The sequence below is a fragment of the Pieris napi genome, chromosome 6 (genome assembly GCF_905475465.1).
Source record: "Pieris napi chromosome 6, ilPieNapi1.2, whole genome shotgun sequence".
Classification (NCBI taxonomy): Eukaryota; Metazoa; Arthropoda; class Insecta; order Lepidoptera; family Pieridae; genus Pieris; species Pieris napi.
This window is the reverse complement of record NC_062239.1, coordinates 6890028-7178385: the sequence shown is the minus strand read 5'-3', so window position 1 is coordinate 7178385 and position 288358 is coordinate 6890028. Positions and strand designations below refer to the sequence as shown.

General features: G+C 33.2%; 13 protein-coding genes, 2 long non-coding RNA genes and 1 other non-coding gene across 22 annotated transcripts; 9 read left to right on the top strand and 7 right to left on the bottom strand.

Annotated features, from left to right (window-relative positions):
* Nucleotides 1–30213: 30213 nt before the first annotated feature.
* Nucleotides 30214–102584, top strand: LOC125050191 (COUP transcription factor 2). Of its 2 annotated transcripts, XM_047649843.1 has the most exons (5): nucleotides 30214–30604; nucleotides 43217–43366; nucleotides 43666–43671; nucleotides 63833–64375; nucleotides 100739–102584. In XM_047649843.1, the coding sequence occupies exons 1-5, from the start codon at nucleotides 30229–30231 to the stop codon at nucleotides 101011–101013; spliced, it is 1350 nt and encodes a 449-aa protein (XP_047505799.1). In that variant the 5' UTR covers nucleotides 30214–30228; the 3' UTR covers nucleotides 101014–102584. The 2 variants fall into 2 exon arrangements, with proteins under 2 accessions (XP_047505799.1, XP_047505800.1); XM_047649844.1 differs by lacking the exon at nucleotides 43666–43671.
* A 34023-nt stretch (nucleotides 102585–136607) lies between these two features.
* Nucleotides 136608–136679, top strand: Trnaa-cgc. The gene has a single exon. It is a non-coding gene; the product is annotated as a tRNA-Ala (tRNA).
* A 6034-nt stretch (nucleotides 136680–142713) lies between these two features.
* On the top strand, nucleotides 142714–145360 carry LOC125050044. Its single transcript, XM_047649603.1, has one exon. The coding sequence runs from the start codon at nucleotides 142764–142766 to the stop codon at nucleotides 145332–145334; it is 2571 nt and encodes an 856-aa protein (XP_047505559.1). The 5' UTR covers nucleotides 142714–142763; the 3' UTR covers nucleotides 145335–145360.
* Nucleotides 145361–168010: 22650 nt separating this feature from the next.
* On the bottom strand, nucleotides 168011–169286 carry LOC125050304 (beta-ureidopropionase-like). The gene has a single exon (XM_047650045.1). The coding sequence runs from the start codon at nucleotides 169225–169227 to the stop codon at nucleotides 168043–168045; it is 1185 nt and encodes a 394-aa protein (XP_047506001.1). The 5' UTR covers nucleotides 169228–169286; the 3' UTR covers nucleotides 168011–168042.
* A 4213-nt stretch (nucleotides 169287–173499) lies between these two features.
* LOC125050513 lies at nucleotides 173500–174323 on the bottom strand. The gene is made up of 2 exons (XR_007117150.1): nucleotides 174008–174323; nucleotides 173500–173869 (listed from the first exon to the last, which is right to left on the bottom strand). It is a non-coding gene; the product is annotated as an uncharacterized LOC125050513 (long non-coding RNA).
* Nucleotides 174324–175902: 1579 nt separating this feature from the next.
* Nucleotides 175903–177167, top strand: LOC125050493 (beta-ureidopropionase-like). The gene has a single exon (XM_047650383.1). It carries the CDS (start codon nucleotides 175992–175994, stop codon nucleotides 177081–177083), a length of 1092 nt encoding a protein of 363 aa, XP_047506339.1. The 5' UTR covers nucleotides 175903–175991; the 3' UTR covers nucleotides 177084–177167.
* Nucleotides 177168–177556: 389 nt separating this feature from the next.
* LOC125050494 (proteasome subunit beta type-3) lies at nucleotides 177557–179030 on the top strand. Its single transcript, XM_047650385.1, has 5 exons — nucleotides 177557–177719; nucleotides 177875–178080; nucleotides 178154–178322; nucleotides 178538–178666; nucleotides 178882–179030. Exons 1-5 carry the CDS (start codon nucleotides 177717–177719, stop codon nucleotides 178990–178992), a joined length of 618 nt encoding a protein of 205 aa, XP_047506341.1. The 5' UTR covers nucleotides 177557–177716; the 3' UTR covers nucleotides 178993–179030.
* A 174-nt stretch (nucleotides 179031–179204) lies between these two features.
* LOC125050491 (phosphatidylinositol 5-phosphate 4-kinase type-2 alpha) lies at nucleotides 179205–197637 on the bottom strand. Of its 2 annotated transcripts, XM_047650380.1 has the most exons (11): nucleotides 197230–197637; nucleotides 196675–196772; nucleotides 195891–196001; nucleotides 195585–195758; nucleotides 193151–193289; nucleotides 189555–189685; nucleotides 188549–188717; nucleotides 186084–186244; nucleotides 183594–183706; nucleotides 182360–182430; nucleotides 179205–181816 (listed from the first exon to the last, which is right to left on the bottom strand). In XM_047650380.1, the coding sequence occupies exons 1-11, from the start codon at nucleotides 197356–197358 to the stop codon at nucleotides 181694–181696; spliced, it is 1419 nt and encodes a 472-aa protein (XP_047506336.1). In that variant the 5' UTR covers nucleotides 197359–197637; the 3' UTR covers nucleotides 179205–181693. The 2 variants fall into 2 exon arrangements, with proteins under 2 accessions (XP_047506336.1, XP_047506337.1); XM_047650381.1 differs by lacking the exon at nucleotides 195585–195758 and having other exon boundaries at nucleotides 197230–197629.
* Nucleotides 189627–194376, top strand: LOC125050496. 2 transcript variants are annotated; one of them, XR_007117148.1, is made up of 3 exons: nucleotides 189627–189744; nucleotides 189827–189937; nucleotides 194027–194376. It is a non-coding gene; the product is annotated as an uncharacterized LOC125050496 (long non-coding RNA). The 2 variants fall into 2 exon arrangements; XR_007117147.1 differs by lacking the exon at nucleotides 194027–194376 and having other exon boundaries at nucleotides 189827–190117.
* A 959-nt stretch (nucleotides 197638–198596) lies between the features above and the next one.
* On the top strand, nucleotides 198597–207156 carry LOC125050492 (very-long-chain (3R)-3-hydroxyacyl-CoA dehydratase). The gene is made up of 8 exons (XM_047650382.1): nucleotides 198597–198794; nucleotides 198882–199098; nucleotides 199259–199384; nucleotides 199974–200097; nucleotides 202441–202646; nucleotides 203114–203253; nucleotides 203810–204863; nucleotides 206832–207156. The coding sequence occupies exons 2-7, from the start codon at nucleotides 198904–198906 to the stop codon at nucleotides 204132–204134; spliced, it is 1116 nt and encodes a 371-aa protein (XP_047506338.1). The 5' UTR covers nucleotides 198597–198794; nucleotides 198882–198903; the 3' UTR covers nucleotides 204135–204863; nucleotides 206832–207156.
* A 78-nt stretch (nucleotides 207157–207234) lies between these two features.
* LOC125050495 (NADH dehydrogenase [ubiquinone] 1 alpha subcomplex subunit 13) lies at nucleotides 207235–208218 on the bottom strand. Its single transcript, XM_047650386.1, has 3 exons — nucleotides 208042–208218; nucleotides 207588–207808; nucleotides 207235–207483 (listed from the first exon to the last, which is right to left on the bottom strand). The coding sequence occupies exons 1-3, from the start codon at nucleotides 208142–208144 to the stop codon at nucleotides 207346–207348; spliced, it is 462 nt and encodes a 153-aa protein (XP_047506342.1). The 5' UTR covers nucleotides 208145–208218; the 3' UTR covers nucleotides 207235–207345.
* Nucleotides 208219–208292: 74 nt separating this feature from the next.
* LOC125050422 lies at nucleotides 208293–210558 on the top strand. Its single transcript, XM_047650269.1, has 4 exons — nucleotides 208293–208649; nucleotides 209102–209271; nucleotides 210168–210248; nucleotides 210444–210558. Exons 1-4 carry the CDS (start codon nucleotides 208403–208405, stop codon nucleotides 210525–210527), a joined length of 582 nt encoding a protein of 193 aa, XP_047506225.1. The 5' UTR covers nucleotides 208293–208402; the 3' UTR covers nucleotides 210528–210558.
* Nucleotides 210559–210815: 257 nt separating this feature from the next.
* LOC125050477 (V-type proton ATPase subunit D-like) lies at nucleotides 210816–214379 on the bottom strand. The gene is made up of 5 exons (XM_047650362.1): nucleotides 214044–214379; nucleotides 213187–213425; nucleotides 211507–211588; nucleotides 211176–211287; nucleotides 210816–211046 (listed from the first exon to the last, which is right to left on the bottom strand). The coding sequence occupies exons 1-5, from the start codon at nucleotides 214308–214310 to the stop codon at nucleotides 210898–210900; spliced, it is 849 nt and encodes a 282-aa protein (XP_047506318.1). The 5' UTR covers nucleotides 214311–214379; the 3' UTR covers nucleotides 210816–210897.
* Nucleotides 214380–214412: 33 nt separating this feature from the next.
* Nucleotides 214413–222175, bottom strand: LOC125050305 (dual specificity protein kinase splA-like). Of its 4 annotated transcripts, XM_047650047.1 has the most exons (8): nucleotides 221985–222171; nucleotides 220984–221910; nucleotides 220734–220832; nucleotides 220389–220460; nucleotides 219514–219614; nucleotides 218837–218895; nucleotides 216710–216797; nucleotides 214413–216160 (listed from the first exon to the last, which is right to left on the bottom strand). In XM_047650047.1, exons 1-8 carry the CDS (start codon nucleotides 222069–222071, stop codon nucleotides 214768–214770), a joined length of 2826 nt encoding a protein of 941 aa, XP_047506003.1. In that variant the 5' UTR covers nucleotides 222072–222171; the 3' UTR covers nucleotides 214413–214767. The 4 variants fall into 4 exon arrangements, with proteins under 4 accessions (XP_047506003.1, XP_047506004.1, XP_047506005.1 ...); XM_047650048.1 differs by lacking the exon at nucleotides 220389–220460 and having other exon boundaries at nucleotides 221985–222168; XM_047650050.1 differs by lacking the exon at nucleotides 218837–218895 and having other exon boundaries at nucleotides 216143–216160; nucleotides 221985–222175.
* A 5674-nt stretch (nucleotides 222176–227849) lies between these two features.
* On the bottom strand, nucleotides 227850–244294 carry LOC125050420 (OTU domain-containing protein 7B-like). Its single transcript, XM_047650267.1, has 10 exons — nucleotides 244165–244294; nucleotides 239710–239835; nucleotides 238659–238809; nucleotides 235021–235268; nucleotides 233770–234014; nucleotides 232929–233134; nucleotides 232013–232255; nucleotides 230987–231181; nucleotides 229961–230105; nucleotides 227850–228918 (listed from the first exon to the last, which is right to left on the bottom strand). Exons 1-10 carry the CDS (start codon nucleotides 244259–244261, stop codon nucleotides 228778–228780), a joined length of 1797 nt encoding a protein of 598 aa, XP_047506223.1. The 5' UTR covers nucleotides 244262–244294; the 3' UTR covers nucleotides 227850–228777.
* Nucleotides 244295–247929: 3635 nt separating this feature from the next.
* Nucleotides 247930–288108, top strand: LOC125050405 (tumor necrosis factor alpha-induced protein 8-like protein). The gene is made up of 6 exons (XM_047650248.1): nucleotides 247930–248095; nucleotides 266662–266731; nucleotides 282436–282569; nucleotides 283211–283369; nucleotides 284507–284604; nucleotides 284945–288108. The coding sequence occupies exons 2-6, from the start codon at nucleotides 266719–266721 to the stop codon at nucleotides 285114–285116; spliced, it is 576 nt and encodes a 191-aa protein (XP_047506204.1). The 5' UTR covers nucleotides 247930–248095; nucleotides 266662–266718; the 3' UTR covers nucleotides 285117–288108.
* Nucleotides 288109–288358: the final 250 nt, after the last annotated feature.

Here is a 288358-nt window from a genome sequence, read left to right as displayed (position 1 = left end):
CGTAGGTTCGAGCCCCGGCTGTCCACCAATGGACTTTCTTGCGGCGAAGGACCAAATCGTGAAGGAAGGAAGACCTTAGATAAGCCTAAGTGTGTCACGCACAGGACGCCGATCACCTACTTTAATATTAGAGTGACAAATGATCATGAAAAAGATAGAGAATAATCTGAGGCCCAGACCTAAAATGGTTGTAGCTGCATGTTTTTTATAAAAAAAAAAATACCCTATAATACCCAATTTATCTTTAATCCAAAAAAATCTAAAATTAACTTATTTCTCATAAGTTTTCTTATCATCCAGAATCAGCCTGAAAACTGAACGTTGAAAATTTAAGCATTAGCTTGAATAGTTGCGGGTATTTTTTTAAACGTTTTAATAATAAACTGTTTAATTTTGTCATCAGCTTGAGCATAAACGCGCTGTTTTATTTACTATATTAAAAAAAAGCATTTATTATTTATTAACAGTATTATTGGAATCAAAGCTATAAAACCCGACTAAATTAAAAAGCTAATCTAAAAGGGAAACAATCACAATAAAATCCAATAATAGTACGATTAAAATTCATCGGTTATCAAAACATCTTTTCTTTGCCCACTTTTTAAAACGCCAATTTCTAAGCAACTTCCCGCCGTAATATTTCCATATTTTAGGCTGGAACAAAGTTTATTTGCATTCAATATTTATTTTCATTCAATTTAGAACTCTAAGGCTTGGTAATAAAGTTAGTATTAAAGTGGTAATAGCAAAATAAAGTTTGTCAAGGTGTACATCATATCGAGTATTCGCAAAACTATGGGGTTGTTGAAGAAATGTGTCAGCTTTATGCCCATAGGTTTGAATGATACGTTATTTTTATTCATTGCTTTTAATATTGTTGTTCACTGAACCTTCTTAAGGGTGGTCAAACAAAGTTAAGTAGATTTTCGTAGACAATGCATTGCGTCATATTCCAAATTTAAACTAAAACAAATGACATATTGAAACTTCTTGCTGGCAACTTACAATTTGTAATTAAAACCCAACCACTCTTATAGTCTATAGTCTACTCTATAGTCTACTGCCCTGATCTGTCTCTGTTACAACATAAACACAGTGACATAAAGAGGCGACTGAATACTTAGTTAATAAAATAGTATAATATAATGATTCTAATACGAGGAGAATGTCCAAATGAATTTCTCCTACTTGTAAATAATCAAATTCTTTATTAGTTTAATATGAATATGATGGCTATACATACTGGTTTTACTGACCGTTTTTTACCTTTAAATATTTCATTGCATTAGTTTCATGCACAATATCGCCGAACACGCTCAATGTACTGGAACACATTGAATCCTGAACATTCATTCTTATGTTTTAAAAAAATATTCTCGATTTATTGCTATATCGAAAAATTGTCCCCAGCCGTGACGAATTTGTTCAATTTTTATTTTACCCCAATTCACATAAATTGTACATGCAATAAAATATACCTCACAGTAATGGACAATACGTATTCGGAACTGAGCACAGATTAATAATAAAATTCTATGCTTTAAAATTGTTTCGGCCATATATTTATTAATAACATTAAACAAAGACACCTTTGCTTGTTTTTTTTTACTGTATTAATAAAGAACATCACATGCAATATGTGTGTATTAAGACAATTAAAGATGAATAATGAGAAAACTATTTATATATTAAGATACACTGCCGCAGGGACCAAACTTTTTAAATTTGTTTTAATTTTTACTTTTTATAAATGTTTAATTATTTTTATTATTACTATGTAGGTTTTGATACACGATTCCCATTTTATATATTATGTAAACATAGAAATAGCTTACGACTGACTACTGAGTGATCGAAAATAAAAACCTTTAAATTTCACTATGAAAACAGCATATAACTTTTCCAATAGCATTAGTGTGTTATTCTAAGAGATAAGAACATTAGCAGAGGAATGGGTACTATCTGAAACTGAAATGGATCTCTTTCAGTTTAATGGGTGATATTTTTTGGGCACGGTCAAAGGTTAAGAGCGACCAATCGTGGCCAAGTCTGAGATAAGTAGTGAGATGAAAGATTCTATTCTTGGTTTGTCTGGAGTTTTCGTATTCGGTAATGTAGCTCGTATTGTGGTTTAATAATATGAATTATATAGAGTTTCCTTCGAATATATTTATTTATTTTTATGTAAGACAACGAGTAAGGTATTTTGTTTATAATAATTTTCAGATAAGTAATTAATATTTACCAAGGAAATTCGATCATTCAGTGAGAAATTCGTTTACCATGTCTTTAGTATTGTCTTTTATTGACATAACTTTCACACATTTATAATAAAACAATTTTTTACCGGAATGAAGTTATGTATTTACAATTATTTTTCATAATTTTAAATTTAACCGACGTTTCGCGTGCGTGGTCACTGTGACTGAAGACAATAGGTGTTGAATGTCAAAAAGTATCACAGCTGTAGAAAAAGTTGTATTATCTGTATTTGTTACCCCGGAGTTGGTATCGACTGAAAAATAATTGTAAATACATAACTTCAATCCGGTAAAAAATTGTTTTATTACCATGTCTTACTAGAAACTTTTCATTAATTTTTTTTAACATACCTACGGAAAGCCATAAATGGTTGCTACTGCAGCCTATAAACAACCGTAGGTAGGCCGCGCTGTTGAGGAGAGTGCTAATTTTTGAAAAATTATTAATCAATGTAAAATAATACAGACCAATGATTTGTTTTTTAAACAAAAAACATTAAAACATTTCTTTTGATATTTTGTTGCTCAACCAGCCCTGCATTATTCCTGACTGAACGTGATAAATCCACATTGGAATTGCGCGCGCGCTTAGGATTATCCTTACTTTATTTTTATTTCAAGTAAACTCACGCGTAATAAATGTCTATGCCCATAACCATTAAATATGTTTTGTGATTTAAAGATATGTCAATGAACTCTGTATATGCTTTGACAAAAAACATATATTAATTGATTTTATCGATGCTCATTTGTCAACTAGAATTAAATAAATAATTTTTGAGTATGTGAATGTATGGTTTATCATCAAGCAAACATTATAACATATACATTATAAATAGATAAATATCTTAAACGCTTTATTACATGATTTACATAACTGACGTTTTGAGTGCTTTACGGCGGTCGTATTGATCACAAAACATTTATACAACGTAGGTAAATTAATGTACTTAAAAATGGTCCCTGTGGTATACCCTATGCAGCATTTACTTGTTAAATTGTTAGTAAGTTGTTTGGCGAAACCTTTGTATTTGTAAAAGTATTGCCTACTGTATTTTTTTGAATTATTAGGTTTGAATCTGGCTTTCATATTTAAGAACTTCAAAGGTCATAGAAAGCAACATTTTAATTTTAATGTGATATCACTAAAGCATAGCACCGCGTATAACACAGTTATTTCCAATCCAAAGAAGTTTTTTATCCCTCAACAAACCGTTCCATAAATCTAAAACTAGACAAAATAAATTTGACAAAAACTGTTCCCTTGCGTCACTAAAGTGAGCCGAAGTGATGTGTATACGACACTTCATTTGCTTCACATCAACCGAACTAATATCGAACATCGCAACTCAACGGACCACGAAAATAAACAAATTCCACAAAAAACATTCCCGACAATTAAAAAAAGTCCAAAGTTATTTCGATTTCCATAAATACTCGAGGTGCCACCGTTTTTTGAGATATATCTTCCTGACTTTTTTCAAGATGTTAGTGATGTTGTATATATCGATATGTTTGTTATCGAGATGCGCAATTGTTCATGGTTACAAATACTTATGAAGCAACACTAAAATTCAACAAAACAATAAGTTATACACTTACTCGTACTTTCATAAAAATGTGGTTTCCTTCAAAATACATAGTTACTGCACGAGTTTTGAAATCCCATTACCTTCTAATAGATAGTGTAGGTAAGAAATCTGCTTGATGCTACCAAACATAAAAAAAATATGTCAAACTGAACCTAAGGCGACTTAATTAACAACTTGTTTTACGGCTAACTACGGAGCCGGAACACCACATTCTAGGGCCGTATAAAAGTTGAGTAAATAAAAATAACATACTAGTAATTATGTAACTTAATATCGATATAACAACATCCCTATCAGAATGCTTTACAGCACACACATTGTATTTGGTTTTCAAATCCACACGCGCGTTACTGTCTACATAAATTGTAAACACTTCCGACCTAAATTATTGTTTTACTAATTATATTATGTTCATAGATGGTAAATTTAGTCATTCTTCATATACACTTCATTTGATCATTTATTTAAAAATTAAGGAGATTAATTAACTTTATATAAATTATGGCTATTAAGTAATATGATAGCTGACTTAAACTAAGATAATGTTTATTAACAGTCTTAGGGTCTGTTTCACAATGTACGGATAAGTTCTTCATAAGTTCCAAATTAGCTATTTATTACTTATTGGTAGGATAAACACTATTGTTGCGTTTCACGACTGTCAGATAGCGGCAGCGCTCTTCGTCACATAAAGTCCATCATAAGTTATGAGTCCGATGAAGTATCAAATAGCACAATTTATCTTCCAAATAATTTATGTGTTGCATAGCTATTTGGTACTTTATACATACATTGTGAAACAGGCCCTTAGTGTTCTAAAATGTTTTGACACTATGTTCGTGTGTGAGATTCCGCACTTGCACTTTTATTGACTACACTAGTTCTAAACACAAAAGGTTAAGTTCTCTTTAGACGTCTTGTTCCCGTTGTATCAAGAAGTTGGATTGCCTCAGCGTTCTCATGGTAATATTCTCTATTTAATTGAATTAAGAGAAACGATTTCACCGTATTTAGGACTGTATACACATTAAGCTCCTTGTGGATACGTTCATCTGTCAGCGTCTACCAGATCTATCAGCACTTTGTTCTGGAACATATTATGTTCATATTTAGTAAATTTGGACATTGTTCTTTTAAATTTCATTTGATCATTTATTTAGCATTTTTCAATAAAGGGTACAAATTTCAGAATAGGCGTTGCCTTCCGAAATTCCATTTTAAACTAACACTCAACATTTCGATCATTTAAAAACGTCTTGACGTCAAACGTCCTTCCTTCCTTCCTCATTCGTCTTTTCTACATATCTCAATTGTATTTAATTGGTCCACAGCCGGGGTTCTATCCCACTTAAGGGTTGATCTCCGCTCACATAACATTAAGCGTTAAAATGTATAAACAAGATTAAACAGGTTTTCATTTGGTGTGGTCATCTCAATAAGATTCACGGTGAGTTTTGAATGAGGCACGTGGATAAAGTGTGTCGGATGCTGTTACGTTATTTTGATATTAAAAGGGCTAAAGTGTGTTGGAACTTATTTTGTAATTAATAAGTTAAAGTTCACACACGACGATGTATGTATGTGACAACAAAGGTCAAAGTCAAAGATAAATGACCTAGCAAGTGAGTTTGGTTCTCAAGCACCCCAACGGTCACCATTCATCAATATTCAAGAAATTCCACTTTCTACGCAACTAGAACTATTCATAGGCATAAATCGTGGCCAAAAATTTCGCGCTATTATCCGCGAATTCTCACAATGCACGGGATACAAGCATTAATTATAAATTCTGGACGTATTGTCCGGCAAAGGTCAGCGCTTGACCCGTGAGAATAGAAAAAATATTTAAAATCGCGACCCTTAAATTTGAATATCCCCTTGGTATCCGTTAAGAAAACAGTTTTATTGTTAGCGGTCCGGTCAGTCGGCTTTTGTGTGCAAATAATTTATTCTGTCGCATGTACAGTGCTGTGTCATCGTATTATTATTCAAATGGGGCAGGTGCTCGGACGCAAACAGTACTGACCTTCGCTACCGTTTCTTAATTAGTTAATGATGATGCCGTGGAAACTTTTAGTTTGGTGTGATTGTTGAATCCTTTCGTTTTAATTACGCGTAGAATTTCGTACATTATATTGCATTAATATAAACTACAAAACAATTGAAAAACTGAGTTTTATTTAGTACTTAGATTTTTATTCCAGAAAAGCGAATCTCTATGGGGTGACATAGCAAATTGTTCTAGCTTTTAAAAAAGGTAGGCTAAGTAAACAAATAATTTTAAGGCGTTCAAAGTTCGTGGGTTAAAATGAAATAGTCTTGCAGTCTAGGAGGTTCGACAATCGACATCCCATGGAATATAGTCCCAGCAAATAAAGTACATACATATAGTCTAATAAAGTCCCTTCCGGGTTAAGAGGTATATGTAAATATTAATAAAAAAGTATCATTGAATTATTAAATAAGAAGCTGTTTAGCTTGATAAATTTAATTCACAACTATTACATTTATAATATCGTTTTTAACACTATCATTAGTTGTAATCGTAAATGATATTATACGATCTGAACTCCCCAAAAAGCGAACAATTGATTTAAATGATAAGAAATATACAGTCTAAAACCACAAGACATCCCGAGGAAGCCGTTTATGCAAAGGCTCTATCAGCAAACACTTTTATATTCCCTTATTTAGGTTTTCCCTGAAAAAGGGAAATATCCTCAAAGGGCGGTCATCAATCAGTGCCGATTTCTAATCGAAACATTAGCATTTTCTTTGAACAACTTATGTTTTAAATATCTAGTTAGTAAAATAAATCTATACTATTTAGTAAGATTTCTGTTTTGTGTAAATATACTTAGAGCTTACTAATTCTTCCCCTAAAAACAATATTTATTTTCTTATTATATAAATAACACTGTATTCATTTAGGTCGTTTTACTAAATATAGTAATAGCCAATAAAGTAATTTAGTTAATTAGGTTCAAGCGTAGTTATAAAAAAATATTAAATGTCACAGTGTACCAAACGAACCATGAAATATAGTGTCATATTTATATCACAGAATAATGTGTTACATTAGAAAACCGCTGTGCATATTTAAAACTAGTTTTACCATTAAAAATAAAAACTATTTTTATGACAAATATATTCAATGAACATAAAGTAAGACTGCATGTCTTTTTTGACATTGACCAGTTTCGTTTTTCTACAAAACAAAAGTAAAGAAAGCCGATTAATTATTACTTGCCTCAAAAATGATAAAATACACAAAAACGTGCGTAGCTCATTCACCCGGAACATTAAATATGAATAATATGTATATGTATTACTATATCTATCACTCTTTTTGGACAGTTTCTATTGCGTAACTCGGTGATATTGGTAATATATTAATGAATTCAATGATATAAATAAGCCGTTTAAAAAAATGACCAAGATTGAGGAACGATCTCTCGATAAAACTTTACGGGTTTCGGGTAAAGGGTGAAAATCTGTCTGCAGTACGCTGTTTCCACTGTATGACGTCATAACCTTATCGATATATTTTTAATATAATTTTAAAAATACAAACGAAAAATATTTTAATGAGCTAATTAAGTTTGTTTAATGTTAAGTATTTTTTTTAAAATATTTCTTGAAAAATGCCAACATTGCGTTGCATTGCACTTTATTTGACAAATTCATTGTTGACATAACTCGCTTTCAATAGCACTTAATACGGATGTGGTATACTATTAACCGACTTCAAAAAAATTTGGTAATGACTTCTTCTAAGTCTCCATCGACTTAGATAATTTTTAATACTAAGAAAATTTCGTCCACGTTTTAATATGTAAGTTTTTGTTTATAATAAACCAACGCCGTGATCAAATGGACACATCCTTCAAATGAAATGTGTAAAGGGTTGGTCTGATCCGCATAAGCTCGCTCTAAACCACGCCACATCCACGCCCAAGGCTTTACTAACCCTGGATTATGGTGATTTCCATCCATACGGAGACGCTCGTTTGTTTTTATGGCTAGATTAGACTGAATATCGTTATCAATTTTTTTACACTTTTTCTTTTCTGAATATGAAAAATATTATATTAATAATGATTACTAAAGATGTTACCGTATTTGTCACCTGTGTTTATTTCTATAAAGGCTAGTAACCATGATAATAAGCATGAAAGAATCACGTTTTAAATTTGGAACGTATTTGTTTTAAGTTATTATTGTTCCGAAAACTCTTTGGTTATTTCAATACATAATTCAAGCAGGCCATGAAATCTTTAAAAATCATAATTCGAAATTTAAAATTTGCTTTACTATTGTATTTATGTCTTACGAATTTGACTTTTACGTATAATATTTACCACGTTATTATATCGCTATATCAAATTGTTGCTATAGTATATTTAGTTTAAGGAATTGATTTCCAATCAAAGGTTTGTAGACAATCATTGAGTAATTTATTTATTCTTGGCAATAAACAGTTAAGCAGTAGGCTTCAGCGTGCGACTCTCATCCCTGAGGTCGTAGGTTCGATCCCCGGCTGTGCACCAATGGACTTTCTTTCTTTGAAGGAAAGCATCGTGAGGTTACCTTAGGCCCAAAAAATTGACGACGTGCGTCAGGCACAGGAGGCTGATCACCTACTTGCCTATTACATTAACAAATGATCATGAAACAGATACAGAAATCTGAGGCCCATACCTAAAAAGATGTAGCGCCACTCATTTTTTAATTTTTTTTTTAATAAACAGTTAAGTCGTAGTCATTTCTGAGTTCATTGATAGCTTACATAATCCATTGCTATTAACAACATAGAAAGAAGATAAATTACTTAATATAATATTGGAATAAATACACAATATATACTGATAGATAAATAGGTAGAACACAGTATCCAAAACAAAGACTGGTCATATTAAATCCCATTCCGTTTGATAAAATGCAGTTTGATACGAGTGCTTGTTATTTATAGCGAAATTATACAGTGCGCGTGAGAATAGCATTTTGCTAAGGGACGCTGGACTTTCCGGGTTTATATAGTAACCGTTATATTTAAATTCCACAACAATCCCTTTTCACTGAAAAAGATTTTACTGAGAGTGATTTTTGAAGTTATACTTCTTTAGGCGCGTTATGAAAAATTGATGAGAGTGAAATTTTACTACGCGCGCGCACCGTGACACAAAATTAACTGAATGAAGTTGCCCACGGAAGATGCTACGGCATTGGACAATTTAAAAACAACATTCGAATAATAATATAATTTATGTTACACTTAATGTAAGGGAATAATAATAAATATTTATTTATTTAATTTTTCAAATGTAAACTGAACTTTATTAACTATAATGACTCCTTTTCCAGTCTTTGATTATTTAATTGTAATTAATTATTTGCATGCAATCTAAAACTATTTTTAATAATGCCAAAGAAGTATAACTTCTTACGCGCGTACATAAGTACACGCACCCTTTTTTTTTGAAGTTATACTTCTTTAGGCGCGTTATGAAAAATTGATGAGAGTGAAATTTTACTACGCGCGCGCACCGTGACACAAAATTAACTGAATGAAGTTGCCCACGGAAGATGCTACGCCATTGGACAATTTAAAAACGACATTCGAATAATAATAGAATTTATGTTACACTTAATGTAAGAGAATAATAATAAATATTTATTTATTTAATTTTTCAAATGTAAACTGAACTTTATTAACTATAATGACTCCTTTTCCAGTCTTTAATTGTAATTAATTATTTGCATGCAATTAAAAAGTATTTTTAATAATGCCAAAGAAGTATTACTTCTTACGCGCGTACATAAGTACACGCACCCTTTTTTATTTTGTATGATTTTATATATCTTAGATAAAAGGTATGTGTAATGATACACCAACAATGATGAACGTCTTGATTACTAACATCTATGAAAATATTGATGTGTTTAACAACAGTCTGCCCAGTTACCGTAACCTTGTTTATCAGACTTTTTAAGTTTTCATTTAGTTTAGGTTATTATTGTTATTTTATTTTTTAACTTTTTAGTTTTATTTACTATTAATTATTAATTTTTTGTGTTTGTTTGTTAGTTAGTAAGCGTATTTAAACTTGATTCGTTTCAAGTCAGTCAATCTATATCATTAAAACAAAAGATTTTTATTTTCAATATTGATATGGTCACTTTTTTACACAATTAGCCAATTGTTAGATTAGACAGAAGGTCCTTTAAGTAGGAACTGAATAAATTAACCGACTTCGTATTAAATGGATCTGAATTGCGTAACTTGGTTCTTTATAACTTATGTTTTGATGACATAACATCATTCCTGAATGTTTTATAAAGGCTAAGTTGACTAAAGTAAATAGGTTATTTTTTAAAATAGTCGCCATAAATCTCGAAAATACACGGAATCCGGAACAATGAGCGAAAGCTAGTGTGAACCATAAAATGAACTTTCTATGAAAAGTTTGGTAAAGTTATTGGGGGCTTTGTAAATATTAATCTCGTAAATTTTTGTCAACATCCCTCAGACCCGAGGAGGGCAAACTTTGATGGATGGCTGCAATATTTACGTAATAACTTACGTTATTTTACTATAAGTTTCGTCTTCTTGTTTATTATTTTACGAAAATCCATATAATTTAAATATCTCAAAATCCTCTCTAAACTCTGAATGTTTTAATTTTGTACTTTTAGGTACAACATTAAGTTTTTAAATATGTTAAATTAATTCATTATTTATTTATAAAATTTTCAACAGCAGCACCCAATCGCACTTATAAACCACCGTCCATATTTTAGTAATAATGAAATAGGGTATAAGTTTTTATTAAACAAATACTAAGCTACCTTACCTACCATATCACATCATACACAACGCAAACTTAGCTATACCAAAAACGCACTTTCTTCGCCCAACGCTTTTTCTCCTTCAGAAGCCCTTTCACCTTTAACCACTTTCTTAACAACAAAATTTTCACTAACCTTTGCTATCTCAAAAAACATTTTCTCAACTTGTCCTATGCTGAAACGGAAAGTATTTTTACCGTGCAACAATAGTTAATTTATAAAATTGTAAGTGTTATGTAGATAATATTACGTCAAGTACAATATGTCAAATGGAAGAGACTAGGTGCCCACAGTGAATCCTAGCGTGGGGGGTTGTGCACTTTTTTAACTAAACATCCTTTTTTACTATGTATCCTATTTTTTTTGTAACTCAATGTAAGTGTAATAGTTATTTTGATTCATCAAATTATAAATTCAGCAAATCAGTAACACCGTATTCCTTGGTAAGCGGTATTAAGTTCGCCGGGTCAGCTAGTTCTATACGTGTATGTTATACCTACACTGGTTGGTTCAAAATCGTCTGGTCGTTTTTGACGACTCATTGGTCTAGTGGTTCGATCCCCGGCTGAGACAAACATCGATGTAATGAGCATTTCGTGTTGTGCTTAGGTCTTGGGTGTTTAAATATGTATTTATATGTCTATCTATATATAATATGTATGTATATCCGTTGCCTACCCATAACACAAGCTTCACCAGCTTAGCATGGGACTAGGGCAATTGGTGTGAATTGTCTTTAAAAAAAAATCTCTAGAAGACATATTTAACATTACAAAATGCATGATACTTGCCCCACGGTATGGGATATATATAACGGCCGAGTTTTTAATTTAAAATTACATATCAATTCACATAGAAGTGGACAGATGTGGCTAAAAAAAGTTCTATTTACGTAAAAGGCGTGAGAGTTGCCCGTTACAAAAATAGAGCTTGTTAGTGGTCATTCGGTTTTTTTTCTTTTTAACAATGGCTCAGCAAATTTGTATAACACTCAGTGGTTGAGAAAACAGTTTTTTGCTTTTTACAAGATTAAATATTTATGGCAAGACACAATATGTTCTGACAATGTTGTCACTTTTAAGGGTGGCTTGGGGATTGGGCAGTGGATTATAAAATTAGTTTGGTATTGGGTGTTATTTATAAATGAATTTTCGTTTGCGAAAATTCGAGAAGGGCTGGATGTATTTGGCTAATTTTGAGGTTGAAATATTTGTGGAAAAACACGGTGTAGACGTATTAAAAAAAACACTGAAACAGAGACATTGAAATATAAATTATTTCCATTTCGTTTCTAGTTTCAAAACATTTGAGTTTGTTTGTAGTAAAAAAAATGTTATGTGGTTGTAATTTAACTCCTAAACGGTTGGACCGATTTTGATGAGTGTTCAAGTAGATTCGAGAGCGATTCAGATTTATTATTTTGAGATATTTTTTATTTTTTTATTTAAGACGTGTGTAGTGTGTACAGCCTGTACATGTACCTGTACGTGTGACCTGTCTGTAGCGTGCGCTAGTTATTACTAGTGCATATATAAAATATACAATAAAATTGTATTAACGTAAAATAAAATATTATTCGCATAATGAGCATCATGCTTAATATACAAAGTTAAAGAAAACTAGATTCCCGCTAAAACCATAATGAATTATTTTAAATGAAGAATTCTTAATTCAAAACCTAAAAATAAATTTTTACTCTGAATAAGATGCAACCATGCAAAATGCATTTTTAAAATAGACATACCGTAATGTCCAACAAAAGATGCAGATAGGATCGAATTTTCTAAGCAAACGCACACGACCGGCCAAGGTGCGCCAATCTATTGTCCAACCTCCTTGCTTATAAACTTCTTTCACCGGCTCAAAACATAATTGCCCCTCGTTTTAAAAAAAAATAAACTTATTCGGTATTCAAAACACATGTCACTTATCGATTTATCGCGTCACGAATCGGAATGTCCTTTTTGGACGAATTTTGTTTAACCGTGAAGATGGTGACAGTTCCCATGACGGGTAAATTAAATTTTTCGAAATTTAAAAGATTCTTGGACATTTTATTGTCGCGATTTCGGAAGTAATACGGATTAGTTCCGTTCATGTTCCGTTATATCTGGACATTTATTACGATTTACATAATAGCTTTTTTTTCTAGACCCTGTGACGCTATCGTTAGTTCGTTATGAGAGTAAAATGTAGATAGTATGTGTATTCCAGTTATTGAATTGTTCTAATTTCTGATCAAATACGAATATATATAGTTAGATTAATATTATTATTCCGTTCCTTTTAGAGTAGAGACAAGGGCCTTGAAGTTTAAGTGCACAGGTGGTAATTAAAGATTTAAGTTGGCACCTGGTAGGTAGTACTGGTGACCACAGAGCTGGTGCTTTCCTCGCTCAACGAATAAGCATCACAATACAGCGAGAAATTGCTTGCATTTCAAGGCCAAGGACAAATCTTTTTACATTTGTTTTAATTTTCTATTTATCGATGTTTAAATATCATTATTACTATGAGTATATTTGAGTGTTGACTGTATATAGATTGTAAAATAATTTATAAGGAAGAGACAATAAAAAAATAAAATAAACTAGTGAACTATTAATATAAAATAATATTGATGTCGTCCGATATGGAGATTAGTTCACATTGGGTGAAATGGACCCCATTAATACCGGATGGGGTGGTCTCTGATTACGATGGTAACAAAAGTCTAGATGTGATGATAACCTAGCCACAATGCATTTGTGCTTTACACCCCCTGGCGGTTTTAGGGTTGCCAAAAATATATTTTAGCACATTGCTAATGTATGAAGCGTTCATACTAATTTTTGATTTCGAAGAAAAAGGTGTTAAAGTCTTTATTTTCATTTTGTCACACGTTACTTGACTGTCACTAATGCGTGTTCCTATAAGTAAAACCAATGCTCATTTGTCTATGGTTTAATTTTCTATACATTTAATAAATATGTAGAATTTAGCTAAATCCCCATTTCACCTTAAATATTTTTCTTTAAATCTTTATATCGTATTTTCATTCAAATGGTAACTATGGCAACCCTATTTCAATTCAATAGAAGCCCACGCAATGATTGGCATAATAACGGACGACCTGATCATAGATAAACTATTAATTTCACTCAAGTATGGCGAACCAAAAGTTCAAAATTCCCTGTTATTACTCTATGGTTTTTGTGTAAGGCACCCGTAGCAGGGCGACTTTAACGGACATCCGTCTAGAGTAGTAAAAAGGTAAGTAGGATAAGGAATATCAAATACATTTGATAAATTGAAACAATATTATTTTTTATTGACGTGATAACGTCTTTAAAATCGTTTTAGTCGGGTGACATGTTCAGAAACTTGTGTCACACCAAAACCTCACGAGCGCGATCGCAGGTATAACGAGAGAGAGACGGACCGATCTCCCGTCTCATCTCGAGCGCTGCCAGTCATTCCGTGAATGTATGAAGAAAAATGTATATCATAGTCGAATAAGTAAACTTGTCATTTTACACCCGAAATTTATCATCAAAAGTGTGAATAAAACGATAGATGTAATTTAAAATTTGAAAAAATTGTTATCTTCATTAATTCCTTACTTCCCAAAAACTTATATCACCAATAAGACGTTATCACGTAAACATCTCGATCGTAAACCTACTTTACAAACAACCAATATTTTTATTTGTATATAGAATTGCTATAGTGTAGTTATTATTATTTGGAAAATGACTAAATCAATTTTGCACTTAATAATTAAAAAAACGCATACTTTTCCAATATATTTAATAATACACAATTGACAAGACGTCAAAAACAAGATTAAGAGACCATTTCTAAATATTTGTTGATATATTTAAACCTTCACTGTGTGTTATACCAGTTTATCGGCTCAAAAATGACATATTTAGTTTCTACTACAATTATTTTATAACAGAAGAGTAATTAAGAATGAATTATATAATTATGACCTTATGGTTTTGAGTAGCGACATATTTTGAGCATGACCGCCGAAGATAGGTAACGTGGTGAAAATCTTCATCAGAAGTTTTAATAATGACGTCATTTCGCTCGTCTTGCCATTATATGCGATTTTGGTTTATCAGTCAATCGTTTGTAACCAGCCTAAAACAAATATTGTTTTGTATTTAATTGTATGCCACTGATTGGGGTGGAGTGCCCTTGAGGTTTGGCTTGATTGATTAATATTCAAATCTGCCCGACTTCATATCAACTTGATATTCTCGTTTAGTAAAAATAATTAGCTTTAATTAGTCTTAGAGTTTATTTATACTTTTGTTAAAGAAAACACGACTTGGTATTGTACCTCGACGTCCGATGATGAAACTCAGCTGCAGGTCCGAGCAACTCCTCTAGACTCGACTGAAGAAAACTCGACTAGTCTCCGTGGTAAATGCGGTAGAAGATGCCGATTGACCCCACATCTACGCAATGCGCAAACTTGAGTCTTTTTGCGACTCACTTTCTAGACTCTAAAGTTTCTGTGGTGGGTGATAACCTTGCTTTGCCTTGTGTTGTACAAAAAATGGTCGGCAGTGACGAGGTATGAAATGCAGTGGTGCAGAAGAACGAGATAGGGAGTGCTTTAGGACGAATCCCACGGGTAGAAGACGGGGGGGAAGGGGAGTAAATAGGAGAAGATATGCCCAACTCCTACCTCCTATATAGTGTATACTGCACCGAAGGTTTTTGAGTGTAACATGCCGTTGAGGTCCCGGTAGAATGCGACAGCGACACCGGAGTCTCTGTTACGCGGCTTTGTAGGAACTACTCAAGGTGGTTTTAGTGGGTATTGCTCACCTAGTCTCTGAATAGCAGAGATTTTGGCGTGGGTCGAGTACCACATACCCCTGCAACTTTTAGGGGCAGGGTGAGGCGTAAATGCATTTCCACCCCGGATATAAAGGTGCGTACAGACTATATAACATAACATGTTATACAACATTGCTATACAACATGTTTCAGATAATGTGGACACTGAATGTTATAAAACATGTTATTGATATGTATGCTAGGAGGAACCCAGCATCTACGTTTTTTTGTTTTTCTTTTGTTATTTAAAATGGTTATATAACATCGTTATATTGCATTGTTATTCTAATGTGTATAGTATTGTTTTATGTTATAATGTTGAATAACAAGGTTACAAAATGTGGACGTGTTATAAAACACAAGTTATATAATATGTTACATAGTCTGTACGCATCCTAAAAAAAGACTGTAAACTTTTCTAGTTTATTTTAAGCCAGTAATAGGCCAGTGGGCAGACACATTGCCGTTTAAATAATACTAATCTATTCCTTTCAGTCGGTTAGCAATTAACTTATTACAATGCTTACTTGTCACCCAGGTCAGCTGATTGCACGCAAATTATTTCAAGTAATGACGGGTCAGGAACTCTGATACAATACATACGCGCTCCACATACATATAAGATGTACTTTTATACTTTATCTAAGGAAGTATTTAGGTCATTATATAACACGGTAATAGCATAATTGTGGCTTGTGATTTATATTCAACATGCCTCCTGCTGATAGAGGACAAATCTTTGTTTTTAATTTATTTTATTATTATTAATTACTTAAGATGTCATGTGGAACATGGTGTATTGGTTGCAGCTCCTTACAAACATTGTGTAAAACAAAAAACTTGGCAATTTTTTTTAAAAGTTAAATTAATATATATAAGAAATAAAGAAGAATATAGCCAAAAATGGAATTTATAATATATATATTGTATATTCCATCTTTCATTATATATTCTCCTTACAAACATTGGTTCAAACAATAAACTTGGCGAATAAAAAGAGTGGCGGAGAGTTTATTGCCAGTTCTTCTCTTCCGTTCTACGCCCTTGATTTTAGAACTGGCAGTAAATGTAAAATTGGAAGCATTTCATATATATATCTTTTTTGTCCTTCATAAGTGTACATTGTGCTACCTATATGAAACAATGATTTGGAATTTTGAATAACTCTCTTTTGGTATAGAAGGCTGAATGCATGACATGATTTCTGCCTATTACCCTAGTATAGGAATTTAATATTAAGCGTGGCTCAACTAAGTCAAGAGAAAAAGACGCTTATGTGGACTCCTAGGCCCGTATTCTAGGACGTCTATCGAACTTAAATCCAATTATAAGAGCTGTCGAACTATTTTCTGTATGAAGTTTGACATATTTGGAAGCGTTCAAGATGAGATTGAGACTTGAGATACGAATGTAATCTGTTAATCTGTATAAAATAACTTAATGCACAGAATACATTAACGAAAGTGTTAATAATAAGTGTTTATAAAACCTTTTTGTTAAATATACTTACTCAGCAATCGTGAGTCGTGGTGAGAGACAATTGTAAAGTTTTATTTAAATGTGTTTACTAAACTAAAAACAAAATTATATAAAATAATTGAAGTGTCCATACGTAGGTAGTCCAAAGACAGCCGCGTCGTCTCTAGAAGCAAGAAACACTTGTACAGATATACATTATGTATAAATATAATTGGGGTATACATTTTGATATATTAGATGCAGATAGGCATCATTGTCTTCTGTATAGATATTTCAATAAAACTCTGTATTTATTAATATAATAAAGCCTGTAAGCGATTCCATATATATCTTACCTAGACTTGGTTGTTCATAAAGTTTTTTTTTATGTAATAGGAGGCAAACGGGCAGGAGCCTCATCTAATGTTAAGTGATATCGCCGCCCATGGACACTCACACTCCCAGAAGGCTCGCAAGTGCGTTGTCGGCCTTTCAAGAATTTGTACGCTCTTTTCTTGAAGGACCCTAAGTCGAATTGGTTAGGAAATACTTCAGTGGGTAGCTGTTATAGTTTGTTTGTGTTGTAGTTTCTTAGAATTATGTATTATTTATCTTGGATTCGTGTCTCTCTTTGAACCACAGTAAAAACAAAGCTTTAATTAATCTATACCAGATGTGATTTGTCAAATTGACTTAACACCTTACACGATAAAATGTCGTTCACAGAAAACAAAAAACGCTTGCGAGAAGTGTGAATAAGAAGTAGTGCAAAAACGGTGATAAATTTGTCAAGACGATACCGCCTTCGTAGGCCTAGATTTTTTCTTAGGATTAACCAAATTTCGTTCCACTCAAGTATAAAAACGTACGGTCACGATGTCTTTATTCAATGGTTGGAAAATGATTTAACAAATCAACGGTAACGTATAAGCAAATAATGACGAAAACTTACACGTCATAATAGCGTTATACATTACCAAACTAATGGCAGGGTTCAGTAATAAAGATTTACACATAATTTTTATGAGAAAAAATCGTAATGGAGTACCATATGTTTTTTATTATTTTTACTATAAATTTCAGAAACTAGACAACTACTCACATACAAATACATCAAAAATGTATCGGTGTTTACTATAAAGGAGTAGTTCGTTAGTTAGCTAGGTTTAGTGTCTGAATATCACCCTAATCATTTATACAATTACCTATATATACAAATATAGCTAGTTTCTTATTAAAGAAATTATTTTGTATTGCATTTTAATAATTATTATTGTTCCACTTTTCTTGGGATACTAAATAATATAAATGCAATTCATTAAGATTGTAACGAAACTTTAAAATCGACTTGCCCACTTATTTATACCGATTCTAACATCATTTGCATACAATCGTTTTAAATTATGTAAATTACTTTGCATTAATTAATTATACATTTGTGTTATATTGTAAGTAAATGCAAAGCAAATTTCATGTTATAGTCCCATATATTTTATATTTCGGACTAGGACACGTGATTATTATTCCTCGCTTTATTCTTAATTTAGTTTTATATATATGTTTTGAGTTGTCTGAAACTTGTTTGAAACATCTGTTCTTTGATGACGTCAGGTAATAAAAGCTTAATAGTAATATACTCCCTGTGGTTATAGACTAGAAACGTCACAGAATATATATAACACCGAATTTTTTTTTTATAGACAATTCACACCAATTGACCTAGTCCCATGCTAAGCTGGTGAAGCTTGTGTTATGAGTACTAGGCAACGGATATACATACATATTATAGATAGATAGTCATATAAATACATACTATTTAAACACCCAAGACCTAAGCACAGCACCAAATGCTCATCACATCGATGTGCGTCTCAGCCGGGGATAGAACCTGGGACCCATGGATTCGCAGTCAGGGTTCCTTACCACTAGACCAATGAGTCGTCAACTCATCAAATCATAATAAAATGTTGAAACATGTATCAAAAAAACATCTTTAATATAATTCGATTTTAATCCAGGACAATTTTATAAGCCTTTTATCACCCTTACAAGCGTTGACATATTAAATCTTTAAAAGTTGTAAATAGTGCGTCGCGTGCCTACGCGCAGCATCCAACCCTAATCTTAACCCTTAAACGTGTGCCGGGATCACCTACCTTCGATCCCTCGTTTATCTCAATCCCTTTATCCCTTTACTAAAGGGTACATTGGCAAGGATTCTGTAACCACGTGCCTTTTGTTAAGATAAAGTTCTTTAGACCCCTCAACCTATGTTTTATAAGAATTAGCTATACATATGTAGATACTATTTATACGTTTATAAGCATATAACCGTCAAATACCTATAAAATGTTGTGTCCTTTACACTCTCGTATTGAAAAACGCAACAAAATATTCTTGAACGCCTAGCTGTAACCTACAAAATTTAGATATATACAGTTGAAAAGGGTCGAAATTGTGTCATATTTGTCAAGCCAGTACCTTGTAACACGTGAAAACCGTGAGACCACACATGCTTTGAATGTAGCTATATAGATTCCAAAAACCAGATTTCTTTCTTCATCAATATTCACAATATTAGACGAAGCCCCTTATTCGGAACGCTTTTTTGTACAGGTTTAACGACTTTTTTTCTTTAGTAAAAGACGCTGGTGACCCCTGACCTGAGAAGGGTCTTCATTGAACGAATCTAGTTTGTATGAAAAAAGTATGTATAACGGTTTGGCTGAAATTGTATGTGGTTTGGGCAGTTTGAAACGGATTTTATCCGTCTTAAAACGCGTGACTATGTTCAAAGCTAGCTAACAAAGGTGGTGATTAACAGTGTCTTGAGAGTTTAAAGCAAAAATATTAGATGTTTTCTGATATATCATTATGATGGCAAATATTATTTTTAATATAATGGAATTACCAACAGAAAAATAAATACAAAGACTTTAATTAATAAAGTTTGATTTCATTAATTTTCTTTTTCGTCGAATTACGAAATATATTTCCACGTTATCAATTAATCTATATATCTTATAATTACGTCCTTGTACTAACAAGAATAACATTGTTATTATCTATTAAATTATCTGGGATTTTATGTTACAAAGTAAAATGTTTTCGTTAATTTAATCATTTCCAGTCAATAATTAGTTCTGAGAATTAATCATTAATAACTAACACTTATGTATTCATCAATAACCGTTAATCTGTGTACACCTTTGCATTTTTTATTGCAAAATCTCACAATACAGAACGCGCCCGTTAAGTAACCCAATTTTTACACCATAAATAATAGAAAAAAGCTAACAATAGCACGTTCTTACGTAAAAATGTCCGAATTAATTTGTATAACGCCCCGATGCTTACACACAACGTGTATTGAGATCGAAAATTAGTCTACATTCATGTTTTTTATATGTTTTTTTATTCTTATACTTTGACATTGACAGCTCGAGATAGGAATCGTGGATAAATAATCTCATTGAAAATTAATACTATTCTGAAGTTTTGCGTCGCCTGATTGGGTTTATTGTTAAAGTTTTTTAGAAATTCGGAGCTTCTGTAAACATAAACGCGAAATGAATAATAAATATTTTAAGTTCAAACCACGCCTTATGTTTAAGACAAAAGTTAGTTAATATATTCTACTGGCGGACCGAACGTTCTGTTCTTAAATAAAAAAAATAATCTAATTGTACATCTGAATTCTGAATGCTCCACTAACACAAAGATAATCATTAAAATCGGCTTAGGAATTTAAACAAATTAAAGATGTATTCATACAGTAACATTCAATAAGAACCTCAACGACATTTACAAATCAATCAAATTATATATAAAAATATATAATAGGTATATTTGACAGCAAAACATTAAGTTACAGCAAAAACTTAAGCATTTTGCTTAAGTTATAGTATTTTCTATATTATATAGGTACCTACATGTTTTCCACCCTGAACACAAATATTTCAAGATAATAATTAGCGCGAATTTGAGTTCTATTTTTAAGTATGTATAATAATGTATGTACTAAAATAAAAAATAAATATTTAGATAGAAACTTAAAAGTAGACATTGAACGAATACTATAAGTTTAACAAGTTGGAAAACAATGGTTTTTCTTACTTGTATGGTAAAGTGGTAAAATCATGAAAAAAACGCCATTAGACGAAAGTTTTCTAAATTAAAATAATTGAGTGTAATAAACAAATAAAGGCCAAGTGGATTCAGCGTGTGACTCTCATCACTGAGATCGTGGGTTCAATCCCCGACTGTGCACCAATGGTATTTCTTTCCATGTGCGCATTTAAAATTCGGTCAAACGGTGAAGGAAAAAAACGTGAGGAAACCGGCTTGCCAAATGATCATGAAACATATGCAGAAACCTGAGGCCCAGACCTAAAAAGGTGTAGTACCACTGATTTCTTTAATAAAAAGTATCTGTATAAGGGAAGTCGGTTGGCAGTCATGCTAGAAGAAGGCGGACAATAATTCTGATGATTTAAAAAAATAAATTGTCTTTATAAAGTATACAATAGTAACTGTATTTATCTAAAACAACTTTAACTAAACAACTTAACGTCTGAAGCTTATTGAAGGTAATTAAATTTTTTGAACTTAAAAAAAAATTGTCAAATGTCATACACCTATTCTAAGTCAATTTGTATAGTTTATTGTAAGGTTACAATACCCTTTATAAGATCAGTTAACATCGTCACAGCATCACCAGGGTTAACAACTAACCCCTTAACACGTGCCACTTTGGGGTTAAATCTCAAGAAAATGTTAATCGTAAAAGATTAAAAACTTGTTTTTTGAGAGATTTTTGTGTTAAGATTATTAGATAACAAAGAGTTCTATTTTATTAATATTAAATAAAAATAAAAATAAATAAAAAAGCCTTTTATTTCCAGTATTTAAAGTTTACACTTCTTACAATTTATTTTAGTATTAGTTCATGTAGTTTAATCTATGTTAGTATAATTTCTCTTTCCTTTACTTAATTGTATGTGTACCTTAATTTCTATATATTTTTTTATAAAGTTTTTTTTTTGTTGTTTTAATTTAATTTATATTTGTTCTTTTAATTAATCTACTGGAACCCCAAGGTGTAGGCCCCCTCCAGTGATATGTTGCAATCATTAGTTTGTTTTTATGTAAGGTGTTTCCTTGCTCTACTGGTCTGTTCATTGGAGGGTAATTAATATTATTATATTAAAATAATCAATTTCTATTTAACCCTTTCGATGTTTTAATGGTTACACCAAAAGTACAACCGCCAAAGAATCAAATTTTCCATTGTACCTACTGGAATCACTGTTGTACTTACTCGTACTCCGATGGCAACAACCTAAAGTTAGTATTGGCCTCTGAAACAAAAGAACTGTCGGCGTTCTCGGAGCGATATCTGCCCGACAGCTGGCTGGCGCACCTAGATATGATTTCTTGAGATCCTCTCCCTACGTGTCTAGTCCAGTAGTGTTTATTCGCCTTGGATTGGCCCATACTCCATCTTCCGGTTTAATAAGACCAATAATTGTCCTCAGTATTTTTTATTCGGTACCTATAAGTTCTCTTCTTCTTTGATCATCGTTCATGTCTCATATAACAGGATGGGTATTATAGATGTTTTGTGGATCTGGTGTTTAGTACTCTTATGTGACCACTTGGAAAATATTTAACATTCCTTTGTTTTTTTTTATAAGCTGGGATAGTTTATAAAACAAAAATTATGAATTCAAATAAAATTATTTAATTATAACATTTATTATTTATATACCAAAATCATATTAGATCACACATGTTATATATACATACATCGTGACTAAGAAATAATAATAAAGAATGCGTTTGCAAATTTGTTTACGACATTTTGTGTTTCTGGGTACTATGACCCACTCTAAACAATAAACAAACTAAGGTTCTTCTTTTTGGAAGTCGGCTAACAGTGTATTGCCGAATACGAAAATTCGTCTTTAGTCGTTCAATAAATACGGACTACCTATAATAGCTATTAAATAGGTCTGACCGGGTCGGTAGGGTCCAGTGATTAAATATTGATCACATCTCCTTAGGGAAATACCAGGGACGATCGCTCATCGATTCCAGCTTATCTTTTTCCCATTCTCTCTATACACACTATATTTATTTAGTATTTTATTAAAGGCTACTTAAAACTATAAAATTGTATTATTCCTTTGAAGTTCAAGCATAGTTCCTCTGTCAAATGATTTGAATTTGGAACAAAATGCCACTATGTCGTGCATCAAATTTTAAAGCCCTACCATCTTATCTGAGAATTGAGTCATTTTAGTTTAACTCACCAAAAACAATTGATAAATTGCTGAACTTTCTGAAACGCTGATAAAAGCCTGCTTTATTGGAACCGTTATTAGTATCGTCAAAGGAAAGCTTTAATCCCATAACACCCACTCTTTGTGATGAAACCACGCGTGACGCAACCTTGCGCTTCCCTCGCTTAATCGCTCCGACTAAGTAGCATTAAACGCTGCCATACAATCCCATCACTTGCCAACAAATCTGATTTTCACTGCACTTTAATCCGATATCAACGGATCTCTTTTATTACCTCCGGTCCGCAGTTTTTCCTCCTGCGTAACATACATCGCGGCGTTCGTTTCGCTACGTGTTGGTTGACGCGTATAAAACCTTCGACAGTTGCGGAATGGGGAGAATATTCGCGACGTATATGATGATTTCCCAAAAGCTCTCACCGTGTAGTCAATTAAGTGATCAGCCAGGGGTTCTGTACAAATGGTCGCCTCCGCACAAAGACCGAGTACGCGATATTGCGAACGATGTTTTATTAGACAGATTAGGGTAGATTTTAATAAAGTCTTTATAACGGAAATGTTTGAGAGAAAGAAAAAAACTTTATTACACATAATACAGAAGGATGTATTAGTATATATGTATTGCGGACTCAGTTTCCGCATTTAGAAGCACATTTGGTCCGTTGTGTGTAAAGTTCTGGCTCATTAAGCTCCTTCCAGAAGCTCAGAAGATTCCTGAGCACTGTCCCTATCATTATTTTGAGATTAATTAGAATAAGAGAGTGTGCGCTAGCCCCCTAGGATTCCCTGTGTCGTGGGCATCTAGTCTCTTCTATGACGAATCAATGATTTGAGGTGATTAACATAAAATTAAATTTAATGTTAGAATAATATAAATATTGTTAATCAGAAATAGGAATAAAAATCTGAATGTTTTACAGAGGAACGCTTCCGAGCGTATTTTCGGTCAATCAATGAAATTCGGTGGCGAAATCGGCAACGGCGTTGATGCGTGAAATCGTATCAGGGTTTATTCGAGCGCGACCATTGCTCCGACTCTGACCGTGTTGAGGGCCAGTTTTGATCTGATTTTAACATATATTTTTCTTTTGTTTACAGGAAAAGACTTTTTGAATATCGAATATAATAGCTGTCACTTGTAATTAGCTTATTGAGAGATATTTTGTTACGCATTTTTGTGCTTTACCCTTAGTATTTTTTCTCACTAGGGTTGCCTGAAAAAGATGGTGATAAGACCGTTGCATCCCTAATAACTTATGTGAATTATCTGTAATGTAAACAAGTTTCAATTATTAAAGCAGATCTAGCCTAATCAAGACTAATAAAGTTATATAACAAAAGAAAACTAAATTGTAAATACGTGCGGCTGAATTCCATCGTCGAGATTTCTATCCTTTCCACCTCGACGGCTTCCACAACAACAGCACTTTTTAAGGAACTTTCTGCAGCCTCTTTGTGGAACTAGCTGCCAGTAGGAGGTATAGTATACGACTTAGGGGCTTTCAAGAAAAGAGCGTACAGTTCCGTGAAATGCCGGGAATACTCCTGCTAGCCGTCGGCATTGCAGCCCTGCGATTCTGTAACTCACTTCACGAACTCACACAGCAGTTTTCGCATCGGCGGTCGCTCTCAAATCAGTCGTGAAGCAGTCATTTTATGATTTGGCATTCTGATAAACAATAAAGTACAAGCTCCCACCTTTTCAAATTGCCAAATCATAAAATGACTGCTTCACGGCTGATTTGAGAGCGACCGCCGATGCGAAAACCGCTGTGTGAGTTCGTGAAGTGAGTTACAGAATCGCAGGGCAGGTATCCATGGCCAGCGGTTATCACTTTATTCAAAGCGCTGTTTTTTTGCCTAAAAAATATGAAAAAGTGTCCAAAAACAGTCTCTATTAAGGGGTCATATTTTTATCAAAACTTTCACACATTATGCTAATATTTTTCTTTAGATTTTGCCGCGCACCACCACTATGTGGAACCAGCTGCCCACTAAAGTATTTCCGAACCAATTCGACTTAGGGTCCTTCAAGAAAAGAACGTACAATACATAAAAGGCCGGCAACGCACTTGTGAGCCTCCTGCCCGTTTGCCTCCTATTACATTAAAATATTAGTAAACTTTAAAACATTTCTTTTCGTTTAGACTCGACTGTGTTCCAGTTGTTTTAATTTCAGTATAAATTGTTATACATAAACGCGTTATTTGGTAAATAAATTATCTATATATACACGTTTGTGAAGGTACATTTCTATACATATTATATACGTTTCATTATTATATATAACTGACGAAGAGAAAAACACGTAAAAATATATATAATGTTTATAAAAATAGTATAGAATAGTAAAATCTACTTTGCATTTTAATTGCGATAGAAAAATATTTAGCTCAATATTCTCTTAAGTTCCCTATAAACCTACACAATTATTTATTAAATATGATAGTTATTCAGTATTTGTGTAACGAAGACATCGGGAAGCCAAAGATATCACATATAGAGCATGGAGTTGATAACCCGTAACCCCGTTATCTTGAGGAAAAATAGGTTATTACTGCAATGATGCTCTTTGAACGACGCATTTTGTCTTTGGTACGGTTAAAGCAATTTAAATAGGACATTGTCAAAATCGCATTTAAAAAATTTCATATTTTACGACGACTTTTCCTGTATCTTCTCCAGATTAAAATCTCTTTTTTAATAAACACACTTATTGTACAATTTTTTTTTATAATCCAAGGGGCAAACGGGCAAGAAGCTCACCTGGTGTTAAGTGATACCGCCGCCCATGGACACTCAATTCTAGAGGGCTCGCGAGTGCGTTGCCGGCCTTTTAAGAACTGGTAATTTATAGCTATTACAATAGTTTTAGGTTTGATTCTGTTGTCACTATTTGAGTCGTATATGAATACGGTCTTACGGTCACGAAAATTGCGTTTAAAGAGAGAAACGAGAATATTAAACAGAGAAACAGACCCTAGATAATGACGAAAATTAGGTATCCTTAAAACGGGAAAGTTGCGATCGTGTAAAGTCTGTCAACCTCTATAATGGGCTCTACCAAACGTCAGTAAAGAACTGTCGAATCTTTAGCCGTAACCTTGGTTTTATGTGGTATTCAATATTGTAATCAGAATTTAACTATTTATTGATGGTTTAATAATACATTTAAGTAACTTCAAAAGTCCATTTCAGTACCGAATGCCTCGCGTCGATATAAATCAATCAGTTCGAATTAAAACAAATGCAATCGATCTTAATAAGAACAAGTACATGTCGGGTTTAAATCACTCGTTTGTTTCTTTGTGCCTTTCTGTTTGTTTCAGGATAATTTAGGAACACAATGCGATACAATAAGATAACTGATGTTTAAATTGTTGTTTATCTTATAGTAGTAGATTCGTTTAAACAGCATATTTAACCATTATATAGAGTTATTGAAAATAATAATTATAATTAGCACTACAGCTTTATCTATCTTTTCTAAGTTATTTTAAATGACAGTATGTAGAGTATAATTCAGATTTTACTAGTGTACAGACTAATGTATTGGGCCGTTCAATAGTATACATACAGAGCTTTAATTAATATCATAATTAGTTATGTCGCAAAGCACTTTTTATAATATCGTAAATATAGTATTGTCTTTTATTGACATAACCTTTACACATTTAAAGAAAAAACTTTTTAACCGGATTAAAGTTATGTATTATTATAAATTTATAATTATTTAACGTAATTTTTAAATTTAACCGACGTTTCGCGTGCTTTAAAGCGTGCGTGGTCACCATGAAATATCGTAAATAATAAATGTGGTCTTCTTGGATACTTCTTAAGTCGCGCTCTTCATTCCTGTAGTTCGTGTTCTCCTGAATCAGCAAACCTCTTCGCGTGGGTGATGATAAGACCTGTAAGGGTCTTTACTTGATCGGTCCAGGGAATCTGTTTTTAGATTCAGTACCATAAAGGAAATTCGTGGTCATACATACCTGGAAAAGGACAATCAAGCTTTAACTTTTTTAATGTACTGACCCAAAAACATAATAATGATAAACTATTCATAACAAAATATGGCTGAGACCAAATTGATCTAATGCTAGTCCACACACTAGCCCCTGTGTTGTGTATGACTACAGTTCTTCCTTATGTTTAAAACAAAAGGAACAAAAAAAAGGAAATTATTTTTAAGAAAAAGTAATCAATGTTTAATATAATTAACCAAAAATCGTAACATTTTGAGGAATATTCAAGGATTACCACCCATAAAGCAGTCACTGAAATCGACATAAATATGATGCGTGCTGCGATAGACGACTGGCCGTGGCGCTTAAGGGCCTGTATTAAAAATAAGGGAGGCCATTTCAAATAATTTCATGCTATTTCTATTCCTTAATTAATGTACTATAAATTGATATATCACTCATTAAAAAGTGATAAGTACCTTTGTTTTTATCATTATTTCCATTTATGACAGAACTTTGGGACCGACTACGTAATATTATAGGTCACCCGTAGTTCAGCTACCTGCACCCAATTACTCAGCCCACATCCAGACGTGGGAGGGGGTTGTCACGATCAATGATATGCACATCTTGTTACTTCAGAGGCTCTAGTAAAACATAACTAAAAAAAAAGTATTTATTTATTTGAAACTATTCATTATAATGTGTAAGATTTGGGAACCTATAACAAACTTAATAGTAAATAATATATTTTTTTAACTGTTTAGAATCCGCGTGAGTGAATAAATAAGTGTGTGGGTGTAATGTGTAGGTAACTACATAATATTTGGTCTTAGAATCATCTCCAACTCTGCGTTATGGGTGTTAAATTGTAAAAATACAATGATTTGTGGTCTCACTTTCATTGAATACAAAAGAGTATTTAATTATCATTTCTAGAAATACCTCCTTATTCTAAGGAGGTTCCCATATATTATATAGATAAGACGTTTGTAAAGCATTAATGACAAAAGTCGTCTTTACATTATCATAAAGAGGTAAAGTTTGTGTGTCGATCCCCGGATCTACAATTCGAATTTCAAAATGTTTCACGACTTTAGTTCCAATTTTAAAAATTACTTGACCTACTGGTCACTACTGTAAGCTATTATTCCTAGCGTATAGGTTACTAGTGGGTAATTTAGCACTTCAATCATCATTAAAAAGTCCAAAGTACTACGCAGTTTCTATGCTTGTACAAAAAACGTCTAAAAAGCTGAAAACTTCCCATATATAAAATGATAGAGCACTTCTTGGAGTTTTCCCTACAATATATATTTATAAGGGTGGTGGGCGGATCGACCTTTGACCCGCCTCACCGCCCTTTCAACCTCATTCCTTATTAAAACTCCAACAGTATGCCTCAAGATACCTAGCTTTTGTATTTTGGAAGTAAAATAATAATTAACATGGCCTTGAGGTACCAAGTAGCGACGGCAACCAATTTTCCCTAAATTATGTTTCTATTTATCTGTACCAAGATTTATAATAATCAGTTTAACCGTTTTGGCAACCGTATTCAAACATATACAATATTAGAACTACTACACTACTACTAATTTATCACGTGGAAGTATTTTACTTATTGTGATGAATTTGGATTAGTAGAAGAGATATTTTGAATAAAGTCCTGTCTATAAGTTATTGTTTATTTAAGCAGCTACCGTTCAACGATTTCTAAGATAAACCATAAATATACATTTAATAATTACGAAGACAAGTTAAAAAAATAACATTTACAGTTATTTTAAACTCATTAAAAGTACTTATTTTGTTTATTATAAGAATTTAATATACGTTTGTGTTACTAAAGATTTCTGCATAATTCTTATTAGATTTTGTTAGTACTGTTATGCCAACAAAATAAAACATTATGTCCAAAAAACATTGTAATGTAAACCTGACAATAAAAAGTTTTAAAAGCATAAAAAGAAATACATTCCGTTAGACAATAGTACTAAAAAAAGCAAAATTCACTGACATTGACGGACGTGATGCGCACGCGACGAGCGCTTGACGAGTGCGCAGGAGTGGCGCTATACGCCCCGCCCACTGACGCCCCGTGATCTAGATCGATCTAGATCACTGCGGATCGATCATTATAGATCACGCGAGTTTAATTGCTCACTTGCATAACGTTGAACAAAAATCTTCATATATTTAAATTATTTTCCAATTTAAATATACCTATTCAAGTTTAACGAATCTGTGCTATGAAGTAAAAATCTCTAAGTTTTATACTTCCGAGAAATATTTAAGTACACAATACTTTACCCTAGTCTTATCTATGTAAAAATATTCAGCGTAGTAATTCACGTTGCGAGGCGAATGCAAAAACTAGTTGAGTGAAACATCTGTCTGAAGGCTGAAGGAACTAGGTATAATAGGGAGCTATAGGTACTCCCGCAGAAATATGGACGTCGGAAAGTTGATACAAAGTAGGATTTTCATGTACGGTCTGCATAAACCTATTTAACATGATTCTTTTTCTGTTCGATTTCGTCGTAATGTCTTAAAAGTTATAGGTTAAGTTAAGACATCTATTATTATTTAAAACGTTCAATACGTATTTAAATACAATAGTCGACGAATAGACAATCTAGAATTGATATAAATACACTTCAGATTTAGATAATTAAAATATATTCTTTAAATAAAATACCCAAAAAAAATTGGATCATATTTTGAATAAAAGATAAAATGTTAAAAAACCCCGTCCATTACTATAAAAATGTTATCTAAGAGCACTAGGTTGGTGCGTAGAAATGAATAATAAACAGTACACTATCCTAATAATGTTTAAATAAAAGTAAATATTATAACGTTCCTTTGTATTTCCGACCGTACCGGCTGAAAGATTTTCCCCCCGAGTGGGGGTTCGGAGGTGGCGGGGCCTTCGCTCTGCCCCCGGGCCACCGGGCCAATGGCGGAGCGGCGCGGCCTGCACCGTGCCACGACCCGACTCAGTCGCGACTCAGCCGCGACCCTTGACACACGTTTGACGCGCGCGGCCGCGTCCTACCCGTCGCCCGCTACCGGCATCATCACGCACGGAGCGCTAGTATACGGCGGGGTCGGTGGCCCGGGCCTTTGCCCTCCGAGAGCCTCCGACCACCCGCCTCTCGAACTCGGTTTCCGCGGCAGCTGGCGCGATGATGAACTGCTGCCCTCGACGCCCGCCAGCCAGGCTGCGTCGACGCAGAGCGGCTCCTCCGTCACGGATAAAGGCCAAAACGTGGAGTGCGTCGTTTGCGGAGACAAGTCTTCGGGAAAGCACTATGGCCAGTTCACTTGTGAGGGTATGTAGGCAGTGAGTGATGTGTTAAAGTGCTGTGACGTGACGTGCTTTTAACCTGTCGGTAACGCTTTGAACTTTGACCCCAAATTCGTGCAGTCATAATAAGTTGAAGGTTTTTCATTGTCTAGGTTTTTGGCATTTTCTTTAAGATATAGAGGCGATTTCATTAATCGAAAAAAAAACTTAAAACATAACCACGCGAAACAATTATGAATTAGTTGTAACTTCCGAAAAAGTTATAGGTATAGAAATAGCACAATGTCTTATGGGAGTGATTACTCAAATAAACCTCGCGGCTAAATCAATAAATATAATTTACGTACTATTATAAAATGATCGCGGTTATCCCGCGCTGTTTTACCTTTTAATTGACGTGCGCATTGACAGTGATTAATAATCAAATGTTTTTCATTTCTATTGGTAAATATAAGTTTTTTATTCGATTATGGATCTCCTAATTTAAATTATTCGATTATGTACATCCTAATTTCAGTTCCCGTTTGCATAATTATTTTTACTTCTATTTCCTTACTCTACTATTAAACAGAATAAGACAAGACTATAAATTACATAATAATAAACGCCCAACTCACAAATACCAATTAATTAAAGGCTAATTAAAAACAAAGTTTTCAAAGACTGCTGTTTGAGATAAGGGGCGCTTAACTTTTATGCAAATAAGTCAATTGAGGAATTTGTTGATAAATCAAGAATTTATCCTATTTTACATATAAATTATTAGCTTATACCTCCATGTCTAATGTACCGTAAATCAAGATTTGCTAATATATTTTAAGTGTTAGAAATCGTGGTGATAGATTGTTTTCTCTGTGATTTATTGGTCTATAATTTATTACAGTAATGGGGAGCTTTCAATGGCAGTTTATACTAGATATGTAATATGTATATGCGACTTCGTCTAGAATACACCCTCTTTAAAAACCAACCACTCTATAGACTTTCATATTACCGCGAGTAAAAGTAAGCGCGTAATTCGTTATTTAATTATCGTCTATGCCATTTATTTAACGCGGGTAAATAACTGTCGGCCATTTAAATAAATAAATATTTTATTGCGATGAAAAACCAGTCGCAATTTATTAAATATTAAAGCAGAATTTTTGTTGCTGATATGCTAATTTCAAGTCTATGAACAAAAGAATTATACGATATTATTTATAAGCATTACAAGTAGGCATTTCTGCATTCAATACATATATCTAAACGAATTTATGACCTACATGACTCCAGCTTTATTCATAATCTATTGTCTCTGGAAAGAACATGAAATTAAGATATAATTTCATGTGACATTTTGTTTTATTAAGTGTCGCTTAAAAATTCCTTTAAAGGTATAACGTGATTATCAAGAAATATACCAACCATTGTTATTACTTTTAAGGATGACGTAATTTCTGAAATTTTATTTGTAACAATAACAAGCGTGAATATAATTTGTATAGGGATTATTTTCTTTACACGCTTTACGTTTATAGGGATTATTTTTGAATGTCGTGTTACAAATTTCTTCTATACCTACCTTTAAGTCATATTAGGTATCAATTAAATTGACCTAAATACTAAGAATAAAACCCTTTTAACGGCAAATGTACAAAATTACAGTAATAATAACTAATAACTGTCACGCGAGGTACATTTTAATAATAGTGTTGCCAACTTATTATTCAAGGTATAAAATCTCTCAATATCCAATCTATGGCCAGTCTATATAATGTTCGTTTGTTTATCTTTATTTGTTACTTATAAGAATCTTTTCTTGTTTTTGGATACAATAACAAGACATGACTCTTTCATTTTTATAATAGGTTTTCGTTTAATAGTGAATTTTGGGTGTTGCACAAAAATGTTCTAAAAACAAAACAAAGAGACGCGAAAGTGACTACAGATTATCGAACAGCTATTTGACATTAATATACACTCAGTCTTTTGGTTTATAATCTGTTCTTATTCTTATATGTAATCGAATACCGGCAGTGCAAGTTTACAATCGCAATTAATTGATCAGAAATATACATAGAAATTGCCTGATTCATTAGGAGACAAAGGACTATTGAGATTGCCCGTTAGAACGATGCAGGTAATCACCGGTTAGGTTTCAAACATAATTATCTAAGTGACTGAGATAGCCTTACAGATAAAAAATTGAATGAATCTTGGGAACCTCTTTCACTCGCCACTAACTATTATGTACATCTAATGACAGTTGCTTTTAACTATACATCTTATTATAGATATTCATATTTTTAATGACAGCTTATGCCTTAGTTTACCTTGCAGTGCCATCTATCGATATTTATTATTATTACACTTTTGAAAATAGAAGGAATTAAATTTTTTTTAAATTAATTTAAACATTTCCGGCATCATCATATGCTTGTTCCGGTAATAGTTTGAAAATCCTTTCTGCGCTGCGTGTTAGTTAAAAATTTGTATTATTTTAAATCGAATTCAAAAGTAGGTACAATGTGGTTACATAGATATTGTAATTATTTTAACAAGTATAGTTTTCTATTGAATAATCACGAGGGGCTCTCTAAATTAACTTTTCTTCATTTTCAGTTCATATAACATTATTTATTTAATCAATTACCGTCTAAAATTCAAAAGAGCATTAATGATACATATCAGAATGAGCCTAGTAGACTAAAATTGGGACGGCTGATGGCGACGTGTATCTCGTTCGTATATAGGTACATATTAAGTTTCTCGTGTAAATAAAATACCTACATTCTTTTTTGTAATGAGAAATAAAGTTCTTTAAACATTATAAGATATTATAAGTGCCTCATATGTTTCGTAATTACATTTAAAAGTAGAATTAACCCCATATGCGCGAGATAATTCGCTTATTATAGTGCATCGGGCCCAAAGACAGCCTTGACCCGTTCTGAACTCAATGACCCTATCGACTTAAAAAGTTACAAATATGCTTTTGTGTTCATCTGCTTATATTTTCTCGTAAACTAGTGATTGCTAATTTAACTCTTGAAAAGCTTTCTCAATAACCTTATGTCAATTTCGCTGGAACTTTATTCCATTTGAAATAACGTACTTTTTTTGGATTTTAAGTTGAAAATTTTATACGGTAACTTAGTTTTTTTTTAATATTATTATCTTAGATCTTCGATTTCGGAATCTCCTCCTTTTAATAGGTAATTAACTTCATATGTATAGCTACATTTATAAATTAAATAATTTTGTCAGGTCAATAGAATTTTATAGAATTATTCCGTGAGCTTTGAAATTTAATTTTCGATCGTATTTTTCTCAATAAAGATAAATGTCAACACTATTTTATAGGTTATAAAACCCAGACAGACATATTATTATAATTTTAATAATTCTTTCGACTGAATCGACTATAAAAATTAATGTTTGAGTTGGGTCCATGTTTAGTATGTAAGCAAAATCTTCCTCGACCATTTCTGAAGGTTCAGTTTATTGGAAAATATGCCTAGAATAAATAAATCATGATGAAGGCAGAGAACTATGCGGCTAAGAAGTGGGAAGTTATGCCACTTACGTAAAATCTTATTCGAACCAAGTATTAGAAAATAATGATTTGTACTTTCCAGAAGATGCTTTTAATTATAGTCACGTCCATCGCTCAAAAAAATTAAAAAAAAAAGGGTTCGTGTACCTACTTATGTACGCGCGTAAGAAGTTATACTTCTTTGGCATTAGTAAAAATAGTTTTTGATTGCATGCAAATAATTAATTACAATTAAATAATCAAAGACTGGAAAAGGAGTCATTATAGTCAATAAAGTTCAGTTTACATTTGAAAAATTAAATAAATAAATATTTATAATTATTCTCTTACATTAAGTGTAACATAAATTCTATTATTATTCGAATGTTGTTTTTTTAATTATGTCCAATGCTGTAGCATCTTCCGTGGGCAACTTCATTCTGTTAATTTTGTGTCACGGTGCGCGCGCATCGTAAAATTTCACTCTCATCAATTTTTAATAACGCGCCTAAAGAAGTATAACTTCAAAAATATTAATTAAAAGCATTTTAATGACCGTATCAACCAGCCCTATTTGTAACTGACGTACCAAAAACAACAGAGCATAGCATTCTCTGTGGTGTATGTGGAATTCCCGCTTTCACAGATAAGAAAACAATTTGGCATTAGCAATATCGTTTTTAAATTTCGTAACACAAAACCAGACGCCTCTTTATCTAAAATGGCGGCAAGTTCTTAAGCTGGCGAATAAAATCGTTTGTATTAATAATTTAGAGTGAATTTTACATTCTTATCACGCGTGGCGCCGTATAGGTCGTGAACTTCGCTATCTTTTCAGTAATATCGGAACCCATTTGATATTTTTGAATAAATTTGTTAGATTCGGTCAATTTAATTCCATTGTAATTTATTGTTGGAAAGTTTATTGTAATTTGAATAATGTGTAGTTTAAGTGGTTTTGGTACACACGAGACAAAGTTTAGTTTCTAATACTAGGTGTATGTTGTGTTATCTTTTAGAAAATACCGTTCCTAATTTTACAATAAACAAAATTTACCTTATAAAGGGTGACCATTAGTGCTGGCCGTAAATTGCTATTTTGATGTCGACAAATCCACTTTATTAACAGGTGGACCTCCCGCTGTTCCACTTGGAACCTTGTCAATGTAAACGCCTATGAATCATTATGAGAAATGCCCTATTACCTTTATGGTGTTGCTTCGACAAAGTTCTTTAAACGCGCTCCTTTTGACTTAAATGCTCGCGTCCGTGAGCGACATTACATATTTGACACCTAAGTATAGTGATGTATTATATCGATATTTTTTTAAGTTGAGAATCACATTTTAAAATCTATTGACAGAGAAAATATTAAAAGTATGTCATACCATACTACAGCTAAGATATTAATTAACATACTATAGATTTTTTTAATGTGTGATTATGGCCTAACGAACTTTCTATATGTTTTATAACTTGATCTGTATCAGTGTTCTTGCTGTTCAACCACGTTTACATGTTATAAAACAAATTAAATTATGCAAGATAAGGATCAGATATTAAGCGAAACACTTCCAACGTTCTATATGTTATATGACATGTATATTATACTCACATAACACATATAATGCGTCCATTTAAGACAATACAACATAAATACTTTTATTAACAAAATCCGAATTTACGACCGAAGCGAAATCGAAAACGATAAAAATTTCACACTATCGATACACAGCACAACACTATAACCGGTCACTTTATGGTATGTTTTGTCCCGCAATACCGTGGCAGTTAACCCTATCTTTACGAGCGACTCTAAACATAAGTGTCTTCCTCGACTTATTTATTTTTATCTCATTTGACTTTTTAAATTGAATCCACTATCGGCCCGTGTGTGGCGCTCTCTCCGGCCACTAAACCTGTCAATAAACTTAAATTGTATGAATTAGTGACTTCTTTTAATGAAATCGATACTTTTTTATGTTATTTATGTACAACACTAGTTTTCTAACATACAATTTTGTCACATAGATGGGGCATCTAAAAATATTGTAAATTTGTCTTAATTTCGTTTTTATGAGATTACGGTAATGCAAATTTCTGTTTAAAATCTTACAAAATCCTTAGTAATATTAATGTAGATTTAATCAGGCGTAAGTTAAGAAAAGAGCGTTCCAATTCTTGAAAGGCCGGCAACGCACTTGCGAGCCATCTGGCAATGTGAGTGTCCATGGGCGGCGGTATTACTTAACATCAGGTGAGCCTCCTGCCCGTTTGCCTCCTATTACATTAAAAAAAGGTTTTTTAGGTGATTTTTCATAAATCTTTAATTATAATGAGACTCTCAAATCTCTTCTTCTTGGCTGTGCACCAATGGACTGTCCATGCACATTTAAAACTCGCTCGTACCTTAACGAGTGTCTTAAGGCCGATTTACATTATCTTTGTGTTTAGGGGAGTGCTTTAGGATAGTACTTTAGTTGAAACATGTAAACGCTACGCTAAAGAACTTGCCTTTCAAGTTGTACTAAAGCACTCTCCTAAACACTAAGATAATGTAAATCGGCCTTTAGGCACAGAAGGCTGATCACCTACTTGCCTATTAGAAATAAATAAATGATCACCAAACAGATGCACATACATACCTACACCTAAAGAAAAGTTTGTAGCGACACTGGTGTAATTATTAAAGCAATTTGAGTGACAACGTGTTTTGCCTATCAATTTTCTTTTGTTATTACGATTATGAAAGAAAACTGGTCGTTTCGGACTTCTAAAGTTATAACATATTTCATGAATCTTATAAATGAAAGAAAATAAAATTTGAGTTCTTAATGTCGTATTTTGCCTACACCAATTTAAATAATTATGACAATAATGATAGAAAACGGGGCGTTTCCTAATTGTTTAATTCTAGACTAAATTTCATAAACCAAAATAAAATTAAAGAATATATGTTGCATATAAAAACTAGCGACCGAAATTAAAAAAAATCTAAACCTGTACCATCATAATTAAATTTTAAGAATAATGATTCTTTGTTAAATAAATTACAATTATTTATTATAACTATAAAACTACCCTAACAGTTGCGCCAATGCGATAATCGTGTAAAGATAGATGTAATATCATGTATAAAGAATGAAAAATGATTCTTTTTTTTGTATCAATTGTATTTTCTTAACTCTTTTGTTTATTAGGAATTTAAATTTGTACCGTGGTACCCCTTAAGGGACTAAGGTTAAACCCCTTTTTGGTGTTTTGTGTACTTTTAGTTTATATATTATATATTAAGCAATAATACGTTTAAAAAAAATATCGTTACATACGATATTTAACGTAAATTCATACTTCCAATACTATATGTATTTTTATTCAGTAAAGAGTTAGGAGAAATGCATAATAAATGAATCAAAGGTCAACGTTCGATACATATACCAGATCATTATTAGAAATGAAATTTTAAATTGAATTAGATTGGAATCAATTGAGCGAGATTATTACAGATCTCATCAATCATTTCACTGAAAATCATTAGGCTCTGCGGCCATAAAGGCTGTAATTAGTACGGTTAAGATTCTAAGCCATGAATAATGATATTAGTTTTATTACTTTTTATTTTCGAGAATTTATATATTATTAAAATACCCAAAAATTCGCTATGACTCAAAACTGGGTATTTCCCAAAGCGAATTTTAAACAATTTTTGTTTATTTCCAGTTATGGTCCATTTACATAATCATTTGAAATTAAAATAAATTTCAGATATTTTAAGGAGATAATGAGTGTAGAGAAAATATTTGCTTATTATGTATTTTTATTTATTAGTTATTGATTTATTTTATACATAAAACAGCGTAGCTCAATAATTTTTCTTTGGGGATGTTATTTTGTCGCCTTATGGGAGAGTTATCTTAGATCACACTGTTGAACCACAATTTAGTTTTTTTTTTATATCATTAGGATTTATGACATTAGGATAAATAACAACCCAATGTGGACATATTTACAGTTTTCTTAAACTACATAGTAATAATAATCTCTATATATATATAATTCTCGTGTCACAATATTCGTTCCCATACTCCTCCAAAACGGCTCGACCGATTCTTATGAATTTTTTCTGTAAAGTCTGAGAATCGGCTACTATCTACCCCAAAATTTTTTCTGTGAAGTCTGAGCTACTATCTACCCCAAAAAAAAAATTTAGTTTTAGATTTTTTTTTTGTTTTTTATGATACAACATACAAAAATACATACGTGTTAATTTTCACCCCTCTACGATCAACCCCTATTTTTTATTATAGCAAGTTATTTTTATTGAACTAAAACAATGTTTAGAAATAATATACGAGTATATGGCAACAACGTTTGTCGGGTCAGCTAGTATGTAATATAAACTGATGAATACGAATTTAAAAAGTTTGGTCCCTGTGGCAGTGTTAGGCTTCCTGTATTACATAGTCGTTGAGTGGGAAAGCATCTTGGACATTAAATAAAATGAAAACTGCATGTTCTTAAGCTTGTTTCCACAAATCGCAATGTCAATGCACCGGCTATCATGCAATTTGTGAGATATTTCCCAACGATAGTGGTAATTGGAGGCGAATGCACACCGCGTCTTACACAGAGCATGTAGCATATACAAATCCATTGGGACTTTTGCCTGTGGTGAATTCTGTATCTATAAAAGGGTTAACTTATTAATAGATAGGAAAAACGAGTTTAAAGTTATATTCAACTGTTGATTTTTAGATAATATTTTATTTATTTATTTACACTTCGTTGCATTACAATATAAAAATTGTACATAAATAAATGAATAGGAGGGCTACTGGCAGCCTTATCGCTTTCTAGCGATCTCTTCCAGGCAACCATTGTGAGAAAAAAAATTGGCTTCCAAGCTAAAAAAACACGTTTTTTTTAAGAGCCTCCGATATTTGTTTCTTAATCATTTGTTTTTTCTGCAAGTAGGTGATTATGCGTTCCTAAAACACGCCGTCGACGTTTTGGGTCTACCTAAGGATTCGTTACGATGTTTTCTTTTACACCGGTTTGGAACCTAGGACCTCAGGGATAAGAGTCGCATGTTGTTAATCTGGTAACACTGCTTCAAAGTGAATTAAACTTCACATTTTCTATGTTTGTCCAAAAATTTCCCGGTCATGTCATGTAGAAATTGTCTCACCAAAATTGGCTCGGTAATTTTTAACATATGGTGGATACCCATATTATGTTAAAAATTACCTAGGCAATGAATGCTGAAGGGCACATGATAAAGTAGATAACATTTTTTTTAAATTACTTTAATTATTTTATTCATGTACTTAAAATAAAAACTATGCGATGTCGATTTTGAATATAAATAAAAAATATGTTACCACAATTTTAAATAGCAACTTCGTTAAAATATAAATATATACATTATATGCCTATATGAGTTAAAGCCAGGGAAGCTGTCTTATCACTTATCAGTAGTGAACGTGCGCGTCGCCTAACGGTGTATTGCATCCGAAATGTGGAACCAGCTATTCACAGCTTCTGAGAATTATACAGAATAGGCTATCTATTTCCAGCATTCTTAGTAGCTGTGAGAAACGCTTTATGCGCTTTAACGAGTTTAAAAATCAAGCGCTTAAATTAATTGTAGAGTCACAGAGGTTTTGTTATGAATATTTCGTTTAAATTCAAATTTGGAATTTAATTTTTCGTCATCCAACCAGTTTCAACACTTAAATATTTATTACTAATTCCGTACATAGAGACTATAACTTCAAAACTTTGTGATAATCAGCTTTAACGAGTTTAAAAATCAAGCGCTTAAATTAATTGTAGAGTCACGAAGGTTTTGTTATGAATATTTCGTTTAAATTCAAATTTGGAATTAAATTTTTCGTCATCCAACCAGTTTCAACACTTAAATCTTTATTACTAATTCCGTACTAGAGACTATAACTTCAAAACTTTGTGATAATCAGCTTTAACGAGTTTAAAAATCAAGCGCTTACATTAATTGTAGAGTCACAAAGGTTTTGTTATGAATATTTCGTTTAAATTCAAATTTGGAATTTAATTTTTCGTCATCCAACCAGTTTCAACACTTATATTACTAATTCCGTACATAGAGACTATAACTTTAAAACTTTGTGATAATCAGCTTTAACGAGTTTAAAAATCAAGCGCTTACATTAATTGTAGAGTCACAAAGGTTTTGTTATGAATATTTCGTTTAAATTCAAATTTGGAATTTAATTTTTCGTCATCCAACCAGTTTCAACACTTATATTACTAATTCCGTACATAGAGACTATAACTTTAAAACTTTGTGATAATCACATGTCATATACAAATCTAATATGGATAATGTAATTTGAATATTTTAATAAGAAAGTCTCGTGTTCACACTTGCGTGCCATAATGTCATTAATCGTAGTCTTATTAAGTGTAATAGCTTTATTTGAAATATTATTAAAATATTTGATATCGTGTTAATCGGATCGTTTAACGAAACTATTAATCCTACAATAAGTTGTTGACTTCTTGAATTTTAAATTTAGAATATGAAATGAAGTTTGAATGTTCCAATTTTAATCGATTAAGCAAGTAGATAAAGCCAAAAAGCCTTAGCTACCGTGAATAAAAATATAAAAAGGTTTTATTATTAGAGTGCTTTTAACACATAAATTTGCATAGGTATTTTTATTAACAATTAACTGCCCCCGCAAACTTCGTTTCGCTATTTTTTACTTAAGTTACCATTACAGTAGCTACATATCAACATAAGAAATAATTTGCTATGTCATCACATAAGGACTGTTCGTTTTTCCGGACTAAAAACCTCAGTACTAAATAAAACTATTTTTTTTAATATTTTTCCATAAAAACCTTCTTCAGAGTTCAAGGTATAAAATAAAAAAAAAACTCAAATTGGTCCAGCCGTCTTCGAGTTTTGCCCTTACCCACATATTTTGCGATTCATTTTTATTTATATATAGAAACACCGCTTATCTAATAAATGATCAAAAGTTCTACTTTCTATTTAAATATAAGTTAAATAGTAACCATATCAGATCATATTCTCCCCTAATACCATAAACCACATGACGACTGAGCAAGCTTATTTCATTACTTTAAATTGTCTAAATTATATAATAATTAATTTAAATGCTGTTTATGTGAAACGCTTTAATAAATATCGACTATGTAAACCAACATTCATATTAAAAAGAAAAACTTAATCACTTCGATTTAATTCAACGGTTTGGTTTATTTGACAGATCTCTTTCTTAAAAGAAATATAAATAACAGTGTTATCTATATTTTAATAGGATCAAACTAATGATTTAGAAAGCTAAATCCTATGTCAAAACTTCAAGCGCGCATAAATTTCGTAAAATAAATAATGATAGATTTTATTTGTTGATATATATCGAATTAATTGAAAGGTATAGATAGTAAATTAGAATGTTGATTTATGGATGGATTTTTGAACAATGTATAACGATATTTTATAACTGACTTTAAAACGCTAAATGAGGTTTCTCCATTTTTTTAAAGATAAAGACGAGTTAACGTTAGGTATCTGTATTTGCGAGGGCTGGTAAGTCCAGGACCGGGATTCTGTAACTTCCAAAAGCAATTGCGATTCCGACTTCAATGTTATGTTGTACTTGCGATCCAAGTTTGCAACATCGCTGCGGGTAGTCAAAAAACAAAAAAAAATCATTTAATCATATAGGTAACACATTGTACACTTATGACTTGTCAGTAAAGAAATACGTATTAATGCTTCTAATTTTACATTTAGTGCCAGTTCTCAAATCAAGGGCGTAAGAGAAGAACTGCCAATAAACTCTCCGCCACTCTTTTTAATCGCCATGTTTTTTTTTATTTACACAACGGGTACTAACAAATCTGCATACAAAAACGTACCAACGCTGTTCCCAGAGTTTAAGGTCCAATTATAGGCACCTCCTACAAAAAGACAGTTTGCTTATATTTTACTGAAAGATTTTTAACTTACGTAAAATAGCAAAAACATTTTAAAACCAAAAAAAATCACAAAAGAATTCTTCTAGACTAAGCAAATTAGGTAACATCAGCATATATTAAGATTTAAATAAAACTATCAACGCAATAAAAAATCAATTAATTCTGCATTTATATCATTAAGAGTTAATTTAGCTCATTTCACTATCTCTTACATACATTCCACTGGCGCCATAGTGATTTGTAATTCCACGATATATCTAAAACCCCAATAATATATTCATGAGAGGCCAAAACTATATATTTAAATAGGAATATTGACGGTCTCCAATCATTAGCATGGTATACCTCCATATAAATGGACGAATTATCGATTTTGGGTAGCCATGATTTATAGAATTATGTAAATATAATTAAATAGCTCTAAAGATATGAGCGCACGCTAACATGTTGGAACTACTGATTTTTGAACGCCTACGTCATTTACTTTTCGCGGTACTGTGTGACAATTGACAGTGTCTATGGATTGTCAATGTTAACCGTCAAGTTTAAATGAAGTTTAGGTTGATGACATGTCTTTACTTATTACAAAATTGCTTTTTTGACGTGATAACGTCTTTAAAATCGTTTTAGTCGGGTGACATGTTCAGAAACTTGTGTCACACCAAAACCTCACGAGCGCGATCGCAGGTATAACGAGAGAGAGACGGACCGATCTCCCGTCTCATCTATGTATGAAGAAAAATGTATATCATAGTCGAATAAGTAAACTTGTCATTTTACACCCGAAATTTATCATCAAAAGTGTGAATAAAACGATAGTACATCTATCGTTTTATTCACACTTTTGAAAAAATTGTTATCTTCATTAATTCCTTACTTCCCAAAAACTTATATCACCAATAAGACGTTATCACGTAAACATCTCGATCGTAAACCTACTTTACAAACAACCAATATTATTTATTAATTACGGGTTGATGGCGAATTTTTATACATAATACTACTAAATTTATCCTACTAATTACTTGACTAAACTAAATTTTGACAATTCGTAATAATTGCGGCTTTTACGTCACGTCACGTACTGTCAGTTGCAATATTTTTAAATTGTATTTTTCTCTATTGCAGGTTGTAAATCATTCTTCAAACGGTCAGTGCGAAGAAATCTAACATACTCGTGTAGAGGGAATAGAAACTGCCCCATCGACCAACACCATAGAAATCAGTGCCAGTACTGCCGGTTAAGAAAATGTCTCAAAATGGGCATGAGGAGAGAAGGTTAGTAATTTTCAAGCTTATATTATTAAATATAGTCTGTATTCTCTTTACTGAATTATAGTCTGTGTCGAAAAGTTTGAAAAAAGAATACTGGTAATAATCCTACAAGATTCGATTTTTGAAATTTTGTAACGTAATAATTTGTTGGCGCTGGCTAGAATATTACGATTCATCAATACATAATCTACCTTCAAAGTTATTGTAAAACTAACAAAGCTACTAACATCACTCACTATTAAGACATTTATGTTATTAAAGTTTTTCTCTTTGTCCCCCGGTACATAACGTTACTATGTAAGTACTATGTAATAAGTTATTATGGTCTTACTCAGTAAATAAGCGGCTTTAATTGCGTCTTGAAAATTTAAGTGTCCATGACAATCTTTATTGCGCTCTGAATTATATAGAACGACAGTTTTAATGTACAACTGTTCAGTCTAGTTAAATACACTTTTATGTAATTATATGCTACATGCATATATTTACTGGCGTTATTTACGGCTAATTGTAGAATTATCTGAGTATATAGAGTTTTGAATTGGTCTTTGGGCATTTTTGTGTTGTTTTATACAAAGTAGCGTCCTGCCCGTTTGCCTTCTTGCCTGCCTTGTTCCAATGTGAGAGATATATTATAATGAAGAGTTGACATCTCCTGACTTTAACGTTACCTAAGCAGATTATTTTTCTTACTTTAATTAATATACAACCTCCTTTGATCAATTTCAAATTATTTAACACATTAGATTCCTTTATACTTAACAAAAACCTGTTGATTGTCACAAGTGTAATTAGTAAAATCATTAATCTTACCTGGCTATTAGTCGGACAAGAGCCCAAGGGCACTCTCAATACTTGGTACGATAAAGCTCACCTAACACACGCTAAATTTTTGTGAACAAGGGTAAGTCTCGAATTAGAATGCGTTCTTGTTTAAGCTATAAAATTCAATTTAGACTTACTTATAAAAATCAAGTTTTGTCTATAAAAATATATTTGCAATGTTTCATTGAAGTACAATTTTGGCAGTCGTAGCATACGATATTTAAGACACGAAAATATTACGTAATCTAAATATTTTGTCAAAATGGAGTTTCTGCAAACAGCGGGTTTGCAGTTTTGCACAAATGTTGTAAAACCCTATTTGTGTCGTGTGTGCGGTGAACCATACAATGTTATGTACCATAATAGGTTATTAGTGTGGAATTAATATGGATGGTTATTGTTTTAAAGACAGGACCTTGATTAATGATATTAATAATAGGTAATCAATGTTTTCAAATTGTTTTACGTTTAATTGAATTTCTTATTGTGAGTTTATGCTTATGTTCATTATATATTTGCTAATATAATAAACACAAAGTATTATTAAAAATATATCGAATTAAAATTTACATTCATATGGCGTCAAGGAATGTTAGGCAGTGAAAAAAAATCTTCTGGTGCCACTTTAATGCTAGTGTTTCCCAAACTTTTTTGTCAAAAATTGTTATAAAAATGAATTGTTCACTTAAGTTACCTAAATTATAGGTTTGGGGAAGAAATTACTAGTAAATTATTAACTACTTTAACTAGGTAAATTTTCATAACATAATGAAAAACTGAAATCCAAATTCCAAATCCCCCTTTGACTTTCGATTATCCCCCCTTAACAATCAAATTTCCCCCCTTTGGGGCGTGGACCCAACGTTGGGAAACACTGGGCTAACTAAAGGTTGGCTGTTAACAACTTGAATTGTATCTTGCGCTAGTCTAAACAGCAGTATGCCGGTCTGCTCGCGTTCGTTCCGCAACCACAACTTCTTCCTTCTACCTGTCCTCTTGCCGTGAATTTTGCCCATCATTATAAGCTGCAGTCGTATCGATGCTGCAAAACGTGTCCGAAATATGCGACTTTCCGTATTTTAACAGTCTGCATAAACTTTCGTGTCGTCCCGTTTCGTTCAAGGACTCTTTCTATGTATCCAGATGATGGGAAGTACGGTAACACCATATCTCAAAAGCTTCGAGGCGTCTTTTTGTATTCTTTAATAGTCCATGCCTCAGAGCCAACACAACACTTTGTAAAAAGTACAAATAAATAATTATTAAATAATAACTTTATCAGACTTACTCCGCGATTTGTAATCTTTTCGTCTTTGTAAGGGTAAGAGATCTCTTACCCGACCTCTAGTCTAAATAATTCAATTAAAATAAAACTGGGTGTCAAAAATTTATTGAATTTGAAACCCGTTACAAAAGTTTTATTTAAATGCGTACCAACTATCTAAATATTTTAATAAGCCTCGAAGCCAATCGTCACATCGAAATTATCGTCTATACCAGTATTTTTATGATCCACCCACGCGTGCTACCGAAGCTACAATTTTGTCAAAACATTTTGTACCTTTGACTTTACCGCATTTGTCTAAAATGCCATCCTAAAAAAACTATGACTCTACATTTGATTCAAGGGAAAAATATACATTTCAGAGTTTCATTTCACGTTCATAAGTTTTTGCACATACTTCTTAGTTAAATTAAAAAAAAAAACAATAAATTGACGCAAAAGTGTGTGTATATACGCAGAGTCAAAGGGTTACGCAACTTTTTAAAAATTTAAAAAAAAACGACGGGTTGCACTCCGGGAGTGCCAGCAGAAGTGAAAACTTGAATATTAACGTTGTGCATTTTTAATATTTTAGAATGGTTAGGGAATAATTTTGCACGAATTGCTTTAATTATCAGTATTATCATTTATGTGGTAAAATACAATATTTGTTTATTGCGCTATCGTACACAAACATGACAATTTATATTACATTAAATACGCCGCGACAGCTGTCTACTCTGCATCCGTCTTACGAATTTTCGATCAGGTCACGTGTCCTGACGCGAATTTAACATTTTTTACCCATTCCAAAAAAAGTGTACAACGCCGCTAAAGAAGTTTTTACTTCGCTAAAATATAAATATTTCACAACAAGAATATTAAAGTTTTAAATTACATCGATAATTCTGGTGATAAGCTGATTTTAAAAAAGGAAATGAAGTAGGTAATCGTAACTTTAATAGATACAACAATTTTATACATCAAGCCTCATAAACATAGGCATAATTTATATAAAACATTAGAAGCATAAATTATATCAATAAAAAGGGCGTAAATTAAAACACTATAACACATTTAACAGCCTTTTCATATTTATGTTGTCTTAAATACTCTAACGCCGTATAAAGTTGTATGGTATAGCATTTTCCTTTAAAATTAATATACACATTTTATAATAGAATAATCTGTACCTTAAACCAAAATTTTGGATGCTCAATTTTTAAAAGTAAGTGTTATACTCAATCTTTCATTAAACATTACGATATTTAAATTATATAGATAGGAAATACTAACTTAAGCATCGCATGTCCACTCTAAACGACCGTTACTTCACACCTCACCAAGATAAGAGCGCAGGAAAGTGGGTCCCAGTGTTCAACCCTTAAGCACCCCATTAACCCACCGGCCCCTATATCGTCCAACAAACAATTTGTTTATGTCACCGAACAATACAAAGGTGCAAACGTAAGATTAAAAAAGTAAAAAAGCGTGCTGCTTTGTCGCCTGATCGTATTAGATCTCGATTTTTTTGGATGCGGTCAAAAGGTCCCATTCAGGAAGTGTCGATAAAACACGATTTGTTAATGATATGGATGAGATAAGATATCTGATTTATATCGTAGGGTGATTTATTTGTAACGTTAAGATACGTAGTAATGAGATTGGACAAGTTATTTGCGATGTTGTGTTGAATACTCCTTATAGTATCTATTTCGAGTCAGTTGACTAATTTTGATAAGGTTTTATATAAGTGAGGACTGTCTTAAGAATATTTATTGATGTACTTCTAGTATGAAAATCGAGTTTGAGCCTCCAAATAGTATATATTACTATTGTATCTAATTGTATTATATATAAAGGGGTAAAGTACATTAGAGTAACCATTAGATTGATTATAAAACATTAAAAACCAGTTCATTAAAAGTGCATAACGTTGCTATACAATAGACCGCGGGTACGCCCGTCATTTTAACGGACGCCTTTTGTTTAAGCGCATCAATCAAACACATTGTTTGTGATATCTTAATAAGTTTTGTACCGGACCGGTCATTTAGAAAGATTTTTCTTTTAACGAGGGTTCGCGGTGAATTTTAATCACAATTGATTTTATGGTACTTGAAATTGTATTAACAAAAATTCATTAGAATTATATTTTTTATATTAGATTTTAAAGCCCTTACATAATCCAATTCGGTAGAACCTCAAATCAGTTTAAGCATTTGTGTCAAATCCATCGCGACATATAACGTCTTCCTTTTAATTAAACAGTTCTTGCGCAAAAATTCTTTATTCAAAATCAAGGACAAAGGCCTCCCTTACATGCCCACAGGACATGTCAAAAACATCATTCTATTCCCAGGGGCAAATTATGGCAATGTTTGCTTCAACTATTATTTTTTTTTCAAAAAGACGCCTCGCTTACGCCTATTTGTACAAAGGGTATGTCAAAAGAATCGAAGTCGGGTCTTAAAGAGGGTGTAAATTTGCGTCTTCAACCAGGTGTGGTCATTGTTGGCCAACTGACCGTAAGAATGCATGTTTGGATTAGTCCAGTCCATACCGTGAGAACAGTGACCACTAAGTGACCTAATGAGACTAGAAATTCCAACACAATTGTTTGGCGATTACGGTGAACGTCCAGTAAAAAATATCAGAATACCTCGAGGCATCGCGTCACAGTCAAAAAGATATTATCTTATAATAACTGTGACATGTCTCGTATGACGCTCTGGCTCGGTAATGGTCCAAATTCTGGGAAAACATCTCACTACCTAACATAAAGATGTAATCGCTGTACGTGCCGACTCGTTCCCACGATTGCGAAAACCCTATCCAACCCCTGCACTGGTCAGTACCGAAAACATTAATTAAATGCAAGACAACATAGACCGGTTGGCCATGGTCAAGGTGGGTGACCCTACCTGTTCCTTACTGGTTCCGGGCGTGATTCCGTTTTGCATTTGAATTTGGAATCTTCCAATCTAAGCACGTTGAAATCTGATAGCTTTAAAATTAGCCTTACTCTATACAATGGTAGATAAATATTGAATTTCACATGATGAAAGGTGATTGTATCGTATGCGGTGCGAGTCGTATAATTACGATTCAACTACATAATATCTCGAAGGCAATTAAATGCTGTTGCATCAAACTAAAAGCTCTTTCCGTGTTTATCTATGGTATAGTGCAATGAAATAGATAAACGTTAAAATAATCTTGGTATTTGATAATAATTGGCTTCGGTTTATATACTATTAAATGTTGTATTAAACTCTAAACAAAATAACTATTATACCGTTAAGGTCCTTAAGATTTAACACAAATTTAATTTATCATTAACAAACAAACAATTGCGGCGTAAGAAATATAAACAAATATATCTACAATTTTAATTTAACCATTCATTAGGAAGTACCTTTTAAATAGAAAATAATGCAATAGCACAATAACACTACGAACAAATCCAATTTGAGTATAAAGTCCGAGGCGAAATGAACGAAGGCGAAGTGTAAAATCATTTGTGTTCGGATTAAAAAAGGATCTAGCGTGAGATATAGCCAACTATCAATCACCGCGTGATTTATCTCCTGTATGATGTATCGTTGGACCCCGACTGGTAAAAGTATTCGATAATTAACTTTTAAAAATTTGACAGACACCTTCATTTGAGGGTTTGGTTTATATATATAAATATAATATAGACTATGTGAAAGCTAATTTGCTATATCTTATTTTGGGTTCGGTGCGCGAAATATTTAGTGTATTCAAAACTTGCGATCTGCCTTCATAACCAAATGTTTAATAGATATAATATATATATATTCGGTAGTGGGATGGTGAATGTTAAAGAAAGCATTGTTAAGTGCCTATATATCATATTTAATCCGCAGTTTTGTTAGTAATATATTTTTTGCTTAACTAAAGCTAAAATTACTAGAATTTTTAATTATTTTGTAACATTTATGTTTACCAAAATTGTCATATATTTTAGAAAAGATAGCTTTTAACATATACTGTAAATACAGTATTATGTGATAAACTTTAATAAAAAAATAAATATAGTCGAACAACTCATACAGAACTATTTATATGGCAGGTTATATCACTTTTAACAAATATAAAGTACAACAAAGAACTGAATAACTTCAAGTGTTACGTACATTTATTAATACTTTTCATTGATTCGAATTCCGCTTTCTAATACCGCAAACATCAATGAACACCATTCATCACGGGGAACACGACGTGCGAGCATATAGCACGTCAAAATATTCACCTACAGGGGGTTAGCTCAATGATGTTCCACTTGCCACGCCGGGAATCGAAGGTGGACCCCTGCTGGGAGGCCGGCGTACGCCTAACGAACTAAGGATTTGATTTATTAGAGTGGTCTCGATTAACGCCGATATATTTTCTAATTTTTATCATAAGGCAACGTTATTTCAGTGAGTTAAGTAGTAAGATCTTTTTTTAGATTTGTATATGTATATTTGTATATCTTACGGTTGTATGAGTGCGAGATGGATAAACATTTCATAGTAAAGGACTTATATCATATCAAACATACGACTTAATAAAGCGTTATTTTTACGATAAAATAGTAGTTAAAATCACGTCATAACATATATATATTTTTTTAAATTACTTAACATAGGTATAATTAATGTGAAGACACTAATTTGATAGTTAAGTCGCGAACAATTATTTATTAACAAAAGCTTGCCAATGCTTGGCACTAATACATTGCTACATAAATAAAGAATACTGTGACTGTGACTTATAGGCAAACAACAAACACAAAAAAAATGGTTTATAAATTTCAAAATAAAAGAGAAATTTATTTTAGAGGGAGCAACTATGGATTATGGTTTCTTAAAGAATTACTAAATAAACAATCAATATTGAAACTAAAGAACTTAATTGCATTATTAGTATTGCATCAATTTCTAAATCGGAAGATACTATTTTAATTATATTGTAATAAATAATTTAACTATTTATGGTATAATTATCACCATGGGGGATTCCCCGCTAATGAGATATCGTTGTATCTTGTTAGTTGAATATATTACATGTATACACGCCTTTGTTTAATGTGAGATTATTACACCTCTATTATTAAGTGTATATTTAGATAATGTTTGATGTTGAAGACCCAAAAAGAACAGAGCATTAATAAAAAATCTATATATCTCCTACTTACGAACAATGTCACTAATTTATATTCTAATCATAAATCCTTAATGCTAATTACTAGTAAAATTAAATTTACCTTTCGCTCATACGCATTTATGATAGTTTCCTGTTGGTGAAATTTTCTCAGGCTCCGCCGTATAATCGAGCAAGTAATGCACTGTATATTGGTTACTACGCTAGTAGAGAACCGGTTCGGATCGTGCACTTTGCTGACTCGAAATTATATTTGTATTCGAATTTAGAAACATTGGAACTGCGAGCTTTTAAAGCTTACAAGTCATGTGGAGCGTTATTTTATGGCTATGCACACATTTTTGCATTTGTTTTTATGCCTCAATGTTTATGTGTCCCCAAATTAAGTAGGGCACAGAAATAACATTAACCTTCTTTTTAGATGTCAAGCCATTTCTAGTGTAATTATATGATTTTGCCAATTTCTTTTGTGGTACCTAAACTATAACAAAATAAGCTTAGATTATCATGTTAACATTAAATTACGACTCAATGCTGTTTTAAATTAAAATCAGCTTATCACGTACTTATTGATTGTTTTGGCACATGTAACATTAATCAGTGTTTTTTTTTTAATTTTAATTACTTTTCGTGGAATTTATTTAAATATGTTCTCGCGTGACTAATTAAATCCAACTTATTGATTTATAAACATTTAACAACTATGAATAATTGTAAGCTAAATCGCGTTGGCTGTGGGCCACATGCAATTAAGCCACAGCCTGTGGCTTAATTGCATGTGGCTAAAAAACTAGACTAGCTGATCACCAATTTCTTTCCATTGAGTATTCCAAGCACAATTGTAGGGCAATGTTTAATTGTCAAATAATATTGTTTTTATTGTTGAAAGTTATTTCAATGCTCCGAAAGCACGCGGCCGCTTGGAATTCATCTAACGTCCGCATCTATATGTCAGTCTGTCTGTCCGTCATTAAATGTGAATCATAGCCGGTATCGTGCAAGAGAATTTCGTGAGGTCACAGTTTAGTATAGCGGTTTAGGCGCCCTGCGGTCGTTCGGAAGAAGAGCTTCTATTAGATAATTCTCAAGTGCAAGGAGTGTAGCGGGCGCCCTCTCACTCTAGCACCGACCGTTCCGTGACCCCAGAGCTAATCACATATCTGCAAGCGTATTATGATTATCACAAGCCTTGCTTGTACGCTATTGTGGTCAACTGCACGTTCTCGCCAGTGTATAGCTAATATGAATCGTTGCTCTTTAAGGACCTTGTTAGCGCTATCTAGGGCAGTGTCTATATCATTTACATCATCATCGTTAATCATTGTAAAAACTATACCCGTTACCGGCCGTGACATAAATCTTGAGCCGCTTAATAAGCCGATAATTACCAAAGCTCCGACGCCAGCGAGGAATGCGCCGCACGCGCTCGATCACTTCATTATTCAGATGTTTAGCATATTTTCTAAGAATTTTATCGTCATCGATAAATTTAATTAGGATCTGGTACTGTTTTGATGTCTTCCGTATCCGGTTTCGTAATTCGAATATTCCATGTGGGCGGCGCTTAAAGCTTTCTTTCGGATTGTTTGAACGTTTTGAATTAACGAATCACGCGTCGCTGGAATTCGGTAATGCGTCGAGCGTCGATTGTTCTATCATTCATCAAGACATCGAATTTCTAAAACTTTCTACGTAAAACACGGTACTAATCTGTGTATTGGAGGCGATATTTCAGCCTGTCGTAAAGCGAGAATTTCTTAATGATATCACAACACAACCGTTAGATCAACAAAAGAAACGCTGTCCGTTTTGTGGGCGACACGTAGTCGCGTGCTAGTCGCTTTTGACAAATTATAAACATAAATAAGGGATTATCGAGGTGTATCGAACCGACTAACGAGATAGTACAACAGAACTAGCCAGTAAATTAAGATGTGACGTACTGAGCAAGATTTTGAATTAAGATGCACTGCGCCCGGCAGTGATAAAATAAATTTATATTTCATAATTCCCCGCGTCATGTAGTCACATTGTTAATTACTTGGTTACATTTATTAAGTGTAGTGTTTGTATTTCACTTTTAAATACTTTATATTAAAAATTTTGGTTTACGTAATTAGTTGGAATGGTAGTTTTTAAGAGGTAAAGTACAAGATTAGATTTTTATTCAAACACCGACAATGTTACAATTGTTGGCCTAAAATAACCAATAACAATTACACTGAAAAAAAAATTAACTTGTACCACTAGACTACTAGATGGCGCTACATATACCTACAAGTACATTTTTTTCTAAATAATTAGTAATATTTATTTTTATAGCTTAAATACATTTAAAAATCTAACGATTTTGAAACCGAATTTAGTTAATTATTTAACTACGTTTCAAATCCTAACGATACCTATTATGAATGAACTTTAATTTACCTACAAAGATGACATACACAAGTAAAATCTATCAAAGTTATCTACTATTAATAAAGCTGCCCACTAAAGTATTTCCGAACAAATTCGACTTAGGGTCTGTCAAGAAAAGAGCGTACCAATTCTTAAAAGGCTGGCATCACACTCGCGAGCCTTATGTGATTGAGAGTGTCCATGGGCGGCCCATGTTACATAAAAGTATATAAAAACTTCCTCAATGCTAGATTTGTTTGTTTCGTTCATTTGTATCATTTCATCGCACGTGTCCCAGTTCTCAGTAAGAAATTAATCAAATTGTCGTACTTTACCGACTAATTACCCTAACAATTTGCATTTAAACATACATATCAAAAGAATTCAACGTATTTATTGTAAATATAGTTTATGGTCAACTAGCGAGACGCTACGACTTTTCATTGGCACTTAATAGTGTCATTCATAAATATGTATATCTACAGTGGTATGGCATACGAGTTTAATTCCTTAAAACCTTGCTTGTATCTTAAAGCATTTTTCCCCATTGGAATTAATTTAAATGCTATTAATCCGTTCCAGCTCCCAAATCACCACCTCAGTTGTTTTTGTTAATTATTTTTGAATAATTAATTGATTTCACACTTTATTCAATAGACATCATCTTCTTCGGACCCATATAAAAATAAATGTGATAATGCGAAGGCTACTTATCAAAATGCTCTGAATGATGGAAACAAGCACACATACTGATGTACAGTCGGAGGTGGAAGAAACTGTTAGTGTAGCGGTGTAGTGTGCGGTTCCTCGTATCTCAAATCTTGCTCTCATCTCAAAAGAAAATATCGCTCGCTCGAGAGCTCGTATAAAAAAACTCGTATATCGAGGTACCACTGTATCTTATAAATGATACCCTTTCTTTTCACTGTACAGGCCGATTTACATTATCTTAGTGTTTAGGAGAGTGTTTTAGTACAACTTGAAAGGCAAGTTCTTTAGCGTAGCGTTTACTAAAGCAAGTAGCGTTTACATGTTTCAACTAAAGTATTATCCTAAGGCACTCTCCTAAACACTAAGATAATGTAAATCGGCCTTTAGACACACACGTGTTATGTATCGCCAGAATAATGTGATCAAAATATTGAAATTAGTACCGCGCACCACCACTATGTGGAAGCTGCCCACTGAAGTATTTCCGAACCAATTCGACTTAGAGTCAAGAAAAGAGCGTACCGATTCTTAAAACCGGCAACGCACTTGCGAGCCCTCTGGCATTGAGAGTGTCCATGGGCGGCGGTATCGCTTAACATCAGGTGAGCCTCCTGCCTGTTTGCCCCACGTTCTATAAAAAAAAATAGTAATTTGTGATTGATTTCAACCGTTCATAAAAAATCTTCAACATACAGAATATACGGATAAGTTACTTTATATGTTACATCTATTTTTATGGTCAATTCTAAGAACGAAATCATATCTTTTAGTTACGGAAAACCGGTACTTATTAATATAAAATTAATTGCACAAATTATAACGTACTAGAAAAATTGCATAATGTTCTGTAAATTTAAAAGCTTTTACGTTACACGTGTATATCATAACGAACGTTATGCAATGTGAAAACGTTTTTGATACGATTATTACATAAGTAACGTCTCAACGCGAAAAGAGATTTCTGTCTTCCTGTAAAGTTTTTGTTCTGTATTAACTTAAGAAAATGTCGGGAATGTAATCCAGGATCTATGCTTTACTCGCCTACATAAAAATAATTTCTTTTGAATTAAATATTTAGTTACTAAACAAGCGTTAGTTAACGTAAATAAAAACATTTTTTTGCGTTTTTGGTATGATTATGAAAATAAATATTTTTGAAGTTTCGTAACTTCTCAACGGGGAAACGACATTTATGTCTTTATTGAAAAGTTTTTGTTCTGTATCAACCTCCGCTTTATACGCCCCTAAATTTAAATAAAACATTTAATAACGAAACATATAAATATATATATAGTCATTACTTTCAGTCACAAATTACTGACAGTTAGGTTAGTTATATAATACGCTTTAACCTAGTAAATCAAAATTACACAATTTTATGCTAAAGCCTTAAATATGCAATTCTGTAAAATCATTTAAAGTATTAATTATATCTCCTACATCTCATGAAAGACGGTTATAAAACCCTTACAAAATAGCGATTACTTCGTTTAATTGGCCTCCAAGTATTTTACGACTGATATTTTATTAGTGTATAATAACAGAAATATAAAATTAGCATACGCATACATAATCCTAATATTGAAATTGCAAGGAGTGACGGTGCATAAATCTCTGTCGATGTAATTAGTAACTCAAGGATAGACTATTTTATGTCTATGTGACAATTATTATAACCGGAGATCAATAGACAATGATTTATTGCAATATTTTGTAGTCTAACAACATTATTAGGAAAACTACACACTTTAATTTGTCGTAGAATGTCACAATTTTTTATTTTTAGTCTGGTACAAATTAACCCCTTAAATATATTATAGAACTTGTTCCTTTTTGGCAGGAAATAATGATCTCTAGGCTAATTAAAACAATTTGTTTGTTATTTAAGTGTTGTATGACTGTCATGGCAATTTTTTAGCAAGGCAAGGTTCCTGATATCAGAAAAAAACCCCAGTTTATTCTGTACAACACGTATGTCTAAGTCTAGAAGAGATTCATCTTCTTTGGAAAAGATAACTATTATGCAGAAAAATTACAAAATATTATTTAACTTATTGAGACTTATTAAGTAATACGTATGCTTCTCTCAAGAATTGTTATAAAAGAATTCGTGGGTCATAATTCCGTTGGTCCGTCTTAGAAATGACAATACAAAATGTATGTCAAGAACGCCTGACGTTAAACAAAAATATATCATACACCAACAACTTATAATTCAAATTACAATGATAATTTTGTTGTACGTGTATGGAATTAAACACATCTCACGTATATAGGCTAAGCATGGTTAGATTCTGAATAACATTTGGCAATTTAATAGAAATTACTTGTTATCTGTGTCCATATTTTGTAGTGGAATAAAATAATGGTCACTTTTGTGAATCCTTTAACTTAAGTTTGTAACTCAGCGCGCGCGACGTACGATCGTCATTTGTTTTGCTCTCGCCTTATTTTCTTTATTTTTTTAAGTCTTTATCTTGCAATCAGCTAGACTATGAGCAGATGTGTTGAGAGCTGTTAGGCGTTCAGAGCAAAGTCTCCATCGAGACTGCTCCTCTCTTTCAACCGTGTCTATCAAGACTTAGGATTTGTCGCCTTTTAAGCCTATTTATTAGGTCCGGTACTTGCGTGGCAAGCTTATTAGGATGCATTTCTAGCCTTTTTCTGTATTTCGTACTCCAGGTCTTAATCTCCTCTTTGACAGTCCTGATTTTGCTGATGAATCTCCGATGTTTTTATAAACCACGGACAGTTGGATATTTGTTTGAACCCGCCTTATTTTAATAATTTTTATTTGTCACCCATAAATAATAACGCTGTAATAAAACATTATAGGCTCCGTCTCATTACTAATGTTGTTTAATTAATTTAATTCATTTTAATATTTACAAACTTATTTGGAAACTTTAATTACATTATTTGTCAGTGCAATCGGCAAATGCAATATGTTAATAAACTTAAGTTGATGACATACGAAGGAGGTTTAATATATAATTTATGTAACGAGAATGCAAAACATATTTATTAGTTAAGGTATAAAACAAATTGCTTATCACCGTTTAATTACCAACCTCCGACTGAGATTCTTATTATTATTATTATATTTATTATTATTATTATTTATAAAATATATTTTGTATGTCTATATTATCCTTAAAACTACTAAATGTATTTAAAAAGTTCAATAAATGCAGAAAGCCGTATTAATCACGAGAAATATATTAAAGCGGTTACCGCACTACCTGCCTGAAATGTTTCCGAACCAATTCGGCTTACGGTACTTCAACGAGCGCACCAATTCTTAAAAGGCCGGCAACGCATTTGCGATGCTGTGGTTCGCAGAATTAGTTAACATCAGGTGAGCCTCCTGTCCCTTTGCTCCCTATTCCATTAAAAATATCTATATACGAATGAGTGTTAATTATGCTAGTATAAAGATTCATTGGTTCGCAGCCGTGATTCGAATGCAAGACCTCAGAGTCGGTCGCACACTAAAGCCAACACTGCCAAATCGATTAGAAGTATTCCAATAAACTTTCATTAATTGATAGTCGAAATTTTATTGGTTTAAAATGTATATTCAAATTTCTATTAATAAACATATAATCAATATTTAACGACTGAATACCGTATCCAATCATAAAATCAACAAATACGTCCAATCAACAAAAATACCAACACAATTATAATAAAGAGTTAATTTTCACTTAATCCGTGAAAGAATGCGCTTCAAATTTGGAGAAATTTTATATTTGACATATGCAAATTATATAGGATAGTTATACAATATTGGCATACTAAAGCTATGCCTTCGTTACGGTCGTTCCACAACTGAGCGATTTTTATGGCAGTTTTTGCCGCCCACCACCACTGTGTGAATCCAGCTGCCCACCGAACCAAGTTGACTTAGGGTCCAAGAAAACTGCGTACCAATTCTCAAAGGGCCCTCACCGCACTCGAGCCCTCTGGCATAGAGAGTGTCCATGGGCGGAGGTATCACTTAACATCAGGCTCTGCCCGTTTACCCCCATTTTTCTATAAAAACCAAATATGCAGATAATATTATGACAATGATTGATATGCTTGTATTGTATTCGAAGAAGTAGTTCAGATGAAAGGTTGATTATAAAAAAATGTCAAAGACGCAATTTACCTTACCCATGTAGTTTGTTGTTTTTTAAAAATTATGCAACTAATGTCAAAACCAAATTGACATTGAATTTTTATTACACAATATGTCAAGCACACGTAAAACGTCATGTATGAAATTCAATTTGCATACTAATTTTTTTTATAATTAATCGTTTTATCGGAAATAGCACTTAGTTAACAGGCGAATATCTGCAGAAATAAAAGGTTGTCATAGATATAAGAAAGCTTAAACATAAAAGCTTTAGATATATTGCGATACCATGAGTGTGTCATTACCCTTATATTATAATCTTTTAAGCTTACCGAAGCATCGATTTCAATGATTTACATTAAATCATTCATATTTTATCAGTTTATCACAATACAAAATTGATTCGGCCTCTATAAAACCAACGGTAAACATAGAAATGGTTATTTAAAGATGATTATGCATATTTTTATTTAAGCTTTTTAAATACCAATTCTTTGATACCAATTTATTCACTATAATTTTAAAAAGATTATTTTATATCGCGAAATTATTTTATTTATTTATATTATTTTTTCACGGTCTCTCTACCTACGGTCCTGACATACCTCTCTCACTTCATCCACTTTTATGATATCCGTTCTCGTCGGTTATGGGTACTTCTAACTTGTCCCTTCTCTAGTAACTTCTGGATTTGGGCCAGGTAGGGTAGGGCGGGGCTAGTTGAGCAATTTTTCACTTGCTTGGATATAGCTCCTCAATGATAAGTCTCAATGAGTTGTTATGTGTCCTGATGGATTAGTAATTTATCCCTTAACAAAAGTGTCCATAGTATTTTTTTGTAACAAGTCCAATATAATAGCTACAGATGTTTAAATGCAGAAAGTCAAGTATGCTCAATGTACCCCATAGGTGGGGTAAGTTGAGCAAGGGTATGGGGCAAGTTGAGCACTAAGAATGTCTAGGCCAAACCATGGGTTCTATGTTAACTTGAGATGAAATAAAATATGTGTTAGACAGTGTGTTACACATTTATAGTCTTTTATTGACAGAACAACAAAATTTAAAGAAATTTTGTTTGTATATTTAACCGAAACTAGAATCAACAAAACATGAGCATCCATAGCTATCCATTACTTCCGATAATTTCTAAAAAAGATTACCAAGGCTGGTGGGTTCTGGTTTCTGTATGGATAGCTACGATTTTTTTGTTTTTAAAACATCATCAACCATTCTTTTCCGGAAATCTTTTTTGCAATTCAGCTTGGTGGAATTTCAGCACACTCTTAGGCAAGGCGACGGACGTCTTTTGAAGAAAAATGCCATTTGTAGCAAGAATATTTTCAACAGTTCTCTTGTGAGAGAGGATATACTTCCCTCGGTGTTGTATAGCCCATAAATGAATCATCACCTTCATTTAATTTATTTAAAAGTCAACCAATACCGAATTCTTTAGCGGCGGTATTCACACTTTTCCCTCATCGTGGACAGCCTTTGCAGCATTATTTAAGTATTCAGTAGTGTAAGAACATCTTGTAGTCTTCCATTTGTAAGTCCGCATCCAAACAAAAAATAAAAGATTCATTACTCATCAGTTGTTTAAGTCGTAGAGTTAGTTGAGCTATAGTTGCTCAACTTACCCCAACCCAGAATTTTAAAAGAAAAGTAGGATTGTAAATAAATGCCTAGAATTAGACCCAAAACCTATTTACAAATCAAAAATACAATAATCTTCTGAAAGATTAACACTCTCCTGATTGAAAACAGAGAACATTTGACAAAGACAGACGAAAACTTGCGATAAACAATGTTTTTACTTTTTGGTCACAAAATAAACAAAACGCCGTGACACTTCACTCACTCGTCGAGCTGCCACTAGCTATCGTGCGATGATTACCTCTCCTACGACTCCTTCTTTTCGCTATATGATACTCCCGCGTAAGGTGAATAGTTTCCGAGATATTTCGATTGCCCAACTTGCCCCTATGCTCAACTAGCCCCGCTCTACCCTATATAAAACAATGCCGATCTCATCATCCACGGCTGCCTTGTACATATCCTACTTCCGTGCTAAATGGCCATTTCACATTCATGCCCTTACGTCCTCTTTTAACTAGTAATAAATAGCTTTTGTTTTTCTATAGTACAATTCCTAATATTGTTCAAAAAAGAACAAAAAATTATCCTCAATACAAACTGTACACAACATTTGTAAGATACCATCGTAATATCTTTTGAATCCCCGCTATCACAAAACTAACGGCCAAAACCAATATGCAATCTCAATCCAATTTTAGCTGTCATAGACTGACAATTCAATCCATTTCTAAAGAAAAGCATGCCAATATTCAATACATGGACTGAGATACCAATCTAATTATTCAACCAATCGTTCAGAGGGCGGATAAGAGATTGAAGATTGCCCTCTGTATGAAAATGAATGTTTACTCATGCCAACAACCTATCTGTCCATTTTGACAGCAACTGTCGATTGGCCAAATCAATCTCGGATTGCTATCGGTGAAACTCGTATGATTTGGGTTTGGGATTGCGACCTAACTTAATATTCATTGGGAATCATCTTCATCTTCGTCATCTTCCGGTTCTAGTGATAGTGATTTGGAAGTTTAAATGCAATTATCCGATTGGGATAGTAATTCTGAAGCTGGAAGAAGACAACGTACTTCTGTGCGAAGACATAAGAAGACAAGAATTAATTATACCCAGAGCCTGAATGACGCCGAATTCACATTTAGATTTAGGTTAACAAAAGAAGCTTTGGAGACACTTTTACACAAAGTGATGTCTATCATATATGACTTCTTGCAGGTTTCATCTTTTCATCAACTTTTGCAAAAAAAAATTAAATATTAGCTACAACCAAAAATATTTGTTACTATAGATACTACCTACTAACTCCACTTCAAAACCTCAAGACTCCAGCAGAACATCTTTATAACGAATCTCAAATACGAAGCAGAAATGTGGTGGAAAGGACATAATATGGTGTTTGGAAAAAATCGGTTCCCCAAAATCGGTTTGTCAAAAAAGGTTTTGCTTCAAGTATCTCGTGTGCAAGCCGTGATAGTGGCATGTGCAGTGTTGCACAATATTGCTATTGATATGCGAGATGAACATTTTGAACTACTGCAACAAGTAGATGAACAAGCTGATGATATTGATCAAAGCGCAATTGACAACGTGGGAAATGCAAGTGTGCGAAGTAATCTTATAAGTGATTATTTTGCTTTATTACTATAATATTTTATAAATTACAACATTTTTGAGATAAATTAAATAAAAATTCAATGCTTTTATTTAAATAAAAATACAAATTTTTAATACAATACATCCTCGCTCCAGGCACAAAATCTATTATTTTTCTAATTTATTTAACAATATTTTTTTTTCTATGGCCCATAATTCTCTTTTATGCTCTCTTTCTTCCTCTTCAAATGCCCATTGCTTTCTCTTAATTAGAAGCTCTTCCTTTCAATTGACTTTCATTTCCTTCGACAGACAACAATATCATGTCTTTGACTTTTTCCTCGATAGGGGGTAAGAGGAGTAGCAGCACTAGGGCCACCTCCTGTACGATATGTTTCAGCATGTATCAAGGCAGACTTTTTTCTTGTAGCCCTCTTTAAGCTTTAGCACTGCGAAAGTTTACCCCACTTGTGCTATTAAACAGCGCCTCCAGCGTCTTCCAGCACTGCTCTTTCTCCTGCCAGGTGACTGAGTCACTCTTTTTATTTTCTTATATATTTTTATGGTCAGCAACAGGCGAAGTTAGAAGGTCAACTTCTTCCCGGCTGAAATTGACGCTTCTTTCACGTTTTTGCGTAGACATTTTTTTTAAGTTAAAGAACCAACCTCAAATCACAAAAACAACATACCTACACAAACTACTCAGAGAAAATTTATATTTGTAATAATATTTACTAAATACTCAATATGACATGACAGCCCGTTTCGTTACAAGTAATATTAAATGACCAACAAAAAGGTTAAGGTTCTATGTTTTTCTATAGAATTTTGTAACTTTATTTGTTCGTAATAAAAAACAAACAAAACGTTGCATAGCTATTTGCTACTTTATCCATACATTGTGAAACAGACCCTAAGTCTTACTTATTTTATTTCGTTCCAAAAACAGCAAACTTTTGGTATGCTTGATCACAACATATTGCATTGAACGAAACGCGGTCGAGAGGCAAGGATCACGCAAAAGATTGCTGTCAATCTTTTGTCAAATAAACTATCGGATACCAGAAATGTTTATTGGCATGCAGATTGGAGATCGGTCTTTAGATATGAATCAGTCCAAGATTGGTTATAATCATAGATTGAGGATACATTATTAATTTTGGCCGTAAAAGTATAATTAGTCAAGCTTGCTAAGCAATCCATCGATTAGATAGTGATGTTCCGATGTATCGACAGATAATAATGACGTGCTATTAGACTAGGTGTCGACGCAGCGTGGGAGAATCGACCATAGATTATACTCAGCCTACATTCGAAACCGGATAATCGCACCAGCAATTACTCTAATTCAGCGGAATTACATCCACTCTTTAATTGAATTGTTTATGTAACACTTAAAATTGTATTCGATTGTGCGTTATGAATCGTGTGAACAAATTAAAATAGGAATACTTCTTCTCCTATTTTTATTTGTTTAGGTGATTTTAGTAAAGAATTAAGATACCGCTAATGTTTTTAAATCTATTTTGTATATCGTGGCTCCTAAAGAGGAACCTATATATTTTATGGTATCTGCTTTCACACTTTCACACCAAATTTTTCTACTAAAACTAATAATAACCATAATATATTACTTAATAATAGTAGAAATAAAAGCCAAATCCGATTTCAAACATCAAAAAAGTCAGCACGCGCGCGTTACCATCATTCAAAAAAAGAAATTCAAAAAAACGCGCGCACCGCATTCCAAGCGCACTTGACATTTCGAATCGATATTTTAACGCCGTATTTCGGAACTAATGCTCAATCGAGCGACGGTTTCCACGACTAATCGTCAGAATAGTCGCGTCGCAATCACGATTATATATCACGATTATCTTTTTTACGATCTAATTCTACGAAATATTTTAAGTTGGAAAAGTTGGCCCCAAAACATCTACGCTGCGGAGTTCCTCGCATACTTGTAGTATAGGCTAATGATTATATTGACTTGTCTATAAGGAAGAAATTGACAATACTACATCATTATACCATAACAGGGTGTTATGGTCACTAGATTTCATCTTGGATTGCTTAACTTGCCATTAATACTAAAACGTTGAGTTTATTTTAATAAACTTGTATTTGTTAACGTAACGGTTTAAACTTTAAATGATCTACCACAGGTTTTATCGTAATAAATATAATTAAAACAAACATTTGAACCAATTGCAACGTAATTGATTATCTAAGGTTAAATTGAGATGTAATATTGAGCACATAAAATTGCATTTAAAACAGAAAGTAATACAACCTGTTGCGAGGTCAGAGGGTCGGATATTGCTTCACGACAATTTAAAACGCATTACTCGGTTATATATAACCCGTAACAAGTATCATCACGACATTTTGACGCAAGATCTATTTTACCAAATTCGGTTTAAATGTTCCCAGGTACTTGATATTTGACACTCTTGTAACTTTTCTTTTATATCGTATCGCAAATGTTATACGCCGTCTCCGTAAGTTGTTATTCTGAGTGATGTATTAATACGATGAAATATAAATTTATGCGCCAAACTCAGATAGTTGTTAGTAAAGCCATAAACTAAGCTATTACGGCCACATCTTGTGGTAACATGCTAATTGCCATCTACTGTTAAATAGCTGTCTTTATATCTGTTTTATTTCATAATTCTATTGCTATATTAATGTTTTTGCATTTACACGCGCTTTATGTAATCCGTTAGTCGTTTGTTTCGTAATTTTAATGTGCTTCTTTCTTTTGTTACAGCTGTCCAAAGAGGGAGAGTGCCACCGACGCAGCCTGCGGGCTTATCTTTACCGGGTCAATTCGCTTTAACGAATGGCGACCCCGCCGCTGGACTTAACCATCCCTACCTCTCCTCATACATATCTTTACTCCTCAGAGCAGAACCCTACCCGACCTCAAGATATGGACAATGCGTTCAAACCACCAACGTCATGGGAATAGATAACATCTGCGAATTAGCAGCAAGGTTACTCTTCTCAGCCGTAGAGTGGGCGAGAAATATCCCCTTCTTCCCTGAACTCCAAGTGACAGATCAAGTGGCGTTATTGAGGCTTGTCTGGTCGGAGTTATTCGTCCTTAATGCATCACAGTGTTCAATGCCCTTCCATGTAGCTCCCTTACTCGCCGCCGCCGGTCTTCACGCGTCACCAATGGCAGCTGACCGAGTGGTGGCGTTTATGGACCACATCCGAATCTTCCAAGAGCAAGTGGAGAAGCTGAAAGCGCTCCACGTTGACTCGGCGGAGTACTCCTGTCTGAAGGCCATCGTCCTCTTCACGACAGGTAAAATTTTGGACAGTTTATTTGGAGAGGCGAGGTTGCTGCTGTACAGAGTGGCGGGGGCTGGTACGGCCGTAACGAATTATGGAGAGCTCGTGACTCTAGTAAGAACACATTTGGACGCGTACGCTGAAGCGAGTAGAGTTCAGCAGCCAGTCCCGCCACCGTCAGCAGCTTCCTCTGGGTATTATTCCACACTCGATACGTCTCTTGGCGTCAACTCTTCGCTATCGTACGGCAGTTTTTTGTCACCATCAAGGTTACAACCGAATTACACAAGTAGCCCTCGCGCTCCCGACCAGAGCACTTCATTTAAAGTATGGGATGGAAAGAGCTACAAAAATGAAGGGAGTTGACGCCGATTGACGAGCGAGTGTTTTTGGGACGCATTTTGAGGTGTCGGGTGGCTTTGTCACTTGGCATTGGGATGGTTACCGCGTTATTGCGGCGATGCGTATATTATGTTTATTGTATTATGAGGATAATAACTCACGCTCTTCGGACCCGATTGCATGGGGAGACGGCGACTTATTGTTCTCGGTGTTTATACGTTGTGATATGTATATTGAATTCCAAAGTATTACCAAATTAAGATTGTTAGGCGGTCGTTAAACCGTTTTAGTTAAGTTATTTATTTCGTGTAAATAGTTAATTTATTATGAATACACGCGCGATGTTCTTAAAAATTATATTTTGTTTCATTTTTATTTCATTTAAACAATTAAGTTTATGTTATTCTTTCATAATTCCGTATACAAGAACGGGTGTGCCTTATAGTAAAGTTACCTTCACTTTGATTAGATTTAATAGAAACTGGATTTCGCTCTCACGGTATAATATTAAGACTGCAATATTAGCTCGGTACTCTTATATACTGGTTTAAACTTTACATAAGAATTACCGTACATAAAGCTATTTTAGTTTCATCACTTTCCTATTTAATATCTAGCAAAAACTAGTTAACAAAACAAAATCCAGTACACAGTAAGCTAGAAACGGCAAATATTAGCAAAAATAAACTCACCATTGCATCGCCAAAGGAGTAGTCAACTATTTTATAAAGAGCTTTCATCGCTTACATGCTTAGCACATTGTGCAGCCATGTGAATGTTAGGCGGGGTTCATGTTATACTGGTCGCTAGTGCCTTAGGGGACTATGAATATGCAATAGTAATAAATGTTTTATCCGTCGGCTAACTTTCTCTAACTGCGACTACATGGATCGATTGCTATGTGTTAGGCATTTAACGGGAAGTGTTGAGTCTATGTGGCACAGCCTACCTCCTTAAATCACAGGCTTGGTTCAATACAATTTACATCTATCTTAATAGAAGAATGATTTCTTCGTCTAATTAGTCTCATCTACAGTGGTCGTGATTTAGTGCTATACATGCAGGTTATCCTGGATCGATATTCGGTAAACAATAATGGTTTTGCGTTGGTAGTTACAGGTCGATTTCATGCCAAAACAGACGAAGAATTTCTGCTCCATGACATATCATTATTTTTTTTTAATATTTGTAATATATGTACTTTTGTTAGTGTGTTGCTTGTGTTATTATACGTTAATTAACAGATTAAATTTAAATTACACTATTAAATATTAAAATATTATACAGTATATACATCTTATATTTTATCTATGGCGTACGTACTCGGCACCCATAGATCTTAAGCACGTGCCAAATAATAGACATCAGAGCGTCTTCGAGATGTCAGTTTTCAAACCAAGATTTTGCTACGTCATCATGACTGTTTTTATTCTTAATAATAATTAAATACGTGTATTGTTAATACAAGAAAGCGACGTTAATTATTAGAAAATTCTATTTTTATGAAATATTTAGGAAAATGTATGTCCAATTTAATTTTGTAATATCTACATTATAGATAGACAGGTATTGTACTAACGTTTCGTTTTATTTAACAAATAATTTAAAATTAATAGCAAAAGCCATAAACAATAGAATTCCGTTAGTGGCATTTATCTCAATTGTTAATTTTCAGCATGTAATTCTAATAGGTAATAGAAATTAAAGCACGAATAATATGTCTCTTTTATACAAACCGCTAAGGAAGTAGAGCGAGCGGGATGCACATATGTTCATAACGGAACCACTTCGTGACTCTGTGGTCACGATTTTGAAAAAGTGTTGGGTTGAACCTTCCCTTGCATTCTGGACGCCTGGTGTTTGGGACAAAATTCTTGCTTGGGAATTTGTTTGGTATTTTATCGCCGAACACGGTTTCACGAACAAAAAAATACTGCTGTCATATTAAATTTAATACAAATATAAAACTTTAAAAAGTAGAATCTGAATTCTAAATTTAAAAAGGGAATAATATGATCGATTAAAGCACAGTATAAAAAATTATTGATAGCAAGCATAATAGCAACATGTCTTAAAATGAATTTATTGATTTCTTTATCTTAAGGAGATTTTTTGAGTAAAATTAAATAGTTAACGCATAGGTAGTATCTTTTCGTATAAATACACTTAGCTACGCTCTATGTACTGATGTTTCTGTCACTATACTAACTATTACTAACTAGTAGTTACTAACACTATATATTTGACTATTTTATAATGACAAAGAGATCGTAAATTTCGTGCTAAGACAATTGCCGTCCATATTGCAATTGCTTATAACTTACACCGTTACAAAATACCTCGCTATGTTGTTCATGTAACGAAACTTTATTTCAAAGGAAGTGCATTGTTCTCATCTTTGCATAAACCTATAAAACTAATATAAATCAGTTACAAAATCAATTCCAGTATACTTGTTTCTATATCAAACTAGCTGACCGGGCAAACGTCGTTTTGCCATGTATATCATTTATAATAAAAATAGGGGTTGATCGTAGAGGGGTGAAAATGAGGGGTTTTATGTATTTTGGCATGTTGTATCATTTAAAAATGAAAACAAAAAGTTTTGTCTAAAAATAAAAAAAAATAAAAAATTTAGGGGGATGAAAAATAGATGTTGTCCGATTCTCAGGCTTACTGAATATGCACACAAAATTTCATCAAAATCGGTCAAACCGTTTCGGAGGAGTATGGCAACGAAAACTGTGACACGATAATTTTATATATTAGATAAATCTTGAATTCAATACGTAAGTACAACACCATATTAATAATCAGTGTAAGCTCATTGTAATATGTATGACAACACATTTGTATTTATAAAAGCTGGACGCGCGGCACAGTACACATTGGTACATAGGAACAAATACAATATTTAACGTGACAAGCGCTTATAGATAAACAACAAACGGGAAGAGAAAAAAAAAACTTTTTTTTTTAAACTAAAGGAAAATTGATTTCATATGGTTGCAACTGTGGATATCGAAAAAACGCGTTTTTCTGAAAGGACGAATTGGACACATAACAATGTTTTTAGATACCTATGACTAAAGAATAAAAGTAAATAGATTATCACAATAAAACTAGGAACAGAAAGCTACCTTGTTGATTATAAAAAATATTTATGAAACAAACGAAGAAATTTGTCCTGTGTCCCGCATTGAGGGTTTCCGTGACTTCATAGATAGTAAACGTTGCAGTTATGATTAATAGTTATAATTTTATTATTCAATTGTACGTTCTACAATACATTAAGTATTTGCGACTTAAATATTACAAAATATCTTAATTCGCATTATTGTAACTTAACACCCGCCTCCAACCACAATCATGACGCCATTGTGCTTACGTTACTTGCAAATTTAATAGAAGACACACAAGACACCTATTTGTAAGTCTGCTGGAGGTTTAAATCCAAAACACAAGTCGAAATCGTCTTTCATTTTTCTTTGAAAAAGAACAGCTGTCGAATATGATATATAGAAAAGAATTAGTACTATTTACTAGTTGAAATTGCAACTGATACCGTATATCTCCGACGTTATAGGGATGTCTCAGGACCGGATTCAGGGGGGGCAACCGAGGCTACAGTCCCAGGGCTTATACAAAAGAGGGGCCCCCGGAATAAACTTCAATAAAAATGTTTTGAATTTCGACTAGTAAACAACTTTTCTTTTGATACGTTTGTTAAATATCAACTTGGTTTCACAATAAATTATTGATTGGCAAACTCGACTGAAAAATATTGTTCATTTTATTTTGAAAATAATTTGGGGCCAGCCCCCCCGGCCACTCCACTCCTTTGCTGCCTCGAATCCTCCAGACCTCTAAATTCGGCCCTGGATGCGCCCCTCAATCGAAAACAATATCATAATTAAACTGTCCTTTCGTCAATTGTTTTACATCCACTCAACGAACACAAATAAATTACTCTAAAATATAAAATATGAGACAGTAAAAGAAAGATTTAACACAAGAAATGGAATCTGTTATTGATAAAGTAACCGCAAAGGTCGGAAGGATGAAATTTTTGTGAAGAACACTTTTATTCACTTTATTATATCAAATACTATAATAATAAAGCGACAAATATTTAGCAATAGTTGAGTTTTGTGGTCAAGTTCGGCGATGACTATGTAAGTTTCAAACTGATTGAAATGTCCGTTACACTGCCTTTATGATTTACAAATAGTTTTTCTCATACCCTTTGTAAATTCGATTATTTTCGATTTTACGCCTACCCGCCAAATCGAACAATGACTTCACAATCTTTATGATAAACGATACAAATAATTTTAAAAGTTTCGTAACTGATTCCTATGTTTAAGGCCCTTTTTAAATCCTGAGATACCAGGAAAGCAGAAAATATAAGGCGTGCATTGCAAAATATATTTTAAGTATGAAGTGTGATGCATTAATACTCACCGCTCATCCTATTATAACAAAAAGGAAATTTAGATATCCCATAACGTTACGTAGAAACCAAAATTACGCAAAAACTGCCCCAAAAATTGCAATAAACAACACAGATGCGTAACAAATCCCCTTTGAGGTCACACTTTGACATAATATTAATAAAAAAACAAATGTGGCGAAAATTGAAACCACCCTCGCCTACTACAAAGACAATAAACAAATCCCTGCTCTATTACAATTGACCTAAAACCTATTTTCCTATCTAAAAGTATAAAGCCCTTAAAATTATTAATTAAGAATATTAAACTTTACGATCCAAGTATTAAAGTTTATTTTGTATTAATATGTGATTGTTTGAGGGTTTATTTGCATTCCTTATCTTACCATCAATGAAGGGTTAAAGAATGGCACTCATGATAACACGGTTGATTTAAAATAAGCAGATTAGTGTTAACTTTCCGTAGGAGAGTCTGAGAGAATGTCATGGAATTGGGTATTTATACATATATTACTAGCCGTTTCGCGCCCGCTTTGCTAGACGAATTAAAATAAATTTTATGTTTCATTATTTTATTTTTTTTCATATTTTTATTATTCTTCTTTTTAACTTCCCGCTAAGAAAATTGAAATATTTCGAAAATCGAGTTTTGGAGAGATGTTGACGTTTAGAGGTTCTAGGAAGCCTCCCCGAATGTTTCCGCGGTGATGTCCGTATGGATAAATTTTCATAAAAGTAAAACAGCAATAAAAAAATGAAGGAACGTTGGAATTTAATAAATAAATAGCCATAAACCATCTAGGAAAAATTTCGATACGATCAGTGGTTTAGGCGTGATTGAGCCTCAAACGAAGACCATATATATATATAGAATACAGGGCGACGGAATATGACAACTTTTTTAATGTATGCATAAAATATATAAAACGCATTAGAAGTACCCATTACACACAACTTCTTGAATGACACATACACTTTCACAATTCATATTTAATCGTCTTTGATTATATTTTGACAAAGGAAATTGTGGTCGAATCTCCGACCACAAGGCGTAAATTTTTTTACATTATAACGTTATTACTGTATTAAAACGTAAATAAAAAATAATAAAAGACATCCTTGACTAATGTAAATTAAAAAACGAAGACTGGACATTTATATTTTGGCCTATACAAGCTCTTATAAGTTTACATAACATCGAATTCAATTTGATACAGCAGGCAAGCGTAAAATAACTATAATGTACGTATTATTGACCATTGTTTTACTAACTTGATATGGCAATAATATTCGAGCTTTCTGTACGATAATATTACCTTCACATATGAAAGAAACAAATATACAAAAACATCAAGTAATTTGTATATGTTTGCAACTATCGTTAAATAATTTTAATATGTCAGGGAAGGAGTATCGTGTGTCAAACCTGGGTTGCCAGATACACAGGTGATATCAATGTCGGTAATGTCTAGTTCCTTTTTTTCATTCCCCCCCTTTTGAAAGTCGTGTTAGTGTTACCACACAATTTCCTCTACTCCCCCCCCCCCCCTGTCTTCGGCAAGCCTCAACGCCTGCATGATAGTAAGACCTGTAAGGACCTAATCGGTCCTAAGAATACGGGATCGGCCACGAGGTCTAGTGTCCTCCATTACGCAATTCAAAAATATTAAACTCGTATGAAAATTAAATATTAAAGACAAATGTTTTTTAATTTTTGTTACGTCTTTACTGAAACACATTCAACGAAAATATTTCCTAAATTAACTGCCAAGGAATACCATTGAAGTGCTATCAGTACTCCATCCCTTGTCACGAGGAGTGAAATAAAAAAAGTAAGGGTGTACCCGGGTCGGATAGACCGAACAATGGAGGGTTGAGGTTGAGGTCTGGGCTGTGGCCACAGATGTTGTTAGTCGCTTCCTAATCTTTAACCCTCCTCACCCTATTTTACCGCGATACCGTTTATCGAGGGCCTAAATAACCATGACTTTAATTACAATAATTATTTGATTTTCTTATAGCGTAGACAGAGTGAGCATAAATTACTGTGGTACCTATACCGCAAATAAGTACATAACTTACGATTATACAGAATAAAAAATAATTGTAGAGTATTTTATTTAAATGTTGCAGTTTGTTAGTCTGTGGGTGGACCGAGTTCTAATTTTGAAAACAGAAAAATTTGATCACTTGAAATCTATATTACGCTATAATGTCCCTAAACTAAAAACTTTAATAATATAATCATGACGAACATAATATTGGACATCACCTGTCAGACTGAGAAAAATAATATTATTAAAAGACAAAGTAAAGTTCTTAAACTCATTTATATTATACATACTAGACATTTATTGAGTTAGAACAATGCGGGTCAAAGGCGGCAAAATTACGTTCATAAAATGTTATGTCATATTTGCTTAAACGTCAATTACTTTGCTTTTAACGTCTATACTTTATGGCTGTATAGTGTTGTAGTACCTGTCAAATTGTGTAATTAAATTTAAGAAAGGCGATAATTCTCTCTTTTAAAATTGTTTTAATGACAATAGTTCCTTAATGATCTCGTAAAACAGTGTGAACACATCCTTCGGGATAATCCCTTTCACAATATTCCAACGTTATTGTCACAGATTAAATATCTTCTTGATTTGTGTGTTTTCTTGGCGAGTTTGCTGTTTGGCTTGTTGATCTTAATCTTGTTGAGAGCCAGTGTCCGGTTAATGAATTTGTAATTCATTGATATTTAAGTTTACAATTTAGTTTTATAAACTATTTGTCGTATTGAATTTTATTTAATACTTTACGATTGCATTAAATTCGAATTTTAAAATATGACGTTGAGCCTTCTGTAAGATTAAACCTCTATTATCTGTGAACCATCATGAAGTCTATGCCCAGACTCTCGATTAAGCACATGTCATATTTCGTTCGAGTTCAAAACAGGCTGTCAGTTGGATTGAGAATGGCTATTCTTCAAAGTTCGCGATAAGGCACAATAGCCAGAAGTTTGTGTCATCTGAAAGGCGGCAGGGCGGAACTAAGACTATGCATCTGGGTACAAATATCTCGTTATCTGTGGTACTAAGTATTCCTTTCAATGATAAAACAAGTCTATACTCTTTTTTCGAATGTTTTACTCGAATCAAAGAGAATAGATTTTAAAATAATAGAATATTCAAAAGATTTGAGTAAAAATGTTACCCTGTTTCTTAATTATTCATTTACCTTTTTATAGTTGTCATTTTGATTATCAACACCTCATCAGCCTTAAAGGTGACATATTAAATGGGTAACAAGTATGATGACAACGCTGTAGGGGGCTCGTGTTATCTCGTAAAGTATTATTGCTACACTGTGAATAATACAGTACAATTTTCGGACCGAATCATTAAACTATTCGGACTGTGATTATCAAATAACTTAGCTAACTTACGCCTTGACAAGATTATTTACAATTAGCTTAAATATATGAATTAATAACTCTAACTTATTAAAAATAATAGTTTCCTAACACAATTTTTGGTAACAAATGAAGCTAGTTTTCTGTATGTCTACCTTCTTTGTATGCCTAAAAGTCTTTTCATAGATATATAAATTTAATACTAACATTTCGATGTACAAAATAGACCTCCATGTGTTTACATAGACATTAAACAAACCCGAGTACATTTGACAAAACGACCAATTTATTGTGACCTATACTCCGATTATAATATCCTTCAAATATAACGCTCACTTAAGGGTTCAGGGTTCAAACTGTGCCGGTTAATTATTGTACACGTAAGCACAATTGTTTATTGTTTACGGAGGTCGGTAGTGCTGACCCTTTGCCTTAAAACTATTATGATAATGAAATAATGCCAAATCAGGTGAAAACGCTTATACCTCGTAACTATTTGAACACATTGCAAGCAGTTTTGCGCAAAATGTCATTAACGGATATGTGGTTACTATGGCAACGGCAAATAACTATCTTCTTGAATGGGCAAAAGGATGTTTAAAATACTCACAGGTCTAAGTTTTTATTCTATGTCATTTTTCTATATTGAGTTTTAAGATTATCGCTTCTTGTATGTCAAAAGTCAATTGTCATGTATTATCTGCAGATTAGTTAAGCAAATGAAGTAGTTAGATTAACGAAAATAAAAAAAATATTACAGCTTTTAATTCATTTGAAATTACTTATTATTTAGCAATTTCATAACTGCCATCACCAAAATCGATTATTCGTTTATTAGTTCGAAGCTACAGTTTACAAGCTTATGATCCAACAGGCCCGTGTCTCTGCCACTTTCACCTGGAGATTTTGACACATACTAGAGAAGGCCTAGAGTGTTTGTCCGAATAAAAGTCACTTTAAAACTAACACAGCTTATCCGGAGCTGAATATATTCGGTAGTGGGCTGATCGGTTTAAAAGAAAGCATTGTGGGGTGCCTTTCTCGAACCTAATTTCGCTGTTTTGCTGATGATTTTTCTTTTTTTTCTGCTCTAACTACCAACAAATTTCTGTAATTTTATTTCATTTTAATGTGTGCTTGTATTATCGTATATGTTTTAATTGTATTTTTTTTAATTTCTATTTATTTTTTTTTTGAGAAACTTATGCTTACATTAATTGTCACACATTTTAGATGTAAGATTTTGTAGAATAATTAGTAGATTTAGGACTGTGTGTGATGTCGTAAGCTTAATAACTAAATAAATAAAAGACAAACATTCGTCGTTAGCTAGAGTAATAAGACCTGTATCATAGATCGGTTTAAACATTAGCATTATTTACCATGTAAGTTGTGAAAACTAAACATGGGTAGCATCTTATCTGGTAAGCGATACGGAAGGGATAGGTGAAGGGTTTCTCGCAAATTAAGGGACTAATGGTTATCGTTGGACGATGTTAACCCTGCGACGGATGAATTTTAATGTGTACTTAGGGAAACGATTGGGAATACGTGAGTGCAAGACCGGTAGCATGTAATTTAAGCTTTTTTTCTTTTTAACTTAAAGGAAGTTATAGGCCGTGGTGTTTCTTAGTTTTACAGACAAAATCTGTTATAACGACATCGAAGGGACCAAATATGAGTAATATTTGGTCGTAAAAACCGATAGAGAACAAGTCTTTGTTTTTAATTTATGTTTTTTTTTTATTTGGCACATGGTGTAATTCTTGCAGCTCCTTACAAACGCTGTGTAAAAAAAAACATGGCGATTAAAAAGAGTGGCGGAGAGTTTATTGCCAGTTCTTCTCTTCCGTTCTACGCCCTTGATTTGAGAACTGGCACTAAATGTAAAGTTAGAAGCAATTCATATACATTTCTTGTTTTTTGACGTTCATAAGTGTATATTGATGATTTTTGTCTTTTGACCTAATACATAGATTTTAGTGGGGACCTTTGATTTTGGTCATTATAACCGGTATGTTGTTCTAAACGATGTCGTCGTAAACGTTTTTGACTGTATATCAATTATATTGCATTTTTTGCCAGGAGACACCTTTAAGATAACTATATTCGTAATGACTTAGTCAATGGAAAAGTTATAAAGATCCTTTTTTAGATAATTTTTTTTTCATAAGTTTAATTCCATTTTCTTGGAAATCTTATCTATATTTCTATAATTTTATCAAATTATAGAATTAATCGTGTAAAATTATTGATTTACTAAGTTTAGAGAAATCAACCTTTCTCGTGGTCGTCTAGTGCTTCCCTGCCTCATCAATATGCTATCAACTAGGCAGTACTAACAAATTACAGCCTCTGACCCTGTAGTTATAAGTCACATTCAGAAGCCGAGATATCGATCTAATCCATCGATCCACGTTTATCGATTCGTGTATCGGTATTAGCTTATCTAAATTCCATTTGTCACGAATACAAAACGAGTTGTCCGATTTTATTGATCTAAAAAAAGGTCGGAAAGATATCTTTTAAACGTTTAAACAATTAAATGATTAATATGAATTGTAATTAAAGTGCTCATGGTCTTGGCCTTAGAACTCTGTTGTTTTAATAATTTTATTTATAAGCCGGCTCCAGTTCGATTATCCTTGAGTGTTGCTTTTCTTCGTGCAAGCAAGTTAATTGTATGTTAATGAATGGCCTATACGAATCATGATTATAAAAAGGATTGAAATATAAAAATGTAAAAAACAAAAAACATCTAAAGTATTGAATTAAAATTACTCGTAAGTTTCGAGAAATACGTCCGTTTACTGTTCGTTATCATTGAATTAACATTTTAAGTTGCGACAAACATGATAATTTTATTTTTTAATGAGATATCGTTATAAAGGATTATTTCACGTCACTTAGAATGCTTATTTATGCTTCTATCTTAATGAACAGTTATAGGATTTGTTTATAACATATTTTACTTTTAATTTATACTTATAAATTAACTCATACCTGAGATCGTAGGTTCGATCCCCGCTCTGCACCAATGGACTTTCTTTCTATGTGCGCATTTAACATTTGCTCGAAAGGTGAAGGAAAACATCGTGAGGAAACCGATATGTCTTAGACCCAAAAAGTTGTACGTGTGTCAGGCACTGGAGACTGATCACCTACTTGCCTATTAGATTTAATGGTCATGAAACAAATCCAAAAATCTGAGGCCAAGACCTAAAGAGGCTGTAGCGTCACTGTTTTTTTTTTACTTATAAATTAAAAAGTAATTCGCGTATGATAAACGTGTTCACATGGATTGTGTTTATGTACAAATTATTGATGAAATTTTTAATGAACTTTTTCTAAACTTAATTATATTTAAACTCAATATGATATAAACAACGTATAAATTAGTTAAAAGGAGGGGTCGTAAGAAACTGCTTGGCAGTGATAAGAAAGTAATTTGAATAATTACTGCAGAGTAAGACGTGGTAAGATGAATGTCTCTCTCCGCAGAAAAACAAAACATAATTAAAGAAAAACATGCATTTGTTTCTGTTTATGGCTATAATCTGATTATGAATTTTAATATTAATGAACATTATGCAGAGTTCTAAATGTCAACAAACCAATTGAATATAAGCAATCTGAGCAATATTAGCTTACACAAATTTGCCAAATAATTTAATGTAATGACGACAATGGTCAATCAATCTGAATTATAGTGACCAGACCTTAAGGAACATAAAAATAGTTCACATGGAAAATACGATAAAGTTACCTCACATTTCACCGTTCGCATAAAGACAAACAAACGATTCCAACTCGTGTATCGAGATATGAAATCGATTTCTATTGTTCCATACAATCGATTTATACGGCTAGATCTTAGATTAATAACGCGTGAGGATATCTATACGATATAATGTATCGGATTTCGAAACTTCTAAAATTGTTATATAGTGTGGACCTTCTAGAAGTTAGACTTCGACTAGCTTTTTTATAGTAATGCTTCTCTAAATAAAGTATAGTTAAAATGAACGTTGTTTTAATAAATTTTTCAAAGCAATTTGAATTTTTATTCAACAAAAACCTAAAGAAAACTCATTAGTTTAGGTTGTATTTTAAAAGCAAACTAAAAATAAAATCGATTGAAAAAATATTACTAAAATATTATGTTAAAATAATATCCTATGACAATACTTGTGACTCACTTTATGCTATTTTTCTTTTTAATTTTAACAAAGTTTAACAAAACTAGTTGTGCGTAAAAAAATCGACGTCTATTTCTAATAATCTGTGTACCATTATTTCAAAACTTATTGATTATGCCCATAACCCAATTCACATTCAAAAAAACGAGCGATGACATCGTACATAATAGATTTTTGATATTAAAATACAGCTATATGGCATGCGCTGTCAGTGCGATGTTGACAGGTGTTAAATCGAAGGAGAAATGAGCGCAGGCGCAGCGCAATTAGTTGAGTCATGCCTATTAAGTAATGTCCAAACTGACCGTTTCTTATGTTTGATCAGATAAGATATGAAACACGATTGTGAATTGTCATCACTATTCCCATCACTTATGTAATTATTGTTTTCGATGAAATAGGTACCAATGTACATATAGGATCTAGAACAATACCATGCACACTGCACAGTATATTAAAAAGAAAGAACGGAAAAGAATGAGAGTGAGATGTGTTCAATGTGGAAGTGTTGTAAGTAATTTTTGCTTTAGCAATAATTATTTAGAATTAGGGTTTACGGCAGAAAAATTCTTCCCACATTTTTTTTAAATCTTAGTGTTCTACTTTTTGTATAATCTGTAACCTAATAGAATATTAATTGCCAATTCAAATCTTTTGTTGTAATCTATGGTACTAATCTTAATAAAAAAATACGTTGATGTGCGTGTGAAATCAGATATCACTTCTAATCAATTAAATTTATGGAAGGTTCTATTGCCAATGGCCCAACCCTTTCACTAACGGTTCAAAGCCTCTTTACATGGCGCATCCATTCACGGTGATTCCCGTAAATCACTGTCTACCATATAAGTGGTTAGCATTGACAGTCCTGTACCATTTGGTACCAATTGTCACCTATACTAATTAAGTAAATACAATATTATAACAAATAGTTTAGTCACCATACATAACAGATATTATAAAGTAAATAAATCATTGGCGCTACAACCTTCTTAGGTCTGAGCCTCAAGTTTCTGCATCTGTTTCACGACAGCCTGACACACGCCGTCGACTTTTTGGGTCTAAGACATGTCGGTCTCCTCAAGATGATTTCCTTCACCGTCCGAGCGAATGTTAAATGCGCACATAGAAAGAAAGTCCATTGGTGCACAGCCGGGGATCGAACCTACGACCTCAGGGATGAGAGTCGCATGCTGAAGCCACTAGGCCAACACTGCTCCAACAAATATTATACCTATGTTAAGATCTAGAATGGACTTAATTAATACAGCTCACAAACAGCTAGCTTAATACCTACGCTTAGTTAATAGCTAAAGAACAATAATAAAGAACGTTAATGTTCAATCACGTTTATCATCCATGAATATTACAAAATCCTAACACTAAAACAATAAGCTATAAATGCATCAATAAAGCTTTTTATTTTATTTGATTAGCGCACTAATAATATCCAAGACTAAGAACAAAAGGCGTGACCCGATGCCATAAATTCACATAAAAGTATTAGATACCGCACGCCCCACAACTTCATCATAACATTATTACACAACCAATTAAAAAAGCCATCGATTGAACTCTTTAAATACACCTGACGCGACATTTCTATATAGCAGGTTAATCTAAGTTCACACGTGAACTAAGGTGAGAGCGATCCACCGGCGGCAAGGCCGAAAATGTCTTTTGTACCAAAATGATATTTATTATAAACTGAATAAGGCTTATAATCAGAACTACGAGTAGTTATACAATTAAGAAAGTATCCGATAATGCTTAGCGTATAGTTTTTGAATAAGGACCATAATAGAAAGGATTAGAGACGTTTTTGTTGTGGGCGGTTCGTGATAACCGGTTCGGCGAACTTTTACCTATAAATTTGTGTCGGCAAGCGTGCTGTCTAGAAGCGGCAACGCAAATACCATTGCGATGCCATAATATATCCTAGTATGCTAATAGCTTTATGTTTACAACTGAGGTCACTGGATACAAATATTTTAAACATTAAAGAGATTGTCTCTTCTAACTACAGTAAAAACCTTCCCTATCTTAAATTAGAATCGCTCGTGAAACTGTTAATAAAATGTTTTGGAATCAATGTCCATGGCAAATAGTGATTTATGTTTGTATTTTTTATGTATGAAGTGTGAAAACGCACTTCTCTGAGAGCTTATTTTTTATGCACCCTCAAACACGTAAAGTGTGGTATTGCTAATATAAACGAACAGGCTTGTAGTGTCCCAAATAAAATATATTAAGACATACCTTTACACTTGCTAGATAAATAACGGTCTTACCAAATTTTTATTAGTAGCATTTGAGTAGTTCAAGTGAAGTTATTATATACAGTGTAAACTCTCTATAACGTAAACAACACAAACCGCCGTACAGTTATTCTTTATAACGCAACAGCCTCTCTCTATAACAAAGAAATATTGTCAAATTTAGACATCCACACATACTTAAGTGTAATTGTTTTTATAATCTACGAACTTACGAAACTAACCTTGGTGCCAAAATTTCTAAGATAGACACCTGATGTCATAACAGCCGTTTCGCCTTTGTTATTGTTAATTGCATCCCTATAACGAATACTCCCTATAACGAATGCTCGGACCCTTGAACTATACATAGTTTACACTGTACGTATTTATATTAAGTACCCTCCTTTTAGAACCTACTTCAAAAAACCATAGGAAAAGATTATTATTTCTACGTGTATTTTTTTATAAATCGTACAATTTCGACTTAAAGTAGAAATGTTTCAAATCAATGTTTACTAATTATTTTTTAAATAATAACAAATCTCTTGTAAAACGCTACTGTCTATGACCTGGGTTATTCACATAAAATCAAGGCACGTTTCACTTATTCGAAGTGCAGCCAATATTTCCTGAACAATTTATAAAAGTATGTTTCGTAGTATTACTTAGGGTAAGATTCAGGGAGAGATTCAGAAACAAGCTGGAAAAATCTATCAGACTTTAGTCACACTTAGTGCAACGTCTCGTTAATGGAAGGTACTCCTGCCTAAAATTGTCCATTTGCTGTTTTTGAATAGCGATAATAGGTATCTGGAAAAACAGAAGTTCCATTCCTTAGTCTCCTCCATCCCTCCAAACCCTCCATCTTTTAGTCGATACCAACTCCGGGGAAAATAAATACAGATAATACAACTTTTTCTACAGCTGTGATACTTTTTGTCTTCAGTCACCGTGACCACGCATGCTGTAAAGCACGCGAAACGTCGGTTAAATTTAAAATTATGTAAAATAATTGTAAATTTATAATGCATAAATACATAACTTCAATCCGGTAAAAAATTGTTTCCTTTAAAGGTTTGAATTACAAATTAGTGACATTTCAAAATGTCACAAATGTCAAATGAAAAAAAACTTGGACTACATATAATATATTTTAACTAATGATATTTAATCCATTCAATCTGAATAATAAAATAAACAAATATGAATTAATTTAAATTAATCATGTTTAATCATCTGTCAATTACCGTTATGATTAATATTACGTTTTTATTAATTTATGTAAAAGAAAGGTGTTGAATTATAGTTTCAACACCTCGGAATCAAATTTCATTTAAATGTACTGATTAATTATCCCATTAATTCGAATGTTTAGTTTATAAGATGTAATTATATGCAATTAATCTACTTAATTTATTCCTCAAATTGGTATAAATTCATTATAGACACAAGGCGCTAACATAAATACAACATTATTATCTATATATTATTTGTTCTGTTTTTTATTTATTTATTACATTTTAGAACGATTTACAAAATATATTATAACAATAACAAAACAACATTAATATTTTTCGATTCGACTTTGTTCGCGATTTAACCTCCAAAAAGACTTTGTGTATGTGTGTAAATTGTAAATTAAAATTACGTGTTGTGTCATCTATTCTGTTAAAAACTTTATTATATAGCTGATGCTTTGTTCTTTATCTGTAGAGTTTTGAAATTAAATATTTTAAATAGCAATAGTTAAATTTCGAAGAATGGATTTGCTATTCGCAATGACACTTGCCTGTGCGGTGAAGCTTAACTGCTTTGTGCAAGAGGGTTATGTGGGACTCGCTATTGTCCATACCCACTAAAACCCCAAGGCGCCATCAACAATCGCCCTAGGCGGGATGCGGTAACAGCAAAGCCTTCTCTAAGACCGTATAGCATGGTCATAGTTTGCGCTAGTCTCGACTGTGAATCTTACCATTTTTTTTTTTTTTTTTTATTTAGATCCAAAAAATGGCGACAAGTGACAGGCATAGAAGGCTTATCAGTTTAAGGGTCTGTTTCACAATGTATGGATAAAGTACCAAATAGCTATGCAACACATAAATTATTTGGAAGATAAATTGTGCTATTTGATACTTCATCGGACTCATAACTTATGACGACTTTATGTGACGAATAGCGCTATCTGACAGTCGTGAAACGCAACAATAGTGTTTATCCTACCAATAAGTAATAAATAGCTAATTTGGAAGTTATGTAGAACTTATCCGTACATTGTGAAACAGACCCTTAGTAATATTAAAGAAACGGATAAATCTGATATCAGAGAGTTGAAGCGTCATAGATTATAAATACAAAGGCCTAATATTTCGAATTCCCTACCAAAGTAAAATCCATTACAATGCACCATTAAAACATAAATATCCCTTACATACCGATATATCCTGCGAGGAAACTATTTCCGTCTTACAAAAAAACGTTTCCGCCACAAGATTTATTGAGTGCCTCTCAGGGCCCTTCGAATAAAATGCGTGAAATGAGGTGTTGCCATCCTCCCTTTTCTTTATAATGCTCTGATTTTTTATTGCTCAATTAGGCCAATGAATTGTGACGAATTTGGGGTTGCCACCTGCAAAAGTATAATCACAAACTTAACTAGCATAGATGTACCAACCTGCAAAATTTGTTGATTAAGTAAATTTGAATTATTGTATTAGTTTAAAAATAGCTTATGAATAAAATTACTTATCTTTATAAAAGATTAATAAAACATAGGAAATAATTTATTTAACTATCTTTAAAAGCAGTAGGGTTTAAAGTAATGCAGTCGATAGCTACTCAATAATAATAAAAAAGACCAATACATTCACAACACGTACGCCACGATGTCGCCGCGGCCATTCTGAAATTGATACGCATTACATATTTACAATCACCCACATATACCCTACGTAACGTTTATTGCAATGGTATAAGGTTTAAAATCCCGTTATTTAACCCAATTCAGAAAATTCTGTAGGTACCGGACGACCAGTGTAAAATGAGCCCTACTTTAGCAAATAAAGAATACTTTCTAGTGTAAGATCAGCGTAACTTTGAGGGGTGAGAAGGTCTTGATAGAGTGGTAATTTAAAAGCTTTTTGCTTCTTGACCATTGAGCTTCTGAAGGTTTCTGATGTCCTGGTACCAATTGCTTGAAATATTGAATGTGATATGGGCGGGGAGACGGTTTTTGTTTACTGCGATTTAAGCCTTGGCGAAAATATACAGGATATGTGACATTTTTATAACTTTATATTTGTAAAATATAGTACATATATACATAGAATTAAGAATCCCCTTCTACATTCGTTAACTTTAACGTTAAACTTAAGCCACTTTTTGCATGTGCTTTACAAAGTTTTTGTTAACTATAAACAGTTTTGTCTTACGTTTGGTTTTGGAGCTGAAAAGTTAATTTATAAATAAATGGTTACACAATTTTCGATATGGTGATGGTATAAGAATGGCAATGTTTAAATAGTAAGCATAATTTATTATATAAAAATATACTATATAAATATAATACTTATTGTATTTTGCTTTACTGGACAACGCTTTTGGTGGTAAGGGAATTTCGGTGGTGGTAACATATCACTAACCACATTTTCTTTAAGCACATAGTCAGGTCACTTAACAACTAACTACGGTGGACTGTCCTTCAACTCACTAACAAGTAATCATGTAAGTATGTCACTAGAACACTTTTTATTAGCTTATGGCTTGAGTAGTTTTAAATGCCTATTCTTATTTCTACCAATGTAGAGCAAAATGTCGGCATTTAAAATTACCCAATACAGTTGTGTTATTCAAAAATTATTCATGATAACAACAATCATAACGAACTCATTAAATTCATTAAGCCCGTCACAGACTTAGCTATAATATATATTAATATTTTTATGGCTAGGCATATTACTATATATTTTCTATACTAATTTTCGCGTGACCGCACAGCTATAATATATATTTCTGTGACGTCACCAAGCGATACCGTAATATACATTATTGCATATTAATATATATTATGGTATAGCAAGACATCAATTAAATGAAGGCAAAATATATATTTCTCAGTGTGTGGTAGCTTGCTATAATATATATTATAGTACGGTATGTTAATATAGCTAAGTCTGTGACGGGCTTTACACTATTTCTTTAGTGGTATCAAATTTTTGATAATTCTACAAGCATGAAATTGTAACCCTGTCATGACGTTCGGGGCGACCCGGGCTGGGGAAAAGCGGCTAATAAGTGAAACAGAGATTTATGAGTGCACAGATATGCAAATAGAAATTTGCGGTCCCTCGCCGATAAAAAGACGTCGGTCCCCGCGGGCCTGTGTTTGTCCAACTGTCGAGGGATCACGGCTCATAATTATTTTGTACATAAGACCGATATATAGGAAATAGTTTGTATTCGATGTCCAGCAACTAGGGTTGATTTAGGAGTAAATATTATAAAACCTGATATTTACATTTATTTCACATAAATTCATATGGATTCCCAACAAAATCAAAACTTTCGGGTTGAGAAAGCCGATCATAAATAAAGAGATGCAATATCATTAGTTAATTCATGTCAATAGACTATTTGACAGTATTAAAAATAAAATGTCATTAAGAGTAATCTGTGTAAAACATGGCTTTAAACTAATCTATGTAGTAAAACTTGTAAATAATCATTAATTTATCAATCCATAATTGAAATATTAAATTTTACGTCAATCACGTGACGCAAACGGCCACAGATTAGTCGAATCGACGATGACGTAATGATGTCTGAATGACAATTAACGCAATAAAAACTTGACTATACGTCATGCTGCGACGCCATCTTGCTTATAGACTATTGGCGGTTTATAAAAATATGATTTTTAAAGCCAGAACAGAATTAAAATTTATAGTAGTATAGGCCATACAGTAATGAATCATTTGAAATTGTTTTGTCAAATAACAAACAAAACAAAGACGGGTAAAATATTGAAATTACGACACGTTTTATCTATCCTTTATGGCGAGGGCTATGTTCTAATTCGTAAAACTTGTTAAACAGATTCAGTTATCTCGTTTTACGCTTTCGCCGGATTTATAAGGGATTCGCTAATTATTCGCACCGGTGCTGGGGAGGTGACAGTATGTTCGAATACTTCATTTTACATGAATAAAATTAAGAAATGTGTTTTGAACTAGGAATTCTCACGTTTCATTAAAGTAAATATAGAAGGTATTTGAAAAGCATCTTAATATCATCATAAAGTCTCGTTATATCAAAGTGACGAACAAGCAGAGCGTGAACACGGGCGTGTGTGTTTAAATTGTTTGCTCATTATTTACTTGTCGAGGGAGCTTTAGCTTTGATTTTATTAATTATTTCATTACTTTATAAGTCTATAGACGTTATATACGCCTTCATATGTTTAATCATTAGTTTTTTAATTAAAAAGTGGCGCTACAACCTCTAGGTATTAGTCTTAGATAAATCTTTAGTATTCTTTTAGTTTGATTGGCTAGCAGGTGAACGTTTTTTTCACAGACCATCTATTTTTACGTCTAAGGTTTCTTTCGCCGTATGAACGAGTGTTCATTGCGTACATAGGAAGTCTATTAGTGTAGGGTTGAGGCGGTCGGTTAACCAAATTTTTATTGCATATACCAAAGGATTTTATTGTTAGCTGTGGAGATAATGCTTATTCAAAAATCAACAAAATATAACTCTCATGTCATTTTACTCTATAGGGCAACTTCAATATATCTATTGACGAACAGCGGTCTCTGATTTCAACCCTTCACCGACAGATTGTTAATACTGACCGCCGACGACCTAACGAGCTGTGACCACATGAATATTCACGTGTCCCCTGCACTGTGATACAAGGAATTAATTAATATCTGACACTGCTACTGTTACATTTAGATCAAAAGTTTTAGGTGAACATAACTTCACACAATTTTAAAAATCAATCCCAATATAACATTCGTAGCGGTATTGCCTAGGTTCACACTCGAACGTGGACAAAAATAGTGAGGAAACCGGCATGCCTTAGACCCAAAAAGTAGACCGTACAGAAGGCTGATGATACTAGCCTATTAGAATAAAAAAATCGGTTGCCTGTAAAGTCGGTTTACTGACGATAGTTGAACGTGAAAACGTCATAAAAAAATATTGATGGGATGGTTGCATTTTTCAAAAAAAAAATTGTTTATTTGTTTGATAGGTATTTTGTATGGATATAGAGAAGGAGGTAAATGGAAATCACAATTGAATTGATCAAGTTACATTTATTTGTACGCATAAATACAATTATGTCAATTTTTAATGGAACGCCTCAGAGCGAGGTAACGCCGCATGAGTCATGTTTTTTCGTGCGTGCAGCCGGCTCCATCGAATTATAAGACGTTGTCACGTCAAAACAAATGATCACGAAATAGATACTAAAGTCTGAGGCCCAAACCTAAGGTTGTAGCGTCACTAATTGTTTAATATAACAGCAAAGTACAAACATTAATTCCCTAAGTACTTTTTAAAACATTATTCAGTTAAAACCAGATGTGTCCGGGTCGTACAATATTATTACAATATTAAACAAATTCTATACCAGCCTCTTTGTGCGTATAATATAATTATTGGGAAATAGTTATAATTTTCATGGCGCGTGGCGTGTAGGATTACCGTTGAATACTTTTTGTTATGACTATATATTTCATTGTTGCAATTTCTTTTTTTAATACTATATTGGGAAGGTATAATTACGTCGTGGATGTGGTCAGGGTGCAGGGGTGTACGCGAGTGACGTATGATATGATTATTTACGCACGCGGGGGTTGACAAGAAGTGTGTAAATATATTTTTCAATTTATAAAACAGTATTTATAATAATACCTACGTATTTAGTAGAAAAAGAACATAAGTTTTATATTTAAAAAAATATTTATGCAACTAAGGCCGTTTTACTATCCTGTATATATTTTTTAAACCTGAAGAGAGAAATTAAATAACAAAAGCGAAGAACTTCACTTAAATGAATAGATAAATATACTTGTGATAATAAACGATCACTTTTGACATATCTTTGAGTGAACAATCAATTAATAAAAAGCGTCAGAGGGCTTTATCGAGGTTGACGCTATAAGAGATTGCGGCCTAAAAGACCGGGTGTAGGCCGCGGGGGTCGAACCCCGAATTTGAGGGTTAACACAAACCGCTAGTTAGGGGTTGTTTTGCTGTGGTTTACTGTGATCTGGTGATCTGTAAATGTTCTCAATTGTCTAATACCACATCCATAGAGGTTTGGTTTTTTAAAAATTCCAATTTTAAAATGTGCTTGTTGGCAACATTATTGATATTTTTATTCTTAAATAAACGTTTGCAATGGTCTAAAGGCGGAAACATACTACCAAAACGCGACGCCACACCACGCCATCCGACGCATGTCAGTACTTATCAATCCCATATATTTAATATGATCAGATGCACATAGACAACACGCCATGTGATCACACGCGGTAACATCCAATCGATTTGGATCGGCGTGTTGTGGATGTTGTGATGATGACGTCATGCGTCAATGCTTTCGAGTTTTTGACACTAATGTCAATTTATATACTTAGTTATTTTTGGATTTATTTGGCGAAATGAACAACGAACAATTAATTGAGTTGGTGAAACAATATTCTGTTTTATGTGACATGAGATTACCTCAATACAAGGACAAAAACAGGGAGTTAGGATGTTGTTAGTTTAATACAAATAACCTGCTAATCAATTCAGTTTACTAGAAAAATACAGGGTGGGCCAAAAAGATTTGCGAATTTGAAAAAAATATAATAAAAAAACTAAATACAATACACAAAATTTTTTATTTCAATTAAAATAGACATCTGGGAAATTTATTTCTTAAAAATAACATCATCCAGGTGTGCATCATTGCGCTGCAAACATTCCTCGAATCTAAACCTCAAATTGGTAAAAACTTGCTGGCACATTGCGCGGGGAATAAATAAGCTAAATGACTTTTGAATTTGCAAGCGTGTCGTGGTGTCGCGTGTTGGTAATGTGCACGATGGACATCGGGTGTCGACACGACACGTCGCGTCGCGTTTTAGTAGTATGTTTCCGCCTTAATACCATATTATTTTTTAAAGATTCTTATTTTAAAATATGGTCATTGCTGTAGTGATATCACTATAGTAGTATTTTAATTCTTACGACTAACACATTCCTAAATTTTCATTCAAAAATATTCCAATTTCAAAAACAAATTGCTATGACAATCATATTTTAATGCGTAATAAATTTTTGTTAGTAAACGAATTAGTACTGGGAGTAAAATTAAAATTGCCCATATAAAAGGACAGTTGTGTTTTAAAGCTCATTAAAAACTTGTTGGAATCGTTAATTTCAACGAGTCGTGATTTCCCGTTGGCTCGGGAACAAAGTTTTTCTTTTGTGCCTGTTTAATTGAGGATCTCTGTGGTACAGAGGCTGAATTAACCAAATGAGGGCGACACACCTTGTCTCCCTATACCTTAGTACATTCACATGCAAATTAACTTTAATATTCTATAGAAAATAGGAAGGTTTTAATGTTTTACGAGAATTGTATATAAAGATATTTTTCAAATATTTTATTTTCAACACATATCTAAAGAAATCTAAAGAAATTAATCGAATGCTAAGTTTGAAATTCTGATCTTAAAATAATAAAAAAAAATACGAAACACCAGATTTTAGCTTAAAACACGTAATCGCGAAGTGATTTTAAAAAAATGTAAAAATTAAAAAAAAAATATTTAGTCACGTCTAAAACATGGTTATTTCAATCTTAAATCTAAATTTCGATTAATAGTTAACTCCGAATGTCTCTGAGTTATCAAACGTAATTGCAAAATACGGTTAAATAGGTTTACCTAATAAGTGTACGAAGAACAATCCGGGAACGCACGACGCCATTAGTGGGACGTGGGCGTAATTAAAGAGCTACAGTACACTCTTGCTGAATTAAAAACAATTAACCGGCCGAAATGAGCACAATGGACGCGGGCTCACGATTCGCGCAGACATGCCACTGATTTTGTTAGTCTAAGTTTATTATATTGAAACTAGCTGACCCGGCAAACGTTTTGCCATACGATTATTACTAAACAAATAAAATAGCATTCCATTTCCAGTGGCGCTACCTTTTAGCGTTTCAGATATGTTTCGTGTTTATTTGTTTTTTCTATTAACAAAAATCGTCTTGGGGGCAAAGAATACACACATTTCTGCGTTTGTTTCGTTACAGAATCCAGCCTTCCATTCAGAAACAATTGTTAATATTCACTACAAAATTCCTTTAGATCAGAATATATTTTATAGCGATCAAAGCTTTCTTATATTTCACTAATTTACCCTTATTATTATTAAGCACTTGCACTGCCTTCGCGTTCGTTTTCTCTTAATATAATTTACTTAGACTACCTTTTGAGTAGCTACATACCAAATTACGGAACATTTTGATATTCTACTCAATAGAGACTGTTCGCTTTTCCGAATAAAACCCTTTTTACTAAATAAAACTTTTTTTTTTTAAATTTATCTCCTTATAATAATTCCTTTTTAGTATTTCTCTAGTAGGTGTTGCCATTTATAAAATCAATCACCGTCAAGCTAGCGTGTTAATCGGTCCGTCAAATTAGGTTTACATCGAGTCTCAAAACTGCTGAGCTGGCGCCCACACCGAGGGTGTAACGCCATTTACTTTTTTTACATTTTTTCACGCTCCGCGATTTCTATTTTCGATTAATGCGTTTCTATTAGCATTTTGGGATGAATATTCGCTCATTTAGAAAAATTACATTTTACAAAATCAGTGAAAATTTAACGGTAAAATTAAAATATATAGGGGAATAATCATAAGAAAACCGTTGCCTCTTTCAGAAAAGGACAAGGTTTATATTAATCAAAAGCACTGTCGAATTTCAAACTCAAAACAACCTAAATTCGTAAGAGAATATTTCTACAACGGCTGTTTTAAGAACGAAACTTCTTCAAAAAATTACTAAAAAATATTTCTCATGTAAAATAATTCTAATATGAAATTAGTATCGGATGAAATAAACTCACGGGTTGAGAGACATAAAGGACCAATCACAGACCACATTGATTAAATAAATTTAATAAAAAAACTTTCAACAATAACAATAGGGGTTAGATAATTACATGAGTGTCAGATTACGCCACGCGTCACATAAAGGGACTTTTGTGACCCTCACAATTATTGATCATTATCGATTTACACTGGATTATCAGCTTAACAGATTATTAAAAAATAGTAGACTGTTATCATAAGTTTAAAAATGCCATAGATAAAAACCACAGCTTATACGGCCTTTTTGCAGTTAAGTCTTGACATCGTTATCATTTTTTGCCGACGAGTATAATTCAAAATTCAAAAATCATTTTTCATTTAGGTAACACAAAATATACTTCTGAACGTCAATAAAGAAATAAATATTAAATGCTTCTAATTTTACATTTACTGCCAGTTCTCATCAATCAAGGGCGTAGAACGGACGAGAAGAACTGGCAATAAACTCTACGCCTCTCTTTTTAATCGCGTCTTATATTAGACAAAAACAAATTGTAACGAAACAGATACAGAACCTTTTTGTAAAATGTCGCGTAGAGCCTTTGATATCAAATTCTATTTTAATCTTTACATAAAAATAAATGACTTTTATTAAAAACTCCCTATTGAATTACTAAAATTTTCCTTAAGCTTAAGTAACCTAATTGTCTTTTAATTGTTAATGAATAACACTTAGTGCCTTGGCTGTACAAGTCCTATTTAGTATATAAAAAACTCTACCATATATTAAACCCCGAATAGGAGTCATTTTTAAAACAAAGAACAAAAACCCTTTCAAATCTGTAAGTACACAACAATGAAAGGACGTACCCACGATCCAGGGCTTTTGATCTAGAAATTTTCACTCCATTCGCCCGCACTGGCCATTATTTTACCCCGACTACGTTTTAGGGTTGATGGACGTTGATTTTTTATTATTCCTGGACTGACGGGTTGAAAAAAACATAATCCTTATCTTCGCAAATATACTTCGATAAAATAAACACAAACATAATTAAAACCACACCAACACGCTTTAAGAAAAGAGAGTTCCAATTCTTAAAAGGATGGCAACGCACTCGCGACTCCTCAGATATTGAGACTCCATGGGCGGCGGTATCACTTAACATTAGATGAGCCTCCTGCATGTTTGCCCCTGTTATATAATACAAAAATTAATACTACACAATTTGCACTAAAACAAAGTTAAATAATTGTCTCAAGTTACTTAATAATGTCTGAACCCAAATGATATTATCAAAGTTCTTCTCACATATTTATCAATATCGAATTTTAAATCGTAACCTCACATTGTGCAAATATACTTGACCGATCAGATCTTTAAAACCTTGCCATCAGCAGATCAAGACAATACATTGTCAAGTGTCATCAGTGTCAAGTTGGCAGTGATCTGGCCTGACGCCACGGCTTTATGACGCGATTAGCCTGTCATGTCAAAGTGCAAAGTGTCTATTGTCTCGTGCTCTATATTCTAAGGGCCTGTAAGAGCTTAAGTGACGATTTTTTTATAGTAACCTTAGTAAAATTAACTGTAAATGGCTTGCGTTTTAATTCAATGCTAAGGAACAATAGAGATAACTACGTAATTAATTTTTGTTTACGCAACGCTTCAAAGTCTAGTATGACTAGAAAACAAAAAATATGTATTTTAATGTTTTTTTAGTTTTAACTTCCTGCTGTTTACTTTAAGGTTGGCCAAAATTGTTTTTAGGGCCAACGAGTCAGACGAAAACTCTTAAATCAATCTGAGATTTTAATTCTTATTTTTGTTTTATAGTCTGTGGCTAACGTCAGTAATGATTTTATCACCTGTGCAAGAATCGACCCCTGAGCTTTAAATGCCAAAGTGCTCGGAGCGCACTCTGTCATCGCTCAATGCTCTTTGCGGAGATATGTTCATTCATCAAAAACTTGCTGAAGGCGTTTGTCGTGAAATTAAAACTAAAATCTTGTATTGTTTTACGTTTTCTTTTATACTCTTTGACGTTACGTATGTATAGTCTGAAACATATGATTGCTTGCGGAAAAATGGCGGATTTGGAATTTGGAACATACTTAGTTCATTCATTCAACGTTCTTTGTCCCATTATGTACGTTTATATAAAATTATTACGTGTTTTTCATGCAATAAATAAATGTTAGATTTATAACACCGACGTGCATTACACAATCGATTTTGAACTTTACATTATAGAAACAAGATCTATTTTTATTTAATTTTCTCTTTCCTTTAAGATATAAATGATATCGACTCGCGTTAAAACGCTTTTTGTTTATGAGATTGTTATTTCTAAAGCTGTATACATACTTCATGTTCCTATTAGATTATTAAATAACCCAAACTCAAGCATTTATTTATATCAAGACTATCGCCTTGATTGTTCTTAATGAATTGAATTTTCATACACGGGATTTTATGAAGATTATTTTAGTAGTATCGTAGTAGTAGTTAAACTATTGACTATATACAGTAGCAACCAAATCATTGATATTAAAAGACTTATGTGTCACACCACAGTAAATTATAAAACATAGAATTTAATAACGATTTAATTCCCTCATCACAATCTCTAGATTTAAAACAAGCATGTAGGCAGCTTTATAAGGTTTCTGAACGCTATAACACTTCGATTAAGTTTTACTTAGTGTCTGATAGGACTTGGTGTGAGATTAGACGCTTCTAAGTGCTAAGTGCTTGTTTATGTACTAGATTATTTTGTTCTTATTCATTATGATTACGGGACGATATGCGATGTACAAGAGCTTTGGAGTTTTATAAACAAATTAAATTTAACTTTATCGAAATAGAATTTGATATAGTCATCGTACAATACTCTTACAATACACAACAGAAGCCGTCGTAACTGAACTTTGGACACTATCTATGACACAGATGACACCGGCTGACACCGGTCGACATCGTTGACACTACGCTGACGTCGAGGACAGTGTGACCTATATCTAACTTGTATTTGATAATCCGTTATGTTATTATGAATGTAATTTGATTGCGATATTTGAATATGAAGAAACAGGATCAGTTTGTATAAAGTCTTGTAAATTTTTTGGGGTAATCAAGATTCTGATAATGATACGATTTTTCTAACATTAAACTCATTTTATCAGACACATATTTATATAATAAAGTCCATGGCCGTGTCTGTATAATCGGGATAAACTTAAAAAACACCGACCGTTTTCTTGTACGTCTAGTGATTCCTGAGGATATAAATTGACTGAAATATAACGATGTTTGTTGAAGAGACTTCAATAATATTCATGCAGGCGTGTTTAAAAGCTGGTAAATAGTATACTAGCTACCGCCCGTTTCGCCCATTTAATTCTCTTTGGCTTTAGTTATGTGTCGTTCAAATTATTCTATGAATAAATATGTTGTACGTTATTGCGAATTTGTGGATTTAGGATTAAGATGTAAAGTCGGTAGCCACAGGTGACGTCGTAAACCAGACGGTATCGCCACCCGCCGCGTTGTTTATGCCACACTGTCGCGTCTGATCGCACGATAGTGTGCTTTCGCCTTTACTTATGTGTCGATGGTAGATGTGTCGAAATTATTGTTTTTGGTTACACAACTTTAAGTGAAATATTTAGGGTATTTTTGGCACGTATATTAATTGAGGTATAATAAAAAGGGCATTGTATGAAACGCAAAATTTAATTCAATAAAATTTGCACATTGCAAGAAAGAAAAAAGTCAAAGGCACGTGTCAATTTTGACGTTAACACCCCGAAGAGACCCGCGGTCAGATCACAAAAAACCATTGTGATAACAAAACCCTATTTACAAATACTCGCCAGCCCGCCCACTCAAAAGGTGTTTATTTAAAATTTTCGCAACACAATACAGATGCCATATTTTTTTCTTTTCGCGCCATTTAATGCTATTTGGAACCATTAGAATGTAATGCTTTCTTTGCAACTGTCAGTGTCAAAACTGACAAAAGTAAACTCTGTGTCTATGGCGATAATGTGCGGCATTCTTGTATCCGATTTTTTATTATATTTTTTTTCACAACACGTGTTTATGGACTGCAATTTGAGGCTATTCATTCTTTTTTTGAATTTTATACACTTTATTGCTTTTCAATATTGTCACTATCACTAATAATTTTAACTGTCTTTTATGATCTGTGTCGAATACAAGTAGGTTGTTCTATGGGAAATTAGTTTTAATATAAATAAATATGGCAATGCTATTACGAGTAGTTATTAAGACTAAGAGGATGGCTTTTAGAAAAGTCACTTTTATTAATAATATATTAAATTCTGTATAAATGTTATACTTACGCATGTCAACGGCTCTAAAAAAATACATTAACTTTTTAGTCCTCCATGATGTACTAATACGTGTTATTATATTTGTTTACGGTTCCAACAAACAGAAGTGAACTGTGAACATCTCAGATCTCGATAAGGAAGGGTGCTGATTGGAATCGCGGTGACAAACACCCAGAGCATTGTGGGTGCTAAATTTGTTTCTCCATTTCCGATCTCCTCACAAGATTATTTTACAGAAAAGGCGCATTGTTAGAAACCGGGACTGTTTATTGTGTCCTAAATTCATTGTTAAGTAATTTTGCCAAACGTCTAAAATAATGTAATGTTATGGATACAGACTTAGATAATATTATTATTTATTATCTAAGTTATCAGTGTATTAGTTAGAATACTGTACATTAGTTATTTTAAATGACTAATGTATATCAATAGTAAAATCGGTGAAAAAGTAATTGTAAGTCGTACAGATTTCTGCAATACTTTTCAGTGTAGTAATATCAAATTCCATTTTTAAATCTTAAAAATATAAGCACATAAGTTTAATAAGATCGAATCAAAAAAGGTCCATTATGTCCACAGACTATTGTTCGATAATGTTCTATTCTCTATGATCCGACTACGCAAACATCTGCTCTACGCCTACGATGCTTTTGTAAAACCTCTGTAAACTTTTGTTTACGCTATTTGTTGTTATCTATGTTGAGATTGATGATTTATTATCTACGGAACAGTAGCATCATATCGTTCGTATTCACACTTTATAGAGCAGACATTACTGGATTTCCCTATAAATAAGTGCATGTAAAAATATTATCATTTTGTTCACAGGTCGAAGTCGAACTGCGTTATATTAATTTTTCATATTTGAATATAGTAAAATCATGATATGTTAGATTAGAAAACCAGTGTTATTTGTATAAATATTACCATAGCAGTCTTGTTAAGGAACGCGACAAATGCATATAAAATTAGTTTTTCAACTTAATTTTTATGTTGGTTAACGTTAGGCTATCTAATAACTGGCGAGTCCATTTATGAGCCGCGGCAGCAAATACCTCAACGTTCTCTCGCCATTGACGTTGTTTGCTCTCGAGAGCTGAACTTGCGTTACCGCTCGGGTCATGATCAAGAAACTCTACGTTTTTAATATATATACTTCCAAAAGCATGATTCTATACATTCTATACTTACCCGCATGTACCGTTTAATAAACGTATTTTATTTTTATATAAATTAAATGAACGAATGCGGGCAGCAAATGATCTCGATCATCACCCTTTCGATAGTATTTAATGACTTACGACACGCTTAATCTCTGGGAAAAGGCATTTTATATGTAAGTTGTATCAATTATTAAGAAATAAAAAAAAACATCGGCGCTACACAAGCCGTCGACTTTTTGCATCTTACCCCTTGGCCACAGTCACCTGCGGCGCGGTTTGCGGTGCGGTTTGCGGCGCGCAAAGCGGTGAGCGGTAAAAACAAATTGAGCAAATTGTATGAAGTATGCCACAGCTATCGGCGACGCGCATTGCGGTGCTACCTGCGGCGCGGTGGCTACCCGCGCGTCGGCGGCGGCGACGGCCTGCGCGGCGTGCGAGTGAAACAAATGCACTCGGGAGTATCGAGGCGGCCACAGCTCAGAGCGGCGCGCGCAGCGGCAGAGGTGGACGCATTTAGCATCGCGCGACCAAAACAAATAATTTTGTTTTTATCGCGCATTGAGCTCATATAAAATAATGGATACAGAACAATTTATTAGTGAAATACTGAGTAGACCAGCAATATGGATGTCAAACATCCACATCATAAATATAGGCATGTTATAAAAAAATTGTGGGACGAAATAAAACTAACTAATATACTCTAAGAGCTTGGCCACAGTTTCTGGCGGTGTGGAGCGCGGCGCGGCGAGAGGGTCTGCGAGAGGCGCGGTTTGCGGTGGTATGCCACAGCTTGACCAGCTGCGACCGCGGCGGCATCAGCGGTGGACGTATTTTTTTTTATTTCGACCCACAATTTTTTTATAACATGCCTATATTTATGATGTGGATGTTTTGACATCCATATTGCTGGTCTACTCAGTATTTCACTAATAAATTGTTCTGTATCCATTATTTTATATGAGCTCAATGCGCGATAAAAACAAAATTATTTGTTTTGGTCGCGCGATGCTAAATGTGTCCACCTCTGCCGCTGCGCGCGCCGCTCTGAGCTGTGGCCGCCTCGATACTCCCGAGTGCATTTGTTTCATTCGCACGCCGCGCAGACCGCCGCCGCCGCCGTCGCGCGGGTAGCCACCGCACCGCAATGCGCGTCGCCGATAGCTGTGGCATACTTCATACAATTTGCTCAATTTGTTTTTGCCGCTCGCCGCTTTGCGCGCCGCAAAACGCGCCGCAAACCGCGCCGCAGGTGACTGTGGCCAAGGGGTAAATACGTCCACCGCTGATGCCGCCGCGGTCGCAGCTGGTCGAGCTGTGGCATATCACCGCAAACCGCGCCTCTCACAGACCCTCTCGCCGCGCCGCGCTCCACACCGCCAGAAACTGTGGCCAAGCTCTAGGCAAGCCGGTTTCCTTCACCGTTCGAGCGAATGTAAAATGCGCACATAGAAAGAAAGTCCATTGGTGCACAGCCGGAATCGAACCTTCGACCTCAGGGATGAGAGACGCACGCTGAAGCAACTAGGCCAACATTATTATCAACGTCAAATATTACATAATTCTAATAATGTTAAATTCATTAATCCCATTGTAATTAAATACAAAGTTTTTATTTCTTTTAAACTACAAAAACCTCGAGACGCTGATATATAAATGAATTAAAATAATTGTTGAAAATAGTAAGGTACTTGATCGTTTGAATTAAGAATGCGAACGTTCTTAGTAACGGACGTAATGGCGCCCAGCGTGCGCGCATCATGAGCGTTTATTACTGCAATGGAACATTGATTTACCGGGTCAAATCTGTTGACACTACCATCAATACTATTTAAGCCACTAAAATGTTACCCCAACCTAACTGATTCATTATCAAACTATGCATCAGACCTTCGAAATCAACTAATAAGTTGTAATAACCAAGCCCCTTACGCGTGAAATTTTTAAGACAAAACATACTTTTAATATAGGAATATAAAACCTCTTTTCTGTATAAATATACTACTTCGATTTCTTACGGCAATGCTGGCCTTTCAAAAATATGTGAAATGTAAAAGATATATTTCCTTTACTTCTAAACTAGTAAAACCTAACAAAAAATCATATCGGAAATGCTTGAATCTTATGCAACGTTTTCAATCATTGAATGAAATAATTCCATTCACCCGTCTTACTCATTACGGGTCATAGAGTCCCGTGTTTACCGAGCAACCGCTGGGTCGTATCAATTAAACTATATTACATTGTTACAATGACGAACGCTGGGTTAATTGCTATTGGGATGTCTCCTTGTGATCTTTGAGACCAAAGATCAGGATTATTTATCGTACACCTTTTCATTCCTTTCTTAAATGATAATTACTGGGTTAGAAATGCAATGCAAATTGTCAAGTGACAGCCAATACTCAGCTGTCAAATATATTTTTCGATTGTCAATTTCAGTGCGTAAAGTTGTTTATTATTTTACTTTAACATTGCGTTGCTTTGATTAGAGTTACTTACGATCTTTCAACTTTTTATTTCTCGTATTATAAGGTAATCACTAGGTATCATACATATTGTATTCTTAATGTAGTATTTCCTGGCCGGGTTGTGTAAGTTCAAACTGCGTAATACGCATCAATTACAACATTTTATCACGGACATCTGTCGCTGAGAACGGACAATTATTAATGGAAGTTAGTACAATTGGCCTTACGTCACCCACCAAGGAGGCGGGACAGGAATTAAAATTGATAGCGGTCATCTAGTTATAAAAATCTAGGACACCTTAATTGTGACGTGACGTTTTTAATTATAAATTTAACTACAAGGCTGAGAAAGAACACGTATAAATTCTTAGTTACCATGAAAATGAATCAATACTATCTGTATTAAAAAACGGGTCGTAAATAGAAACCTTCAACAAAGACGAAGAATATAATAGATACACATAGAGAGTGTTCAGAAGAGTTGTTTGGTTAGATCCCTCCTGCCTTGTTTCATCACCGTACGAGCCGTATTAACGCAAAACTTCATCCGCATCACCTCGATGGCTGGGAGTCTTCCACGGTCTGCATCACTAGACATTTTCTTTTCCGAACTAGCGAATTGTGGAATCGACTCCCGGTGGGGCCAAAAGGCCGGCAACGCACCCGCTCAAATGGCTGACCATGGGCTGCCCTTTGACGGTCCTTTTTGGGCGTCTCGTAGGCTAGTTTTTTTGCAATTTTACAATTATGTTAGTTTTATATGGAAGTTATCCCATCACTGTATAACTTACGTAATTCATGTTTATATTGTACGTATATACATACTCGTAGCTAGTAACATCCAACTGTACCATCTCCAGACATTAAGAAGCTAGTTGTTCTAGTACCGCAATTAATACTTGTGTCGAAAACGCTTGTCTACAAGTGGGTTAATTTTTTAATAACACCTCTGTCACTAAACCGTCAGTTATAATTTTTTAAAGTGGTCACTTTGTTACGCGTGCACGAACAACATTAATTTTAATTCTCAAACAGCAATTATTCAACAAACACTATCACGTTTAATCAAGTTTAATGAAATCTATTACTTTTTGTTTTGGGTCTAACAGCTTTGTTTTGTCTAAATCTTCGATAAACTCTTCTTCTTTATTTAAATCCTTCTTCATTACTGAAGGTTTGGGGTTGGATAATTTCCTCTATTCCCCTCTGTTTTATGCCTTAGCATCTGTGTCATACTAAGGCTTATCTTCTTCTTAGTCAGTCGCACTCTTCATTTCTGAAGGTCGTGTTAGTGGCGCCGCACAACTTCCTCCGCTCTCCCCTGTCTTGGGCAAGCCTCTGCGTCTGGGTAATGGTAAGACCCGTAAGGTCCTTAACTTAATCGGTCTAGCGAGTAGGGGATCGGCCTCGAGGTTTGGTGCCCTCCACTCTGCCAGTCACGATAGTTTTTCTAGACTTTCTGGATCTCTGCCATGTCCCAAAAATACCTTAAAAGGACCTTAAATTGTATGGTCTTTATTAATACTTTTTAAAATCTTTTCTAATACTACATGTCAAAGACAAAAACAGATGACAATCAGCCAAGACAGTATGTGAAATCCCGTAGCTGTTTGGCTGGAAATTTAAAAACACCATTCATGATTTTTGCTATAGGCAAATAAGCACAGCTTTTACCGTCAAACCTAAAACGTCGAGAATCGAGCACCCCAAGAGCTGGACCAACTTTGCCAAAGTTGGACGGCTAAACGGTCGCATATCACATTCACATTCCACGCAATACTCATCAACTTCAGCAGACATCTGCTCGGTATCATAATGACCCTTTTGTTTACCGCGTCATTTCTTCCTTCTGTATAACAATAAAAAATATTAATGTACAGTACTGTCGGCCAAATGTACCGCGCTGGGGTCCTAATCGCATTAAGACGGCCTGCGACCGTTCACGGGTTATTATCTTTATACGTTTTTATTTCGGGGGCTGAATAACGGAAAGGATTAATGTTGAACAACATTTCCTTGAGAGATTGAATAGTTGAATGCATTAATGTTATTGCCATTTTGTTTTGTAATCTAATTTAAATATTTTAAGGATCTTAAATTTGGCAAGCTTTTTAAATATAAAGAACACTATAGATAGTTCTGACTTATCGAAATTAGCTTTCAACAAAGGTAAATGAAATACAGTGTAAACTCTTTATAACGTCATTCGTTATAATGAAATAACGTAAAAATGAGTTAGATTAAAAACATTAATTCACTCTTTTTAACGTAACAGTTACAACTATTACGAATAAATATTTTCATATTTAGACATCACCAACATACTTAAGTGTAATTGTTTTTATAAGCTTTCAAAACTAACCTATTGAGATGCCGAAATTTCTAAAAGAGACACCATAAACAGCCTTCTCGCCTTTGTTATTGTTAATTGCATTAACACTATTTCCATTAACACTATGTGCCATTATTCTTAGATTACAATGCCTGTAGGAAATTTTTAACGCATGGTGCGTCACCTATCTATTATATATTAATCATCTTTTTGTTTTTCTCTTAGAGACTTTAATATAGTGACTGTATTATAATAGCCTAGTTTGGCTATAAATTCCTATTATATACTCAAACCAAACAGTTTTCTATTACTCCTTCTTTTAGTGCCTCTCCATTACTGGAGGTTGGCCGTTAGTCTCTTGTTAGTTGTTCTGTGCCAGATGCAGCAACTCTTCCGCAATCGCAATACCCGTCTTCTCCCTAACGTTGCGAAGTCATAACTTTTTCCTTCTACCAAGACGCTGTTTACTCTGGATTTTATTCATTATAATCAATTGAAGGAGGTGGTAGCGGTTTCTATTACTAAAACCTATCAAAATGTATGACAAAGATTACTATCATTTCTCATACCCACTAAAGTCAATGAACATCTTACTAAAGACACTGAAGGTGCCTGTCATAAACTACTAGCAAATTTATGTGAATTACATACGTTACATTATTTACGATCTTGGAGGCGTTATTGGTACACGTTGTTTACTTAGCACATGGCTGCTAATTACTCATTAAACTAACGCTACAACTAACACATTTCTATACTTTATGAGCTCATTACATTGTCTATGACGTAATAATAATAATAAAGCCACTTTAATTCCAATATGTCAAAAAAATATTACATATCAAATGGGTGTTAGTTTTTTATTATACTATGTAATTGCAGTATATTACACAATGTCTTTAAAAAACATAATCTGTGTAAAATTAACATATACGTATCTATCATTTTAATAATTTGAAATATCCGTTATGCGGCATCTCTTCTGTTTTATAAAAAGTAAGATTTTAAAATAGTTTAATTACAAATTAATGTAATATAAAAACGATTATTAGACATAAATATATCTCGTTTCATTCCTTTCTATATTATTCCCATTTCTACGACCATAACGTTTTAAAGTACAAATAAACAGTACTTAATGTACTGTAAATTGTTATCTACCTTCCTTTATGATTCTGAAATGTTATTCTTAATGTTATGCAAAATACAGGTTTCTTAGGGAGTATTTTCTATGAAGTGACTTCGTCCCATTTTAATAAATTGAACAATAACCATTTTTATTTCCTTCCAGATGCCTGCGGACTCTCTGATGTTCCACACATAGAGAGCTTACAAGAAAAGTCCCAGTGCGCGCTCGAAGAGTACTGTAGGAGTCAGTACCCAAACCAGCCCACGAGATTCGGGAAACTACTACTAAGACTGCCTTCCCTTCGAACTGTCAGTTCTCAAGTAATAGAACAGCTATTCTTCGTAAGGCTAGTAGGAAAAACGCCCATAGAGACTCTCATTCGGGATATGCTACTATCAGGCAGCTCCTTCTCGTGGCCGTACATGGCGACCATGTGACATACAATGTGGCGCCAGCTAGCGGCGGCATGATCCACGCCTTACGGCTTCCCGCCGTATCTGCCCAGCCAGCGACTCGACTTTCGGTATCGCGACGCGTCCGAAGACGCCGTGACGTCATCCAGCGAGGTGCCAGAAGAGCCGAACGCGGCCGAAGACTACTTCGGGAGGAGCAGAGACAGCGACAGAGCCGATCCTTGTCCCACATTCGATCCTTCAGCATTCTATGCGCCGAAACATGACGAAACCAGTGATACGCAAAAAGCTCAAAAGACTCTAATGATTGACAATTTGTTAAATATTCGAAGCGAAACGTGCTCCCAATCCGATTTGAAGTAGATTCCGGGGTCAGTAGTGTCTTAGTTGGAGTTTTGTTCCTCTGTATTATATTTAGGCTAGATATTTAATGTAAATAAAATTCTATTATTGTAAATGTATATTTAAGATAAATGAGGCGTTTTCTACGGTGTTCACTGATTTATAAATCAAAGAAATTAAGTCGGAAATTGTTTATGGTTAGGTTTGAAAGGCAATATTTGTGCAATGTGAGAATGTGTATAGTGAATAGAATAATGGGTGAACCTTAATATAATTTTCTTTATTACTGTATATGTTTTACTACTTTTATACTTTATTATTGTATAACATACAGCCTTAAATATTTATTTTTTCTTTTATAGATTGTTTCTTGGTGCTGTCTTTAATTTACGAAAATGTATAATTCCGACGTGCATTTATAACACTTTTATAACGTTTAGCAAAGTCCTGAGATATCTTCTGATTTACAAAACAACATTTATTAAGATGGCAAAAGAAAAGTTTTCATATTTTTAGTTTCCAAATGCATGTATAACGATGTATATAATCTATTATGCAAAATCTGACTTAGCAGATGCATAGTTGAAGTGGTTATCTCAAAAATGTCACACTAAAAACTATTATTCTCAAACATACCGTATCGGTTACCATGGTTACCATCCTTTTTCATGGACGAAGCATCGTAACCATGGTAACAGATTCTCAGATAAGTACGACTTTCAATTTTATTTTAAATAAATTGAAATAATAATTTTTCGTAATTCAGTGCAAGTCTGAAGTTTGAAGATATCGTGGGAGTTTACTAAAAATTAACAACGTAAACCATTTCAAATTTAATATTATTTTATAATTTTGTACGTTTGATAGTTAGAATTTGATTGATAATAAACAATAGAAACGCGCACATATACTCAAAAATACTGTCCTTACATCTGAGACAAAAATATGTATTAAAAAGCGTGTTTATCAGATTTTTAGTTTTTAGAATTTTGCATACACATTCTTTAAACTTTTGCATTTGACTAAGATAAGTTGTTTCCAGTGTGTACCAAATTCTACATTAAATAATTAATTCAAATATGTAAAAACCTTTGGTATTCTATTATTTAAATATTCTATATCTATCCTGCCAAACTAAAATAAATGAAAAGCAATGTAATTAATGCAATAATAAATGTACAGTCATTGTTATGTATGTGTGAGTCTCTGGAGTTGTAAAGACATACTGAGATAATAAAGAATGTCTTTCTGAAGTATTTTGTTTCAATCTCCTTAAATTTTCTCAAATCTCGTATATTTAAATTACGAACATCAATTTAGAAACTATTTAGAAATGGAATATAGGAAAATAAGGACCGTATATAATGCTGTAATATCCAAAAGGGAATACGATTAATATAATATATATCATTACTAGCTTAGTGGCTAGAATCAATATTGTCTGGTCATTGATTGGTCATGTTTTTACATTAATGTTAACATACCTAACGGCTAGGCATTATCTAATAGGGCTCCATTACCTATAGGATAACGTTATGGAAGACTTGATAAAGAAGGCTGGCTAGAAATAATTATCAATATGACGCCAAGACTTTAAATTCGTTGTATGCGCGAAATAGACGGGTTTCGTCAAAACAGAAATATGATACACTAAAAATCGTGTAATATAACAAATCAGCAAGGGCATTAGCGGTCATCAGATCGATACGATTACATCGAGTCGATTTAACATCGAATTAATGAGCGGGTATCAATTACAGGTAGCTCTTATGTAAACTCACGCGATGCAATGCGATACTTCGCTACTGTGATTCTAAATTATTATCGATTCTGATGAAAGATACGAGAAGTTTTGAAGTTATATCTCATGTAATACTTTTATCATACAAAGTGTAGTTTTAGTATTGCTTTGCAAACAGCGATAGAAATCTAGATACTATAAAGATGTTGGTAGTACACTTAAATATGCGGCGGTTAAATAGGCATCTGGAAGGCACTCCAATAGGCCGCATCTTACATCAGGCGGGATTATGGCCAATCTTTTTAGTTTTGTATAAAAAAAAACATAGGCCAGAAGGGTTAAGATATTAAATTATAATTAAGAAACTTATATTTATGTTGAAGATGTTGCTCACTTAACTTAAATAAAAGTAATACACGCGATAGCAGTCTATAACTCAAGGAAGGGCTAGATTCTATACTTGCCCAGACCTTTAGACTTCAAATTATGGTCAGTTTTCGAGGACATGGCTCAAAACGGCACGGCGACATTGAGTCTCTTAAAAAGTCTCTCGAGGAAGCAGTTGCGAAATTTCCCTTGGAAACAGCGCGTAAATCCATAGATTCGTGGCCAAACAGATGGAGAACAGTAACATTTTTTGATGTTTTCACTGAACTTTAATAAATATGTAAGTATAAATTTTAATAATGTTACATTACTTCATTAAAAAAATGCATTTTCATTTGTACTAATACAATTTAAATTAATTATGAATGAAATTAATCTCATTAAGCAAGCGCTTGAAAATTGTGGTCCTAACTCCTATATACAAAAAGACTTCGGTACCTAGCTTTTTATCAAACGAAAGTGTTTTCGTTTCAAATATTAACCCTGAATAAGGCGGTTTGATTGACAGAAATGATTGTGCAATACCAGCACTGATATGACAAGAACATTCATTCGTCGCAGGTGTGGAGAAGTCACCAACTGCTGGTCACGCCGAGTGCGCCTTTTGTTTAATGACAATTACTCGGCGGAAGCCAGTTGGGGTTGAAACAGTCCACAGTTGGTGTTTGATTTATAGTTAAGTAAAACAAAGAACATTATTTCGACGGATAAATCACGCCTTTGGGGCTTTGACAAACTTTGAATTTTTTAATTCAAAACGAAAGCCAAGTTTAAAATAACAATATGCCATTAAATTTAATGCTTAAATCTATTAAATATGTAAGTAAAGAATTCTATAGTGATGCGACCAGGTTCACTTAGAAAAGAGTGCAGGATTAATAAATATAGTTGTAAAGAAACTAAAAAACACGCTTTTAAAGCACATCAAACTAAAAAGTGAAAAATAATTCCTAATTTAGGCTGAAAATGGTAATGAACAAAAAATACTGGTATTACTGTGAAAAAGCGTGGGTTGCTCGATAGACGAAAAATATGGCATACATACATACATACATACAGCTGAAGCTAATATAAAGCGTGTAAAAAGAAGACAGCATTCCAGCCTTATTTGTGTTATGTAAACGGAAATACTTTATTTTGCCGAGGATCTAAGCGACTATAAGTGAACTATAGGTGTTTTAACGCCTGTGTCTAGTACTATTTTTTTTTTAATTTCTCTTGTATTGTTGCAATCATTTCATTTAGGTACGCGACGAGAACTCTTGATAGATATGTCTATACCAATGTTATAAAGTTTTAGAGATTGTAGGGGAACCTTGGATCAACGAAACCGATTTTGATTTTCTTTTACCAATAACGTAATTTGTGAATGTGATAATATTAACCCGAATTGAAGAGACGCTTTCGTAGTATCCGGATTTGCAAATTAAGTAGGAGAAAAAATTGTCGAACGAAAATGTTCCGTCCAAAAGATATATGATTGAATTCTAGAGAAAAGCTTTATAGCTTGATAATGCCTTAAAAGTCAGTGACAGTATATTATATATTTATCTTTTATATACAAACAAGTGCTCCGCCGCGCCTATACGTCTGTTCGCTATTAACTCAAAAACTACTGAACGGAATATATTGCGGTTTTCACATATTTGAAGGACTCAACTTAAGACAAGGAAGAGGAAGGTATATATTCATGGTGTACGGGTCACAGATGCCCGCGCGAGTCTGGTCGCTAGTATATTATAGTGATAACAGATACTTCTACATACAGCTTGTAGTCTGTGCTTGCATTTCATATGAAAAACTTATAAAGCCAACTGAAAACCTGTAACTTCAGAGGGCGGTGGGCGTGGCAAAGGTCGCCCAATGAGGTCGGGGTCGCGACCCCAACGACTAATGATAACTCATACTATACAACGTATACAGCTAAATTTACGCGCAAACTCAGGTTTACTTAGCTCTGAATCAACTAAGCAATGTATAGCATGTTTTCATTGCTCGTTTAGGGACCTCCTTCAGAACTTTATTTGATACGTTTAGGAATTATAACAGATGATAACCACTATGAATGATATCGGTTTCGTGGTGGTCGACGATGGTGGTGGACATCACAAGTGTCGTTTTGTATACTTAAAAATGTATGATATTTAAGACGGACTATTTTTAATTTGAATGTATTTTGAAACATGAAATATTTCTTTTAAAATTAAATTGCTTGAGTCAAATTCACATTATTATTGTCAATGCACTCTTCCATTATACTTGTTATTTTTCACGAAACTATGGAAACACCATCAAAGTTGTGGTTGGAGGAAGCCATATTGACCGTTTGAAGACGTTTCGTGTTTGAGAGTAGCAGAAAGTGGAATTAAATTTCAATTAACAGTCAAAGGGCTAGGCAAGTAATGAAACGTCATCGATCCAAGTTATTTGCCTAGCTGTTTGATCAACTGGCTTTCAGGCCACTAGTTAAACGGCGCCGTTTAGTTAAAAGGCGGGAGTTCTTTCTGGAAATTCTGAACAGGAGGGGGTTTGTAGTTTATTGTTTATCAGAATGCCAAATCGTAAAAAGACTGCTTTACGACTGATTTGAGCGCGACCGCCGCTGTGTGAGTTATAAAAGTGAGTTACAGAATCGCAAGGCTGGTGTCTATTGGCGGCGGTAAACTCCTGTTTGCCTCGTATGAAGACAAATATGCTTGTATGTAAGTAATTTTTACCATAAAATTTCACATCAACCCTAGTTCAGACAATAGACATATTGACACAAACACTTTCGACGCAACATGATGAAAAAGGTAAAAATTAGGAGCCAAACGTGTGCATTGTGATGTTTGGAGATGTGACCGATAAGACAGACAGCCGTCTTCTAAACGGCAATGCTTATAATGTTCTAGGACAGAGAATATATGGAGCGATATACTACGAATTGTATGTTACTTAATGGTATAACATAGTAATAAAACTATATATTATTTATTACACATTATCCGTACAGACTATGCCAATACGATAATGTCGAGAATAACTAATAATTGTGTATATTAAACACATAATACACACAACATCGCTACTGTGAATTTACTCTGCGAACATATAAGTATGTCGATAGTGTCGGAGACAGCATTCTAACTAAAATTCTACCTTTAAGACAAATTTTCACGCCATTATGTGTGGCTGAATATGCGAACTTTAGATTGTACCACCATAACATATTATTGCAAACAAATAATTATTATAGTTATCATTAAACTTATCTACTTAACATTTAAAGAAAGATAGAAAAAAGTTATAACTTCCTAACTATCTAATATCTTAACTATTCTACATAATAAAAAAGGATGTTTAGCTAAAAGAGAAAGTGCACTAGCCTCCACACTAGGAATCGCTGTGGGCAGCTAGTCTCTTCCATTTGACATATTAATGGTACTTGTTATAATAATTTCTACATCACACAATTTTGTAATTAAACTATAATTTCCTTTTCATCATAGGACCGGTGGATAATATGGCGTTTAAGACAGCGAAAGTATAAAGTTTTGAATCGTCAGTGAAAATTTTATTTTAAAAAAGTGGTTAAAGATGAAAGGGCGTCTTAAGCAGAAAAATAATAAGCTAGTTAAGTAACCAAATTACGGGATCAGGTATGTAAATCTAAAAAAAAATCTATAAATTTAACGTTATTGCTCCACACATTTGCTGTTCTCCTTACACCCAATCGCGCGGGTGGTCGAGCTTGATTGTGATTGACAGAGACACGTCACACCAACACATTCGTCACAATTCATAACAACTAGATTCAACTGTGTACCATACATTGCTCACTCAACACATTACAATTCCACACAAGCCATTCCTAGAAAGAAACTTTAATCCATTAATTTGCGAGAATCGATTAGGTCGTTTTCACACCTATTGATATGTTGATAATTACGTAACGTGCTCTTATATAGTTGTATTATAAGGCACAACCAGCAATGTATATAAAAATTAACGATAATTTTCCTATAAACTTATCGTTTGTTATTATGGTAGCGGCATAGTTAACTAGACTTGGGTGTAAGGCTTTGAAAGGCTATAGAAATGCGTGATGTATGGAGTGACAGTCCCGGGAATGTTTGATATATCCAAATAATTCTAACACATAACGACGTGGAAGATATAGTCCTATTTGAAAATAATTTAGCGCATAGCATCCGCGCATGCGTGTCCGAACACAAATAAAATATTAAGCTCCCTGGCCGTCTACCTAAACTGACTGTCCGTAATTACGGTTTTCAGTTATATTTAATGATTCCTTAAGAAAGTTTAAGTTTATGTATTTTATTATGGTTTTATGTAACTATAATATAACAATAATTATTGTCAAAGAGGTCGAATATATAAAATCCACACGGGCGTATGCTAGTTTATGATAAAAGGGAAATACTTCATGAAGTAGTAGCTGCCCCTGCGAACTTTTTTTCGCCTAGATATGTTTTTTGAAGTGAAACTTCTTTATCGGGGTTAGAAAAAAATTTTGTGTAACATTTTTTCGTTACGCGTCACATTTTTCGGTTACGCGTCACATGTTTCGGTTACGCGTCACATTTGACCGTTACGTGCGTCTTTTTCTTGTCCCTATTCAAAGAGATTCTAAACCATTAGACCTACAACGCACTAGCGGCTGGCCGCAATGCGGTGTGCCGCTGCGGCGGGCCGCACATCGATTATTACATGAAACCGCACGATAACAACGCACTGACTTGCGGTCAACCGTCAACCGCTCCGGTTGATCTGGAGCTGCGGCGAGCCGCACCGGTTCAATGATGCGGCGCGCCGCGTCCCCTCCACGCACTCGGCGCGGTTAGCCGTCCTACCTACGTCATCACATATAATTATTTAACAAATGTAAACAAAATATTGTAAACCTATTTTAAAAGAGTAAAAAATAAAAAAATAAAATATGTTTATTATGGAACATAAGATACATGTATCACTTATTCCACGTCATTAAATTTGAATTTGTAATATTTCAAGAACGACAAGCACTGACGAGTGACGATTGCGGCAGACCGCAATAGGGACGGTTAGCCGGAATACGGCATGCCGCTACGGCAGACCGTATATACTGCGGCCTGCCGCAGCGGCACACCGCATCACGGCCAGCCGCTAGTGCGTTGTAGGCCTTAATAACAAAAATGTATAATAACGGTAACAATGATACTAAAAATTCTATTACAATTTATGAAATTCTGTAATAATCTTAGTGGTAATAAGGTAAAATGAAATAATTGTATTATTTGTATTCAAGTCTGTGATATTAAAAGCCTTTTGTTAAACTTTATCTAATTTAACTTTATTTAACCAATTTCTGTAAAGTTGCATATAGATAATTTTTCGAAAAATAAGGTCATAAAGAAGTTTCACTTCTTACGTGTGTACACTAGTACACGCACATTTTTTTTTACTTAGCCTACCTTTTTAGTACCAACATATGCAATATTTTGCTATGTTATCCTATAGACACTGTTCGCTTTTCAGAAGTATAAACCTAAGTACTTAATAAAATTGGTCCAGTCTTCGAGTTTTGCGCCTAGCAACATATTTTGTGATTAATTTTTATTTATACAACAGATTGTTAAATTTAAATTTTTCAATAATATCGATGACATTTGTTAAACAACTAAACAAGTTCCTTCGTCTGCACTTCATAATAAATATTTTTTTTATAGCATAACATGAACAATCCAACGGGATGCCCAAAAAGGGCTGCGCTGACTGCCCTGTTTGGGCATCCCATGGACACCAATTTTAGTGAGTGTGTTACCGGCCTTTTGAGGGAGGAGTATGCTCATCGTTTCAGGTCTCATATATTTTTATGCAACAGTATTTTTTGAACCGCTTCTGGGATGCAAACCAATTGCACAATCCACAACGCATGTGAAGTATGTGTTGACGGTCTACCCGCGTCGACCATGTATAATCTGATAAAACTACTTATCGCTAATAAATATCTAGATCCCTATTCTCTCTATCTATTCTATCTATTATACTACTATCTATTCTCCCTCCTCATGATGTTTTCCTTCACCGTTCGAGCGAATGGTTATAGGCGCACATAGAAAGAAAGTCCATTAGTACACAGCCGAGGATCGAACCTACGACCTCAGGGATGACAGTCGCACGCTGAAGCCACTAGGCCAACACTGCTCCTGAAAGAAAACCGAAACAAATGTTTCTATGGGATTAATTACCTATAACGTGTCTTTTAGAATGTTTCCCTGTACGTTTCAAAGAAGCTTTTTAACTTTTCCTCTCTTATTAAGCGCGTATAGCTTTTTATCTTTATCAATAAAAAAGATAATCCCACTTCCCGCACTATCGCAAGTGACGATAATTTATCTGACTAGACTCGCCTCCACATTGTTTTAGCAACCGAATTCCGACCCTAATGAAATTTATGACCCTCGAGTGTACACTGCGTGCTTTACTTGAGATTTATCTGAAGATTTCAGACTTTCACATTGTCTAATGGTCAAAGGAAATGTTTTGTGGACCTAATACACTTTCTGCAAGTTTATTTAGTTATGTAAGGGCTACGGTCTTGTAACGAAAAAAGAATAAAGTATGGAAAGCTTTTGGGCGAACTAGCGAGCTGTTGAATTGGCTTTCAGTGGAGGTTAAAGATATTATAGGAATAAGAAAACATACTCCTCTTTTAAAGACCGGCAACGCACCGACCAACAAGGGTGTTCATTCGCTGCTGTAGCTGCTTTTTATTGCTGTTCTGTAGGCTCGGTGGTCCCCCCTATCATACAAAAAAAAATATCCAAAGGCTGGTTTGATTCACTCTTACTTTTCTTAATTTAAGTCGACTAATGCCTAATAGAGGGACTGTTGAAGATTCACAGTGAAAAAAAGCAATACATTTTTTTGAGCTCTTTAAAACTAATAAATCTTAAGATATTTCCATAGATATCCATGTGTGTCGAATCGGCGACGTGTAAAAAACAAAAGTTTCGTCCCCCATTCGGCCGCGCGGTTCACTCGCACTTTTCCCGGACATGACGTCAACCACTTATCTTCTAAGTAATTTCAGCTCAAGTAATTTCCCGTTACATAAAAGCCACCGACGCAGAAAAACGCTTCATGTAACGTTGCGTCTTTATTTTTATGTTGTAAAAAAAATATACTTTAAAAAACTAAAATTTAAAACGCGTTTCAGTTTTCTAACTCAAAAGTCACATTTCTTTAAATCTACAGAATTGAACCAATTTACATAGTCATAAATACATTTCTAACCCTCGCCACCTTAAGATTTTCCGTGGGGTAGAAGTCACCCACGGGGCTTTTTTACCCCAAAGATAAGACTTGTCACAAGTTGACAGATGTCGTGACATTTACAAGCCAAGTAAAACAAGAAAGCGTTAAAAAGCCCCATTCATGCCAATTTTCCTTATATTTTTGTTTTGTTGACTCGTTCATTAATAATAACTACATCAAGCAGGTTACATGTAATACTTAAATTTAAGCATTATGTCTAGTATTATTATTTTAACAATAAAATATAAATACATATTTATAATTTAATATATGTACTTGCGTATATGAAAGAAACTTGATAGTACATTTTGACGTCTGTTTAACTAATAATTTTTCTATCTTAACTTTTTTACTTAAATGATTAGACAGATACACATATTATAATCATAAATTATTACCATAACTATTTTCGAGCTTCACTGTGCTGATCTATGGGTGTGAAACGTGGAACGACATATCGCACCGGCTCCCAGTCTTCCTCAACCATTGTCTTCGACGTAGTCTAGGTATCTACTGGCCCGAGAAAACTACTGAAGATTGGCCCTCATGTAGCCCAGACCTCCACTCTTTAGACTTCAAATTATGGTCGGTTTTAGAGGAGCCTGCTCTTAACGACACGGTCACATTAAGTCCACTTAAAAAATTTATTAATTGTAACAGAACTTATGGCTAGACTAGGTAGGTATATGGATAAGATAGAAACTATAAACCTTTAAATTTTCTGTTATTCCAAATAAATAAAATTGTACAAATTGATACACATCGATCCCACACCCGCCCATCATTTATAACATCAGTAAAAGCTTGACATAAATTCCAGACACAGAAATACACACAATGAATTCACATTCCCATATTTGCTTACCGTTAATCAAAAATTTTTGTCAAGATTCTGTCTAAAACTCAACTTCTGATTAATGATATCAACCCGGCAGTGGTCGGGTCCGGTCGAAACGACCCGAGATTTCAAGAAAACAAATACAACGGTGTCGCTAATGATACATCTAATGGTGCAGAATGATTGTCACCAAACCATTAGCCGATGAATACCGTTAAGTTTCCCTTCTGCTTACAAAATGACCTGTTTACGGACGGTAAGTTAAACGGCCAGTTGAATAAACACACGGAAATGTCATGATATCATTAATTATCAAGATTAATACCTGCAATTGTCGCAAAGAATTACGGAAATGCTTTGACAATATTCTCCATATATTCTTTATAATTTGTACTTAATGCAATAGCAGATACGTAACGCCACAAATTAATATCTGGTCAGAATTTACACACCAACACAATGTATAAAACATATACAACTTTTGAATGCAAAACAAAGATTTTCTGTATCTATAACAATACTAACGCCGCGAATGGTGACAATTTAATTTACAAGAACCCTCTCAACGCCCTAGTCTGATAATTCATACTCGTCTAAAGTGCTAAACAGGTGTAAGCATCAAGCATGCATTTTCACTCCAACACTTTCCATTACTTCCTTCCTTTATTCAAATAAGAGATTCACAACGGAATACGGAAATGGATACAATATGGGAAAAGAGATTAAATGCGAAGACCACGTGCTGACTTTTCCCGTCAAAAGCGACGAAAGTTGTCATCAAATACACATCCTTCGAGGGCGGGAATCAGTTTTAAAAGCCATTAGAGCGGGTGGGGTGCCTCGAGGTTGTAATTAGACTGCGTTAATATTTAACAAGTGCGACGCCGTACAGATTAACGTAATACTAGACCAGCTGTGCGCGGACCTTCTGGCTTTCCTTTTAAAAAACCCACTCTGTCAACGGGATCGTCAAAAATTAATTAGGCCTTTAAAAAAGATTTTACGCTAATAGCTTTGTAATATCAGAGACTCCACGTTGTAGGTATTATTCTTTCATTAGGAATTTCATGTTTTAAGGTGATTTTAAGAACTTTGGCGTACAAACAAAGCCGTGAAAATTTGTCAGAGTAATCCTTTCATCCCTTTCCGAGTAATTTGAATCTCGAAGATGGCCGCGGTGTCTGTGGGTTAACTAATGGCAAATGCATTATTAAAGCCCCGCGGTCGGGTTCGCTGTAAAGGGTTGAGGACAGATTATGGTATTACTGATTTTAGATTTGAGAGTGAAATTTGGATAGATGTATGCGGCTTGTTAATTATACATTACACGATAAGTCATTCAAAGACCTTTATGAAATTATCTGATTGTATTTTTAATATATAGATCAAAGTTAAACAGTCTGTAGGCTCACCTGATATTATGTGATACTGCCCATGGATACTAAAATTTTCTGAAGGCTTGCTAGTACATATTCAGTCTTTAAGAGTTGGTGCGCTTTTTTCTTGAAGGACCCTTAGTCAAATTAGTTCGGAAAGGACTTCAGTTGGTAGCTGGTTAGACATGGTGGTGGTGCGCGGTAAAAAATACCTTCTATAATAAAGTATTGACGTGAACACAATTATTATAATTTTGTTCATGAGATTTACTTGTTTCTGCTTAGCTAATATCACGTCATCAAGCTTTACTAAAATAACAATGAAAATGAAACCAAACAACGTCATTAATCACAGAAATCCGTTAATTTTTTCAAAAGATACTGTCAGTACGAAAAATCGCTTACGCAATATGCAAATCTCCCCAGGTACCAAATGACCGTGGGTAAGAGAAACTTTTTCGAACCAATCAGTCACAGTCCGGAATATCCGGGACCAAGATTAGCATAGCCAAAAATCACAATAGCAAACTCAAGAAGTTAATGGACACGCATAATTTGACGCAGCACAAAAGGGTTAAACAAAGGTGGTCTAATAAAAAGGTATATTAATGATAGATACTCGGTCCGTTAGACCGGCTACGGCCAGCAGGTTTGGTTTGTTAGTTTATTAAAGTGTTAGATTATGTTGATTTACTCGTTTATGGTCATTATTGTGAATGACATTTTTTATATGTTAAGTTGCATTTGGAAAAGACTGGATTTCTAATACAGGAATAGTATTTATAATATGTAGTATAATCAAAGAAATTGGTTAATTTGTTTGATTTCATTAGATGTTTATTCATTTTTATTGTTTATTAAACTAAATGAAGGTAGAATCTACTTAAGTTGTTGCAATTGGTTAGACCGTAGTAGATAAGTGTGAACTTCGACAGGGATTTTTAAAGCCGCATTTACATTTATCTGACGTGTTGTGTTGTGATGCATCAGAACGGTATCAGTTTCATACATTTAATATGGAAGCGTTCACATTTATTCAATGTGGTGTGTTATGACGGCTTCTGATGTGTCGTGTCACAGGCGATCCCGGTCCGCGTCAGAAAGGGTGAGGTGCGGGGGGCGTGCCGTGAGACGTCATACCGCATCAGACTAGTGTGCACGCGCCAGTGTTGTGTTATTACGCGTCAGAAATGGACGAAGAGCAACTAATTGAATACATAAGACAATTTAAAGTGATTTATAATCCAAAATGTAAAGAATATAAAGATCAAGTTATGAGAGCAGCTATTTGGGAAGAGATAGGAGAAAAAATTCTTCTTCTTCTTTTTCTTTGTTTAGTTAGAAGCGTTGCCAACGCCAATAATTCCAACTCTTCTTCAAAATCTGAATCTGAATCGGATGATTCTTGAAAAAACATTGCAAATGTGTGAACTCTCTGGGAGTCAAGACGGAACTGATACAAAAAACCGTCATAATGCATCATAACACGTCATATCAATGTGAACAGTAGCCATCACGACAGAGAGCATCACAACACAACACGTCAGATAAATATAAATGCGGCTTAAGTCTTGTGGATTAGAAACTAGGATACGAGATATGAATTTAGTGTCGTTATTTAGGTAAGTATGAAAACTAATAATTATTAAGTTTAATGTGTCTACTACTATTTTGCCACTAAAAACCCTTTATCAATTCCTTATATAATAGTATCAATTTAATAGTTAAGATCATTTCTAAAATTAGTCTGCTTTAATCTTTTTTTTACCGTAAGCATATTATATTAAAAGCAATAATGAAATAGTAGCAAAATCCCCCTTTTGTTCGACCGCTTAGCTCATTAATACCGCAACACACGATAATATAACACCTGAACTACTCCGATTACGCATAATGAGAACAAAACCCTTTGTAACCATTCAGCCACTGATATTAATAAAAAGGGATAGTGACTAGGGCCTTTTGTAGATACTTGTTTACTCTATGGAATGACATGAATGTTTAGAGGCAAAAAACCGAAGCAAAGCAGACGGAACGGAGCTATGTACTTTGGTGATGCTAATTTTACCCTTAAGTTCTCGTAATAAGGGTTAAGTTTGGTTGGTAATAATTTTTTCGAAGAATTAGACAATGGTTATAGTAATAGACGATGATCGGTGACCTCTAGCATCTAGCTGTGTGGTGCGTTTGATTGACGTGTGTTTGATATGCGGGAGAATATATCGTAACTGTGAAATAAATTTAAGAAAATAATACAAGTTATAACATCATCATTTGGTCATCATACAAACTCATCAAATACGCGTATGTATGTACAAATACAGAACAAATAGTTATCTAAAACAGGCAAAAGAATAAATTTAAAGTCTTAATAGAGAAATATACCTACATGTTTAGATAATATATACTTTTGCGTTTAAACAAAAAAGGCGTAAAGTCATTAACAATCATTATGAAGTGCAGCATTATGAAGCAGCCGGACAGTTGGTAACGTCTTCAAACGAAAAAAAAACAATGCCTTTGAAAGGGCACAAAGGTGACAATCCAAACAATGGTCTCTATGGGAAATATACAAAAGTCGCTTATATTTATGCATTGTTTGTTTAGCTACTAAGAGGTGACGGCAGAAAACAAATAGCTTTTATACCACAACCCCATCTTTATCGCCAGCATAATGGGACCCGTAGCGCTACTGAAATTCTTAAGTTCTAATCTAAATAACAAAGTTAGGAGGGGTCTTGTTAAAACGGTCGTTCGGTTGTTTTTCACAGTTCTAATTGCCTATTATAATGATACCTGATATGTCTAGGTTGCTCGCCGTGAGTTTGTTTCTAAGATAGGATTACAGTACCTTTGTACTCGACAATCAGATAAGTTGCAAGCTTATTTTGTGCCTCTGGAGTTTCTCAATTTTGTATTTCGATATTGTTCGCGTAGAAATGGCGAGGAAAAGGGGCCACGTTTGCATACTTTAAGATTAAAGCTAACAAATATTGTGAAAGCATATTATCATGGGCATATATTTTTTCTTTCAGTCAGAATTGTGTGACTAATTTCGTCATCTGTGTCTATTGATGGCGTAGGTGGAAGCGATGAATCAACATCTGAAACAAAAATCTTGTGATCAAATAGTACAGCCACTCCTTAATAACTTAATTAAAGTATCCTTATACAATTCTCTATATTTTATATTATTCAAAATTGAATTAAATTCATGACTATAATAAAATTACCATAATTATTAACACGTTCACTGGTGAGTTACCAGTGATTTAGTAAAACAGCTGAGCTTGCCATATTCAAAATCAATCAATTTCGCTGCTTCCTCTGTGTCGAAGTAGAGTAACTTATAGTTTCCCTAATGATATTACTATATCAATTAATCAATTAATAAAGTTAACTTACGAATAAACCAATTTAATATTTTCGTTTTGCAGTCACTGCAAAAAACTGTCTTTGGTTATTAAATCTAATATATAAAATACTCGTGTCACAGTTTTCGTTGCCATACTCCTCCGAAACGGCTTGACCGATTTTGATGAAATTTTTTGTGCTTATCCGGTATCTATGAGAATCGGCCAACATATATTTTTCATCCCCCTAAATGTTAGGGGTAGTCCACCCCTAAATTTATTTATTTATTTTTTAGACAAAATTTTTAATCTTTATTTTTTTATGATACAACATACAAAAATACATACAATCCTGAATTTTCACCCCTCTACGATCAACCCCTATTTTTTATTATAAATGATATACATGGCAAAACGACGTTTGCCCGGTCAGCTAGTAAATATATAAAAGAACCTCTTTACACATTTTTACATGTTATATTTCTGTTATGCACCGACATGAATCGATACTATTTCATTTATATGACTCTCAGAGTAGTTTCAAAACTGCGGGTGCGCGGGTTTCACGCTGCTTGCTTGCTTTAGTTAATTCAATTATGTTAATAAATTGATCATTTAATTTATTGATATTACAGATAAATTCTATACATGTTGTGCTTCTGAAGGTTTCTGATTTCCGTATTAAATCGTTGAATTATTCAGGCCTTGCCTAATAGATAACCAAGCTCGTAATATAGAAATATAACTTAAAAAGAGAGCTAGGGCTATAAAAGTCCCTTGCGTCGCCTAGATGTTCCATATTGTTGCAACTATACCTAGAGCAGAATACATGGAATATATAATGAATATATTGAAGGACAATTAATTTCTAAAAATAAGGTGAATTATGTTATTAATGCAAAGAATAAAGTAACCACTACTGTTACTACGTTACCACTTAGTTACAGGGTATACCAAATTTTTATTCTGTTTAAATACCCATAAAGAGAACATTTCCTAAATCTTAGGGAAAAATAGAAAAATAAACGTTCACACTAGCTCTTTATTTATGACTGCTAAATGTTAAAAAAATATGGCGAAACTTAAACGGCCTCACAAGCGGTTATGTTTGAAGCACAAAATTAATTTTTGTAAGAGTCCTTCTAACATCTATTCATTTGTCACCAGAAATTGCTTTATGAAATTCCAGAACCATCCAACGAAGTGTATTAATTATATCAATTGCAATTTTAAAGGCGGTAACTTTAAATCATACTCAATCCATAGAAAGAGATTATTTCAAACAAGTATCAATCTAATAAAAACTAAATCAAACTATCAACACACTTGCTTGCACTTGCGAGCCTTCTGGCATTGAGAGTGTCCATGGGCGGCGGTATCACTTAACATCAGTTGAGCGGTTTGCCTCCTATTACATAAAAAAAATCAAGGAATAATTGCATTCTAGATCAAACCCTATCCATCAGGAAATATATACGTAAATATATATTTGAAAGCAAGTTCTTTTCTAAAGCGAACAAACGACATTTCTAATATCAATAACCTGTATAATTATCATTGGGTGGAAAACGCTCTCCGTAACATCTTAACTAAATTCTTATAACAGGGGCAAAATCTCCCCAAAAAACATAAAAATGTCAATTGTATTATTTAATCTAACATCACAAAAGATGAACTTAATAAAAAAGTCCTCAGCGCGTGTTAAACTCGTGCGCATACTGACCCTTAGCTGACCTTAAGGGATGCTGTGATCATTTAAATATTAAAAAATATAAGAATATCACTGTTATAAAACTAGTTTCACACTCTGTTCAAGTATGAAATTCGGATTAAGCTTATTCCAAAACTTGTTATCGTAAGATATACTTTATGGTAATTGAAACAATTTATATAAATGTTAGGTTAAGTTAGGATTCTTTATACTATTATTCCTACTTCTTTTATAAAGCCTTTCAACAAAATGATATTACAACAAGCAAGATTAACCAAATTTTTACTCTAATTTGGCGCCAAAGAATGTTAGATTTTGTTACATTTTATTTACTACGCAACGAGTAAACTATGTGACTACTAAAATGATATCATTTTTAGTTGATCCAACCATCGTGTAAAGAATTTTAATGATTAATAAAAGACGACAGTGACCCCGGGGTGTAAGGGAAGCTGCGGTCATCTCATTTAAATAATACAAATTACCCAAAACGTGTCAGGTTAAGTGATTGTAACGCTTTTTTATTTTCGATAAAACCTGTTACAATGCCGACTTCAATATTACTCAACACTGATAAACTTAACGTCAATACTTTAACTTTTTTACAGTTTGATTTAAAAGAGACGATCTTCAAGTAGTAATAACTTTTGACCCCTGGGAACAGCTAATAATTCATAAACAGGCAACGGACTTTGTCCACTCAAAATCAATAGCGAAAACCAGTCGGCGAATCCGCTATTAATCCCAATATACCCGCTAACAATACTCGCCCTTTCACTAAAGACTACAAGGATAATAGCCGATATTCTACTCGTTTAAGAATGATAAATTACCGAAATGGAAGTCGGTATGTCCATTCCCACAGATATTAAAATCGGGGACAAAGAAAGGGTCCGCGCTTGCAAGGACTCACGCGGCGTTTTAGAAAATATGAAGATGCTTTGTTTGCATGCAAATCCTTCATAGGATGGAAATTGGAAAAGTTTAGACTTTGATGTTTTACGCTTATTGCTGGCTAATCGGTTGTGAGTATTCACTTCAAAGGATGTATCTGGGGATTTGGGATTGGCGCGTTTAATTATCGCGTTGAAGATTTTTATATACAGACTAGTAATTTATATATTAAAGTAGTTCCGCTGGGGTTATAAACGCAATACCGTCAATATTATTTACGTACTTAGGAGGAAACCAACATAACTCAGACCTGAAAATCGACTGTGTCGGTATGGGCACAAAAGGCTGGTTCATACTCGGGCGCATCTATCTAAAATATCAAGTTCACGTGTCACGGTGTTTGTAATTAAACTCCTGCGAAATGGCTTGACCGATTTCCGTGAAATTTTGTGTGCATATCGGTTAGGTCAGCGAATCGGACATCATTTTTTTCATCACCCTAAATGTCAAGGGTGGTCCACCCCTAAATTTATTTTTAGACTAAATTTTTTGTTTTTATTTTTTTATGATACAGCATACAAAAATACATACAATCCTTAATTTTCACCCCTCTACGATTAACCAATATTTTTTATTACAGAAGATAGTTATTTTTATTGAACTGAAAAAAATACATGGCAAAACAACATTTTAACAAAAACAATCAATGTAACAGGGTTTAAACATGTATTATTCGAAGTGCCAAAACAGTTCCTGTAAAAATAAAATTAAACCACAGCTCCTTATCCCATATTGTACATAAGCCTATATTCCAAATCCTACAGAACCTATTTTAATGATATTTTATGACTTTTAGTTTCCGTGAAATTTGTGGACAAACACACTATATATATTTTTCCCACATGCTTAAAAGCCTAACTACTCAGTATGACCTAGTAAAGTACAAAAGTAGTATAATGTTTTTATCAACACAATAGAAATCGCATTGTCTATAATTCATCTTAAGATTAAAGCAAAGAGCATGATCAGACAAGATATTTATGCAAAGCCCATGGTTAGCGATGGCAGGTTATCAGCTCGTTGTATCAGGGGGGCGATAGTAGATTTGTTAGTATTGCCACCATCGAAATACTCAATCTGTTTTGATAAGAATTGTAAGACCTTATTATAAAGGAAGAACTTGAAGCATTGGAGGAAACTAAGTTTTCTTTAGTTTAATTTGTTTATTTTGTCTCACAATCCAGTTTAGGGAGCGTTCAAGTATTACGTAACGAATTTTGGGAGGGGGGGGGGGTTCCTTTTGTAAAACGTTACGATGCGGGGAGGGGATTGAATTACGCGTTATTGTTAATATTATTTTCGACTTTCCAGTACTTTACACCACATAATGGTAACTTTTAGGTATAAAGAGTCACTGGGTCACGAAACGTTTTACTATTGGGTACAGAAAACGTTACTGCGCGTTACATGGGGGGGGGGGAGCAATATTCTCCAAAAAGTGAGTGACGTAATACTTGAACGCTCCCTTACAGATAAAGCTTTGTAAAGCTTTGAAAAGTACAAAAACGAACTTAATAGATTTCTACGACAGCAATAATAACTACTGTCCTGTATAAGTTCTCAAATTGGAATAACTGGCATTCATAATAACTTTGAAAAAAGAATGATGTTGGAACTCCTTAAACAATCGGTCCGCCAATTCCGCCAATTAAAAACAAAACGAACAATTACAAACAACAAAGAAAACAAAAACAGCTCTCAAGGAGTTTCAAACAATTAGCAACTCAGCAAGGGTAAAAAAGTAAAAATTGTCTCAAAATTTGTTCGTTGACTATCTCAATCAATCTTTGGTCCCTGAGGACTAACCCTTCCCTCTGTAACCCAATTAATAAGAGGGTAGTGTTACATGGGGACCGCAAAAAATTAGATTGAAATGTTTAATTCAATCATTGCTCTTGATATGTTCTTCGTGTATTTTTCATCTTTTTTAGGTGGTTTTCGACTTGATTTATTAAATAATACAGTGCACCAATAGCATAACCCAATATGTATTCACTATAAATATTACAGAATATAATATCAGCCTTATTGCTAATCAGCGTACTCTTTTAGGTAAAACAAGAAGGTTCTTAACTAAAGCAAAATGCTAAAAGTATATACTATAGAAATGTACACTCGGAAGTTCTCTAGCTAATTTAAAAAATAGAAAATTAATCATATAAATATCAGCAACGCCGTTAACGTCGCTATAACCTATTTAAGTTACGACGCTCACCCACCAGGGAGATGTAATGTATATCCTTTCTTGATTCTAACAAACTTAACTTACGATTTGATCGTAGGTGTTTGAGATTAGATGAGAACTGAAGCAAATATAAAGTGTTAAACATCTGAAGCTTTGTATTTCAATGTTGCTGTATTAGGTCCATAAGTATTATTATTCATAGAACAGAAACATTTCTGTGTCTGTTTCGTTAATTTTCAGAGACAGAAGTCGTCGAATGTTTTTTCTAAGCTGGTTTCCTTGTGATGTTTTACTACGCCGTATGAGCATGTATTAAACATACAAATAGAAAGCAATATAGAATTTGTACCTACTGTAAAATTTACCCCAGGATTAAGAATAACATAGTCATTTAGCTATACAATATCAGTGGTACAAATAAAAACTTGCTTATTCGAACCTTATATTAGAAATAGTTATGCTTAGAATAAGCTAAGAATAAGGAGATCATAATTTCTTACTTATAAACTCGTTACTACGTTGGTATAACTATTCACCCGTTATGCCATAGACAAGACGTCAACGTCGCAATTCATTGATAAACTTAAGAAAAACACAGAAACTTGTCTATGATAACCGTGTTTCTGTCAGTTTGAAATATTGTATTCTATAAGTATTGAAATCAACAATTTATTTTAGTTCCATTTTTACTTCCTACGGAAAGTTATTCAAACCATATGCAATGCATTTTGCATACTAAACGAATTCTTAGAACTCACCAACCAATCTAACAATGTTGTGTAACAAGATGGAGTTTTTCGTCCGACGACACACTTGGAATAATTAATATCTCGAAGGGTCACTTCAATCATTGCTAATCAAGTCCCATTGAAAGATAAATTCTTCAGTTGATTCATATCAAAAGTTTAAATTAAATTTTATAATCGAAATTTTTCCATTCCACAAACTATCACACAATTCCTGATATCGTAAATGTAAAGTGACAATTGTATCGCGTTTTTAGATACGTACGGGTAAATAAAAATATGCCGAAAACGCAAATATAGGAAACTTAGTAACAATAAAAGTCTTACAACATGCTAGAGAATGTTTTCTTTTTCTTTATGAATTTATTCCATTTAAAGTCTAGTCTGAAGTCTTAGACAGAATCCTCACCCCACCTTTCAAAGAAGCCCATATTAAAATTTCCTTGAAAATAATCCGAACACAGCACAATATCAAAATTTAATATCATTTTAATCTTAATTCTCCTTATTAATGTTACCAAGGAGGGCTTTGTTACGGTTTGTATTTAAGACAGAGTGAAATATATGTTATTGCAATGACATAAGGTTTATATTCTTGTGCTCACTCGATTTGTTTTGCCTGGAAAATGTGTGGGATGAAGAAAATCCGCTCAATGCAGGTAAGTTCAAAGATACCTTCTTTTGAAAGTGAGGCATAATTAGGTCGATTTTCGTATAAACTCTGAAAGGTTTTATTCATGTTTTGAAAGCTTATTAAAACCAAATATTTGGTGAATAATTTTCTTTTATCTTTCAACATTATATAGAAATACAGTACAGAAAGCCTACGCTAAACTAGACTATTATAATACATGGAAAACAGCTTTCTATTTAAAGAAAATAAGTACAATGTTGTTCTCCGAATAAACTATGTAACAGTTTTCAAAATAAGGACTTTAAAGTGTGTTCGAAAGTACAATTATTAATAATAAAAATAATTAAAAAGAAAATTAAAACAAATTTAAAAAGTTTGGTCCCTGTGGCAGTGTACCTTAAACGCTTGCAGCATCCTCGCTGTATTGCGATACTTATTCTTTAAGCCAGGAAAGCACCAGCTCGCGGGTCACCGGTTAAATTGTAAATATTGTATACTTTATTGGTATTTTTTTTTTTAAAGACAATTCACACCAATTGACCTAGTCCAATGCTAAGCTGGTGAAGCTTGTGTTATGGGTACTAGGCAACGGACATACATACATATTATAGTTAGATAGACATATTAATACATATTTAAACACCCAAGACCTAAGCACAACACCAAATGCTCATCACATCGATGTTCGTCTCAGCCGGGGATCGAACCCGGGACCCATGGATTCGCAGTCAGGGGTACTGACCACTAGACCAATGAGTCGTCAAAGAGTCAGTATGATTACTTATTTTTTTTTTTTTTTTCATTACATCTGTTTCATTTGCAAATTTTTAACACAAGTGATAACCTGTGTCCGTAAAATCCAAATCAATTATCTCTAGCAATCATACCTAATACCTCAAAGTTATATGCCGAGTGCATCAACTACTTCACCTCTAAATCGTCAATAGTATCTATCAAATTCTAGACAATAAGGTACAACCGTTTTCAGTGTATTTCAACACACTTCAAAAGTAATTCCGGTAGCAAGGTCCTGTCATTGTTACATTTAATTAAAACGCGTAAAAAAGCGACTGATGGATCACACCCGAACCCTTAATTAATGGGTTTTGTTTGTTCACACGGTATAGTTGTATGGTGAAAGTAAAAATATAATATGTAGGTTTCATCGGACAAAAAAGGCTACATATCAAGATAATACTATACGGCCGCAAGTAGGCCTGCTACCGCCAACTCCTGGAGGACCTGCTGCAACTGAAAGGCAGCTATTGCTGGGAAGTGGCACAGTACAGGGAATTTCTTTCACTTTTTGTGTCGCAGAAGTGTGTGATGATAACACTATATTATGACACTATATGAACTATATCAAATAATATAGTTGAAATGTGTAACTGTATCCCACACACAGAATCAAAACCAATTTACAATAAATTGGTGTTTTTTTTATGTTTGTCACATTATGACAACAATATTTTATATCCCGTCTCACCTCCCTTGGACAAGCAAAAAAACAGGGGCAGCCGTAGAGCAGGCGGAAAATAATAAACGTCTTTCCTCCAACTTCGAATGTTCCCTTTGGAGTAGAGACTCTTGGGCCGTGAAGTTCAAGTTCATAGGCACTAATTAAAGATAAAATTTAGTTAGAGCCTGATACTACTGGTGACCCCAGAGCTGGTGCTTTTCTCGCTCAACGAATAAGTATCGCAATACAACGAGGAAATGTTGCCAGCGTTAAAGGTACACTGCCACAGGTACCAACGTTTTTAAATTTGTTTTAATTTTCTTTTAATTAATACTACATAGGTTAAGATTAGTAATAAATACTGTATATTTGATTGTTATGTATAGGTTTTAATAAACGATTCAGTATATTTTAGATGTTATAATTGCTTTGTTCAATAATTCAAAAACTATTGGTATCACGTGAATGAGTGTTGAGAGTTATTATTATTAATTACTTAAAATGTCATGTGGAACATGGTGTAATGGTTACAGCAAACGTTGTGTAAAAAAAACATGGCGATTAAAAAGATTGGCGTAGAGTTTATTGCCAGTTCTTCTCTTCCGTTCTACGCCCTTGATTTGAGAACTGGCACTAAATGTAAAATTAGAAGCAATTATGTGTTTCTTTACTGACGAGTCATAAGTATACAATGTGTTACCTATATTATTAAATGATTTATGAATTTTGAGTATGGTGATATAACACTTTAGTCACTGAAATCTGAAAACAGCCGGAGAATCTGTACTTACTTAAATGTTGAATCATAAGCCCGGTGTAGTCGGTGTTTGTAGTCATAATATTTGTTTTCCAGTAAAGCAAGATTTACCTAATAATATAGAAGAGCAAGCTCAAACGGCTAAGTGCTAACATTAATCTGAGAAGCTTGTAATATTGTCTTTGAATAAGAAATAAGTGTATGTTATAAAATAGGTTTAATTACAAATGTAATATTAAAAGCGCGAAACAAAGGCATGATGACAAAAGTCTACTCATTCGTAATCACGGGGAAAACTTTATTTTGTGATATACTCACAGTTATGCTAGCGTATTCGACACGCGCTTAATACACAGAAATAAAAATTCTATTAAAACAGTTTAGGGAAATAGATTACAAAAGGGATAGATTATCTATAGGCTATTGTTATCTTATTTCGTATTACAATTTTATGTATTGTAGAAATATTTGGTGTCCGTGATCTCTGGAGTTTTACTAAATTACGTAATTCAACTTTGTTATCATAATAAAAGCCTTTTTACTTTTGACTATATTTGATTTAATGATACACATTAATTACTACAAGTTTTATAAGCGTTTAAAGAAAGAAACTAGCTAGAATAAATCAAACATTTATTTAAAAATAGGAAATTGTGATATTAGCTAAACATCTAAGTAATGTAGTCTTAATAATATTGAACTATTCAAATTATTAAGACAGATTATATATTTTAAAGAAAAAACGTTTATATGATTAAAGCACACACATATAATATAAATACAAACACAATAACTTCAATCAAAAATGGACTCAACTCAGCTTAACTTGTTGTACATATTTCACTTATTAAAAATAATAACTTTTTTTTATTTAGCACCGTTTTGACGCAAATACGCTGTCAGCAACGTACATAAATTACGGTGCGGTTAGAAGACAAAAGCAAGGTTCGATGAGGGGTAGGTAATGAAAAACATGGCCGTCACGATTACCCCTCCCGACATTTGTGCAATTGTTCTGATTCATCAAACTTGTGCTTTCAATCATAACAGATAAAACATACGATTTTACTGATATTTTTTTATTTTTTAAACGTTCAATATGATTCAGAAACACGAGGATTGTCTAAAATTTTCGATGAATTCATAAAAACAGAATAATAATAAAGGCCGTTTATTTTCAATGTTAACAATATACAGTTTCAATTTGTTATATATATTTATTTCTTGTTATTCGTTTTCCTAACTTCCTAAAGGCAAAAAGGGTAAAAGCCCTCTCCGGCATTTCTCAAATTTCTCTATGTATGGCTTTCTTTCTCCATTTTTTTTAAGACAATTCACACCAACTGACCTAATCCCATGCTAAGCTGGTGAAGCTTGTATTATGGGTACTAGGCAACGGATATACATACATACTATAGATAGATAGACATATAAATACATATTTAAACACCCAAGACCTAAGCACAACACCAAATGCTCATCACATCGATGTTCGTCTCAGCCGGGGATCGAACCCGGGACCCATGGATTCGCAGTCAGGGGTACTAACCACTAGATCAAGCCGCTCGGAAAGATACTGGTCGTCGACAATTCGAACCGCTCTCTCATAGGTAAATCTTAGATGCAATCTATACATATTGTAAAACTTCAGCTAAATTCTTTTGTTGCACTTAAGGTGCCAGCATGGCATCTTGTAGGAACAATCATTGTGGTACAACACTAGTCAATATGTCAAAGGACGTTGGACAATAGTGTCCCAGCCGGCGCCCGCGCAATATAGTTTGATCTACATAACTTGATACTTTAGATTTCTACAACGACACAACTAAATAAGTATATACAATCAATGCCCGTTTTATATAACAAACAGTGCTTCGCAATAAATAAATTCTGCATGAAGGCCTTTTCATGTGCATTTTATTCAGTAGACTTTATAGGTATTTAATTGATATTTTTGTTAAGAAAGTAGTTGACGCTGTCACTCATGTATTTGTCACGTATTTGTGTTGTGTATCTATGGATATTTTTCATGTTAATACACGTGTACTATAATTATTCAATAAATCATAGTTTAAAAAAACTAAAAAACACGCATGTATTATTGTGAAAAAGCGTGGGTTGCTCTATAGACGAAAAATATGGCACAGAGCGCCCCACGCTTTTTCACAATAAAACCAGTATTTTTTGTTCATTACCATTTTCAGCCTAAATTAGGAATTATTTTTCACTTTTTAGTTTTATGTGCTTTAAAAGCGTGTTTTTTAGTTTTTTTAAACTATGATTTATTTTTTAGTTTAATTTTTTTTTCGGATTATTGCATTGTCATCGATCTTTGACAGGTGCGCAAAATTTGAATAAAATCTGTCCGTTTAAAGTGGGTCACAATCGAGTCCGAAGGAGTCGGTTACATACACACATACATACAGGTGAAGCTAATATAAAGCGTGTAATAAATAGATATTCATTCAACTTGACGTAAAGTATCAAATTCGCTCGTTGACCTACAGACTAAACACTGTATAATAAAGTGACCGACACGTTTCGCGGTCAATAAAGCTTTGATACATTCCCACACTGTTATTGTAGCAAACTCTTTCAACCTAAAGTTTACAATATTTTGGTTTTCTAGGGTCCTCATTGTCTCGGAAGCCAAACATCCGAAATCGTATTATTTCAGCATTTGGGGTCAATCTATTATTCGTTTAGAATTATTAGGACGCGGGTGAGTCAGATTAAAGTTTGATGGATATGTTTTACGTGGGAATTTTATACTTTGAAATAAGCAAGAATGGTATTGAATCCAGATAACGCGTATAGATTTGGCGGTCATTTAAATGTGACATTTGACAATTTCAACAAGGCAATATGACCATCAAAACTTTTTGTCAAGGCTTTCTGTCCATAGTGACCTAGACTCCTGAAGTAATGAGACAACAAAAGACAAAAAATTATAGTTACTTACTTTCAGCGTGTTTATAACTACTTATATAAATTTATTATCCTCCAAAAACAAAAACAAAAACCTTTAACTGTGTCAAGCATGTACAGTATTAACACTTCACCTAATTATTTCATTTAATTTAGTTATTTTGGCTTAAAAGCACAAGAAACGTTGCAACAAGTGAAAATTCATAGAATATGTTTTTTTACATAGGAAAAATTATGTAAATAAGTAAATAAACGTTTTTATTTACAATCAAGTGTATTATTTACAATTTTCTTAAAATAAAAATTATTAAAAAGAAAATCAAAACAAATTTTAAAAGTTAGGTGCCTGCGGCAGTGTACCTTTTACCTTTTTATATTAATTTAATATCAGCACCAAGAAAGCCAGGTGCATGTCAATTGTCAAATTAATATTTGAATAGTAAATCCTGGCACGTGGCGGTTGTTCGCTCTATTGATTTGAGAAATTAGCTAATTATTTAAAATTATTGCGCACAAATGCAATTTTATTTTGTGTTTTTCATGGTTTACTTTGTTTAAAAAAAATCGTTACGTAACAAATTAATAATATTATATGATCCTCGTAAATATAATATTAACCTTTTACAAATAAAACCATTTGAATTATTATTATATTATATCTATAACATAATATAATATAATTTGTCATGCCAAAAAAGTGCAGGCCGCTTCTCGAGACATGCCGCACTTAACAATATCATACGCCGTTCCCTTGCCACCGTCAACGTGCCAAGTCTTCTTGAGCCAAGTGGTATTGCAAGAGACGATGGCAAGAGACCGGACGGTATGAGTTTGATTCCATGGTAGATGGGTCGGGTACTGGTATGGGATGCAACCTGTTCAGACACGCTGGCCCCTTCCCATCTACATGGAACCAACTACAGAGCTGGTGCGGCTTGTGAAGCGGCTGAAAAAAATAAAGCATGCAAATACAGGGGTCTGGGCTCTGAATATGATTTTGTCCCATTCGGTGTCGAGACCCTTGGTCCGTGGGGTCCTAGCGCTTTAAGGCTTTTTAAAGAAATTTCAAAAAGGTTAGTCGACATCACAGGAGACCGAAGATCTGGCAGCTACCTCGGACAAAGAATTAGTCTAGCAATTCAAAGGGGGAACGCTGCCAGTATCTTCGGAACCTTGCCTAAAGGGACTCCTTTTAATGATATATTTTAGTTTATGTTAAGTTTCGTTATTTATTTCAATGTATATTATTTTATTATTATTAGTTTATGTTTATAAGTTTAATTTTATTAATATTGTTGCTAATTACATGTTGATGTGTAAAACCTAATTTAAAACATGTGTAAGAGGCCATTTTGAATCAATCAACATCTCAAATAATTAGACAATTATAACGCACGATTACGTATAGTATTTATGATAATTTATAGACTATTTTACTAAAGCACAGACCACTTTAATCAAGAAGAAATGTCAAAAACGTTTTGTGTTAAAAAATTGTATGGAAAGCTTCGCTTAGATTAACAAAGAAAGAATACATAACATCGTTATTATCCTAGACTGTTTCGCTATAGACATAGCATGTTCTGTCTGACCTTTTATAAGTAAATTACCGTGGAGAACACCCTATACACTCGAAGTCAGTAGGCAATAATTGATTTTGTTTGCCCCTCTTTAATTGTGTCGAGTGATGCACGAGTTTTTGAATAATTCATTTGTTTCATATGAATATTCACATGAACCATTTTGTACTAACGACATTCAACTTAACCATTTAATTTAATTTAACCTTTTTTTAATATAAAAGAAAGACGATAGTATTGTGTATATTGTTTTCCATCAAAGACAACACTAAAATTATTTGTAATTAACAATGACAAATTTATTTACGCTAAATTTATAAAAATTAAAGCCAAATAAATTAGAATATCGATACGTATATTTCATTCATACAAATATACTCCATACAATTAACATAAATAGAAGTAACATTTCTTAGAATTAACGTAAGTTTTAAAAGTTAACAAACGTTAACAAATGTTTTCCCATTACAAAAACAATTCTAATGGGTTCTATCCCTAAATCGTATAAGACTGTTTTCTACTCACAATCTACGAAAGCATAATAAATTATAACGCAGAAATGTTTAAAAAACGATATGAGACAAAATTTCCCCTTCGCGTACCCCGCAATCATATTCAACTAAAACTATGCGGAAACTTCTTCGCATTACTCAAATTTCCGACAATACAAAGCTGTATTGTATACAATGCGTTTTTACTATTACACTTTTGTAATGTTGTTATATAAAGCGCGCAATGTACGCGTTTGAAGCGATACTAAAGTAAGCAAGCGTTAATAGAGGAACAGTAAAAAAAAATTGATATTTTATTGCGTCCCGGGTCCACTTTTCTGCAATATTTTATTCTCTTTTCGTCGTTTTCCATTTCTGGTTGCATATTTATGCGGTACAGAATTTCCGACCTTAGCGGCGTAGTTTTTTGAATGTTCTCTGTGGTTATTTGTATGTTTGTAAATACGTGTCGTCATACGCACGTCTGAGTTGTATATCATTTTCGTTGAACAAATGGCCCTTCTTGTCTGTGGTTACAGCGTAATCCAGTTTCGGAAAACAGGCCTTGCTTAAATCTTTTTAGGAAAAATTTGAAGAAAATATTTTTGGTTAGCTGTTTTTTATATTTAACTAGCGGACCCGACAGACGTTGTCCTGTCGTTGTGTATTGATTTCGAATTGGTATGATTAACTAAAAATATATTTCAGAAACAAAGTGTTTATTATTCTAATGCTTTACGATATACAACATTCTTTGTTTGTTTTTCTGGCGCGTATATAAATAGATTTTGTTGGTATTCCGACACGGGAACATTTTATCGATATAATAATTTTTTTCAATATAATAACTCCGATCGAAGCATTTGTTTTAAACGATATTAATTTTTCTTACATCCTCATTGACGATATTTCTGTCAATGTTATGTCAAACGCCATAAGGTTAAATCTAAAAAGTTTGAATTGTATGGTGGTTAAGTATTCTTAAATTTTCTAATTTCCGTGCAATTTTCTTAATGTTTTCTTTCATAAGAACCTTCTACTGACAATAACAAACACAACACAAAAATAATTAGCGAAATCGGTCCAGCCGTTCACGCGTGATGCCGTGACCAAGGGAAATAGGGATTCATTTTTATATATATACATTATACAAGGCATGATTATAAACATCATTTAACTAGTACCCGAGTTCGTCGAAACAGACATAATTTCCTTCGTTTTAAAATGTCAAATAAACCAACATTTTGAACAAACAGAACATTTATTTTCTAACAAGAACGTTAAAACTCTTTCTTAGCAAAAAGCACCTGTTATCTGAAACCAATTGGTAATAAAATTTCTTATTGTAATGTAAGTGGTAATTTTATCCAGAGGGAAACGTTCATAAATCATAATGTCAATTCGCTTACACCAAATTTCACGCATCGGTTGACTTCATAATGTATCCCAAATACATTTTAAAACTATAAAACTCGCATTTATATTGGACTATTAAAACTTATTTTTTGACATGAGGCAAATAAGATGATAACCACCGCCCATGGACATCTGCAATGCCGAGGACTACCGGCTGTGTTGCTGACCTAATATAATATGCTTTTTGTTCTAAATATATATCATATTACTTTTAAAATATTTATTTTACGAAATACAATCTAAATTATAATATTAAAAACCACTGTGGATTGTTGTAATAGCAGTCTTCAGTTTCAGCAAAAATTCTTCATCTTTTTGGTTGGTTTTACTATTTAATAACTGCAGGTAGGCCATTTATTAACGGTAGTGAACACTTCAACGTTCTCTCATAGACGTTGTCCGCTCCTACAGAGCCGAACTAGTATTTTGTACTTAGGTTCGCGCTGTTATACAAATTAAATAATAACCTCTTGAAACGTAAAAGATACATTTAAATACGTAGATATTTAAGAGTATTTTAGTTTCATAACTAAAAATAAAGAAAATAACAATTTTTAGTATGCAAATAACCATGGACCAAAAAGGTTATAATAAAAAAAAAAAAAGACTGGCCGAAAACAAAAAACGTGGATCTTATAATTTTAACAATAAAATCCAACGACGCCAGTCCTAGTTACTTGGTGGCTTTTTATTATAAATGTAAAAGACAGGACCGAACAGGTATCCGTGCATCCTTCCTATTCCCACATTCACAGAAGTAATCTACTTGGAAATCTACTTGAATACATACATAAAAAGTTATTAAAGCCCTTTAAAAGTTTAATTACAAACACAGGCACAGAAGATATATAATGTCAACAATTAGCCGTCTTTATTAATCAATTACTACTGTATAATTGAATATTAAAGATATGAAAATAATTACGTATATATAGGTAAGCCCTCCACTGTATATAAAAATTGTAACTTATATATCTTGATGTAAATCATAACTTTAGTATGACGCTAAGATTTAAAGGGTTATTAGCCTCCCTTTTGAGTGTATATTACGATGATTATATAAATATATTAACAATATGAAACGAAAATAGAAGATTCCCACCGCCTCTAGGCATTATCTGTGGATAAAAAATCATAATTACTTTGTAGTCTATTACAAATTAGAAGACAAAACTCACGTCAAGTTTGTTTCCGTGAATTAGCGTATCATATACCAATGCAATTCTGAGGATGCCAGACTATATGATCAGATCGTGCCCATCCAGAAAAGGAACAGATGTATATGTACTTCTACGAGTGAAAGGGAGACAGAGACACGATGACCAGTTAGGGGTCAGGGGTGAACGCTCTTGTGACGTATACTGGTTCCGAATAAGGTACTTTACCAACAAACCGCGATGTACTGGAGACGATACTTTCTCCTAGGAAAATTCTAATTCAAATTTACCTCTAGTATACGTTTCTAAAGATTGTCGTTACATCAGTAACAAAACAAAAGAAAATCGGTTTCGTTTGTTTCTGCCATTCAAAGCGAGGGCCAGAAATTAATCAACGCAATCACATTCTAACTAGATTGATTAGAACTCAAATCGAAAGTTCTATAACATGATACACATATTACATCATTATATTATACATACATTATAGTACAACTTATTTTTCTTGATACGTTATATATAACAGGGGGCAAACGGGCAGGAGGCTCTACTGGTGTAAAGTGATACCACCGCCCATGGACACTCACATAATGCTCAGAAGTGAAGTAATGACATAATGCCGGCTTTTTAAAAATTGGTACGCTCTTTTCTTGAAGGATAATTCTTATTGGTATTGGTTTGCGCGCTCATGTATTCTGTTTCCACTTTCCACTCTTACCAAATTCCGTCACAATGCTACGTAGAGTATCTATTTCTGTCCAAACAAATAACTACAAGCTCCCTCCTTATCAGAATGCCAAATCGTAAAATGATTGCTTCACGACTGATTTGAGCCTGACCGCTGCGAAAACCGCAGTGAGAGTTCGAAAAGTGAGTTACAGAATCGCAAGGCAGTACACATAAAGGGTGTAACGTGTACTTGGTTCTATACCCACAGATATACGCTGCTCTGGCCTTTGAATATCAATGAAACAGAATAATTAATAGAACTGTGCGAGTTCGAAAAGTGAGTTACAGAATCGCAAGGCTGGGGGCAAATGTTGTCCACATTTCATCACCTCTGCAAATGCTAAGAAATAGCTATATGTTTGAGTAAAGACTACGTCTTTGCCGATAGGGAATAACTGTGGAGTTATATTTAATAGGTCATTGTGAAATTCCTCAGTTCCAATAGCGCTGATATGATACTTTTTTTAATAATTAATTTCTTTATTTATTTGCTTAGCAGTATTCCTACACTACTTACTTTTGTTTTTAATTTGTTTTAATTTTTACTATGTAGGATAAGAATATTTTAAATACTATAATAATACTATACTTTTACAACACACAAATATATTGTAATATAAATTTAAAAAAATTTAAATCTGGTTCTGTGATTTCGCATTTAATTTAGGAAAGATCGGTTTACACATAACAAATCCAAAACAATATTACTCCGGTATCAAAACCGAAGACTTCTCTCCCGCCGAGCCAAGGCTTTGAATCCAGATAAGATTACAAAATCTTAATAATCAGAAATCTATTAAAAGAATAAACTTTAAAAATGGAGAGTAATACACCACTCATGATCAATCCTTAAACATGTAATTCATTTAAACCAATACCGTATAAAATGTATCACCCGCATCACTAAATATAGGGTTTAAAACCTCATATTACACTAGAAGTCAATACAAAAAGTCTGTCAAGTCAGAATATTATGATTAATCCGCGGGTTCCGTGCATGTCAAATTTCGCGTCAAAAATTCCCTACAATCACTTTATAAAAGTTGTTTTTTTTTTTTTCTACCGGAAATCGAAATAAAAACCTCCAACAACGCACCACTATTACTTTAAAATTTGTGTATTACGAGGCAAACGGGCAGGATATCGCCGCCCATGGACACTTACATTGCCAGCTCGCAAGTACGTTGCCGCAAATTATATATATATGTATATGATTTTTGAATGTATAGTAATGAAATATCATTAAAGTTACTTTACAGGCATACTGTATGAAAGACAGATAGACCGCTATCTATGCGAATCAAATAAAAATTTGATGCGCTATTCATTTATGACTAAACTATAACTATATACAATAATGGCTCGTTTAAGTAATTGAAATTGATAATCATAAGATAAATTTGAATTACCAATACATAAAATCCGATTTGAATTGGGCCTACATGATGGAACCCAAAAAAGCTCAACCACATCGGCGTTCACGGCAAATAATTATAGAGTGGCGTCGTAACAAGGGGTTGATAGAGGGTGCCGCACAATGCACTGATGTAATGATTTTTATGTGATTTTCACGCAACATCGCCTACCAACTGCACCGGTTTAAATTAAAACGATTTTTTTATCTTTTACCTACTTCATATTATAAAATATGACTTAACAATTTCTTTATTTTAATTGTAATTTTGCAAGATAGATATGATTTCACGGTAATAAGTTATATGTAAATTAAATGTCTATGAGACTATTGAATCTTTTTATTTAAATTAAATTTAGACGCTTCAAATAAACTTCTTCTTTACTTCTTTCAAATAAAAAGATTTTTTTACTTCTCCTCTCCTTTTAAACTTATAAAAATATTGTATAATAGTCTTCTCATTGATATTTAATTTAAATATAACCAATTATTACGTGAAGTCATATCTAGGTTGCAAATGTCTAATTACAATTGAAAGAAATGAAATTATTAAGTCTATTCTATATTAGTATTTCAAAACTTATAAGAACTCCCTTTCGTTTGAAGAAGCATCGTACCTTTTACCCTTGCTGCTTGCAAAGAATCACACGGTATTTGTAAGCTCAGAACACAGAGCGTTTTTTACGGCAGTTTTTGCCGCCCACTGAAGTACTTCCGAACCAATTCTTAAAAGGCCGGTAGCGCACTTGCGAGAGTGTCCATGGGCGGCAGTATCACTTAACATCAGGCGAGCCACCTGTACCTTAAAGGCATAGTTTATAATAGAATAACACAATTAATTGAATACCAACTTATGTAGGTTTCAGTTTCATATAACTATAAAGTTTCATATAATATTTTACCATACCCCACAAATTAGAATTAACAATAAGTAATAACGAAACTTCTCAATACAAACTTTGTGGAATTGATTTTTATCTTATTAGATAAAGATCTTATAAGATCTCGTTCTAATTTTCAACCAACAAAGCGGTCAATGAAAGCTTTATTAATCCATAGACAACATTTTCATTCATAAACTATAGACTAAAGCATTGTTAGGAATATTATAACATTGTTTTCTTTGAAAAATTATTTTCGATATAAATTACGTATAACGAAACGTCGTTTGTGATTCAAATATTAACATACGAGATTAGTTATAGTCAACTACTTGCAATATTATTTCATAGTTTTAACCGAGCAAACAAATGATGCATTATTAAACTCGTTGTGCCTTAAATTTTAATTAAAAAGGGTGCAACTGAAAAAACAGATATCGTATCTCGTATTAACAGTTGCTAAATTAATTTGGTAGAGAGACATCTATCGGATTACATGAAAGGTTTAATTTTTAAATTACTAACCTTAACGGCAAGAAAAGCTATGTACATGTCACCGTAAAATTGTAAAAACCGTTAGATTGTAATCTATCTCGCGAGATTGTAAACTGTCGAAAGATTGTGAACCTCAACGAACTGCTTACAAATTAACGTATTATTATTCGATTACACTGCCTTTGAAGAAATACCCTTTGAGTTTTTAGAAAGTTTATTAGTGTTTGCTTTTATATCTAAGCATCCTAAATATTATGAGGAGTAAATAGGTATGTTTTTTGTCAATGTTCTTCGGAAGATGTAGGTTCGATCCCCGGTTGTGCACCGATGGACCTATATCTATGTATGGATCTAATAATCGCTCGTGAAGGAAAACATAGAAGACTTATGTAACACAGAAAGCTCATCGCCTATTTGTCTATGAAATACTACCCATTTAAAGTTGTAGTGCCACTGGATAATTATTATTAGTCCCTATTTAAAATACAGCAACTAATTTGTATTCAACATCTTTGAATTGGTACCTTACCATTAATTGAGTAAACTATTTTTTGTCGATTCTGCCTGATTCTAATCACACATTTACGCGCCTTAAAAAAATATGAATGTGTGGGCGTGTGTTCATATTTCGTGTATCTTTTGGTATAAAATTTTGATTTCCGAATTATGATTAGAATTTAGAATATAGTATGCAACTTTCGTGTCAAACAAATCTCCTTTAATTTCGCCACATGCATATACAGGGGGTGTAACTCAGTGGTAGAGTGTCTGCTTCGCATGCTGAAAGTCCTGGGTTCAAATCCCAGCACCTCCATATCATGTACTTTTTTACACTGCACTGACTTCATGCTGATATTTTTTATTATTTTAAAATACGACATCAGTAGGTTGAACACGGTTTTTATAACTTCTTCATTTGGATACATAACAAAAACACAGAAAATAGAGATACGGATTAATTGCATATAATATATAATAAACTATAATGTAAATTTTTTATTATTAATTTACATTAATATTTTTTTTTTATAGAACAGGGAGAAAACGCGCAAGAGGCTCACCTGATGTTAAGTGATACTGCCCATGGACACTCTCAATGCCAGAGGGCGCGCGCGTACGTTGCCGGCCTTTTATGAATTGGTACGCTCATTTCTTGAATGACCCTAAGTCGAATTGGTTCGGAAATGCTTCAGTGAAAAAATATGTAGCCGGAAAATGGTAAAATGGGTGGATCAAACATCTGCGCATTTGAATGAAAAATCTTAGTGTTTAGGAAGAAGAGTATTCTAGGCGGACGTAAGCCATTAATTATTTTTAAATCCAGTGTAAGGCTGTTTGGAAGTCATTTAAAAAGTAACGCCGGCGTTTAAGATGTACGGAGGCGCTTATTCTAAGTGACCAGCTGTATATAAAAAAATTACAAAGAGTAACAAATAAAAGTACCACCGGCCTATAAACATGAACTCGGACCACAAAACCTCAATTCCAAAACTATCAATAATTAAGTTCAGACTCAAATGTCATAGCAAATGGAATTATAAACGAGGAAGTCACGTGCACTCACGATCACTTCATTACTATTTTACGCTAAATACGAACGGTGAAATTAACGAGTCGTCCAGCTCTACAGAGGATTAAATAAATATACAGATATATATATATAACATGCGTTAGATCAGTGATTCCCAAAGTGGTCTATATCGACCCCTAGGGGTCTATGACAACCTGCAAGGAGTCTACGTCAGCGAAAAAAAAATTTGGGGGGTCCATGAAATGAAAATGGGGGTCCACGATAGTGGATCTCAACACATACACTGATAGTACCTATTTACTTACATCATACTATCTTATAATATCAAAACATATAAATTACAAACAAACAGATACAAAATTTTATTTTGAGTAGTTTTAATTTAAATTCAATTAATATATGTATAAATTAACATGTGTTTTTACTTTAAGTTTTTAACACTAAACTTCACTACAGTTAGAAGTTTACAGGAAATCAATATCAGGTAAGTAGGGGGTCTACCCAACTCGGAAAAACATGGTTGGTCTACGACACAAAAAAGTTTGGGGAACTCTGCGTTAGATGATCCAAATGGAGTTTTTGGACTTTGACTAATCCCAATTCAATCATTAACTATTACAACCGTCTACTTTTCTACTAAAAATGCTCATAACATTTACATATTAAAACAAAACTACCTATGTTGTAAGGAGAACATACCCCCTCCTACACGTTCCATCTCTTTTTGCCAACTGGTAACATATATTAATATATTAACATATATCTAAGTAAACATTTAAGATACGAATGTCAAGGTAGAAATCGAAAATGGTATCGTTTCGTTCAGGAAATTGCGTCGAGACTCAATTTCCAATTTAATCCGTACGGAAATCTACTCCTGTTACATTTTTATATTTTTTAATGTACCAAATAACATTTTAAATACTAGATTTGTTTGTTTGTTTTCGTAGAGGAACCAGCTTATTTACATATTAACATTAATTCATTAATTCATGCAATTATATACATTAAACACATTTATTCCAGCTTACAATATAAACAATAAAAAAATTGTAGTCAGATGAATAAAATGACACCAAATCAATTGAGAACACGCTTTCATGGACACGATATGTCGCAACAGTTATAGATTGTAAATAAATATCATATCTATATTCTATATACAAATATAATGGAATTGCTGTTCCTTTGTCTTGATAAAGCTCGAGAATGGCTAATTATGTTATCGAAATATTTGTGGAAGTTCGGAGAACGTTTTAAAGGGGAAGCATAGATAATAAGTAAAGAAAAATACGAAAACCGACAAATGTTGTCATATATGTATTAATAGATGCCCTCAAAAACTTGTGATTCATGACTGTAGTACCTATAAGGTCCGATCTCTTTGGTCTGTTTCAAAAAAATTGAATTAAGTTTCGATAGAAATATATTTTGGTGATACGAAGTTTACCTGGTTACTGGTACCTGGTTATCTACTATAATATAATTTTGATAAATACGCAATTTACTGTTGTAAAAACTATAAAAAAAGGATAATAATGGATTTTGCTTTTGTCACGTTCTATACTTTCATTTCGTGCTCTGTATACTGTACAGATAAAGTAAAAAATTCTTAAATTTGAAAAATCTACCCAATATTTCGATGATTTGCGGGGTGCATGATTGTTAGTGTGATTGACAGCTAATAAGCACAGATTTCCCCTGGGTTGATGTGTCCCCTTAGCGGAATGACGTGCCGATATAACTATTACTTTCATAATCTTTTATTTCGTTTCTTAAATAAAGTGTTATTGTACTATAGTGACTACGAAAATTAAGAAGACAGTACAGCTTTGAATTATTAATACCCACTATTAAGACAACTCTGTTCACCTAATAACAAACTTTCACCTATTTAACTTATTTTTAGTTATTTAACCATATTTTATGTTTCACAAATGTTTCTGTTGCAATGCTTATGTATTCGCAATAAATATAAAAAAGTGCGTGCGTACAAAGTACGTACATACACATGTCAGAAGTGAAATTTCTTTGGCAAACGAATTTTTAACTCTTGTTCATATTTATACAAATCTAAAACTTTAGATTTCCGAGACTTAGAGGGAGGGAAAAAGGAAGATATGTTAGGAATTTAACTGTCTTTAAAATATTAAAAGTGTCGAAAATTAAGACAAATATTTTTTTTTAAATTATTTCTTCGATAATAAAACGCTGCACATCTTCGTGACGTTCCGTAAAAATTTTACCCTCATGCGCTTAAAGAAGTTTCACTTCAAACAATTTGAAATATCACTACTTATATCCTTAATAAATGAATAACTTAACAAATCAACTAAAATATATTTTGAGTCCAAAATATGTTATTTATTAAACAAACTGGAATCTATCCCTTTCCTTTCTGTAAAACATAAGATTGGACCAAAGGCGAACATATTAAGTATTAATTACGGTTCCCAATCCATCTTTCATACAAATTGAACCCTTCCCTAATGACGCATGTAACTCAATAGTATTGTGTGCAAATTGTTATTGATTAGAATATACCTGGAATTTCCTTTAATTTTACTGTCTCTTCCATATATATTACGTTGTTTTGTTGTTGACAAGACTCAAGAGCGACATTAGGTAGCAAATATAAAACATAAATAGAGTTTCAACAGCCCTAAACTTTATGATATCTAAGACCTTTGAATAAGTATTAATATTTAATTGTAAGAATATCTATGGGTTGCTGTATTTTAAATAAAGAATAATAATAATGATCAAGTGTCGCTACAACTCTATCTTGGCCTCAGATTGCATCCGTTTCTTTGATCATTTTTATTTCATAGACAAGGTCGAAGATGAAGATAGACTTCTGTGTGACATATGTCATAAATTTTTGTTAGTCGTAAAAGATATAGGAATGTAGAATGTAGACAAGTTGAAATTTGACGAAACGTTATTTTGGTTGAACTTCAAAAACTACTTAACCTACTTTATCTAACACTAGCTGCCCCTGCGAACTTTGTTTCTCCTTAATATTTTTTCAATACTCATACTACATTTCTAGTAGCTACATACCAACATAAGGTACATTTTGCTATGCTACCCCATAGATCGCTTCTGGAACCTAGGCACTAAATAAAACAATTTTTTTATATTTCCAACTTTTCTCAGAATTCAGTAAATAAATTTAAAAAAAAATTGTCAAATTGGTCATCGAGATTCACGCGTTGCAACATATTTTTCTTATTTTATTATTCCTCTAAAAACTTCAATCTACCCTTCTACTTCACACCAAAACTAATTCTAGTTGTAGTTAGTCAAAGTTAACAAAAATTTAATCTGCCTTATATAATCTGTGTACAAACGAACATAAAAATCTAATTACTCCTGTGGTAATAAATGTGGTTACATATAAAACGTCAGATATCTTCCCGAATGTACTTAAAGATAATTAGGGATGTATGAAGAATACATCTGCTCTAAGAGGGCCTGCAGAGGGTGAGTAATTAGGGCATCGCAAGTGTGAGTTATTACCCGGTACAGATTTATTACCTTTTTACTTGAGCTACCTTATGATTACTTAGTGATACCATTCTGTATTGAAACGTACTGTGCTGTACTAATAATAACCTTTGTATTACTCATAACCACCAAAAATATCTTATTTTTAACTGTCAAATATATGGTCTTGAATAATTTTGAACTGTACTTAAATGATGACACTTCATTATAGATATATATAAAATAAAATAAATCAGTGGCGCTACAACCTCTTTAGGTCTGGGCCTCAGATTTCCGAATCTGTTTCATGATCATTTTTATAATCTAATAGGCAAGTAGGTGATCAGCCTCCAGTGCCTGACACACGCCGTCAACTTTTTGGGTCTAAGACATGTCGGTTTCCTTCACCGTTCGAGCGAATGTTAAATGCGCACATAGAAAGAAAGTCCATTGGTGCACAGCCGGGGGAACCTACGACCTCAGGGATGAGAGTCGCACGCTGTAGGCACTAGGCCAGCCCTGCGATTCTGTAACTCACTTTTCAAACTCACACAGCGGTTTTCGCATCGGCGGTCGCTCTGAAATCAGTCGTGAAGCAGTCATTTTATGATTTGGCATTCTAATAAACAATAAACTACAAGCTCCCACCTTTTCAGAAAAGTGAGTTACAGAATCGCAGGGCAGTACTGCTCTTTGTAGATATATAGTTACATATATCAAAATTGTAATAATTACTTCTTTAATGTAACGAAAACCGCATCACGCTATAGATAACAAAGTGGTCTTGACAAGGAATGAATCAATATTCTCGTATAAGTTGAATAATAAGTAAATGTCTGTGATTTATATCACTTCTTCCACCTGCCGCTATGTGACGTCAACAAATGACACGCGTGATTATCAGTTGGTGGTGTGAAATCAATGAGCTGACAAGTGTGGAAAACGTCTTTTAATTTATAAAACAAAAACTGATGAATTCCACAACATCTCGAGTTTATGATATTATAAAGTATATTAGTATTACCAAAAAACTTACAAATTATGTAATGTTAATGATGTTGATGTTCTAATATAATTGATGTGTATGTGTGTAAAATTTGTGATGTCATATTTTCGTGTATAATTTTATGCGTATACATTGTTTTAGAACTTATAAATAAATAGAAGAATCTACGGTTTGGTGTTAGACTCAGGTGTATTCCTTTATATATTTTGTTATTTTTATAGCTTTTGCGACAATAGTCAATAATATTATCAGAGTATTATAAAAACATTGACCTACACAATTTTTAAACATACTACTTTATTTAATCATTAACTGTGGGTCACATTAAGAATACTATATTTGGGGGGATTCTCTTTTTTAATGGAATCTATTGAATGATGTAATACCCTGAAGGGATTGAACAGCTAAGCTCGGGCTGTAACGTATTTTTGACCTACATTACTCGGCCAGATCTCCGATATAAAATATCCGACTATTCATCGTCCCTAACGCTACCGTCAAACTGTACTGACACCACGTGTGATTGGGCCGGCAGCGCCATCTCCTGTCAGAAACAGAATATGTAACAGACTTAGAAATAATTATATTTAAAATATATACAGAAAACTAAAATAAATTCTAAAGTGGTATTCTAAAATACCCTGTGGCAGAGAACCTTTAATGTTGGCAGTATTAAAGGTAATAATAAAAATCGTATAATTTTAGCTTTAGTATCTTTGCTTATAGTCTGTACCTTTTGTAGCTTTTTCTAAACTCTATAACAAGTCAGATTTGAAGTTTCTGTGACATGGGTGTCGTATTTATAGCACATTGTGTCCATGGAAGATGCATGATAACTTTTGTAAGAGTTTATTTTATAAGATTTTACTGTAATGAAGGACATTGCGAAGCTTATTGTAATTCTTGGAATGTTCTGTGTTTGCCAATCCTATATTCGTCAACCTAATGTTGGTACTGTACTTTTTTCACCAAAAGATTTGCATAAACATCGATGGACGCAAAGCGAACTTGCATCATTACGTGCTCGAAGACATTTCCAAAACTTAATACCATCCCCTAAGCTTACCCATTCTATATCCGATGAATATTTATCACATCTCGTTAACTACGTAGAAAACTGTTACACCACAGTGATTGATGAAGCAGTTAATCCAACAGAAAAAGATCTTATGACCAATGCTCTATCTGACGTCGTTGGTGGATACTTAAAGGTATGGGTCTTACCTATAACAAAATATGCCTACTACGGGGGAACAATTAGTCCTATTAACGCTATAAAACTATTTCAAATGTACGATAACATCAAACAAAGCTTAAAAACAGATGGAAGAACATGGAGTAACCCAAATGCGGACTCCCTTCAAACCGTTACTATCAATATTGCGTCCAATCCTCATGAATGGTTCGCAAGGAGTACTCGTGAATCTTGTGATAATCTCTCATATTATGAAAAAACAGATAAAGGTCTAACCATACCACTACCTTACATCAACTGGGACCTATTTCCACAAACAATGTTTATACCTTTGAAGGACCAGTCGTTAATACAATTAAATTCTCCAAATTCTTCGAATGCACTCTTGGATTACTATAATGTAGCTACCAGTTGTATACATTCTCTAAATATAGGTACTATTGACGACTTTGGATCGAGGTTCCAAATATGGTTATCAACCGACGTGGTGCCACACTTAAAAGATGATGATTTATATGTTGCATTTGGCAGCTGTCTATCGCTTCTCAACAAAACAAAAGGCTTGTATGGTAACGTGGTAAATCTTTGTGATAACGCCTACTCGAACTTACGCTGTAAAGCTGCATCAGCTGGTTTTCCAATTCCTCTTACAAAAAAGAGTATGCTTATAGCTTTTATATTATTGATAGAAGTCATTTGGTGTATACCAGTTTTGTACTACTTATTGTGTGGAAAAAAACCGAAAAAGAAACGAGGTGTCAAACAATTTTTTTCCTATTTTAAAAAGGATCCAACTACTTTACATGGTGTTAAGCTATTTGTAAAACCGAGAACTAGAAATTTGGAGCTTGATGTGGAGTTTCCCACTTATGATCACAAATACTATATGAAATCTACTTCTACAAATATGTCACGAAACAATGTTTTTAATAATTTTACACATATTAATGAGTCATTAAAAAAATGTCTCGCGAATTCAAGTGAATCCAAACATGCATTAAATAACAATGTGTGCCCGAACATAAGTGCCAAGAGCTCGAATTTACGTAGATGTAATTGCAAACCTACATGTGATAATATAACATCATGTTACATTACTAACAGAAAAGCAATGAATAGCAGTTCTAATTGTAATTCTACACCTTCATCTTTTATTCTTTTAGAAGAAAATGAAATCAAAAACTTATCGTATACTCATGCTACATTATCTGTCTCTAAAAGTACACTTAAAAGCAGGCCTGACATGAAACTTTGCTCTAATCTAAACTCTTCTAAGATATGTCCATGCACCAGTTGCATTAAAAATGGTACAGAGAGAAACGTACAGCTTCGCCAGTCTTTCGAAAATATCGAAAAAACTAGCATCAAAGTTAAAAGCCCTATAGTAATGAAAATAATAAATGAAGATAAAAAGAAATGTATTCCGTCCTTTGAAAAACATCTAACACAAAAATTTGACCGTATTCAAACTGATTCAACAAAAGGGAAAGAATCAAAAAAAGGTGGAAGTACAAATGAAAACAAAGAAACTAAAATTTTGAAATGTTCATTAAAGAAGAAAGGAGATGAAAATAATAAGAAAACGATAGCTGTTACAAAAAACAGTATTCTCCAACCTGAAAAATTTACAGGTAAGGCAACAAAGATTTCTACAGAAAACCATGGTAATGTACAATCGGGTAAGAGCAATAAATTGTTGCCTGTCAAAGATAGTAAACAAAATAATAAGGCTTTAAAAACCTGTTTACAAAATATCAAAACTGACAAAATTCAAACACCGACATCATCAATAAAAACAAAGATTACCACAAAAGTGTCTACAAGAGACAAATCCGCCATAGCAGAAGTTCCAAAAGAACATAAAAATATACAAAATGTCATAGCAGACAACGGTAAACCTGTTTTTAAAGTAGCCAAAAGTATAAAAACAGAAATGTCTAATATAGCCAAAGGAGGTAAATCTTCTATAAATAATGACACGCTGAAAGAAATATCTAAACATCATTCCACTATACCTAAACCTAGTAATTTACCCCATAAAACTATTATTTCTCCAGAGCCAGGTAAAAAAACATTAATACCCAAGCCATGTAAAATACCTAAAAGAATACTTACAACGCCATTAAAGGATCTTAAAGAACCAATTGCAACTTCACCCAAAACACTTGGCAAAGTACGCAAAAAAGCACTAGACGACAGCGCCATTAAGAAAACTAATAAGAACAATAAATTAAACACTACCTTATAGAAGTGAAGTGATTTTTCCTACATAAAAGATTTGTTAAACTTAATTTTATTTAATTCTTACATTTATTTAATATTTAATTAAATATTTTAAGAAGTTACATTTTTTACTTTAAGAAATACTTATTTCATAAAATTTCAACTGAAATCCTAAAGAAATCTTTCCATAGTTTCCTTACTTGCCACACTAATCACTCTGACAAATTTATTGCCGCGATCCGGGTATATTACCCGGGTGGCGGATGCCCGGGTTCGGGTGAATTATTGCATATTTTGCCCGGGCCGCTCAGGTGCCGCGGAGGCCGCTAATCTGTCATTACAAAGTCCACTTAGCAAATTGGGCTTGGACTAACGAAGAATGTTTGCTCATTGTTTTTGAGAGTATTTTTTGAGACCCTACAATCGTTGCGAAAAATATACTAAAGAAATCCGAAGTGTGAAAGTAGAGAGTGAGTTTTCTGACGGATTTCAGTATAGAGATAATGTCATATGTTTCTGTATGACTGTTCTGAAAATTAAATTTAAAAAAAATAAAGTAACGTAGCTATCAAATAATTTAATTGATAACACATAATCCTTTTAAAAAGAAAGTCAATATCTTCCATTTTCTATATCTCAAGACCAGTCGTTCATTATTATGTTAATTTTCCCACAAAACACTTGCGAAAAATAAGTCATGATTAAAATTAAGGTATGAACATCTCGGTCAAACAACAGATGCACAGTCCAAATTAAAACGGTTGACCATAAATTTACTCGATTTGTCCACAAATCCCATGTCAATCGGGGATTATCCGGTACAATTGTACGTAATCCCACAACATTCAGTCCAGTATTTATTGCGGTGTGGTCACCCCACTCGATTAGTCTTAGGAGTCGGCAAATTAATTTGTTTATCGTAGTTAATTAATATGATTAAATAGTTTGGAAAAGTTTTGGAATTTTGTCAACGTTGTCACTAAATTCCTTCTTGATCCTTCCATCATCGTCGACTTCTGCCTTGAACCTCCATTAATAGAAAGGATAATATGTCTTCTCAAATTAAGAAGTGAACATATTAAATGTTAATTTATATAAAAGCAAGGTTTTTGTTTGTCAGACACAAGAATCAGCGTGGACTGAGGGGAATTCTTGAAACAAATACTTTTACCAAAAACAAATACGTTAGCGCGTTTCTGGGTAGGGCTCATTTTTAGATTTAGCATTCTGATAAACAATATTCGCGACAAAAGCGCCGTTCGAGTGAGATTGTTTATATTTGGAGCTAAGTCTATTTATGTCATGTTATGTCATAACACAAGCTTCACCAGCTTAGCATGGGACTAGGTCAATTGGCGTGAATATGTTTTTGTATTATATATGTTTTTTTTATAGAACAATGGACAAACGTACTGGAGGCTCATCTGATGTGACAGCCGCCCATGGACACTCTGAATGCCAGAGGAATGGCAAGTGCGTCGCCGGCCTTTTAAGTATTATTACACACTTTTCTTGAAGGAATTTCGAATTCGATTCAAAAATATTTATAAACCAACATTTTGTCGAAATTAGACTTTATTTTTATTTAATTAATTAAAGCATTCATGCCAAACAGTAGTTATAGACAAACTTACATACACCTTAAACTACTAATAATGTTTTCTACTTAAAGTCGGTAAAGTGAATTATATATCAACATAGAACAATATATCTTTTTATTTTATTCCAGATGATGCAGCCATAATAACAATATTATCAAACGTTATCAGTGGCGGATAACTCCCTAAATAACCCGTTGACAAGGTTTCCGTAAAATGAAAATGTCTCCAACTCGTAGCAGCTATAATTTAAACAATCTCGCTCCCTTGTTTGCACAGAAACTTGATTTTCCTTAAAAACACTTACGACCTTATTATACCACATCTTTATGTCTAGGGTTGATGCTTTTAAAATATTCTGCAGTGCATACAATTTTAATAACAAAAATTAAAGGAATTAGATTTATATTTACTAAAAGCGTAAAAGTACTTATTTTTATTTTTACGATTAGTTAGATATATCAATTAAAAAATCTTTTATTTGCCCAGAAAGTGATACATAATATGTACGAATTACAAAATGCACTATCAAGTTAAAAAAAATTTAAAATATATTTAAAACAATTAAAGTATTCCTAATGTCATTAATATATGTCTAAATTTATAAACTTAGTATTACAATGCATTGTGCCTTTAAAATCATCACCTTCCCTTTCATTACACATAGACACTAGAAACAGACCTATTTACTATAACTTTAAAAACAAGCAACTACTACTACTCGAGTTTATAAATAAGAAATTATGATCTGATTCTTAGCTTTTACTAAGCATAACTATTCCTAATACAAGGTTCGAATAAGTAAGTTTTTATTTGTACCACTCTAACGCCGAATACATTAGACAACCCTGACTGTAAGTATAGATAGATAATCCATAGACGCTAGAGCCCAAGCAAAATATACACAAGTAAGTTGTAGTAGGTGCGTTTAATTAAGGGCTGGTAACGAGGCCCTTTGGGACGTGGTCGAGATAGCAATATCTTGGCCAAGATGTCGTGTGAAAAATGACTGAGGAGCCTTAATAATTAGCGGAGTAATTTTTAATAAGAAAATTTTTGGCGAAAATTTCAACGTTTAGTTTTATAATCTTTGTACTTAAAAAATAATTAAGTTGAATGTTATGTGAGTTCTTTCGTTCATACACACTGCGTTACAGAGTTAGCTTCCATTCCTAGGGTTAACTTAGTCCCACTCTGTTACCTTCTTTGTCTATTTTTCTCTTTCTTCTCTTACCATATGTCCCACCCATTGGCGTTTCAGTCTTTAACGTTTTCTTTTTCTTACATATACTTCCAATATTTTCTTAATTCACTTTATAAACAATTTATTATTAAATATATAAGTTACAAAATACGCACCATTAACGTTAAATTAAATTAACCAATACTTAATTTAAAATTTAACAAATAAAAATAGGCAATAATGTTGGTAATTTAATTTACTCTTATGAACATCAGTCGAAAATGGTTCTAAATTTATATATTTTACTGCCAGTTCTCAAATCGGACGAAGAACATACGAGAACTGGCAATATTAGTTAAACGTGGTTATACCAATAGATTAAACAATCCTTTACCAACATCTTCATACCTATTTATTGAGCGCTAATGTCAACTAACCCGCTAAACCAAGGAACTCGTCACCAATTTATCTCGACCTTTCTAATTCTAACAAAATCCCTTCATTCATACAGTTTTGTAGAGATACAAAAGGGGTGGGTAGGTCATAGTAATTTGGTAGAAACAAATTGCATACAAGGGGACTTAAACAAATTAATCACGCGGTCCAATTTTGCGGAAACAATTCGGGGTGGAATTAAATAGTGGTTGTTATTGGTAGGTATGTGGCTTGACAAATTGTGACAAGCTACAAGCTTTGAAACAAAACAGTATTTTAGTAGTGTAGGTACTTTTGAATGATATGAATGTTTGGTATTTTGTCATTAGCAAAACACTGTTTCGAATGGGCCTCTTTTTAAACAATATGAATGAAACTCAAACATATGCCCCCCTTATTTAAAAGAAAAAAATTTAGTTATAGAAACTATATTTATACTATTTGTTACGGGTACAGCAAAAAACTCTCCGTGCCTGTAGGAAGTAACAACATTTAGCTAATTAACGAATACTTTTTTTAATTGAATTGTCATCTATAAAAGAAATGAATTGCTGTTCGTTTGTCTCGTTAAAACTCAAGAATTGCTGCACCGATTTGGCTAATTATGATCTTGAAGTATTAGTGGAAGTTCAGGGAAGATTTAAACGATGGGAACCATAAATATTAAGTAAACAAAAATACTTAAACAGCAATGAATTTTCCTAGTTGGGAAATATTTGTGTTTTTGTCTTTTTAGAAATAAAAAGTGTCACATGGTTTTTTGATATTTAGAGTCTTCTTTGAGTTGGAAAGCGGAAGCGTGGCCGTCCCAAGCAAACCTGGCGTCGTACAGTTGCAGACGAGGCAAAGAGAGCCGGAAAGACTTGCAGCGAGGTTAAATACGAGGCTCAAGACCGAACGCGATGGAGACGCACTGTGGACGCCCTCTGCCCCATCTAGGGGCACATTAAGTCAAGTAAGTAAGTCAAGAGTTACCTTCTGAAATTTGTGTTTCATATCTGTAGTACGAAGTCCGATTACATTGGTCTGTTTTAAAGATTTTATATTAAATTTTGGCAACAATATAAGTGGGTGATACGAAGTACAGCTATTATCTTGTTTGTATATAAACAAACCTATGCCACAAACGCATCATTAAAATATAAAAACTAGATAAGACCAGCCCCTCTAATACGCCTATTAATCTATTTTTATAAAAGTGCGCACAAACATAGATTTATTTAAACTCATATAACAAGATACATCCGCCAAGACGCTACATTATTAGGCGTAATTTGTATTTCCTTTACATTTAATAGTGTTTATTACAACCTAACAAGCGTGTGGTCTTTAAGAATCTGATGTTTAATTGTTGACCATTTAGGATGTTCTATGTAATTTTTTGGACTCTTGAATTTTTTAAATGTTTTCTTTTCCTTTACTTTTTCGGTTCCTACTAACCAATTAAATATTGTAGTTTATGTACTACATGAAGAATATAATTTATTAGTATTTTTTCAAGGAAATAGCTAAAAGGTGAGTGTACATCAAAGGAGACCGAAGAGCTGGCAGCTACCTCGGACAAAGAATTAGACTAGCTACAAAGGGGAAACGCTGCCAGTATCTTCGGAACCTTGCCTAAAGGGACTTCTTTTAATAATATATTTTAATTATTATATTATATGTTGTAAGGTTTTAGTTTTAGATTCAAAGAATGTTATTTTTACGTTGCTTAGTTAATGTAGTATTCAATTAATTCTATATTACTAATACATATATTTATTAATATTAGAAAATAACTATTATAGAACAGAAAATTTAATACATATAAAACTTATAATCCTTGAGTCGCTGCACTGATTTTCATGATTTTTATCTGTTTTTAGCTCCGGAAAAGCAGAATAACTATGAAAACTAAAAACACATGAAACAAACAAAAAAACATGGAAAATTTACGAAAAAGAATCTAGTACAATATGTGTCATGTTAGGCGCATAATAGAGCATTGGTAAAAGTCACCTGTTTATAGTAGACCATTAAAAATTTAAATCGGAAGTTCGCTTCCCCCGCGTCCGGTTGCGATTGGTTGACATGACCTTTGATCCCACCCCACCTGCACACACCCTATATATTACCTGTAACACCCTCTATATACTAACGGTTTGATTGTAACCCATCGATTGGCGATTCTAACGAACTATTTGTTTCACTAAATAAGCAAGCCCACAATCTATTTCTTTAGTAATCACGTTTTTCCTGTCATAATCAGAGACCTTACTTGCTTAATCTGTTGTTTGAAATTCTTCTTGTTGCCCCCCAGTCCCCACGCTCACGGTCTTCACCAAGGTACATAGGTCCCGCAATCAAGCTACCTCGACTGCAGCATGTTGCTTTCCCAATTATCTCGCTTGTACGAATGAGGATCGTAAGGTAACCGGCAAGTCTTAACCCAAACGAAATGCGTCAGACACGAAAAAAAATATCTGAGTGGATGATCTAAAATTTGTTAGTATATGCTGTAATATTCTTAAGGTTCTTCTAATTATATGCGTTTTGAAGTCATCATTATACCTTGAGAATTTGAGTGTTTTGTCATAGACAATTGTTACGGATGTAGATATATGCGAAATCTAATTCTAATAACCTGACAATGTTTAGGGATTTATATGTTATATAAAAAAAGATAATATAATTATAATTACTTTATTATGAAGTCGCTATAAGGAATGGGACAGACGCACTTCTGAATCTATTTTATAGGTAATTTAGCTTCTAGAATTCAGAACAAAACTAAACAAATACTGTTTCCGGTAACCTTTTAAGCGACGGCCTAAAATATTCGATTAATGTTATAATGCTACACAATATTAATAACCTTCCCGTTTTAGCAATTTTTGTTTAACGTTCCTCAAAGCCTCTTGAAGAACAATTTTTTAATACTGTTTATTCATAGAATGTTCTTATATTGTATTTTTAACTTTGAAGTCAAACTTACCGCAAGAAGTCATAAATTTGGCCACTTGAGTGATAAACAAATTAGAAGTCATAATCTTTAGTATTCGTATAAATCATTGAAGATAACGCACTTTGAACTAAAAACGGAACTCCAAAAAGACCAGAGCCATTAGCTATTTATTAATAATTATTGTTGTTTATAGTTCACTGCCTCCATAGCTTTACCTACGAGACGTCAACCGCAAGTCCTTTGTTGCCGGTAAAACAATATTTATGTCACTATAGGTTTTGTTACAAAAATTGACGTTACAAATTCTTAGTTTTTTTTCTCTTTACATTTTCACTTTTTTAATTCCAAAAGTTTAAAAACAGCAAAGCAAAGATTGTTTATTGGCTCTATATTAATGATATTATTTATATAATTGTTTGAAGTTTCTATATGACTAAGATATCATGTTTGCTTAGTCTGCGGAAAGAGAAGTGCCGCGTCGTGAGATTTGAGGTCGCTACTTGCTGCAGTGATTGCTTATTTTGTAATGTTGACATCGTGAAAATGTTTTAATTTTTGTTAATAAATGAAATTTTGTTGTTGCAAATAAAAATTATTATATTAGTTTAATTTTATTTTTTCTTTGTATTATTTGGTAAAATAAAAAAATCAAAACAACTTAAATATTACAATCAAATACGGTATTTACAATTTTCTTAACCTACATAGTAATAATAAGAATAATTAAAAATTAATAAAAAGAAAATTAAAACAAATTTAAAAAGTTTGGTCCCTATGGCATTGTACCTTTAACGCTTGCAGCATTTCCTCGCTGTATTGCGATACTTATTCGTTGAGCGAGGAAAGCACCAGCTCTGGGGTCACCAGTAGTATCAGGCGCTAACTTAAATCTTTAATTAGCGCCTGTGCACTTGAACCCTACGACCCAAGAGTCTCTACTCCAAATGGAACATAGTTGAAGTTGGTGGAAAGTATATTATTATAGTTTAATAACTTGCTTTCCAGTTCATGAAGTCGGTTCACTTTTAGCAAGACTATTAAAATTTAAATGTCTCTTGTGATTTTATATTCATATATTCTATGGAAGTTGTAAATGCCAAAACCATTCCGTTAACAATTCCTTACAACTGATCGCATATTTCAAACAATTAGACGACCAATCGCACCAATTTACCTCTTGTTGTTGTTATAAAACTGATTGGTACTATTTCCTAAACGCCTAGTTAATATAATGCATTCACCATTTAAAACTTAAAGACAAAGTTAAAAACGGTGTGATAAGAAGCCGTACAAACATAAAAGACGTCGTAACACATACAAAAGAGTTAATGTGAAAATGTGCAGGTCACATTGCCCGCATTTGTGATGGCAGATGGTTCAGGAAGAAATTGCACAGTGGGGAGAAGAAAGAGACGACGCCCACCAGAAACTTGGGAAGATGAAATAAAAGAGATAGCGGGGCAGAATTGGAAAATTGTCGAGAGGAATAGAGACAAGTGGAAGAATTTGGAGGAGGCCGGACGAGGTCGAGTCGAGTAGTAGTAAAACATAATGACATGGACTTAGTATTGTTTTAGTGTAGTGAACTACTCGAATAAAGGCTTTTTTTATTTATTTTTATAATTAAGATGAGCTAAAACGCAGTACGTCAATTATCTGCGTTTTTTACTTGAAAAAAACACAACCACTTGCGCCACCACCTTTTTAGGTCTAGGCCGCAGATTTCTGTACCTGTTGACTGTGCTCTGTTTTATATTTTAACATATTGATAAATATTTTTAGTTGCCTTTACATTAAATAAAACACAATTTTTGCCAAATACAACCAAGTGACATTTCTGTCAAACTTATCCTAACACGTGTAAAGATAGATTTCATTTTACTACACGAATTGTCATCTGTTTATTATTTAAATAATATATTTTATTGCATTCGTATTATAATATCAATGCAATGTCACACTTTTTCAGCTAAGCACGTACAAGTGAGTTTTCAAACGTTTACCTCCGTCTGTCACGCATGAACTGTATAGTAAATATTAAGAAACTAGACGTTAACTAAACTAACCAACTTGCCCCCTAACTATAACATCTATTACGCCAATAGCGTCCAACGCATAATTCAATGAACAATGGCCTGGACATTCTAATCCAGGCCTGGCCCGGGCATAATGAAATTCCGGGTTATATTACCCGGGCAATGATACGTCATCACGACAATTAACATTGTACACAACACGTTTCAATTTGATGTACGCGCTAATAATAGTGAACCATTGTCTATGCGTAGAAATTAGCTTTTGATATAATCTATGCTTCGAAAGTAATCTGTGGAGTTAAATATAAATTATTTTGTGGCCTACGTAGAAGGTGTAAATAACAGATATATCAGAAATATAAGGTTAAAGTAAAGTAAAATGTTGGCTATAGAATAGCAAAATATTTAACAAATGGCAAAATATTTAATGAAAATATATTCTACTAGCAATGCCCCGCGGTTTTACTCGCGTAGATACCGATTACGAACAAAAATTCAAAATGCAAACTTTCTTCTATAATATTAGAGAAAATAATTATTTGTAGAACTTCCCTATACACAACATTTGACGTAGTTTTGTTTTGTGGCAGCATAATAATTTAAATTTTTGGAGTTCCGACTTGGGATAACATACAATTGCCCATGGGTATGACATTATTTTTGTAGATATTCATACGTTCTATAATACAGTACAATATTTTTTTGTTATATCATCAATAGTTTCCACAGCTCACGCGATGACAGATATTTTATCGATAATTTTTTCACGCCTTGAATTATATTATTGCATTTTTGTTAAGAATTCTAATTTTTGTTTAAATGTAATATAGCATATGTCAGTCGGTGAATATGCAGCATTCTATAGTGAAAGAATTTTTGAAATCGGTCCAGTAGTTTTTGCGTGAAAACATTACAAACATACATACAAAAACATAAACGTTTCGTCATAGAATAGTGACGGATCTGACAAATAGTAAACTTTACAGGGCAGCCATTTTAAAATAAAATAATCATGTTACTTTTTGTCATAACTATTTTAATTCATATTCTGTTCTTATGAAAATTGGCATACAAGCAAACAAAAGGTTTTATTTTGAAACAAAATAAAAATAATAACATTAAATTACATAGTTATCTAGAAAAATTACATGTTTCTATCAGATCCGTCACTTTATCGACTGATTAACTTGAAATTTAAAACACATGGAATTTTTTTTAATGTAGTCGTTATATTTAGTCAACGTAGTATTCAGATTATGTAACTTAAATAATTATTGTTATTACATTGTATGGGTGTCAGCAATAAAGGCTATTTATTATTATTATTATTTATTGGTATTCAGATATGATAAAAGGTGGATTTTTTTTCAAATCCGACATTGTTCTACGATCATGACAGTTTCCTCTTTATAGTATTATTAGTAAAGATTTAGTAGTGCAAAATAATCAATATTATAATGCCAAATGCATTACTTTAGTTACTCAAAATAAGCCTCTAATTTTAGCATCTAGCATTACAATGTTAAGTGATTAAGAAGATAAGTGCAAAAGTAACCCCATTTTGCCGTAAAACGCATAAGAATGTATGAAGGGTGATATTAAGCGATGCATTCACAATAGCAGGTGTAGTCAGACAGGGCTCTGCATACTGACTTTAAGTAATTGGCCTAGCCTCAGGGCTGAGGCGAAGTCAAAAGACCTAGTTTCAACTGATTACAAAGCTAGTGGTTTGCCGCGAATAATTCTGCGCAGAATTTCGTGATACATACATTGCTGCCACTTAATTATTCTAGAAATAAGTCTTCTTTAAATTTATTTAGAGGATAAAGAAGGCCAATGGCATTACCACCTATTTTAGATCTGGGCCTCAGATTTCTTTATCTATTCCTGGACCATCTAATAGGCAAGTAGGAAATCAACCATCTGTATCTGACACACACCGTCGACAAAGCATGCATGGTTTCCTTCCCCGTACGAGCGAGTGTTAAATTACGCATTTACAGAAACTCCATTGGTGCACAGCCGGGATCGAACCTACGACCTCAGGGATGAGAGTCGCTCGCTAAGCCACTAGGCCAACACTATTCATAAAGGCAGAGATTGAATTAATCATTTTCATTAAACTTATATTTGATCTGGGCTGAAGCAAAGTCAAAAGACCTAAATTTAACTAATTATAAAGGTAAGCAAAGCAAATTATTTAACTTATACCTGTCATTCTATAATTCTCCTTTGAATACAGGCTAATCCTGTAACCAGACAGGATAAAATAAGGCATAGATTAATTAATATGTATATTAAATTTTGTATATGAGCAACATATCGTATACATATTACATATAGCGAAGCACGGTCTGGTAGGTTATATACCAGTCTATATATTTTTAAATATTTCATTTATTTATACTACAAGAATTACAACTAAGAAACATCTTATGATACTGTTTTTCATTATTTCAGCATTTAATGCTTAGTATTTCTTTAAAGGCTAGCTTTTCCTATTAACTTCGGTTTAAATTAGACAATTGAAAAGCAGATAATAAAGAAAAGGGCACAGATGATAAAACCTTTGAATTCCAACCCTAAGTCGGTGGTAGGTCGCCCACAATGGAACTCTATCACAATGAGTGGCGCCTTCATTATTTACAAATGAGCGTATAAATCTCTCGCGAACGACTCTAACTGTAATACAAATTGCGAATGCACCGGTCCTTTTCGCGCAACTTAAAATCCCCGTGATACAGAGAGGGAGGTAAATAAGTGTCTTGATTATTAGTTGTAAACCCACAGTTACAAGTGTTCAAAATTTATGAAGTCGAAATAATCGCTCAATCACTAATGCTCATATGTTGATTATCTGTGGTTATTACAATGTAGACATTATGTCATATACAGATAACAAACAATTTAATGACAGTACAATTATTGTTAAAGCCATGCAACTTACAGACGATGCGTTTCACATTATAATGTCTATAGAAGATTATATGCGAGATCGATCTATAATAATTAATCTAAAGAATGTGGAAATTTTAATTAAATTAAGCGTATAAGCGTAAATTATGTCATTTTTAAAGTTGGTTATTTCGTTTTCAACTATGAAATGTGACGTCTTCCTTGGCTGAGGTCGTAGGTTTGATAGCTGCGCATATAACACTCGCCCAGGGTGATGAAATACACGAGCGGACGAACACGTGAGGAAACCAACATGACTTAGACCCATAAAGTTGACAGCATGTGTCAGGTGTGATCTATTAGAAATGGTTTTCCATGAAATGTCCCGTGGGATGCGTTGTAACATCTCTTTCAATGATCATACACAGGCAAATTTTTAATCAAAATCTGTGCCAAAACAACGAAACACCTAAAAATAACATTATACTTTAAAAATAACAAAAAGTTAATGCTACAAACTCTTAAAATCGCTCTATTAAACAAATTATTGTTCACAGTAACTTTACTTAATAGAGACTGTAAGTAGTCCTATGGACTTCCTTAAGTTAAATATCCTTTTTATTAAAGTAGGTTAGACTTACATTACTTATTAGTCTTAAGTTAAGCTAGATCGTAATTTCTAATAATGTCTCAGTGAAGAGAAAAAACTTTTTACGCGAGTAAATGTAAAAAAATACACATTATAATTTGTTTAAAAAGTACCTAACTTCGCTCTTAAAAAGTGTTACAAAAAATCCCCTTTAAAACCCACAACAGTAATAGTCAAGTCAACAACGTCTTAAAACGATTACAGACACTCGTCAAGGTGTGAGGGGGTGGAACACGTAAATCGCATTAGATATGTTAAATCGTGGTTCTCGGGGGGTTGGAGATATTTTTTCGCGACGTTTTTATGCGTATCGCTTACTTTTCAGATTATTGTGCTGGCAACATTTGCATACATTGACGTGTAGCGCGAGCGATGCGTTTTGATCATAGTATATGAAAGACAGTTGACACTTGTTAAAGCAGTCTGTACTAAATATGTTTCAATTGTTAATCTATATTGTTATATACTTAAATGGCCTAATTACAATGCGCAGAGGTGATGAGAACTTGGATAAACTAATCGTGGTTGGTAACACAGAAGGCAAAACATCACGTAACCCTTCACCAACCAGATGGACCGATCAAGTAAAAATCAGTAATAAGAATGGCGCTGTACAGGAACCGGTGGAAATAGATAGTCCTCTCCAGGTGTTTTCTTGCTGTCCACGACGCACAAACATGAGATTCTGACTGAAAAGAGAGAAAATTAATAAGATATATAATAATGGTATTTTGTTTTGATTGTTTTAATTTTTAAAAGACATTGTAACAGTGACATTTAATAACTTACGTTGAACCCTTTGATATCAGTTAATGAAAAGTATAAAGCGAGATAATTTCACTTTTTAAAGATATTTACACTTGGTTTAGCGATAACTTCACAAGTCCCTAACCCCTTTGTGTACAATCGGATAAATGTCACCCCGCTCCGCAAATATCTCTCGGCTCGTAATCGTATCATGTTATTTTTGCGGACTAAGTTTATTCGATTCGTTTTACGGAAACTTCTTGTATATAGGAAGTATGAAAGGTAGCATCCGACTCCCAAACAAAAGATAGTTGCTTCGAACGGCAGCTTTGTACTAAATATCCACGTGCACTAATAACAATTGCTCAAACGATATAAGTACGAGTAAGGGTTTTGGTCTGTGATGGCACAAAAAGCTGATCACCGTATATAGCTAAATAAAGAATGAAACAGGACTCTCTGTAAATTCCAAAGCGATCACAATAATGAGTTTGTTCCCAAGCCTGTGACATCAGCGCTACGAATATTGGCAGAGATACATCAAACTTGCATACAAAAATGTCGGATAGGTGTTGGAAGAGTACAGATTACAGAGTAAGGGCGCTGAAGCCACTACATCGGGTTGTAGCGCTGCTTCATTTGTCTTCTCATTCTTACATGGAAAAAATGGCACATGTTTCCTATATGTAGCCGATTACTTGTTGAGTTTTGACATACATTGAAACTATAAAAAAGTTTGTTTTTAAATCGTCAAGTGGTAGAATAGTGAACGGATCTGACAAATAGTAAACTTTACAGGGCAGCCATTTCAAAATAATCATGTTAGTTTTTGGCATAACTATTTTATTTCATATTCTAATATCATGAAAAATTGGCATACAAGCAATCAAAAGGGGTTGTTTTGAAACAAAATAAAAATAATAACATTAAATTACACAGTTTTCTAGAAAAATCATATGTTTCTATCAAATCCTTCACTTCACCGACTGATTAATTTGAAATTTAAAACACATGGATTTTTCTTTAATGTAGACGTAATATTTAGTCAATGTAGTTTCCAAATATGATAAAAAGTGGATTTTGGTTTTTTTTCAAATCCGAAATTGTTCTACGATCATGACGAAATGTATGTAACATACTATATGTAAAATAATCCAGTTGACAAACACGAAAACTTAAAAGTTTGATTAATTAACGTTAAATTTCCACATTTTAGTGGCTTATTCCATTCCCAACAGCACGTGCTAATAATGATCGAGCAAAAACGTCTCCCTTCAAACGTTAACTCTTTCAAGATAAGATGTTCTTAATAAAACCTCCCGCCAGTTTTAAATGACCTCTCCTCTGAAACAATACGCGGTTAATTCAAACTGTTCTCGGTAATAAATTTAAAGTTTGAGGATCAAGCATTATTGGTTTTAATTTAGAGCTTTTATTCAAATTTAAGTTAATGATTTGAAATTATTACTTTGTCTTAGAAATGTACACGATTTTATTCCTGCTGTTTTATTGACTCGATTAAGATGACAGTCCAGATTTCATTAACACTAGACTTTCCTGGGGTAAATGAAAATATAAGGTATATTTTCATATTATAGCAATATAATATTAATTTAAAAAAAACTTAAATACTTTAAAAATTCTCTTGTATAAAATATACTTAATAATAAAATATATCTGCATGCAACATAGGGTTCGCTAACAGGCCCTTTAGAGTTCTTTAAACTAGCATGGAGCAAACTTCCATGGTCATAAACTTAAGAATACTTCCATAGTTAGAGTAACAACATGACACGATTCTTAAAAGGCCGGCAGCGTACGCGCGAGCCCTCTGGTGGAGTGGGTGGCGGTATTACTTAACATCAGGTAGACCTCCTGCCCCAGTTCTATAAAAAAGACAGGGGGATTAATTACTTTTTAATATTATAAGGACAGATAATTAATTTTTAAGATTATTACACAGATACACAGAAATGAGAGATTTAATGGCTGTAATAATATAAACTATACTATAACTAACTATTACACACTCACATACATTTTAGTTACTACGGTACCTATTAAAAAAACAAATTTGAAGTTTTATTCTTATTCTTAAATTGTACCTTGAGTAAATTACACACCGATCCACCGAAAAATTTGCCTATTTTTTTACAAAATGTCACAGCTAACCACAACTTTTATGATCTAGATGGCCTTTTCATTGTAATAGCAAATCGTCTCCAAAGGCCGTGCCCTTCCGACCAAATGTCATGGCCTTTGAGCTTTAATACCTTTGGGAGTTAGTAGCAATTACTACCAGTTCTTACTAAGCGTAACCACCAAAGTTGTGTTAGGTAGACAAATGGATGTTGACTTTGAATTTAGATGAGAATTTATTGGACTAAACTCGACTTCATTTTGGTTTTTGTACCTCGATCATTTTCCCTTTTCGCCCGACGCTGATTGTGGGTGGTAAAAGTGTTGTTTTACTCCGAATATTTTTTCCTTTATAAATCCATTAGATTAGCCAGGTTTCAAACTCAAAACCTCTTTATTGAATTAACTCATGGTTGTGTCGCCCGTTCAACCGTAAGGCTCAACAATATTCGTGGCTTTAATTGGGCAAGTACGAAGCATTTATTTTTTTTAAGTATTTTTATTTGAAACATTTTTCATCTGTACTATATAATTTCTATTTAGTTTGCAGGTTTAGGTGAAGGTCTCCTCCAAGGATCTCCAGCTATTTCTGTTGTTGTTACATGCCATTTAAGCTTTAAAGCAAGCTTTGATTATCTTCATTATTTAATTAAGATAATTAAATAATGAAGATAATCAAATAAAATCGAGGTGGTCAAGGGGTATGTTTCATAAAATGGATGACTTATTCGAAATTTAAAATGCGTACCATAAATGACAGATTATACTCACGGGAGTGATCAACTGTGTCGGCCTACTCTATGGTCTCAGTAACCCTCTGCCCTTAATAATTCAAAGGGCAACTTTTGTTTTATCAATAAAGTACTTGTTAATAGATGAACTAGAGTAAATTTTTATTTTTTTATTAACAAACCAACTGTATGCTAAAAATTACTTATAAAATCTTGCTAGCCAATATGTGTCCATTATTTTTGCTGTTACTTTTACACAGGCGTGTTTATGTACTGGTGTTATTTATTTGTTTATCAGGAAACAAACATCAGTTCATAAAAGACAAATAAAATATAAAGTTAGACTATTGGATGTATCCTACAACAGTTTGACAATGACACATGACATCAAACGGGAATACCAAGTAGACAATAAAATATTTATAAAGGCACACGACGACAAAAAAAACTAATTATTACAATAACAAAAAGATAAAAGGCTAAAGAAAAAATAATGTAAAGTCATGTTGACTTACTTAATATTTTATTAAATTAAAATTATTAGGACATTGACTTTGTTTTTAAATTAAAAATTATAAATACAGTCAAAATCTGTTATAACGACATCGAAGGGACTACTCACATTTGGTCGTAAAAACCGATAGTCGTATCAGCCGATGACGTTGTTATTAAGTAAGCTAATACTAGAGAATTCATCCGGGACCTTTGATTTTGGTCAATATAACCGGTATGTTGTTCTAAACGATGTCGTCGTAAACGGTTGTGACTGTATTTAAATCTTTAAAAAAAAGCTGTGGATAAAATAAAAAAAACAAATCGCAGTATGTCTATAAATTTCTTCTCCATCTAGAGATATTACTGTAATACTTTAAAAATAAACGTAATTTTTTTACATGAGGGCGCTAACCCACAATTGTAGCATTCTCGTATACCTTGTAAAGCCGTGTTCATTTTTATAATACTCATGAACAAAGTATATTTCTCTTGAGTAAATTCAACGCGATCCATCATTCTCTATTATTGAATTACAACCCCTATATCGCGACCCATCCAATTATGAAGTAATTATAATTACCTTCTGCACTTTCTTCCCGTTATTGCATCATATGCTGTCGCAGCCATGCATCACTTTGTAATTTTTGACATCATTCAATTAGTAGTAATTTACAATTAGGCCATACAAATAAATATTTTTTTTATTTATTATTTTTTTGCTAATATTTGTATTTAAATAAAAAATTACTAGTAAAATCTAAAATTGGACGTACGTATATTTTTATATTTTTTGTAAAATTTATGATATATTATATATTTTCTATAGTATAAGTGTGGTATATTTTAATAAATGTTGTAAAATATTTGTTTTAGATATAAATGCTTCAAAATAATTATTAAATATTAATAACTTTTTTCATCTTCTCCTTAGAAATATTTTGATGTTAAATTTATGTACATTTAAGTTTAAATACGTAAAGTTGAATACTTAACATAACATTTGCAGCGCTCCGTGGCCGTGTTTGGAACTAAACCGAACAAAGATATAACGTTGTTCGAATATCTATCGTGTATTAATATATCGAAATCTCCAATAAATCATGTTACCTGGTATACCTTCAACCTAATTTTCGAAAAGCTAATTAATACAACAATAAAATGCGCGGGAAAATGATGCAAAATTAAGGTTTACCTTATAGTTACTCCAAGTAAGAGAAATTATAACCAGTACCTATATTTAATGAAGTTTCTTTTGTAAATTTTCATAAACCAGAACACGATTCATATTTTTCAATAGTAGTGCAAACTTTTCATGAGGCGGGCTTCCGTTTCCTGCAATGTCAAATTTTTAAAACGATAAAACGTGTATGTGTGTACCAATGTATAGCCTATTGTCCTCACACGTGACACTAAAGGGGTTTCGAGTGTGCTTTTTCAATTTGCCGCCGCTAATGTGGAACAGGATAGTAAAAGGAATAGAGGCAATCTTCTTATTTATTATTTTTATACAGCCTTAATGGTTGCATTTGATTTAAGAACTTTAATTCCACGGTAAATCTAAATAGAGTGAATCTGAAATGCTTAGGTACAAAGTAGAGGATTTTATTTACCCAAATTTAAATATGGTCTTACAATAATAAACTCCTCCTACTCACAGTTTCGCAGAGCTATCTTTTACAAAAAAATGTCAATAAGTTATCATGTATATTTCCATATATATTTTTAAAATACATATTTATGGTTGGTAATAACTCTGTTTTTCGTTCGTTTGCCTGATAAAGAGTTACACAGCACAATATGTATATTGCTGTGTAACGTTAATTGTCATTAGTCATTATTCTTATTTTTGTTTATTTCTAGATTGTAGATTTTATTGTAATGCTTATTTGCAAGCTTTTGTTTTAAAATTAATGATAACCTTTCATTGGATGATTTTTTATACGGTTGCACCGTTTCAGTTGATTATCTAATGTTAGTTTTGGCTCTGATCAATGTTAATAAAAATGAATGGATGGACCGATTTGGCTAATTATGATCTTGAAATATTAGTGGAAGTTCAGTTCAATAATAAGTAACGAAAAAAAAATGATGGTTTTGTCTTTTTTAGAAATATAAAATTATCACTTAGATGTCATAAATTTGTATTTCATAGCTTGAGTATGTCCGTTCTCCTTGGTCTGTTTAAAAAAATAAATATTAAGTTTTGACACAAATATATGTAGTTGATACAAAGTTTACCGATGCATATATATAAAATTACGTGATGATAAATCGATAAACTAAATACTCCACAGTTCTCACTATTCTTAGTCAAATCAAGTTCGTGTAATAGTGGAACATTTTTTCAATAGTCTGTTCAAAAAACCTCCGCGGACAGAGTGCAGCGGAAATGAAACGAAGCATGTGTCGATTGAATCCCTCCGAAATTGTGGCGGGAAAATATGCTACAGATACAAAACGAACCTCGTCATACGTGGCTTGAATTTTGAGTCCACATTTTCCAATATAGATAACATAATAACACCTGCTCTTTATGGAAAATATAAAAGGAGGCTACAAAAATTGATAATGTTTTTATATTATATACCTAGTCAGTGTAAAATTTTATTTCAATTAATTTTGTTTCTAGAAAGTTAAAATTACAGTTGTAACTATAATTAGTTACAAAAATTTTAGGTCCAATTGATAAGCATTTAGGTTGTCCTAAATTCTAAAGCATATCAAGAAAACATTATATTTATTTGTACTTACTACAAATCAATAGTGTAAAAATTTTAATTAACTTATTTATTAGACAAATAGAAACAAGGTAAAAAAATAATTATTTCTTAATTTAGATTGCCAAAGTAGTATAGGACAAACTTTAATGAGAAATTCGCGAAAAAATTGAAATCGCAGAGCGTAAACGAAAAATTAAAAAGCCCCGGCGGAAATGGCAGTACGGCCATCTTTCATCTGAAACATAACGACTTTAATTACCAGATGCAAAAATTTTACAGACAATGTTTATTAATTACTTCGTTGTCTCATATAGATGTAATTTTTTATTATTGTTTCATGTTTCATAAGTCGTCAATTAGTTAATAAATATTGTATTATTGAATACAAAACGTTTACTAGATTACTGACATTCTGTGGTATAAAAAAAAATTCTGACGATAAAAGAAAGATTCCTTACGAATCAGTAAATCAGTTCTCAAGTTCAGGGGGTTTAGTAAAGATGGCTTAACAGTAGTGTACCTATGTAGAAAGTCGAAAACTAAATTTGTATGAAAATTTATCAACACGAACTGTCATTTTCATACAAATTAAGTTTTCGTCATTCTAGATACCTACACTAATGTTAAGGCATCTTGACTAAACCCCCAGCAGTGCTATTCCGTATAAATAAATCAGTGGCGCTACAAACTTTTTAGGTCTGGGCCTCAGATTTCTGTAAGTGATCAGCCTCCTGTGACTGACATACGCCTTCGACTTTTAAGGTCTATAGCAAGCCAGTTTCCTCACGATGTTTTCCTTTACCGTTCGAGCGAATGTTAAATGCGCACATAGGAAGTCCATTGGTGCACAGCTGGGGAAAGAACCCACGACCTCAGGGATGAAAGTCGCACGCTAAAGCTACTAGGCCAACTCTGCTGTTATTCCGTATCTTACAATAAAAAGGAGTTCAATACGAGACCATAATATGATGTCAGCTCAATACCACACCTTTTATCTTATGTATGAGAATGACAATTGTATGGAAATTACATTATTTATAATTAAAGCTCACGCTTTGTCACTTGACAATTTTCATTAAAAAAACATTTGGCGTTATTGGGTCACGTCTGTCGAAAAGTGACTTTGTCTCAAGCCCCATTGTAGTCACATTCAAGTTACTAGTAATTTTTAGTTAAATTTACTTGCGGTGTATTACGTTCACTAATTTCCGCAGCACTTAGTGCATAGTGTAAAAAGTGAACACGTTCTGCAACCCTATTTCGAAATATCACTTTAGTAATGGATGTCACGGGCTCCAAGGGCTCTAGAAAGCAATGGAAACCTCGCTGCCACGGATAGTTTAATATCTCTTTCAATATGCAAAAATCTGTTGTAAAGCCTCAAGATAAAGACTATTTCCCTGTGGCATAAATATTCAAAGATGGCTTGATGCAACATCCGCGAGAGAGCAACACATTAGCGACATCTCTCGACAGGAGTGAGAAAATTGCGCTGAAATTAAAATGTTGAGTTCGCGTCTCGACACTTGTAACAAAATATTGACAGCAGACAGATTAAATATAATTCTTTTGTTTTATAGCATGCATAGTATGTTCAAATACCTCTTTCGCTTTTGCCTGGGTAGAAAAGGACTATTTCGTCCTATTTTCTTAATTTCTATAAAAAACTGTTTTATAGAAAATGTTTTATAAAAAACTAGCTAACCCGGCAAACGTTGTTTTCCATGTATATTGTTTCTAGGACACATTTTATTAGTTTAATAAAAATAAATATCTTCTATAAAAAAAAATAGGTGCTGATTGTAGAGGGGTGAAAATTAAGGGGTGTATGTGTTTTTGTATGTTGTATCATTAAAAATCCAAAAATATTATCTAAAAAATTTAGGGGTCACGCTCAACATTTATGGGTTTGAAAGATAGATAGTAGCGGATTCTCAGACTTACTGAATATGCATAAAACATTTCATAAGTATCGGTCGAGCCGTTTCAGAGGAACGAACATTGTGACACGGGAATTTTATATATTAGAAGATTATAAATAATTTATACGCGAAAGCTTCTCGCATTCTTCCATGCAATGTACAATTTAAAATTAAATACAAACATTTGAAAGAAAAAAATCAGAGTTTCAAATATTACTTATTAAAACTCCTAATTAGAATTTAAATTTAACTCAATTGGAATGGCAATTAATCGCGGTACAAGAAACCCTAGAAACAATAATATTGATTATTACGTCTTCTACCTAGTTACAAAACCGATATGGCATGCATTAAAACTAATATATTTGTATGTATTATTAAAAAAAATATTAAACAATAATATTTTGGTAACATCAAATCTACGGTCACGACCTGAAGAGGGCGTTGCTCGGTAAAGCATTAAAATATTATTAAAGGTTATGTACATACCAACAATAAACATTATCTTATTATAGTTATAAATTAATATCTTTGTAGAAGTGAAACTTCTTTTAAGGCGTATGAGGGTAAAATTTTTACGAAAAGATTGAAACCGATTGAGAGAGAGTGAGGAGGGCGAATTACCATATAGAAATTATAATTTGTATTGATTTTCGACACTTTTAATATGAATTTTAATGACAATTAAATTCATTAAATTCCTTTTTCCCTCCCTCTAAGTCTCGGAAATCTAAAGTTTTAGATTTGTATAAATATAAAAATACTTAAAAATTAGTTTGCCAAAGAAGTTTCCCTTCTAACATGTGTACTTTGTACGCACTACGCACGCACTTTTTTTATAAATTAAAGTTTACGCTATCAACTGGAGTTTAACATCGCTGAATCTATTCAAATCTTCATAGGACGTTTAAACGTATTCTGCGATGTTAAACATAAGATCATATATTCCTAAAATTGTCTTCTAATTACCAAGATGTACTTAATATAAGCGATCATATTAAACAGACAAGAAATAATTTTTCAATTATCATTCTGTAAGGTTTAGGTTATAAACACAATCTCTGTACGTTTTATTATTCTAAGTAGATTACTTTAAGTATAGCCTACTTTATAATCAAGTCGTTATTGTTGATTCACTCATTAATAAGTGATTTATTCTATCTACATATGTAGATTGTGATTTATATACGCAGTTGTTAGAATTAAGGAAAAATCTGAAATATATTTGTTATAGTAATTATTAGTCTTTGTAGATTGATCATTGAAAGGTTTCTAAACCATAGAAATGTATTAATGAGAATGTGACATTAAATTAAATAAAACATAAAATATTATCTAATACTAATACAAAACATAATGATCGGCGAAATAGTGCAGTGTTGGCCTATTGGCTTCAACGTGCGACTCTCATACCTGATGTCGTAGATTAAATCTCCGGCTGTGCACCAATGGACTTTCTTTCTATATGCGCATTCAACATTCGCTCGAACGCTGAAGGAAAACATCGTGAGGAAACCGACTTGCCTTAGACCCGACAGTCGACGGCGTGTGTCAGACACAGGATGTTGATCACCTACTTGCCTATTAGATTGGCAAATGATCATGAAACAGATAAAGAAATCTGAGGCAGAGACCTTATCTATCCATAAAAGGTTGCAGCGCCGCTGTTTTTTTTGTCACCAGCTTCACCGTTAATTATATATAAATTAATTTCTATATCATTCATATGCTTATTAAAAACCAAGCAATTGCAGCGCGACTTTTTTCACATGAAAACCGGAATATTATAATAATATTAACCAGAATTAAATAACATACTATATGCATAATATTATAATGAGATCGTGTTTAAAATATTTCCTACATACCTGTGTAAAGTAGTTTGTGAGTGTGTATACCTATACACACTCACAAACTACTTTTCATAATTATCTAGATTGTAGATGTAAGAATGTTATAATGAAATAAACATTATTACGCAAAACACTACAAAATTGAAACAAAGCCATTGAATGAAATGTATCCTTTAATTATTTACCCAACTTCAAGAAACCCGAAGGAAGAGGTTGACGTGGAATTTCTAGTATGACATAACATTATTTTCATTAATACAAGAAATATTACTCAAAAATTTATTAAAATTATTAATGACAATAACGTGTAATTGATTAAATACAATATATTTCAAATAACAAAGAACACCTCAATATATAAATATATCTTTAATAGTTATTTATATTTATTCCTTTTCTTTGCATTTATCATTCTCATGAACAACTTGGGGCTTATAGTCCAGTTCTAGGACTCTGCTCAGACTCTTTACGTACATATCGAGACGTTGAGTCATGTAGTAGCAGCGACGATCTCTAATCTGCCGGTTCAAGTTCAAGTCCATCACGGAGATCAATAGCCCATCCTTGTTACGCGACAGACCTGGGCATCTCACCCCATCGGGAGCTGTGAAGTAACTGGAGCCGTAGAATAGTCCAATGTCTTTGTGGGCAGGCTTTCCGTCCGCGGAAGTGAACTCATTTGGAAACTCTTCATAGCCAACTCTGTTTATCGCAGCTGTGTAGTAACAATTTGTAATGGCGGCGTTCCTAGCTTCAATATTCCACATGTATTCACTCCCAGCCTCTGCTGCTATCGTCGCTGATGGGTTAAATACTATTTCAGCGCCGTTCTGCCCAAACATCATCCAATTCAAAACATGATGACGGCCAAAACAAATGTTTACAGCAATTTTACCGTAACGGGTAGCGAAAACCGGATGTCCAGTGTTCCCTTCCATATAGTAGTTCGACTCATTAAAGTCGCCTACGCGGGGAATGTGGTTTTTGCGCTGTTTCCCAATCACATTACCACTGTCGCTTATAACCACGGCCGTGTTCCACAGGATATCTGCATGTTTCTCGTCCCTCTCAAGTATAGAAGATACGATAACCATGGAGTATTTAATGGCCAATTCTCGAAGGAAACGCGTTGTCGGCCCCTCTTCAGCCGATTCGGCAAACTCGCACCAGGGCTGTTTTTCTCGTGTGCAAAAAGCAAAAGGCATGTTCCATAGCTCTTGGAAACAGATAATGTTTACTCCCTCTTGACCCGCTACGTCTATAATTTTCTTAACTTTTGCAAATATGGCGTTCTTCTGTTCGTTAACCGGACGATCAGTTGGGATAGCAATGGAATGTTGGATAACTCCTACCTTGACAATTCTAGGTGGTCTGGTGTGTTCTTTTTTAGCTGGGAAAGCGTAGGCTGCGATTTCGAAGTCACTTTCCTTAGCAGCAGCGATTGAGGTGTCCTTTAATGGAACTTCGTGGTGATTCTTGCGACCGTAATAAATTCTGTTGAACTCTTCTAAGTCATGACTGCTTAGATTGTTGTCAATAATAGATTCGAGACTCTTAGTTTCTCCGTCCATGCTTACAGCGTCCGGTCTGGTATGTGAAGGTAGTATGACTAGATTTTCTCGATCAATCGCGGCCTTAAATAGCTTCGACTACTGTGGTAGTTTGTGCAGTGCATTTAATGAGATGGACGTAGTTTATCACGGTGGGTGGCTGAGGCACTGACCTTAACCCCTACTTAATGATACGATTAAAACAATATCCTAACAAAAATATTTGCTTTCCCGTTAGCGACATCTCATTAGGATATTTACGACTAGATAAAGCAAATAAAGACGCATAATATACAATACAAATAAGAAAACCATAATAAACGTTTTATAATGTTTGGAAGATAATTATTTTTCAATTGAGGATAACTCAAGTAATTTTAATGTGTAGCGAATCGTAGATACGCACTAAAAATGTACATACTCTTTTGTGTAGTATTTTCTCTAGAATTTTGACACTAAGGAAAGAAGAAAACAGACGTCACTCAGACGGACTTTTAAGACAAGTGAATATATAAGTTTCTCTTCCTTGAGCGTTTCTATGTGAATATAAATTAATTACTCTTGTTTGTGAAGAATAAACCAATTAACAAAGATAAAAATGGGTTGTGATTTATTTCCAGATAGAACACGCAACTTTCTGAGCCGACGCACTTCAGCTGCGCTCCTTGATCGTGCCGTAGTAGGTGAGCAGCTTGAAAGCCGGACACCACTTCTTGCACTCCCAGTTGATCACGAGCGACGTGGGCACCAGTTAGTGTTGCCCAAATGCAAGACCAAGACGAGACTTAGGCCAGTCTTGGTATTGTCTTGCGTCAATACACCTGGTCTCGGTCTTGGTATTGGTATTGCGCTCTCAGTCTTGGTCTTGGTCTTGATCTTGCAGCAAGAGTCTTGCAAGTCTCGCAAGACTTGCAAATACCTATTTGCCTATTGCTATTTGTGGGGGCTTGCGGGCTATCCTGGAACATTCACCAATGTACAATGTTCATCAACTAATAATAGCAGGCAGGCTACAGGCATTGTGTTGAGATTAGCAGATTTCATTACAGTGTGCGTAGGTACATTTTTTAGGCAATTTGTCGTACTCGTGACTGGCGCGCTTTGCTACGTAGGTACTGTCGTTAAAGTATGTGTAAGTAAGAAACGATGTAGGTACCTACTACAACAAAATTGTATTCCTTAGAAAAATAATCGTCGTACCTACACGACGATTATTTTTATAGGTACGATAGAAGTTGATAAACCGACACTGCAATTCTCGATGATTTTAAAACAAAATGCGTAATGCACGTTTCAAGTTTGTTAAAATCACCCACTTCCAATTTTGCAGTGCAATGTCCTTTAAAAAGGTATAATAGGTAATCTATATATATAAAAATGAAACCCATTTTCCGTTGTCACGACATAACATGAAAACGGTTTGACCGATTTGTCTGATTTTTTTTAATAATATACCTTGAAGTACGAAGATGGTTCTTACGGAGAAAAATTAAAATAAAATTGAGTGAATCAGTCTAAAAACAACACTTTTCTATATTCCCATACAAAATATTCGTAATAATACTTAAAAGTGAATTTGAACTTTAATACCATAGCATAAAGTTCAAGTGTTAGTGGAGGGGTTCCGGGAAGGTAAATTTTTATTTTTTGACATAATGTATTTGTTGTCTTATCAATTTTCTTTTTTTATCTTACTAGCTAGACCGGTGTCCTGAATAGCAGAATAAGTATAAATATAAAGAATCGACTGTTAGGCGGTACGATGTTCGCCAGGCCAGCTAGTAATAATATAAACTAGGTATATTTTTATTACTTACAACAATTTTTATAAAATCTACCTATCCTTACGACTACATTCTTCCTTGCGAGGACAACATAATCTATTTGCGTCCGTTCTGAGCACCCGGAAACTTATTTTATTCATTAGAACATGGGCAGTGGCGGCGACCTTTGACATGAAAGCGACGGCGGCAACACAAAGTCTAGAAGCGGACTAAATTTTTACCTATTTTGGTGGGGTTGTCAATGTTGGCATTAGCACAGAAAAATAAAATTAAGTAAACACAACGTTTATCCACTTTTCAATAACTAGGTATCCACGATAGAATATTTTTCCTACTAATTTCCTAAGGGTCGATTCGACCAAACTTCAATTTATACACGAGTAACTATACCAAGAATAATCTATTCCATGATTTTAATCTCGAGTAAATCCATAGTCGTTTGTCCACGTAATCGATAGTATAATTGCGCTAGGAATAACAATACGCGAATAGCAAGAAAATGGTGAACGAAAATAAAACTCGGCAAATAAATGTTGTTCTACAACGGGACAGTGTAAGAGCATACATCATGTCAACTCGATTTTGCCGTATTATAGTGTGAAAAAGTAGCTTTTAACAGGTGTCAAACGACAACAAAAAGTTTTTATTTTTTGTTTGTTTGAGGCTTTCGTCTAAAAAGGAACTTCTGTTGAGCCCAGTTGAATTTCATTCTAATATTATAGAAAATAAAAAATCTAAAAATAAATAATAAATTGTTTAAACGTTTCATTATACAATGCCAGACTATTAATTTAGTGCGTTGCGTTGACTTGAAATTAAAACACAGAACACATATTTGTGAAATGATAGAAATCAGCTGATTGGACTGACTGACGCCATTAAATTATTCTAGGAATAGCTGTTATTCCGTGCGAAACGGCGGTATAGTTACAATTCCCGAATAAGCCCACTATTCTTAGAATTTGTAGTTGGTAAAACGTAAAATTTATTTACTCTCGATTAACTGACGATTTATTCTAAGATTAAGATTTACTCTTGTTTGGTCGAATCGACCCTAAGTACTCAGTCTAAATATCTTTTTCATAATTTTTGTGTGTAATTGAATGGTAAACTCTAAATCTTACTAGAGAGCTTTTTTAAAATAAACTTATTGAAAGCACTGACATGGCATATACACTTTTCAATCTTGCTGCTCACATTTTAGTACCTAGGTATCACTCACTATCTATCATTTACCGATATTAACAATGATTATTTCGAAATCAAAATATTCGCAATTCAATAGATGCAATACCTACTTAGTTATTAATTATCATCTCGCCCGACAGCTTTTAACGCTGTAGTGTTCGAATTCAAGCCAGTGTGAGAATGTATTTAAATAAAAAAAACTCAGAGCATTCAATTTATACCTACCTACTGCTGGGACATCTTCAAGGTCATTTAATTTTATACTCCTATACCAACCCTACAGAAATAGGTAAAAATTTGTGTGCCTCTGTCCGTACTCTTTGTCGGCGAATGCGGCGCTCAGTGTCAAATGCTGTGTTACACTTGTTGCAAACCGCGTCTTTGTCGGTAAATTATCAAATAAGTAGGTATTTAATACACCGACCGACCAACAGTTTATTCGCAGAACGTCACATTTCCCCAATCAACTTTGAACCTTAATTCTTTAGCGATAAACTTGAAAATCTGTTGAAGAAATTTGATAGATTGTAGTAGCTTGATGTGCTGGCGTCTGTACCATAGTATTGGCTGCCGTAGAAACTGTTACTAGACCTACTCGTAACTCGACTCGCTGTTAGTTTTAAATTTTGCTAAATAGAAGAATAATATAAACTTTGAAACATAAGTTTCACACCTACATGATGTTTATATAATTTTGTTAACTATAATTTTAAGCACATACCGACCTACGAGTAGGTACTAACGTTAGATCTGCACATCTGGACATAAACAAGCATAACATATTATTATAGGTAGATACCTACAAGATATGAACTTTGCTAGAAAGTTATTAGGGAACAGATTTGTGAGTATTAACACGCTACCTACTTAATAAATTGTTGAAATATAATAAGTACTTACCTACCTAATCAATACAATACGTTTCAGGGTGCTTTCAGACGAGCGGCACGTTGCCAACTGCAGCCCTTAGTTTAGTGTTAGGATATGTGATACCTACGGTTTTGATACTGGGGAACGTTTCTCAAAATCGGGATTGAAACCAAATACCTACTTAATAACGCCCAAATCTCAGTTTGTCTTAACTGCAAGACGCAAGAGTCTTGCAGGCTTAAGTATTGTCTTGCTCAAGTCTTGCAGGGTTCAGTCTTGGTATTGGTCTTGCTATAATAAGGCGGTCTTGGTATTGGTCTTGGTCTTGCAAAAACGCAAGAACAAGACCAAGACTGCAAGACCAAGACCGATTTTGGGCAACACTAGCACCAGTACGAGGTGCGGCCCCCAATCGTGTCGCTCCAGTACGCGATCGTCTGGATGGTTTTTCCTTTCACGAGTCATTTGTCGCATTTACAAAAAGCTTCAACTATTTTATTGTGCATATATTGTTATTTGTTATATTTATATGATATGACAACTTATATGTTTATAGTTTAGCTTACCTGTATACTAACCGTGTGATCTGCCACTGGTACCTCTCACAGCTACCAAATTTTTTGACTTACTTCTTTTTTTATTTTATTTATTATTTCATCTTGCTTGGTCGTGTGGTATAATGGCTGATAGGAAATTAGAACAGCGATCACAACAGCTGACACTGGAGAATGCAGCTCTTTAGCAGAAACTGACTGATATTGGATCTACATCAGAGATATCAGGTCCCAGCCACCAGGTGTACTCCTGTGCGATGCCAGCGCCTGCACCATCGGAAATGGATTATTTAGTAAAGATAATGGAAGATTTAAACAAGGAAGCTGCATCTTTAACCTGCTCGCTACCTCGCGGTCGCTTCCGCAGAAAACCAATATCTAGACAGCGTACTCGCGGTGCCTCACCTAGAAATCGAGATATGTGTTGGTACCATAGAAGGTTCAATAGCAGGGCAACCAAATGTACCAAACCCTGCAACTGGCAACCCGACACCTCGCCGTCGGAAAACAGGAAACACAGTCAGTAGACGCGGCGACTGATTGTTCTCATCAAAGCCGCCGTGTTAAGGTGCGTACAGACTATATAACATAACATGTTATACAACATTACTATACAACATGTTTCAGATAATGTGGACACTGAGTGTTATAATAAAACACGTTATTGATAGGTATGCTAGGACGAACCCAGCATCTACGTTTTTTTTGTTTTTCTTTTGTTATTTAACATTGTTATTCTAATGTGTACTGTATTGTTTTATGTTATAATGTTGAATAACAAGGTTACATAATGTGGACGTGTTATAAAACACAAGTTATATAATATGTTACATAGTCTGTACGCACCCTAACAAATAAAAATTCGAAACTGTAAAGTTTTAATTAGACCATATGAAAGATAGATAAGGATTTATGGTGTTTGTTAATATTAAAGAAATACAAAGCTTTTTTTTTATAAGACATTTTTAATCAAACTATTTATTCTTAAAACGAGATTGTTGCTAAGGCAACTTCTTGTATGCTAGTAATCAGTATATACATACTTCACAGAAACTCCAGTATCTAGTGGATACTGGCTCGGATCTCTGTTGTTTTCCTAAGCGTCTTTCAAAAAACCGTCGTGCTTCTGCAGATTTTGATCTAAGCGCTGCGAATGGGAGTTCTATTAAAACCTATGGCAACATATCTTTGCATCTTAACCTAGGTTTGCGCAGGGATTTCCACTGGAATTTCGTTATTGCGGATGTTGACACACTGATTATCGGCTCCGATTTTTTAAGTCTTTACAATTTATTACCGGACTGCCGAAGCAAACGTCTCTTATACGGGTTGCAGACCAAGAGCTAAGCTAAGTTAGTTTAGCTTAGCTCGCATAGCTGACGCAGTTTTCCATACTTGTGTGCAGACCGCAAACTATGCGAACTAAGCTATGTGAGCTAACTAAAATATGCGAAGCTAAGTTAGTTGTGTATGCCGATGCGCAGCTACACGAGCTAAGCTAAGCCCCTCCCGCTACCCCGCACACCATTTGCACATCCTTCGCCACACTGACTGAGCTTTGGCTTAGCTGTTGGTGTGCACGCTATTTATTTCTAGCTTAGCTTAGCCTAGCTTGCTTGGCATAGCTTAGTTTAGCCTTGGCATAGCTTAGTTTTCGGTCTGCAACCGGCTTTATATGGTAGCACTGGCTTATCTATCCCCACTTCCATTGCATCCTCCAGTCAATCCAGTGTCAAGACCGTTATTTCTAATAACTCTAGTTTAACAAATACTTACTGAGTTTTCTGATGTCACGCGTCCACCTGGTCTACCTAGAATCATCAAGCACAGCACCGTGCATTATATTAAAACTATTGATGGTCCTCCTGTGTCGTGTCGTCCCCGTCGCCTGGCACCTCAAAAACTTACTGCTGCCAAAAAAGAATTTGAAGACATGGTTCAATGCGGCACAGCAAGACCCTCTAAAAGCGCTTGGTCGTCACCATTGCACATGACACCCAATTAACAAAGATAAAAATGGGTTGTGATTTATTTCAAGATAGAACATCCCATAAATATTTACAATTTATTAACAAGCAGAAATGAATATCTACTTAGTTGGTACAACATAAACAAGAATGAATTATTGCATAATACTATTTTTACCATACAACCTATAGGTACTTATGTTTTAATAAGTACATTCTGAATGCATGCCTACGTGATCAGGTTTAAGCTCTAAGATATTCTAGCTCATAAAACATTCTAAAGGCGAATCAAAACAAGTTAATAGTCAATCAAGTATACTACGATTAAATAAACTTCCAGTTTGCGGCGCAAAGATATTATGTAATTTATTACGCACTTATCGCAAAACAACTGTACAGATGTTTTAGTACATTCAAGTATCATGGATCGTTCTCTTGACAAAATATTGAAAGAAAAATTATCTGACATTAATTTAAACGAGTTTAATAAAATATATTACGGAAGTGAGAATTGTGAACTAAAGCTGAAAGATGCTACAAAATTGGCAAGGGAAATACATAATTTTGAAGTAGATGGATACTCTTTTAAAGCAGCCAGAGAGGAACTTAGAGAACCGAGAACTATAAGACTTGGTTTAATACAACATTCTATTGTCTTGTCGACTGATAAATCTATCAATGAACAAAGGTCAGCCATATTCGATAAAGTACGGACAATAATAGAGGTAGCAGCCTCAGAAGGGGCACGTATATTGTGCCTACAAGAAACCTGGTCAATGCCATTCTTTTTGTGCACTAGGCAAAAAGAAGCATGGTCTGGTTTTGCAGAGTCAGCTAAGGATGGCCCAAGCACAAGGTTTTTGAGTGAATTTGCTAAAAAGTATGAAGTGGTAATTATATCCCCTATCTTAGAAATCGATGAAAACGGTGTTTGGTGGAATACAGCTGTTGTAATTAACGAAAGAGGTGAGTATTTGGGAAAACATCGCAAGAATCATTTGCCAAGTGTGGGAAGCTTCAATGAAACGAACTATTATTCGCCTGGCAATACCGGTCATCCTGTTTTTGAGACAAAATATGCTAAAATTGCTGTAAACATCTGCTATGGTCGACATCATGCACTTAATTGGCTAATGTTTGGTTTAAACGGTGCAGAAATAGTTTTCAATCCTTCCGCAACTATTTCCGAATTCGGGGAGTCGTTTTGGGGTATAGAAGCTAGAAATGCAGCAATCGCCAATGGGTTTTATACATGTAGTGTCAATAGGGTTGGCACAGAGATGTTTACTGTAAATGACAAGGAGATAACCAGGTCGTATTATGGCTCAAGTTACGTAACAGCGCCAGATGGGTCTAGAACGCCAATGCTATCTAGAAACAAAGATGGCTTACTTATAATGGAAATTGATTTAAATCTTTGTAGACAAGTTAAAGACCGATGGGGTTTTAATATGACTTCTCGTTTAGATATGTACGTTGAATGTCTTAAAAACTCTACTGAAAACGCAAATTAAAACAGATGTAAATCATTGTAAAATACGTTCTGTTGTAGTCCTATGAGATATAGCAATTATTAATAAAATTTAATTATAATATAACCTCATTTCTATTATTTTTACATATATCAATTTTAATCTAAGTTACCTAAATTATATTTTTTTTAATACACTCTTTTTTTAAATTTCAAGTTTTTAGATATTATATTATGTTAAATTATTATTATTTCGTTTTTATATTGTATTTAATTGATTCATTCATTAATATGTGTAGTACAATATTGAAACTTACTGGCAGAGAATATCAAACCTTAGACATTGGAATGATAATTTAATTTGATTTTTAACTTAATTTTTAACCTTAGCTTAATAGCTAAGGAAAAATAGCAATATTTACTTTATTGATTAATATGGACAACTAAATTTATATTCTGTAATGTAAATTATCTCATAGTCTGTGATTTACTTAAAGAACTGTAAATTACAGACACAGAGCGTGCAATCTGTGGAAAAGTGCGCTGTGAGGATGATATGTCAATTTTCGTTTTTGTAAATCACAGAAATTCGAAAATAAAAGTTTTGTAAAAAATCGTTGCATTGCCTCCTGTCCAATTATTTAAATATATTTGGTAATATAATAATACTTCAATAATGGTAAGTTTACCCAAAAAAATATTTCATTATTTTTAATTGGCCGGCGTTTGGTTAGTGTTTTCCTTACATACAATTACTAATTTTGATAACACTTAACAAATATTGCTCTCTAAGTAGAAATTGTAGGATATTAATCACAAAATTGACTATTTCAGTCGATATTAGCCTACAATGGTGGTGCTGTGGTTGCAATGAAAGGCCAGGACTGCGTTGCTATTGCAACCGACAAGCGATATGGTATTCAAGCCCAAACGGTATCAGCCAATTTTCCGAAAGTATTTCAAATGGGGCCAACTCTATATGTTGGTTTGCCAGGGCTTGCTACAGACACACAAACAGTGTTTCAAAGGCTTAAGTTTAGGTAAGGGCAATACCATTTCAAATCATTTTAGTTTATAGAAATCCCTTTTATTAATACAATCTTGTATTCACAGAATGAATTTATATGAGCTGAAAGAAAATAGAATGATGAAACCGAAGACATTCTCTGCAATGCTCTCTAACCTCTTATATGAGAGGAGGTTTGGTCCATACTTCATTGAACCTGTCATTGCAGGCTTAGACCCATACACTTCTGAACCCTATGTCTGTAATATGGATCTGGTATGTAATCCAGCTTATACTCTATACTTATCTACGATTGTCCCCTTATAAATTTGAATCATTCAATCAAAGTATTGATAAGAATGAAATTGCCACATTAAACAATACATTTTACATGTGTTAAATCAGCTAATATGTGCATTTTTGCAAGCTTCTGGACATGTAGTGCAAACCTTTAATTGGGCCTATACAAACCTGTTATTTAAATTTTTTAGATTGGGTGTCCCAATGAACCTGAGGATTTTGTAGTATCAGGAACTTGCTCGGAGCAACTCTATGGTATGTGTGAGGCCCTTTGGGAACCAAACTTGAAACCAGATGAATTGTTTGAAACCATCTCACAGGTATGTTATATTATGCATAGAATGTTAATTTCTTTTTTACATTCAAGTGTACATTGTGTTACCTACATGAATAAATTATTTTTGACTTGACTTAAGAAATGCAAGATTTCAATTATAATTGGAGTTCACATAGATATTTTGTCCAACTCTTTATTTTGATGAAAATTATTTTTTAAATATCCTCATGTACTTTATTAGATTTTTTTAACTCACAGGCTCTGGTTAATGCTGCTGATCGTGATGCAATTTCTGGTTGGGGTGCTGTCGTATACATTGTTGAGAAAGATAAAATCACTGAGAAGCATGTAAAGACAAGGATGGATTAGTTTATTTTACTGTGTTTACTAATAAAAATTAAAAAATATTATTTTTATTAATTTCTACCATATACTATAAGACTACTTAGATTTGATCTTTATCTAATTTGACTACCATAAAGTGTACTATCATAAAATATAATATTTCTATTCATGAAAATATTAAAGATGTTTCTGAAATTAATATAGGTATGTAGAATAGGTGATAAATAAAACAAAAATTGACAGAAACTTTATAAACCGAATGTTAAAAAATTAAATTCTTTAATTTTCATACATTGTCTTTACAAGATTGAGACTAGAGGATAAACATTACAATAATTAAACAGTAGCAAAGCTATTATATAAAATACTACTATCCTGACACCTTGCAGTTTACATACATATTTTTATTTAAAAAAACTCATAGTTGAATACAACATTCAACCTTTTGAGGTTAAGTTGAAAACAAAAGTACTTCTCATGTTTATTATTAACTTTTTAAAATTAGTAAACTGACAATAATTTAATTTGAGAACTTTAACTACAACGCTGGACGATTTTTTTGACACAAATTGTCTTTACTTGGAATAAATAAGTCTGATTTCGCCCATAAAATTAATATAGCACATAAAACTACATACAACATATAGCCGATAATATTCAAATTGTGCATTTTTGACGTATTTTTGTAATGATGTCGGATGGTACATTCCAATCCACAAAATGAAATAGGCAACGTTTACAACGCTTTAGGTATAATCGGCCTAGAAAAATATGTGCTGATCTCTTGTTATATGAGTGAAGTAATAATTTTTGGTACACGGACATAATATGTGAATTCAACATATTAATACTAACATCAATACCTCGAAATTAAGGAAACAATAAAAGTCTTTAATACTTTACAATTTCCTAATATTCACGTAGACCATAACAATCCAAGTCTTCCCATTAGAATAATAAATAACAAAAACCTTACAATAATTTCGACTACACTAGAAAAGAACTAAGCTAATAATATTGGCAAAGTTATAATTTATAGCGTTTAATTACCGAACATACAATTTCAATATACACAAGTTATCTCTCAATTGGTACCACGAAACGCCTTTTAACTTTTTTCCTGTGCAATAAAAGTTCTCTCGCTAGATGACGCTTTAACAGTTTTTTTTTTAATTTCCTACATCTCATGGTACCACATTCCTTAACCTTCTCGCCAACACGAAATTTTAAAGATAATTTAACAGTTATAAATTTCTCAGCGTCTACTCTATAGCGGAACATTATAAAAGCTAGCAACGAGTTAGGAAAATATTGCAAATGTGCAAGATCAGTTCAAATGTGTTTTAATCGTAACGCAATTAAAATTGCACGTAAGCATTGAGCTTTGAAAAACAACAAAATGTCGCAAAAATTTATATATACAGGGCACCACATATACCAACTGAATATTAACCATTTCACAATATATAAAAACCATAAATATCGGCTAGCGATTTTGACAAATGTAATATAGAGACACACACATATTTTCGCCTAAAGTTGAATTGGTACCCTAATCGTATTATAATTTAAGAATTATTATGATCATTTTAATTATTAAATTTGCTAATCAAAGTCAAATTTTAACTGGAACAATACACAAAATATGTATTACTAACTGCGTGTTAAACTCGTGTTATACCTTATGGCACTTTCGACAATCCAAAATATTTTGAGACAAAACCGGTATTTACCGCGTAATCACCGAGACACGTATACCAAATGCAAAAAAAAAAACTATAACAATTTATAACTTCTGTTATTAGAACAGTAGAACTTTGCTTATATATTTAGAGTTGGCAACTCAGCGCACATTTCGCCACCACATTGCGCTTACTTAAAACTGCATTAATCTCTGCGTTAGACAGTTGACACTTGTCAAAGTTAATAGTATCACGTGACATGGGCAAAATTGTTAAAATATGTAACGTACTAGCGGAACTGTGCGCATCGCAGTGTTACCCACTCTAAAATCCTACTAACAATTACTTAGAAACAGTCTCTAGTATTTAGTACTCTCTTTAAAAATTACTTTCTCACTAGAAGTTATAAATTATTTATCTTTCCTGAAGCTTTATTAGTCAACACTTCCAAGTAAGACATATCCAGTTTAGATACTTGGTTGAAAGTTCATACCTCTTTTAGTGCTCAGTCAGTTAACCTACAACCCTGTGAACTTCCCTACCATCGGAAACCTAACAAAAATTCTAGCAAAACTATAATGCTTTAAAAACAAAATAGAAAATAATGTTTAAATAAAGGAATCAACTGCGTTTCTAATTAAAATAATGTTTACTTATAAACACAGCTTTACAAAGTGATGCAGCATATTTTTATCCATAAATCGGTTATAAAAAAACGACTCAAGGTAACTTTCTTCAATAACAAAAATTTAATTTAAAAAGTATGGATAAAATTTTTGTTATAAGTATCTGAAATATAATGTGAAATTATTAAAACAAAATTTAACTATGTACAGCACATTATTGCCATGACGCTGAACATATATATAGTAAACAGTGGTGAAATCAACATACTTCGTCAATATATAAAGTGCATAGAGTACAGTCGCACATATATGTTATGACGGCTGACATTGACAGTTGACAGTGAAGTTTTGAAATATGGGTTTGTCGTACTGACAACCAATTGTCACTAAAAGAGGCACAAAATACCGACGTTGTACTTAGTTCCCTTCGATGGCCTTAGCTACGAACTCGATGAAGCGTTTCCCATACTGTTCGGGGTCACAGGTCGATATGCCGTCAACATTGCTGCCGTACTTTACCGTTTTCGCCGCTTTTGCCGCCTGTGAAAGACAATATTAGTTTATTAATCTGTATAGAAGACTAGACAATTAGGCAAATAAAGGGGTTTTGTCATGAACAAAGTTTATTATAATAATAGTAAGTATTTATTATTATTAGCGTCATTTAATTTTTTTTTATATTGACTAAAATTAATTTTTGTTTCACTTGTTAAGATTTCATTTTGACATTGATTTATTACTTCAAACGAATTGACTAAAGCTTTGAAATGTCAGATTCAACGTAGTTATTACACAGATTTCTGTGTGTAGTGAAGTTTAAGGTGTAGGTGACTTAATGGATCTAAGGCGTGTTGGTTTCCTCACAATATTTTCCTTTGCTAGTGTGTATTAAATGCGCACATAGACAAGACTATTGGTGCACAACCGGGGTTAGAAGCTACCTCAGGGATGACATTGACACGCCCAAAGCTAGGCTACTGCTCATAGTAAACTAAACGTAAATACAAGCTACAAGTGACATATTATCCTTATTGAAAATAAATGCGACAAGCATTTTGTTATTAAAACCTAATTAAAAAATACCTGTTTCCTAACACCATAATGCGTGAGGACATCAATTAGCGCCACGAAGTAAATTTCTTTCTTTGGTGCTCCTGAAACAATTAAATACAAATAAGTTATAAAAAAATATATTCATTTACATTCAGGTCTGATAATCTTCGATATTTCATTTATTTATGCTTCATTACATTTTAAGAAACAAATAATTAGGGATGCAACAGGCGGCATAACTAACAAGCGATCTCTTCCAGGTAAACCTAGTAAGAAAACAAACTAAAAAAAATAAATAAAAAATATTGGTTGTTTGTAAAGTAGGTTTACGATCGAGATGTTTACGTGATAACGTCTTATTGGTGATATAAGTTTTTGGGAAGTAAGGAATTAATGAAGATAACAATTTTTTCAAATTTTAAATTACATCTATCGTTTTATTCACACTTTTGATGATAAATTTCGGGTGTAAAATGACAAGTTTACTTATTCGACTATGATATACATTTTTCTTCATACATTCACGTAATGACTGGCAGCGCTCGAGATGAGACGGGAGATCGGTCCGTCTCTCTCTCGTTATACCTGCGATCGCGCTCGTGAGGTTTTGGTGTGACACAAGTTTCTGAACATGTCACCCGACTAAAACGATTTTAAAGACGTTATCACGTCAAAAGTTAAACTCACGGATTCATGAATAACGATGAATAAGATATACAAGAATTACTAAGTCACGATTAAACAGGGTAGGATATGAAAATGTTTAATCGTTTATTTTATCTTAAGTCGGGTAACTAGATACGCAATTTTATAAATTTTTATGTAATCACAAATACCTATCACCTTATACCGGGAATACGTCGAATTACCAATAACCCTGTACATAGGCATATATAGTCAGAAGCACGGCTTCGATGTGTCAGAAATAAAATGTAAATAACTGTAAAAAAATTATGGAAAAAGATATTGATCTACATCTAATATATAAAATTCTCGTGTCGCGAATTTTTTTTTTTATATGATACAACATACAAAAATAGATACAACCCCTCATTTTCACCCATCTACGATCAAATCTTATTTTTTATTACTGTAGATAGTTATTTTTATTGAACTAAAATAATATTTCCTAGAAATAATATACATGGCAAAACAAATGTTTGCCGGGTCAGCTAGTATTACATAAACGTTTACTTATACCGCAAACATACCGACAGACATACATAAAAAGTTGAAGATTCTATTTCATAACTTCTTAGCTTACCTTCTTGGCTGGGTATGGCGTAGATATCCAGTTCCGGTATGATGCCCTCATATCGCAGGGAGGACTGACGACCGAAACCCCGCGGACTATCTGGTGGTGTGTTAAAACCCCATCTGAAATAGTTAGAAATTGTTTCATCTTTAACCACTTTCTTAAAAACTAATTCTTAAAAACCCCATCTGAAATATATTAACTAACGATTTAAAACTTTATATATTCACTAACAATCTTAAACAACATCTTCTCAACCAAGTATTCCTATCGTGAGTTATGTAACCTAACTTTAGTTAAGTTTCAAATAAATATTTTAGTAGAGGCGTAAACAAAATGTAAGCAATCGTTGCAAACTTAAAGCCAATATGAGCCCTTAACTTTTACCACACTTATAAATTGTATTTTAACATTCTCGTTTCCGATAATGACCAAATTATCTATTATTATTTGATAATGGTAGTTTATGCAACTGTCAAATAATAGAGGGTGTAATCTTATTTTACAAACTACACTCATGTTTTAATACTTAATTATATGCAGTTGCATACACTACTTTATTTAATCTCATGGCTATAGGCTTCCAAGTCATAAAGTCTTGGAAACATTTGTCGGACGCTTTTCTTGATTTTTCAGCATAAGACTATTCGTCGAGTTAAATTTTCATCGGTATCGTCGGTGTTGCTTGACATTTTTGCTACTAAAGTTTTATCCAACAAAATATTACTCAAATTCGTATGTACAAAATAGCGCCAAAATGGAAAAAGTCTGTTATTGGTCTATTGGCTCGGAAAGAGCGCGTTGCGCGCGCAGCGCACTCACCACAGATTATGTGTACTTAAATTGAATTGAAACCTCCTTGGTCGAGACACATTGTACTTTTATAATTAAAACATCATTTAAAGCATTGTTTTGTTAGGAAAATAATAAAATAATAATAAATTTAATTTTCTTAAAGAAGTATGTATATAAAATATGCCAATAAAAGTCTGTATTTCATTTCATAATTAGAATATTACCGAATGAGATTATATAAATATTTTTATTAAATTAAATAAGTGTCAGTAAGATTTATGAACCCTTACATAAGCCAAGTTTGTTCGCGTTGATAGCGTCGCAACCCCTAATTTCCATACTGGGGCTTCTGAACGGGCCATGTTTTGCTGCAATTGATGGCTGCACTGTTGGCAACTAATTGCCCGGCCATTACAAAAATATTTTAATGCAGCTGATGGCCGAACAATCTATGGCTGGGCCATGTGTTGCAATATGTCTGCAATAGTATGGCCCATGATGCAGACTCCAAAACGGGCCACACTAACCGGCAACAATGGCTGACGAAATCACACTGATCGCAGCAGCTTATATAGTTTTAAAAAAGAAACAGAAAAAGAAGAGATTGTGGATTCGACCTTACTCAAATAGGCGTGAAACTGTAGACAATTTGAGTCTTGAAATAAGCCTTGATAATAAATTATTCAAGAACTTTACAAGAATGTCAAAAGGCGACTTTGACTTTCTTTTAAACAAAATTGGACCAAAAATAAAAATAATTTTTTTGTAAGCCTCGTTGCTTGTTATGCCAAACTTTTCAGCGATTTCATTCCATGCATCTTTTTTAGCATTCCTATCATGACTAACTTTGTATATGCCGGTTTTTATATCCCACAACTCAGGGTATAATTAATGTACTTCCTGTATGTAGCCTAAATTTTAATTAATATTTAATTTAACGTCAAAATGCAGCTGATCGCAAAACACACAATATAGCAACAGGCACACTTCACTCATAGCAAACTTCATGTCGCGTCAAAAAGGATACACTATGCCATAACAAAGAGAGTGACTGAAACAACAAGAGAACTGGCTGTGCAATATTGCAGTTGAATTCGATAGCCTAGCGATCGTCCGGCCACCCATCGGGGCAACATCGGCCATAAGTGGCTATACAAAACATGTTTGGCTATATGGCCGGGACATTACTGCAATATTGCATAGTGTGGCTGCTATTGTTTGCAATGTTGCCGGCCACAGTGTTGCAGCCATCAATTGCAGCAAAACATGGCCCGTTTAGAAGCGCCATCATAAAACGAATATTATGTAACTTTTGTCAACATAAGTACTCATTTAAATTTTGGCAATCTATCTCGTGGCTGGCAAAATTTTATAAATCAAATCCCGTATTCTACGTATTAATTATTTAAACTTATTTCACAGAGTAGTATATTGGAGTTTTCAGAAGAGAAAATAAGGGAGCGTTCAAGTATTACGTCACGCAATTTTTGGAGATAATTGACACACGCATACACCACCCCAAAAATTGTTTTATTCATATATTCCGAAAAAACATTAAAATTTGTTATTTTTTTTTAAATATTCTTACGAAGACGGGTCACTGAGATTAAGTTGATAATAAACCCTTGAAGAGATCTACGGCGTTTTCTATCCGATCCCCTAGCTTGTAACAGTATTAATGTGACACAAAAAAATATTTTCCACCTGTCATGGCGATTGTCAGTATCGCTGTCAGACTCGGAATCATTCTCTGTGTCGTTCTCGGCTTCCTTCTGTCGGGCTGCTTCAGCTTCTGCTTCGCCTCGACCACACTCGTGTACTCCAAGTAGAAGGGAATAGTCCATCAGATGGAGTTTTGTTAGGAACTGGAATTGATAATAAAAAAAAATCTTATAAATTTGGTTTTAGCCTCAGAATTCTGACCTTTAAATTTTGATCCTAAGACAAGTATATGCAAAGCCGTGATTCGAACCCAAGAGGTCAGGGTTAAGAGTTAATAACCGATAATAATATGTGGCTCTACATTGATATATAATTAGTATACTATTGGAAAAGTATATTAGTTGTAATGTATTTGTTGTAGTTAGAGCAATATCCTTTACTCTTTGACTTTAGAGAGAGGCTTGTCCACTGATTTAAAAATATTAAATTAATTATTATTAATTATTTATTAATTTTAAATTTTTACTAATTCTACTAACATAGATCTTAAGAAACTATTGTTACTAACTTACTAATCAATCAATGGACTGTATTTGTCTGATTTATAAAAAATATTATTATTATTATATCTAAAGATTTCTACTTCTACATACACGCTTGAAAAAAGAATTGAAAATTGCTGGGATTACTTTCTTGTATTTTTCTGTCTATTACAAATTGAAAATCAAAAAGAGCGGCTTCAGGGAATAAACGCAAATATAGGTCCACTCTTCATATTCCTATTACATTTGAAACATTAAAAAAAAACGAGTACTTATGTACCTACACGCGTTATAAGGTATATAGTCCGGGATCCATCGCCCATTTTTGCACTTGATTACTATCAAGCTAATTTTCCCTGAGTAGCTTTATTTTGATGAGACGCCCAATAATTTGCTGTACGAAACTCTCGATTGTGGTAGCTAACAGAAGTAGCAAGGATAAAATATGTTGATTTGATGATTCTCAAATATTTATTAGTAACTGATTTTTTTTTGTTAAATCTCAAGACAATTATCTAAATTATTCGAAAAAATATTTGTCCTACAAAACCTATGGTTTGATCAAAGAGTCCCCTCCTTCCGACATGTATCGATAACGAGGTCATCATAAATGATTACTAACCAGGTGATTTTTTATTTTTTACTTAGTTAATATTTATGTTATTTAACAGGCATATTGTCCTACAAATTGCGCGGTACGTTATCCCGGTCCTACGCTCAGAAATTGTTAATACCACAAGACCTTTTTTCTCATTACTAACTGTAGGACAAAAATTTCATATAATAGGTTAGTGTGTTCTCTGCCCAAATGAAACAACGTCCTACAAGAAAACAGGTATGTATCACTAGTCCGACAAGAATTGTAATGTTTTCGTTTTCCTATTTGTAAAATAAGATACAGTGAAAAACACTTTTTTAAAATTTAAATAACTTTATTTTTTAGTAATCTAGGTATAAAATTTTTTACGTGGGATACCTAATTCGCAGTAAGCAATGCTCTGCGCATGCGTACCGCCGTACCGGTGTGACTCAGCTGTAGTAGCAAAATACAGAAACCCACGACATATTTTATCATTGCTACCTCTGTTAGCTACCATAATTGAGAATTTTCGCATAGGAAATTGTTGGGCGACTCATCGAAACGAAGTTATTTACGAAGATTCAGCTTGATATTAATTATTTTTACATCAAGGATCTGTACTACTACTTTTGAGCGTAGGACCGGGATAACGTACCGCGCAATTTGTAGGACAATATGTCTTTTAAATAACATAAATATTAACTAAGTAATAAATAAAAAATCACCTGGTTAGTAATCATTTATGATGACCTCGTTATCGATACATGTCGGAAGGTCTCTTTGATCAAACCATAGATTTTGTAGGACAAATATTTTTTCGAATAATTTAGATAATTGTCTTGAGATTTAACAAAAAAAAATCAGTTAGTAATAAATATTTGAGAATCATCAAATCAACATATTTTATCCTTGCTACATCTGTTAGCTACCACAATCGAGAGTTTCGTATAGGAAATTATTGGGCGTCTCATCAAAATAAAGCTACTCACCGAAAATTAGCTTGATAGTAATCAAGTGCAAAAATGGGCGATGGATCCCGGACTAATACTTCTTTGGCGTAATAATTTTCTTCGAACGCTTTAGAAGAAGGTTTCCCTCTTCGAATCGCATTTTTCTTGTCTATTTTAATGGTCACTTCCAATCGAAACGATATAATATGTACTAATCATTACTATATTCTTATATTTTACAATAAACGCTATGTTTATTACCATATTGGAACGGGTTTTCTCGTATAGAAATCATCATCGTGGTTGTCCGTTGAGGGTGTCCGTTTTTTGTGACGGTGCGCGCGCGCATCGTAAAAATTTACTCTCATAATTTTTCCCTAACGCGCCAAAGGAAATATAACTTCAAAAATGAACTAATTTTGACAATTGACATACCTCAACGTCAGCTGTAAGTGTCTCCAACAATTTCTCCTTTGCAGCGTCTCCGATGTCGATCCTAATACCTTGCTTTATAAAATCGTTGTCTTTGAGCGTTGGCAACTCTTTCTCCAACTCCTTCTCAGATGCCTCACGATCCACTGTCGACCCTTTTAGGTCGTATTTTCTGTAATATACGTAAATAAATTTATAAAAGGATATTCCATTCCCCAAATTGGGACTCACGCCCGGGGTCACTTTGAATGTTAAGACATTCGAAAAATGGATTAAAATAATTAGGAGTTTCAATTTCACTTCTTCATTATATGAAGAATTACAATTTTCATTATATGAACATTTACATACTTTGTTTTGTTAACAATTTCATAGTAATTCCTTCCTAAGATTTATTATTGAAGTTTCTTTAGAGAACAATTAAATTTTTTAATATTAAATATTATGAATAGGGGGGCATAAGAATTTAAGAAAGGCGAGGCACGAAACTCCAATGTAAAGTGTTGAATTTCTTTTAGGAAAAGTATAATCGAAATATATTTAGTAAAATTAACTGCACACTAAATAATTTTAATCTTAAAAATATGTTTGTTAAGTCGGTAACCCCGATATATCTGCCGCAGCAAACAAAAACGCCATTAAACTCGGTCTATTTGCTTTAGAGCTCAGGAATCGGGGGTTAAAACAATACATTTCAAGAAAATCAAACTCGTAAGGCAATGGGCAACCTGTTCGCGAACCGCTATCTTTAGTAACGGTTTGAACATCAATTATTTTATGTAAGGTTCACGCCAGCTTTTAACCACCTTATTTTTTACATGATAATCTTTTAGGTTCGATTCCGGCAAGAGTAATTGCTGTTCGATAAGGCTGCTCCCCTTCTTGCGTATAACAAGATAAATAAAACGCACATGTACCTCTTGCACCATAGTGCAAGTCTAAGTATCTGTTACTTCTAGTGATTTAAATAAGTGAATCATACAAGGAAAAACATCTGAAAAATACCTACTTGTGTATATTTAAGTGGTTGGAGAAAACATTCCTGGTAGCGACTAGATAATGTTCAATACCGTCCACAGTGAGCCGGTACATGCCAAGGTATTGGGGCAGAAGAGTCTTGCCGTGACGCTCCACGATATACTGTAGGAAAAAAGGTAATATAGAAAACTTGTACGTTTTGGACTCGTAACAAAATTTGGGTAAGATTCAAAGACAAGACGTTCGTTTTAAAACGTCATTATTTTTTTAAATTTATATTTGAATATTTCATTAAAAATGTAGGCGGGCCATATAGCGCGCATGGACAAGACCCGATGGACGCGAAGATTCCTCGATTGGAGACCTCTAGACAGACAGAACAAATGACTGCCGCGGCCAAGCATGCAGAGAAATGTTAGTCGAGTTAAGAATAATGATGAGAACTAAAAGGATGGCTGTTGATGTTAATATTTCACATCGTTGTTTAGTTTTTGAATGACAGAAATCTTAATTTAAATTAGCAAATAAGATTACACGGAACATTTCCAATACGTGTATCATAATAAAAATCTAAAGCCATCAATTTCTAGTTTATCATTTATTTTATTTAACCATCTTAAAATTATTAGATACCTAAGTCACCAAGTCAGATATTAATCTGACTTTTGGGGACTAGATTAGATAACAGATTCTGCGAAAGATGACGTCAGATACATAAAGAAATATATATTTTTGACGTAATTTACAACCATTGTCTCTAGAAAATCGACAATTATATAAAATAAGGAAATTTTGAACAAAACTCGTATGTTACTAGAATCAAAAAGATAACATATTTTTATCAAAGATAGGTTTCGTGGAAACCGATAATATTTATTAAGCACTTGAAATAAATGCATCGTTCATACATTTCAGAAATTGAATTACTTTTGTTTTTTGTAACAAGCTTCATTTCTTAACATTTTTAGTCTTTAGGACTTATTTTATTATAAGCATTATGTCATGTGACACGTAACTCCTAAGCTGACCAATAAATAAATAAAGAACGTATAATGAAGGTATAGCTGGTAAGCTTTACGTTCTACACACATTGTGGAGGAAGCACATACTACTTCTATTCCTGCCTACAACATTCGTAATCGTGCTCACGTTCCTCACATCAACACACAGAATCAACATACTGTGAAAACTCCATGTAACGCCCGTCTATTTAACAACGGCCTCCCTAAAGCGTCGAAATCACTCGGCTTTGGTTGGTTTAGCTTGTCTTCCATATAATGATACACTCTACATAGCATTACATTCACTCTCAATAACGACAATTAAATAATAAAATGTACTTTTTAAGTTTACGAAATTATTTAAAACTGCGGAACTGTGTACGTTCTTTTGTAGCTTTATTTTCCTAGCCCGTAATAAATTCGACTGTCGGCATCATACGTACCGAACTTTCTAAGAAATCCATTATTTTGATTACAAATTGGGATTGCTTGAACGTGATTTATGACGAAGATGCCTCAATATCGCAAGAAATGAAATAAAACAAGTAAAAAAATACATCATAATTTCTGGTGCAGCAAAAGGCGTCAGGCGAAAATAACAGACTATATGCAATAGCGTTCAAATAATAATTGTTTTTTATGTAATTACTAACACTAGTCTGAATTTTTTTTCTTTTTCTAGATTTTCCTACTTTCTATCGCCAACTCTCTGTAACGTCAAAATATGCACAGTCCCTTGAGTGTCGGTATATAGAGTTTACACTGTATGCAAAAAACTCAGTTTTGTATCGCGCATCCCGGACACACAACGACCACTATTTAAGCTTTGACTTGTTTAAGCTATCGCGGAACATGCTTAATCGGAGTGTTAAGAATATCCATAGCGCTAGTCAAAGTACTGCATCATGACCACACCCAGCATACACACCCTCACGTGATATGTACGTCACTTTCATATTTACACAACACAGCTGAATTAGGAATTACTTAGTTAAATGTATTTAATATTATTGTTTCTTAACTTTCGTTCAGGAATCTTTTTGTACATACAATGTATTACGCATTATATCTTTGGCTATATATTTAGTATAATTGCTTTTTGAAACAGCTTCTTTCTAGCAAAATGAGTCCAAATATATGTGATACTTTTTCTATTAAAACTACATATTAAAAAAAACATTTGATACGCAATCAGTTATTTTGAAAAAATCCTCAATAATTGCCTACCCACTTAGTCTTGGTGGGTAAAGTAACAATTATACCAATAGCTATACAAATGAAATTATATAGAAGCAGAATTGGCTGTTATTATATAACCTTCACACACACACACTACAATACACGTATTTAATACCACATAAGTAACGAAACAGCCGAGGAACCCCCTGAGCACAAGTAATTTGTATTTACTTAAAGGACCTCTTTTGTATATAATTTTGGTTTCTATTTCATATAAAATAAACAATAAACCAAAGACTTTGCTAAGTTTTTACGACCTCTAAATAACAATGAGTACATAGAATTACTATTACGTCCTTATGATGTTTGAATATTTGGGTATATGTATATATCGGCAGATCTCCACTAAGTACATAAAATTATGATCAAAAACGTATAATTTACGATCAAAATTAACGTTTTAACGAACATTTAACTATTTCATTTGATCGCATGACAAGACACTTTAAATTTCGTAAATTTTATTTAATCAATACTTCGACATCGTATTTCCTATACCTGTCACGAATAATAATATAAAAATTATAGTATTCCTTTAAATCGGAATAAAAAAGAATGAAATATTATTAAATTAAAAGCAAGACAGTATGCTTTTCTAGTTATATAATTAAAATTTTAGTTCCGTATGTACCAGTTGCGTGCAATATAGCTATTAAAATAATAACTAGCTTAAGACATTATTACAGACTGAAAATATGGCCGTACTTAATAATATTGCATCGACACATAATTTCGACGCCAAACAAGAAATAAATAGCATTCAAACAAAAAAAATATATATTTAGATACACATCTAAGTACTGTCAAAATCGTATGACCACATGGCAGATGGGAGACTTATTCCTCACTTTCATTTGTTTCTGAAGACCAAAGATTCTCTATAATTTCTCATTCGGTTTTAAAGAAAGCATTGTGGGGTGCTTTTCTCGAACCGAATTGGCTGTTTTGCTGATGATTTTCTTTTTTTTCTGCTTTAAGTGCCAACAAATTTCTATAATGTTATTCTATTTTGTTGTGTGCTTGTATTATCTTGTATATGTTTTAATTGTATTTTTAAAATTTCAATTTTCTATTTTTTTTGTGAAACTTAGTTTACGTTAATTGTCACACATTTTAGATGTAAGATTTTGTAAGATTTTGAATAATTAGTAGATTAAATACTGTGTGTGATGTCGTAAGCTTAGTAACTAAATAAATAAAAATAAATAAATATAATTGAATCATCTGTATGTATGGTATGTTGAATTAGTAACCTTTTTAAAGTAAAGATATATCTACTATCTCTATAGTTAACCAAAATATTTCAATTGTTGATTCATTAAGAGCAATAAAGATGCCGTCATCCTGTCACTTTAAAAATAAGTAGAATATACAAAATAAGACATACCGGGTGATAATGTTTGAGGAATGAATGCATCCGTTCCACCTCCTCCGAAGTCAAGGTTTTCAGGATGAAGAGCCTGTCATAACTTTGATAGAACTTCGCGCCGGACTTTCCCGAAGATTCATCTGGTATCGGCTGCGACCTGCCGACAATATTCTTATTATTTACCTTAGACTGCAACAGATAGCATCTGCGAAGTAGATACAGAACGTAGTAAAGAGTATATAGTACAATGTTTTTATCGTTGTTTAAACTTAAGTTCACACTCTAGTCAGAGTGATCAGTCGGGTAAGGTAAAAAACATCTTAAAACGACGATATTACTCATTGCATTATACAATCTAAAAATAACTCTTATAAGGACAAAAATGCGCAGTCCCTTCTGCGACGCAATAAATTTACATTGCACTTTAAACATTACATAAGATCTGATATCCAAAATGTATATGTTAACGTAAAATTGTAAACACCGTTAGATTGTAATCTATCTCGCGAGATTATAAACTGTCGAAAGATTGTGAACCTCAGCGTACTGCTTACAATTTAACGTATTATTATTCGGTAGAGATTGTACTACACTAACAATCTTTCGACAGTTTACAATCTCGCGAGATAGATTATAATCTAAAGGTTTTTACAATTTTACGGTGACATATACACCATTCGCTGGCCAATCTTCTTCGCCTTCCTTTACAATTTGACCTAAAGTAGTTGTCAGGCCACTGCTTATTAAACGCTGAAAGTCCGTGTGTGGAAGTTATTCTTTTTAAATAACACTTGTCTAATATTTACTGTAAAAATTGTAATCTATATTTAATTAGCGCCAGTATGGCATACCAATTTTACAAAACTAACATATATAACACTTGGCTGCCCACAGGAATGCTACGTAAAGAAATTCCATAGAAAGCTCCTCGAGAAATAATAAGTAGAGGCGTAGCGCAACATATTCAAGCGAACGTTTACGTCATAGTACAAAATTGTTTGCAGACTAATAACACACAATTAAAATTCGCTTCCCTTCAAAACTTTGTAGAGTTGTACAATACTTTTATGTATAGCAATTTATTTTTAAAAATAATGGTTACGCCCGTTCATTATTGTGTTATTAAATGACGCTATATCATGTCATTAGACTAGTTAATTAGCTTATTGATAAGCCTCTAAAATATTCCTATGCCTAAGATTTCAACTTGTATTAGTTGTATAAAATAATAATTGTTAAATATTGTTTCTAATGGCTTCAAAGATATTTAGATTATTTCGCACTTAAGTACCTTTTGTGATATTAAAAATTAAAAATACGTTGGCTTGATTTGATTTGATAAAATTTTATTTTATATTTTATTAAACCTTTACATTAAAGGGACACACCATGCTTCGGAAATCCAGAATTCTTACTCATCACGATGTAGTAGAAATGTTATTAGTATATTTTATAAGGCTCAAATGTGAACATGTGAAAATGTGTCAATTAAACAATTTTTTTTTTAATTTGACGAATATTTAAATTATCCTAATTCTTGATTTGCTCCAGTTCAAACAATTTGTATGACTCAAAACTTAGCGATTAAAAAGAGTGGCGGTGAGTTTCTTGCCAGTTCTTTTTGCCCGCTCTACGCCCTTGACTTGCGAACTGGTAGTAAATGTATATTTAGAATTAATTTAACTTTTCAATGAGGAGTTATGTTTCTTTATTGCGGGGGAAAAGTCAATTATTAACATAAATATGGTCAAGGTCATAGCTACCTATACTTTTACACAATCTTTTGTTGAATGACTCGAAAACAACGCAAATAAATGCCTTATTTAACCAAGTTTTTATTCATACACTTTAATGGTATCGCTCCAACTGCCTACTATGTAATTGACATTAATTTGTATTGCTTTGTTATAATTTTAAACGTCTAGATGAGCTATTAACCCAAAGCGACCTTTGGTTACTTGGTTTAACATTCTTAATACATAAATGAGAGTACTCTTTAATTCTAAGTTCTGCACAAAGTTTATTGACTTTTTAACATCCTTATGATTTTTGTTAATTGATTTATGTATATTCTATATTATAATAGGGGAAAATACCTAATTTACCGCTTCCTTACATTATTTTAATTACTCGATTTATTATAATTCTCTCAATTTCATAATTAGTTTCTAACTTCTCTTAGAATTAACTTTGCTATGTGCTATTTGCTTTGTGACATAAAAGAGGATTTTTGTGTGTCCAAAACGCGTGTTTACTGTGAAAAGTTGGATGTATGACGAACAAAATGTTTATCTTAGGATTTACAATGCATGACACACCGGAATAACAAAAAGCAATCGATTTCTCCCAAACAAAATACAAAACACGGTGATCGTGAATGATGAAATGCTGTGTCAATCCAAGGCACACTACATTCTGTTAAAAGAAAACCGTTACAAATCAAACTGCTGACCTCAGCCTGAGATTCATACTCAGGCCATATTTGAGCAGATCGCAAGCATCTCGGAGGCTCTCTTGTCCATTCCTCATCTCCGTAACACCAGACGGCGCTGTGGCCGAACGCCGCAGCTTATTAATATACTTCTTTCTGGCTCTCGAACGGAGGTAGTTATCTGGTTTTCTAAACCTATAGGATATGACGGGAAGTAGGACCGGACGAGAAAATATAAAAGGAAATAAAATATAAATAAATACAGCTCCGGTAATAGCGTAACACACGTGGTTTCCTAGCAAAAAAAAAATGTTTACAAAAACTTACCTAGTCAATGACTCCTTATAATCAAGGTCATCTATTCCAAATCTCTCTCGCAGATTCCTGAAGACGAGAGGGCAGTACTCCTTTACTTTGAAGTGTGATGGCATGTTTTCTCTGCGGGAATAGTGTATAAAATTATAATTAATAAAATTGGGTGCCTGGAAGAGATCGCTCGAAAGCGATAAGGCCGCCTTTTCATTTAATTTTGTCAATTTTATTATGTTGTTGCCACGAAGTATTAATAAATATATTTTTTTAAACAGACCAAAGAGATTGACCCCATACTATGATGCACAAATATCTGAAGGCATCTACAAATATATGAGAAATAAGTGTCAATTTTTTATTTCTAAAGAGTTTCTTGTTTTTAGAATTTTTCTCAACTTATTATTTATCTTTCCCATCGTTGAAACTTACCCCTGAACTTCCACAGCTATTTTAATATCATAATTAGCCAAATTATTCCAGCCATTCTCAAGTTATAGCGAGACATTCACAAGTAAGTAATACATTCATCAAGTTCTCAAGTTTATTGATTTATTAAATAAATACATGCATATATTTAGATAGTGGTACATTTAGCCCCAATTGTCAAACCCTATTTTACTGAATAAATAAATTATGGGAGTTAAAAGTGTAGACTCATACATCACTATGGAGAATGGGGCAGACATTATCCCATGTTTGTTTAAATTATTATTATTTGTAATGGGAAAGAAAGTTAATATGCAGGAGTATCTACTATCTAGTATTGAGTATCTAACATAAAAGTAAAAATAATACTTACTTATTAAACAAATGGTTATCAACTTTAAGTTTAGAATATGCCCTGAAATCATCAGGAAGTAACATAACAGGTATTGAGACGTGGCTCAGTTCATTTATCTGGAAAAAAAATGGTTGTACATCCAAAAAAATGGTAAAAAGTCCTTTTTAAAAACAACTTATAATAACTATCATTATTATTAGTATATAAGTGGATTATGTTAGACTAATTATAATTAACTATTATCAAAGTCTTGTTTAACTTTACTGCAAATTTTTACTCCTGAATAAATTATTTTAAAACAAGGTGATAAATAAAATTTTGGATAATAATGATTTCAGGTGACAAATATTTGGCACCTGTGTATTGACCTAGCATTTATATATATAAACATACAATTACTATTTGATTATTGATGATTTGCCAGATGAAAGGTATATGAATATTTTACTAAGAAGCTGAGTGACATTTCGATTTATCAACTAAAATTCACAACGTAAAATAAAAATGCTAAGGTAAGGTAAGTTCTAAGCAATAAAACCGAAACTAAAGACTTGTATAATCTAAAAATATTACCGTGTGATTAACTCCCCACATAAAAACAGAGAGTAAAGGTTCATTAGCACGGAATAATTTCACTTTCTGGTGTTTCACACGAATATGTTTCTTTTTCAATTTACTCAATCCTGTTGTAGGAACGGACATTTTGGATTTGTTTACGCGAAGACGTGCAAGGCCTGTAAGTAGTACTTTTTACACACAGAAGCTTATCTAAACCATTTTCACAACACTCATAATTGATAGAGTCAGAAGAATTTCAAAAATTATGGAATTTATTCAAAGAAACTCGACACCCATGAAAATACAGCCAAACTACTTTTTGAGTTTTGACAGCTCGTTCATCGTTTTCATGTGTTGCTATTTTCATTTTATTTATGTAGCTGAAACCTGAATAAACAATAAATTATTATTGTGTTTATGGTCGAAGACGACATAGAATGATTTAAATTTTTTTTATGGAATATGTAGGGGGGGTAAAACTGGCTTACACCCAAGTTTGTGGCGTTGGGCCCTTGTCCCCGGACGCCATCTTGGAAAAGGGGGTGAAAACACATATTTGGCTGTATATCCTAAACTATCCAACGTAAAAAAATTTTGTGAAGACATGTTTCGTAACAAATTGCTTTGCCTACAATTATTTCTGTGTGACTTTTTATCATAAAGCCAAAATTCAAAATTATAAGTAAAAAAATCCTTTTTTGCTTAATAACTTTTTTCTTCTGATTTTATCAAAAAATTATGTTATAACAATTTTGTAGAGAATCTTTTTCTGAAGATTTTTCTCCGTAACTTTTTTAAATTTCGTTAATTGGAAACGCTGTTACAGCGCTCCAAAGTTGACGGGATTTGTCAATGCTCACAAGACGGTCAAAACAACATTTTTACTTTATTTTTATGATCTCTCGTTTATTTTAAACAAATTTTTGAAAAATTTTGTTCAATTCCAACAATTATATATATCATCCATAGTAAAGCTCGATATTATGGTATATGCCTCGATGGTTGATTTCATCGACAAAATAAATAATTCTAATCTTGTAATAATTATTATAAAAATATATAGTAATAATTAAATAAAGTAAAATGGGGTTTCTTTTTTCCTTTATATTGTTTTCTATTTGAAACTACATCTTCTCGAAATTGACATTTACTAGACCTCATAATCGTGTGGCTAATTTGAAATATATGAGTTATATTATAATCTTATAACTTTGTTATTTTATATATTACGGTGTTTAAGTTAAGAGGTGGTCAAATGTGGCTCATGTTTTGTGTTATATTGCGGACGGTTCTTGAAAGTTCTCATAGCTTGCCTACTCGTCTTTTTGAGATTTTACTTTAAAATGTAGATACTAATGAATATTTTATATCTAAATAAAATAAAGTGTTAAAGGGGCTGATCAAAAGAAGACGTGTTATCAAATTTGAGCCAACAGCATTTCGGCTTCTATATTCACTTATAATCTGTGCATGTTTTTCTATAGATAATCTTTGAAAAATCCTGCGGAAAAATCAAATCCAACAAATATCTTGTTTGGTTTATTGGGATTTGGGATTGGATCCTAGGGATTTCTTTATAGGTACAGCCTCGTATATTTTTATCCTGAATATTCTGTTGATTATTCGCGTAATAATTTTATATTCTCAATATACATTTAATTTTGCAGGAATTCTTAAATAGAAGCAAAAATGGTAATACTCAGTCCCTTTGTATATTGGGCGCAAACGTCGAAAATTATTTCGTTAAAAATTGATTTGCGAAACGCTGAAAAACCAAACATCGATGTTATAGAAAATAACATAAAATTCTCGGCACAAGGTTTTGGTGCTCATGGATTTTCCAATTATGTATTCAATTTGGATTTATATGCTTCGATCAAATTAGTAAGTATATTCTGATTAGAAACATCTAAAATATTTTCATATTAATATCTCTTCTCTTTAATATTATATCTCTTCTACTGATTTAAAAAAGGAGAAAAAATCAACATAGGAATTACTAGTAAGAAGCCTTTTGTTGTTCAAATCTTACTGATAATTTTAGAGCAAAGATGAACAGAACACAACAGTCAAGGTATATGAAAATCGTATTGAAGTGGTTTTAGAAAAAAATGAGGCAGCTTGGTGGCCAAGATTAACAGCACAACCACAAAAGCCTGCCTGGCTTAAGGTAGCTATGCTATTTTATATTATAATTTTTATTTTTTTCTGTGTAAAAGATAAACTCAATAATACTGAACCAGCTTTAATAATACACATACACTATGCATCATGGGTTTCCAAGGTTTCATACAAAACAACATTCAGTCACCTGGAAGGTAATGCTAAATTATATAATACAATAGTACTTTTATGGAACCAGCTGCCAGATATTTCTCAACAGTTACGATTTAGGGGCTTTTAAGAGAAGAGCGTCTCTTACATATACTATAAGCCAGAAACGCTCTTCCAACCCACCTATCGTAAGTGTCCATGAGTAACAGCGGTAAGTACTTAATTTTAAGTGACCCGATTGCTTGTTTGCCTCCCGTGTGAAACAAAAATAATAATGTTAAAACTAAATTTCAAAATCTATTTCACTTTATTTGTTATATTCATCCATTTCCAAAAAAAACAAACACATTTGTTAGGTAAAAACAAATTGTTTCCAATTATAATTAGTCATGGTGCATACCCACACAATAAAATTTAATTATATTTTGCCTAAGAAAAGCAAGGAGTTACGCCAACTTAGATAAATTGTTTTATATAATTTTCAGATTAATTTTGACCAATGGAAAACCGAGGATGATGGAGGAAGTGAAGAGGAAACTCGTGATGTTACGAAGGATTATCCGGGGATGTATGACAAACTGCATAAAGAAGAGTTTGGATATCGGAAAGGTAAAGTAAAATTTCCTAATACCTGGACTAGGATAGAAACTTTAGTGAAGTCTTTAAATTGTCTTGAATTACTTTCATGAAAATATATCTGTAGATGTAGTGATGACTTTCGGGAATTCATGTAATTACAACACAAAACAAACTGTGCCGAGCCAATATATTATAATCAATAAGAATATTTAATTACTTATAATAAGCATATATTGAAGATGATTTTTACTATTATTACCTATTTTAACAATGTCTTTGAAAAACTAATAATAATAGTAATATGGTCTATCAGAAAAAAGGCTAATTATCTTTATCGTAATCAACTCTTAGATAACAATATTAAGTAGGAATGACGTATTATTCGTAACTCAAATTTAACAAACGAAACATAAATTTATTATTCAGTCTGTCAATAATTGTGTTGAACTGGAAAATGTCAGAAGAATCGAGTAAGAATTAATATTAATTTCATGAATTTAGTGTTTTGTGTAAATTTAAAAAAAATCCGTACAAGTATGTTAGCGCAATTTCTTCCTAATCTCGATGATGCGCACTCATGCACCTCTGATATTAATGAAGAGCTGCTTGACAAGATCAAACGCCTGCAGAATTTTTGCATACGTTTTATATTTGGTCTTAGGAAATATGACAGTGCGTCCAAATTCCGCAGGCAGCTCGGGTGGCTACCTATTCGACAAAGACGTGACGCTCATCTCCTTCAACTTCTACACTCAATTCTTTTCAATCGCAAAACTGCCTCGTATCTTTAAAATGAATTCAAATTCTCAGGTCCTTAAAAGTTAAAACTATAGGATGTCTCAGTATGAGTGCATTTTTTAAAATTGTAATATTTTTGGTTTTCCTGCAAGTGGCAACTCTGAAATTTGACAGGTGTCAACTCTGTTTATTCCGATTATTAAAAATGGAGCGCTTTTTGAAAGAACAACTCGTTATAATTGTGAAAACTTATTACAAAAGTAACGCTGAAAACGCCCGCAAACTTCACCAAATTTTCAGCCGAGAAAGTGCACCTAATGTGTCAACCATTCGAAGAGTGGTCAAAAAATTTGAAGAAACTGGGTCAATAAGGTATGGATAATAAGAATCCTTTGCGTCAACGTACCGGTCGGTCCCTTGAAGACATTGCTGCTGTAAACGAGAGTGTCGCCGAATACCCGAAAACATCAATTCGACTTAGCAAATTTTGACTAAAGACCTTCATGCGTACAAGATTCAGTTAACTCAGGAGCTCAAACCAGCAGACCAAGGAAGGCACCGGCAATTTGCTCAATGAGTAATGGAGCAAAGAAAAGTCGATGCCAAGTTTTCGAAAAGAGTCATTTTCTCCGATGAACAGAACACATTATCTCACGAAATCCTGATGTCAACTGGCCACCAAGATCGTGCAATTTAACGCCGTGCGATTTTTTCTTTGGGGTTTTGTGAAATCTCGAGTTTATGCGAATAAACCCCAAAACCTTTCCTGAGCTCAAATCGAAAATCCATCATCGGTGAGATACAGCCACATCTCTGTGAAAAAGTCATGGAAAATTTCATGAAGAGTGTAATGGCCTATCATCGTAGCCGTGGAGGTCATTTGCCGGATATTTTATTCCATACTTAATCGGAACATGTCTTCTTTACAATACAATAAAAATATCAGAACTCTGTCATAAAATACTTGTCTTTATTTAAAAATGAAAAAGTGCACTCTTACTGAGACACCCCTTATATGTTACTCTCCTCTAATAGATGGTTATTGGAAACTTCATCTCACAGCTCATCCTTGTAAGGCAATTCGTTTAGGATCACCACCATTATGTTGTGAATAGGCTGCTCAACTCGACAATTGGCTACCTCCCTAACAATAAACATTTAAAATTTGTAATTCTTATTCTTTATCGTGTATTGTATCGCAATTCATGAATCCGTGAGATAAGCTTTTAAGTTTTTAGTTTACTTTTTTAATTTTTTTTTTATAATTCTGTTTATGCACTTCTTGCACTTCATCATATTTCTTTTATAGTTTTTTTCCATTACTAGGGTTGCATGGAAGAGATCGCTTCTTAGCGATAAGGCCTCCCGTTGCATCCCTTATTATTTTATGTATTATGTCATTTGTTTTTGTATAAATGTAACGAATTTGAATACATAAAGAAATAATTTAAAAAATGCAGGCAAGTAGCTCACCCTTTTTAAACAAAAAAAGGAGGTTATCAATTTGATGTATGAACCGCATTTTATGTGTAGATTTGAAATAAACCTGTAAAATTAATTTTATTTAGAAGTAGCCAGGTTTAATTTATTATAGACTAAATTTATGATTTTAAAATAAAATTTTCCATGTTACAGAAGAGGTGAAAAAGGTATACCTCATATTATACAACTTGTTTCAATTTATCGGCTTCACATACGTACTATGCGTAATGATGGTGCGATTCTTTAAACTGGAATATGCATCCATAGAGGGCACTTACGAGCATGTAGGGGGAGCTATGAAGTTCCTTCAATTAATGATGTTCCTCGAAGTTATGCACCCGTTATTTCGATATACTAAGGTATTTTGTTGTCTTTAAAATAGTTATGTAACAAAAGCTGATCTTAATACATATAAATTACGCGTCACGTTGTTTGTCCGCTATAGACTCCTAAACTACTGAACCGATTTCAATCAAATTTGCACACCGTGTGCAGCTTGATCTAACTTAAAAGATAGGATAGCTTACATCTCAATTTATAACGCAATATTATTTTATTACAAAATATTTGTTTATTATTTGATAGTCACAGTTTTAGCAGATGGCGCTTTGTTGAAAGTACCTACCAACGTTTCAAATAAGCTACAATTTAATGGCATAACCACAAAAAAGCATGGTGGTCCCCATGACTGGTGTTCTCCTACCGTTTCCCTTGAATAGTTTACTACTATGTAATATAACGAAAACCTTAGCCACAGCAACGCTTGGCCGGTCTGCTAGTTACTATATAAATATAGACACAATTACAACGAGTTAACGATTTTCAGGGAAGCCCTCTTGTAGCATTCTTACAAGTGGGTGGTCGGGCGTTCGTATTATTTGCAATGATAGACGCGGAACCACGGATGCAGACGAAACCTGTAGTGTTTTACCTATTTTGTATTTGGACCCTGATTGAGGTTGTCAGGTAATAAGTTTTCCTCTATGAATATTTGTAAGAAGATCATAGCTGTAATTCGGTATGCTGCAAACACAGTTTTGCCTCCATTTTTAATTGTTACATATAGAAGGTTGGTGGGAATCGAACACATTGCTTCCCGATTAAATACTGTGTATGCGTTTTAATAACTAGCATGCATAGAATTTATATAGTGAATTAATAATCATCTTTATACAAATCTTTATCGAGAATTTGAAAAAAAAACCCTGTTTTAAAATGGCTAATTTGTGTTAGAATAATGAAAATGATTCAGCTGTGGCCACATATTAATATTATGGTTTATGGATAAGGTTACTTATACATGACAAGATGTCAATATAATTAATATATAAATATGTCTTGTTGGTGTTAGTATTCACTTTAACTTGCCTTTCCAACAAACAAAAGCAATAAAGTGTATCTGTCAGATTGTTTCTTACACTAAATATTATTAGAACACATGTATTTATGTAGGTGTTTCCTTAAATATTACTTTAATGCTATTAAATAAGTATGTATATTATGTATTTATATGTTCTTTCAGGTATCCCTTTTACATAGCACAACTTTACAGAAAAGAGATTTATCTCCTAACCTGGTTACGTTATACCTTGTGGATCCCACTCTATCCCTTGGGAATCCTCTGTGAGGCAATCGTCATACTAAGAAATATCCCCTACTTTGAAGAAAGTGGTAAGTTCACTATCTCCCTGCCCAATGAGTGGAACTTTGCTTTCCATTTGCCTAACTTTCTCAGGGTATACCTTCTGATACTAGCCTTTCCCGGTATGTTCTTTGTTATGAAACATATGCATAAACTACGTACAGTCAAGCTTAAACCAAAAATCATCATTAAAAAATGTAAGTAAGAATTAGTACTCTGTTAAACTGTCAAAAAAAACTCTGTCTGTAGAAGAAAACTATTTCTGTATTACAACATCGATGGACACGGCCATGAGTTAAACATTAAAATCAAACAATAAAAATAGTAAGAAGTAAACAAACATCATCAAACATATATCTTAAGATCTAACATAAGCAATGTAACATTAATATGCTTACACACCATTAGTGTTTAAGCATATTAATTATTTTAACCATACAATGGATGTAACTATTGTTTTTAATTTGTATTATAAACATCCTTATTGCAGAATTCCTCTTTTCCTATATTAAAATGAAATATTTCCAACTATTAATAACTTGAATCAAGCCAAAACTGTTGTATTAAATTTATTTTATGAAAATATTTTCTCCTATAACATTATTTTTAATATCAATTGTGGGAAGCAAGAAAACCTGCTAAAATAGATTATTTATTAAAATTAAATACCTAACTGCTGTAAATTAATTTTCTTTGTTTACATACATATTTTAATTCTTTGCTAAAAACGTGTTTAGTAATTCGTAATTAGTAAGGTTTAATAGTTTAAGATGACCTGACCTAAGATTTTATAAGTTGTATTTTTAAAATAAAGACTATGTTTTTAAGTTTACTACAGCATAATATTTTGTTTACCTTAACAGAACTGTAAATACTAAACAATGTATTACCTAAATGATTTTATTAACAAGTAGAGTTAAAAATAAGTATATAGGTTAGGGTGGTCCTTATATTTCGACTTTTGAATTATCCTCGGGGCACTTTCTCATTTGATTATATACCTCTAAATATGAAATACGTGTTTTTTTGTTTTTGTTTTTGTTAAGATTTAGAGGTCGCTACCAGCTGTCAAATTTTTTACAAATAATATATTTTTTATATTATTAACACTCAATTAGATACCAGTCTTGATGTCTCTAAATTGAGTGACAGACAAGCAACTATGGTCGTGACATCTACTTTGAAATGTGCAGGCTATGGTCCATCAGAATTTAATGTCAATAGATCTACTATGCGTCGGTAATGGGTCAAAAATCGCAAAGCTGTGCAGATTCGCTCAAAAGCGAGTTTAAACCTAATTCGTCATTAACAATCCATTGGGACGGTAAACTTCTCGAAGATATTACTGGACACAAAACTAAAGATCGGCTGCCAATTTTGACATCAGGATATGGAGTTTATCAACTACTCGCTATTCCAAAATTGGAACGTGGAACAAGCGAAGCTTGTGCGTCCAGCTGTCTATGAAGCTATAAAGTCATGGAATTTGAGCTATAAAGTAAAATGTTAGACAATGTTTTGACACTACTGCTGTAAATACCGGCTTAAGGAGTGGAGTATTCGTCCTTCTGGAGCGCAAAATGAATAAAAATAAGCTTTGGTTTGCTTGTTGTCACCACATAATGGAAATTATGTTGTCAGCTGTAGTGGATCAATTGCTTGCCCCATCTAGTGCTCCTGATATACAATTATTCAAAAGATTTAAGAACAATTGTAACACTATTGACCAAAGCGACTTCAAATCAATAACAGCTGATGACGCTGAGGCAAATATTCTTGCAGAAGTGGCCGCAGACAGGATTTCGTTTGCATAAAAGCAACTTCAAGTACATGAACCTCGACATGACTACAGAGAACTGTTGAATCTTACTATCATTTCCTTAGGAGGTGTTCCTGACAAAAGCGTTTCATTTCAGAGACCTGCTGGTCTTCATCGAGCTAAGTGGATGGCAAGAGCCTTGTACAGTTTAAAAATGTTTTATTTAAGCATCAGTTTAAGCTAACGAAGAAGGACGAAAAGGCTGTGAGAGAAATATGTATTTTCACGGTGATGATTTATGTCAAATATTGATCAAGCAGTCTTCGAGTCAGTCAGCACTTAGAAGCGACTTACAATTATTAATAGACCTTAAAGCTTCAACAGAAATATAGCTACTGATGTGCTGATAAAGATTTTAAATAATTTGTCAGAAGACATAGTTTCGCTTGCGTTTTTCAATGACGAAGTTTCAGTTCAAGAAAAGAAAAAAATGGTAGAAGTACTCAAAATTTAAGGCACAGAGGATTGCTTAAAACGAATAAACCTTGACATCGCACATATCGACAAAAAAAAATAGAAAACTTCGTGAGTAGTCCATTCCTTAAGATTCTTCCAGACCCTAGATCTCTCATCATGTTTTTTTTAAAAGACGTCGAAACCTGGAACGAAGACGCTGATTATATAGCTGCCAAAAATATCGTTCATTCATTGCGAGTAGTGAACGACATAGCTGAGAAGAATGGAAGAATATAAAAAATTAATTACCACAAATGAAGAACAGAAGCAATATTTGCTTTTGATGGTAAAAGAGTATAGGATAAAGTACCCTAATACTAACAATTCAACCCTTGTATCTTTAAAATAAACAAATCAGATATCTATATAATATCTTAATTAATAACAATAACAATAATTTCGTAACATTTTTAAGACCTGGGTATAAAAATAAAGAATTCTAACAAATACAGATTTTCAATTTTTATTTAAAATTCAAACCTTGGTAGCGACCTCTAAATATCATTTAAAATTTTCAAAAAAAATACTGAAACACTTTTTTAAGGATATATATCCAAATTACGTGGTGCCCCGCGAAATTAAAGAAAAAAAATTTTTTTCTTAGGAATAAGGACCACCCTAATATAGGTGTCTGTAATCTAGTTTTCATGAAAATAAGTTGCTATTACATTTTATTATGGTTTAATGAAACTTCAGTAGTGTTTGTTTTTAATAAGTCCAAACGAATGACTCTGTAGTTAGAGGATAACACACAAACAAAAAAAATTTGGTGACTTATTTTCAAATACCAAAGACATTAGCTTATTACCCTGTGCATTTTGATATAATAAAGATTGTTTAGATTGTAAGGACTTACAATATTTGTTCTTCCTCTAAGAATGACAAATGGAATAGATTAGTTATTATTTTATTTTTGTTACTTTTCTTTTGTTTTAAAATAAAAATATAAATAATATATTATTATTTCTTTATTACATACTAACAAAATGTGTAAGAAGAATAAGCTATTAGACATAATAAAAATATTTCAGTGTTTTAATATTACCTTTATTAATTAACTACAATAAATATACAGATGTTGATAAACTGCAAGAAATATAGCGAAGTCTCTTGCTTATAGTTCAAAGGATTACTCACAGATTTAAGACCGCAGCTTTAATTCGGTTCTGTCAACCCAGGCAGATGGGTCAGAGTGAGCATAGAATTCATGGAATATTGGCTCAACTAGTGCATCCGGTGGCACTAACTTATACACGCGCTCACCATAGTAAGTTCCAACCTGAGAAATAAATTATCTTTAATAGATATACTTAATGTATTTATAAAAAATATATTTTAAGTTTTGAATTTAACATATCGCTATCTAACAAAATAACATTTTACCTCCCATCCAGGGACATTACGCATAAGCTCTGCTTCAGCATCACGGTTTCTACGCAATTGCTTCATGTACTCGCGGTCCCTTTCCGCTAGCAACATTGGGTATATTGCCATCTTTGCAGATCTCATTTCAATTTTAGCTTTTTTAACCTGTTTGCAATTTAAATAATAAAGATAAGCAGACACAGTGGTCATACCAATGTAACCAGCTATCCATGTTAAACCTGAAAAACATTACATTTTAAAATTGAGTAATACAGATTAAGACTGCTTGATTCAGCCTTAAAAATTACGTTAATTCTGAAAATTTAGTCATTGTTTAATGATATTACTAGCAAGTATCTTTATAGGTAGGATAGGAAAATATCAATTGTCGTTGGTAAATATTTATAAAACAACCTAAAACGGTTACATAATATTGGATTTTCTTAGAGACAGTCTTACTGGTGTAACTTACCACTAAAATATGATTTGGCGGGAATCCTTTTGAATGGAATAGGTCTGTATCCTCCAGGAGGTGGTAAATCTTGTTTTCGAACTATTTGACAAGCCTCAGCCATTTTACGGCTTTTATTTTTGTAAAATTGTAATCAGAAATCGGAAGTCTGAATATTTTGATTTTTTGACAGTGACAAATACACCTCCAACACCGTGGAGAACAAAACACAGATGTAGCGCAAACTGCAGAGTGCAGACTATCATGCTTTTAAATTAGTCTAAACACGGTTCATTTGAGTCCGTTTTATTTCCTAGACAACGAATAACAAATTTGGCTTGACTTTCGAATATCTTGTGAGATACCTATTTGATTATTAATAATGGAATCAATAAACGAAGAAATTCAAGCAAATTTACCTGACCCACCAGATGAAGAAACTGAAATAAAACTAAGACCACTGGAAAGAATTAAATTAAACCCAAAAGTGCCTCCTGAGCCTTCAGCCTATGGGAAGGGAAAAAATTTTAGCCGACCTTGGATATTACAGGATGGTCGAGAAGTTCCAAAATCGGGCAGTGAAATGCGAGAAAGTTTTTGTGTCCCAAAGAAACCACCCAAAGGAGAAGGTACATAAAGTCTGCATAAATATATATTTATTATAGAATAGTGGGCAGACAGGCAGGTAGCTCATTTAATGTTAAGTGATACCGCAGCCCATTTGCACTCAATGCCTGAAGGCTGGCGAGTGTGTTCCCGGCCTTTTAAGAATCGGTACGCTCTTTTCTTGAAGGAGTCCAAGTCGAAATGGTTTGAAAATACTTTAGTTAACGTTTCGGTACTAATCGACAACTGACAGAAATTCCTGCATAGCTAGTGTAAAGAGTATCCCCTGTGCTGTCATCCGCATAGCAATGAATGTAAGTTGCAACGTATCATTAATATGCAGAAGAAGCCTGAGAAGAAGATATATTTACCTACTTAGCTCATTTGCGTATTTGAAGTTGAATCAAGAGCCCCGCTGTAAATTATCTTAGATTGACGCCTCTAATTTATTAATTTCTAAACTATGTATTTAAAGGTATTCGAAAGCGAATGTTAAAGGATTTCTTTTGGGAGCAAATGTTAGATGAAGTAATTGAAGAACTCGCCACCTCCCAGCCTGTCGCCGATTATTGCACAGAGTACGAGTCTAACTTTATCAAGGAGCAGTTTGAACCACGAAATTTGGAAATTACTGCGGATAAAAATGTAATATCACTATCTTGATTTTAGCGCTAAGTCTGATTGTCGTAGGCCGAAAATTTTTACATACTGTAGTCATTCTGAATCATCCTTTCTGAATGGCATCCTTATGCCGGCCATACACACTACGGTCTACCGGAGAGGTCTACCTGCGCAGGCATACCGGCGCAGGTGGACCTCTCCGGCAGGTAGACCTGTGCAGGTTTTTGAATCTGCGCAGGCGACCGGCGCAAGATCGAAAATCGATTCTTTCGAGTGACACTGTACGGTGTACCTGTGCGTGTGTGCGTGTACTCAGGTCGCCTGCGCAGGTTGTTAAGATAGTAATCGGCATTTCCTTCAAATAATCTCTTCTAAGTACTTTATACAAAGCCTCACATGTTTCAGGAATAATTTTTCCAAGTGCCTGAGGCGAAATAATTGTTGAAAATTTTAGGTCCTCATAACTTCTGCCAGTTGTGAGAAATCTCAATGTAACTGATAATCTTTCGTGCGCAGAAATACTATTTCTCATAACTGTGTCTTCTTTTTTTATTATAGGAGTAACCATTTCAAGTAATATAAGGTATGTTTTCTCGTCCATTCGCAGATAGTTTTTAAAATCTTCTGGTTCAAATTTCAATTCATTTAATAAATTAACATGACTATATGTTTTCCTTTTCAATAACCAATGCTTACACCACTTTCTTCGCTTGTTTTTCGTATCATTTTTCTTTGATACCATCGCAAAGAGAACTGAAGACCGCTCCGATACACCGGAACGTCCCCATACACGCTACCATTGTTCGGTAAACCTGCGCAGGCATACCTGCACAGATTACCTCTCCGGTAGACCGTAGTGTGTATGGCCGGCATTAAAGACAAAGAAATTTCTCTTTTAATTTTGAGTTAGTAAATTACAGATGCATCTGAAATATCCATTATACGGCACGGGTTCCAGCGCAATAACTTATTATAGCGAAAGCGTTAAAAAGACAGGACCAGTAAGTTATTTATATATTACGACAATACAAGTAGCTTCATATACCCAGAATCAGCTTTTACATTTTTACAAAATTTTAACACAATTACTCAAAACTACAAACTATTTTTCCATATTTAAGATACGTAAGTACCTAGTATGAAAATCTCTACCTCATCTTAGTTTAGCTAACTAATCCCATTTAACTCGTTACCAGGGCGAAATTCTGGAGAAGTTTCGTAGATGCCAGTACTTTACAAAACCAATGGAGGAGAGACTAGACAATGGCTGGGTCTTGTAATTGGTATTATTAAAAGTACCTAATAATATTAGCAAATTCTTTTATTTCAAAACCAATTGTAATTAAATTTAAGTCTAAATTATACATTTACTTAATACAGCCGTAAGAATTAATAATTTCGCTACACATTACAGGTTTTTGTTTTTTAAAACAATTGTAATACAGTGTAAACTCTAATAAACTCTTTATAACGTCAATCGTTATAGTAAAAGCTCTATATAACGTAAAAATAAGTTAAATTTATTTGCTTTAACCCAATACCTATACAAAAATTCTTCTCTCCCTATAACGAATCCTCTGTATGATGATAAAAATGCTCGGTCCCTTAAAAATCGTTATAAAGACTTTACACTGTATGTAAAAAAAACAATTAAAATAATAAGTCCTCATCATCCCAGTAATGTGGAAGGCAAACTGGTTTAAAATCTCCTGCTGACACAGAGGCAGTAGAAACTACTCCTACTGGCTTCACTTCTAAAATTTCGATAGAATCGGTCTGCGATTTGGAAGGTGAAAGTTCTGTAAATGAAAACATAACGCATAATTCTTTCAGCAATTAATATAATATTATTTTGGAATTGTTTTAATATCAATTCCTGCGGGATTAAACTCAACCGACTTAGTGGATTGAAATAAAGATCGCCATACCAACAGGAATATCGATATCGCCACACTTTTTCCTCTCGGTGCGATTGGGCAGAAGACGTCCAAAGTTTTTCTTAGCCTTAACCATTTTTAAACGATGATATTCTTCACGTTCCTAATCGAAAAAAAAATTCGTCATGTCTCTCGTATTTTATAGTATTTTTCTATATAAGCGGAAGTTTAAAAAAATCCAACTTTAAATTTGTTTTGTCCCATATGACTGAGAATTTACATTGAATTATATATTTAGTCTAATATCTACCACCTTTGCCGTCGTGTACCTACACTAGCACCTACTCAACTAGTTACGAAGTTTCAAGGATTTTCGGCATACCCTTTCATCCATTTCAGTCAAAATATAAATTTCAGTATTACGAAGTTTAGGCAGGATAACTTTTTCTATTCCATTCACCTTTCTGAAATATTATAGAAAACATTATATAATATATATAATAGGTCTTTACCTATGTAATTGGAGATTCTATAACCAGCATTTACAGACTAATTGTCTATGGGTTGGAGGGCAAAACTAAATTTAAATTAAATTTCAAATCTAATTGAATTATAAATACATCTATTTGTTTTTGAAAAATAGTAGAGTAGTTTTTGGCATTATGGATAACCAGAAAATACGTAGGAAAAATTTCGAATGAGTTCCTTCATGGAAATACCATTGCGCAAACGACGTGTACGGACTTGACACTGCTTTCGTAAACACGGTCTATTATTGGTTCAATCGTTTTAAATCTGGAAATTTAGAGTTGAAGAACGCGATCGCCAGCATTGCGAATGGCCTGTGCCGACAACGATGAATACGACGAACGGAGGCTTTAGCGGATCCAATTCAATCTAGGGCTGAGATTGCTGCAAGCCTTGGAGTAAGTCTCAAAACCACATTGAAGCACATAAGACGAAAAAAGGTAGATAGAGATATAGACAGCTAGATAGTGGGTCCCGCACGAACCAAGCGCACTACAAATCAGAAAGGAAGAATGAAGGAATTCTAAATCGAACTATTACCTGCGATAAACTGTGGATCTAATAGGTACCTACTACAACCGTTCGTATCAGTGGCTTGACCTGGGTACACCTAATCAGTGCGCTAAAAAAAGATTACTCATAGGAAGATAATGGTGACTGTCTGGTGGACCAGTACCGTACTAGTACATCTCAGCTTCTTACCGAATGCTACAACAGTGACGGCAGATGTCTGTTGGCAAGAATTAAAACAATGATGGAGAAGCTCATTCATTCTTCCTCATTGCTTCTAAAATAGTTTCAGCTGAAAGCTCTCTGAAACCACAAACCACCGTAGGTACTTACTAACCGGACTTTGCTCTTACAGATTAAAACTTTTTTCAAATTTTTAAGTGGGGAAAAATTCAACACTATCACAAAACGCTATCTTCATCGCCTCTCATCCGGCAGACTTCTACATTAAGGAAATAACCAACAGCCATCAAAATGGAAAATCGTATAGATAATTTGGGCAAGTTAACTTTAAAGTAAAAAATCATTTAATCATATAGGTAACATAATGTACACTTATGACTCGTCAGTAAAGAAATACATATTAATGCTTCTAATTTTACATTTACTTCCAGTTCTCAAATCATTTTGATTTTTATTAGTGATACCCAAACTTTTATAGAAATCTCCAATTTCATAGGTAAAGAAAGACCCAATATTAAAACCAGTCTCGTGTATGGCACTTGTAAATTTTTTGTTGCAGAGTTGTTGTTACAATGTTGGCCAATTTTATTTACAGCACTACTAATTACGATTTACGAAGCTTTATAATAGAACGGCAACATGCTTATGCTTTAAAAAAGTTATTATTAATAACAGTAAACTTCTAAAAATAAAAGAGACCCATGTCCCCAAACCTACTATGAATCATTATTTTAATATATAGTCGTAGACATGTGCCTGAATCCTGACTCATCACGGAATATTATAATGAGGACTTAAATTAATATTGTGATATTTTGCGCTGATGCACTTTGTACCTAACCTGAGGGTTGTTCTTACAGATTCATCCAACAAAAGGCAAATGTTTCTCAACGAAGCGAATTTTATGAGGATCCTTATAACTTCTCTGAACGCTCGTTTAGTCTCACTAGTGCGATGGCCTCCAGCTCCTAATCCTGCGTATCGGAAAGAATCTCCAGCAGTTTGATCCTCAATGGCTTGTAATGAAACCGTTGGGACTCCTGATATATTTTCCGAAATACGCTGTACGCGGATTTGCGCCTAAATTTAAAACAGCATTTAATAAATAAAGTTATGACCTTAAGTTGTAACATATTCAACAATTTGCAACTGTAGCGTTGAACTAAATCTCCGCATTTGTAATTTTGATGCAATTGAAGGCCCAGAATTTTTATTTAAGCTCTTTATTGTATATGTATTTTAAAAATCTCTTTGAAGTTATACTTCTTTTGGCGCGTTAGGGAAAATTGATGAGAGTAAATTTTTACTATGCGCGCACACTGTCACAAAAAACCGACACCCTGAAGTTAGCTACAACAATTTAGTTTTTAAAAAAAGTTACCAACAAAGTAACAGTAAGGACATCTACGTATGTTTGCTTGAGAACTGACAACTGACGATATTTATTTTGTGATATTTAAATAAACTTTATTTAACAAGATAATGCGTTATAATAAAACTTTCAATGTATTAAATAAATTTTTTCTATTGTTAGTGTCGTTTTTTCTACAAAAGTAGAATAAAATTTTTGAAAAGATTTTTATCTTATTACGCCAAAGAAGTATAACTTTTAACGCGTGTACATAAGAACACACACGTTTTTTAAAGGTTGTTATATCACATATAAATTAGTAGTACATTTTCTACCACGGTACATACCTGCCCTACATTTTCTAACACTAAGGCATTAGATTCCCCGTTGGTGAATTTTATTCCTGCTAACGATATGTAAGCTTCTTTCAAAGAATGTCCTACTAAGGCCTGAACGGTTGCCAACGCGGCAGTCGCCTGCCGACCACGAAGACGCAGGGCCTCAGCCTTCCTCTTTAAAAGCTGGTAACCACGATTTACTTTCTCTTGGCGTTGTTTTATTTCACGCAACATAAAAAGTGAAGCTGTAACTGGATAACGATTCTCAGAATTCATGTTTCGTTCTTGACTTTGAGTAATTTAGTGACATAAATCATTAATAAACCACTGTGTTTTGTTTTTTGTTTTCGCACTTCAAATAAAAAATAAAAAGACGCATTCATATATATAATTAGCATAATATATTTTTTCAATACAAATACATCTATACATTTTTTAAATGTAATTTAATCTAATTATTAAAGCAGTCTCTTTATATCTTGACACGATATATTGACGTCGGAGGCACAACTTTCGCTACTTCCACTTAATAGTTTGTTCACCCTACAAAATGCATTTGACTCGAAGATGAATAGCTATTAGGATCCCGGTCGTTATAGTACAGTCCATCGAGAGGATAGGTTACATTAGTCATCGGGCCCATGTAGACTAGATCATTGGAGCCTATTAACATATTGTCGGGTTGCGGTAATTGCTATGAATCCGGAATGATGTCCGCTGCGTTATCTAAACCTCAACTGTCCTGCCAGTAGTTATAGTTATTCGGGGGCGGTGGAACCGGCATAGGTGGGCCGTTTGGAGGCGGAACTGCTCCAGCTCCATATGGAGAACTCTGCGGTGACCCATATCTGGGTCTAAACCAGGGTCTACTTGTGTATTGATATTGGTTTCCCGCGTATGCTGCCAAATTTTGTCCCGTCGCATTTGGGTAAGGATTTTGGTTAGGATATGCGATATTAGGAATGCTCGGCGCTGGATAATTCTGATTTGGTACAGGAGTGGTTGAGGGTGAAAAGTTTGTTTGAGTTGTATTCTGAGAGATTGGAGTAGTTCCTTGATATGACGCGTTTGCTTGGGTCCCATTTGCGGGATAGCTAGGGGGCGGTTGTGGTTGTGTTGTTGTTTGGTTGGCATTATAATTCTGGTTTGTTGAGCCATTTGTATATGTTTGCTGAGGAACGCTCGTCGTCGAAGTGAAAGATGCCGTAGGCGTAGTTGAACCGTCTGAGGTAAATGTTTGTGTTTGATTCTGTGCGGGTGGAGCATATCCTTCCTGGGATGAGGAAATATAGTTTTGACTATTAGAAATACCCGAGTCTGTGGTATCCGTCGATGTCGATTGACCATTCGCATTAGCAGGCGCAGCGGGTGGTTCTTGGTTTGGGGGTATTGTGTATTGTACGTTCGGATTTGTAGGCATTGTTATCGCCCCAGTATTTCCTTGCATAATATAGTGTGGAGGAAGACCAGGGTATTGCGAAGTTGGTGTTAGGAATGTAGAGTTCTGCGGAAGCATTTGTTGGATCTGTTGGGCCTGAGAAGCTGGTATCGCCTGGTTATTTGGAAGGGGAGAAGAGGTTGGTTGACCTGCCTGGACAATGGGAATCGTCCCCGATACATTTAAATTGGGGTTCGTTAACTGTTGTCCTGCTAACGCTGCATTTAATTGCTGAGCAGAGAGTTGATTAAGATTTATACCCGCAGGCATGAACTGCGAATTCGGGGGCATGTTCATTGGCATTAAAGGCATATTGTACTGAACACCTCCAGGCATGCCCAACTGGTTTGGTTGCACCACAGTAACGTTTTGACCCGATTGGAGGACCTGTTGGCCGAAAAGACCAGGCGGTAAACCATTTTGCATCAAATTTTGGGCGTTTGTGGGTATCATGTAAACTTGGCTATTTGGTTGTCCCAGCATTGTGGGCATTTGACTGATATTTATCGGATTTTGAAGAACCGTCATACCTTGTGGTACGGTTATCATTTGAACGTTTTGTGCTGTATTTTGCATTTTATTTGTTGTTAATTCATGTTTACTCTCTTTGCTAGCTTGAATGTGTATAGAGTTTCTGTCAATCTGTTTTATGTACATTCCGTCTTGAGTCATACTTGAGGCTGATACACTGTAAATAAGCAAATTGTATTTGTAATTTCTGCTGTAAAAATAAATAATAGTTGAAAAAAAATAAAAAACACGCTTTTAAAGCACATCAAACTAAAAAGTGAAAAATAATTCCTAATTTAGGCTGAAAATGGTAATGAACAAAAAAAACTGGTATTTTTGTGGAAAAGCGTGGGTTGCTCTATAGACGAAAAATATGCCACAGAGCGTGTTTTTTAGTTTTTTTAAACTATTATTTATTTTATATTTTTTAGTTAAATTTTTTTTCGGATTATTGCATTGTCAGCGATCTTGGCAGATGCGCAAAATTTGAATAAAATCTGGCCGTTTAAAGTGGGTCAAAATCGAGTCCGAAGGAGTCGGTTACATACATACATACATACAGGTGAAGCTAATATAAAGCGTGTAATAAGAATGATTATTTTTATTTGAGTGTAATGGCATTGACAGATTGTTTACCTTCAATACCTTAAGAGCTAATCAAATAATCTCATCCAACTTAAACCGCAACGATAATTTATAGCGAATAGAGAAAATCTATTTAACTTACTTCGTCTGCTGCCCTGAAGAAACGTGTATAATGGTGCCGTGAGGAGGGTTAATTTTCATTCCCATACTGACCACCGTGTTGTCTTTAGCTGAGGAAATGTTACTGATTACACCTATTATATGAAACTTTTACAAATATTTAAAAAAAATCGAGTTACCATACGCTTTAATAGCTTAAATTTATTGTACACAGAATTTTGTGTTATAAAGGTTATAAACTGGCAAATATCTACGATGACGCACAAGCACGCTTTAATGGTACGACATATTAGCCACTCGTTGTTGATAATGTGGAACATCCATTACTGCATTACACGAAACCTAGAGTATTTTTTAATATGCTTCATGTTACATGGCTAAAACTGGAAACAAGAAAAGACTATAAGACGAAGGCAGAGATATTTAGGCGACTTGAATTGTCCATTATTATTTATGCATGTAGTATCTACAAAGGAAAATGTCATTAGTGCGTTGCGTTTCATTACGTTTGCGACACGTACAATCGCGTCTCAATGTAGATTTATTTTCTTAATTCTCATCCAGCTATTCTGTTGAAGCAGCGGAGTTCTGACATAACTTAAAAATATATATTTAATGACGCATATTTGAAGCTACGGCGACATGGTGACATTGTTTCTGCAACTGCTAATGTCAATAAGCTTGACTACCTGTAATATCAAACGATACGAAATTACGCCTTAGAAAACGTATACAATATAAGTCATACAAATATTGTTGCAATCGAGGATCACCACGAAGAAATCATTTTATTGGGGACCCTTCACTTAACATTACGCATGAGCATTAATGGAATATCTCTTGAATGTTACACTAATTTCTGATTTACGCCAAATGTGGAACATACATTACGCGAGTGCGTACTACAAATTTAAAAAACTAATCTCTTCTGCTATTACTCCAACGTAGCTGTTTTAAGTTTCAATTGGTAAATCTCTGGTTTCATCCTGAGTCAAACACAATTTCAAAGTAAAAAAATACTACGACGATAACAATGAATATCGGAAAGTAGTTGGCACGTGCAAAACCAGTGATGCCTTTCATTATTTAAAAGAGGATTTTCAAAGCTAGAATAGTCACACCAGGCTACTAACTGCAAAAAAAAAATTTTTTTGGTTAAATGCACTCTACATTTTGGTAGGTACATCTCGATAAAGAAGAATGAAACTCTATAGACAAAAAGAAGAATACTCAATCACTATACACTAAAAGCTTTAACAACTCGGCGTCGGTTGTCCCTCGATGTTACAGACAATCAATCCTGAATGTTTTGTTATTATTAATTTCTTATGCTCTTAAATCATCAATTCCAAACATCTCCCGCTTATTTTTTAAATATTTTCTGCACAATGTAATCAGCATCTGTAGATCTTAATCAATTAAAAAAAATATATAATTAGTCTGTTGTTGCTGGAAATGTGTCATTAAAAAGCCCGCCGGAGAGGTCTATAGTTTTTCAAATCTAAGAAATATCGAGAAGAACTGTATTGTAATAAATCTGGAAGAAACAGGTTTGATGAAGTTAATGGATCACGCATATACGAGAATATTCTACATGCTAAAGCGTACGTTTTACGCTAAGAACTCACGAAGCGGTTTGCACCCGCGCCAGCCGCGGTGGCGCTTTGGAGTTTTATTTTCAAAACTCACGAGACCGGAGTTTTGTGCGGTTACGCAGCCGCCGCGGTTGCGATTATCGCCCACAAACTAGGCGGTTGATTATCGCAATACGGGCGGACCTACCGCAAAACGCGTCGTAAAATGTAGTTTAATTTTTGACATAAATATCAGTATTCTACAAAGGCTGCGGGACCGCAACCGCGGCGGGCGCGGGTGCAAACGGCTTAGTGAGTTCTTAGCGTTAGGATTTAGGAACGCCAAAAAGGTAATATCTGATTCAAATTTACGCATCGCATTGAAATATTCATAAACTGAACTAAATTTACGCATAAAGGAACCGCATATGCCGTCTCTTACGCCATCCAATACCAACACCAGAATATTTCCTTACAATTACGCATTAGGTATGTTACGCTACTATATTGTATCCTATCGCTATTTACGCGTAATTAATCTATAATCAGTTGTATTGTTGTAATCTTCAATGTACCTGCAACTGGAGTCCAGGATCTCCCCTCTCTCGACGAGGACTTGTCCTGGCTATGTGACCTGTGTCAATAATACACATACACAACATTCACTAGAAGTTAGGTTAGTTATATAGTGTTTAATAAAAAGTTCAATACTACAATAATTTTGAATTTATTTCAGTGTAAAGTTTCTTATTTCACACAAAAACAAAACACTCCTTAGGAAAATTACTGTTTATTAAAAAAATTCATAAAGAAAAATTTCCCACCTGCTTGTTACATAGTAATGATATACATCATTACTATGTAACAAGCAGGTGGGAAATTACATGGTCTATCTGACAGGCATGGAGTGTAGAAATTGCTTCGCATTCTGATAGATTTTAACACCAATAAGAACAGAGAGACAGTAAACGCGTAGCTAAAGGGGGGCTCCAATTATACTTATTCCGCGTCATCTTCATTCCGATTTACGTGTTCCTATCAAACAGGGTCAATAGCAAACATTCATAATATTTCCGAAGCTGATCTGCACAATGTTTTTCCTGTATGTAATTTGCATGCATTTTCTGATCAAGAGGACTGTCAAGAATTTTGAAAAGACAGCTATGTTTTTGCTGTAGCCATTGATAGAAGATTCTATGCGATGTTAACCTGTTATGAGTATAATCTCAAAAGACAGTATGTTAAATCTTACCCAGCAGGTGCAATGGGACGAAGCTGCAATTGACTTGGAGATCCATCAGATAATCTTTTCTGACCTCGAGACTCTTGCGAAATGCCTTTACTGGATGAAGTCTGAAATTTGACATGTTTGCAGTCTATGAATTGAGTATCTAATATCACAGTAAATTTAAAACCTCTGACTCAATGAGAAGTCATGCATCAAACATTATTAATAATAAAATGTAATTTATTCATATTAGTAACCAAAGGTAGATTTATGAATGTTGAAACAATGATAATGATTCTAAAATCATAGGTCAGAATAAGAATTAGAACCCATACAACCAAAGTGTGGGAAAAGAGTAATCGAGAAAGGTTTTATAAATTAAGAATAAGGTTAATTATATTAAATCCCTAAACAATAATAATAATGCAATAAACAAATTGAATTATCAAAAAAACGATCATGGAACTAAACTATGTGAGGAGCACAATATATAAAAATACCAAATATGATTTAAAATATGTAGTTATTAAATCATATAAAAAAATTTGAACATTAACCAAAATTTTTCATATTTCCCATATAAGACATAAACACATTTTACCATAAGATACTTGCATTCATAAACATTCTAAAATAATCAAATACCTATTAAATGTTTTGTCTTTATCAATCTTGTCCACCAATAAAGAAATATAAACATTTATAACCAATTGCGGTTTTACTAACCAAGTTATTAGAAATTATATTTCATAAGCAACATTGGCTATATCAGATCTCTCCTTTTGAGATAAAATAAAAAAGACAACATTTTAGTTGAACAGAAAATTAATTCAAGCAAGGTTAAAAGAAAATTAGTCTGTGGAAATGCTAATATCAATAAAAATATTGCATTTGCTCACTGATATTATTTGAGGTGATGATGCTTGTCCTGTTGATATTATGTTTATAAGAGGAGCACTGCTTGCTAAGGGCTGTTGAAAAACACATTTAATTTAATAAAAGTTCATAAAGTTAGCAAACAAATAAATTTATGGACTTTGTAGGTGGAATTACTATTTGAACTTCAAGCTGTGATTTTTATTTTATGCATAATCTGGCATTGTATTTAGTCTCATAGTTAAAAAAATACCTCATCAAATTATATTTTCTTATTTACTTTTTAAAGAAACAAATTAATATTTTTTCTTAAGTCGATATAAAAATAACAATAAAATACCTTTCATACAACAAAAGCACAACTATACCTTTTGGTTAAGCTGCATTATGGTACCAGATGCTTGTAATTGCTGAAACTGAGCAGCAGACAAGGGCAACGTTTGCTGAAAACTATTAGCTGGAGCAATCTGCAAATTGAAATGTCTTAAATAAATCTTTAATATACAATTAAGTACAAATGTGTAAAATGTCAATCCTTTGTTGAATTATAAAATTCTAATAATCTTTTTATGAATAGTTAGTAAAAAAAGCAATTTATGTTTGTTATAGTACACTTACAGACACAAACTGTTGCGGTTGCAGATTCGTTAACCCAGTTTGATTCGCTGTAAGATCTTGAAACTGTTGATATGGTATTATCATCGTCTGTGAACCCGGTACTGTCCATTGCATATCTGATCCTTGTAAATGGTATCTTATATCTTTATCACCTTTATCAGTACTGTAGAATATTTTTTGAGAAGAACTGGTGCTTTGAGCAGCACATACAACCGGAGTAGCTGTCGCTGAACAAACAGTTGTATCAGCCCCATTAAATTGAGCTTGTGGGAAAGTTAACCCATTTGGCAATATCATTGACATTGATGATGGTACTCCACTCAAACGTAACTGTGTTACATTAACGGGCTGTACATTAGATATATCAACAAGCTGTGTTTGACCAAAATTATGCTGCTGTAATGCTCCTAATGACTGAGCAATTGGTAATGATGTAAAATTGGTATTAGATACTTGAACACCTGGTTGTACTATTGGTATTAGTTGACCATTTTCCTGATTGAGAACATATTGTTGCTGGGGAAGAAGCTGTAACACTGTAGGTGGCCGAACTGTCATTAATGGAGTTGATGCAGGGGCAACACTCACTACAGGGGGAATTACTGAAGGATTTGTGGATGTGTTTAAAGTTGACGTAGATGATAGTGCTACAGAAGCAACAGGCGGCGGTACAGGAGGCGGAGCAGTTGTTGTTAAGGTAGGAGGCGGTACATTCAGCGCAGGTGGTGGTCCTCCTGCCTGTGCGGCACTCCACTGAGCGAGTTCTGCTCGTATAGTTTCAATTAGATTCTGTGCCAAAGATCGTGCAGCCGCCAAAGCCTCAGATCGCGTGTGATGCAATGCCAGATGTAATGGTTCAAATTTATCACTTTTTAGGACCGCTACAACTCCGGTTTCAGATCTTATATATTCTAAATTTGTCCCATTCTATAAAAAATAAAAAAAACTGGTAAATTAAGCTATAAACATTAATAAATGTGAAAGCGCAGAAATGAACTTACGGGTCCTAAAATACGAGATTTTATGTCAAACGCGGCCGGTGCATTATCTAGACCTATATAAACTTTATCAATTAGACCTCCGGACATTGTTCTAACAATAAATTATTTAATTATTTTTAAAGTTTTCATTTACTTATTAGATGCATCTTTTTGCAAAATATTGTAAATTGTTTTAACTTTTTGAAATTATTGACATTTGACTTATGTCTTGTGACATATAGTCCATAACCCATAGATAACGAACTAATAACAGGGTATGATAGATAGCTACAAAATGTGCGTTTTCCAATTACAGCACTAGAGCGCATTATGCGGCATAATGGTCAACGTTGAATGTTCCAACTACAGCAACGCTTCGCACAATTATGCCGCCGTCTCTACCGGACTCCAGAGCCGAAGCGTCCACTGTATGACAGCAACGGCGTCATCACCTACAATGACACCGATCGGGCCGAAATCTTCGCCGAACACCTCCAGCGCCAATTCTCGCCGAACACCGCGACATCCCCTGCGCGTGTGGCTGAGGTAGAGAGCGCTGTCGAGGCCCGGTTGTCGAGCCCGATCCCACCTGACGAAGCCGGGATCTTCTTCTCGCCATCGCAAGTGCGGAAGACGATCCGAAGACTGCCGCTGAAGAAGGCCCCAGGACCGGATGGCATCACCCACCAGGCGCTGCGCCATCTACCGATGAGGTGGATTGTCGCGCTGGCGCGCCTTTTCACGGGAATCCTCCGGACCCTCCACTTCCCGAAGACCTGGAAAGAGGGCAAGGTGATCCTAATACCGAAGCCCGGGAAGGACTCTACCCGACCTGAGAGCTACCGGCCCATCACTCTGCTCTCGACGCAGTCGAAGCTGTTCGAGAGGCTGCTGCTGCAGAGGATCCAACTTTACCTGCAGCCAAGGCCCGAACAGTTTGGCTTCCGCGGCGAGCACAGCACGACGTTGCAGCTGACGAAGGTGCTCTTCACTGCAGCCACGGCCCTGAACAAGAAGAACGCGGCCGCAGCCGTCATGCTGGACATGGAAAAGGCCTTCGACCGTGTCTGGCACGATGGCCTCGTGTTGAAGCTCGCCGAGTCTCCACTGCCCCGCCGCATAGTCGCCGTGCTCCGCGCCTTTCTCACTGATCGCACGTTTTTCGTAGCGACGGGAGAGGCTGCGTCGAGACCGCGACCTATCACGGCGGGTGTACCACAAGGCAGCGTGCTGTCTCCAATCTTGTATGCCACGTATACTGACGACGTCCCGTGCCCAGAAGGGTGCACCTTGGCCCTCTACGCAGACGATACGGCGTACGTGGCCACATCCCTAAAAATAAAGCACGCTGCGGTTAAGCTCCAACGCGCTCTGGACCTCCTGCCAGAGTGGCTAGAAAAGTGGAGATTAGCCGCCAACCCTAACAAGACACAGGCGATTGCCTTTGGCCAGAGTAAGTTGCCGCCGCCCCTGAGATTCCTGGATCAGGACGTGCCGTGGAAGACGCCGGTCACATATTTAGGGGTCACCATAGACCGGCGACTCACAATGCGGCACCATGTCAACAGGGCAGTAGGGAGAGCCAAGGGTGCGACGTACGCGCTCTACCCCCTACTCTACGGCAACTTACCCCTCCGAATCAAGCTCGCGCTCTACAAACTGTACGTGCGCCCACACCTAACGTACGCGGCACCGGCGTGGTACTCCTACACAAAGGAGACCCACCGCCAGAGACTGCGCGCCGTACAAAACATCAACCTACGACGCGCAGTGGGGGCCCCCCGCTACGTTAGGAACACCACCATAGCGCGGGACTTGAGGATGGAGTCAATCGACGAGTTCGTCGCACGGCTCGCCAAGGGGATGTTTGATCGAGCGGACGCCTCTCAACATCCCCACCTCAAGGACATCGCGCCGTGGCACTCCAGGCCACCAGACAAATACAGGTATCCGCGTGAGCTATTCTCCGCGGATACCTCAACCACCGGACGTGACACCAGGGCAGCAACCGCGGCTACGACCGCTGGTCGCCTCGCTGGGCCTCCCCCGGGGCCACCGGGGGTCTCACTCGGCGGAGCTTGACCGCGAGCCGCGTAGCTGCCCGATACCAACCATTGAGACACCAGGGCCAAGTCGAGAATACTCCTTGGCCCCAAACCACCGGATTGACACCCCGGAATAGACCCCATCGGCTGCGCGCAGCGAGTTGAGGCCAACGTCTCCTTGCGCGCTGCAGCCCCCACCAAGAGGAGAAACCTCGACCCCGTACCGCCCTGTATTAGCAGGGCGCGAGAAGTCACACCACCCGAAGGGGGCATAGCCCCGAACGGGCATAAACACACCCCTCTAGAGGGAGTGTGTAACAAAAGCAAACGGGGTTCGCACAATTGAGCACTCTTAAAACGAATGCTCTCGCGTGCTTCTCGCAATAAATACCAACACAGTGACAGAAAATTGACCAGTGTTTTTCTTTAAGTTGGCATTTATCGAAATTTTCGTTAGTAAATATTATTTATTGTTGAAAAATTTGTTTCGTCGTAGATTTTGAAAATAATTAAAGTTATTTCAAACTGCTAAAAAAAAATATAAGTATAGATGAAGGTATAAATAGTAACTTTTTTTATATTCCACATTTAATTCGGATCTGTAAACAAATTAATTTTACAGGATTATACTTTTGTAAACATTGCAATGGTTTTGAAAAAGTATATAAGTATTTTTTTTAGAAATCATTTAAAAAAATTACTCAAAACGTAAATGATGTAAACTTCTTACAGGAAACTAAACATTTTACTGTTTAGCTTGTTAAAACCTTATATTCTTTAAAGGTTTTCTCTTATTTCAGTAAAAAATGTTAATTATTTCATTAAATTATTTGATTATTAAAATAAGCGTAAAAAGTTTTCAACCAATTATTATTGTTAACCACATTATTTATACATTCATGAGGTTGCTAACTCTATTCAGAACATTTTTTTTTCAACACTGAGTTAGCGCACTCTGCTGATGCATTTGAAAACTAATTCACGTTCCAATTAAGCTTCAGCATTATGCGGCATTGTGCAGCACTGAGTCGCATTATGCTCTGTAATTGGAAAACGCACAATGCTTTTAAATCATATTTGCGAAAATGACTTTCTACATTCGTAAGAAACATTAGAATTGGCAAGCTAAAATATTTTGTCTGTTTTAAATCTGTCTATGCAACTTTATTGTTCATTGTTTTATTGGGGTTTGTGCTACACAATCTAAAAAAAAATTTAAAGTACCTACATTATTTTCTATCTCCCAGTATCAATATATCTTTTAAACCCACAGATATGTATGAAACAATTAATTTAATTTATGTTTAACATTAAGCTAGTAGCAAAAAAATATCACCAAATAACAGTTTTTTGTTTTACTTAAAACTAACCCAACGTTAGTAGTATCAGAGCATTTGAAAATTAGTTCTTTCACTATCATTTATTAAATATCAGGGTTACCAGCTACACTAAAACAATACGATTAACTTCGGCTAGGAAGTAGGAACCTGCTGATGCGTGCATGACGACTGACGAGGTGTACTGATTACAATTTGACGCATCTTTTATATACATATACTAAATAAATATGAAAGTATGAAAATAAAACTCAATAAATGCATAACGATTTATATTGCTAGAAAACATGATATGCAAACTCTATTCTAAATAGTTTAAGTAATACACTTTTTGAAAAAATATAACATTAACATTTTGTTTATAGAATTTGTTTTGTCATGTAATCTCACTTTATTTTAAAGTTAAAAGTTCACAGATCTATTAGGGATAAACATTGATTGAATCAATATATTGTTCTATGAAAATAACAATAAATGAGGTGGGTTATGAAGGCCAAAATTTAAAACAAGAATATCCTCAATAATAGATATTACACATTCTATTTTAAGTATTTGGCCATGACAAATGATCAGTTAAATAAATCACTTATCAAATATATTATATAGTTTAGAAAATCTTAAAATTATATAAGACTAGATTAGAAGATAAAAAAAAACATTGCATTTACCCTGAAGCCCATTTAACAAGGCTTTCGGTAAATGCATAAAAACTCTTAAATACTTAAGAACTTACAAAGGGGGTTTGGGGGGGCCAACAATTTGTTAATTTAATGTAACAAACTTAATAATTTACTATATTATTAATGTACTTATAATTTTACTTACAATTTAGTATTGTTAACCTAAACACTTTTATATTGTGTACTGATTACATATACTGTTTGAATCTCTATCAATATTTTAGACAAAAATACCAATTCCTAATATCAATGTGATTGTTTCTATTTGTCGTGCTCAGAGGTAGCTGCATGAAGAACGAAGTGTAAAGGTTTGATTCAGAAAATATTGATTTTATATAGGAACTCATTAAATTTTATTGTCTATTTGAAAGTATGTGAATGAGTCACTACGGGAGGCACATCTTAAATATTAGAAGCTCAATTTCGCAATAACATATTGGTAATCTAGACGATAGAGATGACAATGATGTTAATGTAAATAATGAACTATAAAACAGTCACTTACAGCGAAGAAGCGTTTTTAATAAAATTACATAATATTGGAAGTACAATTTTACAGCTCTCTATTTTCTAAACCTTAAAACTTATGAAGTTCTTTAGGCGCGTTATGAAAAATTGATGAGAGTGAAAATTTACGATGCGCGCGCACCGTGACACAAAATTAACAGAATGAAGTTGCCCACGGAAGATGCTACGGCATTGGACATTATGTATAGAATTTATGTTACACTTAATGTAAGAGAATAATAATAAATATTTATTTATTTAATTTTTCAACTGTAAACTTTATTGACAATAATGACTCCTTTTCCAGTCTTTGATTATTTAATTGTAATTAATTATTTGCATGCAATCAAAAACTATTTTTAAGAAGTATAACTTCTTACGCGCGTACATAAGTACACGCACCCTTTTTTTAAACAAAATAACATATGATCATGCATGATACTAGTTTCATCGTCATCAATATCCCCTAAATTATACTGTTTTCACAGTTTTATTTATACTTATTTAATTATTATACACACTTTTAATAATACCAGTTACTCTAATTCACCCTGGCACAGACTTATTGAACACAAAACTTTCGCAATTTTCTTAAGGTATTAGTTGTAAATATTACCTTCAGAATGACAGTTTTTCTATATTTTGTAAGTGTATATCTTGTCAAAATGTGTCAAATTACCATTTCGCTACGGTGACAGTTTTGATAGCCCTAAAATGCCGTCTTTTGCAGTTGACTTTTTAAAAAACCATAGTGACACTGCAATAAGATATCGAATTTATAGAAAAAAAAAAGAGTAAAAGATACTTCTTAAGGTAATAAACATACGTTTTCAATTATCAGATATTAAACACACTTAATTCGGATGACGCTTTCTATTTGATAAACGATCAGCAAAAAAATCTAAAATTATTAATTTAATAATAATATTGTAAACAAAAATATCGTGTAAACGAAAAAAAAATCTAATATGAGTTTGAAGTTTTACATTTTTTGAATAGCACCCAATGGAAGTTGTGCCTCATTTTGGCGAAAACTGAAGTAATTTTGGCACTGACTACTAGTGCTCAAAAAAAATTTAACAACTCTTAAAACTACGTTAATACTTTAACTTAGGATTAAATTAAGTAATTTCCTTACAGCCTGTTTTCTATAGAAAAATATTTTTTATATTATAAAAATATATATTCTAAAACAAAAAGTAATTTTTTCATGTAACAGTACATATCAAATTGCTGAAAATAGACAAGGATCTATATATATAGATTATTTAAAATCTATTTTCCTTCGGTCTTAGAAAAAAAAATACTATGTAGAGATAGAGTCAATAACTTGAAACTTATAAATTTGAATACTTTGAGTATTAAACCTAATCTAGGGCTCTATTTAACACCCATTAAATATCTTACTTAAAAAATAGTAATTTCCACTTCCTCATTTTACAAAAAAATCTAATTTCAAGCATTCTTTTATAAAGTTTATGTTATGTATGGGATGTTGCAAAGCTCTTATATAAGGTTGATAAGGAAGGTCTTGGACATGTTACTTTGACCGTCGTGAACTAATAAGAATATTCTGGTTCCTTAATAATGAACCTTATACTTAGAAATATAGTCATAATTCAACAACACTTATCTTATGGGCATCATTTTGTGATAACATACAACCATAAACATAAATGTTTGTCTATTATAAAATTAACTTAATAAAGCCGCCATGAAGATAATTTAAGAATAAAAAAACTTGATAATAGAGTTATAAGGTACATGTTTTTTTTTCATTTTGACATTTATAAGTGTAAATATTAATAAATGAATTCGGGTTTGACACGCGAATTACAATTATTAATTAATAACTTGTGTCTTAGTATTAGTCAGTATTTGAAAGAGGATTCGTTTTCAGGTAAAACAGTTGTTTCGATTTGGAATTTACATTGATTGGTGATTTAAGTTAGTATGCCGTTAGTATGTATGTAGTTTTAGTTAAGATGCCAATATGGGTGTTTATTCCACCAGGAAAATTCAGTACTTATTGTTATTTAGCTAAATTGTTTAGTCACGTTTACCGTTTTACATGTGAAACATGTACACCTTTAGCCGAACTAACAGTGTATGTTACTATTACCATGTTTTAGAAACATTGTAACCATGGCAACAATGTCTACTCAACGTTGTATAATGGATTTTGTATGTTTGTCTGTTTAATTAAGAACACAGGTTACATAACATGTCCAATATGGTTTGCCAGTTACTGTTGTTGGGCGCATCTGGAGCAGTAGTCGTTGTAGGCGGGGCTTCCGTAGTACATGCAGAGCGGAGCCCTGCAGGGCTTCGGGGAGGGGGGCCGGTCGTCGTAAAATGTCGATTTGGACAGGTAAAGCGTTCTGTCCTGGAAATAGATTGATCACATTTTTAGTCTTTGGTTTACAAGGGGTGTCTCTTTAACGGTAATAAACGCGATTTTAGTTCATTATTTACATAATACGACGATTGCTCTGTCGCATGACGAAGATGCAACCGTGTTATTTCACAATTATATAAAGTGTTTCATATACCTATATATTATAAAGAAAATTCATGAAATATATATATGTATTTAAAAAAAGTTATGAGAATCATGTAAAAATGTGGATACGTAATTTGATATCGTATATATTTTGTAGTAATAAACTTAGCTGGCCACACCGAAGATTCGTGTGTCATTCTAGTAACAAAAAAAATCGGTTCTAATATCTCTTTTAAAGTATTATTGTATTCGTTTAATAAATATTAACTGTGTTTTATGTGTATTTCCTTATTGGTTAACATTTCTGTTCATATGTTTTTATGTATAAATGTTACACGGAAATAGGAATATTAAATTTTTATTAATAAAAAATGGTTGTTTGTAAAGTCCATTTATAAACGATAGTTTAAGGTGACAACGTCAAAACAAAACATTGATGAAATAATTGCATAGTATGTAATGCATACTTAAAGTTTTTCGAGTGGAAGATTTAGATGCGGCGTAAGCGTGAGCGTAACGTGACAATGAATCATACTTTTACTTGCGTGCAGCTGGCGTTAATCGGTTTATTAGACTTGACAAGAGACAACAAGTTGACAGATACTTATACTATGATTATATCTATGGTAGTCTATAGTTGGCATGACATTATTTTTTATAATTCATTGATGTTATTATAAATATAGTATTTAAAGTTTTGTTTAAATTAATATTTGTTAGCAAACGAAACAAAAACTATACTATTTATGTAATTATTATACAATGTGCTAGCGGTTTGAGCGTGCGCCTTTTAACTCTCGCTCGTACTGTGAAGAAAAATCACGTCAGCGAGTGTCAGACACTAAAGGCTGATTAGGGATGAAGATTTTTTTTTAGCAAAACACATAGAAATCTGAGGCAAGATGATTGTACACTTATAACTTACTTGTGCCGGTTTGACGGATCGCGCTGTGAGAGTATTCGCGGCTTGGTGGGATTCTCTGTCCGCTTCGGTATAAAACTGGGACCTTCCAGTCCCATACCTCGGAGCGATTTGGGGCTCCTCTCTCCGATTCTTCTCCGATGTGTAACTAAAGACATTCACAAACCGTATATAGGGACGCTGAAGAATTTTCTTGTTAATAGAGAAATTTGTATGGACAAGTCAATCCAACCAAAGTCGAGTGTTTTAGGAATTTAGAGTAAGTATTTACGCTGTATTTATCAAGAGTTTTTTTTGCATAGACATTATTTAATTCGCATAAGGAAACCAATCTATTAAATCTAACGAAATGCGCTTATAAATAGATTTTTTGCACATCGATTTATATGTTTTATTAATATTGTTTTTATTAATTTTATTTTTGATGTCCATTTACATTTAAACAACGACAAACGACACGTAGAAGTGATTACTTCTAAACTTTTGTATATTATTAACTTTGATTAATTAGCTATTATTTAACTTAAATTACAAGAAAATTTTAGTCTGAGAATATATTTTACTGACGTCACACGTAATAATATCGACTGTGTCTAATATAATATTAGATATATTACAGTACTAGCAGACCGGCCAAGCGTTGCTGTGGCTAAGGCTTTTGTTATATTACATAGTAGTAAACTATTCAAGGGAAACGGTAGGAGAACATCAGTTATTGACACCAACATGCTTTATTGGTGGTTATGCCATTAAATTGTAGCTTATGTGAAACGTTGGTACTTTCAACACAGCGCCATCTGTTAGAATTGTCAAAAAGAAATCAAAGAATAAACAAATATTTTGCAATAAAATAAGATTGCGGGTATAAATTGAGATGTAAGCTATTCTATCTTTTAAGTTGGATCAAACTACACAGGGTGTGCAAAATTGATTGATATCGGTTTGGTAGTTTAGGAGTCCATAGCGGACAAACAACGTGACACGTAATTTATATATATTAAGATTTAATTCTAAATCCAAATGACTCACCCAATCCAGGCCTCATTCAAGTAATTCTTGACCATTTCTTCCTGAACTGGTGCCCTTGCAGCTAAAACTCTGCAACAGAGGACCTCACACGTCTGCCTCTCCACCAGATGCTCTGGATTACTTTGACTGCCACTCAGTTTCCCAGTTAACTTCGCCATGGAGCCGAAGTTCTTTTTCAGTTTGCTACTCATTGACCTACAATATAAGCACACATTAAAACTTAAGTCTAATAGATGTCTCTTTCTGTTCAATTGCTGCGATGAAGAGACAGAATAAAAAATTTTTTTTACCTAAACCGGCTCATTAGATTTATACTTGTGGTTGATAAATTCTATTATAGAATGACATCAGAGCGAAAATAGGCTTATATACTCTATACGACTCAACAGATCTTGGTATGGCCTGAATGTTTCAGAGATCTTACATATATGTATATTATTTATTTCCACATCATTATTCTATGTTATTAATTAATTCGATAGAATTAGTAATAACTGTAAAGATAGATATAACTGATATTGTCTAACATTCTATCTAAAAAAAAAACTTAAGACGAAACGCCACGATGGTTTGTGACTTGACGTAATGTCATATAATGCTGAGTTAACCTCAATATGTAAAAATTTGATAAATTGGCGATGCTATTATTTTTTATTTAATAGTTTTTAATAGTCAACACAAATTCTTGGATATGTTGTTTTGATAGTAAAATCTGATTAGAACAAGCGTTGATTGTGTAAAGAGATATCATTAGGGTCCGTTCAAGTATTACGTAAGCAGATTTACTTAATATTTGTAGGAATCCTTGAAAATGTATTTCGTTTTCAAGCATAGACAATGTGTGTGTAATATGTGTAAAAAAGTAAATAATTACTGTTGACGTATTCACCAAATAAGACAATAACTTTCTTTATATATCAACTAATTGCATATTAAAACAATTCAAATTGCTCATTACTAATATAACACATAAACATACCGGATCAATAAACTAACGCCCTCGCTAACTCTCAGTTAAAACATTACCTGCCAATACTCCCAAACTGCTTCGCAACAGAGTTCATCTGCTTCGAGCTCTTAGTCGAGAGGGCATCCAAGGACCTTCTCAACTCTTCTGGAGGATGGCTTTGGAGGCACTCCACTCTTTCCAAGTCCAAATACGCCTCCAACATGGCGGACCGCTGAAATTCATCTGGCAGGAGGTTGTTTATGGTTTTTTGATCTGGCTCTACATCCCAGCGGAACTCTTCACCTGGATCAACGTTGAACCTGGAATATATACAAAAGTAGTAAATACATATAGGATTAATAAATTAGAATCTTCTTCCAATAATGGCTTAGATACTAATTATTAATATTAATCTTAAGGCATTTAAAAAATTAACCTCAATTGTTATGTTTAGAGAATTTAAATACACACTTATCAGTAACAATCTTGTGACGTTTGAAATTAAATAACTATTATTTAATAGCAATTACTGAAATAAAATTATGTAGAAGGCACAAATACGAAGCATAGTTTAGCAATTTTGTTTCTATTTTTAACCAACGTAAAAAAGAGGTTATATTTGTTCACAGGGAAACTATAAAGTGATTGTTTCTTCATTAAAATCAGTATAATCAGGCCAAGTTTCATCGGCCCAGTAGTTAAAAATATGGGTTATCACGTATTTTTGTAGAGATTTGAATAATATAGGTAAATATTCAGAATAAATAAGTCTATTTTTTATTACTTTTATTTGTAAAGGCTGTTTAAGACGTGAAAACACAACAAAAAAATGAAAGAGAATGCGACACAAACGTACCACGTGGTCACATAATTATATTAATTTATTTTAGTTATTTATTAAAAGTTAAGTTCAATTTAACTGAAAATTTTGCAGTTAAAATTTAAATAACCTGAACTCGACTAAAGGCACTATCAACAGTATTGAATTATTACCTGATCGGTAAAGGATTCTGTGAAGGATCTTCCAAAGGAACCCTGGCTCCATCACTTGGCAGAGGCTCACAAGGCACCAGGGCTGAGAAATGACCAGCGTCGTACGCCAGCAATATCGGTGCCTTACTGCACGAAGCTGGTTCTAGTTCAAGGGGTAAGTAGATACCGCCGAATGGGATTGGGGCTATGGGATCGCCACGGAAGTCCTTAAATTAATAAAATATTATATATAAATTAATAAAATATTATATATAAATTGACGCGTTTATAATCAATTTATGATTTTTAAATTCTTTGATCTATAATGAAATTAAATTAAATCTGGTTAATGTAACATTTTAAAAGTGTTAATAAATAAAATAATAATATATATCTATTGTATGAAATTACGGCGACTTAGACTTAAAATAATAATAAAAAACTTTTTCTTAAATAGGAAAGCTGTGGTTATTGCCTAAATAAATTATGTTGTAGTTTCTGTGCAAATAAATGAATATTTAAAGACACAATCTCACAAAAAAGTCCTTTTTTATAATATGTTTTTTAGGCATACCAACATAATATCACACTTAACTCAAATTTAATTCTCTACTATTTCAGAAAAAGGAGCTTTGTTGGCCTAGTGACTTCAGTTTGAGCTCTCATCCCTGAGGCCGTAGGTTCGATCCTCGGCTATACACTTATGTATCTGTCCGGTATGAACGGGTATGTATCCAAAAATCGATGACGTCAGACAGAAGGTCCTACTTGTCTATGAAATAAAAATGATGAAAGAAACGGATGCTTTGTGCCAAGATATAGGGTTGTAGTCTACTGGCTTATTATTTCAAAAGAAACTTACCCTTAAAGCAACATCAGCGAAGACGACAACCGGCCGTCTCATAACATGGGCCAGCGCAAACACGTGAAGTTGTTCCAAGCCCGAATAGTGCGGTGCAGCGCTCGGCTGATGTTTCGGTCGCGGTTCCGTTGACGCCATTTTCACTGATTCAGTCCATTCCCGTTCCCATTCCGCTTCAGATAATGTTAGGCCGGCCGATTTTAGGGAAAGGCTTTCCGACCAGCGCCAACGGCGACGAATTGCGTCTGGGGTGATATGATTATTAAATAAACACGATAAGACACAATTAATTAATTAGACTGACTAAATATAAATCCTAGACAAGACCATACAACAAATAAATTAATACAGATCTAATTACACAATCTTAGTGTTACATAAATGCAATAGATGGAGCTAGTAGTATTAGTCGGTATGCCGACCGACCGTTGACGCTTCTGCAGGCCCAGATATTGCTGTAAAGACATGGAGACGCGAGCTCCAAGTGTCGGATTGGCAAGCGGTATTTGCAAAGGTTTTTGAAGGCACTCTCTAGTTTCGGAGACCAAGGCTCACTTTGGATCGCTACGCCAGCGGGGTATTAAAACAGCATTAGATAATAATTTTAATAATTTGTGGCCAAGTCGCCTAATGCGTTGCACGAAACAAAGACGTGCAAAAGTAGCCGCTTACTGAACTCTGTTATCTTTGGGGATTTCTGTACCTAAGTCTTGGCTTCCGAGCTTTCCACTTCTTTCTCACCAACCATTCTCTACTACTATTGGGAAATCCATGGTTTATTTTTGCAACTTATTACTAATGTATCAAAACAGGGTTGTTGAAAGACGGGTTTTCATAGCATCACATGAAGGTATTCCATTCCTCGTCATGTAAAGTTTTACAATGTTTATCTTTATAAATCTGAATCCTAATAACAAATCGCAACACAGGCGACTAAAAAAATTGCCCGCCTAGCAAACAATTATAATGCAAACTTATTGGTAGCACATTCTTGAATTTGATATTCATTGTAATTTAAGAATTCTATTCAGATTTTTTTATTATTTTGTCATAGCTTTTTAAATATCGAGTTAATATTTTTTATGGTCTAATGAGTTATAAGGCACATAGCTAACTGCTGCATCTTTAACATCTTCGTCAGCCTAATCTATCACTGTTATGGTATGGTTAATAAGTCAAAACGAATTATTATACTAATTAATTTAATTTATATAATACAAGATAGATATTTAGAAAAATCTAGAAACTCACCTGTGAGACCCTGACCTTCCTCCCCTGACAAAAGTGTCTGTACTTTAGTTCTCAAAGCCAATAATCTATCATGGAAGCCGTACGCTGCCAACGATGCTGCGTGAGGAAGACAGTTACCATCACCAGATGTCGCTAGCGGCAGGAGTCTGGGGGCACCTGGTACTCGACCACGCCACCAGTTGAGAATACTTGCGGACTCTAAGGTCACTAAAGTAGCTGTTTCGAGGAGGTCCTTTTCGATAAATATCCTGTTAAATATTTTACATTTTATCCATGACAGCAACTACGTATCTTATTTGGATAATTAATTTTCATTAAGGGTCTGTTTCACAATGTGCGGATAAGTTCTACATAAGTTCCAAATTAGCTATTTTTTACTTATTGGTAGGATAAATACTATTATTGCGTTTCACGACTGTCAGATAGCGCTATTCGTTACATAAAGTCCATCATAAGCTATAAGTCCGATGAATGTCAAATAGCACAATTTATCTTCCAAATAATTTATGTGTTGCATAGCTATTTGGTACTTTATCCATACATTGTGAAACAGACCCATAGTTTCAAGAACTGCCAATAAGTTTAGATAACAATTTTAACGTATCTGTCAATACGTAATAAACGTAAGAAGTACTGTATAGTTTAATATACTTGTATGAGCCAAGGCTGTACATTTTGCTCACTCAGGGTTTCTTAGTTTTATAAGCGTGGCGATTTCCTAAATCGTCGGAGTGTTATATTGCATTCATTCGTGACATACAAACATTTAATTTTTTCGCTTATATTCTATTGTTGTACGTGGTTAATATAGAGTAAAACTAAAATCCTCTATTATTTAAAACACCATGAAGACCCAGTAACCGTACAATACTAAACAGCGATGTCAGGGAGAAAACTAAGATCACAAACGCGCTAACCCACGCCTTACATATTGCAAGGTGTACAGAGAAAAGATGGATCGCCGAAGTCACCAGTTAGGGGGCGTCCATAAATTACGTGAGGTGTTTTTTTTAATTTTCTGTACCTCCCTCCCCCCCTGGTGAGATGTCGTGAGATTTTATTCAACCCCCTCCCCCAGCCCCCAATCTCACGTGAGATTTTTCAAAATGTAGGTTTCTTACGTAAACGCGTTGGATTGTTACTGTAAAAAGAAAAAAAAAATTGTTTCGTGCTTTTATTTACGACTAAAACAAAATAAGTGAAATGTTGAGCGATTAGGTATGGAGTTAGCGGGAAGTTGCAGAGATAGCCTGTAGGGTCAACCGTTTTCCAAATTTTTTTTTAAGTAGAAAAAAAAATGCGTGATATTTTCCGAGACCCCTCCTCTCTCCAACGTAAGATTAAATTAGATTTGACTCGACCCCCTCCCCCCCTTAAACACCTCACGTAATTTATGGACGCCCCCTTAAAAGAAACGTGGGAAGACCACAAAAGCGTTGAGCTGACATGATAAAGGTTTCTGGGTAGAAATGGATTGAGGAAGCAATGGACATATATATGTCCATTCCAAATGGAAAGTTCAGGAGAAGGCTTTTACCCAAAAGGGGTCCAGTAATAGAAATAACAATAATTGGCATAGGTCATAGACTAAGTCAATAATAACAAAACAAACACCCATCTGATTTGTAATGTTTTATAGTATGGAATTAAAGTTGTTTTTTTTTATTATAATCAAAGGGGGGGAAAATTTGAATTTGATGTATTTTATTTATATTTTTCAATAATTATCAGTCATACAATATAAAAAAATACAATTTTAAGCGCACTACAGGCGAAAAAATATTACTCCACAACTGCCGCATATAAATAATTCGTTATCCATCGTTACTTTCGCAATAAAAAATAACTGCTGAAGTTTAACCTTCATTTTAACCTTGGTTTCTCCACCCTTTGTATTAAAGCTTTAATAAAGGTTTGTGTTTTGTATATTATACCCAAAAGGTTAAAGTGGACTGACCAAAAACCCAAGGTGAAAATAAAATCCACCGCATACACGATACATTTTTATCTATAATAATTTAAAAAACTATAAGATCTATGGATGTTATAAAGAGATATTATACATACGAATATTGCCCATGAAGTACGGAAAAATTGGATGTTTTGAAGAATAATTATTAGCGGCTAACGTTCGTTGTCATGTCAATTAGTCCACCAAGTAGATGAGCCTTGTGTCTACCAAAACTTGTTGGATCATTCCTTTTATTGATATTTTTTACAGGAAATATTGCATAGCTTCGAGATGCATGTACAGAATTATAGACAAACGTTTTACGGTATTTACTTCTTAATTAACTTGGTAGAAGAAATAGAAAATACAATATTTAATGTGAGCAGCACTTATGGGCAAACATAATATACACGAAGAGATAAAAAAAACGTGTGGCACTCGGGGACTGCCGCGGTTAAGCTATTGCATAGCATTTTTATCAACTTATGCAAATATAATTATTTATTTATTTTTTGTTTCTGCAGTATTTTTTCTTTGATATTAATTCAATCTACCACTCTACCAAAATTAAAGCATAACACCTAAGGGAAAAAGAGAATCGATTTGAAAGTGTGAGGGGAGAACTATGGACCTAGCTCGTTTATCAGAATGCTTAATGGATATCGGTGAGTTAAGTGAGTGAGGGTATTAAGATTTTTTTTATAAGTGTCGTATAAGCGAACGCCCTAACGGTCAGACATGGCGTGTCCTATTGGCCAATTGCCAAACACATGCGAATAGATAATCGCGATGACTGGATATATTAGTTATAGACACGAAATTTTACTTAGAGTGTTGAAAGTTATTTACGAACTGACTCAGAAGTAATAAAATCCATTGCTCTAGTCATAATAATGCGATTCGTTGCAATACTATTTCTAGAATGTTCGTTGAATTAACATGATATTGTAATCCGAGTATAGATAAAATTAAAGCAATGTTTAATATGTGCGTTTGTTTACGTGTTAGGCTAATAACCTCCGTCATGTCTTTAGGTGTGGAATTTGATGTTTTTTAATAGATTTTTCTCTGTTGAATAATCAATCTTTAAAAAAATTACCAGTAAATAATAAAGAAATTTGACTGAAGCATGTTTTTCAATAAATGCAACACAAATATGCAAGGCAAGAACATTACATTTAATGGTTAACGTAATAGTATATTAACGAAAGACTACATGAGAAACTTGAGTCGGTACCATTCTATAAAGCTTTTGCAAGAAACACACAGAGGGTTGAAACTAACATAGGTATAAACAGTAACGTAACGAGATTAATAGACACATTTATGCCACGAGAATGTAAGTGCGTGCTCCTATTTCACCATGCCTCCTGCTGATAGGGGACAAGTCTTTGTTTTTATTTATGTTATTATTATTAATTACTTAAAATGTCATGTGGAACATGGTGTAATGGTTGCAGCTCCTTACACACGTTGTGTAAAAAAAAAAAACATGGCGATTAAAAAGAGTGGCGGAGAGTTTATTGCCAGTTCTTCTCTTCCGTTCTACGCCCTTGATTTGAGAACTGGCAGTAAATGTAAAATTAGAATCATTAATATTTATTTCTTTAATGACGAATCACAAGTGTACATTGTGTTACCTACGTGAATAAATGATTTTTGAATTTGAATTTATGATTAAATTTACCTGAAATCTGTAGGATAGACTGATATATCCGGTAACAGGAGTATGTGGTCTGAGCTTAGTGTGTTCAAGTCTGGTTCTGTGTTACTACGTAACGCCCAGACGAGACCTTCGTTATCTGTGGCACGTGATATGCCTCGGGAGAGTTTTCGACCTGAAATTATTTTAAAGTAAACACTAATATACATTTCTATATATATAAAAATGAAACCCGTTTTCCGTTGTCACGACATAACATGAAAACGGCCAATTTTTTTTTATAATATTCATTGAAGTACGAGGATGGTTTTTACGGAGAGAAAAATTTAAAAAATTGAGTGAAAAAGTCTAAAAACAACACTTTTCTATATTCCCATACATAATATTCGTAATAATACTTAAAAGTAAATTTGAACTTTAATACCATATCATAAAGTTCAAGTGTTAGTGGGGGGGTTCCGGGAAGGTAAATTTTTATTTTTTGTCTTATCAACTTTCTTTTTTTTATCTTAGCTAGACCGGTGTCCCGAATAGCAAAATAAGTATTTAAAAAAAAAAAGATGTTCGCCAGGCCAGCTAGTAATTAATAAATCTTACATTGATTAACAACATTAGTGTTGCCTGTGAATTTAGAATTACTTTTGTGATTACAAGCACATTATTTAACGACTGCTCACAAATATATTGTAGAGAAATCTGAAGGCCAAATGAAACATAGTCGAGCCGAGTCATCTACATATATTCGTTTTTTAAATAAGATTATCTATTTTATTATATAGGATAGTGCGACCAATAATTGTCCCAAATATATAAGAATGCTCTGTCTTTGGGAAAATTTTAGAAAACAAACAATTGTCGCTGGAAATCGAACTTCGATCTGTCATAAAATAATTTATCATGCACTACGTATATATACAACAAGATTATAATTGATTACAATAACTGTAAAAAATTTAATTTGAAAGTAATTTAATTTAACGAAAAAATATATGTAGTTATATTCTAAGCATTATAGTAACGATTTTCTAACAAACTGTCAACATTACATTCTTATCTATTCGGTAGATATACTTACATTCTGGAGCCGGTGTAAGCACTAGATTAGACGGTGCTGAGTAGGACATAGCGAGGTCTAAAGTGCTGACTGATCGTTCTGGAGTCATTACGTCACCGCCCGCCCTAGGCCGTAACGTTACTCGATCTATGAAATATAAAACCTCTATTTATTCGTCATATACTTATGTTATACTGTAAGTTACGAAATACTTTACTGACTTTTTATTTATTTAGAAAAAGATTTTTTATTTAGAAGGACTTTGGCGTAGCAGTTAATGTATCTTTAAAAGCAGCAGTATTCTCATTAAACTACAGGAAAATTCAAATCCATTTCTATATATTAAGAGTCTGGCCATCGACTGTACAAACTAGGATCTTAAATTGTATCTTAATTCTGTAGTACTTGGTAAAATTAATTTATTAACAAAGTATCTCACGAGGGTATTATTAATAATAATTAGACAGTCTAATTGCAGTATTAACTAAAGTACTCATCGTATCACGTTCCGTCTTTATAATAATAGTTAGTAAAATAGTTTCATGAAGATGGTTTTTTTTTGCAAACAACAAAAAAAAACAGACAAGAAGTAGAAAAAAAGCAGACAGGAGGCTCGCCTGATTATAAGTGATACCGCCTATGGGCACTCAATGCCAGAGGGCTCGCGAGTGCGTTGCCGACATTTAACGAATAATAATATGAATGGCTATTTAATGCTTTAAATAAGTACGTTTCAATAATACCTTATATCTAATCTCTAATGTTGTACCTATTTATTGATAAAATAACTATATTAAGTACTACAACAGTGGGTAGTTGTTTTACATAGGCGCGTATGTGTAAAATGTAGTATCTCTTTCCTTTTATAAGTTGGCAAGGTAAGAAATAATGAATACTTTTTGAAACCAGTATTCCCTAAAACCCTTGAGAAATATAGAATTGAAGAGCTATTTGATTTGCGAGGATAAGTATTTGAATGGGGCCAAGATCGGATAACATTTTAAGATTTCAAGGACAGACCTATTTTGTTAAGTATTTTCCGCTTCATTTACATGCACGTACTTCCTTGTAAATATTTTAAATATTTATTGTTTCGCTTATTTTACTATTATATGAAAACCATATACGACGACATGGGTATAAAATACATTAACTAAGCGTTATTCGCGCATAATGTTATTTTTAAGTTATTCAATAAAAATAGTAGATTAGAATATACTGACTAGCGATGATGTTGTTTGGCTTCAATTTATATGAAAAACATTTGAACGTTTATAATTTATTCGTCATATATTTAATCATTAATTTCAAGACAGATTTAATGCAAAATCCTTATTGTCTTAACATATGTTTTATAAGTAACTAGCGGCCTGTCCCGACTTCGCACGGGTGGAAATTTATTTTTTAAACAATTGATGATATATTCTTTAATAAAATAAAATAAAATATGTTTATTATGGAACATAAGATACATGTATCACTTATTCCACGTCATTAAATTTGAATTTGTAGGCATCCCTACTCATCGGCAAAGAAGACAGAGGGTGTAGGCCGAGAGAAAAAGCCGGCGTAAAAACCTCTTGGTTCTCTTTAAAGAACTCTCGTTACTCTTGTAATATTATAGCCTATATTAATCAGTGATAATGTAGCATTCAGATGGTGAAAGAATTTTAAAAATCGGTTTTGTACTTTTTGAGCCAATTTGTTACAAACATACATACAAATCTTTCCTCTTTATAATATTGGTATGTGTATGGAGAGAGTATTAAACACTTCTAAATAATAAAACAAAGATGCCAAAAACATTGTACCAAAAATCTACATGTTTTTGGGTCAGCGTGATGTGTGCTAATCTAATTTTAAATTTTAAAACGGTTACTCACAATCCACTGTGCATGTTTATAAATTTACGTAAAATTTATATAACAATGCTTATAATTTCAATGTTATACAATATACAAACTTGTTTGAATGTGATGCCATTTGCAAATTAGCATTTAAATTGATCAAACTTTAAAATGCTTATTTAACAGATCGATGCAAAAGGCAAGTAATGTGGTTTTATTTATAGTCTGTATAGTAAGCATTTACGCAATATATGTGATTAGCAATTTTTATATGAACACTTGTACATTTGTACACAAGACAGCGATATATTCAAGACGGTATTTGTATTAGATTGTTGACCCATAACAAAATATGAATCGTGAGACTTATTCTATAAATTGTTTTCACTTGCTCTTTTGTATGCTACGTATATTGTATTACTCTACACTTATAAGTCAAATACTGAACAGGGGCAAAATATGAGTTGAATGTTAATAAGTCTTCATGACAGCCTGTCATGCAATTCCCAAAGGCCGCAATCCTTTTCACTGAAATAACAACGCGTACCGAAAAATATATATAATTTATTTAAGAATACAAAATGACTGTACGAGCCAAGGCTGTATTTTTTGGGCTTTCTTAGTTTTATAAGCGTGGCGATTTCCTAAATCGTCAGAGTTAAGGCCCGAGAGTATTGCCAGACGTAGGCACTCTTCAACTGTGACATTGCATTCATTCGTTACATGGCAATTAACATTTAATTACTAGCTGCCCCCGCGAACTTCGTTTCTCCTTAATGTGATTTTACTTTGCCTACCTTTTTAGTACATACCAACATGGAAAGTTTTGCTATGCTACCCCAGAGACTGTTCGTGTTCTGGAATGAAAACTTTTTAGGTTTTTCCTGTGAATTTTTAATGATCAAGACTTTCAGAGATCAAGTCATAAGATTTTAATCAACAAATAAAAAATAGGGGTTGATCGTAGAGGGGGGGATCGTGAAAATTAAGGGATGTATGTAGTTTTGTATGCTGTATCATAAAAAGTAAAAGTTGTTTTAAAATTCATTTTTTGGGGTGAACACTTAAGGACCTTTATCACTAAGGGGTTTGAAAGATAGATAGTAGCCGATTCTCAGACTTACTGAATATGTATTAAAAAAAATCATAAGAATCGGTCGAGCCGTTTCGGAGGAGTATGGGAACGAACATTGTGACACGTGAATTTTATATATTAGATAGATTACGCTTATATTCTATTGTTAGTCGCGAGTGTTTAATATAGAGTAAAACTAAAATCCTCTATTATTCAAAGCACATCGATAACCCAGGTACCGTGACTTAAATAAAAATAAATCAGTGGCGCTACAACCTCTTTAGGTCTTCGTCTCAGAATTCTAAATGTTTTATAATCATTTTTCAATCGAATAGGCAAGGTGATCAGCCTCCTGTGCCTGACACACGCTGTTGACTTTTTTGTCTAAGACATGTCGGTTTTCTCACGATGTTTTCCTTCACCGTTCGAGCGAATGTTAAATGCTTAGTACGGTAGTACTTACACAGGATTAGTTTAACTGAATTAATGTTTCAACAAAGCAAGGCTCTTAATCTGTGCTTCGACCGGTAATCGAACCCCAGTACTCAGTCCCTTTATGAAACTTAGCACCGTCTCTTACATATAACCTTTTACAATTATGTACCAAAAACATAGCATTAAAACATTGTAATCTATAATTATTACGCATCATGAAGTAGATACCAAAAGGCACTGCTGTTCAGTAGGTCACAAAATGGAGCCTTCGATTCACAATGGGACCGATGGAGCGTGGACAGGATGCGATAGACATAAATACCGTCACGGCATAATGCTTCGATTGTACTGCAGATTTGGGCTGATACTCAAATTGTATAACTTACCATTAATAAAGATTATACAGAACGAAATATTTCTGGTAAGTTAAAATAATTTCCGTCATAAAAACGTAGTCAATAACAAGGTCCTATCGCTAACACGTAGGTGGACCATTCAATTGCAACATTTTTAGTATTCTAAAGGTTATTTATTTCACTACTTCCGTAGATTATGCGGTAAATAGTTTGAAGTATGTATAATAGGTATGTACTATGCATAATGTTCAGGAAATGCAGCCAAGTGAGGTTTCCCTTTATCTTACAATGTTTTTTATTACAACTTAGCCACAGCGGCTAATAGACTAGTCATGAGATATTAACAGTGCACAAATGTCGACACAGAGAAACAACTCCTCTCTCTACTATATGACTCGCAACCTGATGTAAGAAACCCCGGTAGATCGAGACTACGATCTTATGAAGGTTGCCAAGGAACTCGTAATCTTAGGTGTTCGGAATTAGACGCAAGAAGTCAGAGATAGATTGTGACGACAAAAATTAATAGCCGAAGCTATGACCCTAAAGGGGCTGTACACCTGATGATGATTCTATAACGGTTAAACACTAAAGGACGGATGTCCGACAAGATCGAAGCACAGTGCTAATGGTTTAATGTGCTTATCCGAGGTACGGAAGCATGCTTACTTAGGGCTACCACTGAAGTTTTTCTTAGTAAAATAATAATGAAGTATTTCTTATTTTCAGATACATAGCTAAACCAATAAAAATAAAATACTACCGTCTGTATGTTTATCAGCTTCTATCACCATTTTTTTAACCCTGGAACAAAAAGAATTCTTTAGTGTTTGAATATTTTGATATGATTTCATTAACATAAGCCGTTGCTACTACCATACACTAACAAAGAAAATAGTTCAAACATCTGGCCTATACTTCTTTTTTAGGATTTTACGCTATATGTATGTGAGTTAGTTATATGATTTCTAGGGTATAATAGTTGAATAGAAATTCTGATGAAAACTTATTAGCCATATAAGTCCTCATAAAAATGTTCAAATATAGTATTGTCTTTTATTAACATAACCTTTACACATTTAAAGAAAAATCTTTTTAACCGGATTAAAGTTATGATTAGAAAGATATGTTAAATAATTGTAAATTTATAATAATAGATAACTTTAATCCGGTTAAAAAGTTTTTTCTTTAAATGTTCAAAGAATTATTTATTTAAACGGATATAACCAACGCTTTCTGAATATTTGTTTACAATAAGTCTGCCAAGACCAAATATGAAGTATGAAATCAAGGAATAAACACGCATTATGGCGGTGACATATACCGCCTACACGACGCTCAAAATAGGTATCAGTCTATAAATACACAACCAGCATAAACTAACAAACCATGTTACTTTAAGATTTTTATATGCACTAACGATGATTGAAACCAGGACAGGGGTCTTGCTTTACTGGACTGTGACCATATTTTAAGATCTGCTCTCATATCCATGACTTACAGAAATAATTAGAGATTTGAGTCATGTTTTCTTGTTCACTTATGTATTTATAGAGAATGTTTCTTCTCAATTATTTTATTGGCATAGTTTGCATTATGGTCTACTATTATATGCAATTGTTTGTTTTTTGATAAGCTTTGCATTATTTAATACAATTTATTATAAATATTTTTTTTTAATTGAGAAAAAGCTTACCAACGCTCTGCACACTGACTGACACATTGGTAAAAACAAACACTAAATACAATTTTTAGTGTGACAAGCACTTACAGGCAAACATGACATACATATATATAGGGATCATAACCTATTACAACACAAACATAACTAACATTACAAAAAAAAACAATTACTAATCAAAGAAAAAAATTCAAATAACAGAAAACTATGCAAAACTTTGAATTGTTTTGCAATATTTAATACAATTTATTATTAAAAATTGCATTAGTATACATATATGATGAAATAGGTAACATCAACTTTTACTATTAAGGTCATTCATTGATTTAGTTTCAACATTACATCATCGGCACCTCGGTTTTTAATTCTTCATAATTAACGACAACGGATATTTTTTTTTTATCCAGGGCTATATTTGGTAGTAAGCTGATCAATTTTAAAGAAAGCATTGTTAAGTGTCTATCACATACATAATCGTACCTAATCATACCGATACAAAATAATTTAGTATATGTTACATTTAAAAATAATTTATTATGTAACATCATATGAAATACACTTGCAGAGAGTTGTCATTATATTAAAATAAACATTGTACAAACAACATGGCAAACCAACCAAAGTTGAGATGTTTAAAGCAGATAAATTTTTATATATATAAGTGCAAGGTTTGTTTAAGTAGAACTGAAAAACCCCAAATTTATTTTAAGGGGCTTTAGAAGGCCTATTTCACAAACAAAATCTTGTGAATGATTTTTGTAATTTAACACATTTTTTTGTATGGGACAGGAGACAAACAGGGGTTAGCTGGTGTGTTGCCAACTTTTCCAGGAATGGTAGGCTTGAAGGCCCCTAAATCATATCCAATAGAGGTGGTACGTGGCAGAAAGTGCCTTAAAAAGCACTGTGTTGTGGAACGCCAGATATCAAGGTGGAAAGGATGGAATTTTGCATTTTGCCTTGACATTCAATGATGAAATTCAGCTGTAGGTATATTAAATTATTATTTAATAATTCAATTAACTTATTGTAACAATTGTTTATTAGAAGAATTTTTCATGTCCAGCCATGCATGACTCATTAAATATTAAGAGAACTATGTTTACAACTGTTACACTGACTGATTAGATCTTATCAGATGACAAATTTTGATATAAATAATTATTTACTAAAGCATTAAAGTACATTCAAAATTTAGGAAATATTTCAAATACAATATGCATTTTCATATTGATATTATTAAGCTATCAGTAGGACATATTATAATAAGTTCTCAATTAATAAAAACAATTAATACAATCCCAGTTTCTTTCAGAAATTAAAAAAGCTAAACCTTTTAAATTACATTATTAATAAGTAAAATAGTATGCAAAAAATGAGCCGTTAAGTAGTGTTGCCTAATTAAGATACTATTTAAATAGTAAAAAGCAGCTACTCAAACAGTAATATTTAAGAAGTCTGAAAAGAATTAGACATTCTTTTGGAGACAACCTTTATTTTTATCTTTGTTACGTTTTTAAACAATGACTCCAAACTTTAATATCCTTTTACTTCAAGGTTGCAATGTTAAATTAAATAAGAAAGTAATATAACATCAGAAAAGTATAAGGACAGGTACAAACAACAACAATATTTATTTTAATGGTCATAGATGTACAGAATTGCAACGTTCCGATGATATAATACAATTAGCAACCTTCTGCCATAAAAACTTATAAGTACAACATTCTATCTACGCACAAAATAAATAATTAGGTACCTGATTGGGCAAGAGCAACTTTATAGCACTTTATCCATATAAGTTATTATCACAAATTTAAATAACACTTTTTGGAAAATAACGATAACTGATGTATAATTGGAGCTGCTATTTATTTTTATAATTTTAACAATATTTACAAGATGACCACTCTCTACACAAGAAGCGAGCCATTGTAATTGACAACTGTCTTCTGTCTGCTAACTGCTGTCACCCCATATTACGTATCTATCGTTCGCGCTTCCAGACCCTAAACATGACTTTTACAGAGTAAAACCGATATCGTAGAAGTGTATCGTATTATAAGGTAGACTGGCCCTTAAAATAATACTAACGTAAAAATATTAAATTATGTAAATGTAAAAACTTTTATAAGGTTTTCCACAACAGCTGGTTATTTGATAAGATTTTTGTAAATATATCAGATTATATATAAGTGACTAGAACCTATAATAATAATAGATTAGCTTAATTTTATACCATATAAATACAAAACATATACGACTCAAGACATAAGTGAACAACAGTAAATGCTAAAAATAATTTGCTGTTAAAGCCTCCTACAAAGAATTCCACAATTTTTTTTTTTTTGATATCGCAGCAAAAACGCTGCACATTTTCGTGACGCTAATATTATTATTATTGCGTTTCATCCGTAGAATTTTTACCTTCATGCGCCTAAAGAAGTGTTCGTATAAGAATTTCACATTTAAGTTTATTATGATACCAGTAATACTTATTTTTTATTAATACAAAGAAAAGGTCTGGAGAAATAAATAATACTACTAAATTTATAGAACTAAAATTTTTGGTGTCATATTCTCATATTCTATGTGAAATGTCAAAAGATTGAATAAAGATCTTTCACTGTCAGTTGTCAGCGTAGGACGTTCCCATCACTCTGAGTCGAGCGAGCTTTTAAATTTCAGTGTACTTGCGTTGCGTGATTGTAGTACATGGGTCGCTTAATACGTGTAATATTTTATTAATAACAGTGAGCTAACGTGGGCGGTATCAAAACAATGGGATTCTAAGTACTCATGTACTAAATTTTATTTTGCTCATACTATTCACTATTTCGAATTTTAAGGTGAATTTAAGTGAAAGTATCTAATAAAATATATTGGTTAATTTAAAATTGGTGAAAAAGCTTGCTTAATTAAGCTAAGACAATGACAGCTTCTACTATGATTGAACTGGAGTCCTGGATAATTTACCAATGTGTTTTAAATGAGTGCCATGTATCCAGTTCATGTAAGTATAGTATATTACTAAGTAGTTTAATTTTAAGTACATAAAACACAAGTTATGTTTAACTTAGTAATTGTTTAACAATATGCCAAAAGTTTTTAATTAATATGTTATTAATGTATCTTATGATATATGTCAGTATTTTAAGTATTTCTAGCCGATATTGTACAATTTTTTTCTTAATCTTAAGAACCTAGTTATGGGTCTGTACGTAACCTTTAAATTTGGCGGGTACACAGCTTAGGTTCACAGTATTTGCATATTAAGAAATAGTAGAAACAAATTGCAATTACGTAAAATTCAAAATAAAATCACTACACTTAATTTTCATCGACTATGATATACATGTTTTTTTTATACCTAACTATAACGAATATGAGATAAACTAGTGTATTTGTCTGTCTGACACACTACAGTTCTGGTTTCCTGTTTATGTATTTATGGTTAGACACTAGATACAAATTCAAAGTATGAATTGGTAATGAAAATCATAATACATCTTAAATCTAACATTTTCAATGTAACATTTTCCTGTAACAATATACGTTTTAAGTAGGTTCGCAATACGAACCGACGCACGACCACCGTTTCTGACCCTTTTCCTGAAGAATGAATGGAGATGAGTAAAACTACAAATAGTTTATACTTGCCATGACGTATTTTCCTTATTAATTTTCTGACACTATATAAAATTTATTAAAATCGACTACCAGATGACCTCGTGATACGGCTTATTTCATAAAAATTGCTTATTAAACTGCGTTAAAAGTATAAAGTTTCGGTCTCTCTAATTAATTCATACAATACATTTTCATTGCTATGAGCAACCCATATAAACATAATATATGTTAGGCTTACTTCTAGCTATATTCTTTAATTTTACGTTCGTTCACGTTAAATGAATTTTGGCTATGTCGTTATTTTATATGCTAGAGTCTAGACCAGTGGTTCGCAACCTTTTTTGTGCCATGCCCCACCTTAGGCTTTCTAAAATTCTAATGCCCAATATTCAAAATACATAATTTTTATATAAATAATTGAATTGAATCGCTGTAGGAATAACTAAGAAATTGTTAACGAAAAACAGTAAGTAAATTTTCAAAACATATAATGAAAAAATGAAAAAAACATTCAATTAATTTTTGAATTCCCCCCTTAACAAAAAATTTTCCCCCCTATAGGCCTGGGCCCCACGTTAGGAAAGACTGGTCTAGACATTGACTATTAGAAGCTGAACGAATTTTAGCTGCTATGATAATTTGTTGTGATTTCGCTTGAATTTTTGCGCTAAATGGTACTTGTTTTCGTTAAATAAATAGCTCGATTGTTCTAGAAATTACTATTAAATATACCTCCATATTTCATACAAGTGAATATTTTATGAAACGAAGAAAATACTTTATACAAATTTTAACTGATTGTTATACTGTTACACCATTGCTTGTGAAGGCAAAACAGCATTGGTACATTTTTATCAAAATTACAAGCGGTCAAAGCGGTCATAACTTAACTCGTTAATCTGTCCAGATGTATGTTGTATTAAAAAGCGACGCCACTATTATTATTAGAAGAATGAATAAGATATTCGATATGTATCATGAAATACAATATTGCAAATACTGAATCTTCAATCCTTAGCTAATTAGTTTCAGTAATAATCGATTTAATTCGCCGCTTCAAAGGATATTATTTACAGTCTACTGTGGTTGTTTGGTTAAGATTTAAATTAAGTACAAAATAATATTGCTTTTATAAATACTACAAAATTAGACTTAAACAATAAAACGCGAATGGGTTCATGTGTCGATCATAATATATCGATAATTGGCATTAGTTACATTCTTTAATACGTATATGCATACAAATATGGCATATATATAAGTCATACCTTTTTTAAATAATATACATTTCAAGATTCCAATGAATATTTTTTAAATACATAGGCATAATAGGCGTAAAGACATAAGACATTTATACATTGCCATATTTGTATGCATATACGTATCTCGCGAGATAGATTACAATACATTTTAATATGATGATACGTATACGTAATCTAACTTCATGAAGATACAAAACAGAAAGCTATTCATGAAAAACTAATATTTTTTAGTATTTAAATAGTATTGATACATTCGAATGCTGTTCAAATCTTATTTCTTCTCTCTCGTGTTAAGCTTGATTTAATTAAACCGTCTATATTTACGATATGTAAGCCACAACCCAATAATAAAACCTATAAGAAATTCTCATCATTTTCGTATTAAAGAGACTTTCACAGTTCGTTGACTCGCGAAATTTTGTCCCACAACGTAATATATTTAAATAAGGGATCTGATCTAATCTTCGAGGAACGCTTTTTTACTAAGTATTGATATCAATGTTTATCTAATTTCGTCATATTTAAAAAAAATATAATACGTTGCAGTTTATTGAATCCTTTGTAGTCATTGTTTTCTCATTGCTTCCTTGTAAAAAAAAAGTAATTCGGTGGCGCTACAACCTCTTTAGGTCTTGGCCTCAGATTTCTGAATCTGTTTCATGATCATTTTTAAATCTTATAGAGGCAAGTAGATGATCAACCTCCAGTGCCTGACACACGCCGTCGGGTCTAAGACATGTCGGCTATTGCTTCCTTGTAGATCTGATATTAATTTTGACATAAAACTATAATACCTTGAATAATTACGGGTTATTTTTGGAACATACAGTCTACATCTTATATAAGACAGCTAATTATAAAAATATATATATGCCCAGAAATTCATAATTTCCCATTTTGAATTATTTTATTTTTGATTTACGACGACGATCATAATATTATATGATATATTTTATAAAAGCCAACAGCCTAGTGGCTTTAGCGTGCAACTCTCCCTAAGGTCATATGTTCGATTCCCGGCTGTGCACCAGACTTTCTATATTCGTATCTAATACTCGCTAGTACGGTGAAGGTCCATTTATCATAGCCAAAAATCGTCATGTGTCAGACAGGCTGATCAGCTATTTGTCTATGAAATGAAAATCATCGTAGAAACGGATGCAATCTGAAGCCAAGAGCGTGGTTGGGTAGGGAGGGTAGGGTAGGGATTACATCGTCTTGGCTAACCAACACAGTTAACTTTTTAAAACGCAAAAAAACTTTCAGGACAACGGGATAATGGACCGGAAGCCAGTAGGCTCGTGAGTGTTGCTACCCTTTTCAGAATTAATACACTCTAAAAACCCCTAGTTGTATTGATTCGTTAATACCAAATGCTCAAGTCATTTTGTAATTATAAACTTAATGAAGATAATAAAGATAGTTTCAAAGCACTTTGTCATACAAAACAGATGTTTACAACTTAAGATATAGTATCTTATCCAAACTTCGTTTGAAGTTTCAGCATTGTTTCCATTCATGGAAGTTAGCTGGTATTGTTCGCAGATTGTTTAACTTTATATAACAGATGTGTATCGGATATTAGTATACAAATAGCTTAGCTCATTATTTATTTTCCTTTAAATAGCATTACTTGTCCACGTCGTAACCCTAACATAATTTGGAAAATATCACGAATCTTTTTAATCTGATATGTTTATATTATTGTGTTAGGTTTTGCACTTCTTGCGCCATATTCTATTTGCCTTAGAGTGGTTGCCTGGAAAGCTCGAAACTGATAAGGCGCCTTGCCATCATATTCATATTATAATTGTACTGATTTGTACCGAATGTTAAATAATTATACATAACTACGATTAACATGTTAGTAGCGACTCATTTAAATAATTACCTAGATATTAAAAACTTTCACGGAAGTAATACTTCCTTTAGAGCGCTCTGTTCTGTTTTGATTTACAATATTAACCAAAATAAATCTATGAGAGCTCAATACGATATTTACATTTATTTATTAGTAGGTTAAAGAATAATATGACTCTTTTGACATTATTTTTCTAATAAAACGTCCGTTTTCGCACCGACATATAGGGAGCGTTCAAGTATTACGTAAAGAATTTTGGGAGGGGGGGGGGGGGGGGCCTTTTGTAAAACGTTACGATGCGGGGCGGAGATTGAATTACGCGTTATTGTTAATATTATTTTCTACTTACACCACATAATAGTAACTAAAGAGTCACTAGGTGGTCATGAAACGTTTTACTAGACTTGGGTACAGTACTGTACTTGGGTACTGAAAAACGTTACGGCGAGTTCATGGGGGGGGGGGTCAATAATCTTCAAAAATTGCGTTACGTAATACTTGAACGCTCCCATATATATTTAATCAGTATTGGCGTTGTCGTGCGTTCGAATCGGGGCTTTGAATTAATAAATTTTTCTTAGTACGCTAACACTTGCTAGTACGCTGAAGGAAAATGTTGAGGAAAACCGGCATGCCTAATACCCAAAAAACATCGTGTGTCAGACAGCGAAGGCGGATCACGTACTTGATTAGGAAATATGAATGAACACGAAACAGACAGAAATCTGAAGCACAGATTTATGTTCACTGCTTTTTTATTGTTATATGTACTTATTGGTATTTGAGCAATGACTCGTGACTCTCATACGTGAGGTCGTAGGTTCGATCCCCGGCTGTGCACCAATGGACTTTATATGTGCGCATTTAACATTTGCTCGAACGGTGAAGGAAAACATCGTGAGGAAACCGACATGTCTTAGACCCAAAAAGTCGACGGCGTGTGTCAGGCACTGGAGGCTGATCCCCTACTTGCCTATTAGATTTAAAAATGATCATGAAACAGATTCAGAAATCCAAGACCTAAAGAGGTTGTTGCGCCACTGATTTATTTTTACTTATTTGTATTAAAAAGAACTTCTAATCGTCATAAAATATTGCAGTACAACAACTTACAAATCAACGTATCAATCTTAATTCCTTACGCGAATAATTTCTTCGTTTGTAAGGCACTTGGCATAACATGAATATAAGGTCGGGGTCGCGTCGACCCCACATTCCGGTACGTTTGAGGGGTACGAGTAATGAGGCCCTCTTTATCTCATACAATGCTCTGTTTATAGGAATTATTAATAATACCGCTTCGAGTTGTACTTGACATCGTGCAATAGGAAAGTAGAGACTTAAATGTGAATGTGAATGAACATGAATCAACATTAATTAGATTAAAAGATATATATTGGCCCTAATTAATAAAAGAATGGTATGAAATTTGCTTAAAAGAATTATATGGTTTAGCATTGGGCTTTCAAAAACAAGCTAAAGGTATAGTGTATGTGCGTCCAGGCATTCTTGCGAGTCACACGTCTTAAAATTACGATTTCCTCTGTATAGCTTGAATACATATTAATAAACAACAAAGTTTAAAAGTTTATACAATTATTATTATATGTAAGTGTATAAAGATGAGTATGATTAAAAAATATTTCAATGTTACAATAAATAAATTATTAAAGTTCGAAATTTAAAATTTGAAAAATATGGCCGACGATCTACGAAGATTATAACCGAGCAATTGACAATTGACATTATTGCGACGAGCATCAAACCAGTCAATATAAATAAGGCATCCTTGTACTACAATAGATATTCACATGATAATTACGTAATACGTTCCCCTTGTAAGAAAAAAAGTTCCTTGCAGCCGGCGGCAGGTGTGCAAACAGCTGCTTCAACGGTAACTGTTATTGACAGCTTGTAAGGGAATATTTCTAAGCTAAGAATAGCCTTAGTCGGAAATTTGCAAATGCAAAGGATTTTCCTATTATTTGTAAGCTTTAGCTAAAAGATTTCAATGCCCTCTAGAGATGTTTAATTCTTACCAGGTATTAATTATAGTAAAATGAATAAAAAAATACAAGTTTTTATATCTTGAATCCACGTCGTCGAAATCGCAAGCGTCAAGCAAAGTAATGAAATTCAACGCATTTTTACTGTCACAAATTTGCTGCTATTTGCAACGCTCTTACAAAATAATATTTTTTACGCTTCCGTAAATTTTATTATGAATGCCTTATTGCAATAAAAAATGTTAAATAAATCGTAATAAATTTAATTGAGGAAGTTATTGTTGATTTTTATACTTTTACGGTCTTTGGACCGATTTCAAGGATTGACGTGGATCAATTGGTTCAGATGCGTATAGGTTGTAAAGAAACGGCTTTGTCATCCGTTGTATAGTCTTTGTACTAAGCTTTCTAATATGGTTATAATGAGCAATCATTCAAGTGGTCATGTATGCAATTCTCAACCCTGGGGTTGGGCGTTTTAACAGCATCCTATATGCGCAATTAACACTTACTTGCTTAAGGAATATATATATATATACCATCAGGAAGCCGAGCCGGTTTGCATAGAAAAAAAATGTGTACTTACACACGCGGTACACGGTACACGCGTTAGCAGTTATACTTCTTTGGCGTAACAAGATTTTATTCTACGTTTGAAGAAAAACGACACTAACAATAGAAAAACTAAAATGTCGACTATATCTAACTTCAGGGTGTTGATTGTTGTTGTTGAAAATTTACTTTCATCATTTTTCCCTAACACGCCAAAAGAAGTATAATTTCAAAAACTCATTAATGCACAGCCGTGATTCGAACTGTTATATCCTTACAAAATTGCTAACTTTTGCTTATTCAATTTACTAAGTTAGCAAAGGATAGCTTCATGAATATACCGAGCAGAAGTCTCGTCGAGCAGCCCTGCGATTCTGTAACTCACTTTTCGAACTCACACAGCGGTTAAGCGATAAACAATAAAATATAAGTTCCCACCTTTTCAGAATGCCAAATTATAAAATGACTGCTTCACGACTGATTTGAGAGCGACCGCCGATGCGAAAACCGCTGTGTGAGTTCGAAAAGTGAGTTACAGAATCGCAGGGCTGAAATCACTGTCGATTCTCGGTTCTTTACAAAGTCACGTCTCCATTTTTTCGAGTTAAAGTATTTTTTTAAGTGTTTTAAATTCCTTTATAATAGAACGCATTACTTTAGTATTGAGACTCGCACGCTACTAGTAAAACGCAGCTTAGGTTAAATATTATTAAAGCATTTACTTACCTATTTTAGCCGAGTCATATAAGGAAATGTTGAACTTAACTAATAAGTTTTCATACAAACATTGAGTCACTGCCATTATGCATTGATCAAACAACAGACGATTATACAATATTAATAAGCTTCGTGCGTCAATTATAAATTCATTGGCACGTCTTTATTAATTCGATTAAGGCTTTGTATTAATGTATGTTTATATTACCGCTAATTAGGTTCAAGTAATCTTATTATTGCATTGTTTCCCGTTGCACTTGTATCAATGTTAGCTTCGGAAGTTAACAATTAAGATTTCTTGAATATTATGATAGGTTTAAAAAAGCGGTGCTACAGCCCTAGGTTTCAGCCTCAGACTTTTTAAATTTGTTTCTTATCCAGCTTTCTGTGTCTGATCATAATTTTAGTATTTTATTTTGCTGTCTAAGTATGAGAGTTTCACCGTACCATTGAGTGTTAATTGCGTTAGTAGAAAAAAAGCCTATTGGAGCCCAGCCGTAATTGGAACGTGTGATCTGAAAATTGAGAGTCGCTCCAGCCACTAGGGAAAACCGCTCCGACTCCTTAGTGCTTTGTTTTTGAAGTTTTTTTTGCGCGTTAGGGAATAATTATCAGAGTAGAAAACCGTAAATTTTGTGATATCTAAATATACTTTATTTAACTAGATAATGCGTTATAATCGTTAGTATCGTTAGTGTCGTTTTTTCTACAAACGTAGAATACAATTTTTGAAAAGATTTTTATCTTACGCCAAAGAAGTATAACTTCTAACGCGTGTACATAAGTACACATATACGTTTTATTTTTGATGACGCTGTGCTATACTACTACTTTAGCAATCAAAAATTGAATCTTTTCAGTTAAAAGTCTGTCACAGATGTTTAACTACTACGTACTGAAAGTCTTGAGGGGTGTAGTGTGCAACCCAAGTGTACTCCAAGAACTGGGTTTCTTAGCACCTATGGGATATGTGCGACGGCGTAGGCCTAGGTTATTTGCGATACCAAGGGCAAGAACCAGTCTGTTGCACAGATCCCCGCTATCAAAGACGTTGCGCTTACTGCTGTCCCCGACACTATCGACATATTTATATGTTCCCAGTTAATTCACAGTAGCGATATTGTGTATATTATGTGTTTAATATTATATATGTAATTTATTATATTTTATGTAATGTTTCTCGTATTGGCATAGTCTGTAAGGATAATGTATGTATGTCTGTAATAAATATATAAAGAATTTAAATCTAAGTAGTGAAGTATATAACGCTCGAGGGTCTTAACAAAGCAAGGATGTGGCAATTAGAAATAACGCACGGAAACCAGTTTTTTTCATGATTCATAGTCTGCGAAGGGGAACGAAGCGGGTATTGTCCTTGGTGATCACATTTCTTCATGTACTTTGTCTTGTGAAAAGTCTAAAAATAAATTCATTGTGTTTACACGTGTCAAGTCTTGTTGGAGGTACAATATGTAGGTACATAGACAACAAACCGAAGTGACTTTTCTTTCGCCAGTAAACAAGCCAGCCGTACTCTCCATGAAATCGAATCGAATTTAGAGCGTTTTTATAAACCCTTCAACAGTAATTCTTTTTTTGAAAAATCTTTGACTCGTTTCAGACTTTGGATTAGAAACCGTAAAGAAAATTTGATATGCAAACGGAATGGCTTAATTTTCCATTCACTTTAATGTCTTTTGGCTGTTGATGGATATCTTCCTCAATTTTAGTATCTTATTTATTTACTTTAAGATGCGGCGACGATTTTAAAGTATTTTTGGAAATTTCGAAACTTATACCATTATTATTACAATCTTGGATTTTTCTTTCTGTAGGTATAGTAGTCATTATGGTAAGGTATGACGATAGCTGGAAATATTCCACGGTCCGCTTCACGAGGCACTTTATTTTACGAATTATCGAACTGAATCGACTCCCGGTGGAGGACTTCCTTGGGAGGTACAACATACAATTTAAAAAAAAGCATACTCCTACAGCGGCCCGTAATGTACCCACTAGATGAGTGTCCATGGGCTCAAAGACTGCTCTTTATGGGCGTCCCGTAGGGTCGTGTATCCCCCTATTAAAAAAGACGTATTTTAGATATTTAGATAGATTCGTAATTACTTGTTTATATATGCCATAGAAACAAAATACGGTATCAGTTTTCTATTAGAATTAGTTTTGCCATAATTGACGTAAAATTGGACATCAATCGACCGTTAACGGTTTTTAACCGATGGATTAAATCAGTCATTTAATAATAGTTTCATGTTTGGATAATAAAAACAGAATTTTATAATTTTTGTCTATGTGTGAAGTTCTAGTGAAAATAGTAGTTCTAAAACACCTAGGTATTCTAGCAAATAATAAATAATTAAATCTAAAGAAAGTGGTACATATATTCATATTGATTATTTATAAAAATCTGCACAATCAGCCATATAAAAATAAACATGCAAATGCCATATTAATAATCATAATGCGTTTAATAATAAGAACAGTTTAGATATTTATAATTGTTTCAAAACGTATGGTCTAAATACTCTTCCACATTATAAAGGCACAAAAAGGCAAGGAATTTTTGGCTTTAAAAAACTAATAAATCTAATCTAATTTAATCTAGACAAGTTTCTGCATGTAACAGTATTATGTCTGAACGAAATGTCTAATTGATTATAAATGCATTAATGTCAATTCCTGTGTCAAGGAATTTTGAAAACCAGTTACGAGGTCGTTCACCTTTGTACGAAAACCTAACGTTTTTGCAATGCAATTTTAATGTCGTCGAAGATGGATTACTGATTACACTGAATTACAAGGTAATTACTATAAATTAAATAAATACACCAAATAATTGTATCAATTTAAACACTTGCCAGATCAAATGTTGTATATGTCACCGTAAAATTGTAAACACCGTTAGATTGTAATCTATCTCGCGAGATTATAAACTGTCGAAAGATTGTGAACCTCAACGAACTGCTTACAATTTAACGTATTATTATTCGGTAGTTATATGAAATTGTTGGAAAGTAAAATTAATCTGTAATTGACCAAAGAAGTTTGAATGATAACTAAGTTAGTGTAGTACAATCTACCGAATAATAATACGTTAAATTGTAAGCAGTAAGCTGAGGTTCACAATCTTTCGACAGTTTATAATCTCGCGAGATAGATTACAATCTAACGGTGTTTACAATTTAACGTTAACATATATATAGATATACGTGACGTGAGGTTGTTGTTCCTAGTCTGTTATTATCAATACTAATGTACTTTCCAAATATGTTTCCTTCAAGAAAATAGCGTATTAATTTTTCAAACACCAGCAACGCACTTGCTTTTAGTATTGTGTTTGTGCGGTGGTGTCAATATACCAGTTGACTTGTATTTTGTTACATTAGTTATAAATCTTTAGTATAAAATGTATGTTTTGGAAAATTCTATGACCGGTTTGGCTCTTACGTAATGTCTACATTTTTGCAATATTCAACCCGAGTGTGAGTCACTAACTAACATGCAAAGGGTCTTACAAACATAGACGTGGGATGTTCATCGTTACAGAATTTTTCGAAATACACAATACGTTTTATTGTTCCATATTAGGGTTGCCTGCAAGAAATCGCTTGTTAGCGAGAAGGCCGCTCATTGCCTAATAACTTATGTAACCTGCTTTCTTTAAATGTATGTTTTTGTATAAGGTAACGAAGTGTGAATAAATAAATAAAAAATACGACGTTATTTGGAAAATGCACGTCTACTAGTCTTTCAAGGTGAAGTCAAAATGTAATTGTAAATTCAAATACCTAAACTACTTCATGTACTTGTCGTAACAACTAATCTCATTATTAACTTCACTCATATGTTCCTCTTCCTCGCAGCCTAAACACAATTTGACAGAAAGAGACGAAAGTGTACGTTAGCTAAATCACTGATTTAGTTTTAATGACTTGCGAAGATAACATATTTATAATCCTACGCGCAAAATCCTTTTTATAATGTTAAGGATTACTCAAATATCGTGCTAGGGAATGAGTTGTGGCAGTTTTTAAACAAAAAAACGTTGTTTATTTGTTTTTTTTTCCTTTCTGATTGTATCTGACGGTATTACTCAAACTAAAGTACGTATAAACCCGTATTTTAGGTATATTTAAATATCAAATAGTTTCGTTATCATACGAGACTAACAAGGACCAAACATATAATATATACATAATAGTAAATTAATTTGTATAATTTATGAAGAGGATTAGTTTTTAACAACCAAAACATTCATTAAAATGTTAAAGAACTTAAAAATCTTTAGTTACAAATTCCAGTTCTAATTCAGAAAACTAAAGCCTATAATAAATAATAAACAGCGTTTAACAGCCCTTTTTTAACAAAAAATATTATTACAGAGTATTATAATAATAACTTAAGAACCTGTCTTGTAGAAAAATTACTCGCATATGTTTTTTTTATAACTTATATTATTTGCATCAGTGAGAATAAAAGGATTTATAAAAATAATTCCTCACTCTACTTTTCGTACTGAAATCGTCTACGCACTTGTATACCTAAACATTTACCTTTATCTCGCATACATATCAAATATTTTGGTACGTCTACAGCATCTCATATTATTGTTGTCATCTCTCACGGTTTTACTTGGCGCGAAAGTAAGGTGAAATGATTCCTTCCTATTGTTTTGTGTTATATACGATTATTTCTATGTCACTCAGTTCTGCGTTATTTCCGACGATTATATGATATTTGTTTATGATATAAAAAATATGATTATTCCAATGATTATATTTCTTAATAAAATTTATAGTAATTTATAAAGCGGAAGAGATTGTTAGGTCATAAAAAAAATACTTGAATGTTTTAATAATTTTATACACCAACTAGACCATTTCCGGTTATCGCTAGAAATACCAACTTCAGCTGTAATTTAACTCCGTCAAATTGTGACCATGAAAACGTGCGGGAAACTAGGAAGGGAATATTTGTACTTTAATTAGGTTACGTATTTTATTTTGAAATGTATGGAATAGCTTTTAAAGTAAGTTCTTAGCAGATTTTTGCCAATACCTTGGTTAACATCTAAAATCTGCATAAAACATGACCGCTATCATGTAGAGTAAGAAACCGGAACGATTACGGTGCAAGGAAATTGAATTTTCTCACGCACTCTTAAAGCAATATAAATCACGTTATGACTAATCATTTGACTCAGCTGTTAAAAATATTAATCGATTCTTAAACGACATAGAATTCACACATCTCTTAGATGAACTTTCTTAAGAATTTTCGATATTTATAATTGGGAAATAAAGTTTGTAAATCAGAATGCAAGCTGCAATCAACCATTTCATCTAAGGAACTTCCAAAGCAATACTGTACATAGTAATCTTCAAGATAAGTGCAAGTTTATTAGCTAGACCTGTTAAGCGTCTTTATGTGTGTACATACACCTTGTATATAGGGATTCTGGCAATCTTTAGTTAAAAAATATCCACAGTAGAGATCCCGAAATAAGAAGACATTTTTAAAGGACAACTGTCTAATGCGTTTTCAATAGAAAAATCTACGAATCGTAGCAATGATTTTATTCGATAGAGCGGAGAAGAATTTTAAAATAGTGTTAATTTGTTTTAATAAATATATAAAATGCTGATTTATTTGATATCCAGTATTCCCACAGCTACATTTATAACAATAATATCTAAACAACACATAAAAGCCAAAAACGGAATACACATTTAAACAAAAAACATAAAACACACAACAAATATGATGTAAATTGTAGATAATATATATATGGTATGATGAGTTTATAGAATTGTAGTAAGTCCAACACATTATTATGTATTGACGTAACCAAACACACTAATTATTTCCCAAATCAAAATTAGTGTTTCATTGCAGAGGCATTTTCTATGATTCATAAGATTTCCGTAAGGAATTAAACAAACATAAAGGAGTTAAACAAACACTTCATTTACCACTAAAGATAGTATGTGTGATAAAGATTCCTCCATTCATTGCATTTAAAAAAAAACCTAATTTCGACTAATAATGATGTAGTGATTGACAAAAGAACCACTTTGTCATCGAAAGTTACATATACAAAATATTATATATATATAAATGACAATAATTTAAAACTGTATTTCCTACCATAAGACGCTAAAGAATATCACAAAGCATAATGAAAATAATTTTAATCCCACATTCAGTGATGGTCTGGTCAACGTTCTGTTTAGTATCAACCTTTATCCTGTTAATGATTCATCTGAATATTATAAGCGGTATTTTTAGCAACCAAGAAAAACTCGATTAGCCACTTGTTCGTATTAAATATTAAATACTTTGTATAGAGGACTTCTATAATAATCGGAAGTTTAGTTTTTGTATTTATTAAAACTTGCCAATGTACATAAAAAAAAAAAATACAAGATTATATGTAACAAGAATTTATGGGAATACATAACAATTACACGGAGAAAAATAAATACATCGATTCACATATTATTATAAAAATATAAGGAAAATTTATATCAAACTCTGAGGGGAGAATCTAAGGATATCCAAACCTAGTTCGTTAATCAGAATGCTCAATTTAGATATAATATTTAATATCTAATTAAATTGCAATAAATTAATAGTATTATAAATTAAAATCTTGTTTAACTTGAATGTTGAATGTTGTATTTTAATACCGCTCTTCATATATTGACCAAATAAAGGATACAAAAGTAAGAGCGTTGTTTTTGTAACCGTGGATCGTATAAAGTTATTGTTAAATCCGTAGAAATACCACATAAGGAGCTCGAAGGGTTTTAATACAATTATAAACATGTTTTCCTTCCGCCAACATAACGAGATTAAGTATTTCATATTTGTAGTGTCGTAAACTTACGTTTCCTTCATAACTCAGTCACGTGGTTTATTTTGCATAGACATCTGGACAGGCGTGTCCTCTAATAGGCCGCATCTCAATTTCAGGTGGGATTGCGATATCTCATTAGTGTGTAGAAAATCAGTAACGCTAAAAGTTATTTGTATAATAATACTAAAATTTCCTATTCGCCTTACAAATGATGACAGCATGTATACAAACAAACACCTGCCTTATTAGGGCTCATTTTTTTTAACCTCAAGTGCTTTAACCTTTATTAATAAACTTAAAGGCATTTTGTTATTACAAACTAGAAATTTATTGGTCGTCTTATAAATGTTAATTAATTTCCGTAAGATCACACTTTAATTGTCTTCATTAAATGACTTTTCTTTCCATCTAATAAGCTATTGAGATCTAGTTTGCTTGTAGTTTTGTCTCTCACTCATTATATCTATGGTCGCTTAATTACATACCTAAACGTCAAGTTTAATTGCTCTTGAAAGTTTCGACTGCGGTTCAGTTATAACATAACTTATAAGTTATATATAACATATATGTCTGGTACATGTGCTCGTATATAGGGAGAAAATACAACTGCGCAACATCCGACATTACAAACAGATGTAACAGATGAGAATAATGGGATATACTTGCTATTGTCGTTTTATATATGCAATAAATTTAAAATTGTGAAGAATATTGCTACTTACTTTAGAAGACGAGAACGGACATGAATAGTTAGGTCATATATACATCTTTAGTACTAAATTCCCTACATTTGTGCACGTTTAACTCGAAAATAAATTTAAAATCTTTTAAGTATCTACAATTCAATATAACAGAATTTAAATTGTTGGGTATTATCACAAAATGTATTAACTTTCAAAACATATGTAAATGCTTCTTTTAAAACAAACATAATTAACTTTGGTTTCTCTATAATTATAATGAGAATCTTCTGTATTGTAAATGTATTATTAACTAGCGGCCTATCCCTGGACGGCTGGACTTATTTTTTTATATTTTGAAAATAAGTGTAGAGTGACTATGGGATAATTCAGTATTTTAAAAGTAAAATAATTTTTTAAATCGGTCCGGAGGTAGAAAAGTGATTTTGTTTCAAGACCCGGAATTAATTCTTTGCGTACGTATAAGTCGGAGCAATGGCGTAACTGTCAGCTGCCATTGTAGCATATGTCACAGAGCTTATAAATTAAGAACGTCAAAGTCAAATCAGTTCAGGGGGCTTAGTCAAGATGCCGTTTTAACTGTTATTTAATTAATGACTCGTTATTTGACCATCTTTCTCCAAATTTCCCTCGTCCATGTAACCTCCCTACTTAACTCCCTACTGTCCCTCCCATCCAGCCCTATCGTCAAAATTTTAGGGAAATTTATTTCTGTTAATAAATTTAAGTTATAAATAAGATTCTCCCCTCCATACCTTGTAGTATAATGTTAACCTCTTGTATATATTATTAGATGTCTGTGTGTGTTGTCTTTATTGTGACGTCATTTTTGTTTTGGGTAACTCTGTTTAGATTAAATTCAATCTATCAAATCTATCCTCACCGTGTGAAGACTTCGAACGCGACATTGGCGGAATTGTGATTTACACAGAAGTCGCCATCTATATATATAAAAATGAAACCCGTTTTCCGTTGTCACGACATAACATGAAAACGACTTGACCGGATTGTCTGATTCTTTTTTTATAATATTCCTTGAAGTACGAGGATGGTTCTTACGAGGGAAAAATTTTAAAAAATTGAGTGAAAAAGTCTAAAAACAACACTTTTCTATATTCCCATACAAAATATTCGTAATAATATTTAAAGGCAATTTGAACTTTAATACCATATCATAAAGTTCAGTGTGTTAGTGGAGGGGTTCCGGGAAGGTAAATTTTTATTTTTTGACATAATGTATTTGTTGTATTATCAACTTTCTTTCAAATAAAGAATCGAGTGTTAGGCGGTACGATGTTCGCCAGGCCAGCTAGTTATATATAAAGTGAAGTCAGGATGCCTTAACAGTATACACTTCTGTCAAAAGTCGAAAACTAAATTTGTATGAAAATGACAGTTCTTGACTAGACTAAGCCCCCAGAGCATTTCATTTGATATTGCTAGATCTATAAATAAACGACTATTCAGCTCACATTCGGCTTTATATTATGTTTTGTTATATTATGGCAGTTGACAGTATTGCTCCGGCATATACATAAATAAAAATATTGAATTGTAGGACTGCTCAAAGTATTGACTTCGCTATTATCATTACATGACTCATGTTTTAGGACTTCCCTAGAAACTAAAAATAACTTATTTAGTCATTTAGAATATTGTGTTTTATTAGCTGTACGTTGATAATGATAGTTTAATTGTAACCACTTAAGTCATTGTCACGAGTAACTGGTCATTTGTTGAGTCATTAATTTAGCGTTTTATTTTCATTTACTCTCATTCAATAATGCTGAAATTGTTTGATTGATCATTAAGTTACTGTATGTTACAATTGAGCGTTACTATTATGTGATACCAGTGAAGTATCAATGAAGTATCTCCGGATCTTTACTTATCGTCCTTTTTACAAGGGTACTGATTATTAAAATATTGGCAACACACTTGCGAGCCTTCTGGCTGTGGGAGTGTATATGGGTGACGGTAGCGGCGGTATCAATTAACAGTCTTCTTTCCTTCTGCCCCCTCTTTGGTGTAAAAAAATGAATCTAATAAATTATCCATTTTTACTTTTTTGAAAACAAACCCTTTTATTCATAAAATTAGTCTAATTGCACTCTTTTCAACTAAAATACTTACTACTACTTTTGTATCTTTTCATCAAAGTGTAAACACAATTTGACAGAAAGAGACGAAAAACTACTTAAGTTAAATCAGTCTAAACTGATTTAAATTTTGTAAATAAGAGGTTTAGTTGTAAGTTTGAATTAAAGAGATTCAAAATCACAAAAGTAACAAAGCTTACAGCGTTAGTTTAATAGTTATTTCAGTTTCAATATTAGTACTAAATTTCGGATAAAAAAATAGAGAAATGGTTAAACAAGATGCTAGAGCGTACGAATTCCATACATACATATTTCTGACATAAACATTGGGATTTACAGAGTACCCTTAACCATAAAATACAAATATAGTACAGCAAATTTTAATCCGGTTATCAAGCAGGTATATGCGTAATACGACACAAGAAATGTTAAATTAAATTCTACATTATCCATAAATTATGCTTATGGGATAATATCTTTAAGTGAGGAAGCTGTCTAAGTGTACTTAAACTGATGTGGGAGGAGATAGAAATCTCTTCCTCTACAGTTAAGATGCGATATTTTGTAAGAATTCTAGATAGACTAGAATACTTAATTGATTTTACATGTTAATTTGTGCAAAGGATGGAAGGATACATACTAGTGGTTCAGCACGATGTCCAATGCTCAGTTCGGGCGTTAGAACCCCGGCTTTAATGGATTTTCTTTATTGTATAAGATCCCGATATACAACGACCTTCACCGAGATGCTTATTTAATGAAACGTATTTTATATTTAATTTAATATGTCAATAAATATAATCCATATGGGTTGCCTAGCAAATTTCAGTCCAGAGTATTTTAATTAATATTTTTAAAAAAATATTTTTTTATATAATTTACATGTAGTAAATTTTTTAAATTTTTTTCAATCAATATTTTTAATCAGGGTAGTATTATATATGTATCACTATAACTTTCTTTTTTGATAAAGATGTATATTATATACTTGTCACATAAAAAATATAGGAAAGGATAAAAAAACTTTCATCAGAATTTAATAATTTTACACTTTACGAGAAACAATCAATTTCCGTAAAATTAAAGTCTTTCTCAGAATAAATTAATAAAAAAGAATATTAGAGCGTGTAGTAATTTTTCCAGCATCCGCCAGTCTCGGATAAAAGGATTTAAATATAGACCGAGGAAACGATCGTTAACTTTATTATCCTTACACGGTAATGCTGTTATGCGCCCGTGTAACTTGTTTTATTTCTGTAAATAAATTTAATAATGTCTCTGGTATGCTTAATTAATGATATATAAACGTTAATTTTACGTTTTTAACTGTAAAAATTGCCTGGAATATATTTAATAACTAGCTGACCCGGCAAACGTTTGTTTTGCCATGTATATTATTTCTAGGCAACATTTTTTTAGCTTAATAAAAATAACTATCTACAATAATAAAAAATAGGGGTTGTATTTTTGTATGCTGTATCATAAAAAAATAAAAACAAAAAAAATCTTCAAAATAAAAATAAAAAATTTGGGGTGGACACCCCTTATCACTTAGGGGTTTGAAAGATAGATAGTAGCCGATTCTCAGACTTACCGAATAAGAATAAAAATTTCATAAGAATCGGTCGAGTCGTTTCGGAGGGGAACGAACATTGTGACACGATAATTTTATATATTAGATAATAAATTCGTATTAATATCCGTTAAAGAAATTTTATTTCAAAAATCATTTTGCGCGACACATTATTTATATTGGCATATTTAACTCACAACTTTGTATTATATCACACCATATTATACTTATTTGTTAATTACTTATTTATGTTTTATTTTATTTTTGTTTTAATTTCTTTTATTTATTTTGTTTACAGGAGCTGGAAATATAGTCGCCGATTTTCTTTTGCCTCGAGTATTTTTAAGTTTTCTTCATGGTAGCCACTTGTAAGTTTTATTTTTTGTTATTTTTAGTTTTTTAAGTTTGTAAATATTGTCTGTATATAAATCTGTTGTATCACAAAACATGCAGCTTTCTCATATGGTGAAGCATAATATGGGTCGTACTAACATGATAGAGTTAACAAAAGTTGTATAAATATACATATATGTGTGTATGTTATGTCAGCTAGGACCGGGCAAACGTTGTTTTGCCATATATATATTATTTCTAGGAAACCATTTTTTTAGTTCAATAAAATAACTATCTACCATAATAAAAAATAGGGGTAAAATTAAGGGTTATATGTATTTTTGAATGCTGTATCCTAAAAAAATAAACACAAAATATTTTGTCTAGAAATGAAAATTTAGGGGTGGGAAACCATTCATTTTAACCATAACATTTAGGGAGATGAAAAATTAATATTGCCCGATTCTCAGACTTATTGAATATGCATAAAAAAATTTCTTAAGAAACGGTCGAGCCGTTTTGGAGGAGGAGAACGAACATTGTGACACGAGAATTTTATATATGTATTAGATATTCAGAAGTGTACGTTAAGAAGCCATTTTTGTTTTTGAAACGATTACCGCTTTTCGGTAGGCTTCTTGAGAATGAAGCAGAAAGTAATATCTATCATCATTCCCTCAATATTTGTCGGAATACCTAATGTATATAGTTAATGTGACTGTATAGCAAAAATATCGCGTAATAAATTGTATAGTAATATATATCCAATATCATGTATATTATTCATTAAATAGCATGAGGGTTCATCATTTACATAGGACGTCGAGTTAAGGAATTTGTGACGACGCAAAATAATCCAAGGACCTCTATGTACTTTATTTTATTTTCCGCTTGCTCGGATTTTTTAAGATTTTCACACACGTGTTTTTATTGAAATAAATCGTATGGGTTTACTAAGACATTTTTACTAAATATTGAAGTCCATAGTGAATTGTTTTATAATATCTATGACTTTATATTCATGACAAAAAATTATGCAAATTTTGCGATACAAATACATATTTTAATTATTACTGTTTACCAATAAATGTTTCATGTTGTTTAATAAAGATAGTTTGTTAGTTTGAAACATTTTCTGTACTTTTAGTCTCGTAATAGCTTGATTGGGCCTGGATATTTTTTATAATACTTAGACAGATATTGGCGCCTTCGATAAAACTGTAGTACAGTCACTTTTCTCCAGTCTTAACTATCTTGTCGATAGTTTACGCACAGTTAGTTTGGGTTACATTATCCGAGTTATGTGTCCCTATTATTTAGCTTATGTACATAAGTAATGTAGGATTTAATTGGTGAATGAATTTTACAAGTCGGTCCATTAGTATTGGAGCCAATCAAACAATCAAATCTTTCCTCTTTATAATATGATTGTAGAAGTGCTAAATTCGATATTTTATTAGTAAAATTTCGGTGAGTAGGCGGTGTCCTGGATTCGTTAAGCGGTCAAGGCGTCCTCTAAACGACGACATACAATATTAATTTAATAAGAATTGATCGCTTTGCACTGTATACCTTTTAAGTATCCATTATTTTTTCACGTATATAATTATATGCGTTTTTTAAGGTTTTGCTTACAGTCTCGGTAACATACGAGGTGCACAGAATACCCAATAAATACCAATTTTAAAGCAAGACTTATTTGTTAATCACTTAGCATTTATAAGACCTTTAAAATCCATGAATTTGCCTATAGTTTTCATAGTCCATTAAACATATCAAGTTAGCTTTATACACAACAGGTACACAAAGGATATCTTGACAGCTGGTTGCTTAGCAACGCTTCCAAGAAGCCCAAGGCCAAATGCGCTGCGTAGTTCAATATTGTTAAATTAAATCGAAGTTGAAATATATTGATGGATATTTATTACATGCAGGCTTTTTATAGAAAAGCGAACTTAAAATATTTGAATATATTATTTAACTTTAAAAAAATGATAATAGTGTGTTGCGTTATATGGGTCATTCCGTGTCAGGTCACCTGCGCAGACAGTCGCAGTGTTTTTCAGGAATACAACGTACAAGATTGCTGTTTTTTTCTTTTGAGTAGTCTTGCTTATGTTTATATTTGCGCGTAATTGCGTAGTATACAAATATTTTAATCAAAATATTCTCAGCACGTTTCTAGCATAATTAACATGAATATATTATATATCGAAGATAAAAAATCCTTAAAACTGCACTTATTTGAGTACAATTTTATATGTAAGGTTTTCTTAAACTGAATCGAATACAAGGCCTCAAATTAAATAAGAACATTAACCACTGCGATAGAGGTATGTAATGTTTCTCATATTCAAAATTGAGTTCTTACAAGATCAAATATAATCATAATGTTGTTTACCTTCAAAATCCTGTTATTACACGAAACTCATATTATAAGGTGAAATTAATTTTCTTCCTACACATGTAAAGGTTTCTCGAGTTCCTATTTGGTTTAAGGTCAATGACCTTTAACATTTACATGTGTGAACTCAAAAATAATTAAATATTTTTTTTATAAATAAATATTTTTAATTTTATGCCTTGCAAATATTACGGGTTTTATTGATGTCTTAATTTGGTCTGAAGAGGAATTCCCTAATAGCATCAAGATACCTCTTTTGTTGATAGTTTTGAGTTTCTAAGTCCCAAAATACTTCGAAAATTTTAAGTATTTTTTATTTATATAAAATAGAAACGAAACATTTTAGTGTCGAAAGCTATCATGTATCGCTTGAACACAGGTAAATTGGCCAATAAATCAATACGTATGCTGCCCAGCACTGTTATTATCGTATTGTACTCACAAATTGTACCAAAGTACTGTACGGGTGCGGGTACGATACTAAACTTATAGTTGTGGAGAAAAGAACTTATTCTCTTCCTCCAACCTGAAGGGACATTCAGCGATCAGACTTACAACCACTGAATGGCCGACTTGAAGGCTATTGGCTGATGTCAAGATAATATATATGTATTCTTTACTTCAAAACACTTCAATAGCGCGATTCAGGTTATGACGTCTTAGTACTAGCCATTACAACCATGAAGAGCTATCTCTATAACTTCTGGATGAAGCAGAGGTCGTCCACCAGGAGCCTCCATCCTGTTCGGTCTTCAGCTTCGCATTTCACCTCGCTACTATAGATATAAAGTTTTTTTTTAGATACCTTTGATTTGAGGTCATTAACCTTTAACACATTTAGGTGACGCTCCGGACTCTCTAAAATTAAATGGACCTATTTCCATCCCCAATTTGAGACATTGACCTCAAAGGGTCTCTTGAGAATTTTAATTTATTAAGGTTCTGTTTGGTTAGTTAAAGGATGATTGTCTTTTATTGACATAACTTTTAGACATAGACGTGCTTTACAGCGTGCGTGGTCACAGTGACTGAAGACAAAAAGTGTTGAAAGTCAAAAAGTATCAGCAGTCGATACCAACTCCGGGGAAATAAATACAGAAAACACAACTTTTTCTACAGCTGTGATACTTTTACACGCGAAACGTCCGTTTAATTTAAAATTGTAAATTTATATTAAAACATAACTTCAAATCCGTTAAAAACATTTTTTACTAAAGGATGATTTTTTATTTAGATTTAGCGCGATTTGAAGTCAGTCGTAAATTAAAATCCTCATCCTATAATAAGAAAAGATTTGCTAAATTGTTTTATTCTATAATATGCTATAGTTACAGCAATAGCAAATTTCAAACATCAAATTCTCAGAGAAATCTCTGCTTCCAAATTTAAAAATCGAAGATTCTTAGAAGAAAGTCTAAAATGACTTTACATTAGCATTTATACAACACTCATAATACATGAAAAATGCTGATTAGCGATACTTAATGTAAAATATTCGCGCTTAGTAGTAAATAAGGCAGTACATATGGTGTATCAGGGGGCTTGAGACAAAATCACTTTTTGACAGGCGTGACCCACTACTGCCAAGCCAATTTGTTTAAAAATGGTCACGTGACAAAGCGTGAGCAAATGTCATTCCCATACAATTTCGTTTAGTGTAAGTGGGTCGCGACTGTCGAAAAGTGATTTTGTTTCAAGCCCCGGTTCTAGGTTTGATTTCGGACAAAATATTGTTTAACTGTAGGCAAGGCTGATTAAGGCAAGCCTACAAATTAACATCTTGATTTTTTTTATCAAATGTTATTACTGACGTACTTCAAACTATGTAACACTTATTTATGAATAAAGTGTGTTTTTTTTATTGCGGCTTAGTCCATGAATAACTGTGTCTTCATGAAGTAATTAAGTTTTTATGACTCACCTTGATAGTTGAAACAGTAACCTAGATTCAACAAATAAAAAATTCACTTTCAGTTTTTATACCTTACGGTTTGTTGGTAGCTTTATGTGCCTTATAAAATATTTTGTAGTTTTTATTGCAAAGTTTTATATGGTACATTTTGTTTTGTTTCTTACATATTTGTATGTATAATTGGTTTCAAGTTTTACAAGTATTGCTGATGACAAAAACTTAGTGTTTGTATTTCTATTATGTGTGTGTGTGTAATCAAATAAACGTTTTTATTTTGTCTTCTTATTTTACTTTATTTTATACGCCTAGCACTGGTATTGGGTTCGAATCCTAGTTAACAGATATTTCGAGTTGAAATTTTGATTATAAAAATGATAATGAGAAATAAGTCTATCTATTGCGCTATTGAGCCTTCTTACTTATACAGTTAGTGCCGAGACAATTTATTACAATGACTTTTAAAATAAAATTATTTAAATATGTTAATTTTAGTAGACTTATGATATATGGAAAACAACATCAAATATTTCCAAATTTATTGCCAGTTTTCAAAACAAGGACGTAATCCCCGCCACTCCTTTTCATCGCAAAATTGTTTCACAAGATGCTTATAAAGAGTTTTATCACCAGGTAATTTTTAAATGAACTGAATTGCTTGACCTAGCCTATAAGTTTTTATTTATTCATTCCTTTTGTTACCAGAATGGAAAAGTTCGATACGTCGCGCGTCTTGTTTCTAACTAGCTTTTCCAAGTTAGCTACATTTTATTCTACTTTATACAATTTGTTTGGGAATCACTTTCAATATTGTACCAGTACTTTGTAGCAAATAAATAGTATCAATTTACCCTATTTGTTTACGTGCCAAATAACATTTGTATTCGCTTTAACTAATTGAGTTTTATGATAATACCTTTTAACTGTGTTTTTAGCTGTTTGGGTCAAATTTAGTTGAAATTTGACCCCCTTCCTGTTGATCTGAAATTTGTTACCTACCATTAGTTCTGATGGCTATATATTTTCTGATCAATGCCTTAAATTGATGAAGAGAGTGGTGTGATGATTGGTAGCCTAGGGCCTACTATTTTTTAATGCTTTTAATAAATTGTCTGGATAATTTTATTTTCCATAAAACCGTCTAATTTACTCTCTTGATTATTCATGATAGACATAAAGTAATTCTTTATTAAATTTGGTCATAACTTATTGTACTGCAAGTGATTTTACTAGTTAAATATAATTTTACATCATGAGTAATTTGGTTAGATCCTTCATCAACGAAGCACCGTTACAGGACGGAGTTTAATGGATATCTTCCTTGTTACGTGCTCTCAATATTAATTAAGTTCATGTTAAGGTTATGAGATTTAAAATTCATATTTACAGTCTAGTTAGGGCATGATTCAGAGACTTAAGAACTTTAATAGATCCAGTAACTATGAAATGTTAAAAATTGAACACATTTTTGACGGACCCAAGTCAGACCGCTAAGCATCGTTTATGAAACTTACCCTTAGCGCTAAGTATGACTCATGTGTGTCAAATACAATACGTACTTGACATTCGAGAGTCACACTTAACCTAAGTCTCGACTCAGAATTTGAGGGTTAAATTGATACGAATAGATCGTAACTCATTTGTTTGTAAAAACACTCGATTTGAACTAAACATTTAAACAAAATGCATTTTTTTACTTTCTGTAATATATATACCAATACACGCTACAATCTTTTAAGTCTGGGCCTCGGATTTCGTTAGCTGATCCGTAATTATTTTTAATAGGCAATTAGGAACATTCTGTGCTCAGGCACACAGGTGTGCTTCAGAACACATCTTCGACCGTTTTGGGTCTATGGCATGCCGGTTTCCTACCGACGTTTTCCTTCAACGTACGAGCGTTTGTTAAATGCGCACATAGCCAGAAAGCTCATTTGTGTTCAGCCGGGGATCGTACCTACGACCAGTGTTGACAGTCGCACACTGAAGCCTCTAGACCAGAGTTCCCCAAACTTTTTTTGACCCCTTGCCATGTTTTTCCGTGTTTAGTAGACCCCCTACTTACCTCATATTGATTTCCTGTAAATTTCTAACTGTAGTGAAGTTTAGTGTTAAAAACTTAAAGTAAAAACACATGTTAATTTATACATTTATTAATTGAATTTAATTGTCCTTTTAGACCCCTAGGGGTCGATATAGACCACTTTGGGAATCACTGCTCTAGACCAACTTTGTTCATATTTATTAATATTTTAAATATGGCATTATTTTTGTTATACCATATTAAAATATTCTTATAAATAATCGTAATACAAATAACATAGTCCAAGTCGCAGAATCTCAATTTACGTTTCTAATATCAAAATATTAAATACGTCCCTCTAGGTACCGTCGTCTTTTTACGAGGGTAGCCGACGGATCGATGGCTCGCCTGTCACGCAATCCTACATACTTTATACTTTCATAACTTATGAAATCGGGACAGCTTACACTACAATAGCCCAGCTGGCTTATAAAATGTTATATTTAATAGAAATTCGTTTCGTTCGTTGTAAAGCTCTCAATAAAATAGGATTAATCTTGGTGTGCGAATGTTATTATGTTTTAGAATAGAACTGATTGTAAAGGCTGATTTACACAGGGTAAGTAGACAAGTCAGTCGCAGCGCCAATGTCGGCGCCGCGACTGACTACTACTTCATACTACTTACTTCATGTAAACAGTTAACTGTTTACATGAAGTAAGTAGTAGTGGTGCGTTACTCACGATGAGCACACGTTTGTGAAGTCAGTGGGAAAAATGAATTCGCGAAAACAACTGAAATGACGATTTAATTATTTGTTGAAAAATTTATCAATTTTGCTGTTGAATGAATTAATAGAAATGGTAGAAAATGAGATAACTAAAAATAAACGACAATGGGTAAGAAAATAGATTGACGATAGAAACGAAACTGGTGGCTCTGCTTTGTTGCTGAAGCAATTGCGATTTGAAGATCCTGCGGAGTACAAACTGGCCATATAATTAGACCAATTTTAAGGTTTCGTCTTCGCTAAGCTTCATTTTTATCGCCAGCGAAAAAAACGTGGTCAGACTACAACGCAGCGGCAGTGACTAACCACGCACTGACTTGTCTGTTTACACGGGGTTTATTTGACTGGCGCGGGGGTGCGCGGGTGGCGGGAGGCGCCAACTGACTTTAAAATATTCGTGTCCGAATATTCAAGTCAGCGCTGACTTCAAGCCACTGTACTGACTTCAAATCAGTTTACACAGGGATTTTTTCGGGTCAGCACTGACTTGCCTCGAATTTGTAGTCAGTTACTGACCCTGTGTAAATCAGCTCTAACACTATTTTAGGTTAAGGGGGTTTAAGGTATGTATCATAAGCATTGGAGAACGCATACATTATTAAAATTACCCGAAAGTACTATTTAGTTACCTATTCCTAATTATGATAATATTGATAAAGAAATGATTTTTATATAAAACTTGTATTGCGTTAAATTTACAATTGAGGCAGTGATTGTAACAATTTTGTAATACATTGAAGTAGAGCATCGTCCCTTGACAATGTCAATTACTGAGCAACGAATGTTACAATATTTGATTAAACCAATTTTTCAATTTCAAAATGGCCTTTTATAGAGACGAATTAAAATATAAAAGTAAAATATAGCCTCGGTGTTATCGGAAGCTTATTGCCCGTAAATTAACTTTTCGTAGAACCTTCGCAAGAGGTATAAATAAAATTATTAAAAATTCTGTAGCTTTGTATTAAAGCATTTCCGAGTTGAATAATGTTGACATAAAATTCAATCGAATGGCACCTTGAAGTGTATGTGTATATGTATGTACATTTTTTTTAAATTTCTAAATTATATTTAGAAATATTAATAGTTAGTAGAAAAATATCCCAAATATACTATATAAGTTGAACGTTGTGATGTTTACACATATTATTTAATCACCAAGTATCAAAAGCAGATATATCTTGGTTTTGTCGCTATGTGATTAATTTTATTCCCTGACCCAAAAGCGTAGTATGTGGAGCATGTACGTTCGTGAAAATGCTACGCCTAATTAACTTTTCAATTGATACTCCGTCAACTATGTATTTTGTCGCTCGCTTTATGATTGAATTTGTATACTGATATTAATAATAATAATAAAACCTTACTTATTTCCATATCCTTATGTTCCATTTCAAATGTTTTCATTCACTAATTGTTTGTAATGTGTTAGTCGTCTGTGGATCCACTCTTGCGTAAAGGCCTCCTCCGACCCTTTCCAGATTTTTCGATCTTTGTCAATAGTCTGCCAGTATTTTCTATCAAGTTTCTGTAGTATATTGATATTGAAGATTTTTTTTTATAAAAGGGGGAAAACGGACAAGAGGCTCATCTGAGGTTAAGTGATATCGACGCCCCATGGGCCCTCAATCGCAAGTGTGTTAACGGCCTTTTAAGAATCGGTTCGCTCTATACTTAAAGGACCCTAAGTCGAATTGGTTCGGAAATACTTCAACAGGCAGCTGGTTCTATTTGTGAATATTAGATAATCAATATTTGCGTCGATACTATGAATTTAAATGTTCAATATGAATATATTGCGTGTTAAATTCTTTAAATTGCTACGATGCAAAACGATTGACGCTGAGTTCTGAAGAGTCGTTATTCTGGCTTATATTTAGCAACGTCTACTTCGACTTCATCTAAAGCACTGATAATATTAAATAAACTTCTGTAACACGTATATTTTTTTAGTTATTAAATGGAGTACTTGCGTAAATCAAGGGCAATAGATTAATGAAAATGTATAACCGATAATTAAAATGTCCAGTTAAAAACAAGAAGGCAAATTTAATTAACATAGCCACCGACTGATAAAATACTCAACAAGTTGACAAAACGCGAGGTTCAATGATAAATTAATTAAATCGTTCTGCTTCGAGGATCTCACTTATTCATAAATAGATTATCCTCACTGTATAAGAGATTTGTTCTGCTAAAATGTTTAAAAAAGCGCGTGCGTACAAAGTGCACATGTCAGAAGTGAAACTTCTTTGTGAATTAATTATTACTAAGGTAAAAGCCCCAATAGATGATCATGCATCAATTTATGATCACTCCATGTATTTGTATATCTATATTCACACTGTTTACACACTGTATGCGTGTTAATGTTATTATAAATAAATTAAAAATCTGAATTTACTGCACAAGACGTTATGTGACAGAATTGCCATCTAAAGTTCTAATATGTAACTACTAAACGAATACATCAACCAATAGCGTGGATTTTTTCTCGATCTCCCTTACTCTCTCTCAATCTTTCTCACTATAGCTCTCTCCCGCCTCTCGCTCCATGGCACTATGCGTGATGCGACGTTCCCTCTGTCTCACTCTCTCTCTTTCGATCTTTCTCACTTGCTTGCTCCTTACTTTCGCTCCACGGCTATTTGCTTCAAGCTACGTTCGCCCTTACTCACTCTCTCTCAATCGGTCTCAATCGGTCTCTCCCTTTTCTTCGACAAAAACGCTGCATATCTTCGTGACGCTAATATTATTATTATTTCGTTTCATCCGTTCACCCTCGTGCGCCTAAAGTTTCACTTCATCAAATTTTCTTTTTTATTTCGTATTACAGAATCTAATTTAGTTACAAGAGCTAAATTTTCTATAAAGTCTAAACTATTATTGTTGACAGTTGACAATGTTCAGAACAAGAACAATGTATCTGCTTCAATGAGTTAGATCTTCGAGATAAGGCTTAGCGCACAGAATGACTTCCGTATGTCAAAAACGTACTGGATTTTGTTATCTGGAAGGACACATATTATATAATTATATTATTTAACTAATGTAAACAAAATATTGTAAACCTATTTTAAAAGAGTAAGTGTGGAGTTTCTTGCCCATTCTTCTCCTCATGAAACTACCTTTTGGAAGGGGCAACTAGAATCTTCTTCGTATTTTGTTTGACGTTCAAAAGTGCCATTTTAGGTGGTCTAATTGAAATAAATGATTTGACTTTGACTTTGACTGAATCTTACCCTTTTCGTAATAAACATCGAAATTCGAAACATATTACTTTCCTTAGGAATTCATATTATTATCCTTATATCAGTATTTTAGCTGCTATAAGAACCAACGAGGCGTGGCAATTTCAAAATACGCTGAAATAACACATCGCGTGTGTATAAAATGCAATTTTTCTGCGTTAAATGTGACAACTTGGAAATGAAATGCGCGGTAAAATTATTGCAAGGCTCCCTCGTTGCTATTATTATATGGCAACAGTTAACATATTTTAATGTGGAAGTGTTTAAAATTTACGGTGTAGATAGCTGAACTTTGCATTAGGTAGGAATTTTGACTCTTGCCGAACTAAAAAATATATACAAGGCTTTAATTTTGTAATTCCACGTTACCTTGACTAAAGCGGTTCTTAATTATAATAGTACATGCTTTTGCGCGATTTCTGTGGAATTGTATCCTCACCTTCATGATTCATGTTCTGAATAAATCATAAAGTTGTGGCTCCCCCTGGCCGCTTAATATTTTTATTTTTTAGACTGTAAATGTTTTTATTTGTCAACAAATTGTCAGCTTTAATATTATGATTTAATGATAGTCCGCTTTTTTCCCGATGTACTTAAAAACATAAATTTACGAGACGTTAAGACTGATTATGTGGTCTCGGTAGTTATTTTTGTGTTTTTAATTATTATTTTTCAAGTCAATTTCCAACGAAAGCTCTTATGAATAGAGTTATCGATTGACATACTATTATTTTATTATAAATCGTACATAAATTGTAGAGTATATAAATAATATTAATATGTTATTACATGGTTTTATTAACCTTGATTTTATCATAAACCGTCTATTGTTGGAGGCGGTTCCGGAAATTACACCCGGGGCGGTAACCGCACATAATAACCATAGATTGTAAATCGCCGGAAAAGTTTTTATACGTTGCAAAGTCACGTTGCAGTTTTTGGTCTGTCGTCTTGGATGCCATTTTGTTAATATTTTAGTATATTATAATCCGAGTATTTAACCAATGGTTCATGCGGCAGATTGTACGTAAATAAAATAAAGATGACCTATTCAATACATTTTAATAGAACATAATGCCCTTTACAAGCGATGTGTAAATTTTAATTAGTATGAATTTTTCTTTCTAAGTCAACTTTAACTACGATATAATTGACTATGTTTGTAGGCGTATTAGATGCTCTGTGAATATTAGCACTGAACTGTGTTTCCTTAGTAAGAGAGTGAAGGCCAAATTGTCAATAACCTTGTAAGCTGAAATTACTAATTAGACCAACTTGGCACCTTCATATGCTATGTTCAGTTTCGTTAAAGTAACTTCAGCAGTTTCATCGAAACTTATTAAGCTTGATACATTTTTAAGAATGAATTAGTGCAGGTTCTGCGAAACAATTCTTTGAATTTAATTCGTGGAATGTGTTAAATTTATTTTTAATTAATAATAACTTTAGCTACATTACTCAACAAATATCACATTAATAAAAGAAGACAATAGATGTGAAAAAACGGTAATTTGTTGAGCTGTCTCTTCCATACAATTAATTAGAGTTTCATATGAGTGTGTAGTAATAGCAAAACTCTTAGACGATTTAAGTTTCAAATTATACATTTATATTTAAAATGTATTTCTTAGGTAAAGTCAGCTATTCATCTTCATTAAGGGGAATTTATTTTACGCAAGTTTCTGGTCAAATAGCCACTAAAAGTAAAATACAAAGGCTTCTCAAGAAAAGTGTGTGTCGTAAGTTAGGGGCGCCCTTTTCTTTTGTTAAAGTTGTAGGTAAGGTTTATTTTGAAACGACCTCCACACGAATTACGTAAGTGATACCGATCTCTTATCAGAATTAGTTCTGTTATTTATTCCTTTATTTGGACATTCAACCTTTTTTATTAGTTTGGGCATTTTAATAAATTTTGATACTAAAAAAAAATTAAGAATCAGAAATAAAATACACTAACATTAAAATTAAACCAATAAACACACACACAAATAAGCAACCGCAGTTTTAAACGAACTACATTTAATAAAAAAAGTGTGTGCGTACAAAGTACACATGTCAGTGAAACTTCTTTGGCAAACAAATTTTTAACTCTTGTTCATATTTATACGAATCTAAAACTTTAGATTTCCGAGACTTAGATGGAGGGTAAAAGGAAGATAATATGTTAGGAACTTAATGAATTTTAATGACAATTAGTCATTAAAATATTAAAGGCGTCGAAAATTAATACAAATTACATTTTATTTAAAATTAATAATCAAAACACACACACATTTTAATTTACAATTCGTCATTTGAGATTTCAATAATTATTTTACATAAAATACAAATTTCGCAAAGAGAATTTATATAATTTTAATTTTAAAAATGTAATTTCTATAAGGTAATTCACCCTTCTTACTCTCTCTCAATCGGTCTCAATCGCTCTCTCCCTTTTCTTCGACAAAAACGCTGCACATCTTTGTGACGTTCCGTAAAAGTTTTACCCTCATGCGCCTAAAGAAGTTTCACTTCCAGAAAATCTAGAATTGCTCAGGTATACAGATTATAAATGACAACAACCAATATATATGGTTAATTAAATTCTATGATCAATTAAAAAGAGTATCTTAATGCAAAGTCAGGAGTAGCAATTATCCGAAATGTCTTAGGAGACGGGTTGAATTCAATTAGGTCCGACCCATATCGTAAAACGCCTGCCATTTGTTTGAATTGACAGTAATATCTGATAACTTCGTTCAAGCCCTTCCAAGTTCTTGACATTGACGTCTCTACGCCTTCCAAGGGCGTTTTGGCACGCGATACAGCAATTTTCGGTTATCAGCGGAAGCTTGTATGCGGAACTTGGTAGTGATGAGTCAGCGAGGGTAGGGTATATTGGCCGTTTTACCTGTATGTTATCATAAATCTTTCGCAGCATATGGGTAATGACTTCATAGATTATATAAGGAAATATAATGTATTTTTGAGACTGTATCATCAGACACAGCGCACACACTCTCAATACGCACACACACCCTAATACATTCACGCATACTTGAGGTCTTATACGACTTTTGTTTAATTAGATGTAACACTAATACTATATTTTCTTTGGGTCTCCCTAACGTTAGATCAAATCGGTCCCAACCATATTTCTGTCACGAATAAAGCTTTTTATTTTATCTATATTAATATATTACATTTTGTAAAAAAAAAAATATATATTAAAAAAAAAATCCAATTCATTTAGAGTGGTCGGTTAGTTGGTCAGAGTCAGGCATAATTTAGAAAAAAATCAAAACGTGAAAAATCACTACTGAACAATAAACATTCCTAATTTTCATAGCAAACAGCTCTAGTTATAGTCTAGTCGACAAGTTGAAAATGGAACAAAATAGAGATACTACTCTTAAAATTATGTGCGATAGCTCATTGGATCCGGAATGACGTCTAGAAAAATGTGCTAAAAGCATGTATTAGCACATAAAAAATTGCAAAAGTTATAGACCATTAAAGATGAAAAAATATTGGCATTTAGTTTTTTGCCAATATTTAATAAACTATTAATATTTAAGAAATAATTAGTTAAGAATTTTTTTTTTCCTAAAAATCATAATTGACAGTCTTCTATAAAGTAACAGAAAAAAATTTTTTTTTTAATCAACAATTCTATTGTTTATTAACTTACTAATTTGTTATAAACAAATATTCAACTTTTGTTTATTTTTTTTCTAAAACTTCTAAAATTAACAAAAACAACCATATATAACAAAGTATAGAAAAAAAAAAAAATTTTTAATTTTAAATAAAAGTAATATTCATGATAATCAAAAAATTTACAAAAAAATTTTTTCTACTTTATAGAAGACTGTCAATTATGATTTTTAGGAAAAAAAAATTTCTTAACTAATTATTTAAACAATAGAAAATTAAAAAAAAAACGATTATAAACAATTAAAAATTGTTATTAAGGAATTTTTTTTTTTTTTAAATCATAAAATTTTTAATGTAATAAAGTTGTGTTAAATTTTTTTTTAAAAATATTGATTTAATCAATTTGTTTAAAAAAAGTTTATCAACAAATGGCGGGAATTTTTTTTTTTGCAAATCAATAAATATCTTGTATTAATAAAAAAACGATTATATGATGATTTAGAAAAAAAAAAATTTTTTTAACATCATTACATGGATTTTTAAGTTTTTGTTTAAGTAAAAAAATTGTTATAAACAAAGTATAAATATTTTTTTAACTTTTATGGCACGATCTTGTTAAGTATGTATGTAAGAAAGGCTCTACGAAGCGAAATATTTTTACGACCATTATTTAAACATTTTTTTTCACTTACAATTAAGACGGTCGTTCGAGAAAATTTCGTTAGTTAACAATTATTTAACTTGTTGAAAAATTAACTTTAAGTAAAATTTTCAACGGGAATAAATTAATTATAGTGTTCAGAACACACCATAATTTTTTCAAATTTAAAAAAAAATATTCAATACCTTAAATAAATTAATTAATGTGGCGTAGTCGCTTTTGACGCCACGCGCGAATCCTAAAAATGTCAACCGCAGACCTATTTTCAGCGTTAAATTAACATTATAAATAATGGAGATAGAGTTCTGGGAGTCAGGAGTTTTTTATTAGAAATTTCCTCCTCTTTCAGAATCTTTATTTGAAATTTCTTAAATATTAATAGTTTATTAAATATTGGCAAAAAACTAAATGCCATTATTTTTTCATCTTTAATGGTCTATAACTTTTGCAATTTTTAATGTGCTAATACACGCTTTTAGCACATTTTTCTAGACGTCATTCCGGATCCAATGAGCTATCGCACATAATTTTAAGAGTAGTATCTCTATTTTGTTCCATTTTCAACTTGTCGACTAGACTATTATATTCAGCTGTTATCTGTGAGTTCCTGTTAAAATGATTCATCGTTTAAACCTTGGACATTTGTTTTCTAATTAATATCAATTGCTATAATTAAGCTATATTTAGCATATTAACCGCTTTTGACCTCTATGGAGGTTTTTGTTTATTTGTATTCCACAGAATATAAATTAAGCTGCATTAATAACTTTAAGGATTTGTTTTTTTAATTCAATAGTAAATATTTCAAAATTATCACTAAGCTGGCTGCCCCCTGAACTACGTTTCGCTCTTATATATGTTTTTTTTACTTAGCCTAGCTTTTTAGTAGCTACAAACCAACATATGAACCATTTTGCTGTGCTACCTCATAGAGACTGTTCGCTTTTACGGAATAATTTCCAAGCAACTAAAAAACCAAATTTTTTCATTTTTTTTTTTTCAAAAATTTCTCTCCATAATGAATATAAAGGTGAAATTTCTGATTGATTACGTATTACGTTTCAGCTATGGAGGGCGGTGCGTGGTGCGCCCGCGACATATCACTGCGCGCGCAGAAAAAGTTTTTATCGCGTGTTGGTGGCGCTGCCAGCGCACGCTCACTTGTGCTTGACGAGCACGCTGCTAAACTCCTCGATCAGGTACTATAGAATATAAAATCACTTCACTCACAAGACCTATTAGTAAGTAATTACTTATTGCATTAATGTAATGTTAATAAATTCCGTCTTTACCTAATGCATTTTATTACAATAGATAGAATTATGTAACACGTTGGTACAACACTATATAGATATATATATATATATATATATCTCTCCTAGCGGATCCGACAGACGTTGTCCTGCATGATATTTCAAGCGATTAGGATATTAAACAGTGTATGAAAGTACCGTCTGCAGCGCCATCTGCCGGGCTTATTTGTGAATCTAAACCATCCAGGGCTCCACCCAAACGCATACAAAAAAAGTCATTCAAATCGGTCCAGCCGTTTAAGAGGAGTTCAGTGACGTACACACGTACAGTAGAAGTATGTAAGCTATCCTATCTTTCAAGTTAGATCAAACTGCACACGGTGTGCAAATTTGATTGAAATTAGTTAAGTAGTTTAGGAGTCCATAGCGGACAAACAACTTGACGTGTAATTTATATATATTAAGATTGATCTATCAATATGCTGTACTTGCTGTAGTCATTTGAATATTCTAATCAAAATTAAAATTAATATACTATTACTCTTACTTTTTATTTCATATTAAAATGTATAATTATCATATTTCAGTTTTTAACCGTTCTCCGCCAACGAATAGAGAAGCGAGAGGCTGAAAAATTGGTAAAGCACGTAATCAAGGCGGCCGTGAAGTTGGGAGTTCTACGTCGTCATGGACAGTTATCGCCGGCCGATGACCGCGCTTTAGATGCCTTCAGATCTAAGTTCCATGTAAGCTGTCCTTGTATAATGTTTATACGCTTTATAAAAAATTACCGATCATTCTTTTTATGTAATTAACATTTTCTTATACGGGAAAGGTTAACGTCGTGAGGTAACTAAAAAAATTGACCATCAGATATAAATAGATCTATTAGTGTATAACGAAATTTTTTTAAGTCAGAAGCCCATACATAGTTGTATCGCCCTGGATGTTATTATATCATCCGAGTACAAGATAATAGTTTTATAGAATGAAAGTTTAAAAGGCAACTATAGAAAATGTATAAAATGTTTAAAATCAACAATATCTTCAAAATTCCTTCTGCCAAAACCAACCTAGGACTTCAGGCACCTCTCGTTCGAATTCTTCGCGATTTTAACGGACTGAACACAGCTTATCCGGAGCTGGATATATTCGGTAGTGGGCTAATCGGTTTTAGAGAAAGCATTGTGGGGTGCCTTTCTCGAACCTAATTTCGCTGTTTTGCTGATGATTTTTCTTTTTTTTCTGCTCTGAAAGTGCCAACAAATTTCTATAATTTTATTTTATGTTATTGTGTGCTTGTATTATCGTATATGTTGTAATTTTTTTTTTTGTGAAACTTTTTTTTTTTTATGGCTCTGGCACGATTTGTGCATTAGCCAGCGTCAAGTATAGGATTTTTTATAATTCGTGCTTGTCTTTAGAAATTCGACCGTGTCCTCCATGTACGGTTTAGGCACTCGCCCGGTACCGCACAACCCTCTCAAAGGCCGAGAACAAATTTAAATTAAAACTTGCCCTCGAACCGGGAATCGAACCCGGTACCCCTCATCTAGCTGCCACTTAATAAGACCGCTAGGCTATGAGGCCCCTTTTGTGAAACTTATGTTTACATTAACTGTCACACATTTTAGATGTAAGGTTTTGTAAAATAATTAGTAGATTTAGTACTGTGTGTGATGTCGTAGGCTTACTAAATAAATAAATAAATGTATAACGTTTGTAAGGCTTACTAACTTTGATGTAATGGAAATTTTATAGATTAGGTTAGGTTATATCAATATTGATTAAAATCAATTATGAAAGTTTTTGCAAAAAATGGGTTAGAAATTTACTTAAAAACTGCTTAATAAATTAAATAACTTGATTATTGAACATTTCAGACGGTGTTAATGGCTATAGTGTCATTTTCGGAGGTGGAGTTTTCCTACGACCGAGGTTTTCTACAAGATGCACTCCGTGACTCACACCAGTCGCTCAAGTAAGTTGATATTGCTAAGGTATTGCTACATTCCTATTTTAAACTGACTTTAAATTCGACGCTTATCAATTCGACGAGTAAATTTTATGTAAATACAGAGACCTATAACTTTAGCCTATACAAAATATCGCTTTTGGCGTCTTTATTTATAATTTAACCAGAAAATGTAACACAATAAATCATAAGTCATAATTACAAATATTGAAAAAAAATTGCCCCTTCCAAAAAATAGTTTCTGCGTTTAGTACTCGAACTTTACTTTCATTAAACGAAGATACGCCCTAACACGATATTTTATTTAAATTATCTACGTATATAATCTGTTAATTATAATTTCCAGATCAGTAGTGGAGCGTCACTTGTCAGACAAGTCAGTATCGCGTTTGGCTGGAATATTTGCTCTTGCCTCCCGCGAGGATCTCTTAGACTCTCTCTTCGCTGGACAAATAGATGAGGGGGTGCTCAAACTCACCAGGATGCTCCGAAAAGAACTGGATAAAGGCTGGCTTTAAGCTTTTCCTATTGAAACCCAGTGCCGTCCTTTTGGCTACCTTGGCTTCGAAAGCTCAATGGATATGTGGAAGTGGCGACGCGTAGGGGATGTTTCCCTACGTTTGCTTCGTTTGTGGCTTTTATGGGATAGACAATTGTATTTATCAAGGGAAAGATGATGGTCTAATCTGGCGCGTTGTTCTGAATTTAAGATCTGATATACCAGAAAAACAAGTGCGTACTATGAGTATAGACATTAATAGATAATTGTCTATCGTCTCATGAGTAATGAAAAGTAGCTGAGATCGAGAAAGTCATTAAATTAGTTTTAGGACGTCTTTTCTATGGTTATATTAGCAAAAGACAACATTTCTATTTTTGAATTTTGAATATGCTCGATTAGACGTATTCTAAATTTGAAGGCCTCAGAACGAAGAATCTAGAACCACAGATAATCTTTTAAGCCAGAACAACAATAAGTATTTAATAGTCTATCCTCTATGGTTTGTGAAGGAGATTGATATTGTGTGAAAAGAGAATACATATCTCTATTTACTCTTAGTAACGTATTGGTGTTGCCAGGCACGTGTTTTTTATGACGTAGTATTTAATTGCACTTGCAAAAATATTTTTTGTTAGTTGGTCATGACATCTCTTGATTTTTCTTTGTGATAAATATTGTCACAAATACTAATTATACATTTTATGCTGAATATAAATTTTGCCAATTGGTTAAAAATAATACTTTAATAAGTTTAATTTATATTAATTATTTACTTGTTTTATTTTATTTTCCAATACCAATAACATTCGTATATCTATAGTTTTATAGCAAAATTGCCAGTTCTCTATAATTTTGAGATGAATACTCAATATTTATTAAGCGTTATTTTATTATTAGACGTGATAAGTTTTTAATTTGATTTCTTTGAATTTTACTCTAATTATAATATATATTATGTTGCTTGCCCAATGAAGACTCTATAAGTAGGTAAACAATTTACAATTGTATAATTTAGTTTTTACGTAATATTATTGTTAAATACTTCAAGATATAATGAGACTTGATTTTACGATACGAATTCGCAAAATATTTAAATACTTTTTAAATCAGCATTTTTTGTAATTTTGCATAACGCATCTTGCCTATGGTTTTTTGCAATGTTGCCAGGCCTCAGTACCTTTTTTGCGTAAATATTTTACGAAAAGTTGCCTTATTTGTTAATTTATTTTATAATGTTAGTTATGTAAATATAAATGTTAAGTGTTTAGAAAATATCATGACAATATGTAATATATTACGATTAATTTAGGGGATATACCAAAAAACGTTTTTAAATCAACAGATCCGGTATTTTAGGAGCAATAGTACGCACTTATTTTATAAACGTTTTAAGATTTAGACACGGTTTTCGAGATTTTTCTAGTATGCAAAACGTAATGTATTCTTCCTACTCAAATGGTTTTATCTCTTTGTATTCTAATATGACATGTTATACAAATATTTAGTGTCTGAGCGGAATGACCAGTTCATTACTTGCAGTTATGGGAACTAACATAGTTTTTAATTGCTACGCGCCATTTCAATTATTTACAAAAATTAAATTTTTTAATATTCATATTAAATTCCAAGATGACTGTCATACTCAAATGACGTAACTTTTCTGTCAACTTAACAAAAAGGTACCATTTTAACGACCTTAAATCACACAACTTTTTCTGGTTCTGCGCAGACTAATAGGTTTTTTGGTGGCACACAACGGATGTGTGTGATCCGTTTATGACTTACAATATTTTTTTCTCAATTGAAAAAATAGATATAAACACCTCTATATAAGAAATCCAGATTTTACGTAAAATAATTTTACGTACATTTTTATCAAGACAGTCAAAAGTAACCTAACTTTCACTTTTCTTATAGCGCACTGAGCTGCGCCCGAGTTGATATCACTAACTTATCCATCTCTATTAAATGGTTACCTAAGTTAAATAGCAGAAATGATTTACTTTAAAATTAGAACATATAGATCACGTTTAAATAAATAGCATTATAACTCCCGTTAATGACGATAAATCTTATTGCCCGAATCGTGTTAAAACTACATATTTCTTACCAAATTAGAATCTATAAAATAGACTCAGAAAAACTCTGCCCCATCAGGGGTATACGGGACTTCAAACGTTGAACGCTCCGCCAAAACAAAAGGCATTACTATTAAACAAGGTCATACATATTAGGCCACTTAGATGATCTTACTATTGTTACACGAGTTACATGAATTTTGGTAGTGATGTGTCGTTCGCTTCGTCGCCTACGTCATGTATTCGAAGAAATCTTTATACCGGTCACGTGATCTTTAATACATTGCTATAACTGAAACAGAAGATCTGCTCGTTTAAGATTGTAACACGTTTGAAACCTGAATATATAAACATCTAAATAAAATAGTAGTTATAATAATTTGAAATATCACTTCGAAATTATCTGAACAATCTTTGGACCAACATTTTATAAACATATCTGGTTTATTGATCCATATCTTGTAGCAATAATATAGGTAATACACACTGCACAAAGCTTGCCACTTAATTCGCATGTCTACAATAAGTAAATATGTATGGAAAAAATCATAAAGTAATGCATATTTTTATACAAACTAGCTACTTCGGAAGGTCTCTTGCCTCCTTTTTTAGATAAACATAATAAAAAAAACCTATTTGAAACGTACCTATCAAGTTTTTCCCATTTATCTTCCTCTGAAACTACGTGTTAAGTTCAATTTTTTTTTGTTTTTTTCTATCAAGACTTGCTATCAACAATTTTTAAATATCACTCTTATACTCTAGTGAAAACTATTCTAACAATGGATCAAATTAAAAAGTAGATTGTACACTCACAAACCTCACTTTTTATCAACTTAGACTTGTATACAACGTAGAATACATAAAATGTCCATTGTGTATTTAAATGTGTATAACGCTTCTGTATGTTATATTTGTGTGTGAAATATGTTTTTTTTTTTTTTTTTTTTTTTTTTTTTTTTTTTTTTTTTTTTTAAGACAATTCACACCAATTGACCTAGTCCCATGCTAAGCTGGTGAAGCTTGTGTTATGGGTACTAGGCAACGGATATACATACATATTATAGATAGATATACATATAAATACATATTTAAACACCCAAGACCTAAGAACAACACCAAATGCTCATCACATCGATATTCGCCTCAGCCGGGGATCGAACCCGGGACCCATGGATTC

Excerpts from the sequence above, each read along its gene's own strand:
- LOC125050477 (XM_047650362.1), bottom strand. The coding sequence starts at position 214,310 with ATGAATTCTGAGAATCGTTATCCAGTTACAGCTTCACTTTTTATGTTG. Across the intron at positions 213,426-214,043 it reads TGTTAGAAAATGTAGGGCAG|GCGCAAATCCGCGTACAGCG; the intron begins GTATGTACCGTG and ends TTTTAAATTTAG. Across the intron at positions 211,288-211,506 it reads TGACTGAAATGGATGAAAGG|GAACGTGAAGAATATCATCG; the intron begins GTATGCCGAAAA and ends TTTTTCGATTAG.
- LOC125050422 (XM_047650269.1), top strand. The coding sequence starts at position 208,403 with ATGGAATCAATAAACGAAGAAATTCAAGCAAATTTACCTGACCCACCA. Across the intron at positions 208,650-209,101 it reads GAAACCACCCAAAGGAGAAG|GTATTCGAAAGCGAATGTTA; the intron begins GTACATAAAGTC and ends ATGTATTTAAAG. Across the intron at positions 209,272-210,167 it reads AAATTACTGCGGATAAAAAT|ATGCATCTGAAATATCCATT; the intron begins GTAATATCACTA and ends AGTAAATTACAG.
- LOC125050494 (XM_047650385.1), top strand. Across the intron at positions 178,323-178,537 it reads ATGTCTGTAATATGGATCTG|ATTGGGTGTCCCAATGAACC; the intron begins GTATGTAATCCA and ends TAAATTTTTTAG. Across the intron at positions 178,667-178,881 it reads TGTTTGAAACCATCTCACAG|GCTCTGGTTAATGCTGCTGA; the intron begins GTATGTTATATT and ends TTTAACTCACAG.
- LOC125050191 (XM_047649843.1), top strand. The coding sequence starts at position 30,229 with ATGGCGGAGCGGCGCGGCCTGCACCGTGCCACGACCCGACTCAGTCGC. Across the intron at positions 30,605-43,216 it reads TGGCCAGTTCACTTGTGAGG|GTTGTAAATCATTCTTCAAA; the intron begins GTATGTAGGCAG and ends TCTCTATTGCAG. Across the intron at positions 64,376-100,738 it reads CATCGTCCTCTTCACGACAG|ATGCCTGCGGACTCTCTGAT; the intron begins GTAAAATTTTGG and ends ATTTCCTTCCAG.
- LOC125050493 (XM_047650383.1), top strand. The coding sequence starts at position 175,992 with ATGGATCGTTCTCTTGACAAAATATTGAAAGAAAAATTATCTGACATT.
- LOC125050492 (XM_047650382.1), top strand. The coding sequence starts at position 198,904 with ATGGTAATACTCAGTCCCTTTGTATATTGGGCGCAAACGTCGAAAATT. Across the intron at positions 199,385-199,973 it reads AAAAGCCTGCCTGGCTTAAG|ATTAATTTTGACCAATGGAA; the intron begins GTAGCTATGCTA and ends TATAATTTTCAG. Across the intron at positions 200,098-202,440 it reads AGAGTTTGGATATCGGAAAG|AAGAGGTGAAAAAGGTATAC; the intron begins GTAAAGTAAAAT and ends TCCATGTTACAG.
- LOC125050491 (XM_047650380.1), bottom strand. The coding sequence starts at position 197,358 with ATGTCCGTTCCTACAACAGGATTGAGTAAATTGAAAAAGAAACATATT. Across the intron at positions 188,718-189,554 it reads AACCACTTAAATATACACAA|AAAATACGACCTAAAAGGGT; the intron begins GTAGGTATTTTT and ends CGTATATTACAG. Across the intron at positions 181,817-182,359 it reads ATTATGGTGTTAGGAAACAG|GCGGCAAAAGCGGCGAAAAC; the intron begins GTATTTTTTAAT and ends TGTCTTTCACAG.
- LOC125050304 (XM_047650045.1), bottom strand. The coding sequence starts at position 169,227 with ATGGACGGAGAAACTAAGAGTCTCGAATCTATTATTGACAACAATCTA.
- LOC125050420 (XM_047650267.1), bottom strand. The coding sequence starts at position 244,261 with ATGTTAATGAAATCATATCAAAATATTCAAACACTAAAGAATTCTTTT. Across the intron at positions 238,810-239,709 it reads GCTTACACCGGCTCCAGAAT|GTCGAAAACTCTCCCGAGGC; the intron begins GTAAGTATATCT and ends AAATAATTTCAG. Across the intron at positions 232,256-232,928 it reads CAGAATCCTTTACCGATCAG|GTTCAACGTTGATCCAGGTG; the intron begins GTAATAATTCAA and ends TATATATTCCAG.
- LOC125050044 (XM_047649603.1), top strand. The coding sequence starts at position 142,764 with ATGAAGGACATTGCGAAGCTTATTGTAATTCTTGGAATGTTCTGTGTT.
- LOC125050305 (XM_047650047.1), bottom strand. The coding sequence starts at position 222,071 with ATGTCCGGAGGTCTAATTGATAAAGTTTATATAGGTCTAGATAATGCA. Across the intron at positions 219,615-220,388 it reads CATCACCTCAAATAATATCA|ACTTCATCCAGTAAAGGCAT; the intron begins GTGAGCAAATGC and ends GTCAAATTTCAG. Across the intron at positions 216,161-216,709 it reads TCTTCAGGGCAGCAGACGAA|TGTATCAGCCTCAAGTATGA; the intron begins GTAAGTTAAATA and ends GCTTATTTACAG.
- LOC125050495 (XM_047650386.1), bottom strand. The coding sequence starts at position 208,144 with ATGGCTGAGGCTTGTCAAATAGTTCGAAAACAAGATTTACCACCTCCT. Across the intron at positions 207,809-208,041 it reads CGCCAAATCATATTTTAGTG|GTTTAACATGGATAGCTGGT; the intron begins GTAAGTTACACC and ends AATGTTTTTCAG. Across the intron at positions 207,484-207,587 it reads GTAATGTCCCTGGATGGGAG|GTTGGAACTTACTATGGTGA; the intron begins GTAAAATGTTAT and ends TTTATTTCTCAG.
- LOC125050405 (XM_047650248.1), top strand. Across the intron at positions 282,570-283,210 it reads CTGCTAAACTCCTCGATCAG|TTTTTAACCGTTCTCCGCCA; the intron begins GTACTATAGAAT and ends ATCATATTTCAG. Across the intron at positions 283,370-284,506 it reads CCTTCAGATCTAAGTTCCAT|ACGGTGTTAATGGCTATAGT; the intron begins GTAAGCTGTCCT and ends TGAACATTTCAG.